Source organism: Talpa occidentalis, unplaced genomic scaffold (genome assembly GCF_014898055.3).
Source record: "Talpa occidentalis isolate TD23 unplaced genomic scaffold, MPIMG_talOcc4v2.1, whole genome shotgun sequence".
Classification (NCBI taxonomy): Eukaryota; Metazoa; Chordata; class Mammalia; order Eulipotyphla; family Talpidae; genus Talpa; species Talpa occidentalis.
Window position 1 is genome coordinate 100,938,661 of NW_026555331.1, and position 220,735 is coordinate 101,159,395.

General features: G+C 41.0%; 3 protein-coding genes, 1 long non-coding RNA gene and 1 other non-coding gene across 8 annotated transcripts; 3 read left to right on the forward strand and 2 right to left on the reverse strand.

Moving 5' to 3' along the window:
• Positions 1–15,919: 15,919 nt before the first annotated feature.
• Positions 15,920–33,768, forward strand: GPNMB (glycoprotein nmb). Its single transcript, XM_037509114.2, has 11 exons — positions 15,920–16,083; positions 18,675–18,827; positions 19,521–19,664; positions 21,566–21,739; positions 23,925–24,083; positions 24,392–24,703; positions 26,513–26,611; positions 27,440–27,542; positions 29,163–29,377; positions 32,053–32,146; positions 32,570–33,768. The coding sequence occupies exons 1-11, from the start codon at positions 16,014–16,016 to the stop codon at positions 32,706–32,708; spliced, it is 1,662 nt and encodes a 553-aa protein (XP_037365011.1). The 5' UTR covers positions 15,920–16,013; the 3' UTR covers positions 32,709–33,768.
• An 11,035-nt stretch (positions 33,769–44,803) lies between these two features.
• On the forward strand, positions 44,804–69,750 carry MALSU1 (mitochondrial assembly of ribosomal large subunit 1). The gene is made up of 4 exons (XM_037517908.1): positions 44,804–45,065; positions 46,439–46,617; positions 68,442–68,523; positions 69,307–69,750. The coding sequence occupies exons 1-4, from the start codon at positions 44,804–44,806 to the stop codon at positions 69,492–69,494; spliced, it is 711 nt and encodes a 236-aa protein (XP_037373805.1). The 3' UTR covers positions 69,495–69,750.
• Positions 69,751–69,967: 217 nt separating this feature from the next.
• IGF2BP3 (insulin like growth factor 2 mRNA binding protein 3) lies at positions 69,968–191,173 on the reverse strand. Of its 2 annotated transcripts, XM_037509124.2 has the most exons (15): positions 190,514–191,171; positions 189,104–189,164; positions 143,788–143,836; positions 112,346–112,397; positions 112,168–112,231; positions 101,625–101,906; positions 96,388–96,522; positions 94,997–95,119; positions 92,586–92,721; positions 91,134–91,259; positions 77,469–77,585; positions 75,005–75,079; positions 73,536–73,667; positions 72,766–72,879; positions 69,968–72,189 (listed from the first exon to the last, which is right to left on the reverse strand). In XM_037509124.2, exons 1-15 carry the CDS (start codon positions 190,686–190,688, stop codon positions 72,091–72,093), a joined length of 1,740 nt encoding a protein of 579 aa, XP_037365021.1. In that variant the 5' UTR covers positions 190,689–191,171; the 3' UTR covers positions 69,968–72,090. The 2 variants fall into 2 exon arrangements, with proteins under 2 accessions (XP_037365021.1, XP_054548398.1); XM_054692423.1 differs by lacking the exon at positions 77,469–77,585 and having other exon boundaries at positions 190,514–191,173.
• LOC119251968 (small nucleolar RNA U13) lies at positions 75,650–75,752 on the reverse strand. Its single transcript, XR_005126674.1, has one exon. It is a non-coding gene; the product is annotated as a small nucleolar RNA U13 (small nucleolar RNA).
• A 1,017-nt stretch (positions 191,174–192,190) lies between the features above and the next one.
• LOC119248665 (uncharacterized) lies at positions 192,191–208,161 on the forward strand. Of its 3 annotated transcripts, none has more exons than XR_008550770.1 (3): positions 192,191–192,925; positions 200,778–200,900; positions 207,778–208,161. It is a non-coding gene; the product is annotated as an uncharacterized LOC119248665 (long non-coding RNA). The 3 variants fall into 3 exon arrangements; XR_005125989.2 differs by having other exon boundaries at positions 192,191–192,887; XR_008550771.1 differs by lacking the exon at positions 207,778–208,161 and adding an exon at positions 207,206–207,252 and having other exon boundaries at positions 192,191–192,887.
• The last annotated feature ends 12,574 nt before the right edge of the window (positions 208,162–220,735 follow it).

Here is a 220,735-nt window from a genome sequence, read left to right on the forward strand (position 1 = left end):
AAACTTGTGCTACAGAGGCTGCAGATAGCTTCTCAGTGCTGTGCTTAACCCCTTGCGCCACCAGGGAGGCCCCCAGAAACAACTCTTGAAGTCCCTATCACTAAGCTTGTCACCAAGGTGGCTGCTGCTCCTACACAGTCAGCAGGCTGCCACCACCAAACTGGTAAGGCACCCCAACTCTGCAGACATGGATCTTACTACTTTTACCAGGATCCTTTCTAGCAAACCGAGGCCTGTGTCCTGCCTCTCCTCATTAAATCAGTTCCAAACTCAAGTTTTGCATCTTATTATCAAAACCTAAAGGACAGGTTTAGAATCTAGGATCATAGGAATCTGGGAAATGTAGTGTTTAGCTCCCCAGCTTCTGCAATATTGGAAGGCACTTTAGAAGGAGGGTGAGTTAGATGTTGGGTGAGCCAGTCTACAATACCCATCACATTGTGGAAGGAGTTGGTTTGGGAGAGAAAATCTGGAGTTCAGTTTTGAACATGGTAACTATAGTAACTATAGAGAAATGTATTTAGGTATTTGTGAAGATTTTACATATATGTATGTGTGTACAAGACATGTATATATACACATACATACAAATTTTTTTTCCACTGATAGATCTTCCCATTAAGAGGTGAGAGAATTTGCAAGCCATGACATGCAGTAGCAACAAGCACACTTAGCACCAAGTTAGACCCCTAAAAAAGGGTCTTTAGATATATTAGTAGTAGGTGAGAAAACAAATAGATGAAAGAAATAAATAGATGAAAAACATGGCAAATTGTTAGTGACTATTATATCCAGTGGCGGATATGCAGGGAAATATTATGCTGTTCTTCTTTTATGTATTCTGAAAATTTTCACAATAAATATGAACATACACATAGATATGTGTGTGCATAGAGAGAGTTTAGTCTTAAAGCCCCATTTCCTCCTCATTTCTCTTCCTCTTTTCCTCCTTCTTCTTTATGTTATTGTTTCCTAATTGTCCTGTCCATTTAGCTCATTTCTAAGGGTGTTCCCTTTTGCTCTGCTGTCTTTTTGAAGGATGTACCTATTCAAGTATATTTTCATAATCCTCTCCTCTAAGAGTTGGCTTAAGCCTTTAAGCTCCAGCTCTGAGTGTTATGGAGTCCAATGTAAGCTGACCCAGAGGGATAACCACCTCCTCTTAGCAAGTCTGCTTGAGCCCCTGGGGGCTGAAGTATCATTGAACAATGGCCCTTATTCGCAGCAGGGCTGCCTTTCAGGGGGCCTGGTGTGTTCTCCTGGTGCCAACCCCAGCTGTCTTTTTCACCATTCTGAGCTCTCCTCCGCCACCTTGGCCCGAGCCTTAATTCTTTCTCAGAAACCCAATTCCTTCGGCAGAAGCCACGTGTTCCGCTCAAACCCCATCTGACAGCTGTGGCCCCTGGCCTGGCCCCACAGACATTCAATGTTCCCTTTCACAGGCCGTGGAGTGTTCCTGCCAGAAAAGTCCACTTCCTTTACGCGTCTCTTTTTCATGGTGTCACTCGTTTTGGCCTTGAGTGTCATGCCAATTCCTTGCATGCTTGATGAAAGGATTCAGGGGCACAGAACTTGAATCAATGGGGTCTTTTTATTTTTAAACATCAGTAAACAGCACAAATCAGTTCAATGAGTTCAACTCTCCGTTATTTCCATACTTGCTACAGTCTCTCCCCAGCATTAAATCCCACTGAAAATGCCTCTTGTTATCTCCAGCTAATGAAGAATGTCGCTCTTTTTTCTTGGTTTTGAACACACTCCAAAACATTGACCTGAAAGATCAATTTAACACTGAAGAGCCCTGAATACAAAAATCTTTAACTTTCCCTTTTATAAAGCTCACAGCCATTATTCTAATCGGTTTCTTTTCACTTTATTTTATTCTACTTGGTATTTTTATTTGTGTGGTAGTGAAAATGTAATCCTTTATTTTTAAGACTAATAAAGACATGCCAAATCTTTTCCATTGAGTAAGTTAAAAATAATATAATTAGAGATGTAAAGGTTCATTTAACATGTTAACTTGTCACAGTTGTGTATCCATCAAAATGTTCCCTTCTCACTCACTCTTTTTTTTTTTTTTTTCATTCTCAATATCCAGAGCAGGAAGAACACATCACAGTATGTTTAGTGACACCAGCAAAAGAAATTGCCCTCAACATTTTTTTACTAAAAACAGTCAGTGGTATATTAATTTATTGAGAAATAAAACCACAGAACAAACATTCCAGAGAAAAGATTTTAAGGTAATAAAAAAGCTGTATATTTTCCCTTGTAATAATGAATGCCCCATATTTAAAAAAAAATTAAACCTTTCACAATTAACTAATGCCAAAAGCATTTTTTTAATAAGGATTTTTTGAAAGATTTATTTTTATTTATTTATGCATACAAGAGCTGGGGTGTAGGCCAGAGATGCGGGGAAGGGGAGGTGAGAGGATTCACCAGAGACAGAGTGGGGAACAGAACAGGTGGATCTACTGAAATACACTACTGAGGGGAACAGCGGGTGAGTCAGGAGAGGTCTGCTGCACCATGTGGGTAGCTCCCTGGCCAGGGATCCAACTCATGTTGCAGTGGCTGCCAATAGCTTGAGAACACTGAGACTAACTCCTGTGCCACCAGGCAGGTCCCTAATGCCAAGAGCATTAATACCAGAAAGTGACAGTGACTATCTCAGTAACGCTAACAGCAGGAAAAAACTTAAACCAAACCACAAGAGTGGTTAACACCTCCTGTTCAAATTGTTTCCCAGTTCTCTCTCCTCTCTTAGTTAGCCCTTCTCAACTGCTAAGAGGTTACCTTTTGCTTAAGGACAAAAGTAGAAGAAAAACAAAATTTTAAAGCTTGTCTTCTCCCTATTTTCAGTTTTCTCTTCCTGTCAATCAGAAAGATAGTCTTTTTAAAAAGCCTTCTCTTTGCCCCAGCTACAGTGAACTGCATAGCCCTTGGGCCCAGTCCAGCCTGCCTCATAGTTTTGTCCAGCATGCTAAGAAAGGATTTTATGACTTTTTTTTTAAAGATTTATTTATTCATGGGCCTCCCCTGGTGGCGCAGTGGTTGAGTGCTGGGCTGCGAAGCTGCCCACAGCCTCTGCAGCGCCGGTTGTATCCCCAGCCACAGGCGAGGGTCCCACATGGTGCGCAGACCTCTCCTGCAGCCCCCAATGCTCCCCTCAGCAGCGTATTTCATCAGTCTGCCTGTTCTGCTCTCTGCTCTGGCTCTGGTGGATTCTCTCACCCTCCCACACTTCTGACTGTACCCAGTGCTTGTATAAATAAATCTTTTTTTTTTTTAAAAAAAAAGATTTATTTATTTATGCATACAAGTGCTGGGGCACAGGCCAGAGATGCAGGGATGAGAGGATTCACCAGAGACAGAGTGGGAAAGAGAACAGGCAGACTGCTGAGGGGAGCAGCAGGCAAGACAGGAGAGGTCTGCTTCACCATGTGGGTAGCTCCCTGGCAGGCTAGGGATCAAACTTGTGCTGCCGAGGCTTTGGATTGCTTCATAGTGCAGTGCTTAACCCCTTGCGCCACCAGGGAGGCCCGGATTTTACTACTTTAAATGGTTGAGGAAAAGAAAGAAAATTTTGTGACACTAAGTCTATGAAATACAAATTTGAGGGCCTCCCCTGGTGGCACAGCAGTTGAGTGCTGGGCTGCGAAGCTGCCCGCAGCCTCTACAGCGCCTGTTCGATCCCCGGCCACCCGGCAAGGGTCCCACATGGCGCGCAGACCTCTCCTGCCGCCCACTGCTCCCATCAACAGTGTACTTCGTCACTCTGCCTGTACTGCTCTCCTCTCCTCTCTGGTTCTGGTGAATTCTCTTTCCCTCCTGAGCTTCTGACTGTACCCAGTGCTTGTATAAATAAATAAATAAATCTTAAAAAAAAAAAAAAGAAATACGAAGTTGAGTCTTCATGATAAAGTTTTATTGGAACACATGCACATTCACTTCCATAGATTGTACCTGGCTGTTTTCTTACCACAACTGCAGAGCTGAGTACTGTGACTTCTGTATGGGCCACACATCTAAAATATTTCCTTTCTGGCCCTTCACTGAAAAAGTCTGCCAACTGCTGAACTAGATTGCCTCTTGGAGATGGGCATCGTATCCAATATGGTTTTAATTTCCCTGATTGCTTAGCACAGGGCCTTGCAGGTAGTCAGTGCTATTTATAACACTTAGGACTATTTTTTACTTCAAATAAGAAAATACCCTACTTCTAGGGTTTTTAATTCTCATATGATAAAAAATCCAGAGACAGAACTGGCAGTGAGTCAACAGCTCACAGATGTCCTCTCTGGGCCTAGGGTCAAGGTCTCTTCTCCGACCCTCACAGCTGTGTGATGGCCATAGCAGCTCCTGGAATAGTTTCCTTGTGTGATCCTGTTCAAATTCAGAAAGATGGCAGCAACATAGGCAATGAACTTGACCTAGTATACTTCCCTCTAAAAGGGGAGAAAATATTCCTTGAGGCCCCCTAGCAGACTTCCCACTTGGTATTATCCATAAGCGGGCAAGATGCTAACTTAGTTCAGGGCCTGAGAACTAAAGATGTCCTCCCAAAACTCAGATGGCATCAGGGAATGAGAAATAAGGGTATGACTTTGGTGTAGGCAATTAATAATGCCTGCCCCAAGGCTGACTAACATGAACTTGCTTTTTTCAGCTTGGAAAGGGAATCCAGAAATTTGGACTATTTTTTTATGAGTAGACCCAAACCATAGCTTAATTCCAACCTTTCCTAAGACTGATAACTTATTTTAAAGAGAACAGCTTTTCCAAATAATTTCAAGTGATTTTCAAGCCATAGACACTTGAGTAGCTTTCACAAGTTCTGCTTTTTTTTTTTTTTTTTTTTTTTTGCCTTGTTTTGTTTTTTGCATAGAAGAACTGGGGTGTAGGCCAGAGGTGTGGGGGTTGAGAGGGTTTACCAGAGTGGGAGGCAGGACAGGTGGATCTACTGTACAACGCTGCTAAGGGGTACAGCGGGGTAGAAAGGAGTGGTCTGCTGTGCCATATGTGGATTAGCAACTTGGCTGGGGCTTGAACTCAGGCTGAGGAGGTGATAGCACTTAAGACCCGTTGGCCACCAGGGAGGCCCCACTGCTTGGTGGTTTCTAGAGAAATTTAATATGCCACAGTCCAAGGTGAGAAACCATCAGGAGTATCCTGGGGTCAGTCCTTGGAGTCAAAACTCATATTCAAAATGGCTGACTTGTCTGACTCACTAGAGAGATCTTTTGCAATGGTTAAATAAGCAATCAAACAGAACTATAGTAATTGCTTACAACCAAACTATACAGCTGCATGTAGCAAAGAAACACAGGGATGTGAGCACACAGGTTTTGAGACCTGAAGCCAGTGCCCAACATGTGATCTGGCCTATGAGTCAGGCACCCCTGAGCATGCCTTGACAGAAGCCCCTTTGATTCTCCAGACTCACATGTCACATGGTCTGTTCATGAACCTGTGTACACTTGATAAAGCAGGTGAGCCAAAGAAGGCACAGTCAAACAAAGACTCACCAGAAAAGTAATGTAACCTTTAAATTTAGAAATCTCAAAATGTCAAGTCTAGAGAGAGAGAGTTAGGATGTGCTAGGCTTTAATTACTTTTAAACATTTGGTGGCTCCACACCAGTGTCTCCCACCAGTGTCTCTTGTCTATGACTTTTGTGGGATCTGTCCCCACACACTTTCTTTGTCCTATTCTGACAGTCCCACCTTCCTTTAACACCCCCAAATGAACATGTTCTCCCTCTCAGAAAGTTGGAGAAATTACAGACTGATGCATAGTAAAAAGTTTGCTCCACAAAGATAATTTCCTTGGCCATTCAATGCATAACCCTAACTTTGTGAATTTCCCTAATGGCAGAAGATGGTGAGGAGTTGGTTAAACATCCAACAACAAAACAAATGTAAATTTTTAAACCTTAAAGCTCCAACTATTGCCATAAGCCAGAGTTGATCCACACTTCTTTTGGAAAAATGGAGAACATGGGGAAAAAAAAAATCCTAAACTTCACACACACACACACACACACGCACACACACACTCAGAAGTCATAACAAAATTTCCACTTTTTGTTCTCTGGAGAATAGGTCAACAAAAAGAGATCCGAGAGAGCTGCAGCCCTGCCCTTCTCCTACCCGGGACCTGCGATCCTCAGAAGTATCAGGGTGACTGCTCATAGGTCTGTGCTCTGGAACAGATTCCTGTTTTATTTCATACATCTGGACATGCTTTTTACTGAACTCTATTTCTTCTGCCTCCCTTTCCATTTTTAATTTGAGGTATTGTGCAACCACTCCCATTTTATTGTCAGTCCTTTCATATAAAGAATTGATGAAAATACACTGTTTAACCACACAGGCACATCTCAGATATAATGCAGGTTTTGTTCCAGACCACTGCGATAAAGCAAGTATCACAAAAACGCTAATCACGGGTGTTATTTGGCTTCTCAGTCCATATAAAAGTTTTGTTGACACTCTTCAGTAGTCTATCAAGTATACAGTGGTATTATGTGTAAAAAAACAAAGTACATACTATAATTAAAAATAACTTATTGCCCCCCAAAATGCTAACCATCATCTGACCCTTCCGTGAGTATAATCTTTTTTTGCTGGTGGAGGGTCTGTCCTAAATGTTGAGGGCTGCTGACTGGCAGTGGGGTGGTTGCTGAAGGTTGGGGTGCCTGTGGCAATTTCTTAAAGTAAGGCAACAATGAAGTTTGCCAGATAGATGGATTCTGCCTTTCATGAAAAGCTCTGCAGCATGTGATGCTGTTTGATAGCCCTCTCCAACTCTGCTGCTCCTTTACAGCAAAATCCATTGTCATTTCATGACATTCACAGCATCTTTTACCAAGAGGAGATGCCAAGAAACCACATTCTCTGCTCATCCATGAGAATGAAGCAACTCTCCATTCATTAGCATGAGATTGAAGCATTTCAGTAACTTTTTCAGGCTCTACTTCTCACTCACTCTCTTGCTGTTTCCACCGCATCTGCAGTTACTTCCAAAATATTTGTAATAGGAACATCAAGGCCGCAGATCACCATAACAGGTGCAATATTACATCATGAAGAAGTCTGAAACATTTTAAGAATTATCAAAATGTGACAAGAGATATGAATTAAGTATATGTTACTGGAAAAATAACAGCAGGAGACTTGCTCAGCACAGGGTTGCCACTAACCTTCAATTTGTAAAAAATAATAATAATATCCTCAAAGTGCAATAAAGTGAAGCACAATAAAATGGGCTATGCCTATAAATATCAGCTTTCAAATTCACATGATTAATAAAAAGATTGTAAATAAATGTGCAATAAAGTTATTTCCAAACCTAGTGAAGGTAAAGAGGACAAGATAGGAAACTTCTGGAATGTAATCCCTTATAAAAAGTGATTGCTATAACAAGGAAGAGTATTTTTATTATGTATGTGAGCTGAGATATGTCTCATTACATTAATGTAAATATTTTCTATAAAATCACATCCTGAACATTTTAAATATTCCCCATATATGTACTAAAATCAGAACAAGCTTCCAGCTTTTTATGTGAATGAAATTTTAATTTGTAATATATATTTCATGTGTGAATTGGAACAGCCCCCCTTTGCTGACATAAAGTCTCCAAACCTCAATCAAGCTTTTTCAGGCTCTACTTCTCACTCGCTCTCTTGCTGTTTCCACCACATCTGCAGTTACTTCCAAAATATTTGTAATAGGAACATCAAGGCCGCAGATCACCATAACAGGAACACTCAATCAACAAGAATGTTCCAGGGCCTCCCCGGTGGCACAGCAGTTGAGCACTGGGTTGCGAAGCTGCCCACAGCCTCTGCAGCGCCGGTTCGATCCCTGGCTGCTGGGTGAGGGTCCCACATGGCACGCAGACCTCTCCTGCCGCCCGCTGCTCCCCTCAGCAGTGTATTTCGTCGGTCTGCCTGTTCTGCTCCCCGCTCTGGCTCTGGTGAATTCTCTCTTTCTCTCACCCTCCCGCAATTCTGACTGTACCTAGTGCTTGTATAAATAAATAAATAAATAAATAGATCTTTAAAAAAAATAAAGAATGTTCCAGAGCCTACCCTATGCCCTACCCTATGCTAAGAGCTGTATATATCATGCCCTTTTCAATTAAATGAATAAAACTATTCAAAAGTTATTGGAAGATATGATGGACTAAAGAATAAGTGTTAGCACTTACATGCTATTTTTGTTCAAAATGCATAACCTGGGCCTCCCTGGTGGCACACGGGGTTAAGTCTCAGCACTATGAAGCTATCAGCAGCCACTGCAGCACAAGTTTGATCCCCAGCCAGGGAGGTGAGCCACATGGCGCAGCAGACCTCTCTAGTCTTGCCCGCTGCTCCCCTCAGCAGTGTATTTCAGTCGATCTGCCTGTTCTGCACCCCACTCTGTCTCTGGTGAATCCTCTCATCCTCCTCACCTCTGGCCTACACCCCAGCTCCTGTGTGCATAAATAAATGAAATAAATCTAAAAAAAAAAAAAAGCATAACCTGAATCTAAGCATAAGGAAGCTCAGACAGTGCCAAAGTAGCATTCTATAAAAACAAAGGCTAGCCTAAACTCCTCAAAAATGTTAATTTCATGAAAGATAAAGTAGACAGAAGGAATATTCCAGATTAAAGGAAACTAAAGAGACACAGCAACTAAATATAATGCATGATCCTAAGTCGGATCCTGAATTTAGGGGGAAACTGCCATAAGAAATGTTATTGGGATAACTGGAAAATTTTGACTATAAACTGGGAATATAAACTGTAAACTTTTTCCCAGTTTAGGTAGTATTATTAAATTGATGTGAATTTCCTGATTTTGGTAATTGCATTGTACTTATATTAACAGATGTCCTTGATCTTAGGAAATACTAAGTAAAGAAAATAAGAGTAGGAAGCCTGGCGTCTGCAATTTATGGTTCATTAAAAAAAATGTGTATATATGTATAGACACACTAGTGTATGTGAATTTGATAGTGTGCAAATGTGGCAAAATGTTAAAACTGGTAAATCTGGCTAAAGGATATGTGGAATTTCCCATATTATTCATGTGACTCTTCTGTATTTTTAAAATTATTTCAAAATAGGGCCTCCCTGGTGGTGCAGGCGGTTGATTGCAGCGCTGTGAAGCTGTCCATAGCCTCGGCAGTGCAGGTTCCATCCCAGCCGGCCAGGGAGATACCCACATGGCATGGCAGACCTCTCCTGTCACGCCCGCTGCTCTCCTCAGCAGTGTTATCTCAGTCAGTCTGCTTGTTCTGTTTCCCGCTCTGTCTCTGGTGAATCCTCTCACCCTCCTGCACATCTGGCCTGTGCTCCAGTTCTTGTATTCATGAATAAATGAATCTTTAAAAAAATAATAATAATAAATAATTTCAAAATAAAATTAAACTTAGAAAAAAGGCAAACATTACTGACACTTCTGAAATCAGTTGCCTTGAGAGATTTCACGCTTGACTAACACTGAAATATTATATTGAGCAAGGACTGATGACTAAGTTGAGATGAAAAAGTTTTACAACCAAGTTTTGTAAGATTTATTTTCACTTTGAAAAGAATGCTGGAGACGAACAGTCGGGGTGTGTGGGGATGGGGTCATTAAATCAATTATGTGTAATGGGAACTCAGCCTCTCTCTACATTTCCTCTTCTTTGTCTCCACTCCTGGGAAATTGGACAGAGAAAAAAGTAAGAGACATGCATTAAAACATTCTCCCTGTTGCCCTCCCTTTTTTTTTTTTCTGTCCCTTTCTATCACATCAGGCTATTGGGTGGTTGAGGAGGTGATCATGTCACCCTGATCAGTGGCCGACCTCCACAGCCTCTAGCCTCTGCTCCTCTCTAGAACATGGTCCCCATGACTTTCTCTGTTTAGAGCAGTGCAAGGCCCAGGTCACACCTCCCTGCCAGAGGAGTCCTCACCTACCCTGCAGAGTGGCAGTGTCCCAACTGCCAGCCCAGGTCATGGTGATCAGGGAGCACCCACACCGCGCTGATCTAAATGTGCTGTCAGTGCAAAACACACTGCATTTCACAGACTGTGCATGAAACAATGGTTGTAAAAGAGTTGGCTAATGATTTTATATATTGATTATATGTTGAAATGTTAATGGTTTTGATAAAAAGTTAAATAAAGCAAAACCATTTCTTTTTACTTCCTTTAATGTGGCAACCAGAACATTTAAAACTACATGTATGGCTCACCTTATATTTGTATATATTTGTGCTACCCAGATGTTCTACAAAAGCCCCTTCTTTCATGCCCTTGCTGTGCACCCCACAAAAAAAAAAAAAATCAAGATGAAACTCACATAACCATTTTAAAATAAACAATTCAGTGGCATTTTGTACAGTAATAATGTGTGTGTAACTACCAGCTAGCTCTAATTCCCAAATATTTTCATCACATAAAAACCCATATACAGGGCCTCCCCGGTGGCGCAGCGGTTGAGCGCTGGGTTGTGAAGCTGCCCGCAGCCTCGGCGGCGGCGGTTCGATCCCCGGCTGCTCCCCGGCCACCAGAGGAGGGTCCCACATGGCGCGCAGACCTCTCCTGCCCCCCGCTGCTCCCCTCAGCAGTGTACTTCGGTCCTTCTGCCTGCTGTGCTCCCCGCTCTGGCTCTGGTGAATTCTCTCACCCTCCCGCGCTTCTGACTGTACCCAGTGCATGTATAAACAAAACAAACAAATAAATAAATAAATAAATAAAACATGCCTCTATTAAAAAAAAAAAAAACCCATATACATTAACAGTGATCCCACCATTTTCTACTCCCTGCAGCCACAGCAATACAGTCAGAAGCACGGGAGGGTGAGAGAACTCACCAGAGCCAGAGCAGAAAGCAGAACAAGCAGACTGACGAAGTACACTGCTGAGGGGAGCAGCGGGCGCAGCAGGAGAGGCCTGTCGCGCCATGTGGGGCCCTCGCCGGCGGCCGGGGAACAAACCAGTACTGCAGAGGCTGCAGGCAGCTTTGCAACCCAGCGCTCAACCACTGCACCACTGGGGAGGCCCTGTGTTTATTCAATTTAACTCATCAGTCAAGAAACAAGTGAGGACATACTTTCTCCATAAAGACTTCTCTGCTTCCTTCGCCTTTTCTCTAAGTATTTGATTTAGTTTAAATTTCAGAAGCCAGTGATGTTTAGGATTGGTTTTAAGATAATCAACAGATAACTGCGTGGGGAGAGGATGAACGAAACAGGATTGTCCATACACTGAGGATCACTGAAGCAGGGATAGGAACATGGAGGTTGATTATGTCAACTTCTCTGTTTCTTGTGTTTGAAAGATTTCTATTCTGGCCCCCTCCCTTCTTCTTCTCTCCTCAGGGCCCATTCATTCCTCCCTTCTGCCCCCTGTTCTATGGGCACCAAAGGGAGAAAAGAAGAAACACAGGGCCTCCCTGGTGCAGGGGTTAAAGTCTCAGCACTATCAAACTATCGCCAGCCACTGCAGCATGAGTTCGATCCCCAGGCAGGGAGCTGACCCACATATGGCACAGCAGACCTCTCCGCCCACTGCTCCCCTCAACAGTGTATTTCAGTAGATCCACCTGTTCTGCTCCCCACTCTGTCTCTAGTGAATCCTCTCACCCCCCCATACCTCTGGTCTACACCCCAGTTCTTTTTTTTTTTTTTTTAGGATGTTTGCTACTTCTTTTTTTTTTTTTAAGATTAATTTATTCATTTATACAAGCACTGGGCACAGTCAGAAGCGCGGGAGGGTGAGAGAATTCACCAGAGCCAGAGTGGGGAGCAGAACAGGCAAACTGATGAACTACACTGCTGAGGGGAGCAGTGGGTGGCAGGAGAGGTCTGTCGCACCATGTGGGACCCTCACAAGAGGCCGGGGATGGAACTGGTGCTGCAGAGGCTACCGGCAGCTTCGCAGCCCAGCGCTCAACTGCTACGCCACCAGGGGAGGTCCTAAACCCCAGTTCTTGTATGAATAAATAAATCTTTAAAAAAAACAAGAAACAGGGCCTCCTCTGGTGGCACAGCGGTTGAGTGATGGGCTCCGAAGCTGCCTGCAGTCTCTGTAGTGCCGGTTCAATCCCCGACCCCCGGAGAGGATCCCACATGGTGCACAGACCTCTCCTGCCGCCCACTGCTCCCCTCAGCAGTGTACTTTGTCAGTCTGCCTGTTCTGTTCCCCGCTCTGGCTCTGGTGAGTTCTTTCACCCTCCCGCGCTTCTGACTGTACCCAGTGCTTGTATAAATAAATAAATATTTTAAAAAAACCAAAATACAAGAAACACAAACTTCATTGCATCTGTGTTCATACAATAAACTTTCATGTCTCACAATCCACACTAATAACTTAGAGAAAGTATTTTTATTGTTTTTCATTTATTTATTTATGCATACAAGAGCTGGGGTACAGGCCAGAGATGTGGGGGGGTGAGAGAATTAACCAGAGATAGTGGGGAACAGAACAGGTAAACTAACTGAAGTACACTGCTGAGGGGAGCAGCAGGCGAGTCAGGAGAGGTCTGCTGCACCATGTGGGTTGCTCCCTGGCCTGCCGGGGATTGAACTCATGCTGCAGAGGCTGCAGATTACTTCATAGTGCAGTGCTTAACTCCTTGCGCCACCAGGGAGGCCCCTAGAGAGAAAATATTTTTAAAACAAAGCTAAAACTCACCTACTGCTCCTTCTAATTTTAAATGGGACCAGTAACTCCATAGGAGGAATCATGTCAAAAAATGTTTGCAGTCAGCACTTCAAGAAGAAAACTCCTTTGCCTGAATCCAGCACCCAATTCCTTCAGGTGTAAATCAGGTTAACACTGGCTGCTGCCACATCTCTGAGACACCAAAGGACACACAGACCATGGGGGTTTGTTTTCTTATCTTTCATTGAAAAACAAGGGAAAATACTTTATGGAAAGAGTCATTTAAAATTTCAATCAGGGGGGTGGGGGGCGGGAGGGGAAGGATTGGGGTCAGAATGGGGCGTTTGCAATTGTATGGGGGAATATAAAAATAAAATTTATTATTTAAAAAAATAAATAAATAAAATAAATAAATAAATAAATAAAATTTCAATCAGCCTGGAAACAAGGGAATTTAATTACCTATTCATGCGGAGAATGCCCAGACAGGAGAGGGCAGAGAACTAGACACAAAACAGAAGGCTCTGAGTCATTTGTTAATACTTAAATCTGAAAACCGTGACTCTGATTATAACATCGTTAAAAGGCCCACATTAGGACAAGGCAGTCACATGGGCTTTCTCTCTCTTTGAACTGATTCCTTTATCTTTAGTTTATTCTTGCCTTGACACTCTGCCAAATATCAAAGGCTATGTTTCAACAAGTCTGTAACTTTGGGGAGGCACTTCCCATTACTGCTCTCATCCCACACTCTTCTTCATAAATAGAATATTTTGCTAAGTCACCTGCTGTATAATTGAGGTGGGCAGAACAATGCCCCCTCCCGCCACAGCCACATCTTAATCCCCTGAAGCTGGGAAGAGGCTACCTGGTAAAGAAGTATTAAGGTTGCTAACCAACTGACTTGAAGACAAGGAGATTAGTCTGGATTATCCAGGTGAGCTCAAGGTAATCACAAGGGTCCTAATAAGAAAGAGGAAGGAAAGAGAATCTGTGCAGAGTGAGTTGATGTGAGGAAGACTTGCGGGGCCTGACTTTGAAGATGGAACCAGGAAATGAGGGAAGCCTCTAAAAACTGGGAAAAGCAAGATTACAGATTCTTCACTAGAGCCTCCCTGCGGACATTTTTATTTTAGCTCAGTGCGACTTCTCTGAATTCTGACTTCCGGCATTTAAGACAGGAAATTTGTGTTGTCTTAAGGCTCCAAATTTCTGCATTTGCTACAGTGGCAATAGGGGACCTACGCAGTAGCCGTTTATAAGAAATGGGGATCAAACTTGTGCTGCAGTAGTTGCGGATAACTTCATGGTGCTGACTCTTGATTTTAATTATCTTGCTTCAAAACACCAGTTTGAACTGACCTGTTCTTAAAATCAAAGATGCTATCTGCCTTCCTCCCTCCACAGCCTGCCCTGCCACATGGCCCTGTTTGGGGGGCTGCTACAGTCAAAACATCTCAGGTGCTGCTGCTTCTCAGGTTGGGAGTGTGGCCTCGGGAGGTGTCAACCAGGACACTTAGACACTTGTTAGGACATTCTCAAAAGCTGACTATTGCATTTTTTGACATCATTTTAGAACAGAAGAATCATGTCAATAACACCAAGCAATTGTGATGTTTCTCTTTTTTCAATGAACTACTTCAAACTGTTTCGCAATATGATTTTATTTTTTTAAAAAAAAACCTTGAATATATTCCTCATCCAAAATAACCTTATATATGAGTTCTACAAAGTAAACTAATTTGTATTTTGTCAACTGTTGATTATCAAGAAACAGATTGTCCAATTTGTAATAACTGGGAATTAAGAAATTCTGCTTTCTAGCTCCCTGTCCCTGGCAATCCAGCTGCCTGGTGGCCTGGTTACACCATCTCCCCTCAGTGGGGCAAGGAAGGAGAGAAGTCATAAAAAGATGATTTGATCACTGTCTCCCTATTAAGAAAGATTTTGTTACAGGAGAATTTGAAACTTACAATTTATTTAGAGAAAGAGGTAGCTAATTTGGCCAAAGATATAAGCCAGAACTCATTGTCAGGGACAAAGGACAGTAATACTTAAAAAATATATAAATGGTAAGTTTCCCCTATACAAAGGGTTTTTTTAATTTATTTATAATTTTACACTAACGTTAACATTACATAAAAGTAATAAATATTTCTATTTGTGTATTCATCTGTATTTGATAACAGTTTTGTTTCAGTTGTGAATAATATGTTCCCTTTGCTGCTTTTCCCTTCACAATTGCTTCAAAGGCCAAAAGGAGCTCTAAATAGCTGTGTGTGCCTTAGAGTAGGGAGGTGGCCATTCACATCATAAATTTCAGTTTCACCATAAATTTCAGTTTCACAGACTATTTCTTTCTATTCCTCATTAGCACAACTGAAACTCAGTCAATGCTTCAAATTTTACCCCCAAACAGAACTTATAAATGAACTGAAAATAGTCATGTGGATGTGCCTCAGACCAAAATCACAAGCACAATGTGTTGCCACATTTTATGCCCTTCTGTAACCACAACTGTTTTGATTGTATGCAATTTATGTCCTACCCATGCGTGTCTTTACACTAAACGCCTCCTTTCTGTAACATGAAGTAAATATGCCACGCATTTTATGTAATTGGTCCTGAGTGATACAAAACATAAATATTTTGACAGTAGTTACCAAAAATGATGTAAATTATTCCAAAACTTATATGGGCTTGCTAGATATCTTAACTGTACTTTTGAGTAAATCTCTCAGCTACCACAGACCTCTGCAGCTGTTTCAAGCACATTTTGGCACAATATATAGGTTAGTGTCCATATATGTAACACACAATTTCCAGTGATTTACAGCTCTCTCCCCCATCTTTGTCTCTTCTTGGGAGAAGAGAATGTACTTGCATAGCTACTAGCATTGGAAGGAGATGCTCATCTAATTTATAGCAAAAGAAACAAAATTGTGACATCTCAACATGAACTGGGTGAGTGAATCAGTAAAGGAACCACAGCAAGTGGATAATCAATGAAGTTGGAGATTGAAATTTTATTTGGTGAAAGATACAAAAGTAGGGTCCAGAGGAAAGGAAGCCCCCTTTACCTAGAAATGTGGAATCACATCAATGAAATGGTGTACGTGTGAAAAATGAATAAATAGCTGCTAGGAGTGAGTGAGTCAGAAGCACATGAGTTGTGAGAGGTTGAACTCAAGAGACCAGATCAGGCAGTGCTGCTTAATACTATCACATGATCTGCCTGAGGCCCTGCATTTAATTAAAAGGAGGAGGTGGGCACAGCAGAGGCCAGAAGAGCAGCTGTTCTTAGTGGATGGAGCCAGAGGAGTTAAGTTAAATCCATGCCCGGGTCTGGGAGAATCCAGCATGGACTGTCTCTACTGTTTCCTGGGATTTCTGCTTCTGGCTGCAAGATGGCCACTGGATGCCGCCAAACGTGAGTGACACACTGTTTTCTGTGTTTAACCCATTCTCTGGCTACTGGTTGAAATGATGGTTGTCTGAAGCAACATTGTCTGAGTCAGAAGTTGGGCTTCAAGAATCTCTTCGGGAAGCTTCCATACTCACTCCTTTCTCGTGGAAACTGTTGGGAATGTAGAAACCACAGCACACCTCCAGCTCCATTCTTTGCCTCAGGTATATGGAGAGTGAAATCGTGGGAACCCCTGTCTTAGGAAGTTTTTCCTTCCCAATTGCCGCCTACTTTCTTGCCAGATAGTAGAAGGGAGGAGTGAAGGGATATATCACCCAGAAGGTCCACCCTCCTACTCCAACAGGGGTGTAACACTCACTGGGTAAAAAGTCCAAGGGGCTGATTCCGCCAGACAACTCCAGTGGGGGAGGTAAGAGCTGCGGAGGGACCAGCTCAGAAAGGACCAGCACTACATCCCCCAGCCCACTGTGTGCTGGCTGCCCTGACTGCTGACAGGACTCAGGTAAACCCCACAGCCACCTCGGTAGAGCAAGTGGTCCACTTACTTGAGGGAATGAAGAGCCCAGGTCTTGCTTTTTACCTGCTCTGCACAGTTGTAAGAGAGGATTCTGGACACACAGCCTGAGGCACCCTCCTCCATTCCGTGACCTTTGGAGAGGAAAGTGCTTTAATTAAGTTGTGCTTGCAGAGCTGGTCCCTGGCTGGCCGTGCTGGGTGGAGAAAGAAAGAGGGGGGAGCTGTGAGTAACCCTGGAACATCTGTGTCTGAGGGTTTTCTAACATAGAAAAACCCAGGCAGTGCAGTGGTGTGAGAAGGAGAAGCAGGAAGCCCAGAGTCCCTAGGGCTGCAGGCAAGAAGTAAGAAGGGGAGGGGAGGGACTAGAGGCTCTGCCCATTCTTCTCTGATGGCTGAGTCCTTTCCCCTGCTGCCCTAGAGATAGCACACCCCAAGTCTCTTGTGGCTGAGGTTGTAGGGAGGGGGACAAGGCGGGGTGAGAGGTGCTTGGGGTGAGAGATGTACATGGTAACATTTGTCTTACCTCAATGCATCTCCCATAGAGTCTGCAGTCTGGGAAGATGGAGAACTGGCTTCAATGTGCATCTAATTATCCCCTTCTTTCCAGCAGCCCCTCTTCTCTCAGTAAACAGATTAGCTTGAGATTGAATCTCTGCTGTGGGCTTGAGAAGAGTCCCCACCCTTGAGGAGGCAAAGTAGCAAAATCTGAGCACTCCTAGCTTTCTGTTGCCCTGCATTAAATACTCTGGCAAGAAAAAAATAAGAATGGTTGGGATTTAGTGGTCTATCAGACACCCAGGGATTCTTGCCTCTTTCCATTCACAGCCCTTGTAAAAAGGAGGAAAGAGAAGGTGTTGACAAAGTATGTAACAAGTAGTCCGGACAACTCTCTGCTGGTTGGCAGAGCAAGCAGCATAGAGGAAAAGCCTTGGCAGGGCTACATATGATTCTACTTACCTTCACATCTTCCTCACCACTATACACACACACACACACACACACACACACACACACACACACTCTTTTTTATCTTAAAGTCTGCTTACTACTGAGTTTGTTGTATTCTTTTTTAAAAAAATTTAGCTACTCAGTTTGAGGTCATTGTAGATTCACATGCAGTTGAAATAATACAAAGAGACATAGGAGTCTCAAGAAAAAAAGACAACTTGAAATAAATGTCATTAAAGAAAAACCACTCTCGGGCCTGCCCGGTGGCACAGTGGTTGAGCGCTGGGTTGCGAAGCTGCCCGCGGCCTCTGCGGCGCCGGTTCTATCCCCGGCTGCTCCCCGGCCACTGGAGGAGGGTCCCACATGGCGCGCAGACCTCTCCTGCCGCCCGCTGCTCCCCTCAGCAGTGTACTTCGGTCCTTCTGCCTGCTCTGCTCCCCGCTCTGGCTCTGGTGAATTCTCTCGCCCTCCCGTGCTTCTGACTGTACCCAGTGCATGTATAAACAAAAAAAACAAACAAACAAACAAATAAATAAAACATGCCTCTATAAAAAAAAAAATAAAAAAAAAAAAAAAAAAAAACCACTCTCCCCAACAAATGTAGATTATGCAAGTACAGGTGGAGCAATCCTCAAGACAGGTGAGATGCTGGGTCATAAAAAACTAGAGTGCTCCACAGGGAGCTCCAGTACTGTATGCATCTCCTGGACCCCTGGAGGCATTCCTGAGCCTGGAATTCCTTTGGCCAAGTGGAACAGTTCAGAATGGGAGCAGATGCAAAAACTGACCAGAAGATCATTGGCATCGGTGTTTTCCTATTGATTTTTGGATGAATTCCAAATATCAGAGGATGTGCATTGCAAAACCAAATGGTGGCCAAGAAATAGCTACTTTCAAATATTTTCCTTGATTCATTTAAAGTACATAAAATGATAGGGTCTGAATGCTTGGATTCAAGATATTTCCAGTAGACATTTTTTAAATACCCTTCAATTGCTTGACATATTTGAAAGAACTTATGCTTTCCAACCTTATGAAATAAAAAGTTGCTTTAAACAGTAAGATAAATATGAAGTGAAGCGTGGAAGAGACCAAATAATTTGGAGTTTTTTCCTTCAATATTGATACAGGCTTTCAGGATGTGCTGGGCAATGAAAGACCTTCTAGTTATATGATGGAGCAAAGCCAATTAAATGGCTGGTCCTCAGATGAAAATGATTGGAATGAAAAACTCTATCCAGTGTGGAAGAGGGGAGACTCAAGGTGGAAACATTCCTGGAAAGGTAAATCAAAAGATTTAACACAAACAAATGTAACTTTCCATTTTAGCAAGTCACCAAGACTATAGTCTTTGAGGTCACATGGCTCATGAAGCTTCTATGAGTGACAGTATTCTTGTTTCCAAATGGGAGGGTGCCTTGCTTTGGCCAACTTTCCTTTGTCCTAACACTACCACTTTCTAAGCCACAAAACAATGTTTAATTTCATTAGAAATATACAAAGGTTAGTTCTTGAAATATTTTGAAGAGCAAGAGGTTTATCCTCAAACCTATTTAACTAACAAGGGTGTGATCATCTTCAGAACAATAAGTGACCACCTCAAAAGTGTGGTCTATTGGAAAGTGATTATCTTCCCCATTTGCATGGAAGAATATGGCCTTCAATCATGGTTTTGAGACTAAAAAATACAAATCTTTAATGCATGTCTCTTCAGTACAATGGTGCAGACTTTTTAATTTGAAGTAAAATTTCTTTGAGTGGTTAGAGAATTCTTTACTGGTTTGATTTCTTTTTTTTTCTTCACCTTTTTAATTTGTTGTGTTCTAGAAACTAAGTTAGAAAGCCAGAAAATAAATTAATGTATCATGAAAGACACAGGGTCCCCTGGTCCTTATTAGTAGGTTTAACTCTATCTTGTTTAACAGTGAGAGGTGAATGAGGATGCTTCATCACCTTCTCCACTTTTTGTGCCCTAGGAGGCCATGTGCAGGCATCTCTGACCAGTGACTCACCTGCACTGGTAGGCTCAACTATATCATTTGTGGTGAACCTGGTATTTCCCAGATGCCAAAAGGAAGATGCCGATGGCAACATAGTCTATGAGGAGAACTGCAGAAATGGTAAGGAATGTTATTCAAGCCACAGGAACATGCTAGTTCTTTTAACTACTGGAGACCCATCTCATAAACCGTCACGCTCACAGGTACTTCTATAAATGGAAAATGTTGCTATGGTTCCTTGCTGAGTCCCTTCTTCAAGATGGATGACTGGGAGAGTGAGCCACAGCTCTGTTCACTTGTGTCAGCAGCCACCAAACCCACTGGGACTCACAAGTGGCTGTTAAGCCCTCTTCAAAGCCTGCACCATCACACCAGCTTTTTCTTTGTGTCCTATTGATTGGACAGAGAACACCTTGTTGGGTCTCAGTTTTTAGTTTTATCATTGCAATCTTTTTGACTGCTCAAAGAATAACCAATTTGACAGATGTTGCTGGTCACAATGTCTGCTCACAAATATTTAAGTAAATGTGTGTAACTCAAATGCTAAAAATGTGTGTATTGTGCTCTTAGTTAAGCAGATAAGCTCTTTGTGTGTGTTAGGGAGAATACAACCATTTCAAGTGAAATTATCTTGTTAGAACTGTCCACTCTAAAAACCAAAAACTGAGCTCATTACTTAGATTCTTTGATCAGTCACAGGGCAATTATATATTTTATGATTTGATTTTATTATTTATTAAGCTGTCAATGTGTTTATTCCTTATTCATTTCTCATCTTTTTATGAGAAAAATATTTGACTCAGGGGAAGGCTTTGATATTTTAAGTGTTTTATCTTTTGTGGGATTATTTTCTTTTTCCTTTTTTAAAAAGTAGCTGATTATTATGAATATTTTGAATGACAATCTATGAAACTTTAAGCCTTTGAGCATTTTTATATGAAAACATCTTTGTGACTTAAGAAAAATTTTTATGAAATATCTACCCCACTAAAAGGAACAAGTGCTCTTTGAAGAAATGACTGTTCCAGGGCTAGGGCAAGGAAAGTACCAGGTGAGCCTGGGACATCCTGTTGTGCTAGCAAACAAGAAAGTACTCAAAAGCTAATACTCATATGTCACCTGGCACAGAAGCCAGCTTGAAGGGACTCCTACTGATACATTTGGGGTAATTTGAGAATCAAAAGTAATAATGACTCTAAGAGATTGATTTAAAGGCTTTTCCAATATGTCAGTAACAAAAAAATCAGGAGGGTGAAGGGACTGTTCTAGATGAAAAGATACTGATCATGACATATTTAAAGTAAAATTTTTCATACAGAAAGGTAGAAAGCAGTGTACATTGAACACCCAAATACCCTCTATGTAGATTCAACAATTTGAACAGTTTGCTGTATTCCTTCCTCCCTTTCTCCTTCCCTCCCTGCCTCCCCTCCTACATTCCTCTTTTCATTGCTCCCTCTCCTTCTCCCTCTTCTCCCTCTTCCTTTTCTGAAATACTTGAAGAGAGAAAATAGCCCGATGTGGTATATGACCCTGCTTTGACCGTGGCAGGGGTGATAATGATGCTGAGTTTACATCAATAATTTCCCTCCAATTCTAGGGGGACATGGTAGTCAAGTCTTTAGGATTAGAGACTCATGATATCAAATGAGTCAGGGGAAGAACTACAAGTAGAATAAATACAGAGTAGATCAAAATAAAAAAATTAGAGCATCCCTTAGTTTGTCTTAATATGTTTGTGATTTGATGCAATGTGAAGATATATTAAGTGATATCTCTAGAATTAAACTTCCTGGATAATTGCTTTATAGAAAACTTTTATTGAATCATAGACATGGATATAAAAATATACAGGTCATAAATGTACCGTTGGATGAATCCTGAATATGAAGTTTTTGTTTGTACCACTATATTTAAACTGGTTAAGAAAAACTATAATAAGAAAAGGTATTTTATTCAGTGATGACCACTGGGCATTTTTAGTCCTGAAAACAAGCCTGGCTTATTTCTTTCCTGGTTAGATACCGGCCCGTCTCCCGAGCAGTATGTTTACAACTGGACAGCATGGGCAGAGGACAGCGACTGGGGAAATGGCAGCAGCCATGGCCATCACAACGTGTTTCCTGATGGGAAACCTTTCCCTCGCCCCCCTGGATGGAAGAAATGGAATTTTGTCTACGTCTTTCACACACTTGGTTGGACTTTTATAACTCCCCTTAGCTTCTTTAGCTTCTCTTAAATGTTTAGCTACTTCCTTTTATCCTATAGTCAGGAATTAGAACTCTTGAGCCTTAACAATCCTTCCTCCGTTAACTTTCCTGAGGTGGGGTAAAGAGCGAGGGATGAAAATAAAATCATGGTTAGCTTGGCCAAATGTCCAGGACACCAAAGAATTTAAAAGGGGAAAGAAAAGGAATTCAGCTTTCTCACTTAAAACAAAACTACTCAGCTTTTTTTTTCTGTCTAAAACAGTAACTTGACAAAATGTTGACATTTATTTACTTGAATGGCACATGGATGAAAATTTGTTGGTTTATTTAATTTTTTTGTTTTTAGAATTTTTAACAATTAAGAACACTTCTGTCCTTTGTAGGAAAATGCAGAAAAGTACAAATGAAAAATAAGTCATCCCTAATTAGCACCAGAGATATCATTATCACTGCGGTGTTTACTAGTATTTTTGATGGAGATCATAATGGATACGCACTTTTGCTCAGTTTTATGAGCCTTGATTATCATTAAAATTATACATTCTTTTAATAACTGTGCCATATTCTAGTGTACAGAAATAAAACACTCTAATCACTGTTATTCTTTGACATAGCCTACCCTCTTTTTTACTTTTTAACTACAAATGGCATACACTTTGCTGTATTACTGCTGTAGTAACTATTTTTAGGAAGAACACATCTAGATTATTATTAGCAAAGATGCTAAGTTCTTAGTTTAAACTGTTACCAAGTACACATGGCTCTGAGCCTTTGAAAATTGCTAACAATCATGCAGCATCCAAATTTCTAAATGTCTTTTGTTGAAAATTAGAGAAAGCTTTTCTTGCGTCAATTAACTTAGTTACAAATCAAAGCAAATATAATATAATCCAGGTGAACAAAGTAGAAAGTATGTCAAATATTATGTTCATCTATCTAAATCAGTTGCTTTAAAGCTGACTTTTTAAAAAGAAATTACTATCATAATGCTATCAGTCAACGAACAAACACCTTGATTTAATAGACCTATCACTCCATAACAGAATTCTGACACTTAGGCTCACTAACACTCCAGATTCATTTTAGGCTAGTTAATATCCATTAACTTAACTAATAAGATGTCTTTATTTAAAACCAGCCCTCATCCCAGAAATTACTCTGTTTTTTTAACAAGACTATTCTGAGTTCCCATCTTTTACTGCAGTCTTAGAGTTAACTGACATTTTCCCTCAACCAAACACTACCTCTGTAGTCTCTCAGTGCCCAAACTAACATTTTCCTCCTTTATAATTAATCCTCTGGGTGACAACTACCCACAGAACTGCCTCTGCATTTCAAGATAAGGGGAGAGGGATTCCACATTACATACCCCTTACAGGACCAGAATATTTTTCCAACATACTTGAAGATATGATAAACATGGTCTTTAAACATCCCCATCTCACAAGCATCATCTTACAATACCTGTTCTTCCAGTGATAGACCTACATTGAGTGTCTTGCAAGGACTGAAAAAATCTTTGCGCCCTGAAGGAGAGAAATTACTTTCACTAGCTATGCAGTGAGTTAGATACAGAAAAAATTAGAAAAAGGAAAAAAAAAACGACTGAAGAGTGTCCTAGAAATGTGTTTATAGAGTCACTTCACTCCTTTTTATATACTATTTATTTTTCATTATGTGTTACATTATTATGAACAAATATTATTAAAGGTGTGGAGGATACTATTCCCCCCTCAAAAAAATAGTTTAATAATACAGCTAAAACTGTGTTATTGTTAAAAAAAACTACAGTAGATTTTTGGGTAAATTTCTTAGCTCTCTTAGATACTCGACATACTTTCATTAAGTATATTTTCTGTAGGAAACACATGTATTTCAACTGTTAGCCACTTGTAGTATTTCTAAAATGATACCTAACTGTACTATCCTGCAACAGCTCTTTCCATTTTAACTAAGTATATATAATTACATTTACCTGTGAGTGTGCTTTATCAGCATTGATATAAAATGAGCACCATCTTCCTTTCTCAAGGAACCAGGACTATATTCCCATTCCTGTTTTCTCCCTTCCAGAACCATCTCTAAGTGGCACTCACTAGTCTCTAAGAAACAACTTCCTTGAAGCATCATGTAACATAGCCAATAACTAAAATTTTCCATCCTCTCAAAGGTCAGTATTTCCAGAAATTGGGACGGTGTTCAGCGAGAGTTTCTATAAACACAGCCAACGTGACACTTGGCCCTCAAGTCATGGATGTCACTGTTTACAGAAGACACGGCAGGACATATGTTCCCATTGCAAAAGTGAAAGATGTGTATGTGGTGACAGGTGAGTGGCGTAAACTCTGAGTTAGCTAAGGATGAGACACAGAGTCCTGGTGATGTTAGTGATTATGAGAAAAAAGTAGAACCAACGTTCTGTGCTAGATTTTGACTCATCTGGCTCTTTCCCAAGGTCATCTATTTAATTATATTGTGTATAACCTATGACTTCCAGAATAACTAGGGGAAACCCTAGAAAAACTGAATATAGAAAGAAAAATAATGCTGAATTATCCCTAATTTTATTTTTTAAACCAAAAAACACCATTGACATCATCTACTTAAAATCACTCTTTTCTGAATGTACCTTTTTAGATCAGATTCCCATATTTGTGACGATGTCCCAGAAGAACAACCGAAATTCATCTGATGAAACCTTCCTCAGGAACCTCCCTATTATTTTCAATGTCCTGGTTCATGACCCCAGCCATTTCCTCAATAAGTCTGCCATTGACTACAGGTGGAACTTTGGGGACAACACTGGTCTATTTGTTTCCAGCAGTGATACTTGGAATCACACATACGTGCTCAATGGAACCTTCAACCTTAACCTCACTGTGCAGGCCACAGTGCCTGGACCTTGTCTTTCACCTTCCCCCAGGCCTCCACTAGTCACCACTTCTCCAGGTAAGTGCTTTCCCCGGCATCTCTGAGGAGGATTCCCTTTTTTTTTTTTTTTAATATTGTTTTATTGGGGTTTTTTTAGCTTTAAAAAAAATTTTTTTAAAGATTTATTTATTTATACAAGCACTGGGTGCAGTCAGAAACGCGGGAGGGTGAGAGAATTCACCAGAACCAGAGCGGGGAACAGAACAGGCAGACTGACGAAGTACACTGTTGAGGGGAGCAGCGGGCAGCAGGAGAGGTCTGTGCGCCATGTGGGACCCTCCTCTGGTGGCCAGGGAGTAGCCGGGGATCGAACTGATGCAGCAGAGGCCGCGGGCAGCCTCGCAACCCGGCGCTCAACCACTGCGCCACTGGGGAGACCTTGAGGAGGATTCTTAACAGCTGAATGAACGATAACAATGATAATAATAAACCTGTAGGTTATATTATTAGATCTCTCATGAAAATGGTTGTTAAAAGAAATTATTCTATTTCATAGCTTTTGGTTTCTTTATGTGACTATTTTAAGCTTTTAGAATAGGGAAGAAAGGAATGTGTTTGAAGTCACTTTGCAAATAGAATTTGGTGACTCCCATAAAGCTCTTCAGCTGTCCTAATTCACACTGGCCTGCATTATGGCACAGATGCTTTCCTCCTTCTAGCATGTCACTTCTCTGCTTGTCTCCCGCACCCTTTTTTGGTAGCTATGAGAACATACATTGACTCATTATAAATATTCACTCTCCTTACTCCCCCTCTCACATTTGTCCCCACTCCAGTCTCCTCCCTACCTGTCCACATACACCCAACCTCCCATAAAAACACAGCCACACTTGAAAGTTTCCCAATGGCTCAAGAAAGAATGTATCTTGAGAGTATTTCTAAGCTATCAAGTTGGAAAGAGTCTAGATATTAAAATTGTTCTGGATAAGGCATATTTAACTAAACCCCACCCTCGACTAGTAATGCATGAAAACAACTTGAGAAGTTCTTGAGAGTCTATTTTGGGAAGTAAATTCCATCGGATTCCCCACCCCATAAGGTACTATCACAGCCCTTTGCACCGGCATCCAGGCAGTAGTATTAGCCCGACATCCTCTGAATGGACACAAGAGGGCGCCATCACCAAGCCTAGAGGAAACACCACCTATTTCTTGGACTTGCTGCAGTTCTTTTCACCAAAAACTGTTCAATCTAAATAATAAAATGTTATAGGTGGTATTAATAAAGTAAGGTCTTTCTAAATCAAGATGCATATAAGACACTGATTTTGATGAACACTTTTTTGAAGTGTGTAAAATTACAAAATAAATGCATGTTCCTTAGTAAAAAATCAAACAATATAGAAGTCTAGAATAAAAGTGAAAGTCCCTGTAATACACTCCCCAAAGATTTAAATCCTAGCAACATTTGGGAGTTGTTTTTTTTTTTACATATTTTTTAAAAAGACTTATTTTATTTAGTTCTGCACACAAAAACCGGGATGTAGACCAGAGGTGCAGGGAGGTGAGAGGATTCAACAGACAGAGTGGGGAACAGAACAGGCAGATCTACTGAAACACACTCCTAAGGGGAGCAGCGGGCAAGACAGGAGAAGTCTGCTGTGCCATGTGGGTTAGCTCCCTGGCCGGGGATCAAACTCTTGCTGCAGTGGCTGCTGATAACTTTATATGGCTGATACTTAACCACTTGCACCACCAGGGAGGCCCTGCAGCATTTAATTATACAGAATTCTTGATGTTTTTCTAGAGAGCAGGCAGACAATTTTTGATTTTTCATTATGTCATACATCTTTTACATTGTTAACAACTACTCTAACAAACTCTCCAGTGCCTACTAGTGACAACCCCTGGGAGTTGAGAGAGAGTTCTGATGAAAACTGCCAGATTATCAGAAATGGTTACTTTACAGCCAGCATCACAATTATAGGTAAGACCAGTGGGGAAAGGATGTTGGTGTCCACCATGAAACACCCCCTCACTTCACTGACTCTGGAGGGGTGGCCATGGGAAGCAGGGGCACCGTGACTGAGGTGATACCACATGTGCTTGAGCAAAGACTCTTCTAGTTTCTAGATTGCCACCTGCCTACCCCAACCTTCCTTAGCTTGGTGGAAATGAGCCCCCCACGAGGCCTGTTAGTTTGCCAGGATCCCCCACCCTGTGTATGCCAACCATCTGGATGCGTGTGCCTTCAGTGGAAGGCCAGTATAATGTTCCCACAGCTTCCACTTTTCTTCTAGCTGACTTCACAAAGTCACATCCATGTGAAAGGGGAATGAACATAGCCACCACACGTGGTTGTACGTGTGGGCACTGCCCATAAGTGCTCGACAGAGAAGACAGGTGGGGAGCAAAGTCCACGCTGTATATCCTGGTTCTGGGTGGGGATGGGGGCCTTAAGACCCACAGCACATCCTGGAACTGACCCACCTCTGCTCCAAAGACACAGGCCAAGCCCTGAGCCTGGGGGCTGCACTCTTAAACACCTAAAACACCTGCTGAGAGGGTGCTGCTATCTAACACTCACAGGCTCCAGAAATAAAGTTCTAAGTTGGACTGAGGAATAAATCAAATGAATTCCATTTGATATGAAAATGCCACAGGGACATGTCTCCAAAGCTATGGGTAGATTCCCAGATCTGACAAAAAAGGCTGCCTCTATTTTGTTTGGTCTCTGACTGGTTAAGGAGAGGGGTGGTTTGGTTTGGCTTCTGTTGTATTTTGATATGTTTTTCTATGGGGGTTGTTTTGTTAGAGGGAATTCTGGAGGTTAACATCATCCAGATGACAGATGTCCTGATGCCCATGCCACAGCCTGACGACTCCCTGGTGGATTTTGTCGTGACCTGCCAGGGGACGTGAGTACATTGTCTTGGTCAGAGGAACAGGTCAAGTGGGGACCCCAGCCTGAACAAAGGCCTTGACACCAGTCCCTTTTCTAAGCTGATTTAAATTCCTGATTCATCAGTAAGCCAGGACAAGAAAGGACTTACAAGGAGCCTGAGGAACATGTACTTGTTTCGCTGGACCCCCACCCTTAATCTTCCTGATTAATTTTCCCAGGGTGGCAGGAGGCCAGTGTGAAATTGTAGACATGGTCTCCCCTTAAAAGCAAAGCCCGATAATCCAGTCTCTCTCTGATTTACAAAGCTCCTTCTAATGCATTATATAATTTGGTTTCCTATAATTTGAATAGAACTATATATAATAGACTACATATAAATGAATACAAATACTATTCAATTAACTAGTTAAATATATTAATACATTGACTAACTTACATATAACATGTAAATTGAGTAAAATATATGTGTATGTAAATGTATAAAATAATCAAGAGAATGGAACAGTATAAAAATCCATCTTAATTGATAAGTGGACTCGCTAAGAAGCTCTCTGGCCTGGGGAGAGGAGTAGAATGAGGATGACAGGGAATAGAGGAAAACCTGACTGAAGGAGTAAAACTGCTTTAGGGGTCAGGGGCTAGGGGCCAGATGGGAGGAAAGTGTGTTCTCCCTTGTACCCCATACCCTCATCAACCCCAGCCTCAGAGCCTGATTTCCCCACCCAGGAAGTCTGCCCACGAGCATCATGGCTAAGACAGTGAGGCATGGCCAGGTTGCCTGTTGGTCACAAGGACAGTTGGCAGACATCTTTTGTTCAAGTCCCAGCTCCACTTCTACCTGCTTAGCTAAGGATGAGACATGGGGTCCTGGTGATGTTAGCGCTTATGAGAAAGAAGTAGAACCTATGTTCTGGGTAAGGTTATGGCTCATCTGGCTCCTTCCCAAGGTCATCTATTTAATTATATTGTGTATAATCTGTTTTTCAGAATAACTTGGGGAAGCTCTAGAAAAGTTGTATGAAGTGGAAAATGATGCTGAATGATCCCCAATTTTAATTTTTTAACCTACAAACACCATTGAAATCCTCCACTTAAAATCAGCAATCATAAGTTTGTTCTTTTCTGAATGGCCTGGGGTCCGTGATTTTCCTTCTCCAAGCTGCTTTGTCACCTGCTACACTGGGATAATGTTACTTTCCTCATAAGGTCATCAAAGGAATGACCGTGTCATAGATCTAAACTCAGTGCCTCTCACCCAGTAGACACTGCATGAACAGCTGCTGTGCGATTGCCGTTGTCATTTCTCTACAGCAACCTAGGCAGGGCCAGCTGCAGCTTGTCGTGCTCTTTGCCTAACATCAAGCTATCTGCTTCTTTGGGCATCCTAGGGGGTCAGTGTGGGAGGAATGACTTGGGCCTCATACAGCCTCTAACAGCCCCTGACTCACCTTCCTGAAGATACAGAGGAACAGTAGTTCATCACCCAGGCTTGGTTAAGAGTAAAGCCTACGTGACAATTCAGCTTGTAGTTTCAGCAGGAGAAAGGTGGGATTTGATTCTGTAGAAAGGTCATGATTCACCTTGTTAAACTGACTTTGAACTCCTCTCTCCCCCGCTGTCTCTGTACCCTCAGAATTCCCACAGAGGTCTGTACCATAATTTCCGACCCCACTTGCCAAATTCCGCAGAACACAGTCTGCGACCCTGTGAATGTGGACACAGGCTACCCCTGCTTGCTGACGGTGAGAAGAGCCTTCAGCAGGTCTGGAACATACTGTCTGAACCTCACTCTGGGTGATGATGCCAGCCTGGCCTTCACCAGCACCCTCGTCTCCATTCCTGGTAAAGGTGAGTTTGTTCCATGGTTTTACGAGTATTTCACATTGCAGATAAAGTGTGCATCCAATGCTAAAGCTATTCAGGCCTTTGTGATTAATGTTTAATTTGATTTCAGAGCAAAATTCATTGAATTATTGTCATATGGATTTGAGAACTGGCATTATAATTCAACAGAAACTCTACTTAGGGAAGAGATGAGAGAGACCCAGTTAAATAGTGGCCAAAGAACAGCCTTTTGGTGAAAATAAATCAGTTGTGATCATGGGCCCGTAATAGAATATGATCACTTCATGCTGGAATAGATTTTGAATTTCAAGGGGAAAGTGTAAGTTTCAATAATGAAAATAACAATGTCCTTCAATTAAACATGAACGTTAGGAGAGGCTGGTATCATGTTGTCACTAGAATCCACCTGAGCAAAAATATGAAGCTGAAGAGGAAGAAGAACCAAGCAGACTCCTGGCTCCCTTACATTCACCATGTGTCCCTCTGCCCCTTCCCAGATTCTACCAGCACCCCACAGAGACAATAACCAAACAAACCACACTTTGCTTGGACAAGCAAATGCTACCAGAGCAGACTAAGGAATTCCACTGGGGAATTTTCATTTACTGGTGGCTTTCAATTTTCCCCACCCTCAATATTAAGGGTTCTACCTGGTAACCTTACCTGAATTTCACTCATAACCAACTTGGTTGTAAGAACTGCTTTATCTTAAAAAGAAGTGCTACCTGGTGGAATGGAAGAGAGAGGTTAAGTTATATACACATTACACACCTTATTATGCCCCTTCCTTTAGGCATTGTCAGAGATAGTCTATTAACTAATTCACAAATAACCCCTCTGGACTTAAAGTTTATCTCACAAGGTTAAATGTACTTAAACATGTATTTACTCACTAACCATATAAAAGGCAAAAGCTAAGTTATCGTACATGTAATTATTTGTATGAGAGCTTTTGTTGGTAAGATCCAGATACAAACTTTAAAACAAAGATACAAAGCTGCCTGCTTTATACAGGGCGAGGTGCATTGAGGCCTGGGTTACAGGGGGCAGGCCCAGGTGGGGCAGGTGACACCTCTGTATTCAGTGTATGTGGATCTTCACACTGTCACCTCCAGGAACTGTTGTGGTTATTTCTTTTAGAATCCCCTTTAGGGTCATTACCTAGTCTATGAAATTTCCATCACTGGCAAACCTCTGTTCTCTTGTCTGGCTTAGAGGCTTAGATATTTGCTTTCCTTTCATTCTTCATGTACTGAGTGCAAACATTTGTTGTGACCTGAGTCATTTCCAAATCCAAATGAAGGAAACTCAAATGGAGAGTATTTAATCCAGTGGGGACTGTACCTTGATGACTTGGGTTTCAAAGTCAGAATTTCCAAAATAGATCATTGTCAAAGACAAACTCATTGACTTTCAGATGAAATTATTATATGCATTGATTCAGTGAACACTCATGAAGCACCTGCCATAATCATTGAGCATCAACTCCATATGCATCACAACTCTAGGCTTGAAACATACAGTCTCCAGTGTGGAGCATGGTTCTGCTTTTGTGAGCAGAACCAGACAATATAGAAATAAGATGATATTGTGAAAAAAATAAAACAAGGTCAGAGAGAGGTCAGAGTGACAAGCATAGGAGATAGGGGACAGAGGTTGACTCTCCAGATGGGGAAGTCAAAGACTGTCCTGTGCACAGCAGCTCCCACTTGGTGAAGGGTATCCTCTGAACTGAGACCTCAATTTCAAGAATAACAGCAACCCATTTAGATCCTTGTCTGCCACTGGTGGAGTTTGGGGTTTGTGCTGTACATAAGGGAAGCTTTTGGTGGGCTTGAAACATAATCTGATTGATGTTTTCAGAAGATCACTGATGACTGACTGATGAATAAAGCCAAGATTGTTGGAAGGAAAAAGACGAAGCAGGTAGACAATTCAGAGGTCCTTTCAGGAGAGAATGCTGGTGGCTGGACCTGCAATGGTGGCAGAGAAGATAGAGGAAAAATAAATAAACTCTGGTAATATGTTGGTGGTAGAGCAAGAGTAGTTGATTTGCTAAATTCTAAAAGAGGACATAATCCCAGTTCATGGTTCTCAGAATCTAGAGGAAAGAACTATATGTAAAGAAGTAATTACAAATGCAACGTGAAGAAGGCAGAGGAAGAGGGAAGTAGAATAGTGACAAAGGAAGGCATGATCCAAGCTCTCATGACCGTCTAGAAGGTATCCTGAAGGGAGGGACACTTGAGGTCAGCTGGAAGAAGCATATACCCAGCAGAGGACTTGGAGATTTGCAAGAGCATGGGGAGAATGAGCACCTCCCAGGATTTTTAACACAACTAAAAAGTAGTAGTAAAAGATGAGGCAAGAGGGAACCCTTGGCTACATGGGCACGGCTGGGCCAGCTGACATCCTGGCAGGTGTATCCAGGACGTGACAGCTCCCTCCTGAGCCTTTAACACAATGTTCCAGACATGCTAATTCATTCTCCTAATGGAAGATAAGCTGACCCAAAGACTATGTATTATTAATGGAGAAGATTACTGAAAGGTCAGAGGGAGCCAAATATCTTCTGAAGGCCTTGTTTCCTCATTTATTTAATTGCATTACATGTTCTTTAATTGCAATATGTTCTTTAGGTAGAGGATATCACTAACATGGTCTCGCTCTGTTTTAAGACACAGCCTCCCCTCTTAGAATGGCAAATGGTGTCCTGATCTCCATTGGTTGCTTGGCTATATTTATCACTGTGATTGCCTTCTTCATGTACAAGTAAGTTGCCAGTTTTAACACCTTAAGTCTCTAGAGTGTATTGTCAAAAATAAATAGCATATGTTTGCATGAGTCTTTTTTTTGCTTCCAAATATTTTGTTTGTGGGAGGAAAATCTTCCATTGAATACCAAAGTAGCCTGTTAATTTTGCTGTGGTTTTTTTTTAATCCTAAAAATGCTACCAGATGTCATAAGCTTTACAAAATTGTCAGCCTAATGTTTAACATATAATCTCAAGTTATAGTAAGCAGGCACATTTCTTGCATGAAGAAGAGAAAATAAATATATTTTCATATTGTCATACAAGCCATAGATTATGTTAAATGGAATTAACCATTTGGCATTTGGTATGTAAAGGATTGTACAAAGTAATGTATTCCAGCTGGAGAGCTTTTCTTAATCTATCTAACACATTGCTTTCAGAAAACACAAGGAATATAAACCAATAGAAAACAGTACTGGGATCGTGGTCAAAGGCAGAGGCCTGAATATTTTCCTCAGCCGTGCAAAGGCCGTGTTCTTCCCTGGAAACAAGGAAAAAGATCCACTGCTCAAGAACTAACCAGAAATTCTTTAAATATTCAGCCTTATTTCTGAACAATGGCTTACTATTTGATGCCACTCTTTACATGAGCTGTGCTAGATGGATTCCTTTTCACTTTTTTCACTGAAGATTACTCTAAATATATACTTTGGTTCAAGGAGGTCTACTTTTTTTATGGATTAAATGTCATTACAGTGAAATGAAGAGGAATGATACTGCATGAAACCTCAGACATGTTGTATTACTGAGAAAAGTAGTTAGCCCTACTTTCTTTCATTGTGATTTGAGTTTCACTTATGCTGATAGGTGATTTGTGGATAGATGTACCGTGTCAACTGAATAGTGGCAAAGGTCCTGTTTATTAGAGCCTGACCTAGGTTGGACACTTTCTAGCTTTCCATATGGCCAGATGCATGGAATGAATGTGTTCCTGTCCTTAAGATCACAGTCCAAACTAACCAAATTGTATTTCAATGAACATGTATGATCTGCCAGAAGAATGATAAAGGTCAAGTCTTAAATATGTGGTGTGTGGTTGTTAAACTAAAAAGAAAAAGCTTATCTTATAAACAAGTGGGAATATTTTCCTGACAATCTGCCATGACTAGCTATGTGAAGGAATGACATTCATTCATTCATTTATTCCATGGGCATTTCGTTAGTGCTTTCTGTATATTATGCATGTTGCTAGGTGCATGGGCCTGCACTTGGAGTACTCACACTCCTCTAGCTACATCTAAATTTCTATACATGCTGGCGCTTGCGTTTGAAATCATGTATTATTATTTTTCCAGAGAAGGAGGTCCCTGGTTTTCCTGTTTAAGTGATATATTTAGAAACTTGATCAGTAAAGTTTGTATCTCCATTTGTAACTAAAACCATCTACCATGTGAGACATGACATTTCTTTTTTCTCCTTCCTGAAAAATAAAGTCTGAAAACAGACAATATCTTGGAAGTGCAATGTTTTTCCCAAGTTGTTGCTGGCCTTTCATTTTTATTTATAGTGCTTGACAAATTAAAAAATGTTTAACACTGCCCCATAGAGCACTGACATTCTTGTATTTTATATTATAAAATATATGTACATAGTATGTGAAATTTCCATTAAAAATTAAATGTATATAATCATGTTAATCTAAAGTAAGAGATTTTTTATAAACAATTGTTCTGAACTCTTGAAACACATAGTATGACAATTGAAAATAAAGGTGAGGGTATAATTCTAGGTCACAGATCAATAAATTTTTCTGTGAAAGCCAGGAAGGAAATATTTTTGGCTTTGTGGGCTACACGGTCTCTGTCACATCTGCTCAACTCTGCTATTGTAGCATTAAAGAAAGCATAAACATAAATGGAAGAGCATGGCCGAGTTCCAGCAAAAGAGCATTTAGAAAAACAGACATTGGGTCAGAGAGGGTCCACGGACTAGAGTTTGCTGATCCTGATTCTTAAAGAGTCTAAACAGACATAACAGTCAAAGCAACTTGAGATTTTAGATCAAATCCTCACATAAAGAAAGAAAAAGCTATGAAAAATATTCTTAGAATCAGGGAAATTTGAACACACTTTGGACACCAGGTGATAATACAGAATTATTGTTAGTTTTCTTCAGGAGTGGGGAAAGCATTGTGCAGACTTTTAGTCTGGTTCCTTCACTTCATAGATATCCTACAGCTCAAACATGAGCAATTTGTTCTGAAGTTATCTCCGAAGAGTTCAAAATTTGCAGAACATGAATCTTTACATTTTTCTCCATTTGTGTGTAGGATGTAGGTCAATGGTTTTCAACAACAGTTTACTTTGTCCCATGGGGGACACTGGGAATATTGGGGTAATTTTTGGTTGTCACATCTAGGGTGAGGTGCTGCTAGTATCCAGTGGATAGAGGCATGGGTGCTGCTAAACATCCTACAATCTATATGATGGCACCCACAAGAATCATTTGGCCCACAATGTCAGCAATTCCAATAGCGTAACTAAAGCAGGCCTGGCCATGAATGTACAAATGGAAGACTTGGATTTGAATTTAGCCCTACTTAAATCTGAGTAACCCTGGACACATAATTTGGTCTTCCCTGAGCCTCAGTCTCTTCGTCTATAAAACAGATGTGTAATTCCTCCCTAGCTGACCTCACCAAGCTACTGCAAACCCACCTGGCAATGATTGGCCAGGATAGAGCTTTTTATGCGACATAGTGGAATATTCTACATATGAAGCCTGAGGACAGAAGCATTGTGCCAAGGCTTTATTATTTTTAGAGTGACTAGAGGCCAGTACCTAAAGTAGAAAAGTAATATCATCTTGCAGCAGAATCACCGGGAAGTTTGTTAAAACACAGACTCCTGAGTCCCACTGCCAAGAGTTTCTGAATCAGTGTTCCTGAGTGGGGCCCCATAATTTGAATTTCCCACCTGTTCTTTGTTTGTTTGTTTTGTTTAAAGATTTATTTATTTATGCGTACAAGAGCTGGGGTGCAGGCCAGAGAGGTGGGGGTGGGGGCCACTGAGAGGATTTACCAGAGACAGAATGGGGAGCAGAACAGGCAGATTGACTGAAATACACTGCTGAGGGGAGCAGTGGGAGAGACAGGAGAGGTCTATTGCACCATGTGTGTTGTCTCCCTGGCCGGGAATCGAGCTCATGCTGCACTGGCAGTGGATAGTTCATAGTGCTGAGACTTAATCCCTTGAGCCACCAGGGAAGCCCTTTCCACCAGTTCTTTAGTGATGTTGATACTACCACTCCCAGCATCTAACTTTGAGAAGTGCTGTGCTGTTCTTGAGATCCCTTCTCCTATCAATAGGGTGTAGCAGTGAGCAGCAAATATACACGCCACCAAGGAAGCCTGTAGAAGTCATCATCAGACCTCCCTTTACTGTACCAGATAGCAGGAGAGAGGGCTGAAATCATGACTTACTTAGACTTATATTCTCTATGTGACCTTGGCAACAAGTCATTTATCTTCTGCTGAATGACTATCTGTATAATGGGGGAAATAACCTAAAAGATAGTAGGATGACTTGATTAATGTTTGCTGAGAATTACAACTTCCAAAGAAAATAGAAATGTGTAGGTAATAGATTATTCCCGGAATTTCTTATTCTTCGGACTTTTTAGAAATGTCTGCATTTTGAACATTCTGACTCATTCATACATATTAGCTGCTCTTATTGAATTTTCAATTGTTTGATAGTTTAGGGGAAGTATTTTCAATGCATTCATTATTTGTATGAAAATACATCATTTCAATGCATTTACTTTCTGCATCCAGAAAGCAAAATAACTCCAAACCTAGGTGACAGGCTAAGGGAAGTGACAGGCTAGGTGACAGGATGAGAAGATAATTATTCAGGGTGTGAAGGCGACTACCCTCCAATGGGGCTCCTGGGGGGCGGGGGGGGGGAAGAAATCCTATGAGGTTTTTGCAAAGAAGGTCTCAAAGCTGATGAAACAATACCCCTGAAAAAATTTAAGTTTCGTTCTCAAGAGTCACTTCCTGCAGCCTGATTTTGATCCTATAACCACCATTTATTGAGCACTTGTATATACCAGGGAACACAGCTTTGTGCACAGCTTTGTGCAAGGGAGCTCTCCTGGAGCTGGGGTTTTAGGCATTCTGCATAGTGAGAACCCTAACCACAGGCCTGGAGCCCCCATGCTAGCCAATCCCATATGCAGGGGAATTCCTCTGTGACTTATAACTGAACTGCTATTCTTTTCATCTTCAAAATTCTGGAATGAAATTTGCTGTGGAGAGCTTCTATAGGCTTTTTGGAATTTAGGGGCCTTAATGATATTTTACTATTTAACCAATTTTAATTCTATGTCTAATTTTCCTTTAGATGTCATTATGTAACCTCACTAAGCAAAATTCTCTAAATTTAGAATGCAGTCGTCACTGTTAATTTAATTGTATAGCTTTTAGAGATATATATTAAATATTAAGACTTGAACTTAATGAGTCCTTAATTTTAAGCTATTAGAATAAATTCCTTTAGGGTAAAAAAAAAAGGGATTTGGCCTTGGGCCTCCCTGGTGATGCAGGGGTTAAGTCTCAGCCCTATAAAACTATTGTCTGCCACTGCAGTAGTTTGATCCCCGACCAGGGAGCTACCCACATGGCGCAGCAGACCTCTCCTGTCTCACCAGCTGCTCCCCTTAGCAGTGTATTTCAGTGGATCTGCCTGTTCTGCTCCCTGCTCTGTCTCTGGTGAATCCTCTTTTCCCCTGCGCCTCTGGCCTAGACCCTAGTTCTTATATGCATAAATAAATCTTAAGAAGGGATTGACTGATGATGAGGATGTGATAGAAGGATTTTTGTCACCGTAATGTAGTTTTAATTTTGGATTTTTGGAACTGAGTAGAGGAAGGCGATAGGCTTAAATCAAGACACCTGAGGTCCAGTCTGGCATTGCCATCCACTGGCTACATGACCTGAAGTCAATCATGTTCCCTCTTTGCACAGAAAAATGGAGGAAAGTAAGAGAAGGAAGCAAAACTGGATGAACACTAACATCTCTTCGGTCCTACTGCTCTATTGTGAAAATGGAGGAGCGATATTACCCACTTCCTTATAGGAATGTCAGGAGGCTTGTACTCTAAATCAGGGGCTGGCACACTGCTGTCCGTGGGCCAGGTCTGGCTCTTTGCCTGTTCCATAGGCCACAAACAATGTTTGGTTTTTATGTTTTTTAATGGTTGGGACAATCAAAGAAAATATTTTGTGCCACATAAAAATTACATGAAGTTCAAATTTCAGAGTTCATAAATTAAGTTATTTTGGAACATAATCATGCTCATTTATTTATATATTGTTAGCAACTGCTTTTGCCCTATACTGAGTAGTTGAGTAGTTGGGACAAAGACCATATGGTCTGCACAGCCTGAAATACTTACTAGTTAGTCTTTTATAGAAAAAAGTTTATGTTTTCAAGTATTGAAACTTGAACACTTGAACAGAACTCCATTCTGAACTGAATTGAGAAAAGAATTCAGAGAATTTTAGTTACATGAAATGTAATTTTCTTAATTGAGTACTTTAAACTCTTACCCTCAATCTCATATCACATTGTTCTGCAATGACAACAAAATGCTACATTATTGAACATAGTAAGTTAAATGTACATTGCCTATGAACCATTATGGGAAATGTAAAAAAAAAAATCTAAAAATCCTCTCCGGAGAAATTACAAATATGAGAATCACAGCATGAAGAACCAAATTATGAAGTATTCTATACATCCCTAAAAGCACTGACTGTAGAGAAAAAGATTGATAATGTGAATAATGTTACAATTTGAATGTTCTGTATAAAAAGATACCACAAACTTCTTGTTTAAAAAAAAAACCACAGAGTTCTCATACACTGTTGGTGAAAACACAAGTGTGGAAAAAATTCAGCAGTTTGGCAGTTTCTTACAAAGTTAAATATGTACAAACCATATGGCTTGGCCCTTCTACTCCTAGGTATTTACCCAAGAAAAATTAAGACATGTGTTTTCACAATGACTTGTACTGAAATGTTCATAATAGTGGTATTTGTAATAGTCACAAACCAGAAACACCCTAAATTTCTATCAGTTGGTGAAGGGATAAGAAAATGTGGTATGTCGGGCCTCCCCGGTGGCGCAGCGGTTGAGCGCTGGATTGCGAAGCTGCCCGCAGCCTCTGCAGCGCCGGTTCGATACCCGGCTGCCAGCCGAGGGTCCCACGTGGCGCGCAGACTTCTCTTGCTGCACCCGCTGCTCCCCTCAGCAGTGTACTTCTGTCCTTCTGCCTGCTCTGCTCCCCGCTCTGGCTCTGGTGAATTCTCTCCCCTCCCGCACTTCTGGCTGTACCCAGTGCATGTATAAATAAATAAATAAATCTTTAAAAAAAAAAAAAAAAAAAAAAGAAAGAAAATGTGGCATGCCATACAATAAAATACTACTTGGCAATAAAAGGAACATATTACTGATAGATGCAACAACTTGGATGAATCCCCAAAGCATCATGCTATATAAGAGATGCCAAACACACTGAGTGAGTCATTTATGTGATATTCCTGAAACCTATAGTGACTGAGCAAATTTGGGCCTGCCTGGGACTAGAGGTGAGGGGAGGGGATTGACTGGAAACAAGGGAACTTTGTGGGGTGAGGGAAACATTTTATACCATGATGGCAGTGGTTACACAACTGTTAAAATTTATCAAATTGAATAATTAAAATGGATTGTGTTTATTTTATAGAAAGATACCTCAATAAAGTTGGTTAAAGATAGAAAGGCATAGACTCAAAGAATGTATTTGCAGTACACATAAATGATAAAAGATTAGTGTCCTGTGTACAAAAAGCTGTAAGGGAAATGTAAATCATCATACAATGAGACATCATTTCACACCTGCCAATTGGCAAAAGATAAAAAAAAATCAGACCAAATAAAGTGTTGACTAAAGTGAGGACACTGGAACTCTTATACTTTGCTAGCAGAGTTTAAATTGGAGCAATGGTTTTGGGAAATAATCTGGCATTATCTGGTGAAGTTCAAGATGACACACACCCATAACCCAGCACCTCATTCATAGATTGGAACACCCCAGGGAAACTCTTACACACCTGTCCCAAGGGACACAGGCAAGAATCTTCTGAGCGAGAGGAACAAACCAAATTTCCATCAATGGTAGAATGGATAATTCAGTTGACATACAAAGGAATACTAAACATCAGTGAAAATGAGTGAGCCTATAGCTATAAACACCAAGAGCAAAGATGTTTACTCGTGTAAACTGACGGAAAACATGCAGGTTACCAAAGATTATATACAGTAGGGTACCATTTATGTAAAGTTTGCAAAAGCATGGAAAACTAAGCAGCTCGGTAACATGTATAAACATGTAATAAGTCTTAGAAGACAGAAGACTTGTTATCTGAAATTCAGCACAGTGGTTGCCTTTGGGGAGGAAGGGGTTGCCTCAGAGAGGGGAGCAGACTTAATATGAAAACAAATGCAAAGCAAAGTGGAGTTCAAGTCATTTTTGCCCTCTAACAAGGGAAAACCTTCCCATGGGCTCTTCAGGCAGCTGAAAGCACTTGTTCCTGCCATGCTTGCCCATGCTTCCCAGGGCCTGAGCATTTCAGGGAGAAAGCAGAATGGAGGGAGTCGTCTCTGAAAGAGAACACTGGCTTAGAAATCTTCTCATTTTAATCGTTTTAAATTTAGAATTACCTTGAATTTATTTTCTTATGGAGAGTTGTGGGGTGGGGAAAAGGTATCAGGCTTTTCTGCCCTCCCGCCATCAAGATAGATGATGGATCCTTGCGGTCCTGAATGCATGCCTGATGGCGGGCACCTGGAGTAGGGTGTGGGCATAGGTAGATGGGATTCACCTGGGCTGAGACTGGGCTTTTAGGGGCGGCGGCGTGGGGATGCCAGCTGGAGCCAAGAGAGGAGCAGAGAAGCCGAGAGAGAAGCAGAGTCATGAGAAGAGCAGAAAGAACGTGAGAGAAGGCTGTAGAGTCCAGATAGAGTGAGGATTTGCTGGGGGCTGGGAGGCCTGCCAGCCTCCCGGCGCCCCAGCGCCCTTGCCTGCCTTGTACCTGATAAATCCCAATAAAATCCTGCAAAAGCCACTGAGGACTCCAGGACTCTGACTCCTCCTTTACCCGGTCTGCTGGATTAGAAAACCTGCACTGTGTCCTTCCTGCATTTACAAGAGTGTACACCACTCTAATTTGCCCAACATTTAGTTTGTCTCAGCCATAGCTTTAGCTGCTATATTTGCAATGTGTCCCCCTGAGAGAACTGCTGGATCTTAATTTGATCATAATCACGTTGTTTCAAAATCCTAGAGAACCAATGGGAGCAAAAGGAAGCCATGCTCCTTGGCCGGGTTAGCTAGCTTTAGGAAGTTCCTGCAGCAGCAGCCTCCTTCTCCATGGCTCTTGTTGTTATAGTTACTTTCTTATCTGTCCCCCTAAACAGGAAGGAAATCCCTTGAAACCAAGGGATCTTGTCTGCAGCACCTAGAACAGTTGGCTGGATTATGGTAGGGGCTGAAAAAATGTTTTGGATAAATAACTGAATGTGCTAAAGCCATATGAATGCATACAAGTTATTTGCCCCTAAGTGGCTGCACCTTTGTTGTTATCACCTTGCTCTCAACAGTAACAGTAGCCTTTGCATCAGCAGCAACTAATTATCCTCCAGCTGAAAGACCCTGGAGGAAATGCACTCACCCCAGAGCTGACTCCGACTCAGAACTTTTACCAGGAGCTAAGAAAGCCTCTCTGTATGTTAAACAGTTTGCATGGATCATTGGTTGCATTTCTTAGAGGCATGGGTTCGTGATGCCACCAGGGAGATGGGAGAATTGATCTGCTGCAACAGTGGGAATGAATGTCTGTTGCCACTAGTTTTCCTTACATGTGACCCAAAGATGTTGTAAAGGTCAGACACCAGTCCAAACCTGATCACTCTGTGCAGTGTCCTCCCCACACCCCCTTTTGGAACTGTCTGTTGTGGTAACTTGGCCTTAGCTGAAAGCAACCAGAGGCAGGGATTTAACCAGGGGGTATGAGTTACTGTTACAGTTTGTTTGCTCTGAACCAGCACTCAGGAGGTTAGCCATGGGTATGGGGTAACTATACTCATCTGCTATTCAGAATTACTCTGGTCTCAGGGTAATCGCAAAATGGAAGCATCTCATAAAACTGGGATTACGAAAAGGAAAGCTGAATCTTTACTGGATTGTCAACAGATTGGATCACAAGAAATCAGAGACTCATCATTGGGTCTCCCTGGTGGCGCAAGGGTTAAGACGCAACCTATGGAGCTATCCACAGCCACTGCAACACGAGTTCAATTCCTGGTCAGCCAGGGAGCAACCCATAGAGCACAGCAGACCTCTCCTGGCTCACCCGCTGCTCCCCTCAGTAGTGTACTTCGGTCGGTCTGTCTGTTCTGTTCCCTGCTCTGTCTCTGGTGAATCCTCTCATCCCCCACACCTCTGGCCTGTACCCCAGCTCTTGTATCCATAGGTAAATAAATCTCTGGGGAAAAAAGAAATCAGAGGCTCATCAGAAATCAGATTTTAGTGGAAAGAAAATGCAAGGTCAGGCCTCCCTGGTGGCACAAGGGGTTAAGCACCACACTATGAAGCAATCCTCAGCCTCTGCAGCACAAGTTCGATGTCCAGCTGGCCAGGGAACAACACACATGGCACAGCAGACCTCTCCTGACTCGCTCGCTGCTCCCCTCAGCAGTGTGCTTCAGTCAATCTGTCTGTTCTGTTCCCCGCTCTGTCTCTGGTGAATCGCCTCAACCCCCTCCCCGCCCCCCACCCTGCATTACTGGACTTTACCCCAGCTTTTGTATGCATAAATAAATCTGAAAAAAAAAAAAAAAAGAAAGAAAGAAAATGCAAGGTCATGTTGGTGGAGATGAGGCTCCAGTTTGGTTTTTGGATCAGGGAGGGTCACAGAGCCTCTGAATCATTATTTAATGCCACAAGAGGAAGTTCACAGGGCTAGTTTTAGTCAGTCAGATGAGTTGTGGAATATGGGGAGAAATATGCTCTGTACCTGGTGGGGAAGGATGTCAAAGTTGCTTCTCGGTGGGAAATGACTCAGGTGTCTCTGATGTTTCAGGAGAGTGGGATGGTCCCATTCATGGATTTGATTATAAACAGCAGTTTCTCATTACCTCTGATTTCAAGAGACAGTTTATCAGCACTATCCTTAATGTTAATTAGTAAAAGTTGTTTTTACAGATCTTCCTTTCTACCTGAGGTAAGACTGGGAAGCAGAGGGTAACCCATCAGAGGGGCTCTCAAAAATACAAAATGCTCCCATTTGTGAACAAGGTCATCAGGTAGACATCAACTCTGTTTTCAGTCCCTGGTTCTTTTTTTAAACACAGAATCAGAAGGAGGGAGGTTAATAATCAATCTTTGTCATTGGGGTTCTGAGAATTGAGGGTTGAAACATCTTCCTGAGGGAACAGGGCTTGATTATAAATTAACCAGGACCCATGACTAGAAAGACTTCCTAAGATTATGGACCTTAAAACCATTCCTGTTTGCCTGTTTGCTCTGTTAGCAAAACCAAGAGACTTTCAGACTTCTTTCCTGGAGCTTTGTAGAAGGTAGGAAGGTAGGGAGCTGCAGTCATAGATGTCCTCTGCAGCTAGCCCCCTGGGCTGGGTAGAGAGTGCAGGCACAACTCTGGGAGATGGTACCAGAGGGACCTCAAGGATCTTCTTCAAAGAGAACAAAGGTAAGAAGAACAGAGCAGTACGGAGAGAGATGAGCACAAGGGCTAAACTAGAGAACAGCTGAACAAGGGCAGCCTGGAGTGGGCATTGAGGTCTGCAATAAGATGAAGCTATGAGCTGGTAGTTTGAGGGCACCGCTAGGGGCTCTTACATGGGAAGCACCTCCTCCACGGTTTCTCCAGTGAATCTATTTGTGGGCAACAGTGTAGGCTCTGCTCCCCACCACTTGCCTTAGGTGTTGTTCCCCTCATATTTCAAAGCTATTGTTTGAAGCTGGACCTCTAAGTACACATATTGTCCCCTTGCAATACTAGGTAGCTCCTAGTAAGGAACCAGAAAAAAAGGGTTAGGCAGGTCTCAGAGAGCTGGGACTGAAGGAATGACCCGAAATTCAAAATGTACCATATAGTCGACCACAAGGTCAAGTTAATGACTGCCATTGTCTCTGTCAAAATACTAAAGTCCCAGGAGCAACCTCTCCATGGTGTCTTTTACCCAGTGTCTCCCCTTCTAACCCTCTTCTCCATGTGTCTCTCCCTTCTTCCACCTCAATTTATATCTCCATCTAGATCCTTCTTCAGCATGGCATGGTGGGAAATGCAGTAGGAGGTAGCATGTTAGTGGATGTGGCGGAAAATGGCACTGTTCACTGCACCCTTCGGGATGCTCCTCCCTTTTCTATGGAGATGCATCTCTAACAGTGGGGAAATGGAATTAAAGAGGATGGGACTGGTACTACAGGACACAAGAGATTTATTTGTAACTCTTATTCTTCTATTTTCAAAAATAACTGGAAGTGATTATAAATATTTGTGGTGGTACACAGAGGAGTTTGTATGTTTTTGTAGCTTTAATTTCTGCTGGAACCTCTGTAAAGTCTTCCTTTTTTAAAAAAAAAAAATTATTTATGCATAGAAGAACTGGGGTGTAGGCCAGAGATGCAGGGGGTGAGAGGATTCACCAGATGCATAGTGGGGAGCAGAACCAGCAAATCTGAAATACACTGCTGAGGGGAGCAATGGGCAGGCAGGACAGGAGAGGTCTGCTGCGCCCTATGTGGGTTAGCTCCCTGGCCAGGCTTTGAACTCAGACGTCAGGGGTGATAGTGCTGAGACTTAACCCCTACCCCACCAGGGAGGCCCTGTAAGGTCTTCCTTTTAGAAGTCACCAGGCTTGGAGATGAGAATTGATTCCTGGCCACGGACATGTAGTTTTTCTTCATGGGGTCTCTTTCTGCTCACAAATCCTATAGTTTAATACTGTAACCTCACCCTCAGCATTTCTTATTCTCAGGGAAGTGGGCCTCACATTGCCGTCTATTTGCATTAACACCTCCATAAGGGGAGTGCAGAAAATCGATTTTCTTCATGGGATTTCAAATTTGCAATAGATAATTTTTTGATAATGGGAGATAGGTAGATTACAATACATGTCCTGGTTCCAGTGTAATTAGCAGCAGCAATAGATAACAGCACAACAACAGTAAATTCAGTACTAGGAGCTGTTTTAGGTGCTGCGGAGAGAACAGTTAAAACAAAGCAAGAATTTCTGCTTTAAGCAGTTTACAATTCCAGTGACGACAGACTTAAAAAATAAAAAAAGACACAGACGGCGCCCTAGTGCGTCACTAAGGTGGTTAGTGAAACACTAACCCTTTGACTTCTACACACAAGTGCTCTCCAATCACTCCCTTGGCGTCAAGGTCATCCCCTCGCCCTCCGGGTAACACGCTCCGCTCACAGCTCCGCCCACATTCCTGACGTCAATTTCCGCGGCCGCGCTGGATTGAGCTGACCAATAGAAAGTCTCAGAGACCTCTCCGCCTCCTTTAAGTCCCGCCCCGGGAGACGGCGCGCGGCTATGGCGATGGGGTCGAGTAGCTGTGTGGCGCGGCTGTTCCGGACCCTGCCGTGGCGCCCGGCCCTTCCCCGGGGCGCGGGGTCGGTGGCGGCCGCAGGGCCTCGGCTTCGGCTGCTAGGCGTGGGGCGGCTCCCGGCGGGCTCAGCGCTCGGCCGGGCCTACCTGACACCGGACGCTGCGCGCGGCCTGCATGGCGGGCCCGGGCTGAAGGAGCAGGCAGAGCGGGCCGCCGGCGAGGGACTCCCGGAGTCGGGCGCAGTAGGTACAATTTTAGACGAGGGGGCTGGTGACGGGCTTTTCTGGGAATCTGAGGGCCGACTCCCAGCTGAGGAGGCCTGGGTTGCCTCTCTCTGCGTTTTCCTTGTAGTAGTAAAATTCCCACGTTTTCAGAGCTGGAAGTGAAGAAAGTGAAGCCGAGACTAGAACGTCTGACGTCTTCAAAACTCCAGGTGTCAGAAGGGCCACACTGGGGCCTTGGCATCACAATCTCGCCATCCTCATTTCTCTTCACCTTTATCCTCTTCTTCTAAGGTCCAGAAAATGGACATGTCGAAAGTGTTGGGGCGTGAGGATTTGAGGAAGAGGTAGGAGCTGGGAGCCATGGGACCAATTAAAGGTCCTCTACTTATACTTTTTATTGTAGAAAGAGATTGTAAATTTCACATTGTGAAAGCTTAGCATATGAGAGAGGTCTTAGTGTATTTAGCCAGTTGATCCTTGGAAGTTAGCTTTAGAGCTTAGTACACCTATAAATTAAATTAACGGCCTCTAATACTCCTAAATGAAGTAGAAATTTCTGGGGGAGGAGGGAGATAAAGATAGCAGTTATGTAACCCAAGTGGCTTTATAAGAAAAGCTTGAGGTTTCAAAATGAGAATCACTTTAAAATTTTTAGCTCTCTCTTTGGTTGATTTTTAGGCCACATATTTAGTTGTCTCAGTTTCTTCATCTCTCAAGTGAATGTTATGGACCAAATGTTGCCTAACAGTTGTAGTTCTGTGGTCCTTTAGAGCTGGGATTCAACTAGTTTACCTCAGGATATCACCACCTCCCCAACTTTTATTACTGTTTTACTTTTTTTTTTTTTAAGATTTATTTATTTATATAAGAACTGGAGTACAGGCCAGATGTGCAGGTGGGTGAGGATTCACCAGAGACAGAGAGGGGAGCAGAACAGGCAGACTGACTGAAATACACTGCTGAGGGGAGCAGCAGGCGAGACAGAAGAAGTCTGCCCTGCCGTGTGGGTTGCTTCCTTGCTTCCGGCACCGCACAGGCTGCAGACAGCTTCATAGCACTGCGCTGAACCGCCTGCGCCACCAGGGAGGCCCTGTTTTACTTTCTTTTGATTGCAGTTCTTTGAGGTATTCTGAGTAGAGACTCCTTTATTGCTTGTGGTAATAGCAAAGAATGGATATAATCTGTGCACCCTTCCCATAAAAGTTGAGTGCTGCTTTTTAAAACCAAGGCCTAGGTCCACCTACCAGGAGAGCTAGACCCTGTTGTCTTTCCAAACATTATAGCCAAACACCCTGTGGAAGAGCAGTTTCACTGTTGACTGCCTGCATCGCTGGTGCTTACTGAGTCTGTCTTCTACTTGGCCTCCTGACAAAAGCAAATATTTATGCATTTCAGATCCTACTGGTCTCAAGTTTGACATCGATACACTGGTTTCACTTCTGAGGCAAGAAAATGCAAGAGACATTTGTGTGATCAAGGTTCCTCCAGAAATGAAATACACAGATTACTTTGTGATTGGTAGTGGGACTTCTACCCGACACTTACATGCAATGGCTTTCTACATTGTGAAAATGGTAGGCTACTTTCTTTCTCTCTGGAAGCATTAATTGAATGGAATAGTGCCAGGGCGTCAGGATAATGAGCAACAATTAAAAGTAAATCCATCTTATGAGATTGTATGAATAGAAATTACTTTTTAAGAAAGGCTTTTTTTTTTTTAAAGATTTATTTATTTATACAAGCACTGGGTACAGTCAGAAGCGTGGGAGGGTGAGAGAATTCACCAGAGCCAGAGCAGGGACCAGAGCAGGCAGAAGGACCGAAGTACACTGCTGAGGGGAGCAGCAGGCAGCAGGAGAGGTCTGCACGCCATGTGGGACCCTCACCCAGTGGCCGGGGAGCAGCCGGGGTTCGAACCGGCGCTGCCGAGGCTGCGGGCAGCTTCGCAACCCAGCGCTCAACCATTGTGCCACCGGGGAGGCCCAAGAAAAAGCTTTTTTAAAAGCATTTTAAAAGGATAGGTTTATTAGGAAAAGGAGAAAAAGAGAGGCATCTGTATAGTCAGGCAGGCAGGAGAGCTGCCAAATTTATTACTGATATGTTGTATTCTGTTTAGTTGTATATAATAATTTTTTGTTTTATTCCATTGACATTTTAAAACCATATGACGTGTAAATTAATTTTGTTTATGTTCTCTATTTAGAGATAGTTTTGATAGGAGTACCTTATGTTTGTTTTGTTTTGTTTTAAATATAGTTTTTATATATTTTACATCATTGTTCATTTTTGTGTAATGTTTGCTCTCTCAGGCGTAGTCCCCATAGAATTCCCACCACCAGTTCACTTGTGCTCTATTGCCGTAGTCCCTTGTGCTCTTTCCTCCCCTGTTTTGACCCCCTCTCTCTTCTCCTGTTGATTTTGTTTTGTTTTGTTTTTTATTGTTATTTTTTCCCCTGATCCCTTGTTGTTTCCCCTATGTTCCTCCTATAAGTGAAACCATTTAATTTTTTTCTTTTTCCTTCTGGCTTATTTCACTGAGCATGATCCCTTCTAGCTCCATCCATGTTGCTGCAAATGGCATGAGTTTATCTTTTTTGATTGCTGAGTAGTATTCCATTGTGTATATATACCACATCTTCTTGATCCAGTCGTCTGTTTTTGGGCATTTGGGTTGTTTTCATATCTTATTTATTATAAATAGTGCTGTAATAAACATAGGGTGCAGGTATCCTTTTGAATGTTTTTGTGTCCTTTGGGTAGATTCCTAGAATTGAAATTGCCGAGTCATATGGTAGCTCCATTTGTAGTACTTTGAGGAACTTACACACAGCTTCCCATACTGGTTGGACCAGTTTGCATTCCCACCAGCAGTGTAGGAGAGTTCCTTTTTCACCACGTTGTCACTAACATTTGGTGCCTGTTTTTTTAACATGTGCCATTCTCACTGGTGTAAGGTGGTATCTCATTGTGGTTTTGATTTGCATTTCCCTGATTATTAGGGATTTTGAACATTTTTTTTTTTCCATATATCTGTTGGCCATTTGCATTTTACCTTTGGAGAGTTGTCTTTTTAGCTCTTATGCCCATTTTTTGACTGGATTGTTGACTTTGTTTTTGTTGAGTCATGTGAGTTCTTTGTAGATCTTTGTGATCAGTCCCTTATTTGTATAGTAAATTTTCAAAAAAATTTATTGAGCAAAAAATTTTCTCCCAATCAGTAAGGTGTCTCTTTGTTTTGGCTAATGTTTCTATTTCTGTACAAAAGCTTTTTAGTTTGATGTAATCCTAGCTGTTTATCTTTTCCTTCACTTTCTTTGCTTTGGGCGATGAGTCTTTAAAGATGTTACTGAGGGGCCTCCCTGGTGGTGCAAGGGGTTAAGCATAGCACTGTGAATCTATCCACAGCCTCTGCACCACCAGTTTAATCCCCGGCAGCCAGGGAGCTACCCACATGGTGCAGCAGACCTCTCCTGTCTCGCCTGCTGCTGCTCCCCTCAGCAGTATATTTCAGTCAGTCTGCCTGTTCTGCTCCCCGCTCTGTCTCAGGTGAATCCTCTCACCTCTCCCATCTCTGGCCTATACCCCAGTTCTTGTATGCATAAATAAATAAATCTTTAAAAAAATAATAAATAAAGATGTTACTGAGATGTATGTCATGTAGTGTTTTACCTATATTTTCTTGTATTTATTTTATGGTTTCAGATCTTGTGTTCAATTCTTTTATCCACTTTGAGTTGATTTTTGTGCATAGTGTGAAAGTAGTAGTTTAGTTTCATTCTTTTGCATGTGTTGCTCCAGTTTTCCCAGCACCAGTTATTGAACAAACTGTACTTGCTCCATTGCATATTCTTTGCTCCTTTGTCAAAGGTTAGCTGTCCATATATGTGTGGCTTTATTTCTGGGCTATTTGATTCCATTGATCTGTGTGTCTGTTTTTGTTCCAATACCTTACTGTTTTAATTATTATGGTGGTGGTGTATAGTTTGAAGTCTGGGAGTATGATCACTCCATTCTCCTTCATTTTAGTCAGGAGAGCTTTGGCTAGTTGAGGTTTTTTGTGGCCCCATATGCATTTCATCAATATTTGTTCTATTTCTTTGAAGAGTGTCACTGAGGTATTTATGGGGATAGCATTGAATCTGTAAATTGCTTTTGGTAGGATGGCCATTTTAATAATATTTATTCTTCCAGTCCATGAGCAGGGGATGTTTTTCATCTCCTTGGTTAAGTTTATTCTCAGGAATTTGGTTTTGTTTCAATTGTGAATGGGATGGTTTTCTTAATTTCTTCAGATTGGTTGTTTGCATATAGGATGGCTACTGATTTTTGTGTGTTGATTTTGTGTCCTACTTTAGTAAACTGGTTTATTATTTTAATTAGTTTTTCCGTGGAGTTTTTAGGGTTCTCTGTATATTATGATATCATCTGCAAACAGTGATAGTTTTTTTCTTTTTTTTTCTCTTTTTTAATTTAAATTTTATTTTTTATATTCCCCATACAATTATATCTCCCTTATTTTGACCCCAACCCCTTCTTTCCCCGCCACTCCCCCCCCCCCCAAACAGTGATAGTTTTACTTCTTCTTTCCCTGTTTGAATTCCTTGTATGTCTTTCTCTTGCTGCTCTGGCTAGGACTTCCAGTATTATGTAGAAAAGCAGTGGCAAGAGTGGACATCCTTGTCTTGTTCCTGATCTTATAGGAAAGGCTTTCAGCTCTCCACCATTGAGAATAATATTGGCTGTGGGTTTGTCATGTTAAGGGGTGTTCTTTCTAACCCCACAATTTTGAGGGCCTTCATCATCATAAGTGGATATTGAACTGTTTGAAATGCTTTCTCAGTATCTATTGATATTATCATATGGTTTTTCTTTTTCTTTTTTATTATTTTTCTTTTTTCTTTTTAAAATTTTTTTGAAGATTTTATGCATACACGAGCTGGGGCACAGGCCAGAGGTGTGGGGATTGGAGGAGTGGGGTGAGAGGATTCACCAGAGACAGAGTGGAGAATAGAACAGGCAGATTGACCGAAGTACACTGCTGACAGGAGCAATGGGCAAGTCAGGAGAGGTCTGCTGCACCATGTGGGTTGCTCCCTGGCTGGCGGGGGGATCAAACTCGTGCTGCAGAGGCTGCGGATAGCTTCATAGGTTGTTTCTTAATCCCTTGCGCCACCAGGGAGGCCCTATTTTTCTTTTTATTGATGTGTTGGATTACATTAATTGATTTTTGAATGTTGAACCATCCTTATGCCCTTGGAATAAATCCCACTTGGTCCTGGTCTTATCCTTTTCATGTATTGTTGGATTTTGTTGGCAAGGATTTTATTGAGGATTTTTGCATCAGTGTTCATTAGGGTGATTGGCCTGTAGTTTTCTTTTTTTGTGTTGTCTTTGTTTGGTTTAGGTATTAGTGTAATGTTGGCTTCATAGAACATATTTGGTAGTATTCCTTCTTTCTTTCTTTTTTTTTTTTTTTTTTAAGATTTACTTATTTATGCATATAAGAGCTAGGGTGTAGGCCAGAGGTGCCGGGGTGGGTGGTGAGAGGATTCACCAGAGACATAGTGGGGAACAGAACAGGCAGATTGAAATACATTGCTGAGGGGAGCATCTGGTGAGATAGGAGAGGTCTGCTGTGCCATATGGGTTAGTGCCCTGGCTGGGGATCGAACATGTGCTGCAGTGCCTGTTGACAGCTTCACAGTGCCGAGATTTAACCAGGGAGGCCCTGATTTCTTCTTTGATCTTCTCTTTAATCCAGTGGTCTTCAGTAGTGTGGGTTTCAATCTCCATGAAGTGGGAGGGTTCCTTGCTTTCTTTTCATGGTTTATTTCTAGTTTGATGCCTTTATGATCAGAGAAGATAGATGGTATGATTTTGATCTTAATGTATCTGTTGATGTTTGTCTTGTGGCCCAATATGTTATCAGTCCTGGAGAATGATCCCTGTGCACTTGAGAAAAATATGTGCTTGGATTTTTTTGGGTGTAGTGTCCTATAGATGTCAGTTAAGCCCGTGAGGACTTGGTCTTTATTTAGGGCTCTAGTGTCCTTATTTATTTTTTGTTTTTGTTGATCTGCCCATTGATGAGTGGGGTGTTGGAGTCTCCTACGATATGTGTATTTTCTTTCTTTTTTTTTTTTTTTTTTTAAGATTTATTTACTTATGCATACAAGAGCTGGGGTACAGGCCAGAAGTGTATGCTGTGAGAAGATTCACCAGAGACAGAGTGGGGAACAGAACAGGCAGATTGCCAGAAGTACACTGCTGAGGGGAGCAGTGGGCGAGTCAGGAGAGAGTGGGCGAGTCAGGAGAGGTCTGCTGTGCCATGTGGGTGGCTCCATAGCCGGGGGATTAAACTCGGACTGCACTGGCTGCGGACAGTTTCATAGGTTGTGTCTTAACCCCTTGCGCCAGTAGGGAGGCCCCTGATATATGTATTTTCTTTATTGTCTGTTTTCAGAGTTGATAATGTCTGATATATTTTGGTGATCCTTCATTAGGGAGTATGTGTTGATGAGTATATCTTTGTGATGTATTGTCCCCTTAGTCATAGTGTCCATCTATGTCTCTTTTTACCTTTTTTAGTTTGAAGTCTGATTCATCTGATATAAGTATAGTTGTTCCTGCCTTCTTTTTTGGTCCATTTGCTTGTAGGATTGTTTTCCAACCTTCTACTTTCAGTCTATGTTTGTCTTCTGTAGTTAAAGGTGTTTCCTGGAGACAGCGGAAGGTTGGATTTTGTTTTTTTTTTTTATTTGTTTGTTTTTTGTTTATACATGCACTGGGTACAGTCAGAAGCGCGGGAGGGTGAGAGAATTCACCAGAGCCAGAGCGGGGAGCAGAGCAGGCAGAAGGACCGAAGTACACTGCTGAGGGGAGCAGCGGGCGGCAGGAGAGGTCTGCGCGCCATGTGGGACCCTCCTCCGGTGGCCGGGGAGCAGCCGGGGATCGAACCGGTGCCGCAGAGGCCGCGGGCAGCTTCGCAACCCAGCACTCAACCGCTGCGCCACCGGGGAGGCCCTGGATTTTGTTTTTTAATCCAGTCTGCTACTCTGTCTTTTTATTGATGAATTTAGTCCATTTACTTTTTTTTTTTTTACATTGGAAAGGAACTTTACTTTTTTAAATAAATTTTATTTTTATATTCCCCATACAATTGCAGCCCCCTTATTTTGACCCCAATCCTTCCCCTCCCCACCCCCTACCCCCCCCATAGAATGTCTCTGGTTCATAGTTGTTTGTTGATTTTGATTTTCACTTTCTCATAGTTATTCATTTTCCTGGTCCCTTATTTAAGTTTTCTAGATTCCTGCTGTGAGTGAGACCATCCGGTATTTTTCTTTTTCTTTCTGGCTTATTTCGCTGAGCATGATCCCTTCCAGCGCCATCCATGTTGCTGCAAACTGCATGTGCTTATACTTTTAAGGTTAATATTGATACATTGGTGTCTGTATTTGCCATTTTCTCTGTCTTTTTGTGATTTTATCCATTTATTCTCTTATTCTTTTCCTCTGTTGGTTTTGGCTTTAGGTGTTCTTGTAGTATTTTTTGGAGTGGGTGTTTAGTAGTAATGAATTTCTGGAGATTCTGTTTGTCTGAGAAGGTCCTTATTTTTCCTTCATAGAGGAAGGAGAGCTTTGGGGGGTCAAGTATTTTTGGTTGGCATTTGTTGACTTAGAGTTTGCTGAATATGTCACTTCATTCTCTTCTTGCCTCTTCTTTGGAGAAGTCTGATGTCCGCCTGATTGGTTTTCCTTTATAGGTTATCTGCTTTCCCCCCTCCCCCCCATCAGCTTCATTATTTTTTCTTGTCTTGGACTCTTGGAAGCTTTACTATTATGTGTCTTGCTGTAGTTTTCCTTTCACTGTGCTACTTTGGTGTTTTTCTAGCTTCCTGTGTGTCTATTTTCATCTCCTCTTTCATGCTTGGGAAGTTCACTTCATTTATCTCCTTTGATGGTTTCTCGGTTCCTTTGTTTCTCTCCTCACTTTCTGGAATTTATATAACTTATATTTCCTTTCCTCATGGTGTCAGATAGTTCTCGAACTTTTTCTTCATTTTTCCTTCTCTCTCCTTTCCCTTTTTGGTTCTTTTTTTGTCTCTGTACCTTTGAGAATACTGATTCATTCTTCTATTTTATCAGTTCTGTTTTTGTTGCTTTTCCTATAGTTCTTTAGCTCCTCCTTTAATCTTTTAATATCCTGTGTTCCCTTCATTTCCTTTTTTAAAGACTCAGTTTCATTCTTCAGTTCATTAATTACATTTCTCATATCATTCTTTTCCTTTTTGTCTTCTTTGTTTTTTAATCATGGCAATTCTATTTTTTTTTTTTAAAGATTTATTTATTTATACAAGCACTGGGTACAGTCAGAAGCGTGGGAGGGTGAGAGAATTCACCAGAGCCAGAGCAGGGAGCAGAGCAGGCAGAAGGACTGAAGTACACTGCTGAGGGGATCAGCAGGTGGCAGGAGAGGTCTGCGCACCATGTGGGACCCTCCTCCGGTGGCCGGGGAGCTGCCGGGGATCAAACCGGCGCCACAGAGGCTGCGGGCAGCTTCACAACCCAGCGCTTAACCACTGCGCCACCGGGGAGGCCCAATCATGGCAATTCTAAATTCTCTGTCAGGCAGAGAAGTTCTTCCATATCATTGTTGTTGGGGTCGGTTTTCTTTTTATGGTGTGTCCTTCCCCAGAGGACTTGCTTGGTTTTTTGTATTTTTCCTTCTCCCTAATATATTCTGTGTAGGGCCACTGTGCACCTGGTACTAGTGGGCATCTTTTTGGGGTGCTCCTGGGTCGTCGGGAACTGGTGGCCAGACTGAGACTGGTACTGTTACGCCAGACTCCACAAGGGTCATGATGCTGTGGATATGTTAATGGGTGCTGTCTCTAAAGATCACAGAGTCTTTGTATGCTGCTGGTCTTTTTTTCCTATGTACCTGTCTTAACCTTTGTTTGCAGAGCCCTCCCTCTTCTTTATTCAGTTCCAGTAGGGGATCCCTGGGTTGCTGGCTACTGATAGCCCGGCAGACAGGTCCGCACTTCCCTGGGACCCACAATTCATCTTGATGGCGGAGCCCTCCCTCTCTTCTACTCAGTTCTGAAAGGGGGACTGTTTTTTAATTTTTTTAATCGAGGTACTGTTAGGATCCGCCATCAGGTTTCACCACCATAATGCACCTACCGAGGAATCACCCATAGTCCCCTACCAGAGTCCGTTAGACTTTTCCTTCCCTCTTTGTTCTTTTTTAAAATTTTTTAAGAAAAAATTATTTTCTTACATCATTGTCAATTTTTGGACAGTATTTGATTTCTTCCCTCAGGGGTAGTCCCCATAGTTCTATCACCACCTCCCCTTGTTCCCTCTCCCCTGCTGTATATCTCAGATTTATTGTCAACTTGCAAGTTTTGTCTTTTTCATGACCCTTTGTCTGGTTTCTCTATATTCCACATATAAGTGAAACCGTCTGATATTTGTCTTTTTTCTTTCTAACATATTTTGCTTAGCATAATCCCTTCCAGCTCCATCTATGTTGCTGCAAATGGCATGACTTTATCTTTTTGGATAGCTGAGTAGTATTCCATTGTGTATATTTACTGCATCTTCTTGATCCGGTCATCTGTTTGGGGGCATTTAGGTTGATTCCATATCTTCGCTGTTGAAAATAGTGCAGGTATCCTTTTGAATTAATGTTTTTGTGTCCTTTGAGTAGATTCCTAGAAATGAAATCACTGGGTCATATGGTGGATTCATTTTTAGTCTTCTGAGGATCCTCCACACAGCTTTCCTTAGTGGCTGAACTAGTTTATATTCCCACCAGCAGTATAAGAGGGTCCTTGTCCACCACATCCTTTGCAGCATTTATTATTTATAATTTTTTAATCTGGTCTGTTCTTACAGGTGTGAAGTGGTATCTCATTGTAGTTGTGATTTGCATTTCCCTGATAATTAGTGATGTTGAACATTTTTTCATGTGCCTGTTGGCCATCTATATGTCTTTGGAGAAATGCCTGTTTAGCTATTCTGTGCATTTAAAAAAATTTTTAGACAAGGAGGGAGAAAGTGTAAGTTCAGGAAAGTTTTATTTGTGTCTAGATATACATGAGGAAAAATCATTTTAATCTATTTTTTTTTAAATCTCCAAATTTATACAATGCCATGCAATTTATTAATATATATCAAACATTTCTAAGACCTAGGAATATTTTTAAAACTTCTTTTCTGTTGCACATTTAAATGACATATAATATTATATTAGATGTACAGCATAGTGTTATACATCATCATGATTTGATATTTGTATACAGTGTGAAATGATCACCATAAGTCTTTTTCCGATCTATTCTTAGCAATTTTTAAAATTTGCAAAAAATTGTTTTTAAGATTTATTTGTTTATGGTCTACTAGAACTGGGGTGTAGGCTAGAGGGGGAAGGTGAAAGGATTCACCAGAAACAGTGGGGAGCAGAACAGGTGCATCAACTGAAATACACTGCTGAGGGGAGCAGTGGGCTAGGGAAAAGAGGTCTGCTGCACCATGTGGGTAGCTCCCTGGCTGGGGATGGAACTCAGGCAGCAGTGGTGACAGCACTGAGACTTAAACCCCTAGAAACCCCCTAGGGAGGCTCCTGTTACTTTTTTAGGAAATTCTCTACTGTTTTTTCGTAACAGCTGTACCACTTTACACTCCCACCAACAGTGTAGAAGGATTTCCTTTTTTTCCATATCCTGGCCAGTACTTATTTCTTGTTTTGTTTTTTCATGATAGCCATTCTCACAGATGTGAATTGATATCTCATTATGGTTTTGATTTGCATTTCCCTGATGATTAGTGATGATATTCACCATATTTTCATGTACCTGCTAGCCACCTGTATGTCTGGAAAAGTGCCCTTTCAGATATACCCTTCATTTTTATATTGAATTATTTGGGATTTTTTGTGGGTTTTGTTTTACTTTAGGGTGTATGAGTCTTTTATGTATTTTGGGCATTAACCTACTGGATATATGGTTTGTGAATATCTTCTAAGTAAATTGCCTTTTCATTTTGCTGATGGTTTCCTTTGCCCTGCAGAGTTTTATAGTTTGATATAGTTCATTTGTTTTTACTTTTGTTTCCCTCATCTTTGGAGTCAGGGCCCCAAAAAATATCACTAAGACCAATGTCAAGGATTTTACTATTTATATTTTCTTCAGACATTTTATGGTTTCATTAAATCTATGGTTTTAAAATCAAGTCTATAGCCCATTTTGAGTTGATTTTTTTGATAGTCGTTGTGATTTTGTGATATATAGGGAAAATGTACATTTGGTTATTTACATGACCAGATATATCTTTTGCATGTATATTTGGTCTTCATCCACAGTTTCTCGCTTACAGCTCCCCAAAACCTTCAAGTTTCTTAAGTGCTGGGAGTGATGAATGTGTCTCTTACTGTGTTAATGAGGTGGCTTTTTGGAAGTATTTGCAGGTGGGTCTTTGAGTCCTGCTCCCTGATTTCCTGGAAATCAGGGGTTAAGGATTGAGTTCAATTGCCAGTGACCAATGCTTTGATTAATTATGCCTGTATAGTGAGCCTCCATAAAAGTGCAAAAAGAGGAGGCTTGGGGAATTTCCTGAACATGTGGAGATTTGGGGAGACTGGTACACCTGGGAAGTGTTGTGGGGAGAAATATTGGGGTGAGGCTGGAGGCACTGGGGGTGAAAGAATTCACCAGAGACAGAGTGGAGAAAAGAAAAGGTGGATTTATTGAAATACATTTGCTAAGAGAAGCAGCTGGCAACTCAGAAGAGGTCCTCTGCCTCTAATAAGGGTTTGGGGCTTTTTTAATACCTTATTTTCATGGGCTTTTCCTGACTTGGGAAGTCAGTTCTTGCTCATAGTTATCCATTGGGTGGTGCCTGGGTCCTGTTTGCATTGTTTCCACATTCCCTGGAATTCTGATAGCCCTAAGTCATCTTAGACCTATGGTCTGGTTCCTGTGGCTATTATATCAGATTACTGTAGCAGATCAGGATTTCTATGATTGGAGCAGACAGGTGAAGGAGGAGTCCTGGAGCCCTCGGTGTTTTTTTCAGGTTTTATTTGACATTTTACCAGGTGCATGGCAGGCAGGGGTGCTGGGGGGCCAGGAGGCTGGAAGTCTCCTAGCCCCCAGCAAATCTTCATTCTTTTTGGGCTCTCTGGCGTTCTCTCGTGGCCTCTGCTTCTCTGCTGGTTCTGCTGCGCTCTCTCACTTGTTCTCCTCCTGGTCGTTCTCTTTCTTCTGGTTGTTCCGTTCCTCTGGTGTCCTGTGACGCCGCCCTTATGAGCCCAGTCTCGGCCCAGGTGTACCCACCTACATATGCCCACACCCTACTCCAGGTGTCCGCCATCAGGCATGCATTTAATCTAATGATGGAAGGGCAGAAAAGCCTGATAGTTTTTACTTACCCTACAATTACCTTATCTACTTGATGTCTCCCAGCGTTGTTCTGCTGTGCAAAATGTAGAGACTAAATTTTAACTTTATTAAATGTACCCAATATTTCCCCTTCTCCCAAGAGGACCATGGCAAATCTTTGGGAATGGGGTAAAGGTCTAGTTTTTGTAGCTGCTTCATAGTGCTGGGGCACTACATAGTGCTGGCTCTGCATAGCTTGTTGTCATTTTGAGACAGTGAGGAGTGTGGTGAGAAAGGGACCAAGGTGACCATTCTTGGGTGTCCAGGCTGGGATCAATTTTGTCCCTCATGCATTGCTCTAAGGGGCTACCAGTAAGGTTGATTATCAGAAATAGGAACTAAATGAATAAAGGTTAAGAATGTAGGGTTCAAACGCCAGAAGGGAAAGTACTCCAACATGAAGTCGTTAGGGCCATTTACCAGGTGGAAAGTTTTGCTTGCCTGATCAAAGGGAGAAAAGGGGGAACAGTTTGGTAACTGGGAATTAGCATCATTTGTAAGTGTGGATTGAATTTGTGAGGTGACAAACTTAAGAATGTTGAAGAGTGGGCACCCTGCAATAAGGAGCAGAAGAAAGTGAAATAGGGAGCCCAGGAAGGAAAGTAACCAGGATAGCCAAGACCAAGTGTCCTTCCAGGAATTCCAGCTGCTATTGGCTTGTCCATGTAATTGATGGGGTTGATCCAAGAATTGCTGAATATGTTGTTGGACCTGTTTGAATTCATAAACCCCAAAACAACATTTTTCTTTTAATGTAGCACAAGTGCCTCCTCCAGCAGTGGTGATAACATCAAGTGTTTGATTTTTTTTTTTTTAAAGATTTATTTTTTCAATTTATGCATACAAGAGGTGGGGGGGTTTGAGGATTCACCAGAGGCAGAGTGGGGAACAGAACAGGCAGATCCACTGAGATACACTGCTGAGGGGAGCAGCGGGCCAGACAGGAGAGGTCTGCTGCACTATGTGGGTAAGCTCCCTGGCTGGCGATCAAACTCGTGCTGCAGTGACTGCCGATAGCTTGATAGTGCTGAGACGTAACCCCTTGCGCCACCAGGGAGACCTGACTTGATTTTGTAAAACCATGCTTAACACTAAGTTGAGCTGCTTCTGCACGATGTCAAGAGAGGCTGCTATTTGTTAATTGGCCAATGTGGCCGAGAGATATACCTGATAAGCCTTGTGAAACCTATTACCTCCAGAGTAAACCCTCAGCGGTGCCTGTAGAAGCTCCCAGTTAGGCAAGCCCTGTTATAATGGGGGCTATTGGGGCTCTCTGAGTCCTTTGAAGTCTGGTAGTAACAGGGAGTGGGACAGCCTCCAAGTGCTAGTCCAGTTGGTCGGGAGGCAGGTATAAACCTGTGTACCACAACAGCGAATGCCCAAGGAGAGAGGAAGTCACCCAGTATAGTCGGTATATGTGGCTGTCGTCCCTGGTTTTTATGCGTGACCTTAGATTGAAATGCCATGGCCCGTGAAGCCATAGGTATAGGGTTTAAACATGGGATTGCATTGTGGTAGATACTGGAAGAGCCCAACTCCCAAAAGGCAGTGCTTTGGCCTGGGTTGCTAAAGAATTTTCCATGAGTGGTATTGGATATTAAAATACAGTTTGTCAAAACCCTGTTTGTGGTGGTTAGAATTGGAACCAGTTACAGAATGGAATAGGGCGGCCAGAACAGAATTTTCCTAAAATGGGGAGGTGACTTAATAGTTAAGCCAAAGGGGCCTCCCCGGTGGCGCAGCGGTTGAGCGCTGGGTTGCGAAGCTGCCCTTGGCCTCTGCGGCGCCAGTTCGATCCCCGGCTGCTCCCCGGCCACCGGAGGAGGGTCCCACATGGCGCGCAGACCTCTCCTGCCGCCTGCTGCTCCCCTCAGCAGTGTACTTTGGTCCCTCTGCCTGCTCTGCTCCCCGCTCTGGCTCTGGTGAATTCTCTCACCCTCCCGTGCTTCTGACTGTACCCAGTGCATGCATAAACAAAAAAACAAACAAATAAATAAATAAATATGCCTCTATTTAAAAAAAAAAAAAAAAGTTAAGCCAAAGGAGGTGATATATTGTTGTAAGCAGTTATATTTTGGATTGACCACCAAGTGTTGAGTGTAGAGTGAGATAACTGTCGAGGCTAACTGAACCCGGCAGAGTGGTGTCTTGGAAGATTGAGGTTAGAACTGGTAGAAAGTGGAACAGGGCATTGAACACGCACCTTGGAATAAATAGGTCCCAGAATGGCTGTGGAGTTTTGTCTGTCCCCCAAGTAGGCATGATAGTCAGTCTTTTGGATATCATGTAGTACATGAGCCCCAAGAGTTGGGCCCACTAGTATTCCAAAGGCTCATCTCCATTGCGCCTGGAGATAAAGGCAGCAGGGGTTAGATTTGTCTTTTTTGTTTTGTTTTTTAATTTAATTTAATTTATTTATGCATACCAGGGCTGGGGTCTGGACCAGAGGTGTGGGGGTGAGAGGATTCACCAGAGGCAGAAAAGGGAGCAAAACAGGCAGGTCCACTGAAATACACTGCTGAGGGGAGCAGCGGGCAAGATAGGAGAGGTCTGCTGTGCCATGTGGGTTAGCTCCCTGGCCAGGGTTTGAACTTATGCCACAGTGGCTGGTGATAGCTTGATAGTGCTGAGACTTTAACCCCTGCACCACCAGGGAGGCTCTTGGTAACCCTCTTTGGAGGGCTAAGTTTGAATGTTGGCAGAGTTAGGCAATCTCTTGCCTGTGGCTTTACTCCAGGCTAGAATCACCCCAAGGCTTCTCTAGGCTTAAGCCCCTTTGAACTCTTGGCAGTGTTAGTGTTACAGTCTTGGCCATGAGCAATGTTAAGACTTCAGAGTAGAAGAGGGGAATTTTGAGCAAGACATGATGGGAGGGGGGGTTGTTAGTTACAAAGCCTAAGGTGAATTTTGATGTGTAGGAGTATTTTACTTATTTGATTTGCAACAAAGACAAAGGTCCTCGATGCCTCTCAGGAGTACACTGGAGGTAGTTGGGAGTCTTCTCCAGTAGAAGCTGCTTGCTTTGGGAGAGGTATACCCACTGATTGTGTCCCTACAGTTTGACCTCAGTGGGTGTTGTTAAGAGGACTTGAGGAGGGTTGTTGGTTTTTTTTTTTTGTTTTTGTTTTTTTGTCCTGAGGCAAGGTTTTAAGGAGGACCCAGTCTCCTGGAGAAATGTTAGGATGGCTAGAGATGGAGAGAGAAGTGTTGGCCAGAGAAGTGTTAGCATCTGCATAGTCATGAAGGGACTTAATAGTTAAGCCAAAGGAGACAATATATTGTTGTAAGCAGTTTTATTTTGGATTGACCACCAAGTGTTAGTGAGGAAGGGTCGTCCATGTAAGAGTTCAAAGGTGCTTAAGCCTAGAGAAGCCTTGGGGTGATTCTAGCTTGGAGTAAAGCCACAGGCAAGATATTGACTGAGGACTGCTGGGTTTCTTCTGTTAATACTATCAAAACATAGTAAACTTTTTAATGGTCTGGTTAGCCTTTTATTGGTTGGGTTAGCTTTTTCTGTCTTTCCTGAAGACTTGAGGGTACTAGGCTACATGCAAGTAATAAGTCATTTGTTGGGCAACACTAACACCCTGAGTTTCTTGAGAAGTGAAAGCCAGGCCATTGTCTGATTATAATGACCGAGGCAGGCCAAACCTAGAGATGATGTGTTCTAGCACTGCTATAGTCACCTCAGAGGATTTTTTGGATTTGGTGGAAAGGCCTTGATTCACCCTGTAAAGGTGCCTATCAGGACAAACAGAAATGTTTGTCCTTTACATGGAGGCATATAAGTGAAATCAAGCTGCCAGTCTTCCCCCCGGTAGACTATACTGGACATATTTGAGAGGTGGGGGAGGAGCTAGGTTTCCCTCAGGATTTGGTTTAGAGCAAGTGGGACAGTTTTGGGAGTGTTTTTAAATCCCACAGCACAACCCTGGAAGAGAGGGTTAATAAGTGCCCAGAGAGTATTAGCTTCCACATGGGTGGAATAATGGAGGACATGTAAAAGCTTCTGTTGGGTCGCCTCAGGCAAGATGTTTTTTCAAAAACTTCAGGTGTATAGACTCCTCCTCCTAGAGGAGACAGGTCAATCATGTGACCCCTTTGTCTACAACCAGGGTCTCAGAGTTGGTAACTTCATTGGGGGGTCAGTGTTTGAGACTGCCTCAGTGCCTGGAGAGAGGGCAGAGCTAGCCCTTTCTTTTTCCTGTCTGTTGTTCCTCGTGGGAGTAGTTAGGAGTTAGTAACTTGATGGAGTTTAAGGGTGCTTGGACCTAGAGTCTGGCCACTGCTTTGGCTTCCCGATCTTTCTATTGTTACCCTGTGGTATTTCACTGTCCCTTGCAGTGCATGACTGCCACTCCCAAGGGCAGGGTTATAGCATTTAGTAATGGCAGAATCTTGTTAGAATGTCTAATAGGATTATTTTGGGCTATCAGAAAGCCTCGCTACTTCCAGATAGCTGTCAACAATGTGTAAAGAATAAGAGGAATCAGTGTATATGTTAAGACTAAGCCCCTTTCCAAACTCCAGTTCTGTAGTGAGTGCAATGAGTTCAGCCTTTTGAGCAGAGGTTGTGCCTCTTGGCAGAGTAAAGTTTAGCTTCAGTAGTATCAGTTAGGCTGACTCTGGCATAAACTGACCTTTGAACACCATCCTGAATGAAACTACTGACATCCCTAAACCAAATTTCATCAGTGCCTACAAGCGGTGTGTCCTGGAGGTCCGGCCGTGCAGCACAGGTGTAATACAAAACCTTCAGGCAAGCATGTTCAGTTGCTGCTGTAGGACTGGGGTCAGGGAGGAAGGTAGCAAGATTGAGGGTGTGGCAAGGTTTGATAGTTGAGTCTGAAATTTCATAATTCTGTCTGACAACCAGGGGAACGCGTTGGTCCCTAGGTCCTCCATAACTTGGTGGGGAGTGTATACATGGAGGGCTTGCCACAGGATGAGTTTCGAAGATTCTTCAGCTAAAAGAGCTGTTGCTGCCAGACCCGGCAAGCAAGGGGGCCAGCGTTGGGCCACAATATTTAGGGGGAATTGGAGCAAGGTAGAGTAAGTGGTTCCTGTCTCCACTAAGAAGGTGATCTTTTTATCTGCCACTTCTAGTGTCACCCGAGGCTCCTCCATAGAGATCGTACAGGGGGGGCCTGTCTCACCTCTGGGCCGCATCAGTAAAGGAGGTCCTCCCACACTGGGTTCTTCATAGTCAATGACTGTAATTTTGCCTTCACATCTAGCTGACCCCCTTCCTTCTCTGGAGAGTGGGACAGCCCCTCTTTCAATGCCATGTGCAATGGCACAGAGGGCATGGCCCGGCGGGTGGCTTTTTCAGACGCTGCGGCTGAGGTGTCCTGGTAGCTGGCAGTGGAAACAGACTGGGACCCTTTAAGAGGTTGAAGTTCTGAATGCCCTTGGGGGCACCTGGGGTCTCAGGTGAGTCTGAGGTGGCAGGAAGCTGGCAGTGGCAGCCGCTGTATATTGGCCCTTCCCTAACCTTTTTCCCGCTTTCTCTTTTCCTCTATAACCTGGCTGGCCTCCTCCCTGCTATCGTATACCTTGAAGGCCATGTCCGAAAGTGTGGGGGAAGCGGTCTGAGGCACTTATCCACTCTCTGGAGCTTGGACCGGATTATCAGAGCAACACTGGCTAATGGAGGAACCTGCTAAGATGCTTATCCTTCTATAGTCTCTAGGTCCAGAATGGTACCTGACCTAAAATAATGCAGGATTCTCATTAGGCTCCTGAGTAACTTCCCTCAGATTTTCATAACTGACTGCCTTTCATAATTAACAATTGCCTTCTGCATTCCCTGGAGGAGACCGATAAATCATGTGGTCCCTTTGCCTATAGCCAGGGTCTGGGAGTTGGTAGCTTCACTGAGGGTCAGTGTTAGGGACTGCCTCAGGGCCGGGTCTGTTAAGAGGATTATGAACATGTAGCTCATTGGCATGTGCCTCAGCCTGTGTCCAGACTCTGTACAGGAAGTGGTCAGAATGATACATATTTAACAACCAGGTTAAATCAAAGACTAAAGTAAGTCCATTAAATTCCTCAGTAAAATGGGTAGGGTCCTGAGAGCAGCTCCCTAGCTTGTCCTCAGACTGGGCAAGATCAACATGGGAAAGGACACATGGACTCCGATGTCCATTTCCTCATTTGCAACTTCCCATAAACGGAGGATTTTAGATTCTTCCTTTGCGGAAGATTCTTAAGTGGGGCTATAGAGTGTCCCACTCCAAGTATAGGCTGGAGAAAGAGGGTTATAAGCAGGTGAGGCTCCAGGCCCAGAAGGACGGAGATTAGGGGGTCATGGTGGTTGTCCCATAGTGGCCCCTTCTGGTGGGAAAGAAGAGCCTGGCAGGCTGATGGGAGATGTGGTGCCTGCTGGTGTGGAGGAGCCCCCAAAAGAGAGGGGTCATCTAGGATGTCAAGCTCAGTGTAGGGCCAGAAAACTTTGCCGAGCACATCTGGCAAGATTTGCAGAGGTCCCTACCTTGGCTGAAGTCCTTAAACGCCTGGACAACTCTGGACATTTGCTTTGGCCACAGTAAAAGAGGTCTGATTGGAGGATGATGTTATAGCTAAGGGTGCCGTTTATAGGCCAGATTTCTTGGTCCTCTAGTTTGTATTGGGGCCAGGTAGTGTTGTGAAGAAAAATTAGATGTATTTTCTTTAGAGTCTGAGGGTCAAATTTGCTCCAGTTTTTAAGAATGCAGCCCAAGGGCAGCCTGTAGCAACAAAGGGAAAGCACTTGCAATGCCTGGTAGATGTCCCTGTGTCCTGGGGCTTCCTTCCCAGGACCTAGGAGTCCAAGGTGCCCTACAAACTGGGTGCCGTTCCACCAGGAACTAGGGTTCTGAGTCACCCTGCAGTCTGGGGGCTTCCCTCAGGAACTCTAGGGGCCTGAGTTGCCATCACAGCCTTCTCCATTGGGTGTAGGGTGTTGGGTCCGGGATGACTCTCCACTTGTCAAGCAGTGTTTCAGTAGCTGGAGCAAGCAGACTCGATGCCTGACCACAGAGGGAAAGGCAAGGAGGAGGAAAGTCAAACTGCCACTGACCCAGCTTGGTGGACTGTCCTGCATGTGGGAATTGTTCAGGGACATTTGGGGGTGCCCAAGCCAGACCCCTTCTGTTGTCCATGAGCCAAACAGCCTACCTGAGGTTTTAAAGGGAAAAAGGGGGCCTCCCCGATGGTGCAGCGGCTGAGCGCTGGGCTGCGAAGCTGCCCGCAGCCTCTGCAGCGCCAGTTTGATCCCCGGCTGCTCCCCGGCCACTGGAGGAGGGTCCCGCATGGTGCGCAGACCTCTCCTGCCGCCCGCTGCTCCCCTCAGCAGTGTACTTCGGTCCTTCTGCCTGCTCTGCTCCCAGCTCTGGCTCTGGTGAACTTTCTCACCCTCCCGCGCTTCTGACTGTACCCAGTGCTTGTGTAAATAAATAAATCAATCTTTAAAAAAAAAAAAAAAAAGGGCGGGGGGAAGGGCTGTTCTTCACCCAGCTGGGCTCCTGGAACCTTTTGGTATAATTGGGCTGTTCGCAATATTCAGTTGAGGTTTCCCTGCAGTCCACCGGAGAAACTGAGAGAAGGAACAAAGGGTTCTCATACCAGGTTTCTCCCCATATGGTCCACCAAAATGTAGTGAGGAAAAGTGTTGGGGTGAGGCTGCAGACACAGGGGTGAAATAATTCACCAGAGACATAGTGGAGAACAGAAAAGGTAGAATACGTTTTTGATTATTTATTGAAGTAAATATACTGTTAAGAGAAGCAGTGGGCAAGATGGAAGAGGTCATCTTGCCCCTAGGAAGGATTTGGGCTCTTTTTATGTCCTATTTTCATGGTCTTTCCTGAGTGGGGGAATTGATTCTTGCTGATTGTTATCTCAGAACATCAGGTTTCAAGTCAACCTTCCCCTCAGGTGGTGTCAGGGTTCTGTTTGCTGTTTCCACATTCCCTGGAATTCTGATAGCCCTAAGTCATGTTAGCCCTGTGGTCTGGTTCCCATGACTTTTTTTTTAAGATTTATTTTTTTATGCATACAAGAACTGGGTTGTAAGCCAGAGGTGGAAGTTGGGGATGGTGAGAGGATTCACCAGGGAGAGTGGGGAGCAGAACAGGCAGATCTACTGAAATACACTGCTGAGGAGGGCAGCGGGCCCAACAGGAGAGGTCTGCCACACTATGTTGGTAGCTCCCTAGCTGGCAGGGGATCGTACTTGTGCTGCAGTGGCTGGCAATAGCTTGACAGTGCTGTCTCTGTAATCCCTGTGCCACCAGGAAGGCCCTCCCCCATGGCTGTTTTAACAGATTTCCTTATCTACTTTGTCTCCCTACAGTGTTCTGTTGAGCAATAAGTAGAGGCTAGATTTTAACTTGATTAACTATACCCCAACAGAGAGAGCATAGAAGCACTGTGCCTTTCCCCCCCTACCTTGCTCTGTGCAGCTCTGCCATCTCTTTGAGTTATATCCTGTGTAATAAATTGCAGCTGATTTCTATATGTTGCTTTTGTATCCTGCAACTTGACTGAATTCATTTAACAGTTTTTTGATGGAGTCTAGGCTTTTCTATATGTAAGATCCTATCATCTGTAAATGGACAGTTTTACTTCTTCCTTTCCAATTTGGGTATTCATTTCTTCTTGCCTAATTGCCCTGGCTGGGACTTACAGTACTATATTAAATATGAGGCAAAAGTGGACATTCTTGTCTTTTTTTTTGGAAAGCAAAACTTACAATATTAGATTGTTGAGTATAATGTTTGCTGAGGGCCTTTTCATATATGGCCTTTGTTATCTTGAGGTATATTTCTTAGTATTCTTAGCTTGAATGTTTTTATTGTGAAAGGGTGTTGCGCTTTGTCAAATGCTTTTTCTGCATCAATTTAAGATGATCATGTGATTTGGTTTAGTACAGTTTTATGTTGAGCCAACCTTACATCCCAGAGGTTAATCACACTCCATTGTGGTGTATAACCTTTTTAATATGGTATTGAATTTAGTTTGCTAGTATTTTGATTTTGCATCAGTTTTCATTAATTATATTGGGCTGTCTCTTGCAATGTCTCTGATTTGGCTCTCAGAGTAATGTTAGTCTTATAGGTGTTACATAATGTGTTCTCTTCAATTTTGGAAAAGTTTGAGTCAGGACTCCTGATTTTAAATCATTAGTAGAATTCCTCACCCTGGTCCAGGGCTTTTCTTTATTGGGAGTTTTTTTGGGTTTTTTTTTTTGTTTGTTTGTTTGTTTTTTTAGATTTATTTTTACTCATGCATATAAGAACTGGGGTGTGGGTGAGAGGATTCACTAGAGAGTGTGGGGAGCAGAACAAGTGGATCTACTGAAATACACTGCTGAGGGGAGCAGTGGGAGAGACAGGAGAGGTCTGCTGTGCCATGTGAGTTAGCTTCGTGGCAGACATTCAACTCAAGTTGCAGTGGCTGGCAGTAGCTTGATAGTGTTGAGACTAACCCCTGTGCCACCAGAGAGGCCCCTGGGATTTTTTTGATAACCAGTCAGTCCCCATATTAATGAATAGGTCCAAATCTTGATTTCATCAACTTTGTCTGTTTTGGTTTCCTGATCATTATGTCCTTCCTCCTACTAAAATTCTATTCATTTTCTGGTTCTTTGTGGTGCAAACTTAGGTTATTGATTAGGGAACTTTATGCCGTTAGGATTATAATTAAGTTTCCAGTTATTATTTCTAATTTACCTTGTGATCTCTTGACACTTTTTTTAAAGTATTGTTTAAATTTACATGTTGGTGGATTTCCCCATTCTGTTGATTTCTAGTTTAATTTCATTGTGATCAGAAAATATACTTTGTGTCTCCACCACATAAAAATTAAAATTTTTGTGTGTGGCCTAATGTGAACTCTCCTGGAGAATGTTCCATTTGCACTTAAAAAAAAAATATATAGAATTTAAGTTCCAATTGGAGGATAGTGTTGAAGACCTCTATTCTTTTCTGTCTGGTTCTATTCCATCATTGAAAATGGGTTATTGAGTCTCACATTATCTTGTTGTTGTCTAATTCTACCTTTAATTCTGTTGGTGTTTGTTTCATGGTTAGCTCTGTTGTTTGGTGTGTTTATAATACTATTTTAGTGACTTGATCCTTTTTATCAGCATATGTCCTTTGTCTCTTGTAATAGTTTTTTGCTTCAAGTCATTTGTCTGATATGAATTTATTGGGGATATGTGGGATGATAAACGTTCCATTACCATTGTCATGAAAGTAGATGAGATGGCACCTATAGAATTGAGAAGACCTAGCCTTAAAACAAGTTGCAGTGAAAACAAGTTGCACTCCTCTGGGAGTGAAGGCAAACCAGGATGGACAGAAAGGATTATATCTAAATTGGGGTCCTACTGTTTTAGATGAAGTAGGATTTCTACCCTTTTTTTTTTTTTTTTTAAAGATTTATTTATTTATTTATACAAGCACTGGGTACAGTCAGAGGCATGGAAGATTGAGAGAATTCACCAGAGTCAGAGCGGAGGATAGAACAGGCAGAGTGACGAAGTACACTGCTGAGGGGAGCAGCGGGCGGCAGGAGAGGTCTGTGCGCCATGTGGGACCCTCGCCCAGCGGCTGGGGATCGAACCGGCGCTGTAGAGACTGTGGGCATCTTCACAACCCAGTGCTCAACTGCTGCGCCACTGGGGAGGCCCGAAAGGATTATATCTATAGGTGAGGACCTGATGTTAAGTGAGAGGTTCAGAGGCACCTTGGTAAAGGAGTGGTGTAGCCCTGTTAGAAGGGTTTGGGCGGAGCTCAGAAAAGTGTAGGAAGTGGGATATTTTCCCTATTTTTAATGATGGGCCAAGACAGAGCTATGAATAAGTTAGTTCCCAAATTAATGCCAAGAAAATTACCCACAGACCACCCTCAGTGAGAGACTAGTTCCATCCTTTCTCACTTTACTATATGCTCTGGCTTTTTACAGTACAAATACCTGAAATGTAAAAGTGAGCCTCATGTTAAGATTGAAGGGAAAGACACTGATGACTGGCTCTGTGTGGACTTTGGTAAGTAATTTTGGCACTAATGTTGAACTATTTTCAGTTGCAAAAGGAACACAATCAGATTATTTCCATGGAAAATTTTTGAAATGTGTTTAAAATGCTTTAATTCTATAACTCAGGTGGTCTTACCTGCAAAATCCTCACCTAACCGAAGTATACTAGATAATGCATTCCCAGAAGGTCTAATTACTGTGTGGAGTATAGAGCCACACAGGCCAGAAAGATGGTAAGTAGGATATAGTGGTGTGAGAAGACAAATTTGGTTATTAGTATATACGGTTTCAAAGTGTTTCCCTACAAAGTACTTAATAATTACAAGAGTTACTTAAGAACTGTGAGGAACTTGAGATTTTATCTAAACTTGAAAGCTAACAAGTTAGCCAGCCAGTGTCACAGAGTGTATTACAAGAACACAAGTCTATTCTGGGGTTAAAGATGAGGGGCTGTTTATTACTTAAACAAAAGCATTAACATTTTGTAACAGCTTCTCTGAACCCCAGTTTCTATAGGGCAGCATGTGGCTAGGTGACACCTGCACACCAAGTTCTTAAAGAGGAACCCTGAGATAAGGGTATATACATTTTATTGGTATGGAACATCACTTCTGTGGTATTTTGGCTGGAAGGGGTTCACAATTTGCATTGCTAACAAGTTTCCAGGGGATCACAATGAGAACCATTGCACTAGGTCCTACAGTTATACCACGAGGGTAATATATGTACTGAGTTGAGATCACAAAGCACATGAACTGTTTCTTCACTGTAATTCTTTATCTGTCCTTGATAGGCAGCATGGTGATTCATTTGATGCTTCCAGAAACAAGAGAAACCTATGAATTAGAGAAATTATGGACCCTACGTTCTTATGATGATCAGTTAGCTCAGATAACAACTGAGACATTACCTGAAGACTTCATCCTTGGAATGGAAGAGGACACTTCATCCCTAACTCCAGTAGAGTTCAAATGTAAATAAAATGACATGAACTGCATTAGTGATTTCAGATTTGGATTGAGTTGCTTCTTAAATAATTGGCTAGGTTGCTGTTAAAACACAGGCATTCATGCAGACATGTGGAGAGTGTACGTAAGTGAACTAATTCTCACATCAAGAATCAGTATTTTAAACTGAAATTTTAATTATATCCTTAACATTGGCTCCTATGCTTACTTAAACATAAAACACATAACCATCCCATTGGTCCTGTTAATACCAAAATATTTACTATATAAAAACAGGACTTAAACTGTTCCAGGATTCTCCAAATGACAGAAGAAAAATATGTAGAGAAGTTTCAAGCATCCTAAGGTTGTACAGGTAAGTCATGCTACTGCAGGATGGGAGGGGAAGTTAGTAAACTGCTATGCAACAGTATTACCAGCGTTCACAGTACATAACTTGGAATGGAGAAAATAATTTAACAGTAGATGCTGATTATAATTTAACCAAAGCTATAACAATAATACACACCAAGCTGCACCTAATGATGAAAAACTTTATTTTGCATCAAGGTATCTGGAAATGAAGATACGTTTGGGACGCGTTACAGATGAGAAATGATCCATGTGGTGAGTACAAAACTCAATTACAGAATTTAACTATTAACCAGATACCCCAGATTACCAATGTTTAATTGAAAGTAAAACATGATTTGCCACACTAAAAGGCTAGACATGAAGTATGACAGAATTTAAACCAGCAAATATAAACGAGCACCTATCTGAATATATGTAGAAAACAAAACACCACACCAAATATTGGAAAAATCAAACACTGAGGACACTGAGGAAGAACTCTGGTCTTAATAATAAGCACATCTAACTTGAAATCCAACCAGAAAGCCAGTTCATGATTTTTTTAAGTTTTTTTTTCATACAATAAATGAATTCAGTGACAAAAAGGGCACTTTTTGGCTAAAACTACAAAATAAACTGGTTTTCTGAAAATATTTCAAATCATTTTCAAAATGTAATTGATATGCTGATTTTCAAAAAAAACTTTAGTCTGCGTAGAAATTCTTGAAATACGAATGAGACATGAGTTTTTAAAGGGTTATTATATCCCTTCAGGTCATGTAATACGATTATTTTATGAACAAAAGCAACACAGACAATTCAGAGAGGAGCGTGGCCTTGGTGACCACCCACACCCACACAATTGTACATACCGGGCTTTACTATCAAGATAAGGAATAGGCAAATGAATTCAGTATCAAAGGTTGTTTTACAGTCATTCAAATTATGCCCAAAAATTGTTTCCTTGTATTCTCTACCTTTTGACTTATCTTCAAATAACTGGTTTTAGAGAATACAGAAATCCTGCTCTATTCTATGTAGTAGTTTGGGTGGCCTTTCATCTTTCTTAATTTGTTTCATGACAGTGCCCAGCACATGGGAATATAGCTGTTTATTGCCTTTAAACACTGCCACACCGTCTGACTGCCCATTGATCTTCACAAAGCAATTTTGGGGTCTGCACACTGTGTTGATCAACCAGTCGTAAGTGTATTGGCAAAACAAGCTAAGCGGAAGCTTACTTTTTACCAATCAGTTTAAAGTCCACAGGGCTGTCTGCATCCCTTCATTGATGCACTTTCTTTAGGTAGTGATAGTCAAAAGCACAAAGCATTTATGTATTCAAATATGTAGCCAAACAAGAAAACTGAAGTCTCCTGAAGCCATTCAAACTCGCTGTTCCAAAACCTCCTGCAACCGCTTTGCTCTGTTAGTACCATCAAACATTTACCCTACCATAAACGAAAAAATTAATGTTATCGCTGCTCTCCAAGTATAGGCACTGCTCCAATTACTGGGTTTTCAAACTAATAACTGTCAAAAGCCTCAAAAAACCTGAAATTAATTTTCTAGCTTTATTGTCAACCAGCCAGAAGTAAAATTCTTTTGTTAGTCGCCTGTTAGCTGATTAATTTGTTTTTTTTTTTAAAAAACAGTTGGACTTTTTTCTTTATAAAGTATATAAAATTTTCAAAAAAAAAAAAAAAAAAACCAAAAAACCACACTTTTGCTTTCATTGCATTACTGAATACCTGAGGTAGTTGAGTAAAAATGCACATTTAATACCCCTGCCAACACTATTTAGCACTTCCCTTAGGTTATTCATGTTAGTGTTAGATAAAACTGAGAACAATTTTCTATGCTAATAGTTTAAGTTCTGTAATAATTTTATTCTGATCCAATTTTACCAATTGGACTTAGGAGCAATCTATTTTTATGAATTTAGTGAATGCATCATTAAGTCAATTTCTGGCATTATGGGTGAATATTAAGAAATATTAGACTATTATACTGAGAATACAGCAAAAGGGAAGTGCAGAGTTCCTCTCCCCTCTCCCCCCCCCCTTTTTTAAAGCTGGGTGTCATACATTTCAGAGAGCATAAAGTATACATTCTCACAGAGACAGGAGTTCAAAACTTGCCTGGTCCTCAGAAACAACTGGCTAGGTAAAAAGTTGTGCATGTGAATCTGGATAGGGGTTCAGCACCCATCTGTTGGTTAAGCAATCTGTCTTTGGTTTGGCATCTGCCTCTGTGGTGGGCTGTTTCCTGAGCCTTTACTTCCGTCTTGACTGAGGTGGGCCACTTTGTAGAGCTTTCTGCTGCTGGTGCTGCTTTACCTGAGTCAGTATTTCCTGAATTTTTCTCTGGGCAACCTGCAAAGGAGACAAGCTTTGAAATTTCTACCCCATCAAAAGTTACTAAAAGTTATTTTACTCTTCCATTTCAACAACTTCAATTAGGAATTTAAGATTAAATATATATGTACTAATTTAGTTTGCTAGTAAAGTCTCTGAAATTACCTATTAACAGGGGGATTTAAAAGTGTTAAGGGGCCTCCCCGGGGGCGCAGCGGTTGAGCACTGGGTTGTGAAGCTGCCCGCAGCCTCTGCTGCGCTGGTTCGATCCCCGGCTGCTCCCCGGCCACTGGAGGAGGGTCCCACATGGTGCGCAAACCTCTCCTGCCGCCCGCTGCTCTCCTCAGCAGTGTACTTAGGTCCTTCTGCCTGCTCTGCTCCCCGCTCTGGGTCTGGTGGATTTTTCACCCTCCCGCGCTTCTGACTGTACCCAGTGGTCGTATAAATAAATAAATAAATCTTTAAAAAAAATAAGTGTTAAGTACCAGATGACCTTAAATATTTACATGGAGTAGAGGTACCCAGAGAAGAATTGATTCCATTTAAGAAAGCAGCAGTAAAGCTGACTGATCACATTAGATAAAGCCCACTTGCCTGGCAAGCATAGAAGTGACCAGTTATTTTGACAACCACTTGGTCATTCTCATCAGGTGTCTGATCACGAGGGACAACAACTTCTGCACTTGACAAATTCTGGAGCTCATTCACCTGAAAAAGATAAGTGCAAATCATGTTGTTTTTAAAAGCTACCATTTCCTGAACACTTACTGTGTGCCAGGCACTGAGCTATGGCTTTACTCATTTCATTTAATACACTAATAATTCTATCAGGTTATTTTTTAGTAATATTCCCATTTTGATATGGTTAAATCTAAGGCTTATCTAAAGAAAATGACTTTACCAAAAGTTACACAAGTGAGTGCAGAACCAGTTTCAATCCCTGAAAGTCTGATTCTATCATATATGCTTCTCAGTCATTTCAAAACTGTAAATAGGTTTGAAAACACCACAGGAAGTATGTGTTAAACTGGAAACTTTTCTTTTCCAGGTATAGAACGTATATATGAAAGTTTTTCTTTTCATGTCATTAATTGTGAAATAAAAACAACAAACTGAATAGCAGAAAAATGGTAAATGCCCCTTCTAAATGAGGTACAGTCCTCTCCCAGAAAATAGTCTGAGAGGCATAACTTTCACTAATCGACACCAACACTCAAGAGGAACAAAAGGCAGTCTTCTCCAAACCTTTGACAAGATGGTTCTGCTTTTTATAAATTAGCCAAAATTCAGGGACTTGGAACTCCTAAGTACCTTTCAATGCTTTCCCTTTCATACCACTGCACAGGTTTTGCTGAAGTACTTGCCGTTTTGCCTCCTTTTCCAATAACTCTGCCGGCAGCAAAGGATGGCACTCTGATATGAGCTTCAAGTTTCACCTCTTCTTTAGGACTAACAAAATTTTCTTCTTTAATTTTTCCATAAATTCTTCCCTGAGCCTGAAGATAATTGATTACATAAAGGTAGTTAAGCATAACTGTTCCATTCAAGAAAACTGAGTAGTAACACAAGTACTGGAGGATCTAGGGAAACAAATTTTGAATTTTTCAGCATGCAAACATAAGAATCACAGGATGATCCCATTTATAAAACAGAATTCAGCTCCATGCAGAAGTTTTGGTAACTGATGCTTCCATTTTAGGATTACAAATAAAAAGTGACCCTGAAGTTTGAAGATAGCAAGCAGTTTTCAACATTTCTGAATTGTGATTTGAACTACCTACACCACAAAGCTAATGTGAGGGAGTAAATTTCGAGTATGAGCACCTAGCCAAGTGTACCTACCTTTCAAAGCACTTCTTTTGTTTCCTGTTCTTACAGTGAATGAAGAGGGAAAAGCTTAGCCCCATGAAAAATAGAGATCAAAGAAAGTAAAGGTTTAAAAAGGGAGAGCAGAGGTAGGCATTGTTGCTAACATGTATTTTAGAGCTAAGGCTTAGGGTTCAAGAGCTGTCCTGTTACACAGCTACTAAGTGGCAGGACCAAGATACTGGCTTTTGGTAAATTAGTTCCATCAAAATTTAGTAGTTGCTGTCCCTGTGACAAATAGGACACTCCTGTTAAGTTTTATTGTCAAACCATTTACTCCAATTTATGTGTCACAGTATGATTCACCTACAATCTACTGAACTTCAGCAAGCAGAACATTTTTGTGTTCTCTGTATATTCCAAGCACTCTATATGGGGCTTCATCCTAATATTCTTGCTAAACCTTGCAGGTAACTTATTGATGAGGAACTACTCAGAGAATGGTTAAATAATTTGTTCAAGGTAACACAGCTGCTAAATGGCAGAGCTGGGATTTGAATAGAGCATGGCTGCTGAGTTCTTGATCTTTTTGGTCCCTGCTGCACCACCTCTCAGGATACAGAGGCAGGCATTCCAGCCCCAAAGATCCCAAACCCCAATAAACCTGAGCAGTGTTTCATACCATGACAAGTGCCATAAGAGTTCCTGCCATTTCTACCTCTAAAATACAGGGGATTAAATTTGTGAAGAGACTAAGGTACATTTAATCCAAGGGTGAGAGGAAAAGGGTGCCTTTTAATTCAATGTTAAGGCCTCTCAGGGTACAGGAAGAAAAGTTTGGGACCAAGGTTTTCAAGGTTTATTAACCAGGTAGGTTTGTAAGCTTTAGCCTTAGGGCTTTCTATTCTTAGTCTTATGAATTTCTACTTAAGTGTTATATATATTTAAGCCAGATTATAGAGTTCCTGAAAAGGCATTAACATTCTCCACTCTCATTCATTACCTGTGCACACACCAGAACACTTACCTTGAACTGAGCCTCTGGTGGCCCAGTGATAATCACCATCCTCACTTTAGCATCTGGTGCTTCAGCTGGAGCGATCTGTAACAGACCCATCAGCGGTTATACACTTTCAGGTGCCACTGGTAGAAATTATGCAAAGCAGCCTGACATTTATGTAAATAATGACAGACTGAGATGTCGACTAAAAAGCCGCCTGGAAGGAAGTTGAGGAGAGGCACTGATCAATATAGTAGGTTCATTTCATAAATCATAGCTCTTTTCTCATACACACTGTGTACCAACTCCATGCCTGACTCTAATAATGTCAAAATCCACATGTAATCTCAGCTAATCCTTATGACATCCTGAAGGGATGATGACAGATGGGGAAACTGAAAGCTGGAGAAGTAGTGTTTACTTTACCCACCAGGCAGCTAATGGAGCAAGAGGGAGAGCTGGCCTGCCCTCCACTGCCCATGTTGCTGATCACCAAACCATTGGTGCTCAAAGTGGGCTCGTTGGCTTCCTGTATGTGTAAGAAATACTAAGAGCCTCTGACTATGTCTTAAGGCTACTGCCCCATACCACCTCTACTTTTATGGAAAAGGACACAGCTTTTTAATACTATATAAGTTGCTGAAACCTTTTTATATAATATTCTCCGCCCCAAGTCAGAAGGGCGATGTACCAGTGTTGTAACAAGATTTAAGGAGGCACATCTCACACAAAGGCATGAACACCCAGTCATCATGCTTATGAACCAGAAAAGGATCCCTGTATACATTTTTTGTGATTTATAAATCTATGAGTATTAGTAACACCGCGCCACCCCCCCCACCCCCCCAGAGTATGCTCATTGGAGTAACATGCAATGAACCAACATTAATTTGGCAGAAGCAAATAAGCGTGTACATTCCTATTTTTATACAGTAAATTAAATTACACAAAAATCCCAGACTGGGGAAATATTGCAGAGACAGATGAAGGGAAGAGAAACCACCGTTCCCCCCAGAGTCCCAAAAAGAATAATGTCTAAATATCCAGTTCTTGTTCATGAAACATTGAGTGTAGCTTTTCTCAAACAAATCCACTAGACTCTTAATCAGGAAACCAGTAGGATAGTGCAGGTGTTTGGCGCTTTGCTCCTACATCCTGGTTCTTTTACCCATTTGGTCTGTTCATGTATTTATCTTTTGCAACAGGAGTGTAGGAGAGAGCTATTTCTGTGTTTTGATTTTTTTAAAAAGATATTTACCCATGCAGGGCCTCCCTTGGTGGCGCAGCGGTTGAGCGCTGGGCTGCGAAGCTGCCCGCAGCCTCTGCAGCACTGGTTCGATCCCCGCTTGCCTGCAAGGGTCCCACATGGCGCAACAGACCTCTCCAGCCACACCCGCTGCTCCCCTCAGCAGTGTATTTTGTCAGTCTGCCTGTTCTGTTCCCCGCTCTGGCTCTGGTAAATACTCTCACCCTCCCGCACTTCTTACTGTACCCAGTGCTTGTATAAATAAATCTTTTTTTTAAAAAAAGGTATTTACCCATGTATACAAGAGTTGGGGTGTAGGCCACAGGTGCAGGGGATTGAGAAGATTCACCAGAAACAGAGTGAGGAGCAGAACAGGTGGATATACTGAAACACACTGCTGAGGGGAAGCAGTGGACGAGAAGGAGAGGCCATGTAGGTTAGCGTCCTGGCTGGGTATTGAACTTGAGCTGCACTGGCTGGTGATAGCTTGATAGTGCTGAGACTTAACCCGTTGTGCCACCAGGGAGGACTTGTGTTTTGATTTTTAATTTAGTTTACTTACAGTAAAATCCAATCTTAGTAACTACTGCATAGTTGCATAACCACCATAAGCAAAATTAAAAGTCCCAACTCCCTTTAAGACTTCTTTATGCTGCTTCACTGTATTAAATCCCTCCAACTTCTCTAGAAACCAGTGATTTCTTCTCCAGCCCTCCATCCCATCTGCCTTTTCAAGAATGCCACGTAACTTTAAAAAGTGTTTAGCTGACTACATGTGGACTACATTTCCCTGTTGCCCCTTCAGGTCTGTCTAGCCTTATGAAGCAGTTTTGAGCAATGGGATATACGTAGAAAGATCCTGTAACAGCCAGTAGGCGCTGTCCTTCAATTTCATTTTATTTTTTGGTCCTTTCCTACAGACTGGAGCACAGACTTGATCGTTAGCGCACTGGTGGCTGGTACATGGAACCATGGGGGCCCAAGGTCATGCTTGGGGAAGATGACTTAGAAGGAATGTAAGTCCTTCACACAGAACCATCACACCGGCCTTGGATTGTTGGCCTCCAGAAGATTTTCTTCTGAAGCGAGAATTTTCATTTAAGCTGCTGCTGTGTGGAGTTTTCTTTCACACCCATACTTAATCCCAAATAGACCACCAATTTCAATTTAGATTATAAAGTGGCAAGAAGACTCGTGTTTCTATGACTTTACATAAAAGTGTGAGGAGAGCTCCAGAGAACATACCTTAATAGAAGCTCCTGCAAAGCGAGAAAGCTGTTTGATGTGCTGCCCCTGCTTGCCGATAATGGCGCCGACAGAGAGGGCTGGGATAAACAGGTGCACAGTCTCTGTTTCTGATTGCTGGTGGAAAAGAGGGCATATATGCTTATTTGAGCAAACCCTGCTTTTTTTTAATGTTTTGCACAGTTATTCTCAAACAGTAGGACTATTACGGTGGTTTTAGAGAAAACCACCATGGTAAGTAGATCTGAGTTTTACCTTGTTTGCTGAGAAACTCTTACTAATACTGAAAACATTTGCACTTAAAATTTCACTTTTCTCTACACAGTTTTCTTAAATTTTAGAATATCACCAAGTTACAGGTTTAAAGGATATGTAAATGCCATGTGGAAGACGTACTGAGGATAGAGGGGCAAAATTGCATTGAAACTTAATTCCCCTATCACCATATCTAAGGTAGATTCTTGACAAGTAAATCAAATTCTAGGCTACTCAATGAAAACAACAGCTTTCAAGATACCAACTCCACACCTGTTTTGCTGCTTAATTCTTTTTTTTTTTTAATAGAGGCATGTTTTACTTATTTATTTGTTTGTTTGTTTTGTTTATACATGCACTAGGTACAGTCAGAAGCGCAGGAGGGTGAGAGAATTCACCAGAGCCAGAGCAGGGGAGCAGAGCAGGCAGAAGGACCAAAGTACACTGCTGAGGGGAGCAGCGGGCAGCAGGAGAGGTCTGCGCACCATGCGGGACCCTTCTCTGGTGGCCGGGGAGCAGCAGGGGATTGAACCGGCGCCGCAGAGGCCGCGGGCGGCTTCGCAACCCAGCGCTCAACCGCTGCGCCACCGGGGAGGCCCTTGCTGCTTAATTCTTAAACATAATAAACTACTCTCAAGGGAAGAAACTTGTAAAGCTCATTGCATATGACCACTGTCATTCAGTGCTTATGCCCAAGCACAGACTAGGATTAGAGAATGAAAGTGCCATAAGATACTTTCCCATATAATCACTCCTCCCATCGCTGCCCTTCCCTTCATAACTAATGCGCGGACAAGCTGGGAAACATCTTAAGGCTAAGTCTTAAAGACATTTTGAGTTTTATCTGTATACCTCATTCCTGTTCATTTTCCATCTCCACACAAGTTTCTAAATAGGTCATTTCGTGATTAGTAATATAGTGGGTGAACTGAGGTTTCTGAGATGCAGAAGCAGCACACATTTTCCCGTAGTGCACCTCTGAGAGTGAGGCAAACCTGCTTCTGAGGATAAGTTAATTCTAGGAAATTCATACCAAGAAGTTTTTTAGAATATTTTTTAAAGAGAAGCTTTAGGTTCACAGCAAAATTAACAAGGAACTCCAGGGATTTCTTATATAACCCAAGAAATATTTTAAGATTATCCACATTAAACAAATATATGTTATGTTTAGCTTGGTTTGTTTAAAAGTACACCTAGTGAAGTTAAACATTTCTACAGATGGTAAAAGATATTTTGCATTAAGAAATGTACAGATGAATTATTTGGTAAGGAACACATCACACAATTTCTCTTTTGAACCTTCATAGATTCCTACTGCATAAGGCAACAGCTTTGGTCTAATCTCTAATTTTTGGACGTAAAGGTTTTTCTCAAATTCTTAAAAGGTGCCAAACAGAAAACATGCCAACTTGAAGTTTTTATTTCCCCCAAGTGTCTCAGGAACTAAGAACTCTTTAGAATTTGATCATTTCAGGCAGTTTTTTTTTTTTCTTTTTAAAGATTTATTTATACAAGAACTGGGATAGTCAGAGGCACGGGAGGGTGAAAGGATTCACCAGAGACAGAGCAGGGAGCAGAACAGGCAGAAGGACCGAAGACACTGCTGAGGGGAGCAGCGGGCGAGGCAGGAGAGGTCTGCGCGCCATGTGGGTTTCTCCCTGGCGGGCTGGGAATTGAACCCACGCTGCAGAGCACTTCACAGTGCTGCGCTCAACCCACTGCGCCACCGGGAGGCCCTTTAGGCAGTTCTTTTTTTAACATTTTAGTCAAAGAAAACAGCAACACTGGGCTCTTTTTTTCCTGGATATACAAACAAATTCTGTGCCACTACTTAATGTTGATCCACCCAGTGTCATCGGCACTCCTACCACACAGAAATTACTAGTGGCATCAATGGCTCCATCTTCTCCCTGTAAGGCCAGAGTAGAGGCACAGACCACAGAGCATGAGGTGCCCCGGTATATAGGGAGGTGTAAGGTCAACAGCAGAAGCCCCTTTGTTGATGACTCAACCATTCCATTTCTCAATATGACTATACCAGAATGTAGAAATGACAAAAGGACTGGTTCTTGAAATAAAAGAAAATCTTTTGGCTATTTGCCAATTAAATGAAAATGAGAAAAGGGAGATAATACTAAAAAAAATTTTAGGTATAGTAATGTGCCAATAAATCTAATAAGGTCAAAAGACTTACTCAGGAGTTATCAAAATTAATCACAAAGAGCCTCCCTGGTGGCGCAAGGGGTTAAGACACAACCTATGAAGCTGTCTGCAGCCACTGTAGCAAGAGTTCGATCCCTGGCCAGGGAGCTACCCACATGATGCAGCAGACCTCTCCTGACTCGCCCGCTGCTCCCCTCAGCAGTGTCCTTCAGTCAGTCTGCCTGTTCTGTTCCCTACTCTGTCTCTGTGAATCCTCTCACCACCACCCCTCACACCTCTGGCCTTTACCTCAATTCTTGTATGCATAAATAAATCTTTTTAAAAAATCAATCAGAAAAACTTATGTTGACCAAATAAGTCCACAGTCAACTAATTAACCAAATAAAGTACCTTGCTCAAGTAGTTTTAATTCTTTCAAGCCAAATGTTCAGCAAAAATGACAAGAACCCAAATGAAAAGGAGATGTGAGAAACTAGAAAGGACAGGTAAAGATGTTTCACCAGGAAATATGAATTAGTTAAAACTTAAATATTCCTTCAGTGGATACACCAAAATTGTTTTATCTTATTTTCATGTGTATGTGTTTCTAGTTTGCATTTGTTAGATTACAAATAATATTTATTGCATAAAACTGCTGTTTCAAAGATCCTAAACATTTTTAGTTACCATGCAAAAAGCTTCCCATGCAGTTCACATAGAATGGTGGAATTTGAATTAAGACATTCACATAACATTTGAATTCTACCTTTCGGTATTCACAAGAGTAGTGGGATGTGGGTAAAGAGCATACCAGTAAGGTTACTGTGATGACAGGACAGCATACACAGCAATCCTCCGTGGTGAGATCAGTCTGTGAGTATGCTCTGTGAGGTGTTGTGCGTTACCTCATTCACACCCCATAACTGAGTCAGTTGATGAAGACTATTCCCATGTCAGAGATTAAGTCACTTGCTGCCCCAAGGTTGCACACTGACTGCTATTGGAGTCACTTTTCAAACTTAGGCTTCTTAAGCCATTTTCACACAAACACAACAAAGCACATAAAATCAGAACAGGATGTACCCTGTTTCCATAGGTATTGATGTACCTTAAAATACATAGAGAGGCCAAGAAGTCTAAGAAAAAAGCGTTATAGACCTCTCGTTCAAGGACCTTCCCTGGCATATCACGCTGCTTTAAATCAGCCTTGATTTAACTTCGTATGAGTTGAAAAAAATTTCTCATTTATTGTTGGCAAAGCTTAAACCTTTGACTTATCAGCGTGCTTAAATGAGCATCAGAGATAGTTCATTGCAATTTAATTTGAGTAAGGATGACAACAGATTACTAGAACAGTGAATGGAAAATGTCTCATCTGCACACACCTGTCTAATGCGCATTTAAGACATTTTGCAACTTTCATTTTGTTTCTGCTATGAGAATAAAATAACCACATCGTACGTTCCTTTATCTGACAGTTACTTTGCTGTATCTGATGGTCCTTTTTAAGAAACATTCGAAAAGTTTGGTTTCCAATTTTTCACTAAATTATAACACTACAATCAAATCTTCAAACATAAATCTTGTCCTTATACAAAGATTTTATGTAACAGAAAGAGTCAATCTGAGCATGAACATTTACAAATTGGCAGGTACTTCTACATTCTCATGTAAATAAGCTTATGGTCAATAAATGTATTACAAGGAAAATCTTTTAAGATTAAACCATGCCTTTCATATTTATGAAAAATAAAGCAATTTATGATTCTAGATCCCATAACTACTTTCCTACAAATGAAAATCATCTACACTCTACTCTGTGTTCTCTGTAGCCCCCACCATATACCTAATTTCTATGAAGAATTGACCTAAAATTCAACCTGTGAAAATATTCTTGAGAAAAGCCACCAGATTTTTCTGGTAATTAGATCTTGTTTCTTTAGCGTCTGTGTAAATGTTCTACATAGCTTGGTATTTCTCATAACACGTTGCCCATCTCAATAGTTAGTTATTAGCTGAATGAAGTCTCTCGTGTGACTCAGCTAGCATTCTTAGAACAACGTATCAGGGCCTCCCTGGTGGTGCAGCGGTTGAGCGCTGGGTTGTGAAGCTGCCCGCAGCCTCTGCAGCACCAGTTCGATCCCCAGCTGCTCCCCGGCCACCGGAGGAGGGTCCTACATGGCGCATAGACCTCTCCTGCTGCCCGCTGCTCCCCTCAGCAGTGTGCTTTGGTCCTTCTGCCTGCTCTGCTCCCCACTCTGGCTCTGGTGAATTCTCTCACCCTCCCGTGCTTCTGACTGTACCCAGTTCTTGTATAAATAAATAAATAAACAAATCTTAAAAAAAAAAAAAAAAACCACAACATATCAGAAGAGGATCTGTCTACCCAGTAAACTTCAGACTGTGGAGATTTGTGACAGTCTGGACACAGCATTTACTTCTGTTGCTGTTCGGTGAAGAACACCAAATAAAATTTTCATTCTTCAAGGTCTCCCTGGTGGTACAGGGGTTAAAGTCTCAGCACTATCAAGCTATCACCAGCCACTGCAGCATGAGTTCAATCCCTGGCCAGGGAGCTAACCCACATGACACAGCCGACCTCTCCTGTCTTGCCTGCTGCTCCCCTCAGCAGTGTATTTTAATAGGTCTGCCTGTTCTGCTCCCCACTGTTTCTGGTGAATCCTCTCACCCCCTGTACCTCTGGCTTGTTCCCCATTTCTTCTGTTCATAAGTATTTAAAATAAAATTTTGATTCTTCAGTATTTCCACATGGTAAGAACTTGGGGGCACCTCACAACCCACGAGAATGTCATGCAGTTACCACATGCTATTTATTCCAAAGGGACATTCCCTAATTTAGTAGCTGGATATATCAACCGAGTCAGTACTGACAACGACCATAAACTGTGATCAATGTTAGTACTGATTTGCAATTCTGATCCTTATATTAAAACTGATGTTAATTTAACTTTTTTTTAAAAAAAAGTAGAGATAGTATCTAAATACTTTATCTCATTAAGGTTCTCAGTATCATGTTCTTCTGAAAGATGTACACTTTTGGTCTGGTGGTGATAACCTTGTGACTGATTTGACCAAATCTAATGTGTAACTTGCACAAATCCATCCCATTCTGTTTGTCATGACTATGATTTGTTTCCTGGGCCTCGTTTGATTAGTATTCCATGCCACTTGCAAAATACACATAATCTAGAGAGAGAAAGCAGGTGAAGACATAAAGGCACAGGGACTTAAACAGAAAAGAAGAACCCAGAAATTTGTCTTGAAGCTTCCTAGCAACTAAAAATAAGAAAATTGGCTGTATGACTTACTATGTCTATAAAAGAAAAATTATTCATTTGCTTAGTATGAACTACTTTTTGGGGACTGGTCCCAGAAAGCTGAAGTCCTGGCGCTTCACAAGCATGGCCTGGGTGTCTTAGCCTGGACCATCCCGAGAACCACTGCGATGAGCAAAGCTCAGAGGCGAAAACTGTCACAGCCTCAAAAGCTGAACAAAAATACAGACGCACAGTGATGAAAGCTAATGATGCCTCGTTGGTGTGGGGAGTGTGACATTGTGAGGTAACAAACCCAACATGAAGAATTGGGAATAAACTTAAGAGAAAGGTTATGTGATGCTTTGGAAAAGGAATGATGGTCACTAGAAAAGGGCCAAAATAACTGAAATACAAGAGAAAGGGACAGAAATGTGAAGAACTATATAGAGGCAGAAACATCTACATAGTGCGATGGAAACAAGCAACCTTCAAATAGAAAAGGCAGTGGGGGAGAGCAGCAAGCTAAGCACACCAGGTAGTGTCCTGGACTGGCAGGCAGTGATATGTACTCTTGGCAATAGCAACTTAGAAGACCTGGCTCATTGGATTTCTGAAGCTTAATGAAGACATTTCTAAACATCACCAATTCCCTTTGCTCTGTTTCCATATCTACCAAGCATCTCTCTGACCATAAATTATTTTTCATTGAAATTTTCCTATGAAATTCTAAAGCTCCTCATATAACCATCCAGTCTGCTTAACAATCATTGAACTGGCCCTCTGGTACAAATCATTGTTTTATGGGATTCAACATCATAAGCTAGTGTCAGAATCTAGACACCCAGGTAAGCATTTAATTTTTACTTTTAAAATGTAGACGCTAGAGCAATAGTTACAATAAGCTGCTTCCATCTGAATTTGTGAAGTCTGAAAGAATGCAGCAGTATCACCCTTTCTTATTACACATTCTTTGTATGTATGTTAAGGTTCAGCTGCATTATCCCAAATTCTTCCTAAACCTTCAGAGGTGAAGGATATTCACACAGGACACAAGCTGCTTCCCAATGGATTCCTGCCAGATGCCTATTGGCAAAACTTCCTTTGGACTTCTTGGCAGACTTCATGCTATGGCTTGAAATAACAGAAGAACAAAGCTGCTCAACTGAAAGTTTGCATAACTGGTGAAGTCTGCCAGTGAGTAATTCCTAATCATCCATCGTGAGGAGATACAAGAATGAGCAAACAGTAAGGTTAAGCATATTTACTTTGTGGGGAACAAAATCTAAGACATCACAAAGGCATGGAGACATGCATACCAGCCAAGACCAGCCTCTAGGAACCTGGAAGGGTGCCAGTGTTTCCCTTTGGCTTGTAAAATAGATACTCCTGGGGTTTTTTGTTTGTTTTGTTTTAATGGATTTTGGTCTGAAACTGGAATTAAGTTTACTCAACTCCATGACCTGAACAGAATGTTGAAGTTAAGGAAAAAAGTCTCTCCCCATAATTATGTAACCAGGGCCTCTTAGAACTAATGTGTGCAATGAGTTACTTACTTTGAAATTGTTTACTGTCAAAAGAGTTATACCTACAGTAAGAAATCCTACGGAGTAGGACCAAGAGATTCCATGAAACAGTCTTCTGATGTAGAAATTCCTTTTAATGCATAAAATACTTTGTTTCTTAAAGAGTATCTTAAACTAAGATAAAAGAAAAGTACTCACCTTTCTGCATAAGCAAAAGCTAGCATTTTAAGATTACACTATTGCTCTGGAAATGTTAGGGGAAGTCTCCAAAGGCACTATCAAAATTCCGAAGACCACATCACTTGAGCTAATTTCTGCCAAGGCAAACTCAAGCTGCCAAAACCACCCAGCCATGGGTGTCGTCCTGTGCTATGCCAATTTCAGTTCTTGGTCTGCCCACTAGCTGCCAATTGCCTCTTCCCTACTGTGAGCGTTTCTAAAAGGAGCATTTCCTGTCATTTATAAACTCTTAGTTTGCCAATTAAGTGCTGCATGAGCCAGCTGCTAGGCAGGAACTAGAGACTTTTTGTCCATTGGAAGAACCAACTCTGGCTCTACTAGAAAAAAATAAACCTGGCACATTCCAGAAGAAAAGTATGTTGGAAGGGTAGGTGTGGGCAAAGTTTTGGAATGGAATAGGGGGCAAGGAATTTATCCAAAGACAAGATGCATCAGTTCTACTTGCATCTTACAAAGCACAAGTGAGAAAACATGGGCAGAAAAATCAAACAACTCTAAAGAGGAAGCAGTACATAAAAACAGAATTAGATTATTTGAAGCATTTAGTCGCCAAAACCTAATCCTTGCCAGGGAATGAGTATACATTGAAAACAGGCAGCAATTCATTGCTAACATACAGAACATCAAGGGTAAAAAGAGGATCGTAGCAGTAACCTGAATTCTGTGACAGTTTCTAAAGACCAGCAGGCTTCTCAGCAGCAGCTGTAGGTGCCAGACGTCAAGTGCCTGAGCAAATACCTGCCAACCTTTAATTCTCTGACTCATTTTTAAAAAAGTGTCGCCAGACACCCTCATGGACCTACAATACTATGTTCTTCAAGAAAAAAGTGAAGCCAAAGGGGGAAAAGGAATCTAAGAGGCAAAGACACTGATAAAAAAAGCTTCAATAAGCTGAACTATTGCCTTCAGAAACAATAGTTGGTTTGTGTTTCAAAAAGTAGTGACTACTAGGTACACTTAATAGGTAAGTGTTAGTGATCAGGGTTTAGAAAAAGAACTAAGTCTAATAACAGACAATGAAGGCAAACCTATTCCTATTAAGTACCCACCCCCATGGAATAATACACTGGACAAAGCAGAAACAAAATTTGTTAAAGAATTGTTCCCGATCTTAATGCCTAATGACAGAAGAGTACATAAAGATGATTTTTTTTGGTGTATATACACAATGGAATACTACTCAGCTATACAAAAAGATGAACTCTTGCTATTTGGGGCAACATAGATGGAAGTGGAGGAGACTGCTAAGTAAAGTAAGTTAGAAGAAGAAAGACAAAAAGCAGATGACTTCATTCATGTGCAATATAAAGAAACAAGAATAGACAAACCCAATACTAGAAATGTGACTGTAGGATTGAAACTACTGTGGGGAGGAGTAGGGAGGGGAGAGCAAAGGGGAAAAGGGGCTTAATGGACTGTGTTCGAGGATTATGTGTACTTTGGTGTTGGGTGTGATGTGATAACGTACATCTGAAGAGGTGTGCGCCTGGACCCCTAACGGACACACAATGTTGTAAACCAACAGTTACCTCACTTAAAAAAAAAGTTCCCTTAAACATTAAACCAGAAAGGTACCTGACAACTATTTGTAAGTAGAATTTAAGTGATACCCAGAGATGCAGTATAATTATCTGAAAATGATTTTTTCCCTTTACATGAAAATAAATTGCAGGTGTATAATCTGGAACATGGAATTTTCACCCCAGAAGTAACTCAGATTTTCCTTTTACTGAGAAAAAGAGCAATAAAGACAACTTAAAAGCTTACCTCCTCCCTCCCAGGCTTCTGGAGATCCCCTTAACTGGCAATACAGCTTACCCAGTGGGTTAGAGGCAAACAGCTGTCCCCAACATCTGCTCATCATTTAGTGATAAGCTCTTTCCCAGATTCTCTCATAGGTGGTGTGGCCAGGTATTATGTTCTGGTAAACATGACACCAATGTAATGTGAAAAGCTATTTTCAGGCAGTATCCTTAGATAAGAGAGCTGTCAGTTTTTGATCCTTCCTCCTCCTTGCTGGCTGGAATTAGACTCAATGACTGGAGCTTGAACAGTCACCCTGAGCCAGGAGATGGTGCTAAGCAAGCAAGAGCACCAATCCTAGATGATACAGAAGAAATACTAACAGCTTAGAATTGTCCATCTCCCCTCTTCACATGAAAAAGGAAAATTCATTTAAACCATTTTTTGTGCCCACGTAATGCAGCCAAATCTAATTCTGATAGATGTACCATGCCAAAATATATTTAGAAGCATGAAAACAGACATATGGCAGCATCTCACAAACTGTTTTTGCCTGACATTTGCCTATGGGTTGGACTGGCAGTTGGTCTAGAGAAAAAGGGATGAGTTTCTTCACCACACTTTAAAATAGAGCATCGAACCAGCTAGCGAGAGGGACATACATGAGTGGTATGTGTTTGTGCATATCCCAAATATTGTCCCTCATGCATTAATCTTGACAGGAGATACTCTTTCCAACATTTAAGCCCACAATCTACAGACTAGTAAACCTTCCTTGCAAAAGGGTAGTTCTTAACAATGTGTAACAACAACAAAAATAATCCTGTATTTCTGTTTCCATCAAAAATTCCAATTCATGCAAAGCCAAGGTAGGGTACAGGTTTTTAACTAGTTAACAAACAAGAGCAGTTGTCCACCTTGGCTGTACACTGGTCTCACCGCCACCGCTATCCTGGGGGATTCTTTAATTCAGTATGTCCGCGGTTATTCTAATGTAAGTAACAAAAACAAGTTTCCCTTAAGCAGGGAGTAGAGAAAGCTGCATTTCACAGAAGACTGCCAACTAAAGTAGAATGAAAATAACAATTTATGATTTAGGCAAAAGTCAGCAATGAATATTAAACCCTATTGGGGAGCAAGATACACATTCTCAAACTACTGACTAGGTCTTAACAATCACAAATGAGAAAAGCATCATTACTATGGAGAAATTGGGTAGACACTACCAGAATCTTAAGATCAGACAAACATGACCAATACTCAAACACAATTGACATCATTTGTTTCCAGATGTCACACTCCACCTCACCCTCCAAAGAAAGGTATGACCTGAGCCTAATCATGTGGAAGCAATCAGTCAAATCAAAATTAGGGGCTATTTTATAAAACCACTAGTCTGGGTTTCCAGTGACATACAGGGGGAAAAAAAAAGGAGGGGTGTGTTTGGAGTATTGTTAAAAAAGGAGACTAAAAAGACATGACAACTAAATGCCATGGCATCCTTGATTGGATTCTTTATTGAAAACTATAGGACACTATGGGGGTAATTATAGAAATTTAAAGATGATTAAATAGTAGTATTGTGTCAAATTTCCTATTAATAGTGATGTTGTAGTTAACATCAAATGAATGTCCTTGAGGAGAAAAGTTCAGTAGAGTACATTAATAATGTTCTTTAACTATAAAGTTTGTGAAAATACGTACCAAAAATATCCAAGAAATGATTATACACCTATGTCTTTGTAAGAGGAGTAAGATCATTGTGAGCACATATTTTTAAAACACAAAAACAAATTTTTTTTTTCCTGGCAAAAAAGGTAGATTATAGAAGGATGTCTCCTTTCCACTTTTAAGTTCTATGGATGACTCCTGACATGTTCTTTAAGGTCCAGTACTAATAGAAGATGAGTTAGTAGATTTAAATCTACAGAAAATCACATTATATGCCTCTTCAGCAAACGTGATAGACAGTTTACTAACCCTTGCAGCTAAATGGAAGACAGAGTTGTCTTAACATTTAATGCTTTGAGTGGCACCCTTCTACACCAATTCAGAGAATGTTCAGGTATAAAATTGGAGATCCCATCATGTACTGCCTAGTACATACACAGTAAAATGCTGAATGGAATTCTGCAAAGAACAAGTATTACTAAGAGCACCCACATTTTATCCCTTTAAAAGAATGAGAATTTTTTTCCTACCTTTGAAATCACCATGCCCCATAGGGTCAAGCTCTTGCCCTTTTGCAGTCTTTCTTACCTTTATTGCTGGAAACTTCTGTATTTTCTCAGTCTCATTGGCTGTACTTACTTGATTTAGTTTAAAAAAAAAAAATCTCAGGAGGAGCAAAAGAACAGCTATTCTAATGAGATCTTCCTTACACTTTGTCTCTGGCTCACTTTCATTGAAGTAAAGGTCATTGACCTCTTTCTCCCATTCTTAAAATTGCTACTTGTTTAAGTGATTCAGACATTTAAAAATGTAGAGTCTGTCAAAAATACAAGTACTTACTATGTTCTTCCTTCTACTAAAACATTTTTCTAGCAACACAGGAGCCCAATACACAAAACCATATCAGTAAGTCAGAAAACTGACCAAATCCAAAGAATATTCATTCCTTGATTTGTATGTGTATTTAGCAAATTACCTAGCAATTCATTTTAGGATTTTTTTGCAATTAAAGCATTGACATATGGTTTGAGGATGCTCTGATTCTCCAACTCAGGCTTTACTGATGGTTCTTGACACATGTAATCAATAAAGAAAGGAAGTCAAAACACCCTTCAATTTACAAACCAGGAGTGAGGAACAGAGGTAAGTGCCCCCCAAAAGCTCATTTAGTTGGCTGCAGAAATGTAGATGAAAGCTTCTCTAGCATAGTTACTTTTAATAATTGGCCCCTTGTGGCATTTTAATAAGTCATTTTACAGTGTCAGGAATACATATACTTTAAACTCATTCATATGCAAATGCATCTACCTGTGCTAAATAAAGGAGATGGCATATTAGAAGTCCACATACTCCCAAATTCCTATTTTAGATTTACCTTTTTACTTTCTTTTAAAACAATATACTGGATTCTGTGAAAACTAGAAATGTTTGACCTGAAAGAGGAATGCTTAGAGATAATTCATCTAATTCAGTTTCTTTATTGTGCCAGTGAAAAAACCAACCCAAAGCGACGAGCAGACTGACCCTGTGGTGAGGCACATGAGGGCAGAGCTGGCCAGACATGGGCTCTCACTGCAGGTCTCTTTCCACAGTGCCCCTTTAGCACCAAGCTACAAATGCATCCATTACTACTTCGTATCACCTCTAGCTAAGGCAAAAAACTTCAGAAAATGTATAAGAATCTATTCACACTTGATATGGAATTAAAATTCTGATACCCATCCTTATTTAGTGGACTTTGGTTTCCAGACTCAAACATGTTAGAAGTGGCAAATTAATTGCAGGGAAAGATGCAAATGCTAACAGTAAAGGCAGGAACGCTGTACAAAAAGGGCAGGGCCAGCAACACCTAACGGTCTGTTGGTTTCAAGCACAGGAAAATAAAATTTTCATTTTTAAACGGTTCAAACATGGAAAAATCTCAGCAATCTGTTTTTCGGAAAAAATCCAGTGGCATTTTATATTACATGTATTTGAGGTACTGTGACAATGTTACCTCCAGCCTAGGCTGCCTTGTTGTTTCCCTACATTGGCATAGAAGGTACCACCGAAAACGTAAGAGACACTACAGGAGAGATGTAAAAGCAAATTCATAAAGGAAGACACTAAAACATTAATTTTATTTCACATGATTATCTACCTCCAATTATCACTGATAATGCAAATTATGAATTACTTTCTGAAATGTACAAGACACCTGCTATGCTACTATTATTTTCATAATATAACTGTCTCCTATTTTCCACCTGAGGAAACATGCCATTCTTAAAATACAAATATAAAAGTGTTTATTTACCAATCTACCTCTTTATAAATAAAAGTTAATTAATGTGCGCACACTCATACACAATGGATTTGCGAATTCACTTGTTAAAAAGTGCATGCATTCAGAAAACATGTTGAGTCTTTATTAACCTTTCAAAGCCATGAACTTCCAGGTGAAGTAATGATGAAGGAAGATTTTCTGAAAATCCTTTCCCCTTTAACATTTAAAAGTAACTTTCTCCCTTCTCCCCTCAAGTTGCAAACATGTGTTTTGATATTTTAAAACACATGCTAATAACCCTATCCTCCAGAAACTTCCGAAAAAATAATCCCCGAGTCTATTCTATGAAGGACCATATAAGAAAGTTCTATTGACAAGAAATTCAAAATCTGCACTGGTTGTAAACTGACAACAGATCACCTGGGGACCAGGTATTACATTAAGAATTTTCCCAGTTGGCATTTAATGTCACAGTACTTACTGGAGAGCAACAGCGTCTGACTGTGCCCCACTCAACCATAAAGAATGTTACAGCATATGATCTTACCTCGAACTGTGGGTATGGAGGAGTCATAGCTGACGGGGGCCCTGAAGTGGGAGGCGGCATCCCTGAAGTGGGTGGGAACAGACCCAAGGCGTTCAGATTTAATCCAGGAATTAAATGTGCTTGAAGCTGCAATGGTAAAAAGGTCCCTTCATTATACAAGTAAAAGATGTGGTATAAGTAAGCATTTTATAAGTGACAGTATTTGTGACGTCTTGCCTAGTAAAATACCGCTTTATGACCAGTTTCAGAACAAAGCAGATGCTCCATGTGACTGAGTACAGTTTATGTTTCTTGGTATTTTAAAATCTGTGTGCTCCTCTGTACATCCCCATCCCCCATGCTAGGTTTCTCCAGGCAGGGACGACACTTCCCTTCCTCAACTGACACCGCTTAGACAAATAAGCACAGTGTACGCGGCTACACAGAACCAGCTATTAAGCAAAGCAATCTTAACTCGTTGGATCAATTTTGGCTGTCATAGTTACTAAAGGCCTAAAACAAAGTCAAGCCCTTTGGAAACCAGGGCCCATCCTCATGTTCTACTGCAACTAAATAATTCTTTGGGGTGGCTACAAGCATCAGAAAGGGGATTTGGTTTTGCTGTAATTTTGTCAAGGTTAAAAGTATGGTAGAGATTAAAGTCAAGATTTGAGCATACCTGACAATCTTTTTTAAAGGCTTATAAGGCTGGATCTACTCCCAACTGACAATGAAACCACTGGTGTGAAAATGTGAAAGCAGGTGGCAGGCATGTGGGGGAAAATGATTAGCACTCAAGGTAATATAGTTTTTTACATTTCCTTCTTTTCGGTGTAATATTTCAGATGACAGACCCTATTGGGGATTTTTTTTTTTCATCCTTTACATCAAAATTCAAGATGAACTTTTGAAATGTTCCATTTCCAGCACCATTTTATCCATTAAGGAATGTCAGCAATTCATTCTAATGACCTTAATTGCACGATACAGACAGTTTTGTCATTTGAAATTCTTTATCTCCAAGGGTTGTATGGGTAATCAAGTTTTAAATTTGTATTCATAATAGTAGCTCAATATGCTCAGTATCCACTGTAATCCCATTTTAAAGACCAAGTAAATTGTCCAAGAGAATAGAGCTGCAGCTGTTAGATGGCTGTGCTGGGACCGAAACCCAGCACACATTCTACAGCCCACATTCCTACGACACTTATCTCCCTGAAATTGTTAACTTCTGTAGGTAGGTTTTAGTCCTACCTCATTGATAAGGAAGCTAACATTCAAAGATTAACTTGCTAAAAATCACAGAGAGCCAAAACCTAATGTCAAAGCCTCTGTCTTTCCTACGATCCCAGAGGATCACTGTGGTGCTGAAATCAATTAGAAACTAAACCACTAAGGAAATCAGTATTAACCCAACTAAACACATCTTTTAACTAGTCATCAAAATAAAAACATGTCCATCGGAAAACTAACATTCATAGAAGCAATATCATTTTCATAAGACTCCCTGATTTTCTTCATGATCTCTTCCTCAGCTTTGGCACATGTTTCAACATTGCCTTTGACCGTAATGGTGCGCTCCGGGTTGTACAGCGTCAGTTCCTGCAACCTGCAGATTGAATACAGGGAGAAAGAAAAAGAATGGGAGCTATAGGAGGGGGGCAGTTAATAATAGTTCAGTCACAGAGGGCCATTAAAAACCAACTGTGGAGACTGACAATATGTGCAAGTGGGTAGTCAGATGTGAGGATATGCATAATAACTACCATAGACATGAATCCAGGAACTGTAAAGTTGCAGGTAAGAAGAAAATACTTCCCCTGCCCACATTAATAAAAATTACAAGGTGTACATAGTTCAATTAAGTCCATGTTTTAGACATCGTTTACTTGACTGCTTCAGGTTGAACCTTCCTCACAATTTAACTGAAATGTAAATAACATGATTGGAGGGATACACAGTTTTACTGGTAACAAAGAGCCAGATGCACATAATATATTCCTAGTTGGCACTGACCAATCTAGGCATAATGGACATTCTTGTGCCATTGCATTGTATGGGTCACAAACAAAGGAATAAGCATGGAAATATTCCAAAAGGCAACCTAGAATTCATGTATCTAACCCAATGTTTGCTACTAAATATAGATCATATATCTAACCCAATTTTTGCCATCTAAATACTTTCAGTATTTAGATCAAAGCAGGCTAGAGAAAATATCAATCCATCTCGACTAAATTAAAAAATGATTCCTTGAAACCATTTAGACAACTAAAAAGTTAAAATGCAAGAGTAATATTCATAAAGTCCCCACTAGCCATGTTCTGCTGAAGCTTCAAAATTCACTCAGATGACATCTGAGACCACCTACATGGGAGCTAGTCAACAACCTTGAGGGGGAAAGCAATGGGAAATATTTACCATGGAAGATAAGACCCAGATCGAAAGTCTCTGGGACACTTGTAGAGCTCTCCTCCACATTCCTAGAGGTAACTCTCTCACCACTAGCAGGCTACCTTAAGCTCAGCTTGAGGCAGATAAATGGGATATATATTACTCCTTAACTATTTCAAACTTGCTAAAAACATAGACATCTACAAGATGAAGGCTATTTGTCTCGAATAGCCTAATATTCAATCTCAACCCACCCTCAACCCTGCCACGCAAGCATCATATATTAACGTTTGTAAAAACAGTTGCTTTTAAGATTTTTTAGTTCTAAAGTCCTTCCCTCTTCCTAAGCATAAACTTTGAAATGGGATAGGATCACTTATTATATTTATCACTTTGATTTTTTTTCTTCTTTGCAACCAAACAAGATTTTCCTACTTCCTTACCACCAGCAGCCTTCTTGAAAGCCCCTGCAATTGCCTCAGTCTTTCCCCTACCCTCTTAGTGATTGATCTCTTCCAACTTCAACTTTTTTGAGTACCCTGATGAAAAGTAAAGATAGCCACCCCAAGAAAAAAGAGGAGCCTTTCCATATAGTTTCAGAGCATTCATGGACCCTAGATGTGTAAGACAGCCTTCAAGGCGATTGCCTTCCCAATGATGTATGTCCCCTCCCACAATAAATGGAGCTAATCTGTGTGAACAATATTAGAACAATGGTAGAGGATAACTTCTGAGGCTAAGGTGTGAAAGTCAGTGCCAGTTCCATCTTGCTTTTTCTGGGATCAGTGACTCTGGAGGAAGAAAGCAACCGTGGTTTGAGGACACCCAAGCAGCCCTGCGGAGAGGACCTGTGGTGAGAATTGAAGCCTCCACCAACCAGCAGCATTGGTTGTCAGCAACATTAAGAAACCTTCAGCCAGAGCCACCTCATTAAGGTATTCCTGAATTCCTGACCCACAGAAACTAGATAATCAATAGATAGTTACTATTATTGTAGCTGTCAAATGTTGGGATAATCTTTTATGCACAATGGGTAATAAATTGGGTTGTACATTTCAGCTTTGGGAATAAATATCAGAAAACCTGACCAAGACTTCAGCTAAGAAATAATGAATGGAAAGTATTTAGTTTTTCTTGCCTCACTAATGGGAACAGATAATGCTTTCAATGTAGGGTAAGAACAGTCAGTAGCAGTAGACTGAAGAAGAAACTTAGGTATAGCAGGCCCTCTAATGACATCATTTCCCACAATGTCAGTCAAGATTTTCTTTTCCTTGTCAATGTTATAAAGAAACATGTGAGGACCTGCTTTTATTATACTTCATTTCACTTAAAGTCAGTTTCCAAGAAGTTACTGATGACATTGAAGACTTACTGTATGCTCAAACCACTGTAAAACAGGAGAAGTTATGCTTAATGTATTGTACCCTTCAGCTCAAAAACAGTGTTTGAACATTTTCTAATTCAAAAGAAAGCAAGGCAGTACTTACGGAGATATTGTGATTTTAGTGTCTGTGTCCTGCTCAATTTTTTTAAGGTTTCTTCCTTCCTTACCAATAAGACGACCAACAAAGTTATTATGGGCTAAAATCTTCAAGGGAATCTCTTCTGTGCTGTAAATTAAAAATGATCATGAAATCAGGGTAACAAAACCTACTCTTGGTGAAAAGTCAATTTTAAGTAAACATTTACTCCCTTCCTACAATGCAGGAAGCTTTACACTAGGTAGAGTTTTAAAACTTGCTGACCATTAGCCTACACTCTAGCAACACATGAATAGAGAGGGCAAAAAAATATTAACAAGTATTTGGATTCAAGTTAATTTTTAAAACAACTTTCTTTCATTTACTTCAGGGAATATCTTTCCATGATGAATTCTATTAACTCTTTGAAAATACCTCTTTACTCAAATGTGTATTGCTAAACTCACCAACTCCAGGACACAATGTACAGATGCCAAATTGTATGATTTTATTACAAATTTTAAAATACATACTTGTAGACACATGCACAGTTTTAAAAGGAAATGAAAACAGAAGAAACTCGACAGTGTTATGATTTGGGAGAAGACCTTGTAAGAGCAGGAAGGGGGTTTCACTCTTCATTTTGTACCTTTCTGATTTTCTAAGTCACATACATATTGCTTAAAAAATATTAGTGGGTTATCTAGATGGTAGGGGTTTTATTTTTCTCTGTACTGAAAAAGAATTAAAATTATAATACAGCACAATGTAAGACCTTATAACTAAAATATACTCAATGTATTTTCAAGGAATCTACAAATTAAGTGTTGGTGGTTATATCCTGAAACTCGCTCACTCCAGTCACTTAATCTGAAGTCTCTTTTTACACACTCACTGTGCTACATGCTCAAGGCAGAGCAGAGCCCAAGCTCCACACACAGTTCCTGTGGGACAAAAATTTAGCCTTCCAAGTGGGAATACCCAAATCACGCTCCCATTTCGTAGCACAGGATTAGGGTTCTCTTCACCTCCATGCTCCCTGTTGCTGCAGGGTGGGGCTGAGCAGATGCTAAGAACAGTGGTCCAATTAGTTCTGAGTCAAAGAGTGAGAACTGGGGGACTATGCCTTGGGTAAATCCCGGGGCACTTCCGGGACATTGGGTGGGCTTCCTATGCCCCCCTTTTGCTGCCTTCTACAGATGGAATATCCCATGAACACCACTCACCCCATATCCCAAAAATGAATGAAATATTTAAAAGACTTAAGCTTTACAACCAAATAAATAATGCCCACCACTATAGCTCTCCAGGACAGCTCTTCCCTTTGTTTGTGGTAATTCCCAAGAATTGTGTCATAGAAAGTCAAAATTACAGAGCATGGCCATCAACATCTTCACAGGTTAATTCCTTTTACTCACAATTTTATATCTTGAGCTTCCTTATGCATAATCTCCAGAATAGATTTACAAGCCGCAGAGGTGCCTTCAGGGGTAGAAAGGATAGTAATGGATTTCTCAGCAGCACCTGCATTCTCTTTACGGTGGACATCAATTCTTATGGTGGACACAGGGAGAGAGGAAACGAGAGCTGTAAGTATCTATTCGGAATAGATTCTGTGATTATCCACTTTGAAGTGAGAGGACTTCTGGGCAGAGCAGGTGACTCACTTCCCTCAAGAGCACAGTGTTGAGCAACTGTCAAATGCATGCCTAGCGACAAACTTTTATTCCGGGAGCATACTTCTTCTTCCAGCCAAGGAGGGCCATCTTTTCATTGTGCCCAAGCTTTCTGTGCTTGAGGCTTCCTTTCAGATGCTACAGAACGAGCATCTCATGTCAAAAGCGCCTGAGTTCATACGAAGACTTCTTTAAAACACATGGGAACGGGAACGCATGCCAAGACGACTGGAGCTGGAATCACCAAACCAAGTTAAATTCTACATTCTCCACAGCATCCTCACATTATTCATCACACAAGATTTCCCTTGTCTGTTGCCTTTTTCGAGGCTCTGCTCTACATTTTGCTTCCTCAACAGAGGAAGTTCCCAACAAACAGGGACAGGAGCGGAACCAAGGAGATAGCAGTTACTTAAAAGCAAATGGCCAATAAACACATACACACTGATGAAAACAAGATGTATTTACTTCCAGACCTGCAAATATTTTGACTGGTAAGTACTGGCAAGAAAATGGGTAACAGGACACACCTAGGCTTTTGGTGGGAGTATAGAACAAACTGGCAGGACCTGTTGAAGCTAAAATGCTTACCTCCTCTTTTTGACTCAAGAATTCTACTTCTTGTACAATCTCCTACATGACGACTCACTAGTAGGTGAAGATGGTGGTTCTCACCCTTGGCACTACTGACATTTTGGACCAGATTAATTCTTTGTTGAGGAGGCTGTCCACATCGTAGGGTGTTTAGCAGTATCCCTAGACTATACTAGATACCAGCAGCACCTCCCTCTCCAGTCGTGACAAACAAAAATGTCTCCTGGTATTGCCAGATGTACACTGGGGTGGGGGAGGGCGTATCACCACTGGCTGAAAACACTGGCCTGAGGGTGTTTGTGGAAGCACTATCTGTAGCAGTAGAAAATGGGAATTATCGTTAAATGTGCACCTGGAAGAGGTAATAGCAGTATATACATAGCATACAGATGTTTTTAAAAAGTGGTAAAATTATGGATATAAACAGAAGAGGTGCTTGATCTTACATGAAAATACATATTATGATAGGCCTTCTCTTTCAAAACTATGGCTGTTATTGAAAACAAGTGCTATGAAGATACTCGGTTGTCGTAAAACAAAAAACACATCATGACTTTTCCAATGACCCAATGCACCCCCAACTTAATACCATCCTTTATTTACATACTTGTACACTTTTAATTAAATGCAGAATAACTGCTGTTGTTTAGAAGGTACAGGTGAGAAAATCAACTATCAAAAGAAGTGTGTGTTAGGGAAAAATAAGTACTTGTTAGTCCCTCTGGCCAAACACTAGAAGATAGTTATATAACTCGCAGCTATGAGATGGACCACTTCAAGCTATTGAAACCAAGGTTTTGATTTCATTTTCTTAAATATTTGGTTCAAAACTGCAGAGATGGGGCTTCCCCAAAAATAAGGCCAATTATTAAATTGTCAGAAGGAGAAAGAATGATTTCACTCATATGTGGAATGTAAAGAAACAAAACAAAGGCAACAGCCATAGCTAAACCAAAACAAACTCTAGAACCGTGGCCAGGAGGTGATGGGAGGCAGGAGGCCCACGTAACTGGTGGCGGTTACGGGATGGGCGGCGATGAGCATGGCAGGGACGCATACATTCAAGATGTGTGAACCTGTACCCCTAAGTCATACGCAGTGTTGTAAACCAATGTTACCTTTTGTAAATCAAAGTTATTTCAATAAAATAAAAATAAGGGCATTATGAAATAATTTACTATTCAAGAATTTAATCAGGCCACTCTAAAAACAACTAGGTGAAGCACAGGGGAATTTTAGAGTGGTGAAATTATTCTATTTGATACAGTAATGAAGAATATATGACATTATGCATTTATCAAAATCCATGGACCTGTACAATAGAGTGATCCCTAATGCAAACTAGACTTTAAAACACTGTGTCCAGATTTATTACTTGTAACACTGTACAACATTAACACAAGTTGTTAACAATAAAGGAAACTAAGTTTAGGAGAGGGAATAAATGAGAACTCTACAGTAAGTCCAATATTCTGTGAACATGAAAGGTTCTAAAAATTTGATTCTAGTGATTTTTTAAATTACTTAGTTATAAATTTAGGGGGGAAACATACAGGATTTGCATGGTGAAAGCTAGCTAATGTTGATAGATTGATAAATAAATGCAGTACATGTGTTTATGGATTAGAAGTATCAATGTAGTAGAGCTTTTATTCTTCTCCAAACGGACTCATATCAAAATCCCAGATAGATGAGTTCTAGCTACAAACATGTTTATGCTGAAAAACATGGAAAAGCAATAAAATCGCTATTTTTTGAAAGAGAAGTATAAAGTGGAAGGAATCAATTCACCCAATTTTAAGAGAGACAGCAATTAAGGCCACATCCATGTCTTGAATTTGTTTGGAAGAGAGTGAGACACAAAGATAAATGAAACAGAATAGTCAAAGACAAACCCATGAGTATATCCAGTGATTTTTACAAATATGAAAAAAATAGGACAATAAAGAAATGAGACAATAAGGGCTATCTAGAAATAACTAACATGTCTGAGACAGCAAGTCCCATCTCATGAACCACCTTTCCATCTCAGTGTAAGAATTGCTTATCTTCTAGTAGATAACGTGTTGAATTCCCTACATCTGATTTACCGTGTTAAGGATTACTAAATTCTCATCCTCTGAGAGAAGGGAGTGTTGTTTTACAGATTAGGTAGCCCTCTGAGGCCGTTCCAGAAACTGAGGATCTGATAATGACTAGTTTCAATAGCAAGAGTTAATTAAAATCCACTGGCAGAGCTTTACAAATGAATCATCGGATATAACAAAAACTACTTCCCTTCCCTCTCCATCCTCTATCCTCCATCTTCCTGCCTTAAATAAAACAAACAATTCCATTTAAATCACAGACGTTCTTTCTTCTGACAAGGAAATAAGTAGTGTTAAAAGAAACAGCTGTAATCTGCCATGTAAAAAGGAGGGGAAAACATTTAATAATTAGTTTCTGCAGGTAATAAGTGATCAAGGGAAGAAAGACTTTAAATTTTGATTAAAACCAGGTAAATTTAAAATTAAAATGATCTGGACTATGTTTCAACTCTTTCCTCCACCCCTTTATCATGAGGTTAAGGCCACTGATTTTGTGCAAAGGTAACCGGCACCTAATAACTGCTTCAAAGCAGGGAAGGCAGGTCAGCCTCACACCCCAGGCAAAGTGGGCACTCAGCCACCCCTGAAAACAATTCCTTTGTTTCCATGTAAGTAAGAAATGAGTCAGTTCAATTCAGGTCTGATGCCTATAGTGAATATGGATATCCTCATAAACAAGGTATACCTTGGGATTATGCTCAGTGAAATAAGCCAGAAGGAAAAAGAAAAATATCGACGGTTTCACTTACAGGAGGAATATAGGGGAACTGAATAAGAGATCAGTTATAATAAAATAATAAAAAACACAACAAAAATAGACAACTATAAATCAGACACATTCTGCAGGGGAGGAAGGAGAAGATTAAAACGAGGACAGGAAGAGCACAAGGGACTATGGAGATGGAGCACGGGTGAATTGGTGGTGGAAATTCTACAGGAACTACACCTGAGTAAAGAAAGCAAACATTGTAGAAAAAATGAACAATGATGTAAAGTATATATAAATAATTTTAAAAAGGAAAAAATATTAAAAAACAAACAAACAAGGTATACCTTGCACTATAGTTCCAGTTTCCAGAAAGATGCTGTTTAATTCTTTGAGCCACATAAAATCATCTTAAACTCAAAACGCAAAATAATTCCAAGACCATTTCCCCCACCCTTTTATAAGAAACGACACAAAAGAAGTTTGTACACAGCCTCTTCTCCCTAGTGCACTTACAGTTCTTCAGGAAACATGGCAGCAGCAGTTCCAGAGATGTGCCTGGTAGCCCCTCACAGAACGAGGGGAGGGTAAATTCATTACCAAACTTCTTTAAGTCAAAATATCCACATACAGCATTAACAGGATGATTAATGAACCAAAACTACTCATATAATGGCCCTGGAGCATATACAGTGACAATGCATCTTAGATATGTTTAAAGGCATTAATATAATTTACATAGAGTCATTTCACTCATTTGGCAAATCTACAAGCCTTTTACATATCAGGCAAATGGTAACTACTTTCTGCTCCTGAAAAGTTAGCTCCTTAAAATCTGCATATTAGGAGCCTCCCCGGTGACGCAGCGGGTTGACCGCAGTGCTGTGAAGCTGTCGGCAGCCTGTGCAGCGCAGGTTCAATTCCTGGCCGGCCAGGGAGATTCCCACATGGCACGGCAGACCTCTCCTGTCTCACCCGCTGCTCCCCTCAGCAGTGCTTTTGCTCCATCTGCCTGTTCTGCTCCCTACTTTTTCTCTGGTGAATCGTCTCACCCTACAGTACCTCTGGCCTATACCCCAGCTCTTGTATAAATAAAATCTTTTTTTAAAAATCTGCAAATTAAAACTATCAAACAGCATCCCAAAGAAAAGGTCATTTGTAACTATGTGGCTTAACATGGACTAAATTGGGACCATAAACTATCAGGACTGAAAAACTACCTCTCTATTGGACCCAGACAATTACTTCCAAAAACACTGAAGGCAGGTATCACCGAAGGTAGGGGAAGTAGAGAACAACCTAGAAGCTGCCCTTTTGTTCACCAGAGCCTCCGTCATCAGAAGTGGATTAGGTATCACCTGTTTTCCATTCACGTGTGAAAATTTGAGGTTCCCTTTGAAATTAAAGTTTAACCCCAGATTTATATAAAATGAACACTAAGATATCAAATCACAAGGTTCTTCCGGATTCCCAAGTACTGTACAAGAAAGGATCATAACCATGTTCAGAAGGACACCAAGTACCAGAACAACATACTCTTACTAAGATTCAAGGGGGAAGACAGTAACCAGCTTGACCTCAGGAATACTCACTTAGACTGGGTTTGTTTGGTGATATTCCGAATGGTGGCACCTTCTTTTCCTATAATGGCTCCAACAAATTGGGTGGGCACCAGCAGCCGCAGAGGCAAGTCGCAGGGCTTCTGCTTGGATACGGATCCCGGAGACCCCTGCCTCGATGAGCCTCTCTGCCCAAACCCACGGCGACCCCGGGGCTGCTGCAAGGGGGTCGGCTGGGCAGACGCCTCATCAGGGATGTAGGCCACTTTCAATGTGAAGCTCTCCAGTTGGAATCCATTCAGTTTGTCTAATGCTCTGTAAGTGGACAGGGAACAGGGTGTGGGAAGAACTGTATAATAAATCTTCAGCCAAACAATATCCATCTCCTTTTCCACTCGGGATTATGTTGACTCTAAATTTTCTGAATAAAGTCTCTGAACACAAAGCAAACCCAGAACATACAACAAACCCCTCCTTCCCTAAATTTGCCTTTCAAGCACACACTCAAAGAAAAAAAAACATCAAATTTCCAAAGGACACATTTGTCATCTACCAATGAAAAATAAAAAGGAAAAATTTTTGCTAAACTTTTGCTTAAGCTATAACCCACGAGGTTGGGACAGCTTAGGAGTAACCCAAACAGCATGAGAAGTTTTCATCCTGCCTAGTCTTTCCAAATAAGGACAGGAGAAAAAAAAAAAAAAACATTAGAAATATATACCACCCATATATATATATATATATACACACACACACACACACACACACACACACACACACCCCACATTCATTGCACCCTCTTAAAAATACAAGTAATTAAAACATTTTAAGAATCAAAGGATAAAAATCTTTGAGCCACTTATGGAGATTGGTAGAATTTAGTACTCAGGATGATCAATTACTCAATAAATTCTCAGCACCTATTATGAGCTAGTTCCTGAGAAAACAGCAGCCCCTGACCTGGTAGAGTTGATGACCTGAGTTGGAGCACAGAGGCAGGGCAGTAGTATACAAACAAAAAAATGAAGCCATTTCCTACCTTATCCATTTACTTGGAGAAGAGCTTTACTTTTTTTTCATTTTTGAACCTTATTATGGAAAAGTACTCAAATCTTAAGCAAACATCTCAAACTTTTCACACAGTAACATGAATACCCAGATCTAGAATTAGAATACAGCAGTATCCCAGAAGTCCCGCCAGTACCTCCTTCCAGTAAATGCCCCTCCCCTAGACTTCCAACACCAAAGATTAATTTTGCCTGCTTGCAAATCCTACATAAATAAGTACACGAGGGCACTTGTTTTGTACTTTCTCACTGTTTACTTATTACATATGTAAGATTCCTCCAAACCACTGTGGTCTACCTTACTTACCTATTTTAAAAGGGAGAAGTGAATAAAAAATTAATAAAGAAGATTATGACCAAGATGTCAAAAGTACACATAAACTTTAATAGCACATGTGTCCCAATACACCACAAAATGAAAAATAAAGGTCCCTCACTTCCCCTGGGGTTACAGGGTTTCTCAGATACTTTGCTCAGATTCTGTTCCAAACAGGCCCTGAGTTCAGCTCAGGCAGGGAAACAAAAAAAATCTCTCCCTAGCTGCTCAGAGTAGTCATTTTTGGTTCACATTCTACTTTCCTTATTTGACGATATTTCAATTTTCCACTTAGATGGGAAGGGGTGGGGGGGTGGAGGGGAAGAAAGATGGTCCTAGCATCAAAGAGCACAGAAGGGCATGGGCTTGGAAGGCAGGCCAAGGCAACCAGCCAAGATAGGCTGACAACCTGAGAAAGCAGAATTGTGCTATCTTTGCTCATTTCAGTCCCACTACATTGCTGTCCCACATTCCTAGGACATGAATGAACTCATAAAAGATCTCAGCGATACAGAAATACGAAAGTAACAAGAAATTTCTGTTACTATCATCAACTCTAAGACCCTTCTTAGAATCACTGTTAACCTCTGCAAATAAACCAGTCCTTTCCATGTTTGCACATGTGTACATGTTTAGTGCCATATTTAAAAACAAAACTGGGATGATATACACAGCTTGTAGCGTGCTTTTTCCCCAAACACACTGTATCTTAGAGTATCTCCATGTGATTTCTATGTCAGAGGGCATTTTTCTCTTAAGTCTCGCAGCATGGTACATAGCACGACTTATTTTACCAGTGTCCTGATAATTTAACATACTGCTCCTTGGTTCCTCCCTCTTCCATTTTTCTTAAGGGAAATGTAGATTAAGACCCGGGCCTCCCCTGGTGGCGCAGCGGTTGAACGCTGGGCTACGAGGCTGCCCGCAGCCTCTGCAGCGCCGGTTCATTCCCCGGCCACCAGCGAGGGTCCCCCCCCCAAAAAAAAATACACCAAAAAACCCCTAAAATATTTGGTATTTCTAAAGGAAATAAAGCTGAAATTTATTAATACTGATGATGTTTATTCATTATAGAAGTTTTGAATTGCAAACTTTTCAGTGAGTGAAATATTCATTAAAAACAACTTTCAATTTTCTTTCAAAGGCCAGGATAAAGAGATCATTGAACGGTCTTTAAAAAAAGAAAGCTGAAGCCAATGAAGAAATCAACTAGACTACAGACATTAAAGTCAATACATTTCACCACACTCTCCTTTCTCACTATTAAACTGATTATTGCCAGGTTCAGAAGAGAGTAAGTAAATTTTGACTGTGGAACTGTTAGGAATGTTACACAAAAAGGGTAAACAACTTGTTTCTTGATTGAGAGAGACAAACAGGCAGACACAACAGACATCCTTCTCTATGGGGATAAACAGATAAACATGTATGTCTTTAATGCTTCTATGTATTCTGACGCTATCTAAATAAAATCACATGTGTCCCAAGAAACCACGCATTCCACTTGGCATTGGCATAAACTATAACTTGCAAACTTCATTGTGCTGTTTTGAAAAGACATTTCTTTTTTCTTTTTTTAAGATTTATTTATTTATACAAGCACTGGGTACAGTCAGAGCGTGGGAGGGTGAGAGAGTTCACCAGAGCCAGAGCGGGGAGCAGAACAGGCAGACTGATGAAGTACACTGCTGAGGGGAGCAGCAGGAGAGGTCTGCGCGCCATGTGGGACCCTCGCTGGCGGCCAGGGATTGAACCGACGCTGCAGAGGCTGCGGGCAACTTCACAGCCTAGCGATCAACCGCTGTGCCACCAGGGAGGCCCAAAAAGACATTTCTTTGAGGGGATAAGATTGTCTCATTCAGGAGGTCAAATAGCCTGGTGCTCCTGTACCCAGTGCAGAGTCTAGACCCCCAAAGCTCCAAACTCAGGTTGTTTGTCAAAGAGAAGACAGCACATACTGTGTCCCAGGCTCTAACTGCCAACTAAGCAGTTAGAGATCCTGACCCCTCAAGCCACAGTGCTCCATAATTGGACACAGTTGAAAATGTACAGCACTGCAAGTCATGGCTCTCTCATAACGAAAGATTCTACATTTCTGAATTCTCAGTCAACCACTGAAACTTTTCTAGGCATAAAGCTTAATATTCAGCTGTGTCATTTGGTGGTTTGCTGAATTCATGGGAAAAACATATTTTCATTAAACTACTGTATATGCAAGCTGTATGATGAGCAATTGTAACTATTCAAAACATGAATCCAATCAACACAAAAATGTTTATCCAACATTTGTATAACTCAGAGAGTCCTGTTTCCCAGCATTACTTGATGGCTCTGACACCATTTTTAAGAACCATTAGGAAGATGCTGAGTCGTTTTACTAATTGGTAGCACTTAATTGTATTCTTAAGAAATTTATTGGGTACTTCACAGTTTCAGCTGAAAGGATGCTGAGAGAGTAGTTAAACTTAAGCGGTATAACTCCATGACAAGGTAGGGGCAAAGAAGAAATGAGACAAAGAAATCAAACTGACCCAAGGTTACACACAGATGTGAGGGCTAAAAAAGAAGATGGCCTAGAGACCAGAATTCAAGTCCAATTTGAGCAGTAAGTAGGCATGCAACCGTTGAGAGGTCATTTCCTTGCCAGGCATTAACATGCCTACAAAACTGAATATTTACAATTCTTTTCAACTCTAAAATTGCATGACTAAGCTCCTTTTTCTTATTCCCAGACCTAACTGCTGTATGTATCACATGGGTTCTAACAAAATGAGGTTTACACATTACCGAGATATTGGACAAGTCTGTTTTCTCCTTGTACCAAGAATAAGAGGTTGAGAATACAATTTAGTAGTAATTACTGAATGCCTGATAATATCACTTGCAGGGATCCATCTTAACTTAATAATCATGTACAAAGTCCAAATATTTACCTACAAAGAACTTCATTATGTCTAACCTGATTCTAAAATAAAATACTGGAAACAGTCTATATGGATGTGAAGTAGGTATGGATATATATAGACTGTGATAGGAACAAAATACTGCAGAGAGATTACAAACTGTACAAATATAGTTAATGGAAAGATAAACCACAAAACTCCACAGGATGAACTTTGTAACTTAAAGAGTTACAGCACACAGAGGGAACAGGTCATTAAAAGGGAGAGGACTTGGTGTAGTGCCCCACTTGGCCTCCAGGTCTTTCACAGCTTCCAGCTGCACTGTGCTGTGACCAGCATTTGGTCTGTAGGAGAACACCAAGCAAGATTTTGTCATTTTCAGTGGAAAACAAGGGTGGTTACTAACTGTAGGACCATGTACTTTGGTTCTGGATCTGCTGGCCCTTTATCGTGAGGCACCAACTACTTAAGAAATAAGATGTTTTCGGGCCTCCCCGGTGGCGTAGCGGTCAAGTGCTGGGCTGCAAAGCTGCCCACAGCCTCTGCAGTGCCGATTCCATCCCTGGCCACCGGCGAAGGTCCCACATGGCGCGCAGACCTCTCCTGCCGCGCCCGCTGCTCTCCTCAGCAGTGTACTTCGTCGGTCTGCCTGTTCTGTTCCCCGCCTGGTGAATTCTCTCACCCTCCCGCACTTCTGACTGTACCTAGTGCTTGTATAAATAAATAAATCTTAAAAAAAGAAAAAAAAGAAATAAGATGTTTTCATATCCATGAAACATACATGAAGAGGAGTATTTTAAGAAGTGAAATCTCTGATAAATTCAAAACTCAGCATACTAGACATGCTTGTAAATAAGTTTTGGCATGAAACCTTAATGCCTCTTCTCTGAAATATGAAAAAACAAATAAATAATTAAAAAGTGATGATGCATGGAACAAAGTCAGTAAGACTCCATGGCATGTTTAACAGTGGCTAACTCTGAATGGCAAGGAATTCCTTTGTCTCACTGCTTTATCTGTTATTTCCTTCTCCATAATCTTCTATTTACATAAATTTTAAAGTTTAAGGGTGAATTTCCTATGCTGTTTCAAACACCCCCAACTATGACTTTGTTGGGTCTTCTAACTGCTAGAAAAGGATCTGCACTGATAGCTTCAAAATATAAATATTCCTATACCTTAACAAACATCAGAAATAATATTAAAGAAAGCAAAGCATAAGAACTAAGTGCCCCATACTCTAAAATGTCATTTTTTTTAGTCAGATATTATAAATCTGAATAACATCTGACTTGGTCCTGGAAGACTGAAGGAACTAGGCATTCCAAAGACCCAAACATGTCTTTCTCTAAGGAACAAGAAATACTAACATAATTCTGTTTTAATGATTTTCATTATTTTTATTAATTGTATAATTATTTTAATAAATTAGTGATTTAAGGTTTAAAAAGCATATGTATTTCCTAGTAATGTGTGTACCTTTTGATGTTTCTTAGCCACAAGGTGGCAGGAATTTCCATGTTATATTCTGTCTTAGAGATACAGCTTCATAGAGAAGTCATTATCCCCTTAGAAGTGGTGTTAACAGATTTTAGTTACAAAAAGAAGCAATCAGGCCTCCCTGGTGGCACAGTGGGTTGAGCGCAGCGCTGTGAAGCTGTCCGCAGCCTTTGCAGCATGGGTTCTATTCCCCGCCAGCCAGGGAGATACCCACATGGCACAGCAGACCTCTCCTGTCTCACCCACTGCTCCCCTCAGCAGTGTTTTCAGTCGTCTGCCTGTTCTGCTCCCCACTCTGTCTCTGGTGAATTCTCTCACCCTCCCATGCCTCTGGACTGTACCCCAGTTCTTATATAAATAAATCTCTCTAAAAAAAAAAAAAGAAGCAATCAAAAAAGCTTTAAACTAGATCCCTAACTCCTGAATATCAGTGGTCAGTCATCTGAACTGAAGCACATGCAAAATACAGTATTATCAATTAAAAAATGTTGGGAAAATGCTTAAGTGCTGCTAACTTTGGAGATCTTACTACCTTTTTTTTTTTCTTTTTTAAAGATTTATTTATTTATGCATTCAAGAACTGGGGTACAGGCCAGAGTTACAGGGGGTGAGAGAATTCACCAAAGACAGTTAGGAGCAGAACAGACGGATCTACTGAAATACACTGCTGAGGGGAGCAGCAGGCGAGACAGGAGAGGTCTGCTGTGCCATGTGGGTTGCTCCCTGGCTGGCCGGGGATCAAACTCATGCTGCAGAGGCTGTGGATTGCTTCATAGTGTGGTGCTTAACTCCTTGCGCTAGGGGAAGCCCCCTTACTACATTTTAGGTATTGAGAAGTATTTTGAAAACATTATCTTAGTTTCTCAACAGACTCATAAGCTAAGGGCTGTATTATTCCCCATTTTACAGATGGAAAAGTAGTTCCATCTGTAGACAGATTAACTTGACAAATGTCACATCTAGAAAAGTGTAATTAGACTCTAGAATGTATCCTCTTAGCCTTTATGTTTTATTCACACCTTCACAAGCACAACCCAGTTAACACAGACTCCTAAACAACTGATGCTGAAGAAAGAAATAAACTAAAGTATCATCCCTTATCAACTACTTCAAGATGTACAGTTTGGATGGCTTGCCAAGGAAAGGGTATGGAGAAATCAGGTTACTTTAGCAGCTGCCAGTCATGCTGGAGACCACAGAGCAGGCTTGCAGGACTCAGTGGAGCAAGTCCTGGAGAAGGCACCAGCCTTCCCCCAATTCAAGCTAGCCCAGAGCCAGTGGGTAGAATAACCAGTTTACTATCAACTGGGTGACTTTGTGCCAAATCATTTGATAAGACCATTTCCTAAATATGTGTATATATGCACAAATATATTTGTTTCTTGTCAATTCTCATTTTGTATTGGCAAAAATAAGCTCAGAGATATTAAGGTTACAGAGTGCTGCCTGATGGCAGGGTCCACACGTTTCCCACTACTTTCTAATGCCTCTCAGAGTTAATTGTTACAGAGTGAGATTGTACTCCATGTTAAAAAAAAAAAAAAAACCTTACTAGAAAACTTTAATTTTCCTAACATTACACCATGAAACTCATTTTGTACTCTAAGTTTATTAAATTTTCTTTGAATAATCTATCATTTCCTAATTTACTTTGCTCTCTAGTTCTTGGGTGGCGAGGGGAGAAACTTCAGTATTCCTTTAATTCAACTTGATTTGGGCATGAAATAAAATCAGGTGGTCACATCTCCAAAAGCTCTTTCATCATCAATGAAGGGAGAATGGGGACTTTATCTTTATTCATTGGATACTTTTGGTCAATAGTTGGGACTCAATAAATGTTAACTGACTCATTATAAGGGTCATGATGACTATTTTCCTAAATAATATGTCCTATTGATTTGTTTAGATTATCTAATTAGATAAATCACACCTTCCTAAAAGGCTTTTATTCCCTCCTGGGGATTAACAGGAGACTGCCAAGGTGTAACAATCACTAAAAAGTGCTTTTAGAAATAAAAATTCAGCTTGTGGGCCTCCCTGGTGGCGCAAGGGGTTAAGACACAAACTATGAAGCTGTCCGCTGCCACTGCAGCAGGAGTTCGATCACCAGCCAGGGAGATACCCACAGGGCACAGCAGACCTCTCCTGACTTACCTGCTGCTCCCCTCAGCAGTGTATTTCAGTCAGTCTGCCTGTTCTGTTCCCCACTCTGTCTCTGGTGAATCCTCTCACCACCCCCCCCCCACACACACCTGTAGCCTATACCCCAGTTCATGTATGCATAAATAAATAAATCTTTAAAATAAAAAAGTTCAGCTTGCTGTCATGTTAAAAGATACTTCCAGCAGTATTATGCCTTGAATAGGCCATCCACCCTTCTTGTGCTTGTACTCTTGGTGCGTTCTTTGGATTTTTTTTTTAAAAGATTTATTTATTTATGCACACAAGAGCTGAGATATAGGCCAAAGATGTGGGGGGTGAGATGATCCAATGGAGAGAGTGGGGAACAGAACAGGCAGACAGACTAAAACACACTGCTGAGGGGAGCAGCGGGCGAGACAGGAGAGGTCTGCTTCGCCATGTGGGTTTCTCTCTGGCCAGCCGGGGGATAGAACTCATGCTGCAGAGGCTGCAGATTGCTTTATAATGCGGTGCTTAACCCCTTGTGCCACCAAGGAGGCCCAACTTTGGAATTTTTTTTAAAGGGAAGGATGGATATGAAATGCCAATGTGTCCCTACAAAAGTTCACTGTATGTCTCTCCAAAGCTATGTAGATTCTATCTCCAACATACATTCTCCCATAAAATTATAACTATTAAATTAAGCATTTCCTTTATGTCACCTCACATTTTTTCAAAGAAGACTATTAAGACAGGCCTCATATAATTTCCAGTTATCATTAGGTTTAGCATATTAGCCCATATTTTCCCTATAACAAAGAGCTAACCCTATGAGATATTGATTATGTAAGACAAAGTCTTTGCTTTCTCACTGCCCTCACTTTTATACCCCAATCTACTGGGGGTTTAAAACATAAAATTTTTCTGTTCATCTTCTTTCATATGGTTGTAGAATGAAGTTAATAACAAGTCAGTTTGCTTTATAACTCATCACAATTTCTAATGTTCAAAAACCTCATTAAATTAAAATTTTAATGGTATATCCAAAGAAAAATAGAGTATTTTCAAACATAATTAAAATCCAATATTAAGACATTAAAAGTGAATCTCATGCCTCACATACGAGAAAGAATGAAATTAACATTGATTAGATACTATTTTCCACCTACTATATTAGCAAAATTGATAAAGCCCCATGTTAGGAAAATAGAGAGAAATGGAATCTCACAAAAAGCAGATGGGAATTTAAGCCAGTTGAAGTTCTACGAATCTAACAAAGTTAGATTCCACTATCTAACAAAATTGTAAAATGTACATAATCTTGACCCAGTAAGTCTACTTGAAATTTAACCTATAGCTATACCACACATGTGCAAAATAACATAAGCAAAAGCGATTTACCACAGCACTGCTCACAACTGCAGAAACTTAAACATCCTAAATATCCAACTTGGGACTAATAATAGTCATTCTATAAGCATACAACTAAATTCTATGCCACTACAAAAATTCATGTTTCTGTAAAAAACGAGGGGAAATACATGCATGTATCTGCCTTTCAGGTGGTTATCTCCAAGGAAGAGAATGTGGTAACTGGGATCATATTGGAAGGAAGATTTGCACTATATATCTATATCTATCTATCTATTGATATCTGTATCGATACATCTAGATAGATATAGACAGATAGATATAGGTACATAAAGATATACCTCTTTTACACCTTAAAATTTTTTTAACCATGAGAATATTACCAATTTCTAAAATACATTGATATCAGGTAAATTTCCATTGCCTTCCTGCCCATACCTTCTTTTCATAATCCCTTGATCAGTGACTTTGGTATCCTAGCTGAAGTCCCACTCTTGTAGCTAATTTCACCTTTCCCTTTGGGGCTCAGGGTCAGCCAGCATGGTCACCTTTCCAGAGAACAGTCTGTTTCCAGCTACACCCTATCTGAAGATGGTCAACCTTCCATGCTCTGAGACTCAGCATCATGCTTAGATGCTGAATACCTCATAGACCATTATTGCTCCATGTCTGTGTTCTGAGCAGGTCTGTCAAAAGTAGTAACTATGGGACCCTCACTGTGTCTCCCCAATACTCAGTCACTCATTAAATCATTCCCAAGCTTTAAGGATGATCCTTTAATAGGGGAGACTGACCTATAAAGTACTGCCTATCGACTGTACTGGAATATACTTTTTCTATCCATCTAAAAATAAACAATAATGGTTCAATGTGCACACTTCTATATGACAAAAGTAATCATTAAATAAACAAGCAAAAAATACATAGAAGCAGCAGAAAGATTTAACATTTAACACTTAGTTTGAAAGAGAACCAACTTACCAGCTTTGGACAAAATACCAAGAAGGTATATATCATACTAACAAGAAAAAAGTCTATGTAAGTTTGCAAAAACACCCAAGCCTGGAGTTTTTTGCAAAAAGGATGAAATCAAGCTTCATAGTTTAGCACTCCATTATTGGTTTAAAAGGTACATTTAAAATGTAATAAAACTTGAACCAATGAAGATTCTTATTAAATACGCAAACTTAATGAACAAGGACATACTTAGCAAAAAATAGTTTATTTCTTCTACCCAAAATATGTTACTCAACTTAACCTAGTTATTACAGATAGATAAAAAGTTTCAAACTGCTTACTGTCTAGCTTGGTCCTTACTGGAATAGGTTACATTTACCACTGCAGTTTCCGAGTCAGTGTTCACTAGAAAAAGAAAAAAACGAACAGAAAAAGATAATTAGTAACAGAAAAAGATAATTAGTTTACTTTCTACTTTCTTCCTTTTACAAATTTAAAAGCAATTGAGAAGACATGTACCTTGCTCACAGCTTTCCACCACGCCATACTGTACTAGTAAACTATCCAGCACCTATCAGGAAGGAGAGACAAAATTAACAAATTTTGAGTTCCCTAAGTTATTAGCAAGGGCAGGACTATATTTTAAAATCACCAAGCAACCGTGATGGAAAGAGCCAAAAAAAAAAAAAAAAAAAGAAAAGGAACTGGGGTACTGGACTGCAGAAGAGGGAGAGAGGCACCAAAGAAATCATACACAGTGGGATTCTCTCCTGGCCTCTCCCATAATCTCTGACTCTAAGCTCACTTTCTCTGGCTAACCAAGAAGTAGAGAGACCCAGCAAAGTGCTCAAAGCCACAGCCACCTGGTTCCTGAGGTTGGGGAAAAAGCTGCATGTTTGTCACATACACACCATCACCTTGTCATGTTTCCTCCTTGTGCAAAATCTGAAGGATTTGCAATCTTGAAAATGTTTTCTGGTCCCCAGGACACAATGAACCATTAAGAACACACCAAATAAATTTTGATGGTAATTTCATATTAAACTTGAAGCAATTTCTTAGAGAAAAGAATATTAAGTGGCATCTTTTAAGATTTTACTTTGCCTACTTATTTCAGTTTGAAATTTATAGCAAGGTTTGTCTGGCAATGAGCTTTTTTCCTCTCATTTTAAATAAGGTTAACACCTAGTTGTGAATGAAAGTTATGGTTTTTGATAGTGAAATTTTGACATGAATTCCCTTTGAATAGGGCCTACCAGTAAAAGCATGTTTAATTACAGCTACTATTGTAACAACAAAGCCTAATTTTTAATATTTAGATCAGAACACTTAATTGACTACATAAAATTTCACTGGTCTCTCTTAGCCACTAGATTTTATACTTCATGTGAATATTTTTTAGCTTATTGGAATTTTGGGGTTCATTGTACTATTCCCCACAGCAGGTACAAAAAAAAATTCAAGTATTCCTTAAGTGAACTGAATACTTCTCAAGAAGAAATTCTAATGTAGTTTATTAGCAATGGTTATTATAATAGTGCTCACCTATTTTAGAGGTGAACTTGCTATGCATGTAATATTGATCAGAGACTGATAAAGGCCAAACCAAAAAAAAGAAAACCTCTCACAATGCCACCCAAAGATATAATAGGCAACATATAGTTCCTTAAAATTAAAAAAAAAAAGCCCGCTTATATTCTTGAAACAAAAAAACCTTAATACCAAAAAACATTTTACATGTAAATTAACAGAATTCCAACAAGGTATTTTAATTCACTCTATTCTAAATAATTATAGCAACAGAAAAGGTATATCCACCATTTAAAATTTGACTTTTAAATTAAAGTCACTAATTAGAGCTTTGGGACAACCTGGATATCTGCAGGGGGTGGAAATGATGTGTGGGGGAGGGGTGCCAGGAGCAGGGTGATAACTGCCAATTGGATGTTATTTTAAATAAACACTCTTAACTCTCCCTAGAAGTAATTTGTCAGTAATTAAATGGGTTAGTCTCCACTTACACCACCTTAACTTTTGCTACTCTAGAGAAGATACTACAAAATTTAAATATCTATGATTTATAAACAATGTTGGTTAGAGCTAAAATTCTCTTAGGGACAAGTTTTAGGGATAATCACAACTGAGGAATGGGGGAGTACTGTCAATATTGCAATCAAGTTTCCAAATCCCTAAAGGGTTTCCAAGCACCAAATGACTGAGCAGTGTTACAGGAATCCATTTTCCTTCAATCTATTGGGCAGGAGTGTGTGAAGTATGTCAAGAAGAGTCACCAAATTGGGGCCTCCCTGGTGGTGCAAGGGGTTGAGACGCAACCTATGAAGCTATCCATAGCACAAGTTCGATCCCTGGCCAGGGAGCTACCCATACAGCGCAGCAGATCCGTTCTGACTCACCAGCTGCTCCTCTCAGCAATGTGTTTCAGTCAATCTGCCTGTTCTGTTCCCCACTCTGTCTCTGGTGAATCCCCTCCCACTCCCCCACACCTCTGGCCTGTACCCCAGTTATTGTATACATAAATAAATCTTTAAAAAAAAAAAAGAAGGAGTCACCAAATTATATCATGCCACTCCAACCACTGAACTCCCAAAGAGTAAATACAAGTCATTCTTGCTAAGTTCTGATATTTTGACACATCTGGATTATCTAGGAAGATAAGACAAAAGTTCCTTTTATCAGTCATATAATCATCTACCCAAGTTCTTGTCTCCTCTCAGTTCCTAGAACATCTTGTATTTTCTACCTCTCCCATCAACCTCAGCCACAAATGTTTCTTTAAAATAGCCGTGTTTAAAAAGGTAAAAACAAAAAAGATTTCACTGTACATTTCCAACATTTTCACAAATCTCTAACAAGCCAAAATTCTCATACCAAAATGAATTTATTTTACTCAAGCCAGAAAGGAAACATTTCTTTATGTTTAGATAGGTTTAAATTCCACTAGAAGGGGAAAAGGGTATCAAAACAAAGCCTCAGCGGAAATGTCTCAGTGGAATTCCCCTTTTCTTTTTTTTTTTAGATTTATTTTTATTTATACAAGAGCTGGGGTACAGGCCAGAGTCGTGGGAGGGTGAGAGGATTCACCAGAGACAGAGTGAGCAGCAGAACAGGCAGACGGACCGAAAGCACTGCTGAGGAGAGCAGCGGGCGAGACAGGAGAGGTCTGCTGCGCCATGTGGGATTCTCCCTGGCCAGCCGGGAATCGAACTGGTGCTGTGGAGGCTTCGGACAGCTTCACAGCGCTGCGCTCAACCCGCTGCACCACCAGGGAGGCCCTGGAATTCCCCTTTTTATAAGTTTAGACTTTAAAAAAGGGCAATTGTTCACCACTTTTAAAAATTATCATTTGAGGGCCTCCCCGGTGGCACAAGGGGGTAAGACGCAACCTATGAAGCTATCTGCAGCCACTGAAGTATGAGTTAGATCCCCGGCCAGGGAGCAACCCACATGGCACAGCAGACCTCTCCTGACTCGCCCACTGCTCCCCTCAGCAATGGATTTCAGTTGGATCTGCCTGTTCTGTTCCCTGCTCTGTCTCCATTCCTATAAAATGTCCAGAACAGAGAACTCTACAGAGGAGATTAAGTTGTTACACAGGGCAAGGTAGAGTGGGAGGGTGGAGAGCAATTGCTAAGTTTCTCCGTGAGGTGACAAAAATGTTCTAAAATTGACTGTGTGATGGTTGCGCATATCCATTAACATCCTAGAAATCATTAAATTGCACATTTTATTTAATTTTTTAATGTCTATTTATTTATTTATTTATTTGGTTTTTTTTGGTTTGTTTGTTTTGTTTATACAAGCACTGGGTACAGTCAGAAGCGCAGGAAGGTGAGAGAATTCACCAGAGCCAGAGTCGGGAGCAGAGCAGGCAGAAGGACCGAAGTACACTGCTGAGGGGAGCAGCGGGCGGCAGGAGAGGTCTGCGCGCCATGTGGGACCCTCCTCCGGTGGCCGGGGAGCAGCCGGGGATCGAACCGGCGCCGCAGAGGCCGCGGGCAGCTTCGCAACCCAGCACTCAACCGCTGCGCCACCGGGGAGGCCCAAATTGCACATTTTAAATGGGAAAGTTCTATGGCATGTGGATTAATCTCAATAAAGCTATTAAAATAGCTAAGATCTATATTACTAGAAAAAGGTCTAGAAATATTTAACTTTGAAGTATTATTAAAGTTCAATCTAGTACACAATTTGATCAGGTTTGATATTATGTGTATACCATAAGTCCATTACCAAAATCAAGATAATATGGTTTCTTCAAACCCTTCTTCATATCTAGCAGCCTTGCTCATTACTTCATAGAACCCTAAAGTCAAGACAGATGAAAAATTATCACAGATGTTAGATGAATAACTATTTCCTCTACATCACCAGTCCCAACTCCACCCTAGCTGTATTTTAGCTGATCCTATGGGCATGGAGTATAATTCATGCTTTGCAGATAACCCTTCTGTTGATGACTTATTCTGTATCTAGTCACTAATCAGGTTTATCACCTCTGAACTTTGTGAATCAAGGAACTCATTGGTATCCCTACCTCCAGCACACCACACCATAACTATCCCCCTGCTGCAACTTACTATACTTCAGTGTCCTCAGAATGCTGATAAAAATTGTCCAAACTTCAGCAGGAATAGGACATCATCAATGATATGGTACCACCAACCCCTCCCATCATCTTCAATATATTCCCCAAACCTAAGCTCCAAGTCATACCCTCAATTCTGACTAAAGCACCGCTCCCTTCTGTTTCCATAGCACCTGAGTTGATCTAACCCCAGAAATGAAAGCAATGCCATTTTAAAATCTCTTCACTGATCTTTAGTCTCCCGTTAGACTGGTGATTATTATCCTCAGTAATGTGATTATTTGTCAGGTATGTCCCAAGCAATCTATTCCTAATAGTTACATTGGTTTCCTTGCTTTATTGTTATCACACATAAGATCACAAATTCAAGTCTTCCACATTTGCCTTATATGTTTCAGATGATGAAGGAACACTGGGCATTACAGTCTGTGTACCCCTCTAGCTACACTCTGCAAGTGCCTATGGAAATGAATCCCCACTTCCATGTAGACTCTCTGAACAGTTGCACTAGTCTCGAAACTTCCTAAGGGAAGGAACCATATCTTAGTTACTTGTGAACCAAATGCTTAGTTCAGTGAAGAACCAAAAAGTTAAAGGGTTAAAAAGAAGTAACAAGGGACTCCCTGGTGGCGTAAGGGGTTAAGCACCACACTATGAAGCAATCCACAGCCACTGCAGCAGGAGTTTGATCCCCAGCCAGGGAGAAACCCACATGGAGAAACCCACAGACCTCTCCTGTCTCACCCGCTGCTCCCCTCAGCAGTGTATTTTAGTCAGTCTGCCTGTTCTGTTTCCCACTCTGTATCTGGTGAATCCTCTCATCCACCGTATCTCTGGCCTGTACCCCAGCTCTTGTATGCATAAATAAATAAATCTTTTTTTTAAAAAAAAAGAAGTAACAAGATAGTTTTTGATGTAAGAGCAAAGGAAGCCAACTTTAGTTTCATTTAAAAGACTAAAAACAATTTCATTTATCATGAATTCATATTAAAAAGATATGGTCAGGGCCTCCCCGGTGGCGCAGCGGTTGAGCGCTGGGTTGCGAAGCTGCAGCCTCTGCAGCACCCGTTTGATCCCCGGCTGCTCCCTGGCCACCGGAGGAGGGTACCGCATGGAGCGCAGACCTCTCCTGCCGCTTCCGCTGCTCCCCTCAGCAGTGTACTTCGGTCCTTCTGCCTTCTCTGCTCCCCGCTCTGGCTCTGGTGAATTCTCTCACCCTCCCGTGCTTCTGACTGTACCCATTGCTTGTTTGCATGTATGTATAAATCAATCAATAAATAAATAAATCTTTTTTTAAAAAAAAGATATGGTCAAGTCATAAGTATTATAAAACTGCAATAAAATCATAAAATTGAAATCATGATATTTAATGCTCTCTTGCCCCAACACACACCCCAATAACCTTCTAAATACCAAAAAAGGACTCGGACTTCAGGGAGACATTATCAGGAAAAAAGTCATTTTAAATACCCATCATTTCAGTAAGAATGGGGAAAACTTCACAGAATCAATTTTGAACTCGGTATATGGAAGTGAAGGGAACTTCCTACAAGGACAGGTCAATGTGTTTTATGCAAACAGGAACCATTTTTTTATAATTTTTTTAAAGATTTATTTATTTATGCATGCAAGAGCTGAGGCACAGGCCAGAGATGCGGGAGCTGAGAGGATTCACCAGAGACAGAGTGGGGAATGGAACAGGCAGACTGACTGAAATACACTGCTGAGGGGAGCAGTGTGCAAGACAAGAGAGGTCTGCTGTACCATGTGGGTTGCTCCCTGGCCGGCCAGGATTGAGCTCCTGCTGCAGAGGCTGTGGATTGCTTCTAGTGTGGTGCTTAACCCCTTGCACCACCAGGGAGGCCCAAACAGGAACCATTTATGAGGTAAGGGAGTGGGGGGAGAATCACCAAGAACTTGTTCTTTTATATTTATTCATGAGAATGTTTAAAAAAAAAAAAAGAAAAACAACTCTGTATTGCATTTTCAATAAGCATTTCTAATAAATATTGATACAAAATAATTAAAGAATGGTATCTTAAATTTCTCTAAAGTGTTACCATCATAATTATTTGGATAGAATTCAAGCCATTCCCTCACATGAAACTCTGAAAATGACTTTCATATCAAGGTCTGCACACAAAGACCAGATCACTGACTATCTCGCAAGCCATGCTGCATGTCATTTTTATCACTGATTAAACCCAGTGTGAATCTTAGCTCCCATCACACCACACAGATATTCCAGAGTTAGAATGCATAAAGAAAGCCTTGTAACTTCCTACTCACTCTCAACTTGCACAAGTTAGGTCCTCCAACATGGGGAGAAAACAATATCTGAGGATTCCATAAAGTCATGTGATCAACAGAATAACCAAGAGACAAAAGTCCCAAGTTACCATCCACTCATAGAGACCGCTACAGACCTCTGTGCACAGAATACAAATAACAGCTCAGGACTCCAGGGGAGTGGGGAGGGAAGTTTATTCAGAATGTTTAAGATTTAACAACTATGTCATATTATATACATTTCTCCTGTTACTGCCTTTATAGTAAATGGCAACACCATGCTCAGTGATAGTTATTACATATATGCCAGATGACTTAAATTCAATCTTAATTATTTCATCTGCTGGGGCCTCCCTGGTGGCACAAGGGGTTAAGTTTCAGCACTATCAAGCTATTGCCAGCCATTGCAGCAGATCCCTCGCCAGGGAGCTAACCATATGGTGAAGCAGACCTCTCCTGTCTCACCCACTGCTCCCCTCAGCAGTGTATTTCAGTGGATCCGCCTGTTCTGCTCCCCACTGTGAATCCTCTCACAAACATACTCACCACCACACCTCTGACTTATACCCCAGTTCTTGTATGCATAAACAAAATTTAAAAATTTCATCTGCGGGGGCCTCCCTGGTGGCGCAGGTGGTTGAGCGCCGTACTGTGAAGCTGTCCGCAGCCTCTGCAGCACGGGTTTGATCCCGGCCAGCCTGTGAGAGTCCCACATGGTGCGGCACACTTCCTCTGCCTTGCCCACTGCTCCCCTCAGCAGTGTATTTCACTCAGTTTCACTCAGTGTATTTCACTCAGTCTGGTCTGTTCCCATCTCTGTCTCTGGTGAATCCTTTCACCCTCCTGCACATCTGGCCTGTACCCCAGTTCTTGTATAAATAAATCTTAAAAAAAATAAAATAAATTTCATCTGCACCACACTATAGATATATAAAGTCCATCCAAAAAAAAAAAAAAAAAAGGCCCACCTAACACATTACTCTGAGCCAGACAGATGCTTTTTCTTTTGTCACTGCACTAGACACCAAGTCATTCTCCAACCAATCTCTCAATCTCAATGTCTATCACCTGCCTTCCACCCCACCCCTGCAACATTGTCCTCATATTCAGATTCGCTCCCAAATGTTTGTTCTCAGACAGCTAGCCCTGCATTGTCCAGTGTAAGCCACTAGCTGCGTGGGCTACTGGTACCTGAAATATGACTAATCTATACTTCACATGTGCCAAAGTATAAAATTTGAAGATTTTGAAGATTTAGTACCAAAAAGGTATAACTGCATTTTTTAGAAATATTGTGTTAAAAATTAAATGTTTTAGGTATATTTCATTAAGTAAAAAATTAATTTTCACTTGTTTTCTTTTTCACTTTAACTTGTCTACCAGAAAATTTTAAGCTGTTTTAGTGCCCTACATTATCTTTCTATTGGACAATGCTGAACTGCACCGATTTTTTAAAAATCTGAGCTAATCAAGTCACACTCTTGTAACTAGAACCTCCTTGATATTCTAAGAACCTCTCTCAGTATTTGGGATAGGATCTAAAATCCCTAAAAGTGCCCTGAGGGTTCTCTACAGCCTGCTTATCACCTAATGCTGCTCTATTCTCTCCAACTTCCCTGGTCATTTTTCAGTTATGGGTGATAGTATTTGGATGCTTTCTAGAAGCTGTACCATGCCAGTTTTACCTATTTAAACTCATTTAATCCACACAATCCCATAAGCTAACTTCATATTTTACAGATGGGCAAATTATAGATCACAGACAAGAAGTTAGCAGTGTTTAAACTTAGATAAATAGTTGAGTGATTGAGAAATGACTTAAATCCCAACTGTCAGATTCCAGGATCCACACTGTTAACTACTTGGGCTACAGTGAGTGGTCTCATTTCCCCATGCAATTGAAATACAATATAATGATACAGTCCGAAACCAATCCTTACATTGTTGGAAGATTAAAACCATTCTTTAGTAAGCAAAGAACTTTATCAACAACCAGAGTCAATAAGCTTTCCAAGCACATGCTCCAAGGTTTAAAAACCTTTTTTCTACATACTACAGAGTTGCTGATTAACCAGCATGAAGTTCTATATTTTATTAACAGAAGTACTTTTGACCACCTGCTTATAAACCAGTTTCTTCTCCCAAACCCTAAAAGAAAACCAGTCAGTTTGGTGGTAAAAACATCTCCAGATGTTTTTAGAAGTATGTGTGTCACATGGAAAGATGCTCAAAGTCATTAGGGAAATGCAAATCAAAACAATAATGCGATATCACTTCCCATCCACTGGAATGGAAAATGACAGGTGTTGACAAGGGAAAAAAGTAGAAAAATTAGAAAAAATTAGAACTTCACTGGACGAATGTACAACAGAGTAGCTGCTATAGAAAAAATGGCAGTTCTTCAAAAAAATTAAAATGGGATAGCAAATGGTCCAGCAATTTCACTTCTGGGCATACATCTAGAAGAACTAAAAGCAGGGACAGATGAAATGTTTGCTTTCTTCCATGTTTTAGCATTGTTTTACCTATGTTTTAGCATCATTATTCACAATTGCTAAAGACAGAAGAAGCCCAAGTAAACATATATGCTTACAATGAAGTATTATTCAGCGATAAGAAGCCTTTAAGTACTGATACAAGTAATAATGTGGCTCAATCTCAAAAACATTATGCTAATGTAATAAGGCAGAAATAAAAAGTCACATATTGTATAATTTACTTCGTAAATCTAAGAAGAGACATATGCACCCCAAATTCACTGCAGCATTATTCACAATAGTCAAGAGTTGGAAACAACCTAAATGCCCACAGCAGGTAAGTAAAGAAGATATACATATGTGGCACATATACACAACTAACTACTCAGTTATAAAGATGAAATCCTGCCATTTCCAACATGGATGAACCTAAGTGAAATAAGTCAGATGGAGAAATACAGTATGAAGCACTGCACGATTTCACGCATAAGAGGTAGGTAAAGAAGAGCTTCCGTGGTGGCCTAGGGGTTAAGTCTCAGCGATATCACAACTAAGGCCAGAGTTTGACCCGAGCCAGGGAGCTACCCACGTGGCGCAGCTGACCACTCACTCCTGTCTTGTCCGCTGTTCCCCTTAGTTTATTTCAGTAAATCCTCCTACTCTGCTACCTATTCTGTCTCTAGTGAATCCTATCCTGCCCACCACCTCCACCCACACCTCTGGCTATACTCCCAGTTCTTCTACACAAAAATTTAAATATATATATAATATATATTAATTATATATAAATTTATATATATACATATATATATATAAGAGGTGGGCAAAGAAACAAAACAAATAAGTGAACAGAACCAAAATAAACTTCTATATTGTAAGAGCTAAATAAGGAAAGCAAAGGGGAAGGGATGTGTGGATGTGTGTGAGCGTGTGTGCGTGGGGGGGGGTGTGTGTGAGAGAGTATGAGTGAGAGAGAATAGGGTAAAAAGGGGCATCTGATGATGGATGGAAACTAGACACTTGGTAGCAAATGTAATTTTTACACGGATGTTGCTTTATGAGGCTATACACCTTATGATACAAATCAATCTTGTTTTCAATAAAGAAAACAATTGGTTCCAGTTTTTTAAAAAAAAACAGTACACCTATAGGGACAGAAGTTGTCAAATAAGTTGTCAAAATATTGATGACACTATTTCGGCATTAGTAGTAATTTGCTTTACACATGTACAGCCATTAAAGAGAATCATTTTGTTGCATTTTTCATTTTAATAAAACTAATACATTAATTACTGTCTAAATTTTATTTATGCCTCTTTGTTTACTCAGAATGTGGCTGTTCTCCCATTTTTCAGCTGAATAAACTGAAGGAGATTTTAAAGTAACTACCTTAAGTATGACATTCCTCATCTTGCATTTTTACCTTGTCTGTCAGTTTAGTGAACAATTCATGTTGGTGAATACAAACCTAGCTTATTCTTTTTATTTTTTTTTCAAGATTTATTTATTTATTCACACAAGAACTGGGGTACAGGCCAGATGCGCGGGAGGGTGAGAGGATTCACCAGAGACAGAGTGGGGAACAGAACAGACAGACTGACGATATACACTGCTGAGGGGAGCAGCGGGTGAGACAGGAGAGGTCTGCCGTGCCATGTGGGACCCTCGCAGGCCGGCCGGGATCGAACTCGCGCTGCAGAGGCTGCAGACAGCTTCACAGCACTGCGCTCAACCACCTGCGCCACCAGGGGAGGTCCTAGCTTATTCTTTTTAACTGCAATGTAGAATTTCACAGTGCAATCTCTTTTTTTTTCAGACCCCTTAGTCACAGCATCCCCCAAACCCAAGTCTTTTGTGGCATATCCCCAACATGCTACAAAGTGTGGGCAGAGTCCAGCTTAAAGCTAGGAAGGCAGTGACTGCTTGATCCTCTTTCCAGGCCTTTGTCCCGAAATCAAAAAAGACCAGGGAATCCAAGTAGCAAACACCATTTTCAATTACGCAAAGGGATTGCCTCTCCAAACAGCTACAAGTTACTAAGAAAGGGGGAAAACGGCAGCTCAAAAGCCGAATTATGATTCTAACATAATTCCAGGTAAAGGAACTAGGAAGTGATTTATCTAAATGAGGTGAAAAATATACAAGATTACGGTGGACTCCAAAAGTGGAAGCAGATTACCCCAGATGCTGGCATTTTATCTATTGCTCCTATTCAACTGAACAGAAAAGAAAAAGAAAAAGAAAAGGATTGGCTCCAAAGTCAGTGTTGATAAGAATAGTTCCCCCTAGAAATCAGTCTTTCAGATGTGCATTAGTTATTCTACTGGACTTGAGGAGGGGCTTATAATAAAATACCTAGACGTGATGAATGGATAAACAAATACAGTAAATTCAAATAATAGTATCACCATCTAGCCATTAAAAGGAATGAAGTGCATCATACAGTACAGATGCACCTTGAAAATATTATGCTAAGTGAAAGGCTAGTTATATATGATTCCATTTATATGAAATGTACAGAATGGGCAAATACACAGAGACAGAAAGTAGATTAATGATTGCCAGAGGCTGGGAAGTGGCTGGAAAGACAATGACTACTAATGACTATAGGATTACTTTTGGGGAATAAAAAATTTCCAGAATTGGGGCCTCCCTGGTGGTGCAAGGGGTTAAGATGCAGCACTATGAAGCTATCCACAGCCACTGCAGTGTGAGTTCAATCCCTGGCCAGGGAGCTAACCCACATGGCGCAGCAGACTCTCCTGACTCGCCCGCTGCTCCCCTCAGGAGTGTACTTCAGTCACTCTGCCTGTTCTGTTCCCCACTCTGTCTCTGGTGAATCCACTCACCCCCCACACCTCTGGCCTGCACCCCAGTTCTTGTATGCATAAATAAATCTTTTTTTAAAATTTCCAGAATTAAGATCAGTGGTGATGATTTCTAACCTTGTGAATATAACACTTAAAAAACTAAATTGTATGCTTTTTAAAATGGTGTATTTTATGGTTTTTATGAATTACAGGTCAATTTTTTAAAATATTTAAAACATACAAGGTATAAATTTATATATATGACATGACCCAACCATGTTGAAAAATGTCTATCATATTTGAACTATGAGTCATATACCAGTATTGCCACTCGGAGGGAGTGAGACTTTTTTCCTTGTCACTTTCCAAATCTTCTACAACTAACATGTAATTTCATAATCAAGGACAAATATGAGTGTGACATAAATCCTTGTTTATACTGGCCTTTAAAGTGTTTTCAAAAAAGAAATGCCAAAAAAGTAAGTGCTCTCTCTTGTAGTTAAGGCTCTCACTGGCAGAGTAGAGAAACACAAAGGGGACTGGAGCAGATCAATTTGATAGTGGGAGGAGCCACTGGAATGTAATTTAAGATTCCCATAAAACTTGAATAGTTCTGTAGTCTGATGGTAAACCAATTAAAATAATTTTTAAAGAAAGTTTTATGTAGTAATATTTATTTGACATTGTATGATGGAGATGGGGGTGGAAAACAGAAAATGGGATTGGCCATACACTGATAATTATTGAGGTCAAGCGATAGGTCCATGGGGTGAATTATTATACAGCTGTGTTGTATACTTGATACTGTCACTTGACACTATCCACTTCATAAAGGTTTAAAAATGGGAAACTTTTTTTGAAGTTAAAGGTCTACAAATATGGCTTAAAAATGAGCATCAAGTTCAAACAAATCAGTAAGAAAATGAAAATTTCCTCCAATGTTCTCTGAAAGAATCTTTAAAGAAAACAAAATACAAGCCATAGACTGGAAGCAAAGTATATTTCTGATAAAATCTTATATCAGAATCTTAGAAGTCAAAAGAACCCATTTTAACATGTTCAAAAGATTTAAATAGACACAACCAAAAAAATATATATAGATAGCAAATACACATGAAAATATATTCAACACTGTTAATTAGGGAAATGTAAATCAAAACCACAATGAGCAATCACTCCAAACCCTATAGCATGGCTAATATAGGAAGTGTTGGCAAGAATGTAAAGAAATCTGAACCCTCATTGCTGATGGAATTGGAAAATTGTCCTGTCAATTTAAAAAAGGTTAGCAATTCCTCAAAATATTAAACATCGGGTTACTATATGAGAGTTGCATGAAGGGAAGTGAGAACATATGTCCTCCAAAAAGCTGGCACACAAATGCTCATAGTATCGTTATTCACAATATTGAAGAAGTAGAAACAATCCAAATGTCTGTAACTGACGAATAAAGAAAATGCAGCATGGCTATGCAATGAAACATTATATAGCAATAAAAAGGAAATCATCAGGCAGTTTACATACAAATGCACTTATATTTATCAAGGTGTATATATGCAGAGTTAGCATATACACATGCATTTCCTGGATCTGCCAGATGAGAGAACCTGAAAGCAACGAAACCCCTAATAGGAAACACCACTAGTATCCAGATCTTGGTTTCTAATACTATTCTCCACTATGAGGAGCTAGGTCTCCTTAGAGAAAATGACTGATTCTAGGACTGGATTAGGAATAATTATATAGGGTGACTGCAGAATATCTTGCAATGACAGAAAGTAAGATCTCAAAAAGAAAAAAACCATAGACACACACAATGATGAGAGTAACAAAGGGACACAGATAATAAATGAAAGTTCTCAATAGCCAAAACTAAAAATCTGTGAGCAAAACAAGTTAGTAGTAGGTCATATATTACAAGGTATAAATAAATGTATGGAAGTCCAAATGATTGAATAAATTAATGGAGGAGAACAGACAAATATTCTTGGAGAAGAATTCTAAATAATTTATGTAGCTACTCTGCTCTCAAGGAGAGGAAGCATAACTCCTGACTCCTTACGTGTCGAGTGTGCACACTGGCAGTCTTCCAATGAGGACAGTATGGAAAGTGGGGAGGAAGGGAAGCAGTTTTATTGTGGAGCAATGCAACATATGTACTTTCCTCCAGGTGATCACAGTTAACACCAACAGAAATTAATCATGGTGATATGTACTCTTGATATGATGAAACAGGAATGGTATTTGATCACTGTGATCTTCCTCCCCAGAATCCATAAGTTTAATATAATCATGAGGAAAAATTCACGCAAGTCCCAAATAAGGAACAGTCTCCAAAATACCTGATCAGTACTCCTCAAAGTCCTCAAAAACAAGGGAAATCTAACAACTGTTCATAGCAAGAGGAGCCTAGGGATGTATGACAACTAAATGTAATGTGGAATACGGAATGGACCCTGGAACAGATTAAGGAGACATTAGGTAAGAAGTAAGGAAATCTGAATGAAGTATGGACCTTAGCTTATTATAAACTAGGACCCAACAATGTTGGTTCATTAGTTGTGATAATGTACTATACTAATGTAAGAAGTTAATGACAGGGGAGATGGGATTATGAGGTATATGGGAACTCTGTATTATCTTTGTGATTTTATTACAAATCTGCACCTACTTTTTTTTTTTAAGGAAAGCATCATTCATATTTTTCTTTATTTGGCTTTGAAGTGATACTTTTTTTTATTTTTTTTATTTTTTTTTAAATAATAAATTTTATTTTTATATTCCCCCATACAACTGCACATGCCCCATTCTGACCCCAATCCCTTCCCTCCCGGCCCCCAACCCCCAAAAAGTGTCTCTGGTTCATAGTTTTTTGTTGATTTTGATTTTCACTTTCTTATAGTTATTCATTTTCCTGATCCCTTATTTAAGTTTTCTAGATTCCTGCTATGAGTGAGACCATCCGGTATTTTTCTTTTTCTTTTTGGCTTATTTTGCTGAGCATGATCCCTTCCAGCGCCATCCATGTTGCTGCAAATTGCATGTGTTTATCTTCTTTGAATGCTGAGTAATATTCCATGGTATATATGTACCACATCTTCTTGATCCAGTTATCTATTTTTGGGCATTTGGGCTGTTTCCAAAGCTTAGCTATTGTAAATAGTGCTGCTATAAACATAGGGGTGCAGGTGTTCTTTGGAATTGATGTTTCTGTGTCCTTTGGGTAAATACCTAGGAGTGGAATTGCTGGATCATATGGAAGCTCTATGTTTAGTAGGTCCAGAAATCTCCACACAGCTCTCCATAGTGGTTGGACCAGTTTGCATTCCCACCAACAGTGCAGGAGAGTTCCTTTTTCTCCACAACCTCGCCAACATTTGTTGTTGCTAGTTTTTTTAATATGTGCCATTCTCACTGGTGTAAGATGGTATCTCATGGTAGTTTTGATTTGCATTTCCCTGATTACAAGTGATGTTGAACAGCAAAAGAGACAATAACAAAAACAAAGAGAAACCCCACCAACTGGGAGAACATTTTTGCACCCAACACTAATGATAAAGGACTGATCACAAAAATCTGCAAAGAGCTGATGAGACTCAACAACAACAAAGAAAATAACCCAGTCAAAAAATGGGCAGAAGAGCTAAAAAGAAACTTCTCTGAAGAGGAAATGCAAATGGCCAACAGACATATGAAAAAATCTGCACCTATTCTAAAAGAAAGCTTATTTTATAAATGAAATGAGGTATGATATATGCAGCGATGTGGATCAACCTTGAAAACATTAAGTGAAAGAAGCCAGTCACAAAAGGCCACATGTACGTAGTTCCATTTATGTGAGATGTCAGAACAAGCATAATCAGAGACAGAGCTGTGGTTGCCAGCAGCTGGAGAAGGGTAAATGAGGAGTTACTATGAATGAGCACAGGGCTGCTTTTTGAGGGTACTGAAAACATTCTGAAGTCAGTGGTGATGTCCTTGATTCAGGGCATATTCGGAGAACCACGGAATTTCACGTTAGAACTAAATTTCTCATGCCATGCTGCTGGTGACATAAAATGGCCCAACATGGAAAACAGTTTGGCAGTTTCTTAAAACATTAAATATATTCCTACCTTGTAATCCAGCTACTACACCCCCAGATTTTTGATTTCAAGAGAAATCAAAGTGTCGGGAGGAAAACTTTTTCCTCTAACTTAGATCATATATATGTGCTCACATGTATAGAAGCACACCAAAAAAGCTGCTAATGAGAGGATTTACATGTCTAACTTGATGGTAGAGAACAAGGGGAGAGGAAAGGCTTCACCAATGGAAAATAAAGTTTGTCGTTTATTTATAAAGCAGCACATAGTCTTCTCCATCATTTTTCAGGCCAATAAAACTCCCATTCTGAATCTAAGCCTTATTCCCAGAAGTTTTTGCCTTTTGTCAGTTAAGAGAAGCTCTATATAGTTTTCTTTCTGTATCTATTGAGTCTCAAATGTCTTTATTTTAAAATAACCTTCATGGGCCTCCCTCGTGGTACAGAGGTTAAAGTCTCAGCACTATCAAGCTATCTCCAGCCACTGCAGCATGAGTTTGATCTCCAGCCAGGGAGCTAACCCACATGGTGCAGCAGACCCCTCCTGACTCGCCCGCTGCTCCCCTCAGCAGTGTATTTCAGTCAGTCTGCCTGTTCTGCTCCCCACTCTGTCTCTGAATCCTCTCAACCCTCAAACCTCTGGCCTGTACCCCAGCTCTTGTATACATAACTAAATAAATCTTTAAAAAAGAAAGAAAATAGAACAGTAGTTGCTTGAGGGAATGGCAAGAGGTTCTAAAAATGGGCAAAAGGAATCTTTTGGGCAATATTTAGGTATGCTCACTATGTGAGCATTATGTTGCTTATCTAAGTATATACACTAAAGATGTGCAAATTATGATACAGAAATCATACCTCAGTAAAGTTGTTAGATCTACTAATATGGCTTAAGTTGTTATGTAAGTCATTAAGAAAATGAGAATTATTCCCAATGTTTGACATGAGAAAGAGATCGATGGCTTACGAGGAAAAAACAGCAAGAAACGATTATATGCAACAGAATCTAACTTTTTTTAAAAAAATAAGCCTATACACATGGAAAAGATAATCAAATGATAGATTTTAATCTTGACACATAATACCATCTGCCCAGGAAGTGTGAAAAGCATTATCAGACATAAACAGTTAAAGTGGGGCCATGAACAGAAGCGACAGGAAAACCAAATGGTCAATATGCACTGAAAAAGTTTAACAATTGGTCAAAGTTAAGTAAATATGCAAACTGAAATACAATAACTGCTGAGGCTAGGGCCTCAGCACTAGCAAGCTATCACCAGCCACTGCATGAGTTCGATCCCCAGCCAGGGACCTGACACACATGGCAGAGCAGACTTCTCCTGTCTCACCCACTGCTCCCCTCAGCAGTGTATTTCAATAGATCTGCCTTGCACCTTCGCCCTACACCCCAGTTCTTATATGCATAAATGAAATTTTAAAAAAAAAAAACAAGAACAAAACAGTGACTTGTGAAAAACAGCAGTTCAAAATGACAACTGAACAAGAGTTGACTAGACTCTTCACTGACCAGGACATGAAGGACACAGATGAAGCAAATAAGCCAGAGACCAGCAAAGAGTACACTTCTACTGGGTAAACCACTACACCTCTAGGAGAGCTAGTTGGAAGATTCAAGCAACAGACAACTTCCAGGATATTCCATTCTTACATATAAATAAAATCCCTCAAATGTTATTAGAACTAAATGCTACATATGTAAGCACATGACCACTTTCCCCTTCTTCTTTTTCCCCATGGGCTATGAACGCCGCACACAGATGCCAAAGTCACAACGTAACACATAGGACTCTTGTTTTTAGAAAGAAGCCTAAAAACTTTACAGTTGTTTGTCACTCTGGGCTTGTCTTTGCCTTTTTGAATCTCAAACTTATAACTATTGACACTCTTTCCATAACTTTCCACTGTAACTTTCCAGAGGGTAGAAAGATCGCTGTGACAGCTATGATGGACACTCAGGCATTCTCACCTATTAATTCTTGGAAATGCAAGCTGATCCACTTTTAACTTTTTTTCAAAACTGAGTCCCAGAATAAAACTGTCTCAACTGGGCCTCCCCTGTGGCGCAGCGGTTGAGCGCTGGGTTGCGAGGCTGCCCGCAGCCTCTGCGGCGGCGGGTTTGATCCCCGGCTGCTCCCCGGCCACCAGAGGAGGGTCCCGAATGGCGCGCAGACCTCTCCTGCCACCCGCTGCTCCCCTCAGCAGTGTACTTCGGTCCTTCTGCCTGCTCTGCTCCCCGCTCTGGCTCTGGTGAATTCTCTCACCCTCCCGCACTTCAGACTGTACCCAGTGCATGTATAAACAAACAAACAAACAAATAAATCATGCCTCTATAAAAAAAAAAAAAAGATTAAAAAAAAAAAAACTGTCTCAATTTACAAATGATATGTTTTACATGTAGAAAGTCCTAAAGACTAAGAAAACAAATCTAATCAACAAATTTAATGAAGTATTACAGGATATAAAATTAATACACAGAGTAAGTAGCATTCCTATACACTAACAAATTATCTGAAACACAGAAAATTACTCCATTTACAACAGCATCAAAACCACTGTACTTAGGAAGAAATTAACCAAGACGGTAAATGATCTCTATTATGAAAACTACGAGACATTATTGAAACTACAAAGACACAAAACAGGAAAGTGCACCATGTTTATGATTTAGAAGAGATGATGGATGAGAAGCACATAGGAGCTGAGCAACTGGAAAGACATATTTTCTGTATCCCATTTCTCCAGGATGGGGGACCCTGGAGCAAGACGATGTACAAAAATTCTCCACTCAATTTTTTTTTTTTTTACTTATCACACACAGAGATAAATCCATCTAAGATGAACACATTTCCAACACAACTCAACTTTGCAGAGGTCAAAAAACAAAACGTCTCTTGAGCTGTATCTCAGCAGGTGGTTTGGGCCTCGTCTTGCCCTTCAGGGTATATATACATTCAAAGACATTCCTCAAAACATGCCACCACTTCTGCCACACCAATATCACAGCCCAGAGACCATTCCAACTAGGCTGACGCAGATTTGCAAAGTGAGGCACATAAATAAAATCACATACTTCAACCTAGCTGTGTTTGCTATATGAACCAAAAATCCTAAGAAATACCTAAAAGGCCAAATTTTCATTAACTTGAGAGCCAACTCAAAGCTACCTCTTGAGTTCTGCAGGGTTCATCCCACAAGTACCTACACAAACACATGCCAAAGCTAAACACAACACAATAGAGTGACTACACATGGACTGAGTCAGCAGCAATAGCGAGGGATTTCAAAATGCTATCAAAACTCAGATTTTTCACCCATTTGAGGGGAAACATTCCTATGAAAACCAGCTAAAGTTCTGCTGATATAAAATAACCAAAAAGGTAGGAGAAGGAAGCTTGTCACGTTTTAGATTTAGCCACTGTGGTAAAAACACCTAGCCCTTCCTGCCGTACTTCTGCTCTCCCCACAGCCACAGGAACAGGCCTCCTGCTGCAGTGTTCCATCATCCTATCACCAACATGAACTGCCGGAAATCTGTCATGAGCTGAGACCCTTCCTGACTTACTATAAGAATTATTTTCAGGGCCTCCCCGGTGGCGCAGCGGTTGAGCGCTGGGTTGCGAAGCTGCCCTCAGCCTCTGCAGTGCCGGTTCGATCCCCGGCTGCTCCCCGGCCACCGGAGGAGGGTCCCGCATGGCGCGCAGACCTCTCCTGCCGCCCGCTGCTCCCCTCAGCAGTGTACTTCGGTTCTTCTGCCTGCTCTGCTCCCTGTTCTGGCTCTGGTGAATTCTCTCACCCTCCCGCGCTTCTGACTGTACCCAGTGCATGTGTAAACAGAACAAGCAAACAAATAAATAAATAAATAAACATGCCTCTATAAAAAAAAAGCTACCATTAAAAAAAAAAAAAAAAAAAGAATTATTTTCAATCAGTAGGACTTTCACAGTATGGAAAACATAGCAGGAAGCTGGAAATTAAGGTTTGAAAAGTCACTGCTTCCCCAAGGGTATGTATGGGGAAAAAATACCATCAATTTTAAGTATATTAAGTATACATCTTAAAAAATATAAAAAACAATTTTAGTTAAACTGCACTACAAATTTCTGCCATGGATAAAAAACATCCCTGGTAGTTAAGTGCATTTTGTGTCATTAAACAATACAATAGGTTTGTTGTTGTTTCTTAATTTTACGAAAAACAAAGAAGGTATTAGGAATAAAATACATGAGCACCTGACTAGGGGAAGAGGACTAAAATCTTCCAAGAGGAGTAATTTTTCAGAATCATATCTTCTCTTTGGGTAGCTTCAGGGGAAAAGACAGTAACATGAAAACAAAAAAACTCTCAGTGACAGGATAAATTCAGAAGCAATGAGCATTTAGAAATTTTTACAGCCGATTGACAGGAATTTTATGCCCAGTGCTTGTCTTGTGTTCATTGTGAAAAAGAAATGCTCTAAAGCAGTAATTCTCAAAGGAGAAAACTTCACCCCTTAGGGAGTAGACTGGGTGGGAGAAGGGGACTTCAATAACACTTCTGAGATAGAAACCAGCTGTATTTTACATCCTCCTGTGCAGCTTTTGAAAGCCCTAGACATTCACAAAAGTTCATTTATCTGAATCTAAACTTAGTATTTAGTGTTCTGTTTACACACACACACACAGTGTTGTCCAAAACTGTCAACTGCCATGTAAAACAAAATACGTTTGTATTTCAGTCTACATATCACAACTATATCACTTAACTAAGCAATATAATTTTCAATCACCATATGTCACATCTATATATCAGCATCAATATTGGCCCACTGAGAGTTATTCTACACGTGGTATACCACTCAATTTATTTCATTATACCTCAGGTTCTAGTCATGCCCACGTATCTATGTATTTAAATATTATTTTGTTATCAACTATTTCCTTTTATTTCTACTTTCTGGTATTACTAGGACATTATGTTGATTTTTTAAATTATATATGTAAGTGGATTACATTTTATGTGACTTATTTCAGGATTATAATTGGGTCATTAGAAAACATTTGCTAGGGGGCCTCCCCTGTGGCGCAACGGGTGAGTGCTGGGCTGCGAGGCTCCCAGCAGCCTCTGCAGCGCCAGTTCAATCCCCGGCCACTGGCGAGGGTCCCACATGGCGCGCAGACCTCTCCTGCCGCCCGCTGCTCCCCTCAGCAGTGTGCTTCGGTCCTTCTGCCTGTTCTGCTCCCCACTCTGGCTCTGGTGAATTCTCTCACCCTCCTGCACTTCTGATTGTACCCAGTGCTTGTATAAATAAATAAATAAATCTTTAAAAAAAAAAAAAAAAAAAAGAAAACATTTGCTAGGGCTGAAAACATAAGTATACTTACATATGTCAGTGTTCACTATAGGTGAAAAGTAAATCATAAGTCTAAATAAAAACATACTGATGAAGTTGGTATTTAGTAAAAACAAACACACAAACCTGCAGGAGAATGTAAGACCTGAAAACAAAATACACAGAAGAAAATATAGGCACAACACTGAGATACCACCACACACCAGTGAGAATGGCCCATATTAAAAAAACTGGCAACAACAAATGCTGGCAAGGATGTAGAGGAAAAGGAACCCTCTTACACTGCTGGTGGGAATGTACACTGGTCTAGCCACTATGGCAAGCTGTGTGGAGTTTCCTCAAAACACTAAAAATGGATCTAGCATATGATGCAGTGATTCCACTCCTAGGAATCTACCCAGAGGACATAAAGCCACTAATTGTGGGCCTCATTGGTGGTGCAAGGGGTTAAGATGCAACCTACGAAGCTGTCTGCAGCTGCTGCAGCGCGAGTTCAATCCCCATCTGGGGAGCAGCCCACATGGCACAGCAGACCTCTCCTGGCTCACCCGCTGCTCCCCTCAGCAGTGTATTTCAGTCAATCTGCCTGTTCTGTTCCCCATTCTGTCTCTAGTGAATCCTCTCACCCACCCCCCAGCCCCCAGGTCTCTGGCCTGCATGCCAGTTCTTGTATGCATAAATAAATCAATCTCAAAAAAAAAAAAAAAAAAAAAAAAAAAACTGGGCCTCCCCAGTGGCACAGCGGTTGAGCACTGGCTTGTGAGGCTGCCTGCAGCCTCTGCAGTGCTGGTTCGATCCCTGGCCACCGGGCGAGGGTCCCACATGGCATGCAGACCTCTCCTGCTGTACCCGCTGCTCCCGTCAGCAGTGTACTTCGTCAGTCTGCCTGTTCTGCTCCCCGCTCTGGCTCTGGTGAATTTGCTCACCCTTCTATGCTCCTGACTGTACCCAGTGCTTATATAAATAAATAAATCTAAAAACAAACAAAAAAATCAACCAAAGAGCTAAAAATTAAAAAAAAAACAACTACTAATTGAGATAAGCTCAAAACACTAATTTGAAAGGAAACCTACACTATGTTTACTGCAGCACTGTTTACAACAGCTAAGATATGAAACAGAATGCCCGGAACAGAAATGCCCCAAAAACAGAAACGCTCCGAAACAGAAAATGGATGAAGAAGTGGTATAAAGAAAAAATGAATAGCATCACAAACTGGAACTATATGACATTTATAGGACAATCCACCCAACAACATAAGAAATCCACCAAGGTGGACTATATCTATATGAAAACATGATATAAAACAAATATAAACATATTTTCCAAATGATTTACTTAAGTTCACTGACCATAGTGGAATTAAACTATAAAGGAGTAACAAAAAGATAACAGGAAAATCTCTAATCATCTGAAAAACTACATTCTTCTTTTAAAAATTCCACAGATCAAACATGAAATCTCACTGGAAATTTGAAAATATTCTGAACTGGACATGAATGAAAAATAAACCAAGATTTATAGAATTCAATGCTTTAAAGGAAGTTCATAACTTATGTAACTTCTATTAAAAAAGAATAAAGAGGGGCCTCCCTGGTGGTGCAGAGGGTTAAAGATAGAGCTATCAAGCTATCGCCAGCCACTGCAGCATGAGTTTGATTCCCTAGCTGGCCAGGGAGGTGACCCACATAGTGGGTCCTGTCTCATCTGCTGCTCCCCTTAGCAGTTTATTTCAGTAAACCCACCTGCTCTTCTCCCCCACTCTGTCTCCGGTGAATCCTCTCACCACCACCCCTCCCCCGCATCTCTGGCCTATACCTCAGTTCTTGTATGCATAAATAAAAAAAAATAAATCCTTTTTTAAAAAGGTATCATTAATAGTATCTAAGTGTATGAGAAGATATTCAACATCATTACTCATCAGGGCAATGCACATTAAAATGACAATGAGCTATTACTATAAATGTATTAGAGTGACTTTTTTTTTTTAAAAGATTACCACCCTGCAACCACACACCTGATTTAAGCAATGATCAATGGCATTTCACATCACAGAGACAGATATTCTATACTTGATCTAATCCAAATTCCACAAGCATCAGAGGAACATGTTAAGTGGCCACACATGGATGTGGTTCAGAGGAATATTCTAAAAAATAAAACAATGATGAAGTCTAATTTCCAATATATTTCAGATCATATCTGTATTTGGAGACAGGTTCTTACATAAGCTGTCAAGTTAAAATGAGGTCTTTGATTCCATATAACTGATGTCCTTATTTAAGAAAGAAAGAAGAGATTGAAATGGAGTTATGCTGCCATAAACTGAAGAAGAGCAGTCTCAAACAGATCCTCCCCTCACAGTCCTGAAAAAGAACCAAAGCTACTCGCCCAACTTATCAGAGTTCTGACCTACAAAACTGAGATTTAAAATTTCTTTTGTTTGAAGTACCCAAATTGTGGCATTTACAGCCACCCTAGAAACTAACAATGACATTTTTTAAAACTACAGACTGAAGGATATACTAAACGATGTCTAGGATTTGCTTCAAAATTATCTAGAAAGGGTGAAGAAGTATAAACAAAACAAGATTGGCTGGCCATATATTGATCTGGTTTAAACCAAGTTTCATTACATATTAGCCTTTCTTTTTGTTTAGACTTGATTTTTTTTTAATAATAAAAGGCATGGAGACTTTTGAGATGACCATCTCAGAAGAACTTTGGGTACACAGGACAAAAGTCATTATCACAGTGCAATGGCATGTTAAACTTGGAGGTAGTAGCTTCGGACCAGAAATGCTTGCCTTGTATACTGCCCCTATACAGTTCATGGGGAAACTCTGGTATTCCCCTACGTACCTTTCACCACAACATTTCTAATAAGGCTAAGCCTGGCCCATCCCAGAGCAATGATGCATGAAGAACTATTGTTCAATTCTTCAAATGGAAGTTATAGTAACTTTCCCAAATAATCTGTCCAAGCTCACTCATCACCACATTATTTTCCCTGTACTTCGGTTTCTATTGGGTTCACTATCATATTTTCAGGGGTGCGTTGAAAGCAAATAAATGCTAATTATAAGAAACAGAAGCTTATGTTGTGAGGGGAAGTTTTTCTGTTTGAGTAACTTGATTAAGAGCTGAAACTCTACCACTTTCCAGCTGTATCACCCTGGGTTAGTTACTTCCTCTCTCTGGACCTCAGTTACTTCATCTGTAAAGGTGGAGGACATGGAACGATTGTGAAGATTAAAATAAGTTAGTCAGCACCCACACAGTAAGTGCTCAGTACGAGCCAGCTATTTACTGGCCAATGCTCAGAGTCAGACCATGGGAAAGCTCACCTGTATTAAATGTCTCCTCAAATTTCTTATTACCTTCCTTAAAAATTACTTGGTGGAGATCGACTATCTCTAACAACTATTCATATTCAAATTTACATTATCTTATATTCCTCACCATGCTTCTGCCACACTGTCTCTAAAAATTTTTTAAATCACCCACCCAGAATACTCTATCTGCTACTACTTTATTACTCCAAGATGTCTGCTGTAAAAGGCAACCTTTAAAAGGGTTATTTCTACTATTTAAGAGTAAAATGTTCCTTGACTTCTTGCTAGTTTATGGCACTTTCAACCCCACTAGTCCTACTATGTGTTTTTCTGCTTGAGTTAAAATGCCTCATATAGTTAGCTTTACATTATCAAATGTACTTAACATGTTGGACATACATTTGTGTATCCCTCATGGGGCAAACAATCTGATCAGGGTACCAAAGAGAAATCAGCTCTTGGACGGATAAAGATAAATGAATGACATTTCCCGCCCTTCAGGATTTCAACATCCATGGACACTTCACCTAACAGACTCCACAGCACTTGCCCATACAAAGCTTTTCTGCCCATACAGCTCGAATTATCAGCACACATTCACCCCAGGCTCACAGAGAGGGCTCTCTGAGCTATTTTATAGTCACTAAACGATTTTGATTCCCCCTCCCTCCACTAGTTGACATGGTATCACTGCTATCTTGCTTCCTTCTTTCCTTCTTCTAAATAAAGGCTTTTGGTTTCCCTTCTACCAAAGTTTGGTTTAATGATATTATTTCAGTTTCCCAGTAGTGCAGCCAAGGAGATCTCCTGTGTCCAATCTTCCTTACTATATTCAGAGTCCATATGGAAAGAAAATAATAGATTTCACTGAGATGCTACCTGCTTTAAGAAACCATCAATCTTACAGGTATTTCTGACCTCTACACGTCACCCTCTTCAAAATGTAATGTGAATAATATAATTTTGCCATTATAAGCACCTGTCTCATTTCACAAGTAAATGTCCATTTTCTATCTGAGGTTTCTACCTCATTTATTAGAGTATCTTTCATTATGGTCTGAAACTCAAGCATCTTTCTAGAGTATTAGCCCTTCTACTAGAAAGTAGAAGTGATTGATTTTAGTGTAATTTACAGGGAACTTGTATCTTACCATGAATGCAACCTCCCCACAACCAAACTACAGAGGAATAAATTTCTTTTAGTCATGAAGGAAACTAAAGGCTCTCTACCATTGCCAATATATGCCCTGAAAATCAATTTCCTCCAAACTGGTTATTATGAGCTGGGTTCAAAACTAACAAGCCAAACACAAAATAAAGTATTCTGTTTGGGCAATCCTATGACCCTACAAAAGAAAAGCTTTCAAAGAGTTCCTATAAAATCCACTTACTTCCACAAAGTGCTTCAAGCTTATTCAGCTTGAATTCACCAAAGACCTTTAAAAGAGAAATCATTAAGGTAACTCTACTGAGGGGCCTCCCTGGTGCACAGGGGGTTAAGTCTCAGCACTATCAAGCTATGCCCAACCACTGTGGCATGACGATCACTGGGGCATAAGTTCAATCCCTAGCCATGGAGCTAACCCACATGGCGCAGCAGACCTCTCCTGTCTCGCCCGCTGCTCCCCTCAGCAGTGTATTTCAGTAGATTCATCTATTCTGCTCCCCACTCTGTCTCTGGTGAATCATCTCACACACGCCTCCCACACTTCTGGTCTACACCTCAGTTCTTATATGCATAAATAAATGAAAATAAATCTTTAGAAAGATAACTGCTCTGAGAGGGGAAAAAAAGAAACAATACTCCATATTGTAATTTCTGAGATGTAGTTTTGGTTACTGGTTATTTGCTTTCCATATCAAGAACCAAAGACCAATCCATTGCTATGTCAGAGCCTGGAAGCAATTTGAGACTGCTTTCTTTATGAAAAACTACCTATATTCTATGGCTAGCCCAGGAGACAGCTTCAGCTTCCTTAATCACAGCAGATAATGCATGTGGTAGAAACTGATCTTCTACAGTGATTATCTCTTCAAGCGTTTCTTTCCAAAATATGCATTCATCTTCCCAGCTCAACTAATCAGGAAAAACCTGATATTCAGGCCTTGAGGTAAAACCAATATACAGTCCGGATTTTCCAGCAATATGGTGACTTTGAAGTATGCATTCCCCATAAGCATTTGTTATATCAAATATTTAAATCTTAACCTAAAAAACATAGTTGTTCAAGTCATGGGCAAAGGCTTCTGTGGGCATATAGACAACCAACTCTGTAGCTCACTCTTTCTTCCCCACATAGAAAGCTCTAAGCATCATTCTACTTTCAATACCTAACCTCGAAAGGAGAAACTAAATTGCCCTTTACATATTTACATAATTATTGGGTTTTTATCCCTCAGGCAAGTTATCTTTTTAAGGTTTTGTGAGGTTTTTTTTTTTTAAAAAAAGATGTATTTATTAGGGGCCTCCCCTGGTGGTGCAGCGGTTGAGCGCTGGGCTGCGAGGCTGCCCGCGGCCTCTGTAGCGCCGGTTCGTACCCCAGCCACAGCCAGCAAGGGTCCCACAAAAAAAAAAAAAAAAAAAAAAAGATGTATTTATTTTTACACAAGAACCGGGGTACAGGCCAGATGTGCAGGAGGGTGAGAGGATTCACCAGAGACAGAGCAGGTAACAGAACAGGCAGACTGACTGAAATACACTGTTGAGGGGAGCAGCAGGTGAGACAGGAGAGGTCTGCCTTGCCATGTGAGTTATCTCCACGGCGGGCGGGGATCAAACCGGCACTGCAGAGGCTGCGGACAGCTTCACAGCGCTGCACTCAACGCCTGCGCCACCAGGGAGGCCTCGGTTTTTTGAGTTCTTATTGGGTACTTTAATTAGACAGCAGTAGTAAAGCAAGATTAGGAAAAACTCTTTGAGGAGTCTTGCCCTAAGTCCTGTCAATTTGTTTTTAAAATTCAGAGAGACAGTTCTTCCATCTGGGAAGTAGAGCCCACACAGGCCTTGAGTAGAGCAAAAAAAGGGAATGCTTAAAGGTGTTTCAAGCCAAGTGTTCTGCTGGGGTTTTATCACTCTCTACTTCCACACTGTTCACCCAAAAAGGTGTCCCCTCAAATCCATATCACACATTTGTCTCCCTGGGACATCTAAGAAGTCAGATCTGTTGGCTTGTCAGGACCAACAGGGCCCTTCCAGCATAGTCACACCAAAAACCTACTCTCAAATACCTCTGGCAAGGAGGCAAAAGGTAAAGAAGAAACAGTTGCCTCTATTTCCCTTCTATATTCCACATATTTGGGAGAAAAACAAACCTACCTAATTCTCCAGCAGCATGTCCTTCACAAAGTTAGTTTCCCATATCTCTATCTGCCAAAAGACCTAATTAGAGAAACAGTTTAGCCAATTCAGTGCCCATGAGTGTTTGATCATCCCCAAACTAAATAGTTAAGAAATCATTTAACTCCTGCACAAAACACAAAGCGTGCACCCCAGGAACTTGAGAGAAATTCCCTTGTATCATTCAGCAGTATATGGCAGTATAAATAATATTAAAACATTACAGTAGTTAAAAGAAAATTAACGATCCAGTTGCAGTTGGTATAAAATGCACAGCACTGTTACCTCATGGAAGTGTTTCTACCATGATACCAGATTCTGTCAGCTCTTCAGTGACCTCATAGAAAATGGTTTACAAGAGCACTGTGTGGGCAGAAGAATTTTCATTTCTGGATTAGAACTCTGGCTCAAAAATGATCCCATGTAAATCAGCAGTAACAGCACACCCAGACCCAAAAAATAACCTACCAAATCATAACAAATAGGAACACACTATTTTCAGATAAATGGAAAAACCTATATTGAAGCTCACAGATAGCCAATGAAGTTGCCACTATCATCCGTGTTAGAAACAAAAAAAAAAAAGAGGCTCAAGGTTTTGAAAATCTGTTCAGAAATCATGTAACCGTATGAACTAGAAAATAGTGGAGCTGGGATATAACTTTAAATCTGACCTCAAAGATCATTTGCAAAATACTCTAAGGCTTTCTAGATACCGCATGCTGCTTCAAAGAACTATTTACACAATTCTCAAATAACTTACTACAGTTACATTCTTGCTTTTTTGCTTTCTTCTCATGTCTTATTCCTTAACAGTCCCCTTCCCTTTTAACATGCCAGTGGCTTAGCTGTAAAATACTATCATCTGTCCTATGCAATGTCCCATCATCTGGGCTTAGCTAGTTATTTCTTCATGGCATCACCTAAGTCATATCTCTATTTTCTGTATTTTTTGTAAACTCAAAGTTAGATTGAAGTTGAATCCAGTCAAACCTCTAATTTTTTAGACAAATACATTTCATCTATGTTGCTATGAATTACTATTACATCAAATCAGTAAGCACATAATGTCTGGTCATTCCACTTTTCAGTGACTCTAACCAGGGGATTCAAAGTCTAATCTCTCCATTATAAAGGGAGTCCAAACACTTAAGTATAACATTGCTGTCTAAGATAAGCATTTGGAATGGAATCAGCAACATACTCAGTATGTAAATAAATGTTATACAAAGTGACACCTCAAAAAGGAAATAAATGGTGTTTATTCAAGTCTTCTAGGAAAGAAATCACTCCAATAATTTATCTATTCCTGACAAGCTCTCAATAAATTTAAAATACTGATTAACAAAACTTAAACAATCATTAAAAATTTTAAAGGGATCAAAGTTCGACAGTATCAAAGTCTAGTTTCAATATTCTTATAATTCAGTATGTGTTCTTACTTAGTTTTCTGATCCTATGTGCCCACATTTACCCAACTGAAAAATGGAGATAATGTAACTAACCTGGCCTTGCCTCAAAGCACTCTGGGAAAGGTGAAATAAAATACAAATTTTAAGAAAAGGCAAATATTTATTCTCATGAACCAGATTTAATTTCACCCAGGATATATTACATATTAGCAATAAATTAACAGCCAGAGTAACCACCAAAAATACAATAAACTAAATCCTTGAGAAGCTACAATCTAAATTTGAAAAGATACTATGAATGCATTAAAAAGAAACTTGTCACTTGCCTGTTGCCGCTATGCCAGCATTCTAATAATTCACTTAAAATTGGCTGCTACCATTGATTGTATTTTGTTGAAAGCTATATCACCCACAGATATAATTCCCTGAGAAAGGCATATTTTAACAATGACTGAAACACACTGCTGAGAGGAGCAGCGGGCGAGACAGGAGAGGCCTGCAGTGCCATGTAGGCTGCTCTGTGGCCGGAGGGGATCGAACCAGCACTGCAGAGGCTGCAGACAGTTTGACAGCGCTGTGCTCAACTGCCTGCACCACCAGGGAGGCCCCAAACCAATAATCTTGATACCACAGTACCTGACTTGGAGATGCATCTCCCAAGGAACTGAATTCGCTAAACAAATGTTTATCTAAAACAGGAAAATACATCAAAGGGCCTCCCTGGTGGCACAGCGGGTTAAGCACAGCGCTGTGAGGCTGTCCGCAGCACGGGTTCAATTGCCGGCCGGCCAGGGAGATTCCCACATGGCATGGCAGACCTCTCCTGTCGCGCCCACTGCTCCCCTCAGCAGTGTACTTTGGTCGTCTGCCTGTTCTGTTCCCCACTCTGTCTCTGGTGAATCCTCTCACCTCCCGCATCTCTGGCCTGTATGTCAGCTCTTGTATAAAAATAAATCTTAAAAAAGAAAAGAAAAGAAAATACATCAAGTTTACTCTAACAACTCACTGTTTTAATCTATGAAATTTTATGTTCTATAAACTGCACTTTGGGGGCCTCCCTGGTGGCACAGGAGTTAAAGACAGCTCTATCATGCTATGGCCAGACACTGTAGCACAAGTTCAAGTCCCTGGCTGGCCAGTAAGGTGACCCACATGGCGCAGCAGACCTCTCCTGTCTCGCCCGCTACTCCCCTCAGCAGTGTATTTCAGTCGATCTGCCTGTTCTGTTCCCCAGTCTGTCTCTGGTGAATCCTCTCACACCTGCCCCGCCCCCCTATTAGCCTACACCCTACCTCTTGTATGCATAAATATTTAAAAACAAAAAAACTGCACACTGGAAAATACTCAGCATATACCAAAGAACCGTCTCCTCCTGCGAAGATTAAACTCAGTAATATTGTTCTGAAAATAAATACTATGTAAAATATTTTTAACATAAATAATTTTTACTACCAGGGACCTGGGAGAATCATACCCCAGACCAATGTCCCTCAGTTCACCATCCAAGACACCTTTTAACCACACTTTGCATTTTGATGAAATCTGTGGTTTAGTGATTCATCAAATGTCATTTTAGAAGACTAATCTGAAACCCACAAAGCTAGTTATTCTGTATTTTAATATTAAAAATACACAAAAACTGATGAGTTCTTCCTGGATCACCTTCTCTAAGGTAGGTTTTAAGAACTTTTCCATCATCTAGAAGACTCAATAGGCATTTTCTTTTAATCTCTTCAATTAGTGGTACCTAAAATTCTCACCATGACATCATTATGACATTTTGAATATTACTGACAATTCTGTTAAATAGTTTGTGTTTGTACACAATTACTACTCTATAACCATCTGAGCAGAAGAAAGTGCAGAAACATTTTAAAATAAAAGTACAATTTTAAAAATTTTGGCAAAGATGGGCTAATCATATTTAAATACAACTGACAAACTCATCAAAAAGTTATCAGATAAACAAGATTCTGCTGGGATGGAGCTGAATGAGGAAGGTACCTAAGAACCTAGTTACCCAAGTTAACAAACAAAGAACCTATTTCAACTTTTTTTAAGTAGCTAAAGAATAGATTCGTAAAAGCCTCAATGCGCCCTCACAAAGAAAAGTCCACAGAAAGACCACAAAGAAAATGAATTTCTGTTCCAGTATATCTAAGAAGGAAGATAGGGGAGAGAGAAAAACCTACAGAAAAGCTAAGAAAAGCTAAAACACCGGGCTAGCATACTAACATCTTAATTTTAAATACAGAAATTCTTACCTCCCACTGTAAGTGAGGCGGGATATTTCGTATCTGAAGTTTCCGAATCCTGCAGAAGAATTAAAAGGTTTAAAACAACAAAAACAAAAGCAAAACACAGTAAGAGTTAAAATCAGAGGCTTAAATAGTTAAAATCAGAGGCCACTTAAAATATTAGTTTTACATTCATTACAGAAAATGCAGTCCAAGAAGGAAAAAATAAAGCCAATCTCAAAAATTAAAATATTGAAGCCATTTGAAGATGCATCACTGAATTATTATGGCTTATTTTAACAGTCAGTAAAGTTGGCAGGTATAATGTTTGAAAAACATTTCATCTGATAACTCCATTTAAAGTTCAAAACCTGGGGCCTCCCTGGTAGCGCAAGGGGTTAAGCGCAGCACTATGGAGCAGTCAGCAGTCACTGCAGCAAGAGTTCAATCCCCCTCAGGCCAGGGAACAACCCACATGACACAACAGACCTCTCCTATCTCGCCCGCTGCTCCCCTCAGCAGTGTACTCTGGTCAATCTGCCTGTTCTGTTCCCCACTCTGTCTCTGGTGAATCCTCTCACCCTCACCCCCTATACCTCTAGTCTGTACCCCAGCTCTTGTATGCATAAATGGGTAGATCTTTGGGGAAAAAAATAAAGTTCAAAACCTTTGGTGTAAAATTAGGCATCCCAGAACACAAACACCATCTCATTCCTTAATCTGAAATCACAGCCAAGGGATCCAGGGATGGAATTCAGGGAATTGGGATTGGGGAAAGAGGTCGCATTATTTTCACTATCCCCTAAACTGAAATTTGGCACTTCCTTCAATTATGGATATTGGCATTAAACCACAATAAAATTACAGTACTTGTAATTCTGACATCAATATAAATCAGGTATTTTCATAAGTTGTTCCAAGTTTTTAAGTATCATCTATACTCACTACTGTGAAAGTTAAGGGTATTGTTAGAACTTATTACTTATGTTAAGAAGCATATTACTATGAGTTTTAACAATTTTTACTATTATTTCAAAATAACTCCTTTCCTTTATAATTTTATTCTTTGCACTTACAAACATCCTAGTAGGGCCTTGGTTGCAGATTGCCGAAAGAATCCACAGTACAGAAAACATTTAAAAAAATCTCACATTTCTTCAAATGCCCACATATTGCAGACATAATATACATTACATCCATTACATAGTACCTCTTATTACTCTATATATACTATACATTATATTACTACAGACACATCTATTATATATAATTTATCTATTATATCTATTATGTTATATACAATTATACAATATAAGATACACAATGTATAACAATTAATTATGCAGGGGTTACATTACATATATAGCATGAGACTCTATATTATTACATATACATGTGTGTATGTACATAGGTCTACCCCTTCCTCCATATTGTCAGAGAGAAAAAAGGGAGGAACAGAAGGAAGGAGGGAGGAGTTCTGCCCACCTGTGGCTATGCAGGTGTCCTTCTCCTTTTCCTAATAAACCTGTACTTTTAAAATGTAAAAAAAAAAAGAGAACAGAAAGGACATTAACTGAGATTGTACTATAGATGCCACACAATGACCCCCTTAGAAGGAAATTTATAGTCAACTACCTATTTTTAAAAAAGGAAAAAAAAAGGACCAGCAATTGGACTTGAGATCTCAAGTGAAATAATTAACTTCTAAAATTTAGAACTATAATAAATTTCCCTTTCAAGGTCAAATACTTCACTCATTTTGAAGCACCACAGCAAACCATCAGTTTAGTTAAGACTAAATTGACAAAACTGACAGCCTGGTCCTTTGTTTCTTCCATTCTCCAAGTAAGAGAACAAACAGGCCACAGATACCGCCTCTCCCTGAGGGAGCTCTCAAGAAATAGTGATTAACCAATCTCAGGTACATCCTGTTTGTAATCACAAAATGGCAGAGGAAGGAAGTAACATTTTACTTTATTTTTATGAGAGTGAAACAAAGCACAATCTTAAGGAGCAAAAGAGATGGTGAAAAGGTCAATTTAAGAAAACAATTTCAAATACCACCTAGTCTCAGAATTTTCACATGAAATACTAGTCTAGGGTTGGTTTCAAAATAACTCACATGCTAGTAATTGTTAAAACTACAAGATAGGTCCTGTCACTCTACTTTTGTATAAGATTTATATTTTCTATAAAAGCCTTAAAATATACCCTATTAAAATGATTTCTACTACATATATTTCAAAACTGCTATAATTTGCATCAGTTATTCAAACTGTGTAAATGTCTGCCCTGAGTAACCAAGAAGCTAAAATTTACTACCCACATTCAAGTACTCATCTCTTTTTGTCCAAAAGCAGTGTTAAGAATTTAAGTATTCACCCCTATTAGACTTATTTTTCTAGGTATAAGCATTACTAAATAATTTTCCAGGGGCCTCCCCGGTGGCGCAGTGGTTGAGCGCTTCGTTGAGAGGCTGCCCGCAGCCTCTGCAGCGCTGGTTCGATCCCCGGCCGCCAGGTGAGGGTCCCACATGGTGCGCAGACCTCTCCTGCCACCCGCTGCCCCCTCAGCAGTGTACTTCGTCAGTCCGCCTGCTCTGTTCTCCGCTCTGACTCTGGTGAATTGTCTCATCCACCAGCACTTCTGACTGTACCCCGTGCTTGTATAAATAAATAAATCTTTTTAAAAAAATTTCCAAAACTATACATATAAGTGTGCATACAGGGTTCAGGTCAACTAGCAGGTGATTACTCGTATTACAAAAACAAATATCTACTTCACAGGACTCCCAAGTAATTCTTTAAATAGAATACCATCTTTTGTACATTCAAAGTAATCCATTAACCATCTTTTCCCAAGGCATTCTTCAAAAATGGAATTTACTGCCAAATAATTATTTCCCTTAAATGGCTACCCAGTTTCCATTATCTGATTCTCTCAAGTTTCATTTTAGACAAACATCAGACTCTTTTCATACAGCTAGTGAGCTACTGTTTTGACATCTCAAATTGTTCTTTCCCACTTAGCCAGGAAATAAGTTTACACTCCACAGCCTCACCCTTGGCCACTAACCCCAAACTCCACTCCATACCAGAGCCAAAATGTTCCCCTGCACAGGCTGACTCCAACCGTCCAACACACCAGCATATTTCTGACCTAAAAGGTACTTAAGGAAACCCACCCCAATCAGTTGTACTTACTTACCAAGCTGACTGTACACAACTGAAACACCATCACCTGCTTCTCCAGGCTCCCATTCGAGCTTCAGAATTGGGTTCTTTAGATTTGATTCTTAATACTTGAGAGTCAAGAAAATAGATACTAAAATTTGCTTCTACCAATTGATTACAAATAATTAAAGTTCAATTTAACTAAAAGCAAAGTAAACTGGTGTTTCATCTCTTAAACCTAATTAGTAATGGGATACATGGCACACGATAGCAGGGACTCAAGTTTCTCAGTCACTGCTGTTTTCAGAGCCTGGAACAGTGTTTGGCACCTGAGAAGCTCTCAGTTGATAATAATTAAATTTGTTATAATATGTAGAAAGAAGAAAAATACAGGAGTCAGAAACTACTAGCATTTCCCATAATTTTCTTAAAAATTATAAAGAGATTGAGAAAAACTGTTATGCAACCACCCCGGCCAGGTAGGTTCACCATCAGTTTGGGCAGCTTAAAAGAGAAACTTGGAGCCCTTGGTATCATCCTCACAGGGGAAACAAACCAGCAGGGAGACAGCAACTTGGGCCCCTGTGAATCTCTGTAACCTCTTTCCTCTGGGCTTTCTCTGGCATTCTCACGGTCTCTTCCCCTCAACGCCGAGCTATCGCTGAGTAACACTGTCCTTATAGCGCTGACCTCTAGGCACAGGTGTGCACACTTGCACATGCGCACACACCCATGCTCAGGTGTCCATAGTCAGGCACTGTGCCCCACACCCACATGCCATTTACATTAACAAGATTTAGGTCAAAGGTGATAGCCAGAGAGGCTAGCTAATGGCGTACAAGTTGCCACAATTTAAGCTTGAGAAAACTCCCACAAAAATGATTTGATCAGCTGTTGTTAAAAAAACAACCTATTTATAAGTTGACCAAACAGACTTGAAGGGTTTTTTCCAAGAGGGGGTAATGAAGTTCTCAGGATAACGTTTTTAAACTTTTAAGTCTACTGTGCTTGAAATGTTAGTAACCACAAAAATTCAGTGGCAAAATTATTAAAAGCACACTTAATTACAGGATAGAGAGCCAACAGAGAAGCTCGTGTAGACTTTAAAGCACCTTTTTTTAAAGATTGATTGATTTATGCATATAAGAACTGGGGTACAGGCCAGAGGTGTGGGGGGTGAGAGGATTCACCAAAGACAGAGTGGGGAACTTAACAGGAGGACTGACCAAAATACACTGCTGAGGGGAGCAGCGGGCCAGACAGGAGAGGTGTGCTGCGCCATGGCTGCAGTGGCTGTGAATAGCTTCATAAGTTGCGTCTTAACCCCTTGTGCCATCAGGGAGGCCCTAAAGCACTTTTTAAAGATCTTTAGTATAAATGATGGAACTGATTTAAATTGACTTTTCAGAAATTTTCAAATTGACACTATAAAAACTAATTAAATCAACCTCCATATGACTATAGCAGTTTCATTATCAAATAAGATCACTATACTCACACCTGTACCAACAAATCCCACTTATATGGCCTGTCATGCTGAAGTACTTAAGTCAACAGGCTTAAGTACACAAAAGATAAGGACCTTTTCTGTTTAAACCTAACTACACACCTTCATTGCTCCAAAAAGTGATCAACAAAAATTCCTTGATATCAGATATGCACTATTTATTCCTAATTACTTAATAACTATCTTTTCTAACAGTTAGTTTGTTCACATCAAAGTCCCAACAAGTTGTACACATGTGTATAGGTGATATCTTTTAGGTCTAGTTGGTACAAGATTTTCCCTTCAGTGTTTTCTTGCCATTTATTTGGCAGGTCAGTTAATAAATCCTGTACAATTATTCTGGATTTTGCTCACTCATCCTCTTTGTGTCATTGTAATATTTATTTGAATAATTGAATGTTGACTGATATAAAATGATATATAATGCTTTTATTATAAAGCATAAAATATCTAACAAACCCACCTCACAAAACAAGCCAACTGAAGCTACCTTCCCAGAACATAATAACCATCCCTCCCAAAATTGCCATTTCCTAGATCTGCCATGCAACCCAATAATTTTACTCCTGAAGAATACAAAAACACTAATTCGAAAGGAAACCTCTACTCCCATGTTTATTGCAGCAGTACTTACTGTAAGCACTACTTACAATAGCCAAGCTATGGAGACAATCTAAATACACACCCCCCCAAAAAAAAATGACTGGATCAAGAAGACATGGCATATATGCATCTTAGAATATTACTCAGCAATCAAAAGATAAACTCATGTCATTTGCAGCAACATGGATAGGGCTGGAAGGGATTATGCTAAGTGAAGTAAGACAGAAGAAGACAAATACCAGATTGTGTCACTTATACAAGGGAATATAAAAAAACAAAACAAGGGTTCAGATAAATACAAGCTTAAAAGGTAATCCTTGAAAGCTGTCTAGAGAATTGAGGCAACCAGAGGGAGAGGATTAGAACAAAGTGGGAAGTGAGTGCAATGGACTACAGTGGTAGATTATGGGTGTTTTGGTGGTTGGTTGTGCTCCGGTAACTATACCTTGAAGGGGAGAACCCACTTCCAAAACACAAACAATGCAAATAAACATTACCTCAATAAATCATTTCTTGGGCCTCCCTGGTGGTGCAAGGGGTCAAGCATAGCCCTATGAAGCAATCTGCAGCCACTGTGGCATGAGTTCCATCCCCGGCCACGGAGGTGACCCACATGGCACAGAAGACCTCTCCTGACTCGCCTGCTACTCCCCTCAGCAGTGCATTTCAGTCAGTCCACCTATTCTGTTTCCCGCTGTCTCTGGTGGATCCTCTCAACCCCCACACGTCTGGACTATACCCCAGTTATTGTATGCATAAATAAATAAATCTTAAAAAAATATTTCTTAAAAATGTGTAATTCCCATGCCTTTTATTTATAAATAGTATATTTTAATATTATTAAAAATATTATCAGATCTTAGGAATCAACAAAAATCTTGTTAAACATCTAGTCAGAGTTCAAATTCCCCCAATTAAAAATTTTGTTTAAGTTAATTGGGTTCAATCAGTATCCAAAAAAGTGCCCTCTATTGCATTCAGTTGAGTATGACTAATTTCATAATCCACGTTTTCCTTGTAATTTATTTGGAAAAACTAACAAAACCTGTCATTTATCTTGTAGTTTCTCGTTGCCTAGATTTTTCTAATTATACCTCCATTGTGGTGTTTAATATAGCCCTCCATCCCCTATGAAAACAGTAATTAGATCAGAAGATGATTTCTTTCTGTTGTTACTTGTTTGGAGAGAGACAGTATTCGCTGGGGGTTGTTTCATGTTTCCACAAAAAAGATACCTTATCTCTGGTTGTCTTCCTGTGATTTGGCAATCATTAACAATCACTGCTTAAATCATTATTTCACTGAGGGTTGAAAAATGATTTTCCCATTATATCATGCTTTCTGGTTGGTTTTTTTCTAAAGCTAGAATTCTTCCATAAAAAAATACCTTTCCCTTTTCAAATATTTGGATACTGAAGCACAATAAGTACAGTGAAGGCAGGGTAAATACTTGATTCTTTCCCTTCTACATCGGATGATTTTGTACCCCTATCTTATCCCTTGCCTCTGCTTTCACCTACTTCTGTAGTAGACAATCCCCTGTGTACTCTCCTTCCACCTCTAAACACACACTTTAGGCATCTCTTCTTTTTCAACTCAGAGCTTTCTCTAAGGGTCAGAAAAATGCAGGAGCAACCCAAAGGCAGAGGAAAAACAAAACCCTTAGGATACACCCCAATTTACAGGACAGGGGGTTATTTCTAAAATAAATTAGCTTCATGCAAATCCTTGTCTCAATTTCTGCCATCAAAGGAGTCCAAATCATTTCAGAGCAATGAGTCACTGCCCCTGGCATTATCTAAAGATGACATGTGTCTTTTTTCCCAGTATCATTGTAAATTCATGGATTGAGAGATATTCTGTGTATCAACCCAACACATTAATTTTTTTTGATGCTTAAATTGCCCAATTTTTGGCAGATCAGTGGACTCCTCGTCACCTTGGTTTCTGCATCTTTTAACAAGATTCCAATAATCTTTGAGAGCTCTTTTAGTTTCTATTATGACATAAAACCCAGGTTCACCTGATACACTTCCTGCCCTATGAAAAGTCTCATTTACATTGAACGTTGGTTCCTTTCAATCAGAAATAGTACATGGAGATTCCATCTGGTCACATGGATGTTCAACGTAACTGGGTTGGTCAGTGCTCCTAGGCCAAAGTAGAACATAGTATGCATTTTGTTTGAAAGAGAAATAAAATTTGTGTTCACGTTGATTATTTCCTATTCAAATTTTAGATTACTACTGTTTTGTCAAAAGTCTTTCATAGTTAATATGAACTACCTTTCTATGTAAAGTCTGACAACTGATATAAGACAGAAACAAGACAGTGCTTTATAACTATAGTCTGAAATGCAAGTGTTGAAACCCTAACCCACAATGTGATGGCGTTAGGAGGTGTGGGTCCTGGGAGGTGATTAGGCTCAATGAGATTACAAGCGGTAAAGCATCCATTATGGAACTGTGATCTTTAGAAGACCAGGGCCCTTCTCCCTGAAGAAAGGTTTTAACAGCCCATGGTAAATGGGCAGCTGCCAACAGTCAGGGAGATGGCCCTTACCAAGAAGAGAATAAACCTGCCAGCACCTAAATCTTGAGTTCCCCAGCCTCCAGAACTGTGGGAGATAAATGTCTGTTCTTTAAACTGCCCAGCCTGTGGTATGTTGTTATAGGAGCCTGATTTCCAAAGACAGAGTCCATTATTTCACTTCACCCTCACAAGTCATCATTTTATAGATTAGGAAATGAAAGTAGAAGTTTAACTTGTCCAAGTACACACAGCTAACATTTGGCAGGGTCAGAATTCATCCAGTGTCTGTCCTCTTTACACTGTACGCAATCGTACTGATTTCACTTATCCAACCAATAGCGTAACCATGTCAAATAATTTCAGAAAAATTACAGGCTGCATATTAAACCTAAATGGTAAAATATAAATTTTCACTTTGCCCCACAATTTTATTTTTTTTTAAAGATTTATTTATTTATGCATACAAGAGCTGGGGTACAGGCCAGAGTGCGGAAAGTGAGAGGATTCACCAGAGACAGAGTGGGGAACAGAACAGGCAGATCTACTGAAATAGACTGCTGAGGGGAGCAGTGGGCAAGGCAGGAGAGGTCTGCTGCGCCATGTGGGTTGCTCCCTGGCCAGCGGGAGCTCGAACTTGTGCTGCAGAGGCTGTGGATTGCTTCATAGTGCGTTGCTTTACCCCTTGCGCCACCAGGGAGGCCCTGCCCCACAATTTTAAGCAGTCACAATTTATTATTAAGACTCATTGCTGACATTAAATGCACAAGATACATATTAATACCAAGAAAGGAAGACAACTATACTGGAAACTCAGCTAACTCAGATGCCTCAATATATTATGAAAATTGTATACACAGGCACCCAGGGACATACTTGCGGCTTTGAGAAGCCAGTGATTTCATGGTTAAGTCCTAAAACAATGAAATATATCAGACTGACAACCTTTTGTCCGAACTACCTGCCAAGGCCTAAACGTAATTTTTTACCTAATTTCACAAAAGGCTGTCCCATCTCTTTCTCTGAATTGTGGAATACCTCCACAATTCATGCAGGAATCACTGCTCTCCCACTTGATAAAAGAGGCTGAGGCTAGGATCATAATCTAAACTGTTTTCACCAGCTGAAGACAAGAAGAGAAAACCAGATTTCACTGGTTACATGTTCCCCTTTGCCTTGTTTTCTTATGCAAAAAACCAGGACACAAAGTCTGCATTTGGACTGGTCATTTTCAAATTAAAAGTCAAGCCATGTGGGGCCTCCCCAGTGGCGCAGAGGGTTGAGTACAGCGCTGTGAAGCTGTCCACAACCTCTGCAGCGCGGGTTCGATTCCTAGCCGGCCAGGGAGATTCCCACTTGGCATGGCAGACCTCTCCTGTCATGCCCACTGCTCCCCTCAGCAGTGTATTTCGGTTGTCTGCCGGTTCTGTTCCCCACTCTGTCTCTGGTGAATCCTCTCACCCTCCTGCGCCTCTGGCCTGTACCCCAGCTCTTGTATAAAAATGAATAAATCTTTTAAAAAAAAAAAAAAAGTCAAGTCATGTGGACCCAAGCAGTACAGTGTAGCCACTTTGATGTACCACTTGGGGGCACTCTGTATCGGCTGCAGCTTTTCACTCCAACTCAATCTACAGCCAGAGCCATGTGTTCAACCTGGCCAAATTTAATGTTTGTAATTATTACTTGAATTAACACAATATTGAGTACTGTCACTATAGCTACCCTTTCTGAGTTATACAGTTCTAACTACCTATTTAGCATCAATTTTCTCTCTTCCAAAAATGTTAAGTCTAGCCACAGAAATTAGACTTTTTAGGAGAGTCTTTAAGAGTATATCAGGTTAACCTCAGGTTAAGAATCTCTGTGCAGGGCCTCCCTGGTGGCGCAGGCGGTTGAGCACCGCACTGTGAAGCTGTCTGCAGCCTCTGCAGTGCGGGTTCGATCCCCACCAGTGAGAATCCACATGACGCGGCAGACCTCTCCTATCTTACCCGCTGCTCCCCTCAGCAGTATATTTCATCAGTCTACCTGTTCTGTTCTCCGCTCTGTCTCTGGTGAATCCTCTCACCCTCCAGCACATCTGGCCTGTACCCCGGTTCTTGTATAAATAAATAAATCATTAAAAAAAAGAAGAATCTCTGTGCAGCGCCTCCCTGGAGGTGCAGGGGTTAAAGTCTCAGCACTATCAAGTTATTGCCACCCACTGTGACATGAGTTCCATCCCCACCAGGGAGCTACCCACATGGTGCAGAAGACCTCTCCTGCCTCGCCCACTGCTCCCCTCAGTAATGTATTTCAGTCAGTCTGCCTGTTCTGTTCCCCACTCTGTCTCTGGTGAGTGCTCTCACCCTCCACACCTCTGGCCTGTACCCCAGTTCTTGCACGCATGCATAAATAAATCTTTAAAAAAAATTTTTAAATAAAAAAAATGAAGTGACTCAAAAAAAAAAATCTCTGTGCAAGACTGAGTCCCACCTGCTGGGTCAAAAGTTAGGCCACATGTACAGGGAAGAAAAGCGTGTTTTTGCTGCAACAGTTAAAAAGGATGCCAGATCCTAGTGAATTGAATAGTGTATGGAAGAAAGGTAAAGTATATTATTCCCTTAACTGCACAAGTAAAGAGATGTAATTCCATGGCTAATCTAAGAACCATCAACATTAGAATCACAGGAAGCCTTACTTAAAATGATTCCAGGGTTCCAACACAGACCTCATAAATCAGAATCTCTAGAGGTAGGGCAGGGAAATGTGGTTTCACACACACTTACGTTTATGTCGGCCACTGAGGTCTATTTAACAGGGCAAGTCCCATGAGGACAAAATTATTTCTAACTTACCCACTGCTGTATACTCCAATGCTTAGCAGATTGTCTGGCTCCTAACAGGCATTTTTAACATTGTTTAAACAAGAAAATAAAGGAACACAGACTTTCTTGACATTATGATGCAAAGTGAGAATCTAAGGTGATTCTTCTATCATCCACCCCTCAGCTCTCAGATCTCCATGGGAACAACATCAACCTTTTAATCCTCTTAACTTAAACAGAGGTATATTTATCTTTTAAAGTTGCAAAGCTTATCTTCATCTATGCAGAACAGTCTGACAGCCCTAAGTGTGTAAAGGAAACTTGACTGAAGCCAGTGGTATAGGCTGGTGGCAGAATTTAAGAAGAACTGAATGTTCTGTATTCTCTGTTATTACCAATGCTTGAATTTACATACTGCCAGCTATCTCTTTTCTAGGAAAACTGTCTATTCAAAGGAAGAATATAGTTAAAGTTCTCACACTTTTAAGATAGGTGCAAAGTAAGCCAAAAGAACACTGAAAAATCATCAAATTCATAGTGTACAAGCTGATCCTTAGTTCCTGAATAACCAAAGATAGCAGTCATCATACTGAGACTTAATCTGAAAATCCACCCTTAAACAAAAATATAAACACCAGTATCTTAACTAACCACAAAAATACATGTAGTTGCACACAGGGGAGAATTCTATTTTAAATAAAGGGCTCACTGCCTGTATGACTCAAATGTAGCTCTTTCAAAAGTACATTAACACAATATAGCAAATTACACATATCTTCCTTGAAAATTAGGGTGGTCACTAGGGAATAAGTACTTGGATATAAAACCTCTAATATGTTTGAGTCACACTGAAAATTAATCATTCCCATATTTTTCCACAGTTAAACTAATTTTATAAATACCATTGCATTTTTTCCAACAAGTCTCAGCTTATTTTTAACAAGTGCTTTTTAAAGCTGTGTATCTTAAAACCACTCTTATTCAATGGAAAAGTGACTAATCACATGAGGCTACTGAGCATGTACAATGTGGCTAGTCTAGTCCAAATTGAATTGTTCTGAGTGTAAAATACACAAAAGACTTTGAAGACTTAGTACCAAAAGAATAAAACTTTTCAACAATTTTTATACTGATCATATGTTACATGATTACAGGCTATGTTGTGATGTATAAAATTAATTTATCCTGGTACTTGTTAATCCTTACTGTGGCTACTAGAAAAGCTAAAATTACCGATCTAGTTCATATCTTTCAATTTGATGTATTATCTTAAACAGTACACTTGATACTCAGACAAAACTAGTTGATTAAATTTTGTGTTTGTCAAGGAAATTTCAGGAACAAAGTTTCATATGAGGGCCTCCCTGGTGGCTCAAGGGGTTAAGCACCGCACTATGAAGCAATTCACAGCCTCTGCAGCACAAGTTCAATCCCAGGCCAGCCAGGGAGCAACCAACATGACGCAGCAGACCTCTCTTGACTCGCCTGCTGCTCCCCTCAGCAGTTCTGTTCCCCACTCTGTCTCTGGTGGATCCTCTCGCGCCCCACATCTCTGGCCTGTGCCCCAGCTCTTGTATGCATAAATAAATAAATCTAAAAAAAACAATGTTTCATATGAAATATTTGCTTTCCACAAAAAGTCACCATCATGCAATGAACTGTGTCTGCAAAAAGAGGTACTTTAAGTTAACAGAACTTTTTTAAAGTACTGAATTTTGAATATAAGGATTGTTCTATCTTAACATTTTTAATTTCTTATCACTGATAACTGGATGTGGTCCTTATCCAAGGCAGATCCTTATTTTTCTTTTTTTTTCTTAATGGGAAAGTTGCAGGTGATTATTATCAAATTGTATCAGCTTCTAATCAACTTTATCAACTCTAATAATCACACTACCTAAGAGTCTGAAGAATGAAGAATGCTTAGAAGCCTTCTCTTCTTCAATAACTAGCGATATACAACACACATGGCTTATTTTTCCAATTCTTCTAAGTTTTGTGTAATGTGGGGAAAAAAACAAAGGAAGACAAATTTGATCAAAACATCTCTGCCTAATATTCCTAGTCCCCAGCAGCACAACCCTTATTTTACTTTCAGAATTATGCTCAACTTTGCTGATAACCCCTTATCCCAGCAGAAAGCATAATATAAATGCAATGTAATCATACCAGTCCCTAAGAACAGCAAATCTTTCCTGCTTAATAAATTATTTTATCTTCTAATGAGGTTTTAAGATTCTTGATAAAGAACCAGTTAAATAAATTTTATTTAAATGCAACATGCTTCCCTTATTAATTTTTTTCCAGACTTAAACTCACATTAAGAAACTATTTGAGAGCCTCCCCAGTGGCGCAGCAGTTGAGCGCTGGGTTGCGAAGCTGCCAGCAGCCTGTGCAGCACCGGTTCAATCCCCACATCCCACATGGCGCGCAGACCTCTCCTGCTGCCCACTGCTCCCCTCAGCAGTGTATTTCTTCAGTCTGCCTGTTCTGTTCTCCGCTCTGGCTCTGGTGAATTCTCTCACCCTCCACGCTTCTGACTGTACCTAGTGCTTGTATAAATAAATACATAAATCTTTTTTAAAAAAAAAAAAGAAACTATTTGAGGGGCTTCCCTGGTGGAGCAAGGGATTAAGCACTGCACTATGAGGTAGTCCGCAGCCTCTACAGCACAAATTCAATCCCGGGCCAGCCAGGGAGCTACCCACATGGTGCAGCAGACCTCTCCTGTCTCACCAGCTGCTACCCTCAGCAGTGTATTTCAGTCAGTCTACCTGTTCTGTTCCCTACTCTGTCTCTGGTGAATCCTCTCACCCCCTGCACCTCTGGCCTGTACCCCAGTTCTTGTATATATAAATAAATTTAAAAAAAGAAAAAGAAATGATTTGAATCTGGGGACTCCCTGGTGGCACAAGTGGCTAAGTCTCAGCACTACAAAGCTATCAGCAGCTACTACAGCATGAGTTCAATCTCCAGCCAGGGAGCTGACCCACATGGCACAGCAGACCTCTCCTGCCTCTCCTGTCTTGCCCACTGCTCCCCTCAGCAGTGTATTTCAGTAGACCCGACTGTTCTGTTCCCCACTCTGTCTCCAATGAATCATCTCACCACCCCCATACCTCTGGCCTACACTTCAGTTCTTGTATGCATAAATAAATAAAAATAAATCTAAAAAAAATAAACTATTTGAATCTAACTGCTATCCCCACAAATAAAAGTTTTGGCTAAAATACTGAAAGTTTCCTGTTGCCTTTTGTTGAAGCCTGTAACGTGTTTGTCAAATGAAACAACAACAACAAAATCAAATCCGAAATGAACAAATCTCTAGATTGAGGATGTCCTCTGGGGAAAGAGGTACATGTAAAAAGACACCACAAAAAATACACTTGCACAAACACTAAGTTTCTTTCTTTAATAATTCAAAGAAAAAGGATGGGGAACCTAAACATTAAATTAAAAAAAATTAAAAGGTATCAATCAATCACAATGTATGAAACTTACTTATATCCTAATTAAAATAAATTATTAAAAAATTAGACAACTGAGGAATATCTGATATCAATAAATTAGTACCAATGTTTCTCAAATGTAACAATATTGGTCATTATTTTAAAAGCATCTTTGTTTTAAGAGAAACCCTGCCGACTGGGAGAAAATTTTTGCACACAACACTAATGATAAAGGACTGATCGGAAAAATCTACAAAGAGCTGATGAAACTCAACAAAAACAAAGAAAATAATCCAGTCAAAAAATGGGCAGAAGAGCTAAAAAGAAACTTCTCCAAAGAGGAAATGCAAATGGCCAACAGGCATATGAAAAAATGTTCAGCATCACTTGTAATGAGGGAAATGCAAATCAAAACTAAAATGAGGTACCATCTTACACTAGTGAGAATGGCACATATCAAAAAAACTAGCAACAACAAATGTTGGCGAGGTTGTGGAGAAAAAGAAACTCTCCTGCACTGCTGGTGGGAGTACAAACTGGTTCAACCACTATGGAGAGCTGTGTGGAGATTTCTTGACTACTAAACATAGAGTTTCCATATGATCCAGCAATTCCACTCCTAGGTATTTACCCAAAGGACACAGAAACATCAATTCCAAAGGGCACCTGCATCCCTGTTTATAGCAGCACTATTTACAATAGCTAAGCTATGGAAACAACCCAAATGCCCAAAAATAGATGACTGGATCAAGAAGATGTGGTCCATATACATAATGGAATATTACTCAGCAATCAAAAAAGATAAACACATCCAGTTTGCAGCATCATGGATGGAGCTAGAAGGGATCATGTTCAGCAAAATAAGTCAGAAAGAAAAAGAAAAATATAGGATGGTCTCACTCATAGCAGGAATTTAGAAAACCTAAATAAGGGACCAGGAAAAAGACTAATTAATACAAATAAAAATCAAAATCAACAAGCAACTATAAACCAGAGACATACCAAAGTGGGGTGGAAGGGAGAAGAGGAAGGACTAGGGTCAAAATAAGGGAGGGTGCAATTCTATGGGGGAATATAACCAAAATGATAATGCATACATTGTGCAAAAATGAAAAATGATGTAAGAATTATATAAAGTAAAATATTAATTAAAAAAAGAATGATGAAGAAAGAAAAAAAATCTTTGTTTAGATAATTTAGAGATGTAATAATATACTTGTTGTCTTGAATTTGCTCTGAAATAATCAGGGGGAGGTGTGGCATCAGGGCTTAGGACATCAAATAAGGCTAGTTACTAACTGGTGATTCTTGAGGTTGGGTGATAGATATTTTAATTATTATCTCTGCTGTAATATTTTGGAATTTCCACATTTGTTTCCTGTTCTTTAAAATCTAGAACTCACCATTCTCACAAATCATAGGTACATTCCATCAAAATCAAACTCTGGGCTTACTAGTACTTCTTACCAAGAGGAAGGAAGTTTTAGAAGAAAAATATTAAGTTTACATAAGTTTACAATTAGTATATAATTAAGTTTGCATCTGACTAAAATAAAGAAGGCTTTGTTGGGGAGAAAGGATGTCCTGAACAAACTCTTCAAATAGGTTTTATGGATTCCACCCCAACTCAGACCAAAGAGATCCAAGACACCAAGAACTACCCAAATCCCATAATGTCATCACCACGGAAGGGAGGATTGCTGGGAAATGAGGGTGGAGTTAAGCAGCCAGGTTTGGCATATAACCAGACATGGGGGCCTTGGGAGTCCTTGGTTTTCGTCAGCTTTCAGCATGTTATTGGGATTCCAGCTCAGCAAAACTGGTAAGATGAATTCACCAATTTATCTCTCTCTTTCTCCCTGAGTTATTCATTTCTTCATTTCCCTTTTTTGTAAATAAACCCTTTATTACCCTTTTTGTGTGTATCTGCAGCTGAGTCCCAGTATAAGTCCCTTTTAAGCGAATGAGTGAGGACCCACAGTCAGGCTAACTCATTTCACATTGGGGTTGCCCAGTAACAGCTTAAGGACTTTCATGCACATAAACTTCCATCATATTGGAATTCCCCACATTATGGGAAAAATAAAAAGATCCTAAGTCTTCTTTTTCTTAGAAGACTAGTACATTTATATTCATTTTGTTTCACTAACTACAGTATAATTTGACATATAGGATATTTTCACAAAAATTTTAATGAAGTACTCTGTTTAAAAGGGAACCTTTGCTGGGCCTCCCCGGTGGCGCAGCGGTTGAGCGCTGGGCTGCGAAGCTGCCCGCAGCCTCTGCAGTGCAGGTTCGATCCCCGGCTGCCAGGCGAGGGTCCCACATGGCGCGCAAATCTCTCCTGCTGCCCGCTGCTCCCTTCAGCAGTGTATTTCGTCAGTCTGCCTGTTCTGTTCCCCGCTCTGGTGAATTCTCTCACCCTCCCATGCTTCTGACTGTACCCAGTGCTTGTATGGATAAATAGATAAAATCTTTAAAAAAAAAAAAAAAAAAGGAAACCTTTGTTCCATTATGACAATTCTACGCAATTTTCACTTATGCCAGTTCTGATACAAAAAATGTTACAGATGAAAAATAACATCCCTTAATTATCAAGACTGAAGTCAGCAGCATCCAGATTAGTCATTTTCAGATTATATCTGCCACAACTACAATTTAAAAATATTTTTAATTCAATGATATTTAGAATGAAAATAACAACAGATGCCATTTATCTGTGATTTCTAGTGGGTGGAACACCTCACCAGACACTTGAAATATATTTTCACTATATAGTATATATCCTTAGTATATATCTTTATACTAACCAAATTAAGCAAGCATTAATACTCCCATCCCATTTTACAGATTAAGGAAACATTCTCAAGAGATTATTTTGACCAAAGTGAAAAAAGCAAGAAGAAGAAAAGTGAAATTCAAACTCATAACTTCAATTTCCATATTCTTCCTACCTTAATTTTAGCTGTCTACTAGTTGATTTTCATGCAAGGGGAAAAACACCTATCTTCAGGACAAGAGCCCAATAAAATCCCAGCAACATAAATTCCAATCTCCTGGAGAAAATACTAAAAATTACCCAATTTAATCCCCATCTTATAGAGGAGGCTCAAGAAAATCATATCAATAGAAAGTAGGTCATTTCAAGGCAACCAAACATCCAACCCCACCCAGAAACTAATGACACATAAGTCAAATAACTTGTACTAACAGTTAGTACCCACAATATTTCATGAAGTTCTCATCTACTGGGAAGTCATTTCAAAAGTAGTAAGACAGAAGTGGTTTTTTCCCACATAGGATTTCAGTAACTATATTTCATACTTCCAACTAAATTACATTGTGAAAAATGACAACTTTTTAGTAGCAATAATGATAAAATCTACTTCATAAATTTAAAACACCTAGATATTAAAAAATTCAGTGCCTTTACTTTCTCTCATAATGTGTTGCATATGGTTCAAGTTCAACTTAAAAGGTGGTATGTTAAAACCATGCCCCCATTATGATAATCTGGGTGCAATATCATACTTATTATTAATATGATCATTCCCAGTAACAGGAGAAATAAAACTAACACATCTCAAAACCCATAGAGGATGCAAGTCTCTTGAAAGAAGAAAGTTCTTAAGGTTTTCTTTATTTTGGTCCTCAGTATCTCACAATGTGGATGTGATCGTGTAAGTTTAATGTAAGCCAAAAGGAGAAGAGGTGCTGACCATCAAAGGTACAAATATCTTTCACCTCTGCACAGTAGGTACCCTCAAGAGAAACCATGTACATCTACTTGCCCTGAGGCTTTCTCTGTAACACAGACACCATGAGTTTAAAATGGACCTTTTATTCCCTCGACTCCCAGATGTTCTAACCCCTTTTGAAAGCTTTACTATTAGAAAAACCATCACAAACTAAAGCTGTCATTAACAATCTATACAGGGTATTAAACTTTAGTGGGCTGGGCTTTAGACTTTAACACCTTGTAAAAATGTTGAAATAAAAGCTTATGCATTTTCAAAACACTTAAAAACGTGTTAAATGGCCAAACACTGTAATTAATTGCCTGAAGACTGACTTGTAGAAATACGTGCAAAACTAAAGTCGTGCAAACAAGACTATCCACCAGAGGGCAGCACACCAAGACTCGGGACACCTCTAACCATCAATCAGTATCTGCCCACATAACCTGTTTTATTTTTACCCAGCTTATAAAAGAGTTGCAAAAGTTTTCATTTTTTCTTCCAAGAGGTCCTAACTTACACATACATTTACATTAAGCATACTCTACTGACGACTTTAATACATTTTAAATTTAGAAGTACGATATGTTACTCACAATAAAGGGATTTTAAATCCCTTTATTAAGGACTTATCTTTGGACACAATTTAAATAGTTATTTACTCCTAAGTTCAGAGATTTTAGGCATTTTGGGGACTTGGAATAATTTTAAATATATATAGTGGATAACTTAAAAATCAGTTGCAGAATTCTATCTTCGGTCTAATACAATCGGAAAAACAAATAGGAAAAATACTGTGTATAATTAACTTGGTCTATCTTTTCAAGAGTTTGTAGATTCATAGTATTGACAGTGTCGAGACTAAACAAACAGAATTATGAAAAACAACCAGAACCAGATTTACTTTTAATACTTGCATCTTAAAATTCTATAGATAAAATACAAGCCTGAGAGTCCTTTCTTCTAGGAACCTTAAATTACCTAATCAGATAGTCTGACTCAGTCCAGCTATGCTTTGGAAGTTACCACCAATGATGACATGCTAAAAATACATTAATGCACATATGATTCTTATAAATCTGCTTTACAACTCAATAAAGCTACTGAAAAATGTTAGTTTTTCCTCTTTCAAACTTGTAAGTTAATACTTTTCAGTCTCCTTGGCATGTGGGCACACTGATTATCATTGGGAGGGCTCAATAGATATGCTTAAACAAAATAAAACAGCAAGTCAGTCACAAGAAAAATGGCTAATAGGAATAGCATTAAAATGCAGTCTTGAAGCAGATTTATTATCAACTTGCTATGGATTAATGTAATCTTGAAAATGGTAAGTTTTTGTTCAAAGTCTACTAATATAGAGCTATATTTTTAAGAATCTTAATTTTTAGCATTATGATGTTTTCTTCTTTGCTGGGATAACAAGAAAATGTAAGGATATACTCAGACTTTGCTCAGATCAATCTCAAGATTTTAAGTTGTTTTAGTGTTTCTGTGAATTCATTTCAGAAATATTCTCTTGTTATGAAAATATCCACCTAAGTCCTTCAATAAATTTAGAGACTTAAGGTGTCGGTATATCAATCAAATTAAAAATTACAACAAAGCTAGCTAACTAAAAAGCTTATTTGACCTTTGAAAGTAATATAGAGAAACATCAACTTCTTTGAATTACTGTCGTAAAATTAAAAACTTGTCCTGAAAAAGTTAAATATTAATACACAAATCTAATATATCCAAAACTAAAATGTGTCAGATCTAAATATTAAAACAATAAACCAAAAAAAAAAAATTATGGTGACATTTTAAATGAAAGTGTTTAAAGTTCAAAGCATATAACTAATCTTAGATATATAATGCAGTATTGAATTACTTGCTATAATTCCATTATGAGATATTAAGTAGGTTAAGGGCTATTAGTTTAAACAAGTCTATAAAATCATAGTCAGTCTGATGTGCAGAAAATGTTTTATACTTCCACCTGGAATTAAAATACACCAATATTTAAATTGTTAAAAATCCATTAATGTACACTTCAATTTAAAATATTGCTAAAAGTTTAAAAACTAAAATAACTTCCTTCTTTAGAATCTTGAACTATTTCCTGTAAGCTTACAAATCAGATTTTCCAGAAGTTTTACTAAGATTTTTCTGTAAAAATTCTAATTTTAAAAATAACAGGTCGGGAGCCTCCCCGGATGAGCGCTGGGTTGCTAAGCTGCCCGCAGCCTCTGCAGCGCCGGTTCGTTCCCCAGCCACCGGGTGATGGTCCCACACGGCCCGCAGACCCCTCCAGCCACCCGCTGCTCCCCTCAGCAGTGTACTTCGTCAGTCTGCCTGTTCTTCTCCCCACTCTGGCTCAGGTGAATTCTCTCTCCCTCCCGCACTTCTGATGGTACCCACTTCTGACTGTATAAATAAAATAATTTTTTAAAAAGATTTATTTATTTATTTATACAAGCACTGGGTACAGTCAGAAGCGCGGGAGGGTGAGAGAATTCACTAGAGCCAGAGCGGAGAGCAGAGCAGGCAGACTGACGAAATACACTGCTGAGGGGAGCAGCGGGCGGCAGGAGAGTTCTGAGCGCCATGTGGGACCCTCACCGGGCGATTGAACCGGCCTTGCAGAGGCTGTGGGCAGCTTTGCAGCCCAGGACTCGACCACTGTGCCACCGGAGAGGCCCAAATAAATAAATTCTTTAAAAAAAAATTATTTAAAAAAATGAACAAAAGGTAGCCAAAAAAGGCAGTTTAAGAACATCATTAGAAAAAAATAACAAAAAATAATGTATTAAAATAAAGATTTTTAAAGAAATTTTCTAGGCACAAGAGTAAGGGGGAAACATCATAATTAAATTTAGGGCGCTGACCAAGTTCCAGTAAATACATGTACATGCTATTTAAAAGAACTGCTATGAGGGCCTCCCCTGGTGGCGCAGGCGGTTGAGCATAGAGCTGTGAAGCTGTCCGCAGCCTCTGCAGCGCCAGTGCTATCCCGGCTGGCCAGCAAGGGTCCCACATGGCGCAGCAGACCTCTCCTGTAGCACCCGCTGCTCCCCTCAGCAGTGTATTTTGTCAGTCTGCCTGTTCTGTTCCCCGCTCTGACTCTGGTGAATCCTCTCACCCTCCCACGCATCTGGCCTGTACCCCAGTTCTTGTATAAATAAATTAATTTTAAAAAAAGACTAAAAGAACTGCTATGAGGTTTTCAGATGTTGAGGGGGAAGAAGGGGTTGTTCTTTATTTACTTTTGGTTAAATATTAAATAACATATTTCTTCTTGCTGTATTTGATGAAGGGGTAAAACCACATGCTAGAGTTTTCAGAATATTAGAATAATCTGTAACAAGTACTAATAATAAAGTCTATCATAATGCTAATATCCTATTAATTAAAAAGAGATGTTTAAAGATGTTATATTGTCAGTTCATATATGCATGTAAATATACTTTGTCCTAAATCAAGATCCCACCATTTTAACAGTATTGTTAAAACATACTATATTACCACAACTTTATCTTCATGTTCCCACCTTAAAAATTACTTTTTAAGGGGGCCTCCCTGGTGGCACTGAGATGCAACCTATGAAGTAATCCCCAGCCTCTGCAGCATGAGTTCGATCCCCTGGCCGGCCAGGGAGCAGACCTCTCCTGACTCACCCACTGCTCCCCTCAGCAGTATATTTCAGTCAGTCTGCCTGTTCTGCTCCCCACTCTGTGTCTGGTGAATCCTCTCAACCCCCACACCTCTGGCCTGTACCCCAGCTCTTATATGTATAAATAAATAAATCTTTTTTTAAAATTGCTTTTAAAGGGTCCTCCCTAGTGACACAAGGAGTTAAGTGTCTGCACTACAAAGCAATCAGCAGCTACTGCTGCACGAGTTTGGTCCCAGGCCTGGAGGTGACCCATATTGCACAGCAGACTGCTCCTGTCTCACCCACTTCTCCCCTAGCAGTATATCTCAGTCAATTCACCGTTTCTGCTCCCCACTCTGTCTCTGGTGAATCCTCTCAACTTCCACACATCTGGCCTGTATCCCGGTTCTTATATGCATAAATGAGTAATCTTAAAAAAAATATATAAAAACATAGCATGCAATTGCTATATTGTGGACAATCTACTATCACATCATTTTCCATCTGTACTGCGTCATGCCTTCAGTACACCACCACCATACTAAATGCCCCTTTCACCTTAAAAACCCTTACTTTGGGGCCTCCCCGGTGGCGCAGCGGTTGAGCCCTGGGTTGCGAAGCTGCCCGCAGCCTCTGCAGCACCGGTTCGATCCCCGGCTGCTCCGGGGCCACCAGAGGAGGGTCCCACATGGCCCGCAGACCTCTCCTGCCGCCTGCTGCTCGCCTCAGCAGTGTACTTCGGTCCTTCTGCCTGCTCTGCTCCCCGCTCTGGCTCTGGTGAATTCTCTCACCCTCCCGCGTGTCTGACTGTACCCAGTGCTTGTATAAATAAAAAAATAAATAAATCTTTTAAAAAAAAGAGAGACAGAAACAGGGTCTCCCTGGTGATGCAAAGGGTTAAGACACAGCACTATAAGGTTATCCGCAGCCAGTGCAGCACAAGTTTGATCCCAGGCCAGGGAGCTGACCCACATGGGACAGCAAGCCTCTCCTGATTTACCCGCTGCTCCCCTCAGCAGCGCATTTCAGTCAGTCTGCCTGTTCTGTTCCCCACTCTGTCTCTGGTGAGTCCTCTCACCCCCTGCACCTCTGGCCTGTACCCCAGTTCTTATATGCATAAATCAATCTTTTTTTAAAAAAAAAAAAGTATATGAGAAACAGAGTCTTTATGGTGTGTCAAAATACTTCCCCACAAAATTCTTCATACAGAGGAAAATATAACTTTACACTGGAGAAGTCTGGCAGACAACACTCTAACCAAGTGATCCAAGTTAACCTTTCCACTACTAGAACAATACCACCACTTCATGCCCCCAAAGTGTTTCACAAGGGACAATCATTTCTGCAGGATCCTACCAAAAACACACCAACTGATTCTAATCACAGGGAGATATCAGACCAATACATATTGAGCAACATTCTACAAAACAACATGCTCATACTCCTAAAAAACATGATGGTCATGAGAGATAAAAGACTAGGAAAACATACCAGATTAAAAGAAACCAAAGAAACAACACAGATAATGCAGTCTGTAATCTTCAGAAAAAGGACATGAGGGGAAAACTGGCAAAAAAGGAACAGTATCTGTAGATTAAACACTACTGAATCAATGTTAATTTTTAAATTTTTATCAGTTTTCTGTGGTCATGTAATAGAATGTCCTTGTTTTGGGGAGACACAAGCTGAGGTATTTAGAGGTAAATGGCAGTCTAACTGTAAGTCACTTTCAAATATTCCAGAAAATGTAAAGTAGTCAAAACTAACATTTGGGGGGATAGGACAGAGGCCATATGGACAATCTTTCACTGTTTGCAACTTTTCTATAATTTGAAATAAAAAGCAGTAAAGCCCTCCCTTTAAGCCACAACCCCAGCAACTGCTATTCCATTTGTCTCAAACTGCAACAGGAAACTCTTTGAAAGCCTACCCGGTGCAGTCTCTTCACCCATCCACCCATCCGTTCGCAGACCAGCACCAGGATTCAGCCCGACTGCTCCATCAAAATGACACATAGGGCCTCCCTGGTGGTGCAAGGGGTTAAGCACCCCACTATGAAGCAATTCACAGCCTCTGCAATATGAGTTCGATGCCCAGCTGGCCAGGGAGCAACCCACATGGCACAGCAGACCTCTCCTGTCTCACCCGCTGCTCCCCTCAGCAGTGTATTTCGTCAATCTGCCTGTTCTGTTCCCCACTGTCTCTGGTGAGTCCTCTCACCCCCTGTATCTCTGGCCTGTACCCCAGCTCATGTATGCATAAATAAACAAATCTTTAAAAAAAAAAAAATCACACAGGGTCTCTCCTGGTGACACAGGCAGTTGAGCGCCACACTGTGAAGCTGTCCGCAGCCTGCAGCGCCGATTCGATACCAGCCAGCTGACGAGGGTCCCACATGGCACAGCAGACCTCTCCTGTCTCGCTCGCTGCTCCCCTCAGCAGTGTATTTCAGTAGGTCTGCCTGTTCTGTTCCCCGCTCTGTCTCTGATGTATCCTCTCATCCTCCCGTGCATCTTGCCTGTACCCTGGTTCTTGTATAAAATAAATAAATCTTAAAAAAAAAAATCACATATAGCAGGACCCTAAGTGATTATGTTGCCAACTCCATCCTCAATCTACTCAAGGTTATCTGTGCATCACTGATGAGTCCTCTGATTTTACAAACTTTCATTTTTGACCTCCAGGTATTTTTTTCAAGATTCTCCTACCTCAAGGACCTAGCCTCAGGCTCCATCATGGATACGCTCTCTTGTATCCCTCATCTCCTCAGGCCCTTCCTCCATCTACCACCTAGTCACTGAGCTATCTCCACACGTCAAACAAGCATCTTGAAATTACTTGGCCAAACCAAATGCATTGTTATCCTGTCTTATCATGTTGCTCCCATTATACTGCTCACAGCAATTAGTGGGATCTCAGCCTTCCAGTCCCTTAAGCAATAAATGGTCAAGGAATCCCCGGCTCTTTCATCACTCTACACCCAATCAATCCACACTTGCTATTGACTCCATCTTTAAAACAGGAAATTCTGGGCCTCCCTGGTGGTGCAAGGGGTTAAGCACAGCACTATGAAGCTATCCGCAGACTCTGCAGTACGAATTCTATCCCTGGCCTGCCTGGGAGCTACCCACATGGCGCAGCAGACCTCTTCTGCCTTGCCCGCTGCTCCAGTGTATTTCAGTCAGTCTGCCTGTTCCCTACTCTGTCCCTGGTGAATCCTCTTACCCCCCCACACACCTCTAACCTGTACCCCAGTTCTTGTAGGCATAAATAAATAAATCTTTAAAAAAAATGGAGAAGCTTTGATGAAATACTGTGAAAGGTCATTGTTGCATTATAATTACTGAAAGGGAAAAAAGTCATTGTCCAAGACAAGAAAAATACCTACCCTGTGATAGGAACAAATGTAGTTATTTTCTAAATTTAATCAACGGTTACTTAGGGCAAGGAAAGCTGGCTGGAAAATGTCAGAGGTGGGACTCTTTACTTGGTCATAAATACAATGAGTCACCACAAACTTCCAGACTCAAAACATCTAAATAGGCAATAGAAACTTTTATGGTGCCCTGTGATCCTAGTTAGATTTACAAATCTAAAGAAAGGGCCTCCCTGGTGGTGCAGCAGGTTGAGCACAGTGCTGTGAAGCTGTCTGCAGCCACTGCAGTGTGGGTTCAATTCCCGGCCGGCCAGGGAGAAACCCACATGGCACGGCAGACCTCCCCTGCCTCACGGGCTGCTCCCCTCAGCAGTGCTTTTCCAACTGTCTGCCTGTTCTGCTCCCCACTCTGTCTCTGGTGAATTCCCTCACCCTCTCACGCCTCTGGCCTGTACCCCAGTTCTTGTATAAAAGAAAAATCTTCAAAAAAAAAATCTAAAGAAATCTGAGGAGTGACAAAAGGTACTGAAGGCTATTCATTTCCTTAGGCAAGACCAATAATCAACATGTATGATTCACCTTGGCTTAAGGAACTATTTTTTTTTACTTAAAATATATTTTAATAAAAACACTGTCTCATCACTTTCAAATAAAAACGGTATTTTATCTGAGACTGCTCAGGCATTATGACCCAGCTGCATATGGGCCAGAGGGTATTGGGTGCTACCTACCACTTACTCCCTAGAGCTCTGAGGCACAGGTCAGCCTGTCCTCCTTCACTAAAAGTCCTTGCGGCAACTTCAGGGGCTTGATTCTTATCCAATGTTTAACTACTCTCAGTTTTGCATTCACTGAAGGAATATTCTCATGAACTTAGGAAGTATGTGCTTTTTCTAATCCTTGACTTAAGGAACTTCAATTGTGACTGTGGGTGTCCAAATATCCAAATTCACTTCATTTTGCTCATGTGTACTTGTACTGATCACTCCCAAAACTATTCTAAATGTTTTATCTTTCGCACATCTAGATTTTACTTTTGTGTTTAGAGTTTCTTGCATTTTCTCTTGTTTTTTTCTTTCCTAACACCTGTTTTTTACAAACTGACTTATGTAAAATTCCCTATTGAAGCCAATATGCCATGGAGTAGCACAAAATCCTCACTTGTTTTTGCCATCTGTTGTGTTATGATGTAAATACATATCACAAGAATACCTGATCCAAATAATTTCACACATTGCATTAGTATAGAACAGCAGTTCTCAATATATAGTATGCAAACTCCTGGGGGTCCCTGAGACACTTTCGAGGAGTCCAAGGAGTCAAAACTATTTTTATATTACTAGTAAGATGTCATTTGCCTTTTTCACTACTTGATACTTGCAGTGATTGTACAAAAACAACAGCAGGTAAACTGCCGTCACCTTAACATGGACCAATCTGGTGGCAGGAAACCGTACTGGTGGTCACTGTGTCTGCACCAGCAACTCAGTAATATCATTCAAGTTTTCATTTTGAAGTGTCTTTGGAAGTAAAAAGCATTAATTTTATCAAATAACCCTTGAGTGCACATCTAAGTCTATGTGAAGAAAAAGGCAGCATACAATAAAGCACTTCTGCTACCTATTATGACTGTCTGGAAAAAAAATGCAGAGCAGTTGTTTGAGATACAAGACTAAACCAACCACTTTTTTCATGAAGCAACATTTTTACCTGAAAAAACTAGAGACAACTTATGTTCTCTTGAGTATCTGGTGGGCATTTATTTAAGGTTAAGTATCTGGTGAACATTTTTTTCAAAAGGAAATAAAACCAGAAGTGACTTTCAGAAAAATTAAGTCATTTGTTGCCAAAGACTCAATTTCAGCTTTTAAGTAAAAACAAGAATTTTGGCAAACTTTTCTCTACCACCATGAACTTTGACCATTTCCCAATACTCATGGATAAAAGATGCATTCAAAGTACAAAAGAGACCAATGGATTTTAATGTAACAGAGAACAAAAAGGTCACAGATGATTTCAAATTGCACCCTTCAAGTAACCTTAAAAAATCAACACTAGGGGCCTCCCTGGTGGTGCAAGGGGTTAAGCACCGCACTATGAAGCAATCCGAGCAACCCACATGGTGCAGCAGACCTCTCCTGTCTTGCCTGCTGTTGTATTTCCATCAGTCTTCCTGTTCTGTTCCCCACTCTGTCTCTGGTGAATCCTGTCACTCCCCCCCTCATCTCTGGCTTGTACCCCAGCTCTTGTATGCATAAATAAATCTATTTTTTTAAGATTTATTTATTTATACAAGAACTGGGGCACAGGCCAGATGTGCGGGAGGGTGAGAGGATTCACCAGAGACAAAGAGGGGAACAGAACAGGCAGACTGACAATATACACTGCTGAGGGAAGCAGCAGGCGTGACAGGAGAGGTCTGCCGCACCATGTGGGACCCTCGCCAGCTGGCCAGGATCAAACCGGCGCTGCAAGCTGCGGACAGCTTCACAGCGTGGCACTCAACCCGTGGCGCTCAACCGCCTGCGCCACCAGGGGAGTCCCTAAATAAATAAATCTTAAAAAAAAAAAATCAACACTAGTTGAAGTTTGTATAAGAACAAAAAATACCCACAATTATCCAGAAGACTATCAAAATGTTACTTTCCTTCTCTATAAATATGAGATTGGACTTTCTTTATACGCTTCAATGAAAAAAATACACTGTGACAAATTGAATGCAGAAGTAGTACTGAGAGCCTCCCTGGTGGTACAGAGGGTTAAGATGCAGCACTATGAAGCTGTCCACAGGCACTGCAGCATGAGTTCAATCCCCAGGCAAGGAGCTACCTACATGGTACAGCAGACCTCTCCTGACTCGCCCGCTGCTCCCCTCAGCAGTGTACTTCAGTCAATCCACCTGTTCTGTTCCCCACTCTGTGATGAATCCTTTTATCCTCCCACACCTCTGGCCTGTACCCCAGTTCTTGTATGCATAAATAAATATTTTTTTAAAAAAAGCAGTAGTGAGTATCCAGCTCTCTATTAGGTCAAACATTAAAGAAAATTGCAAAAATGTAGAATAGTTCTACTTTCCTAGTTTTTTTGTTTTAGAAGAATTTTTCTACAAAAATCTTACATTAATAGGGGGGCCTCCCTGGTGGTGCAAGGGGTTAAATCTCAGCACTATGAAGCTATTGGCAGTCACTACAGCACAAGTTCAAACCCAGGCCGGGGAGTTGACCCACATGGTGCAGCAGACCTCTCCTGTCTCACCCGCTGCTCCCCTCAGCAGTGTATTGCGGTAGATCTGCCTGTTCTGCTCCCCATTCCGTCTCTGGTGAATCTTCTCAACCCCCACACCTCTGGCCTATACTCCAGCTCTTGTATACATAAACGAATAAATCTTTAAAAAAAAAATCTTACATTAATATAATGGGTTCCTTACAGTTATTCATTTAAAAATAACCATTTTCAAAGTATCAAAAACACAAAACAAAAGTTCTTGGGAGTTAATCTTTTTTTTTTTTTAAGATTTTTTATTTACACAAGTGCTGGGATACAGACCAGATGCACGGGGAGGGTGAGAGGATTCACCAGAGACAGAGTGGGGAACAGAGCAGGCAGACTGACGAAACACTGCTGAGGGGAGCAGCGGGTGAGACAGGCGAGGTCTGCCGCACCATGTGGGATTCTCGCTGGCCGGCCGGATCGAACCCGTGCTGAAGGGGCTGCAAACAGCTTCACAGTGCTGCGCTCAACAGCCTGCGCCACCAGGGAGGCCCTGGGGGTTAATCATTTTTAAGGTTCAAAAGGTCAAAACCAAAAAAGTATGTGAACCAGAATAGGGTACAAAGCCATTAATCTCACATTAGCTCTAACCTACTCTATCAGAACCCCTTTGCAGAGATGCCACCCTTTTCATTGGGTAACCTTCCAGACCTTTTTGTTTTTAGACATATACATATGAAAGATTTTTTCCAATAGCTGTCTTTTAAAAGCTATTCCATGACTTGCTTTTTTAATATGCTCTTCCCACATCCACTCACATAAATCTTCATCATTCTTTATAACTGCTACAATGGGTACTATAGTTTGTTAGAATGTGTTATACTTTATTACATTTTCTTTTTTTTTTTTAAGATTTATTTATTTATACATACAAGAACTGGGGTACAGGCCAGGGATGTGGAAGGTGGGAGGATCCCCCAGAGACAGCGTGGGAAACAGAACAGGCCGACTGACTGAAATACACTGTTGAGGGGAGCAGCGGGCGAGTCAGGAGGGGTCTGTTGCACCATGTGGGTTGCTCCCTGGCCGGGGATTGAACTCGTGCTGCAGTGGCTGCGGATAGCTTCATAGGTTGTGTCTTAACCCCTTGTGCCACCAGAGAGGCCCCCTGCTACATTTTCTTTTGATAGACATTTAACTACAACTTTCCATTAAACAATACTGAAAAAAAAAAAAAAGCCTATCTTTCACCTCATATTTCTTTATTACAGGACAATGTAAGTAAACTTGTTGACAAGGAGAAGGGCATTGAACATGCCTAAAAGTTATAAATCATTTAACATAACTTGAAAGAGCTCTTAAGAAAAAGAAAGAGGGTGCCTCCCTGGTGGCTCAAGGTGTTAAGACACAACCTATGAAGCTGCTTGCAGCCTCTGCAGCACGAGTTCGATCCCCCAGTAGACCAGGGAACAACACACATGGCGCAGTAGACCTCTCCTGACTCACCCGCTGCTCCCCTCAGCAGTGTATTTCAGTTGATCTGCCTGTTCTGTTCCCCACTCTGTCTCTGGTGAATTATCTCACCCCCCACACCTCCAGGTATCTTGTTTTCAAAAGCCTATCTTCTAAACTTCAAATACAGGTAACAGCAAATGTTCCAGCCAAATTAAGGTAGGGATCTTCTTTGCTTAGAAAACAGACAATGATGAAAGTTTCAGATCTATCTGGAACAATATTTGTATTACATGTATATATTATGCATGTATAAATATATACTATAGGTATAATGTATAGGTGTATATGTACAATGCCTATTAAAATGTGTTAAGTGATGACTTAACGAAACCTAAAAGTTTACTTGCATGTTTTATGGACTCTTTTACCCAGAAACTACTATACCAAATCTTGCCTGAAGACTGGGAGCTCTACAATATTATTAGTTAAGACTATGCTTACATACTAAAGATAGAGCTTCTGTATGATCCAGCAATTCCACTCCCAGATATTTACCCAAAGGACACAGAAACATTAATTCCAGAGAGCCCGCACCCCTATGTTTATAGCAGCACTGTTTACAATAGCTAAACTTTGGAAACAACCCAAATGCCCAAAAATAGATGACTGGATCAAGAAGATGTGGTACAGAGCCTCCCCGGTGGCGTAGCGGTTGAGCGCTGGCTGCAAAGCTGCCTGCAGCCTCTGCAGCGCCAGTTCAATCCCTGGCCCCGGGGTGAGGGTCCCACATGGCGCGGCAGACCTCTCCTGCCTCCTGCTGCTCCCCTCAGCAGTGTACTTCATCAGTCTGCCTGCTTTGCTCTCCGCTCTGACTTTGGTGAATTCTCTCACCCTCTCGTGCTTCTGACTGTACCCAGTGCTTGTATAAATAAATAAATCTTTAAAAAAAAAAAAAGGTAATAAAAAAAAAGATGTGGTACATATACACCATGGAATATTACTCAGCATTCAAAAAAGATAAACACATGCAATTTGCAGCAACATGGATGGAGCTAGAAGGGATCATGCTCATCGAAATAAGCCAGAAAGAAAAAGAGAAATACCTGATTGTCTCACTCATAATAGGAATCTAGAAAACCTAAATAAGGGACCAGGAAAAAGAATAACTATAAGAAAAAACCAAAACCAACAAACAACTATGAACCAGAGACACACTATTGGGGGGGAGGGGGCAGGGAAAGGTGGGATTGGGGTCAAAATAAGGGGGTTGTAATTGTATGGGGTCTATAAAAATAAAATTAAAAAATAAATAAAACTTTAAAAAAAAAAAGACTGTGCTTACATACCGAACAAAATCTTGAGAATTGTGTTGTTTTCCATGATACTTGGTTAAAGAGTATTCACTTTGTAAGTTCTAACAGACACTGCCAAATGGCCTGCCAAGAAGCCCTGGCCAATTTACTCTCTGGCCAAATGACTGGCTCATTCCTCCATACTCTTGCCAGCACCAGATATTATCAATCTAGTTCATTTTTCCGAAAATGATAGACCATTACAATTGGCACTTCCCTAAAAACTAGTAAGATTGGGTATTTTTTCCTAAATAAGTTGGTTTTTCAGAGAGCCCCTTATGAACTACTATATATAGGTATAGATGTACAATATCTGTGAACTACCACTTCCTATCCTTTGTATATACTGTACATGTTGTCTATGTCTTTGATATTAACAAGAGTTCTTTATCTCCTAACCCTGTATTTTTTTTTTAAAGATTTATTTATTTATCCATACAAGCACTGAGTACAGTCAGAAGCGGGGGAGGGTGAGAGAATTCACTAGAGCCAGAGCGGGGAACAGAACAGGCAGACTGACCAAACACACTGCTGAGGGGAGCGGCGGGCATGGCAGGAGAGGTCTGTGGCGCCATCTGGGACCCTCGCCTGGCGGCCCGGAATGGAATCAGCGCTGCAGAGGCTGCGGGCAGCTTCGCAGCAGCCCAGTGCTCAACTGCTGAGCCCACCAGGGGAGGCGCTAACCCAATATTTTTTTAAAGATTTATTTATGCATACAAGAACTGGGGTATAGGCCAGCGGTGTGGGGGATGAGAGACTTTACCAGAGACAGAGTGGGGAACAAAACAGACAGACTGACTGAAATACACTGCTGAGGGGAGCAGCGGGTGAATCAGGAGAGGTCTGCTGCGCTATGTGGGTAACCTCCCTCACTGGGTATGGAACTCGTGCAGCAGTGGCTACAGATAGCTTCATAGTGCTGCATCTTAACCCCTTGCACCACCAAGGAGGCTCTCCTAACCCATATTTTAAATATGATCTCTTAAGATAATTGTACAAGATATGTTTTAGGGATCCTAAGACATAAAGTACAAATTCTTAACTTATGCATAATGTATAATTCATGGTCTACAAAGTAAAGTATATTTCTATGTATCTTTACATATGAGACACAAACCATAAAATTATTCAAGAACAGTTTCACCCTTTAATTTCAACTGCATGTAGATAGACATAGTTATCAATATGAGACAATACTACTTTAATGTCAGATACTCTGGGGAGTGGGTATCGTACAGGGAATATAACTGAAATGAAAATGCATACATTGTGCAAAAATGAAAAATTATGTAAGAATTATATAACATAAAATATAAAAAAAATTACGTCAAATACTCCAAGAAGTCCTTTAATTGCCAACAACCTTGTGCACGAGTTTTTACTGATTCCTTTTGTTAACTGAGAGGCTCACAGAGTGTAAGTAATTTACCCAGGACCACAGAGCTGAGCAAGGATTCTAAAGTTGGTATGATTCCAAGCAAGATGCCACTGGCCCTCTATTGCTCTATTTCAGCTCTTGATTTCACTCATAGTGTGCAATCATTTTTCTCCAAAGTTTCAGCTCATTAGATCAACAAAAATCAAATAATATAAGCTTTAATCATCACAACTGATGATTGCCTTATAACTGAGCATTAGGGGCCTCCCTGGTGGTGCAGAGGTTAAAGACCCAGTGCTATCAAGCTATTGCCAGCCACTGCAACATGAATTTGATTCCCGGCCAGGGAGCTAACCTATATGGCACAGCAGACCTCTCCTCCTGTCGCATCTGCTGCTTCCCCTCAGCAGTGTATTCCAGTAGATCCGCCTGTTCTGCTCCACACTCTGTCTCTGGTTAATCATCTCACACCCTCACACCTCCGGCCTATATCCCAGTTCTTGTAAGCATAAATAATAAATCTTAAAAAAAAAAAAACACCTGAGCATTAAAAAAAAAAAAAGGACATTCGTTCAGTCAACCTTACAACAAATTTCCTATTACTATTTACCCTAATTACCCCAGCAAAGGGTATCCCATCCAAAAATAGTTCTAAATGGAATGTTGTGGGGCACAGCCATCCCCATGAAGCACTCAGGAGGTAGAGTTCAACAGGATCTAAAATCACCTGAGGTACCAAATTCTGAATAATGATCCTAAATAACCATCTGCTAAATAGTATTAACTAAACCAAGCCCCTAAAGTCAAACACATTAAAAATCAGAACATTGTCATTCATTCCTCGAGTACACAGGCTACTCTAGATACTCCTACCTTTCCTACCTACATTTGAGCCTCTAATTTCAAACAGGTCAGATTACCCCCTCACCAACGAGGATATTTCATGCTTATGTGCCTTAGCTCCTCCTATCCCTTTGGGCTTTTCCAACCTCAATATACATGGTTAGCCTTGGTTTGCCTTCACATTGTTCTCCTTACCTATCCCTGGCTTACTGTACCAACACCCAACTAAGCCTAATAGCCCTCCTGTGAGTCTAGGGCATCCCACACACACCCTGTAAGGGGCAGGACAGGGCACAAGGCAGGTTTTCTGATCCCATGCAGATCGGGTAAAGGAGGAGTCAGAGTCCTCAGTAGTTTTGCAGGTTTTTTATTTGGGGTTCACCAGGCATATGGCAGGCAGGGGTGCTGGCTGGGGGGCTGGGAGGCTGGCAGGCCTCCCAGCCCCAGCAAGTCCTCACTCTATCTGGGCTCTCTAGCGTTCGTTCTGCTGCTTCTCGGCTTCGGCTGCGGCTGCTGCTGCTGCTGGTGCTGGTGCTGCTGCTGGGCTGCTGGCGTCCCCCCGTGACGCCGCCCTTAAAAGCACAGTCCTAGCTCAGCTGAATCCCATCTACCTATGCCCACACCCTATTCCAGGTGCCCGCCATCAGGCATGCATTCAGGACAAGGATCCATCATCTATCCTGATGGCGGAAGGGCAGAAAAGCCTGATATTTTCTTTACCCTACAGTCCACCCCCTCAGGGTTTTCTGCCATACAGTCTATACATATATACACAATTTTCTAAGCAAACAAACAATGCAGCCATGGCCCACAAAAGCAAATACATCAAATAACAAAATACAACAGAACACAAATAAGTCCAGGCAGGGCACCAACCAAGTGCAAAAGACAATCATTGGTACCAGCAGATGAGCCACCAAATCTGCTGCCAAAGGCACTGCTCATACGAGGGAGGGGAAATCACACACGGCATCTGCTATAACATACCAGGAGCCGTCAGGCTTCCTGGCCTTCTCTGGCTGTAGTCTAGGCTACAAGGCACACACAGCATCCACCCCCAGGATGCACTAGCTCTGGGATTGGCAATTTTATTCTGTTGGGGTAATCGCCAACCCTCAGGGTTTCTGTCTGCAGTCGCTCCAACACTCGGCCTTCACGGCCACCAATGCGACTCACAGACCCTGCACTCAAGCCAACCCACTGCACAATCACATGGGTTGGGGATCCAAACTCTGCATTCAGCTTGGGCTCCACCCCAAGCCACATTCCCCACCCGTCCCCAAGGACAGGTTCCTCAGCTCCTCACCCTCGCTCAAGAATGACCAGGGCATCACCCACAGGTGATTTTACGAGACTCACAGTTCTTCAGCATACCCAGGCTGCTTAACAGCCGCTCAGGGCTTCTCAACTTATCATCAGTACCAGCTTTTGCTTTCTTAGTTGGCTTTTCTCCTCCACCTGGCTGCTGGGCATACACAGGCTGCTTTTGGCCATCAAGGCCCACTGGCCACCCCCAGTGTCCCAAAACATATCAACCTGCAAGGTCCTCCGCCTTCTGGCGGGATTGTCAGTCCAAGTCCATCAGTCCATCAGTTCAAGTCCATTGGCCTCTCCCTGCGTCAGCAACGGCCTGCTGCCTCAGGGTCATTGGCTGGTCCTTTCCGGTGTTGGTGGCTGGTCCTTTCCGGTGTCGTTGGCTGGTCCTTTTGGCGTCTCCTTCACGCCAGGTCTCGTCCTGTAGCTCGTGGGCGTTGTTCACCTTCTGTGCCGCCATGGCGCCTCCAGCGTCATCACAGGCAAACAGTCTGTTCTCCTTAGTCCCTCCAGGTCTTCGGAGGGCTCCAATACCGTCTGCATGGATCTTGCCGACTTACGCCAATTGTAAGGGGCAGGACAGGACACTGTGCAGGTTTTCTGATCCCATGCAGATCGGGTAAAGGAGGAGTCAGAGTCCTCAGTAGTTTTGCAGGTTTTTTATTTGGGGTTCACCAGGCATATGGCAGGCAGGGGTGCTGGCTGGGGGGCTGGGAGGCTGGCAGGCCTCCCAGCCCCCAGCAAGTCCTCACTCTATCTGGGCTCTCTAGCGTTCGTTCTGCTGCTTCTCGGCTTCGGCTGCGGCTGCTGCTGCTGCTGGTGCTGGTGCTGCTGCTGGGGCTGCTGGCGTCCCCCCGTGACGCCGCCCTTAAAAGCACAGTCCTAGCTCAGCTGAATCCCATCTACCTATGCCCACACCCTATTCCAGGTGCCCGCCATCAGGCATGCATTCAGGACAAGGATCCATCATCTATCCTGATGGCGGAAGGGCAGAAAAGCCTGATATTTTCTTTACCCTACACACCCCATGACTTATTTACAATTTTCCTTTCTGCAGGGATATTAACCCACCTTTAGGATTACTACCACAGTGAACAACTGTTACAGTTCATTCAGGGATTGAGACATAACAAAGTGAAAGTCATTATACTCTGTACTTTTCTTCAGAACAAGTAATTTATTCTTTTTTCTAGCCCTAAAAAGCAGCATGGAACCAACTACAAGAACAAGTGCTCAATCTATGCTTGTGAAGCTAAAAATTTATATAAGCCATAAGGAACTAATTCATTTATTTTTTAAAGATTTATTTTATTTATGCATGGAAGAATTGGGGTGTAGAATAGAGGCACGAATGGGTAGGGGGTTGAGAGGATTCACCAGACAGAGTGGGGAGCAAAATAGGTGGATTTACTGAAATACACTGCTAAGGGGAGCAGTAGGGAAGACAAGAGAGGTCTGCTATGCCATATGTGGGTTAGCTCCCTGACCAGGGATGGAACTCAGGTGATAGTAGTGATGGCTAGGCCATCACGGAGTCCTAGCCCTAGCTATAAGTTATCAGAAATCAATCTTTATAACTTTTAACTTAAGTCTTATGTGAAAGGGGCACAAATGAATAGGGATATATTTTTGTCAGAGTTAGCACAACATCCATGGTAGAAAGAAAAAGGCTGTTGGGCCTCCCCAGTGGCGCAGTGGTTGAGCGCTGGGTTGCGAAGCTGCCCGCAGCCTTTGCAGCGCCGGTTCGATCCCTGGCCACTGGACGAGGGTCCCACATGGCGCACAGACCTTTCCTGCCACGCCTGCTGCTCCCCTCAGCAGTGTACTTCGTCAGTCTGTCTGTTCTGTTCCCGCTCTGGCTCTGGTGAATTCTCTCACCCTCACACGCCTCTGACTGTACCCAGTGCTTGCATAAATAAATAAATAAATATTTTGAAAAAGAAAAAGGCTGTTCCTAGAATTAAATAACCCTGCATGCTTGAATAAAAGTTTTTAAGCAAACTGTGTCACTGCACATGTCATTGAAAGCAGTCCTCCTGGATGTCAAATTATGACTACCACGTCAGTGTAACTGAATGCAGTGTTTTGGGCAGAGTATTTTCAAGTTTAAATGCGCATGTCTTTTAACAGTAATTCTCATTATAAGAAGTTACCTTACAAAAACACCCAATCCAGAGTCCTAGCACATAAATCTAAATATGCTCAACTGAAATTACTATGAAAAGAATGCTTAAATTCTTGCACAACTATTTTGAACAATGCAACTGCTATTGTACCATTTATACCTATTTGTACCTACACTAAAGATTCTTCAATGCTTTCAGTAAAAGCACAAATTTTATATATGACTTACTTGTTAAATTTAAAAAAGCGGGTACATGCACAGAAGAATCTTACCAGCTATTAACACCTGGGAGGTATATGGTAACACGGAGCACTGAAAAACAAATCTTCATACTTTACTTCCCCTGTTTTGAATTCTTTTGAATGTATACACATGTGAAAATTCAGTCTGTTTACTTAATCTTTATAGAAACTATGGTATGAAGGTTATTCCTTAGCAAAAAAACAAAAAATGTAATACATGCTCCCTGAAAATAAAAACAAAAGGGTACAACCCACAGATTTCTATTTATATGAGTCCACATCCCAAAACAGAACAAAGCTTTTCCATATTTCTGTTATCACCACCAAATATAATCTTTTTTTTTAAAGATTTATTTATTTATGCATACAAGAATTGAGGTACAAGGCCAGAGCTACAGGGGTGTGAGAGGATTCACCAGAGACAGAGCAGGGAACAGAACAGGCAAACGGACTGAAGACACTGAGAGGAGCAGCAGGCAAGACAGGAGAGGTCTGCCGTGCCATGTGGGTTTCTCCCTGGCTAGCTGGGAATCCAACTGGCACTGCAAAGGCTTCGGACAGCGTCACAGCGCTGCCCTCAACCCACTGTGCCCCCGGGGAGGCCCACCACCAAATATAATCTTTATCCAGCTTTCTCATTTGAACCTCCAGGGAATAAATACAAAGCAGCCAAAGGAGTGACTATCAGCTTAACACACATTGTCCCCAGGATCTGGGAGACACTGTTTCCATTCTAACCTCCCTGAGCCTCCATACCCTCATTCTTATACAACATTGTGCATCTCAAAGTAGAGAAGGGATTCATACCCAGGTTTAAGACCTTTTATCTCACAGTCTTCTGGCAATGTCTCTAGTTCAATAAGGACACATGACACAAGCATCAGGACTCCTAACCAAGAGATTTCAGCACAATTTCTCCCTCCTACTCTCTCTTAATCTTCAGTTTAAGACACTTATGCAAGCCAAGATCCTGCTAATCCTGGTAACAAGCTGTGACAACCAGGCACCATGGACTCCACTTTGGACACCTTTACCTCTTTTTCAATCTAAAATATATCCCATGAGTCACAATCACCTGCCTGAGATAAAGCCATAGTACCCACCTTCTCATACTGTCTGTTCTACTCTTATCTTTCCTTATGTCCATCTCACTTCCTGCAATTCATTTACATTAAGATGAAACTGTTAAAAAAAAAAAAAAAAAAAAAACCTTAGGGCAAAAAATAGACTCATTGTCTTAAAACAGGATGTCCATACGTTTTCATTCCACAGTATGCCCCGGGTTCCAGACCACCTTTACCTGTCTTTTTTCCGGACTACCTGTGCCTCTTTCCTACATGAAGATGATAAACCAACCCTTCAAAGAAGCCAAACAAGATTTCTTTTTTCTTCAGAGAAAGCAAGAAACAGGACATCTCTGCTCCAACTTGCCATTGCAAACATGATCCGGCTGCTGTGTAAGCTACTTTGAGGATTTGACAACTGCAATGGGAGGAATGAAGGCAGGGCAGAGTCAGAAGACCTAGAAATGGGTTCCCACTAATCACCTGCAGTGCCTTGGGCAAGTCACTTCTTCTCCTGTGGCTTTATGGAGAATCCTTTGGTTAAAGTAGCTAATACCACTTAAAAAATTCTATTGTGCTATCTCTTTTATTAGTTTTTCTTTCTTAAATAGGTGTTCAACACATTCTGAAAGTAGTACCCTATTGATAAAAAGACTTGCAAACACAATTCTTAAAAAGAGTTATTCAGACCAAGTAATCTGTCTCAAAATTAATTGAGCTAACACATCCCCTGGTTTGTGTGACTACTGTGGCCAAATGGAATTCATAATTTGAGGAAGAGCTACCAACGATGAGGTTTCTCAATATGCAAAACAGATTTCTTGAATTTTAAAAAAAAAAATTATGAATACAGGGCCTCCCTGCTGGCACAGGGGTGAAAGCCACAGAGCTATCAAGCTATCACCAGCCACTGCAGGACTGAGTTTGATCCCAGAGTTCAGTTCCAGGCCAGCCAGGGAGCCAACCCACATGGCACAGCAGACCTCTCCTGTCTTGCCCGCTGCTCCCTTCAGCAATGTATTGCAGTAGATCTGTCTGTTCTGCTCCCCACTCTCTTGTAAATCCTCTCATCACCCCCAACACCTCTGGCCTGCTCCCCAGTTCTTATATGCATAAATAAATCTTTAAAAAATTTTATGAATACAATGGAAGTAATGCTTTACTTATCCCAGCATCCTAAGATATCAAAATGATCAGAGTATTTTTAATGAGCCAATGATATTCAGAAATGTTTTGGCCAATAGTTTTAATGTCTATTTGTCAAATCATCTAGTAAATTAGACACCACACAAAAGGAGTGGACTTGGTCTACAATGCTGTGCAAAGGACTTTCCAAATGTACTTTAATAAACACGGACTAGATCATCTATAAAAAAGTGACAGACACAAGTAGTATTAAAACAGATTGCAGGGCCTCCCTGGTGGCGCAACGGTTGAGCGCTGGGTTGCGAAGCTGCCGGCAGCCTCTGCAGCACCGGTTCTATCCCCGGCTGCTCCCCGGCCACCTGAGGAGGGTCCCACATGGCCCGCAGACCTCTCCTGCCGCCTGCTGCTCCCCTCAGCAGTGTACTTCGGTCCTTCTGCCTGCTCTGCTCCCCGCTCTGGCTCTGGTGAATTCTCTCACCCTCCTGCGCTTCTGACTGTACCCAGTGCTTGTATAAATAAATAAATCTTTTTTTTTAAGATTTATTAAAAAAAAATAAGGGAGTTACTGAGGGGAGTAACAGGCAAGACAGGAGAGGTCTGCTGCGCCATGTGGGTTAGCTCCCTGGCCACCAGGGAGGCCCCTTTTTTTCCTTACATTTTTAAAAGAACAGATTTATCAGGAAAAGGAAGAAAGAGGGACCTGCATAGACACTGGTCTCTAACAGGTTTTAAATAGAACTTTCTCATAAGGCCTTCTTATGGTCCTAGAAAAGTAAGAAAATGAACTAAAATCCTAATAAATGAACTCTGGAAAAATGATTATATCCAGATTGCTCCAAAATTCATAAATCATGTTCCACCTATTTACAGCAAAACTAGAAGGCTGACATTTACCACCACCCCTGCTCACGCATTTATCTATCTAAATCACAATGTCTGTGGTATTCTATACAGCTGACTATACCTTCCTTTCCACAGGTGTTCCTCATTTATCTCCCAGAAACAATTCACTCTGCTTGTTTTCTTCTATACCCCACTGACCTTAACTTGTCTTTGTTGGTCCCTCCTCTTAGGGCACCAGGATCTAGGTGATCCTGTCCAATTCCATGATTCCAAACACTACAAATTAATGAAGCTTACAATATTCACCTCTACTTTATAAATCTCTTCCTATACAACATATATCTAAGAATTTAGGCCTCTTTCAGCTTATATTTCCATTCTGCAAAGATTACTTCTATAGTAATTTGAAACTATTTCCTAATCAAGTTAAATGGTATCAGGATAATTCTCTAAAATATTACATTCATAGGCTATGCATTCCCCCTCAGAGCAACAAAATTCACACACTATATTAATACTTGTAACTGTGTTTCTTTACCAGTACTGAACACTTGTCAAAGAGTAATTTGACCATGGTGAATTACACCCTCAATTTTAGTAGAGGACCAAAAACTACCCTTGCCACCAGTCTACCAAAAAACAACAAAAAACCCTGGCAGTCCTAGTCCATTTGTAAACATCAGATTTGCTGGGCAGTGCTTCTAAGAATGCCAACCCTGCCCGTCGTCGGTCACTGCTACCACACTGCCACCTCCTGTCTTAGAACTCTGAAAGCTTGAATCAGATGCGACAATCGAGAAAGGAAATGGCTAAGAATAGCCACCCTCTCCTTCCTCCCAGACCAAACCAACTACCAGGGTTACTGAGCAGATAATTCACACCTTTCAAAAATTGGTTACTCCTAGAAAAATTGCTGCCTGAACATTGTTAAAGACAATTACAAAAACCTTGACTTAAAATATATGAAGGTGGCTGAACAGCTTTGCTTTAATACAAGCCCCCAGACCCATAACAACACATTAAGTGCAGTGGTGTACCTCTTAAAAGAATTTCAAAGCATGGCAAAAATAAGTTCCCTCTCACTACTGCCCAAAATGAATACACATACAAAAGCAACTGACCTTCCATACTACAAAATAGAAATACAAGTTCCTTATAGGGAAAACCATGGATCTCTGTAATTCCAAAAGATATTTAAAAACCTTAACTGGTAACTCATCTATTTCAAACAGAATGGCAAAACTCAGAAAAATATGCCCCTTGTAGTTTATTATAAAGGCATTTGGCATGAACAGAGAATGTAAGTGATCACACAAATCAAAAGGAAAGCCAAAAAAACAGAAGCCAAGATTCTGAATTCCCACTGGCTCCAAGCACTTGTCATGTTTCCATAACGTCTTCCTTGTTAATGTGGACAATCACACAGATGCTACTTACCAACATTCATTTAACTTTTTTTATTCTAATAAAGATAAAGTAAAAAAAATTTAAACTCTTTGAAACTATTAAGACAATATGAAATTTTAAAAAAGCAAAATCTTTTTGGCTATAACCACCTAAACAATCATGCATGACTGATTTTAAACTGAGCACTCCCAAGGATAACCCTGCTTATGGTTCTTCACCAGCCATGAAAGTTTCCTAACATTCAAATCTATGCATGTGTGAGAAATCTACCCAATGCACAAGTTTCACCTGTACACACTGATAAGGAGCAGCACAGCTATCCATACCTGTATTTAGATGTTCAGCATTAGAAAGAGCTTTTGTTGACCTGACCCAACAGGGTCTTATGCCTTGAAGAAGGAGCACATTTCTGGGCACATTGCCCCACCCTCTTCTTTACTTAATGGCTGTCAAAATGCAGCAATAACTTTTTTTTTTTTTTTTTTTTTTTTTTTGTTTATACATGCACTGGGTACAGTCAGAAGCGCGGGAGGGTGAGAGAATTCACCAGAGCCAGAGCGGGGAGCAGAGCAGGCAGAAGGACCGAAGTACACTGCTGAGGGGAGCAGCGGGCGGCAGGAGAGGTCTGCGTGCCATGTGGGACCCTCCTCTGGTGGCCGGGAGCAGCTGGGATCGAACCGGCGCCACAGAGGATGCAGGCAGCTTTGCAACCCAGAGCTCAACCGCTGCACAACCGGGGAGGCCGTGCAGCAATAACTTTTAAATAGTCACTTAAAATAAGATGTTTACAACCCCAGAAACTTTCATACATGCTCAATCTATACAATTTATATGGTAAACATCAGAATCTATTATGGAAATAAGCTGTTCACTTAACTTTTTTTTAAGCAAACAAAAAACAGACATTTGGGATTTGGCATATTTGCTTTAACAAACGCTTTCTGGAAAAATATTAGCAACTATATCCTACTATTTGTCACCTTTATTCAAATATATTTTAGCTATAATAATCCTAATCATAATGCTGACAGCTAAACCATCAGGAAATTTAAGCTGCAAAAATTTGAAAATATATTTATGTTCATAATTGTGAAAAGTCATGGAAAATGAACTAAAACTACCATTCTCTCAGTTTTCCAATGTCAGCAACTTTCCCATTCTTTTTCCCATGCCCAGTGATCCACGACATAACAAAAAAACTGCATCAGTGCTATTTACAAAATCACATAGGGGCACATACAAGGTCCCACAAGATACTGAGTATCAGACTCAGCTACAGTCTTTCAAAGTCACAAACCATATTCACACCCACCCTCCTCCCCAAGGGGAGCAAATTTTTTAAAGCTTATACCTCAGAGTAAAGTCAAGTCTTCTTGCTTTGTCTTATATTTGAAACAAAAAGTGCAACACTATTACAGATCTCCAACTCTATCTTCTTTTTGGATACAAGGAACCTCAAGTTCTGTGAAGTACTGCTATTATCTTCCCCAACTGAGGGGTATCTGAATGCAGAAAATCAACATTCCTTCCACATTCCCTTGAGACTTCGGTAAGCAGGAGCTAAACTTGGTCTGAACTAAACTCAACAATGCCTCTCTTCCTGTAAGGGTCCCTGCCTACCTATACTTGAAGTCAGAGTTGGGCCAGCCTGCCAAATAAACATCCAGTCACCTCCTGAAACTGCTCCCCTGTTTAGTTGCTGCAAGCCCATTCATCCATCTCAGAGTGCTTCCATAAGCATTCTCAGCACCCGCTCCCAACGTGCCTTGCACAACAGGTATAAAGGTCACTGTGGCATATGTGGGTGTGCCTGCCTCGGATGCCCACATGATGGTGGGATGGAATGTAACGACTGCTAAGCACAAAGAACTGGTCTACAACACTGGCACTCAACTCACTATCACCAATCCCATCCACCCAGACCTTCACATTGGTGCTGGCCATGTGGAGCACCACGTTGCCTTCTCTGCCCTCTCCGACTGCCTATCAGAGTGAAAAAAGTCCAGATAAGGGAAACCACATCACAATTGCAAGATTCAGCTAAAACAAAAATTTTATATAGTTTTCCAGCAAGCTTCCTTAGACAGAGAAAGTTCTACTTTTGTCTTAAGCAAATGACTAAAATATATGCAAAGGACTTTGATTGTTCTCAAAATCAGCAAAAATTCATCTCCTATGTAGTCACTCCTGCTTACAAGTAAGACAGTATAATTTAAAATCCTGAGAATTTTAATGCTAGTGAAAATCAATAAGGAATTTTAATCCATATTGTTAATAAACTGAAAAAACTTCCATTGGTAAGTAAATTGCTGACAACACTTTACCTTATATTCCTTCCTAAATAGCAACTCCTGTTCCTTATTTAAAAAAAAAAAAAAACAAGTGACTAAGTATGTCTTTAGATTGGGTAAAAGCCTTTCAAAAAAAAAACAAAAAAAAAAAAAAACAGGGAGTCTTTACTACATGATGTTTTTAACTTAATTCCCTACACATGAGGAGAAATTCACACCAGGCTGGAAAGTAAAAAATCAGGAGAGTAAGTCAGAGAAATCTGCACTGACACTCAGGTCAATGAATTATATCCAAAAAACAAGACATTTAATCATTACTATTAGAAATTCACAAATGTTAAAATGCCAGTCCCTCAACACAACTCTTATTTTTTAATTCAAAATTTGCAGGAAATTAAGGCACTGGCTAAACATGAGCCAATTGGAATTTGCAGAATGTACTTATTTTTTCCCCTAAGCAACCAATTCAGATTATGCCTCTAAACCAATTTTAAAGAAGATATATCTTCTCACTCTGTAATTCTGATTAAACTGACTTCAAGTTAGATACTTTACAGTGCATTCTACTTTAGAATCTTTTAAAAAATAACTACATTTTCCTACATGAAATAGCTCAACACCTACAGAAACTCTTAACTACAACTAAACCAGGGCACATGAATGAATCCCTTTCCAATTATTCTAGTTGAAATTAAGTTCATGAACAAGAGAAGTCCTCCAAATCCAACCCAGCTCAGTAACAAAAACAAGATTTGTGAAAATGTTTTACTGGAAGAGAGCTCAATCTAGAAATCTAGATATATGATAACACCTTATATAGCCATGTCCCTCCGCACAGTACCAGGTAGAGAGCCAACCCCTCAAGCTCACACACTCTTACCAATATCTAATCAACACACACAGTCCTAGTTTAAATTAACTTTCAGTGTATTGCTGGGCCCAGAATGGGAGTGGGGGATGGGAGAGAAGACAGAAACTAACCCCACGGCGCAAAATCCGGAGGGAGGAGCACATTTCCAGTTAAGAATCACAGAGCCAAGATTTGGCTTGGTCCTAAGGAGTCATTTCTCCAAAATACTCCAGAGGTTATATAACATTCTCCCAACATTCTACCAAGTGGCACACTACACATGCTCTCCTAAGAAGAGCAATCCCCTCACTTAAGTAGCACAAATATGCAGATCTTCATGTTGGAAGCAAAAACATTTTCTTAAAGGGGGAGATGAATGGAAAACAAAAGAGCATTTGCAGAAAACTACCTAACGCTGGAGTGAATGAAAGCCCTTCTGAGTAGGAGAAGCCCGGGCTTTCATTCACGCTTTCCAATCCCGGCTGGTAGCTAACAGGGTAAAGGTAAATTCCTCTCCTCTTACATGTGGGGATGGCCTCCCAAACCTCTTAGCCTGGTTGCTGCCAACTGGGGTCAGAGTAAAAAAGGCGAGACACACCCGCCTGCGACTGCAGCTGCTCCTGTCCATCCATTACTTACAGGTGGGGGGCGGGGGTCATACACGGCTTCCTAGACCTACAGAACTGCCTTTGAAACTGTTTTCTTGGTGTAGCACCCTGACCTACTCCGCCAGAGAACATTTAGCTGTGCGAACTTCCTTGAGAGAATTTTATACCAATAACAATAATTCAGTGGCAGACTCCACAAATGCCCTCGGTTCCTTGGAAGCATTCCTTACGCACACTTAGAGACACACTTACAGAAGACACACACACCCCTGTCATAAAATTAAATGCAAAAGTAAAAGATGAGAAACGCCGCTTAAGAGAAAAAGAAATTGTTTTCTGTGGCGTTAGGAGTCTTTCCTTCCAATTATGGGGTAAGAACAAGAACCGATGAGCTCACCTTTGCCTTTTGGGGACCGAGTGTTCGACTTCTATGGGTTTTCCGTGCAATTCCACCTTACCTGCGGACACACAGAGGTGGAAGACAGTTGGCAAGGGTTAGCACAGCAGCTCCCCTGGCCGGAAAGACCCGCACGGTCAAAGCGGCGACACAAGTGGTCTCCTGAGAACTCCCAGGAACTTAGCAGGACGCGGCTCAGGGCCCAGAGAGAGACGCTGACCCCCTGGGGCTCGGCGTGTGTAACTTACAGGTGGGCAGGGAGACTGGCTCACAACTTCGGCGACAACCTTCCCCCTAGGCCTCTGCGCCCACCCCCCGGGTCACCCAATCCCTCGACGCCCGCAGGACCGACGCTGCCCCTCCACCCTGCTCCAGAGGACAAACTCAGGAAGGGAGCTGGGGCGGCTCTCTTCCCCCGCTTCAAGCGCAGACCCACCGCTGCAAGGAGCGGGGCGCAAGGCTCGAGGACCCAAGGGCAGGCGCCGCAAGAGCGGGCGCCCAGAGGTGCATCTCCCCGCGGAAGGAACGGCGCGCGACGGCCCGCGAGGCGCGCGCCACACCGAAAAGCCCGCGGCCGCGCGAGGGCCCCCGGCGCTGCCTTCCCCTGCGGGATTCGGTCCCGCCCGGCCGCCCCACGGCGCGCGCCCCGCCACCTCGCCAGGCTGCAGCCCGCGGCCCCGCACAGCAGCCAGGGCCGCCTCCCCGGCCACCAGCGGCCGCCCCCGCCCACCTGCCCTTCTGGCTCGTCGGAAGGGAGGAGGCTGAACGTGGGGCCCAGGTCGCACTTGCTCGCCTCCCGCAGGGCGGAGAGGAAGCGTGGGGGCCTCGGTGCGCGGCGGGCGGGGGACACTTTGCGTTCTCCCGCCGCCGCAGGCTGGGACAGGAGGGAGGGGAGAGAGACGCCAGCGCCATAAATAACGAGCAGAGAGGAAGGAAGGAGAAAGGAGCGAGCGTTCGCGCTCGGCCCCCGAGGCCCGGCACGCCGGAGCCCGGAGCCGCGCCTGGGCCGCGAGCCGCGCGAGCGCTGGGAGGCGGGCGCCGGCGGCCGCGCCTCCCCCAGCCCAGTTCGGGGCGCCCGGCCGGGTCTCTGCGCCCCTCGGAGTCCGCGCCTGGGCTTTCTTGACAGCGCGTCCGCCCTCCGCCCGCAAACCCCCCGCCGGCGGACGGGAGCCCCGGGGGCCGCGGCCGTCCCCAGACGGAGTTCAACACCCCGACCCCACGCGTCCGGGCGCCCGGGCCTCGCTTCCTCTCCCCGCCCGCACCCCGCCTCGCCCGGGCCCGGGGCCCCGCGTGGACACCGAGGCGGCGGCCACGGGCCTTGGCTCCCGGCCCCTGACCCCGGCAGGCCCGGGCGGGCGGCGCGGGCCGGGGGCGCGCGCAGACACCCCAGCGGGGCCGGCCGGGGCCCACCTGAAAGCGCCTCGATGGCCTTGAGGGCCCAGCTCTCGTCCGGACAGTCCACGAACGCGTAGCCCGTCTTCACCAGGAAGGGTCCCGACACCGGGATCTTGGCGTCCTTGAAGACACTTTCCAGGTCCGAGGGCACGGCGTGGTCGCTGAGGTTTCCAATATACAGTTTGTTCATTGTTCAGAGTGGTCGTTTAAAAAAAAATAAGAAAAACGAAAAATTAAAACCACCCCCAGTGACGGGCGGCTGCGGCGGGCTGGGCGCCCTCGTCCCCTCGCCGTTGGAGCGCGCACGGCAGGCGCCGAGGGCCGAGAGAGCCGCGGCAACAAACCCAATGGGAGGGTTCTCGGTTTTCGTTTCCTAGCTATTAAAAAAGGAAAAGAAAAAGCCTCACTACACACCAAATGCATCAACGAGTCTTCCTAACTCTGAGGAGGCGGGATTAGCCAGAAAAAGGCGAGCCGGAGGGGGCGGGGGGGAAACTACTTTTTGTCTCTTCCTCCCCGGCCTCTCGCGGCGGCCGGCGGCCGGTGGAAATATCACACTCCGGGAGGCCCGACGCCGCCTCCCCGTGAAAAAAAAAAACCCGAAGGGGTGACTGGCAGCGGGGAGGGGAGAAGGGGTGGAGGAAGGCGCAGGAGGCGGAAAAAATCCGCTCCGAGTGTCCGGCTTTTTGAATGAGCCACGTGTTCAAACTACAAATCAACGTCTCACGTGAGGAATCCCAGCGCCTCAATTAGAGTGGGTTTGGGGGGGGGAGCGAGCGCTAGGCGGGGGAGGGGAGGGGAAACGAGATTGGGCGAGGGGCCCGGCGGGAGGGGGAGGAAGGGAAAAGGCTGAAGGAGCCGCAGCCGGGGCGCGCGGGAGGGGCCGGCTGTCACGACGCGAGTTTGGAAAGGGTTATCTGGTCGGGGCGGGCCCCGCGGGGGCGGGGAGGGAGAGCAAGCTTTAAAAAAAAAAAGAAAAGAAAAGAGGTGCGGGTGGAGGGTGCTAACTAGGCAATGCTTCAGCTCTCGCGGCCGCAGTTTTCCATATGCAATTGTTGGAGGTGATGAACAAATCAGAGAGTCGCGATCCCGAACTCGCCCCGCGGCTCTGATGACAGACGTGCAGCCCCGGCCGAGCCCAAAGCACGTTTTCGGGGCGGGCAGGGGCGGAAACGCGCGGGGCTGCAGCGGCGGGAGAGGCGGGCGGCGCGCCCCACCCCGCACCCCGCCCCGCACCCCGCCCCGCACCCCCTCCAGGCGCGGGCGCGGCGCGGCGGGCCGTGGGGGATGGGCGGCCGCGGGCCCGGGGCGGGCGTCTGGGCGACACCTCCTCCGCCCCGCCGGCTCGCGGGGGCTCTCGGCTTCGCGTTTGCCATTGGCTGCGCGACTCAGAAAAGGCTCCGGGATAAATGAGGCGGGGGGCGGGCTTGGCCTCGGGTGGGGGAGGGGAGGGGCGGGGAGGGGAGGGCAGGGGCGGGGGTTCGGGCTCGGGCTTGGGGGCGTGTGGGGCCGCCGAGGCCCGGGGAGAGCGGGCAAAGTGGGAAAAGTCGGTGTTTAAAGGAAACGATTTCTTCCTGGAGTTTGTGAAGGGGGTGTTGGGGGAGGCTGGTACTTTTATTTAAATTATTTTAGTTGGAGAACTTGGGACTCTTCAAAACAGGAAGACCGCTCTGCCTTCCCCCTAGGTGGTATTCGCACTTGAGAAATTGTTCTTGTCTCCTTCTGCCTGTTTTCTGCCCGCATTTGGTCATGAGAACTGATCCTGCTTCCCCCTGTGTGTAATGAGCACAATGGTGGGTGTGTGGGAAAAGGGTCTGGGCCCGGTGGAGCCTTCCTGGGCCAGCAGATTGTGGGCTGCAGGAGGAATACGGAAATGAGCACAGTTCTGGGGGAAATCGCCAAGTGTCGTTTCAGGATTGTGTGCTCTGCTCAGGCTTCATTTGCACCAGATACTTGTGGCATATTTTTAACAAGTATTTCATGGGAAAGATAGAAAATGCTGTTTTTTCAGTGAATGGAGTTCTATGTAGGATGGAAATATAAACAATCTTCAATGCTAGCTCTAGTGGAGCCATTCATTACTTAGAACGATTACAATGTACTGTATGCTAAAAAAGATACTGTGATTTACATTGTGACATCTTCAGTAATTATGACATTTGATAGAATTTGTTTCCCTTGGTCATACCTGTAGATGTCATTTAAAAGTGTATGTTTTCCAATTAAAAGACGAATGGTAGTTACTTTTTAAAAATACATGGGAATGACTGTGTGATAACAAAGAGTATTCACTTTTTTTTCTTTTAAAAGGAACTTATTTTTCAATTTTGAGTTAAGGAACCGGAAGGTGTCAGATCACCATTTCAGATGCAACTGTGCTCTCGAACAGGTTTGTCTTTCCTGCCAACCAAATCCAACCTTTAAAGCGTAAGCTCACTTTTACAATATTTTCATTCACATTTAACTTAGTAAATTGTTCTTTCTGATATAGAAGAACAAACTCTGTTTTTGTGTATTACTATTTAGCCCTGTGTTTTCTACCTTCAAAGAACATTTTGGTGGGGAAATTTTAAGTTTATACTTTAGGTTTAACTTTTTTAAAGAGCTTAGCCTTCCTTTTGTTTTTAAAAGCAAACATGGGTTCTAAAAAAGGATGAATTTTTTATGACTTGTGTGGTATGCAAACTAAGTATCAAAAGTTATTAATTTATTTTTCATGTACCTGTTGCATGTGATCAACAACTGTATGCAGTAATATTTTTCATTTAGTAATATTTGTTTTTCTAAATAACATCTCAATTTTACAGAATAGCCTGTTGATCATTTAACTTCTAGTAATTTTTTATAAGGACAAATTTCATATCTACAGCTTGTTTGCACAGTCAATTGAAAAGTGTCTTCTGGATTGTTGGCTGGGTTTTCTCTTATTAAAACCGAGACCTTAAGGAAATATCTACTTCCAAAGCATGGGGTAAATTGTTTATTTTCCATAAATACTAGCCCATGCTTGTCTGTCACTATCAAACAAATCTAACAGCTGGAATTGAAAACAAGTGTGTGCTGTTTTGGTGAAATATGTTTCTGGGGCTCTTGTGAACTTAATCTGTGTATTATTGTAACCAAACTGGATACTCCCGTTAACGACCTTAAAAACATACACGAATTATGCAAGCTCAAACATCAAAAAGAGAGGGGCATAATTCCAAGTATCCCTTCCAAGCTTTGGAGGGTAAGTACACTCAATGACTAAATAAGAAGAGCATGGGTAGTTGTTTTTGGTTTTGACTAGCATTTCAAGCGCAAAAATACCTGATAGATTTTCAAGAACGAAAAGGTCAATCTAACTTCCAGCTTTGTGATAGGTTTCACACAAGAAATTTGCTGTGTATATGGGCTACTCCAAATTCTTCTGAAGCAGTTGCAGTTCTTAATGTGAACTCCATGAAGAAAGGATTCCCACCCATTGTATATGCTCTGTTGCTGCTGAGTCCCTCCAACTGAGAGCCTGTTTACTCTTTGGACAGCTGCACCTCCTCCTTATCCGCTGACCTAAGGATGATAAAAATGTTTCTTGTGGTTCAATGTAACACTAATGAAGAGAAACTGTGTGTAGTAGGTCCTTTACCCACGCTGTACCCCAGGGTCATGAGCGAAGACAGACCAGGTAAAGGCGGTGGGTATATTGGCCATTCTCGGTGTTTCCCCCTCACTCCCTGCTGGCCGTAAGCAGGAGCCCTTCTCTCGGGTGGACACGCAGAGCCGCCGCTTCGCCTGGGCCTCGTAGGGGGCATTTCTTAACCGTTTTTGTTCCTTCACACAGCTATCCAGGATCTGCTCTGTTCAAGCCAGATACATGATAAGTGGTAATGTGGTTGTCCCCTCTCTTCAGGATCTGCCTTCATTTATTTGGTTTACAATAAAAAATGGTGCCCCAGCAGAGAAGATGGGGCTGTTTCCTTTTCCCCCTGGCTCTGCCTGGAGAGAGAGGGCGGGATCCTTGCAGCTCACGGGGGAAGATCCATCGTCGGCCGGCGGCTCGCGTCGAAGGCCCTCGACCACTGAGCGGCCCCGACCCCGCTGCGAGCCGGGCGCCTTCGGCCCCGCCTCGCGTCCTGTCCCTCCGCGCGCAGCAGCGTGGACGGCTTAGACGTGGGGGCTGGGAAGAGCCCGCAGCGTCCCCCGCGGCGCTGCCCACCTGAGGTCCTCCCGCGGGGGCGAGCCAGGTGGCGCGCGGCCGGCCACCCTCCCGCACCTCCGGCCTGGCTCCAGTGGGCCGGCGGGCCCCCCGGTGCCGGGGGATGCTCGGTACCCACGAAGAAAGCCCGCAAAGAGCCCTCGCTGGACCCGGCGCCTCCGCCGGGGGCGGGGCGGGGACAGGCGCGCAAACGCGGCCCCGGGGCGGGGCTCCCGCGCGCCACTGGGGCCGACTCGACGAGCCCAAGTTGAGCAAGCGGCGTGGAGAGAGACACCGCCCCTGGCGGGGGAGGGGTGGGGGCTCCCCGTCTTGCGATTGGTGGGCAGAAGGGGCCTATCCCCGTCGCCTCCCTCCGCCAGCCGTTTGCTGGTCTCCATTCATTGGCCCCCGAGCCGTCCCTGCATTTCCATCTTTTGTGGCGCGAAAATAACCCTTTGCTCCCTCTTGTTGGTTTTGTTGAGGGATGAAATTAGGTTCCCCTCTTCATGGTCTCGTTTTTCCTGCCCTTTAACTGCGAGCCCCCGGCCCCAAACCCAAAGGAGGTAACTAAGAAGGAGCAGCTCTGCTCGCCCCCGTGGAGCGGCCCCCGCCCCGGCCGCGTGCTGCCCGCAGAGCGCGCTCCCTTCCCCCCGTGCCGCTCCCGAGGTCGGGGGTGTGCGCTGTGCTCAGCATCTGGGGTCGCAAAGTTTCCCTGCCCGTCTGCAACATCTTAGCATTTGTGCGTCTTTTTTTTTTTTTTGGTTAAAACAGCAAAACACATTTCCAGATGCCTACACTTTCCTGGGCTTCTTGAGAAATTCACCCATTCTGCCCCCTCCCTTCCCAGCCCCCTTTGTGGTCCACAGGGTTGTTTTAAGTAAAACCAAACAAACCCCTCCGAAAGAAAAGCAAACGAAAAATTCCGGGTAAAATCAACTATGCCGAGGCCACGTTTTCGTTGAAGCTGCCCTAAGAGCAGAAGAAGCTTGAGACCGACCTTGAAGGATTTGCGATTTCCGTAGCTGAAATGTTCTAAATTTACTGACGTTTGGTGGACGCGGTGAGGGGAGAAAAAAATAAACATGAATTTAGCTTGGAAAATCACAAAGCAAACGAAATAATCGTTTAATTTGATTTTTGAAAAGCAAACATCTGTAGTGGTGTATTCTAGATAGTGGTATCTTTAGTGCGTTAAACTTATAGAAATAAACGTCTATTGGTCTTCACAAAATTAAAGATCACAACTCTGGGCATGACAGAAAAGAGGGAAGTATAAATTTGGTATAGCTAATTTCATAACAGACTTTTTCAGTTCTTTCATTATCTAGAGAAAAGAAAATGTACCAGTTAAAAATATAATAATAACCTGTTCACGTGAGATTTCATTGTTCATTTTTCAAGTCGACAAAATATTTGATTTGGTAAAAACCAATAAAACGACAGTTTCCCAGTATGTATTGAAAGCGTTCACAGAATTAGTTTAAATCAGTGAGTTCAATTTTCTGTCTTAACTCTTATCTAGTAATCTTCCAAAGTTCTTTTGGAAAACTGTTCCTTGTTCAGTTCTGTACTATTTGGTTTTAGTCTCTAAAAGTCAACTAACTGAAGTAACAAATTGACATTTGCCAAAGTAGAAAAAAAATTACTTTTGAAACAACCTTTCAAAACTGACCCAGTTAAGAAAACCTATTTTAAAATACATATTTTGTTTACACTTTGCATACTTCAAATGCATTTCATTAATGTGAAGTATATGTTTTCATATAAAATTATTTCTCAGAACCATCAAAGTAACTTACAAATGGTTTCTTTTGAGTTGAACAAATAAATTGAAGCTGAAAGAAAGTTTATGTTATAAATGCTAAAGATTATATTGTTAATAATTTAGATAACCCTTAAACCTAAGAAATTTTAAATGTGAGACATGCTTATTTATAAAATACTAAGTTGGGGTTTGTATATATTCTGCAATTTTTATATTCTGAAAATGAGGGGGAAATAGTAGAGAAATTTTTAATTGTAAGAATTAAGTTTCCAAATTAATCTAGACAAGCCAAGACACTAAAGCTTATATTTTCAAATGTTTTCTCAATTCAAAGATTTGTATAATCAGTATTTTTAAAGAAAACCTTTGTTCTGGTTGAAAGAAAATGATTTTTTTAAACTTTCAACTACTAAGTCTGGAATTATATTTTTAATCTTCCTGGAAAATTTTATACAGAATTGTTAAAGTAATAGAAAAACATGATTCCTTTCATTATGATTATCTCCTTTATCTTACTGTTTCATTTGGGTGAAACTTTGAAAAATTGGTTTGTTAATACTATTCTTCTAGAAGGTGGGAGGGATGATACCTTTAGTGAAAAGACTCTTTGGTATTTGGTTTGTACATAAGTATTTGCAGTCCAGCCATAGAAAACAAAGAAGATAAGCATTTGATTGTGGGGGGAAGGGTATGGGCTGGCTGAGAAGAGTTGAGTATTTAAAACTGTTTCCTGGTTGCAACTGATTTATTCTTCAGGTTCCCTTGCTAAGACTGGAGGAATGGTGGAAGAGAGAGAATGTATTAATTAATGGAGTAAAATGGGACAGTAATCCAAGCATGAAATCCTACTGGAAAGAACAATAAGAACCTACTCTCCTCACTAAAGTAATAAAAAAACAAAGCACATGCTGAAGTTATAGCTAGTCTTCAGCAATTTCTAACACATTCATTTAAAAGACCCATCTTAGGTTGCTATTTTCATATCTGGATCCTTTGTTTTCTTGACCTTTTTTTTTCCAGAATACCCTTGTGAAATTAGGAAATTAAAGTCCCCTAAATAAAACCAACAGGTTTCGTGACATATATGTACAAATAAGCTCCTTTTTTGGTGATTTTCTGAGACAAACTGATGAATTCTTCATGCTGTCTGTAAATGGAATGTAGATTTTTAATTTTAATAAGGCATAGTATATTTGTAAATTCCTTACTTGCAAGAATAATAGCAGATCATTACCATTTCCACTTTGACTCATTAAAATTCATTTTCTTGAGTTCAATTTACATTTTGGTCCTGAACTTCTCTTGCATGTTGATCCCAGCTTTAGAAAGGAAAGCATAAGGCTAAATGAGGAGTTTTTAAATTATTTCAAAACATCTCAGCTAACATTCATAAGATACAGCAGAAAAACATTAGACCTAATCTATCATCTCTATCAAAATTGAAACTGTAAAAGATTTATCTTAAAATCCATGTCCAACACTTCTGTTGAAACAGTGACTTCTTTTTTGCTTAAAAATATAAAAGTTCATCATGCTCTTGTTACTTTTCTCAATTTACTTAGCAATTATTTTTAAATTGACAGGCTGATGTAAAGATAATTTAATACCAATAATTGAACCTATTTGACAATGTCACCTTATTTGGGATAGGGATTGTCTTGTGCCAATCATTGAAGTAATTTTCCTTTTTTCTAAGTTATATTATTTGCAGGGTAAACTATTCATGTTTTGTTTGATTTTCCTAGCACCTTCCAACACTTGGAGAATAATTTTAAACTAACTACATCTTACTCTGTAAAATAGTTTTTGTAAAGATTTTTTTAAATGTGTACAATTTGATACAAACGAGTATGAAACGTATTATTATTTAATATTTTCCAAAAACTAACATAACTCTATGGTTCCCTTTTCTAATTCTTCTAATTCTAATCAATTCTAATTCTAACCTGGATATTAATAATCTAATTCATAAAAGGGACACTAACAATGGTCATAAAAGTCAAGAAAACATATCAAATTTGTTACATCATAAATAGGGAGGTTCCTATAATAGTGTTAACATTTTCTTATGGGACAATTAAATACAGAATGATGTCACCATCTTTTGTTTTCATTTGTTGAAAATTGCCTAGGATGTTGTACCTTGGTTCTATTAAAACATCTTCTATGGTAACTTCTTAGCTCTTATTATTTCATTATTGCCAAGATATAATGGCATTTTTGGTTTTCATTTAAATTAATGGCCATCCGTTACAAAAACAAATAGAAAATAAACTGAAAAGTAAAAAATTTGGGTGTAGTACTCTATAGGTGTTTACCTGTGGCAACCTTAGAGACACATTCAAAATTTATTATAGTACAAAGCAAATACTGTGACCTTTAAAAACAAATCAAATTCAATTTTGTGTGCAATATTAATAAACAACAACAAAAAGTAATAGTTTTTATCCAGTGAAATAGACAGTAGGGTTAAAGGTAACATTATTCAACAAAGGCAGATATTACAGTGGAGGGCAGTTTTGCCTGGTATGGAATGTAGTCTGTGTGCAGTTGGACAGGAGAGGATATGCATATATTCTAGCTGAGAAGTCCTTTGTGAAGATTTGTGAAGGAGTAAAGCAAGATAGAACTTGTTCTATCTTGTGTTCAAATTCTGAGGTGGCAAGTTAAAACAAGAAAGGTAAGCATTATTGTATTACTTTTTTTCCTTAACTTTCTTTAATAGGATGTTTTTAAAGTTGAGAGAATAGTAACAATACAGATTGAATTAGAAGTAGGATGCTATCAGTACATCAATATTAGAATATTAGAATTTAAAGCAAATGTTTTAAATTTTATCTTTCATGCCTTGTTTTCTATTTAAAAAACTTATTACATATACAAAATATTCAATGACATGATTAAAACAAATAAAAATTTCATGGAAGTAATATGGTCACATATTTTTGCAGTTTTAAATTTTACTTACAAAATTAGAAGTTACTATCAAAGTCTTTTCTGTTTAGTTGTTTCATCACATCTATTTGTGCACAAGATCTATAAAGGGACACTTTATTTTGAGTAGAGTAAGTAGCATTATTTGAGAGAATGTCCCTGCTTTGCTGCTGTTGTGAAAGCAAGTGTTTTTTGAAACTTAAATATGGAGAAAAGACTCAAATTTTTAAGTTAAAGCTGGGTTTTATTATTTCCTGTTTTTTTCTTTATTTATTGAGGGATAGGGAACTTCGTTAAGCCAGAATGTTGTTTTAGGGATGACCACCAATAGATTTTTCAGTGGCTGTAAATGAATGTTGTTTCAATCAATGATAGCTCTTCCTTTTACTGTTATTGTAACAGATTTTCTGTCCTTCACAAAGTAGGGTGTAGGTAAAAGTCAAGGTACACTAAAAAACAATTATTTTAACACTTTTAGTTATTAAACAGATGGAGAATGACCATTACTTTATAAAGAAACAAAAGTTTGTTTTCATTAGAACAAATGATGCATTTACTTTCTCTCCTTATTTCTACCAATGTTCTACTAATATGATAATAACTGAATTACTCTTGGATATGGCAGTTAATAGTAATAGTTATCTTAAAGCTGGATGGGAAAGATTAAAAAAACAAGGAAAAAATGATGTTTTGGCAACTCTTGAATAAGTTTTTTTTAAAAATGCTTCTTTCTACAACTAAATCCAATAATGAAGCTTAGAGTTTTATTGTTTAAACTCTGTAACCATTAAAACTTGAATGTATTGTCAAAATGTTATTACTTAATTACCATAGAAAGAATCTCTTTAATAGGTTGTGGTTTCTTGTAATATACTTTGTATGTGATATAAACAATTCATTTTTAAAGATTTTTTTATGTTTCTTTATAGTAAATTCAAGAGCATGAAAGTAAAACTGAACACTATTAGTTATTTTATAAAAATCTGTTTTCCATGGATTAAAATATGGTTATTTTCCTTCTGATTGTTCTGGGAAAGCTTAAAATATGACCAAATAAAAGTTGACAGAATCAAAGCATTTATAGTATCATAAAACAGGTTTTTCTGATTTAAAAAAAGATAATCTTAAAGGTAATTTAAGGAGACTGAAGTATCTTAATTTTATATATATATATGTCACTGGTTGCATACTTATACTTCATACATGTCCATCATCTCAGTTACTTAATCCAATTAAAGTTGGATATCCAAACAAATTCACTTTGAAAGCAATACAATTTATGCGAATAGCCACAGAGTGCCACTATCAAAGTGATTAAGTAATGTAATGTAGACTCTGGATTTTTAATTCTGCTATGGATATACCAATATAAATATGCACACAAATTATTGTTTTCAAAAATCCAGGCTGAATGGAGGTGCAGTCAAGAAGGCAGACTGTGGTGGAAAGGGAAGTCAAAGTGTTTAAAACACTTGTAACAGGAAAAGGATGTGTGCACCGGAAGATACCTAGATTCACTATAGTAAACAGTAAGTCACAATTTCTCTGAAATTTAATTTCAGTAGTTATGATTTTTGTCTCTGGAAATCTAAACACTCTCTATTTAGTGGAAAGAGGAAAGGGATTGAGGCACTCTATATTAGAGCCCAGTACTGAAAGACTCAAAAGTGGGAAAATGTCTACTCCTTTTTTTATATATTCCAAAATTTTAGCTACTTTGTATAAAGACACTAGGGGGTTAGTTTGTACTTAATTAGGAAATTGGACAGAATATCTTCTCTTTTATATGACTTTCAGTTAAGTCTGTTTCATAATAAAACAATTCTATAATTTGAGGGCTGAAAGGATTATTAGGGATCTGCTTGATTCCCATTTTACAGCTAAAGAAACTGAGTCCAAAGAAGATGAATGCAAATAGACACAGCAATTTAGATACAGGATTGAGATGTGTTCATCACTGAGTGAAACCATGTAACAATCCTGAAAGATAGTAATAAATAGCTTTCCTATTTTTGGTAATAGTAAAACAGACCTGGGACCTCCCTGGTGGCATAGGGGTTAAGTCTCAGTGCTATCACCAATGGCCTGAGTTCCATCCCATCCAGGGAGCTAACCCACATATGAAACAGCAGACTTCTGTTCCCCCACTGCTCTCCTCAGCAGTGTATTTCAGTAAATCTGCCTGTTCTGCTCCCCAGTCTTGTCTCTGGTGAATCCTCTCATCCCTCGCACCTCTCATCTATACTCCAGTTCTTCTTTTTTTTTTAAAAAAAAAAGATTTAGGGCCTCCCGGGTGGCGCAGCGGTCGAGCGAGCGCTGGGTTGCGAAGCTGCCCGCGGCCTCTGCGGCGCTGGTTCGATCCCCGGCTGCTCCCCGGCCACCGGAGGAGGGTCCCACATGGCGCGCAGACCTCTCCTGCCGCCCGCTGCACCCCTCAGCAGTGTACTTCGGTTCTTCTGCCTGCTCTGCTCCCTGCTCTGGCTCTGGTGAATTCTCTCACCCTCCCGCGCTTCTGACTGTACCCAGTGCATGTATAAACAAAACAAACAAACAAATAAATAAAAATAAAACATGCCTCTATAAAAAAAAGAAAAAAGATTTAAAAAAAAATATTTAGTTATTTATGCATACAAGAACTGGGGTACAGGCCAGAGGTATGGAGGGGTGAGAGGACTAACCAGAGACAGAGTGGGGAACAGAACAGGCAGACTGACTGAAACACACTGCTGAGGGGAGCAGTGGGCAAGACATGAGGTCTGCTGTGCCATGTGGGTGTCTCCCTGGCCAGGCATCAAACTCGTGCTGCAGAGGCTGCAGATAGCTTCATAGTTCTGTGCTTAACCCCTGGTGCTACCAGGGAGGCCCAAATAAATAAATATTAAAAAAAAAAAAAACCCAAAGATGTTAGAATAATTTTTAAAAAATAATAAAATACAGGGCCTCCCCAGTGGCGCAGTGGTTGAGCGCTGGGTTGCGAAGCTGCCTGCCGCCTCTGCAGTGCTGGTTCTATCCCCGGCTACCGGGTGAGGGTCCCACATGGCGCGCAGACCCCTCCTGCCGCCCGCTGCTCCCCTCAGCAGTGTACTTCGGTCCTTCTGCCTGCTCTGCTCCCCGCTCTGGCTCTGGTGAATTCTCTCACCCTCCCGCGCTTCTGATTGTACCCAGTGCTTGTATAAATAAATTAAAAAAAAAATCTTTAATAAAAAAAATAAAATAAAATACAACAGAACTAAGGTGAGGTTTGTCCAGACCCAGTATCATTACTTTATCCTAAACAAAGGATCTGCATGTTATTGAAAGCTAATGGCAAAAGTTTTGAGAATAGAACAGATCTTAAAAAGAAAAATATTGGCCTGGTTCATCTCAGTCACTTTGGTCAGGATCTCAAGTAGTTCTATGTGAAAGGCTGGTATGGAAGAAGATTCCCATGATTTCTTTAACCTGTGATTTCTCATAAGCTTAATTCAAGGTCCAACGCTACATCAGAACCCCTAGGAGCTAGGGAGTCTGCATTAGTGTATACCTCATATGCTCTGAGCAGTAAGCTAAGAAATACCTTCTCATATCAAACTTTTAAAACATTATGCTTAGAAATGCTCCAAATTAATAATACTTTATCAGTAGGCTGGAATTTTATTTTCTCTTTGTTCTAGTGAATATTCAGGGTGAGGGGCACTCTATTACATTCTACCTGCCTACCTATCCATCTAGCCACATAGATCCTCTGTGGTATAGCTCAAACTTTCTTCCTCTCCTATCTCTATCTGCTGAATTGTCAAAGAACATGTTACAGAAACTCAACCTCCCTCTCGCTCTTATATATGCTCACACCAGTATGGGGTGGTGGTCACTGGCCATAAATCTTCCTGACTTCCCTGCCCTAGCAGCCTGTTCTAACAGCCTGCTCTAGTCCTTAGATGTTCCTTAGAATTAGAGGCTGAACTTTATTAACTTTGTTTATCTGTATATCTGTTATCTTCACAAACTGGATGCCACCATGGCGCCTGTTTTCTATGTGTGTAACTGACCCTGCTGTGACCCTGGGTCAGTCTTTTTCACCTCTTTGGCTTTTGTTTTCACATCTGTAGATAGTTAAACCATTTATACCTTCCTTTACCTTTTTCACAATGGCAGGGTACTGAGTAGACTTCTGCAAATATTTGCAAAATTTAGTTTTCCAAAAAAAGACTAAGGCTAAGAATATCAATGAAGTTACTGGATCACTTTAGAAAACTCTATAAAATGCAATAGGGGAAGGAATTACTACCTGATGCAGGGAGGGATGTTTTGTTCCATGTAACCATTATAAGAGGGAAGAAAGCCCGCTCAAATAACCACCACTAAGGAACAGTTGGGGAAAGCAGAATAGAAATGAAAATCTATCCCTTGTAAAGGAATCTTTACTGATGCTGACCACTAACATAAGACAATGTCCTGACTAAAAGTTGTAAGAAATTTGTTTCTATTCTCTAAACAAATGAATTTATTTTCATAAAAGATTTCCTTGTGTTAGAATACTCTGAGTTCATGAGAGCTCAAATAAGAAATTATTACCATCATGTATAATTTATGGATTTAAAGGGGAAAAAAGGAAACAAAAATGTCAAAATTACAAAACTGCCAAGTCATATGTCAAATTACTCCTTCAATGTGAAGGTTTTACTAATAATTGGATCTGAACTTTAAATTAGATTTCTAACTGCTTCCCTTTGATTTCTGAAGAATGTATCAATTAGGGTATTTTAATTTATAGAAACAAATTATAGATAGTTAGAACAAAAACTGGAACCTTTTGAGACCAACTGGAAGATATCATTAGATTTAGACTATATATGTTTAATTTAAAGAATTTAAAGTGCTTAGCTTAAATAACCATGTGTACTTATATTCCTGATGGTTTCTTGAAATGGTCTATAAGAATTACCTTTAAAAATAGACATAAAATGTTCATTTGTGCTACAGTGATTATCTCTGGATTGGACTTCTCCCCTCTGGGGTTGACACATTCAATCTGAGTAACATATAAGAGGATCTTTTCCATAGAATTAAAGAACTTCATCAGAGTTGCTCCTTTTTGCAAAATAGCTGTAGCAGTGGTGCCTTACAAAAACTAACAAAAACAAGATTAGCAGGGCTCATTTAAGAGAAAAAAAAATCCTGCATTTGAATCTACATTTTAAATATTTGAAATTAGCCTGATTATTGACTCAAACTTTCATACAATGTGATTGTAATATTGCAGTGTTTTCATCTGTTTAATTCACTCTCATAAAATGGAGAAGCTTGATGTAGCAAACAGTGATTTAAGAGCCATTTCTTATTTCTCATTTATTTAAAATAATAAATTGGAAAGCAAAAAAAATGCTGCTCATAAGAATTTATTGAAAGAGATTTTGCTGATACTTTCACCTATGGTAGTTCACATTTTTATAGTGACTAAAATTTTCAGAATCAAAGCAAATCGAAAGGATATTTCGTTAACAGATTTTATGTAAAAGTGAGTGAAGACTCTAAATGGTGACTTAGCAGAAAAGATTATTTAGCATATTTACTTTTTAGCTCTAAGTGCTTATAAGATTAAAAAAATTTAGCCTGACCCTTTTGTGCTTACATTACAAATAATAATTAGGATACAAGATATTTATTGTATAAAACTTTTATTCTACAAGTTTTGAAATATATCTTTAATGAGAAAAATTGATACAGTCTAAAATCAGGATGAGAAAACAGAATGGGAACAAACTGGGGGAGGGTTTGTTCTTTTAATTTCTGAACTATTACTTTTTCAGTTAATGTACTTCATGTCCTTGACACATTCAAAGGTAGACACATTGTGCACTTCATATTTTTTTTTAAGATTTATTTATGTATACAAGAGCTGGGGTACAGGCCAGAGATGTGGAGGGTGAGAGGACCCACCAGAGACAGAGTGGGGAACAGAACAGTCAGACTACTGAAATACACTGCTGTGGGGAGCAGCGGGCCAGACAGGAGAGGTCAAATGCAGATATTTTTTGGTCTGTGTTGCTCACTGCTAAATTTCCACTACCTGAAATTATGTCTGCATATGGTATATACTCCATAAATATTTATTGGGTGAATGCCTGCTACCATCTCACATCCAACCTTCTATGAAGAAGGTATTGGAAGTTGTTTGACATACAAAAACTAGGGGTTTTGTGCAAATACATACTCACTTCACCCTCTGAAAGCCATGTGGTGCCCTATTTCAAAGAAAAAACTAGCTACTTTGGGACTGAAAATATAGTCAAAACTTTTTAAGCAAACTATGTTAGAACTCTATAGTTTTCATAATTCATATTAGTCAATTTGTACATCAGTCATCAGTACAATTATCTCAGATAAAGCATCACAAACAATTTGTCACTTCATATACGTGGACTAACTTTTTAAAAAAAAGGATAGAGGGCCTCCCCGGTGGCGCAACGGTTGAGCGCTGGGTTGCAAAGCTGCCCGCGGCCTCTGCAGCGCCGGTTCGATCCCCGGCTGCTCCCCGGCCACCAGAGGAGGGTCCCACATGGCGCGCAGACCTCTCCTGCCGCCCGCTGCTCCCCTCAGCAGTGTACTTCGGTCCTTCTGCCTGCTCTGCTCCCCGCTCTGGCTCTGGTGAATTCTCTCACCCTCCCGCGCTTCTGACTGTACCCAGTGCATGTATAAAAAAAACAAAACAAACAAACAAACAAATAAATAATATGCCTCTATTAAAAAAATAAAACAAAAATAAAAAAAGGATAGAGAGCAGAAATGAATAAAAAGGAAACTTTTAAAGACTTCTATGATTTTTGTTACATTGGCAAATACACTGAGTAAACATGAGGTTTTTATGATATGATGCTAATGATGTAGCCTTTTGACATACTCCTATTTGTAGAGGAAAATGGCAAAATTGTCATGAAAAAGAGCTAGCCTGTGACCTAATAAACCTCTTAAACAATAATTCTTGGGTTAAAAATGTAAAGTTCATGAGAACCTCAAATAAATGATCAAATGGGGCCTCCCTGGTGGTGCAAGGAGTTAAGACGCAATCTATGAAGCTGTCCGCAGCCTCTGCAGTGCAAGTTTGATCCGCGGCTGGCCAGGGAGAAACCCACATGGCTCAGCAGACCTCTCCTGTCTCGCCTGCTGCTCCCCTCAGCAGTGTACTTAGGTCAATCTGTCTGTTCTGTTCCCCACTCTGTCTCCGGTGAATCCTCTCACCCCCCTGCATCTCTGGCCTGTACCCCAGATCTTATATGCATAAATAAATAAATATTTTTTAAAAATGATCAAATGGTATTCTCGAAAATTAAAATAAACTTATTTCACTTCCCTTTTAGCTATAATTTCAGATAGTGAACTATAACCTTTGATTTTTATGGAATTCTTAATTTTTACATTTTTAATTTCTTGATGCACACTATCAAAGAGTTAGCATTATCCAAAATATAGTGGTAAAATATCATAAGATTTCATTGTGTGGTTACCTAACAATGTATATAATCCCTTGATTTTGAAAATGATGACTATAACATAGCTTTTTCTGAAAAGACATTTTATGTATTGGGCATAATTTGAACTGGATTTGTTCAAGTCTGAAATTCTCTCTCTGGTAAGTGTCATCAAAAAACATTTGATGAAACAGTGTTTATTTATTTATTCAACAAATATTTGTAACTCCCAAAGAAAGGTGTAGAGCACTGTGAAAGAGATTGATACATAAGGTGTGGTCTTTACCCTTAAAGAAGTAGTGTATACATGTTGTTTATGTAATGATTGAAGTATCAGTGATGTATCCAGGATGCCCTTAATTTCTTCTTCTTTTTTTTTCTTTAAGTCCTGTGCCACCAGGGAGGCCCGTAGCATCGCATTTTAAAGCTTTGATTTGAGAATTTATCAAAAGCCCTTCTTGAACATATCTAAATGATATGGAAATATCAAAATTACAAAAAAAAAACAATACTTGTATCAAATAAAATATTTTTGAGAAATTGTTGTCAACCAGAGATTTCTTGGGTTGTCTGAACAGAGATTGGCAATAAGCAGCCACAAGCTCACTTCCCTAACTCCTAAAGGACTTTCTTTCCCCCAAGATCGCAAAGATTGAAAGCAAGCTTTCCAATTCTAAATAGCAGGGGGATGAACAAGTTCACGCTGATCCCACCCATTTCTTCTGGCAATTTTTGAACCTCAATTATATAGTTGTTGTTTTGATTTGCTGTATTTTATTGTCCTGGTTTCCTCAGTCTAGACTTGTAAAATTCTCATTGATAGATTCCTTTCCTTTGATCATTTGCTGCCTTTTCCAAGATTTGTTCTCCTTTTATTGTTTTTGTAGCAATATTCATACAAACATGGATTTCTTACAATTTTTTGAAAGTACCTCTTCTATTTTCTGTCTTGTTTCAGTCATCTGTGAATAGCCCACAGGAAGAGAAGATTTCAAGCTTTTTCAGCTACATTTCAGACTGCTGTTTAAATGCAACGATATTTGATAAGTCTTCGATCTTTGTGCAGTTTAGTGGTTATTATTCCAGAGCCAAGCTCTTCACATTTCCTCTTCCCCTTTATCTAGGCTGAAGCTTGTCTTGTACTCATGTTCTTGGGCAAATAGGTAGAGGAAAAAAAATACATAATTGTTGACCAGTGTATTGAAGTGATGAGTAGAAATTATATCAGTTGATTACCATATTCCCAGAGGCAAATACTCTTACCTACTGATGATGTTGCACACAAGTTTGGCCTTACACATTTATCTGACTGTTCCTTAATTTGAAAATGAGGGGACTGGAATAAAAGATCTTTAAAGTTCTTAAAAGCTCTAAAATTTTACTGATTCTCTTAAAACAGGAAACTGTTACCCCAAGGATGACTTCCTTAACAGTTTAGTTTTCTGCATTCAATATTTAAGATTGCCTAGAGAAACTTATAACCAATTAATTATAATGAGGTTGATTCTGCTGAGAAGAAATGCAGAATATGCTAAAGGATGGTAAATCTCCATTTGTAATTGTAATTGTAAATCTCCATTTGAACTTGGACAGGGAATATTTCAGAGATTTTTGTACTCTGTTTGTAGCATAACTCTTTTTTTTTTTTTAAACCTCACTTACAAATAAAGTTAAATGAGGGATGAGTATCTAGCATCATTTAAAAAAAAAATCACCATTTGTCCTTATTAAAATATACAATTCAGGGCCTCCCTGATGGCGCAAGGGGTTAAGACAAAACCTATAAAGCTGTCCACAGCCTCTGCAGCATAAGTTCGATCCCCTGGCCAGCCAGGGAGCTACCCACATGGTGCAGCAGACCTCTCCTGGCTCCCCCACTTCTCCCCTCAGCAGTGTACTTCATTTAATCTGCCTGTTCTGTTCCCCACTCTGTCCTAGTGAATCCTCTCATGCCCCACACCTGTGGCCTGTACCCCAGCTCTTGTATGCATAAATAAATAAATCTTAAAAAAAAACATACAATTAAAAAAAATAAAATATACAATTCAGTAGCATTTGATACTTTTACAATGTTGTATGACCATCACCCCTAGCTAGAGTTATAGAAAATTTTCATCACCTCCAAAGGAAGCCCTGAGGGGCTTAACATCTAACATTATATTGGTTTCAGGTATACAACATAATGATTCAATGTTTGCATACAATGTGAAATTATCTTGAATTACTTTTAAGAGGGGGCAGACGTATTTTAGGACACGTGCACATTTACTCTTCTGATTTCAGTACTTATACACTTAAACATGAATGCTATTCTTAGTACTCACTTTCACTTACATGTAGGCTGAAACCACTAAGATTCAAGAAATTTAAACTAATTACAATTATACCTTGAGAATACATGGAGCATTAAGTAATGAGATACAGTTCTATGATACAGTATTCTTATCTGTTATATTTTGGTTTTATCTCATGTTTGATCTTCTTAAATCTTTTTACTTTTTGGCTTATATAGTACACAATATATTACTGTTTGCATTTTTCTCACAATATGAAACTAGAATTTACTTTCCAAAGGATTAATCTGTACTAGACATTGGTCTATTTCTAGACTTTTATTCTGTTTTACTCATCTGCCTGGCTATTCAAGGACTACTGCACCACTGTTTTAGTTAGGCGGTTTTTTGTTATTTTCGATATCTGGCAAAAAGAGTCTCTGTCTGTAGCTCTTCTCCCCTGTCCCTAAGTACTTCCCTTGCCCAGATTTTTCATAGCTATTCCAGAAGGTTCAGCTCTGCAAGTGAACTTTAGACTCATATTATCTATCTCCTAGGCAGGGGGAGGAACTTGGACAGGGAATATTTCAGAAATTTTTGTACTCTGTTTAATTTTGCTGTGTTTAATTAAACTGTTCTTAATTAATAAAGGTTATACCTTTTAAAAGCTTGTTCAAGGGCCTCCCCTGGTGGCGCAGCGGTTGAGTGCTAGGCTGTGAAGCTGCCTGCAGCCTCTGTAGCGCTGGTTTGATCCCAGGCGGCCGGTGAGTGTCCCACATGGCTCACAGACCTCTCCTGCCACGCCCGCTGTTACCCTCAGCAGTGTATTTTGTCAGTCTACCCGTTCTGTTCCCTGCTCTGGCTCTGGTGAATGCTCTCACCCTCCCACACTTCTGACTGTACCCAATGCTTGTATAAATAAATAAATAAATAAATCTTTTTATAAAAATAAAAATAAAAACTTGTTCAAATAGGTGAACTGTGGTGCATTTATATATATTTTGGGAAGAACTGACACCTATATGATTTTATGTTATTTTTTTTTAAACTTTTTTTTTAAAGATTTATTTATCCATTCATACAAGAACCAGGGTACAGGCCAGATACACGGGAGGGTGAGAGGATTCACCAGAGACAGAGCGGGGAACAGAACAGGCAGACTGACGAAATACACTGCTGAGGGGAGCAGCGGGCGAGACAGGAGAGGTCTGCTGCACCATGTGGGATTCTCCCTGGCCTGCTGGGATCGAACTGGTTCTGCAGAGGCTGCAGACAGCTTCACAGCACTGTGCTCAACTGCCTGGGCCACCAGGGGAGGCCCATAAAGATTTATTTTATTTATGCATACAAGAGCTGGGGAATAGGCCAGAGGTTTTGGAGGTGGGAGGATTCACCAGAGACAGACTGTTGAGGAGAACAGGCAGAATGATTGAAATACAATGCCGAGGGGATCATTGGGTGAGACAGGAGAGATCTGCTGAGCCATGGGGTTTAGCTACCTGGAGGGGGATCGAACTCCTGCTGCAGTAGCTACAGATAGCTTCATCGTGCTGAGGCAACCTCTTGCACCACCAGGGAGGCCCTGTATTTTTTTTTTTTATTTAAGATTTCTTTCTTTCTTTTCTTTTCTTTATACAAGCACTGGGCACAGTCAGAAGCGCGGGAGGGTGAGAGAATTCACCAGAGCCAGAGCGGGGAGCAGAGCAGGCAGAAGGACCGAAGCACACTGCTGAGGGGAGCAGTGGGCGGCAGGAGAGGTCTGCGGGCCATGTGGGACCCTCCTCAGGTGGCCTGGGAACAGCCGGTGATCGACCCGGCGCTGCAGAGGCTGCGGGCAGCTTCGCAACCCAGCGCTCAACCGTTGCGCCACCGGGGAGGCCCCCTGTATTTGCTTTTAAATGTGCTTACTTGCTGATATTTATTCAGAATTTTATTAATACTCACGTGACCTTTTAGTTTTTATGTGTGTGCTACCTTTATTAAGTTTAGATATACATGCTAAAATTGCTTCACAAGGGCCTCCCTGGTGGCGCAAGGGGTTAAGATGCAACATATGAAGCTATCCGCAGCCACCACAGCATGAGTTCGATCCCTGGCTAGCCAGGGAGTTACCCACATGGTGCAGCAGACCTCTCCTGACTCGCCTGCTGCTCCCCTCAGCAGTGTATTTCAGTCAATCTGCCTGTTCTGTTCCCAACTCTGTCTCTGGTGAATCTTCTCACCCTCCACACCTCTGGCCTGTACCCCAGTTCTTATATGCATAAATAAATAAATCTTTAAAAAACATTGCTTCACAAAACAATTCGTGATTTTTTTTTTGTTATATGAGACAATTTGGATAATATTGTTTTTTTTTTAAAGATTTATTTATTTATGCATACAAGAATTGGGGTAAAGGCCAGAGGTGCAGGGGGTGAGAGGATTCACCAGCGACAGAATGGGGAACAGAACAGGCAGACTGACTGAAATACACTGCTGAGGGGAGCAGCTGGGGAGACAGGAGAGGTCTGCTGAGCCATGTAGCTTGCTGGGGTTCTGAACTCCTCCTTCAGAGGCCATAAACAGCTTCACAGTGCTGTGCTTAACCCGTTGAGCCACCAGGAGGCCCCTGGATAATCTAGTTTTTGAAGTTTTGTTAGAATTGCCCATTGAGATCAAGTGGATGTGGTGCTTTTTCCTAATTTTGTTCTTTAATACATTTATCTGTTTCTTCTAGAAATTACCTTTCTAGAGAAACTCTATCTATAGAGGATGATATTTTTATTTTTTTTTAAGATTTATTTAGGCATACAAGAACTGGGGTACAGGCCAGAGGTATGGAAGGTGAAAAGATCTATCAGAGGCAGAGTGGGGAACAGAACAGGCAGACTGACTGAACTACACTGCTGAGCAGCAAGCTATACAGGAGAGGTCTGCTGTGCCATGTGGGCAGCTCCTTGGCTGGCCGGGGATCAAACTCCTGCTGCAGAGGCCATGAACAGCTTCACAGTGCTGTGTTTAACCCCTTGAGCCACCATGGAGGCCCAAGGAAGATATTTTTTAAAGGAAGCATTTTATTTTTATTTATTTTTTTTTACACCATTGTTCGTTTTTAAACAACGTTGCTTTTCCCCCTCCGCCCCCCAGGGTGTTGGCCCCATAGAATTTCCTTCACCAATGCAGAGGGTGCACCATCACCACAGTCCCTTGTGCTCTTCCCTCCCTCCCTCTGATCCCTCTCCCTCCTCCTCCCCTCCAGGATGTCTCTGGTTTATAATTATCTGTTTGTTTTTGTTTTTTTTTTTTGTGTTTTGTATTATTATTTTTCCCCCTGATGTCTTATTTGGTTCCCCTATATTCCTCCTATAAGTGAAACCATCTGAGGTTTTTTTTTCCTTCTGATTTATTTCAGTGAGCATAATTCACTCTAGCTCCATCCGTGTTGCTGTGAATGGCATTAGTTTATCTTTTTTGATTGCTCTGTAGTATTCCATGGTGTATGTATACCACATCTTCTTGATCCAGTCATCTATTTTGGTAATTTGTGTTGTTCCAAGGTTTTACCTATTATAAATAGTGCTGCAATAAACACAGGGGTGCAGGCATTCTTTTTTTTTTTTTTTAAAGATTTATTTATTTATACAAGCACTGGGTACAGTCAGAAGAGCGGGAGGGTGAGAATTCACCAGAGCCAGAGTGGGGAGCAGAGCAGCCAGAAGGACCGAAGTACACTGCTGAGGGGAGCAGCGGGCGGCAGGAGAGGTCTGCGCGCCATGTGGGACCCTCCTCTGGTGGCCGGGGAGCAGCCGGGGATCGAAATGGCGCTGCAGAGGCTGCGGGCAGCTTCCCAACCCAGCGCTCAACCGCTGTGCCACCAGGGAGGCCCTGCAGGCATTCTTTTGAATTAATGTTTTTGTGTTCTTTTGGTAGATCCTTAGGAGTGGAATTGCTGGGTCATATGGTAGCTTAAAAGGAAATCTTTTTATATATGTGAACTTTAGTCAACTAATTCCCTCCCAGAGGAAACTACCATGTCCATTTCATATTTATTTCCAGAGTATTTACAGCAAATATGTGCTTATTTCTATTTCATGAAAGCCCACATACACATCACACACTTGCAAGTCCACAAATGGTAGCATAAAATTCATACTGTGCTACAACTTGATGTCTTTAACTTTTTTTTTTCTTTTTTAAAAAAGATTGATTTATTTATGCATACAAGGACTGGGGTACAGGCCAAAGGTGTGGGGCAGGGGGTGAGACGATTCACCAGAGACAGAGTGGGGAACAGAACAGGCAGACTGACTGAAATACACTGCTGAGAGGAGCAGTGGGTGAGTCAGGAGAGTCTGCTGCGCCATGTGGGTTGCTCCCTGGCCCACCGGGGGATCAAACTCCTGCTACAGAGGCTGCGGATAGCTTCATAGTGCTGTGCTTAACCCCTTGGGCCGCCAGGGAGGCCCACTGATGTCTTTAACTTTTCAATATATCTTAGAGATAGTTTCATGTGAATACATACACATTAATTGCATTATTTAAAAATTTTAGTTTTCCCAGTGGCGCAGTGGTTGAGCGCTGGGTTGCGAAGCTGCCCGCGGCCTCTGTGGCGCCGGTTCGATCCCCGGCTGCTCCCCGGCCACCAGAGGAGGGTCCCACATGGCGCGCAGACCTCTCCTGCCGCCCGCTGCTCCCCTCAGCAGTGTACTTTGGTCCTTCTGCCTGCTCTGCTCCTACTCTGGCTCTGGTGAATTCTCTCACCCTCCCGCACTTCTGACTGTACCCCGTGCATGTATAAACAAAAAACAAACAAACAAATAAATAAATAAATAAAGCATGCCTCTATTTAAAAAAAAATAAAATAAAATAATAATAAATAAAAATTTTAGTTTTCATTTTTTAAAAAAACTTATGTTTATTTATGCATATAAGAACTGGGGTATAGGCCAGAGGTGCAGGGGCATGTGAGAATTCACCAGAGACAGAGTGGGGAGCAGAACAGGCAGATCTACTGAAATTCACTGCTGAGGGGAGCAGTAGGCAGGACAGGAGAGGTCTGCTGCTCCATATGGGTTATGCTTCCTGCAGTGGCTGGTGATAGCTTGATAATGCTGAGACTTAACCCTTTGAACCACCAGGGAGGCCCCAAATTTTTGTTTCATTTTTCAGTGACTGAACAGTATCCCATGAGTGGACTGCCATAATATTGTTTTACCTGTCCCCTGTTGATATGAACAATTAAGTTGTATTAATGAAGAATCTTATACATACATGTTTGTGTCCATGTACATGTGTATCCAAAGTATATTTTTAGAGATGGTTATTTAAATTTAAGAGTAAGGGCCTCCGTGGTGGCATAAGGGATTTTCAGCACTAAGAAGCTATCATATCAGCAGCCATTGCAACATACAGGCAGATGTGCTGAAATACACTGCTGAGGGGAGCAGCGGGTGGGACAGGAGAGGTCTGTTGTGACATGTGGGTTAGCTCCCTGGCTGGTAGAAGATTGAACTCATGCTGCAGCTGCTGGTGATAGCTTGCTAGTGCTGTGTCTTTAATCCCTTTGCCACCAGGGAGGCCCCATTCTGCCTTTTCAGTTCCCCACTCTGTCTCTGGTGAATCTTCTCACCACCCTGCGCCTCTGGCCTACACCCCAGTTCTTGCATGCATAAATAAATCAATCTTCAAAAAAAGTAATTGTCAACTAGTTTGAAAAGATTACTCTTACATTTTTTCAAAAGATATATTTATTTATGCTTACAAGAACTGAGGTGTAGGCCAGAGGCACAGGGAGTGAGAGGATTCACCAGAGACAGAGTGAGGAGCAGAATAGGAGGGTCTATTGAAGTACACTGCTTAGGGGAGCCAGAGGCAAGACAGGAGAGGTCTGCTAGGCCATGTGGGTTAGCTTCCTGCCTGGGGACTGAACTTATTCTGCAGTGGCTTGATAGTGCTGAGACTTAACCCCCTTTGCCACCAGGGAAGCCCTGACTGGTAATTTTTTTAAAATTTTATTTTATTTTATTTTTATATTCCCCATACAATTGCAACCCCCTATTTTGACCCCAATCCCTCCTCCCCCCACACCCATAGTGTGTCTCTGGTTCATAGTTGTTTGTTGATTTTGATTTTTTCTTTCTTATAGTTATTCTTTTTCCTGGTCCCTTATTTAGGTTTTCTAGATTCCTTCTATGAGTGAGACCATCCGGTATTTTTCTTTTTCTTTCTGGCTTATTTCGCTGAGCATGATCCCTTCCAGCGCCATCCGTGTTGCTGCAAATTGCATGTGTTTATCCTTTATGAATGCTGAGTAATATTCTATGGTGTATATGTACCACATCTTCTTGATCCAGTCATCCATTTTTTGGCATTTGGGTTGTTTCCAAAGCTTAGCTATTGTAAATAGTGCTGTTATAAACATAGGGGTGCAGGTGCTCTTTGGAATCAATGTTTTGACTGGTAATTTCTTAAATTAATGAACTCTACCAATATTTTCCTCATGATACTATCTGCTCATTCACTCATTCATTTATATATTCACTGGGCACTTACTCCATGTCAGTACTATTCTAGTCACCAGCAAGTTATTCATTGCTTACATATCACTTTTCAATTTTCAAATTGTAGTGTACACCAGAGAGAAATACTACCAAGGTAGATGTCTGGGTCTTCATTTTAGGGAGGTTTTTTTTTTTTTTTTGCCATGTTCTTTATTGTGTTAAACCATACATAATATAAACTTACCATCTGTCGTATGAAGCACATTCTATTGTGCAACTGTCAGTTAACAACCATCCACACCTATTTTTTTTTAAATATTTATTTATTTATTTATACAAGCAGTGGGTATAGTCAGAAGCGCGGGAGGGTGAGAGAATTCACCAGAGCCAGAGCGGAGAGCAGAACAGGCAGACTGATGAAGTACACTGCTGAGGGGAGCAGCGGGTGGCAGGAGAGGTCTGCGTGCCATGTGGGACCCTCGCCCGGTGGCCGGGGATTGAACCAGCACTGAAGAAGCTGCGGGCAGCTTCGCAACCCAGCGCTCAACCACTGCACCACCGGGGAGGCCCTACACCTATTTTTCAACTTTCCCAACTATAACTATACAAATTTAACACTTCCTATACTCTATGTAACTGAATTTTTAAAATGTTACTATTTTTATTTTTTAATTTATTTTTTAAAGATTTATTTATTTATGCATACAAGAACTGGGGTACAGGCCAGAGTTGTGGATGGTGAGAGGATTCACCAGAGACAGAGTGGGGAACAGAACAGGCAGATTGACCAAAATCCACTGCTGAGGGAAGCAGCGGGCGAGTCAGGAGAGGTCTGCTCCTCCATGTGGGTCACCTCCCTGGCCAGCCATCAAATTAGAATTCGTGCTACAGTGGCTGTCGTAGTGCTTGCTGTGTCTTAACCCCTTGTGCCACCAGGGAGGCCCCTAAAATGTTATTATTTAAAAATTTTTTTTTTTTGCATAGAAGAACTGGGGTATAGGCCAGAAGTGTGTGTGGGGTATGTGTTTGTGAGAGGATTCACTAGAGACAGAGTGGGGAGCAGAACAGGAGGATCCACTGAAATACACTGCTGAGGGGAGCAGCGGGCAAGATAGGAGAGGTCTGCTGAGCCATGTGGGTTAGCTCTGGCCAGGGATCAAACTCAGGCTGCTTTGCCACAGGAGGCTTTGTCATGGTGGCAGTGCTGAGACTTAACCCCTAGGTCACCAAGGGAGGCTACTCTATGCATCTTTAAATTTTTCCAAAATAATGATCAGTAATGTTCTGTTCTAAAATTGACACAGGGCCTCCCTGGTGGCACTAGGGGTTAAGTCTCAGCACTATGAAGCTACTGGCAGCCACTATAAGCACGTGTTAGATCCCTGGCCAGGAAGCTGACCCACATGGTGCAGCAGACCTCTCCTGTCTTGCCCGCTGCTCCCCTCAGCAGTGTATTTCAGTCAGTCTGTCTGTACTGTTCCCCTCTCTGTCTCTGGTGAATCCTCTTACCCGCCCCCCCAACGCTGCACCTCTAGCCTGCACTCCAGCTCTTGTATGCATAAATCTTTTTTAAAAAACAAAACTATGACACAATTACCCATGTCCATGCTTACCTTTGAGGGGTGAGAGGGTTCTTAGGTCCTCTCTTTGTAAGAATCAATTTTCATAAGCTTGTCATTTTTATCCCCAATTCATTAAAGTAGGTTGCCAGTTATACCCCCAGCATCAAGGGAGTATCCTTTCAAATTTACACACAGAACAGCAATATGTGTTTATAAGTCTGAAATTATGCTATGAAAATTCATTCCTGGACTAAATAAGCATCAAATTAGATACCCAGACAGCACATCATAGTATCCTGTGAAGAATCAGTTTATAGTTTTTTTTAGGTCAATTACGAGTGTAAGGCAGAATTACTCGCTAACAAAATATGGGATTCCACGGTATGCCATTTTTGAGCTACTTTTCTCCATTTCTTTTTTAAAGATTTATTTATTTATTTGTTTGGTTGGTTTTTTTAAAATTTATTTATTTATTTATTTATTTATTTATTTATTTATACAAGCACTGGGTACATTCAGAAGCGCGGGAGGGTAAGAGAATTCACCAGAGCTAGAGCAGGGAGCTGAACAGGCAGAAGGACCGAAGTACACTGCTGAGGGGAGCAGCGGAGGCGGCAGGAGAGGTCTGCGCGCCATGTCGGGGATGGTCCTCGCCGGCAGCCAGGGACGGGAGCTGCGGCGCAGGGCACAGCTCAACCGCTGTGCCACCGGGGAGGCCCTACTTTTCTCCATTTCTTTTTTTTTTTTTTTTTTTTTAATTTTTTTTTTTTTTAAAAGATTTATTTTATTTATTTATACAAACACTGGGTATAGTCAGAAGCGCAGGAGGGTGAGAGAATTCACCAGAGCCAGAGTGCGGAACAGAGCAGGCGGAAGGACCGAAGTACACTGCTGAGGGGAGCAGCAGGCGGCAGGAGAGGTCTGCGCGCCATGTGGGACCCTTCTCCGGTGGACGGGGAGCAGCTGGGGATCGAACCGGCGCCACAGAGGCTGCGGGCAGCTTCGCAACCCAGCGCTCAACCGCTGCGCCACCGGGGAGGCCCTTTTCTCCATTTCTTTAGCTCTTTTTGTTAAGCCAATTTTTGGAATTGTTACCTTGATTCCATCTTAAGACAATTCTGATGTATAATCCAATGAGCAGTTTATTTTCTTTCAGTAAATACTTTTGTGTTCCCTTTCATTATACTGTAGATAGGAGTACAAATTGGCAAAGCCTGTTATTCCATTTGTACCAGTGTTTGCTTTTTTGGAAGGTACTTATATCTTTCTTGTTTTCTATTTTCATTACTCCCCTTCGATCTTTCTCATCTTTCAATGTAAACTCACACAAAACAAAAGCCCTGATTTTGACCATTCAATCCACTTAATTTCAAACTGGACAGACAAATGGATTAAGATGTGGCATATATACACTGTGGGCTAGTATGATACACAAAATAAAGATGAAATCTTGCCATTTGGGACAACTTAATGGCACTGGTCAGAATTATGCTAAGTGGAAAACAGGAGAGACAAATATGGGGTGATTTCACTCATGAGGAATATAAAGAAAACAAGGAACTGTGATAAATAAATCTGTGAAATCTAACCGCACAATTGAGGCTACCAGAGGCAGGGTAGGGTAGGGTCAGGAACAAACAGGAGAAAGGAGATGAATGGATTATGGGTGCTATGTGATGGATGCAGTGTGGTAGCATTTATCTTACACATTACCCTATAGCTCTAAATCATACAGTGTGGTAAACCAATGTTTTCTCAATAAGCAATGATACAGTAGGGGCCTCCCTGGTGGCACAAGGGGTTAAGATGCAACCTATGAAGCTATCTGCAGCCACTGCAGCATGAGTGCGATACTTGGCAGGGAGCTACCCACGTGGCACAGCAGACTTCTCCTGACTCCCCTGCTGCTCTCCTCAGCAGTGTATTTCAGTTAATCTGCCTGTTCTGCTTCCCACTCTGTTTCTTGTGAATCCTCTCACCCCACACCTCTGGCCTGTACCCCAGTTCTTGCATGCATGCATAAATAAATCTTTTAAAAAATGATACAGGGCCCCCTGGTGGTGCAAGGGGTTAAGACACAACCTATGAAGCAATCTGCAGCCTCTTCAGCACAAGTTTGATCCCCTGGCTGGCCAGGGAGCTACTCACATGTCGCAGCAGACCTCTCCTGACTCGGCCCCTACTCCCCTCAGCAGTGTATTTCGGTCAATCTGCCTGTTATGTTCCCCACTCTGTCTCTGGTGAATCCTCTCACCACACCTCTGGCCTGTGCCCCAGCTCTTGTATGTATAAATAAATCTTTTTTTTAAAAAAAGATAGTAAAAAATGTTCTTAGAAAATCTCAGGATTGAAGATGTTTATTACAAACAAAAACAAAATGAAAAATAAAACCAATTGGTTGGGTGAAATAAAAAAATTCACACACCCATTGCATTAGGTTTGACATCAGCAATGGACATATTTTGAATAAGCCTTTAATTTACGCAGTTTTTTAATGGTTATATACATGTGCTTCATAATTCTCAAGGTGCCATGAAATTCAAATGCAGTGATGATATCCTAAAATAGAAAGAGCAAGACAATTTTTTTTTTATATAGTTCAAAGGCCTTTAATTTCCCCCCACCTCTTCAACCATGAATTTACAGGGAATGGGATCCAGCAGCTCAGGCTCCTTTGCAGTGGTCCTGATAAAATGCTTCTCTGGGTGGAGTAGGCTGGCACTTTATTGAACCCAAATTCAGCTGAACTTTGGCTTTTTTTCCCTCTGAACCAATTGTTCTCACATTTCAGGAAGCTATCCTGGCTCTTAGAACGCTTAATATGCTCAATATGAACATTAATTCTCTTGGCACAAACCCTGCCCTTATTTACAAGGCCAACTGCATGCTGGGTACATTATAGACGCCTCCAGTTTTGCTATGGCAACATTTGTGGGGCGTTTCTTTTTGAACAGTGCCCATCCCCTTGATGTCCATAATCTTATCTTTCTTGTAGATCTATATGCTGTGCCAAAGGAACAACTCGTTTTGTTTTTTAAAAAAAGATTTATTTAGGGCCTCCCCGGTGGCGCAGCGGTAGAGCGCTGGGTTGCGAAGCTGCCCGCGGCCTCTGCGGCGCCGGTTCGATCCCCGGCTGCTCCCCGGCCACTGCAGGAGGGTCCCACATGGCGCGCAGACCTCTCCTGCCGCCTGCTGCTTCCCTCAGCAGTGTACTTCGGTCCTTCTGCCTGCTCTGCCTCTGGTGAATTCTCTCGCCCTCCCGCGCTTCTGACTGTACCCAGTGCATGTATAAACAAAACAAACAAACAAGCAAACAAATAAATAAAGAAAAACATGCCTCTATTGAAAAAAAAATCTTAAAAAAAATTATTAAAAAAAAAAAAAAGATTTATTTATTTATGCATATAAGAGCTGGGGTACAGGCCAGAGGTGTGGGGTGGGGGCAGCGAGAGGATTCACCAGAGACAGAGCGGGGAACAGAACAGGCAGATAGACCAAAGAACACTGCTGAGGGGAGCAGCAGGGGAGTCAGGAGAGGTCTGCTGCGCCATGTGGGTAGCTCCCTGGCTGGGGATCGAACTCGTGCTGCAGAGGCTGTGGAC

Bases quoted from the DNA above. Each gene is read 5' to 3' on its own strand.
- GPNMB (XM_037509114.2), top strand. From the start codon at position 16,014: ATGGACTGTCTCTACTGTTTCCTGGGATTTCTGCTTCTGGCTGCAAGA. The intron at 24,084-24,391 runs GTGAGTGGCGTA...GTACCTTTTTAG, and splicing joins AGATGTGTATGTGGTGACAG to ATCAGATTCCCATATTTGTG. The intron at 32,147-32,569 runs GTAAGTTGCCAG...CATTGCTTTCAG, and splicing joins ATTGCCTTCTTCATGTACAA to AAAACACAAGGAATATAAAC.
- MALSU1 (XM_037517908.1), top strand. From the start codon at position 44,804: ATGGCGATGGGGTCGAGTAGCTGTGTGGCGCGGCTGTTCCGGACCCTG. The intron at 45,066-46,438 runs GTACAATTTTAG...TATGCATTTCAG, and splicing joins CCCGGAGTCGGGCGCAGTAG to ATCCTACTGGTCTCAAGTTT. The intron at 46,618-68,441 runs GTAGGCTACTTT...GGCTTTTTACAG, and splicing joins CTTTCTACATTGTGAAAATG to TACAAATACCTGAAATGTAA.
- IGF2BP3 (XM_037509124.2), bottom strand. From the start codon at position 190,688: ATGAACAAACTGTATATTGGAAACCTCAGCGACCACGCCGTGCCCTCG. The intron at 189,165-190,513 runs GTGGGCCCCGGC...GTGTGTCCGCAG, and splicing joins GGCCATCGAGGCGCTTTCAG to GTAAGGTGGAATTGCACGGA. The intron at 77,586-91,133 runs GTAAGATCATAT...CTTTTCCACCAG, and splicing joins CTCCATACCCACAGTTCGAG to CAATCAGAAACAGAGACTGT.